The 272,300-nt window shown below is 42.1% G+C and overlaps 9 protein-coding genes across 12 annotated transcripts; 2 read left to right on the forward strand and 7 right to left on the reverse strand.

Moving 5' to 3' along the window:
* Nucleotides 1–50,935: 50,935 nt before the first annotated feature.
* Nucleotides 50,936–51,467, reverse strand: CARTPT (CART prepropeptide; the record flags this gene model as incomplete). Its single annotated transcript, XM_079548559.1, has 3 exons — nucleotides 50,936–51,043; nucleotides 51,147–51,230; nucleotides 51,309–51,467. 3 exons carry the CDS (start codon nucleotides 51,465–51,467, stop codon nucleotides 50,936–50,938), a joined length of 351 nt encoding a protein of 116 aa, XP_079404685.1.
* An 8,414-nt stretch (nucleotides 51,468–59,881) lies between these two features.
* Nucleotides 59,882–93,766, reverse strand: MCCC2 (methylcrotonyl-CoA carboxylase subunit 2; the record flags this gene model as incomplete). Its single annotated transcript, XM_079548074.1, has 17 exons — nucleotides 59,882–60,036; nucleotides 65,370–65,455; nucleotides 66,784–66,898; nucleotides 67,621–67,777; nucleotides 68,046–68,112; nucleotides 69,474–69,550; nucleotides 69,749–69,821; nucleotides 70,606–70,701; nucleotides 72,019–72,118; nucleotides 72,967–73,031; nucleotides 78,767–78,880; nucleotides 81,944–82,056; nucleotides 85,894–86,021; nucleotides 86,624–86,725; nucleotides 86,964–87,048; nucleotides 90,433–90,499; nucleotides 93,647–93,766. 17 exons carry the CDS (start codon nucleotides 93,764–93,766, stop codon nucleotides 59,919–59,921), a joined length of 1,683 nt encoding a protein of 560 aa, XP_079404200.1. The 3' UTR covers nucleotides 59,882–59,918.
* A 2,858-nt stretch (nucleotides 93,767–96,624) lies between these two features.
* BDP1 (BDP1 general transcription factor IIIB subunit) lies at nucleotides 96,625–156,526 on the reverse strand (the record flags this gene model as incomplete). Its single annotated transcript, XM_079548835.1, has 40 exons — nucleotides 96,625–96,753; nucleotides 97,433–97,631; nucleotides 98,993–99,278; nucleotides 100,100–100,142; nucleotides 101,046–101,259; nucleotides 102,426–102,615; nucleotides 104,054–104,114; nucleotides 105,221–105,392; nucleotides 105,965–106,103; nucleotides 106,764–106,915; nucleotides 107,829–108,054; nucleotides 108,564–108,647; nucleotides 109,825–109,861; nucleotides 110,270–110,386; nucleotides 112,890–113,277; nucleotides 114,262–114,473; nucleotides 115,701–115,917; nucleotides 117,372–117,487; nucleotides 118,013–118,229; nucleotides 122,006–122,193; nucleotides 122,648–122,858; nucleotides 124,397–124,500; nucleotides 124,961–125,192; nucleotides 126,346–126,428; nucleotides 126,826–126,982; nucleotides 127,533–127,609; nucleotides 128,285–128,429; nucleotides 130,416–130,492; nucleotides 132,245–132,404; nucleotides 133,876–134,050; nucleotides 134,379–134,663; nucleotides 136,088–136,231; nucleotides 137,226–137,280; nucleotides 137,863–137,957; nucleotides 138,941–139,074; nucleotides 139,933–140,073; nucleotides 140,441–140,500; nucleotides 152,254–152,363; nucleotides 152,991–153,534; nucleotides 156,381–156,526. The coding sequence occupies 40 exons, from the start codon at nucleotides 156,524–156,526 to the stop codon at nucleotides 96,625–96,627; spliced, it is 6,522 nt and encodes a 2,173-aa protein (XP_079404961.1).
* A 385-nt stretch (nucleotides 156,527–156,911) lies between these two features.
* SERF1A (small EDRK-rich factor 1A) lies at nucleotides 156,912–162,397 on the forward strand (the record flags this gene model as incomplete). Its single annotated transcript, XM_079548590.1, has 3 exons — nucleotides 156,912–156,918; nucleotides 161,671–161,779; nucleotides 162,325–162,397. 3 exons carry the CDS (start codon nucleotides 156,912–156,914, stop codon nucleotides 162,395–162,397), a joined length of 189 nt encoding a protein of 62 aa, XP_079404716.1.
* Nucleotides 162,398–163,810: 1,413 nt separating this feature from the next.
* On the forward strand, nucleotides 163,811–168,037 carry SMN1 (survival of motor neuron 1, telomeric; the record flags this gene model as incomplete). The annotated part of the gene is made up of 8 exons (XM_079548407.1): nucleotides 163,811–163,849; nucleotides 163,940–164,011; nucleotides 164,135–164,260; nucleotides 164,552–164,725; nucleotides 165,102–165,245; nucleotides 166,449–166,520; nucleotides 167,035–167,145; nucleotides 167,981–168,037. The coding sequence occupies 8 exons, from the start codon at nucleotides 163,811–163,813 to the stop codon at nucleotides 168,035–168,037; spliced, it is 795 nt and encodes a 264-aa protein (XP_079404533.1).
* Nucleotides 168,038–175,487: 7,450 nt separating this feature from the next.
* Nucleotides 175,488–185,898, reverse strand: GTF2H2 (general transcription factor IIH subunit 2; the record flags this gene model as incomplete). Of its 4 annotated transcripts, XM_079548814.1 has the most annotated exons (15): nucleotides 175,488–175,607; nucleotides 176,033–176,072; nucleotides 176,366–176,468; nucleotides 177,359–177,462; nucleotides 178,359–178,422; nucleotides 179,889–179,996; nucleotides 180,566–180,653; nucleotides 180,775–180,865; nucleotides 181,892–181,997; nucleotides 182,565–182,619; nucleotides 183,762–183,812; nucleotides 184,604–184,690; nucleotides 185,171–185,207; nucleotides 185,676–185,753; nucleotides 185,843–185,898. In XM_079548814.1, 15 exons carry the CDS (start codon nucleotides 185,896–185,898, stop codon nucleotides 175,488–175,490), a joined length of 1,188 nt encoding a protein of 395 aa, XP_079404940.1. The 4 variants fall into 4 exon arrangements, with proteins under 4 accessions (XP_079404940.1, XP_079404941.1, XP_079404942.1 ...); XM_079548815.1 differs by lacking the exon at nucleotides 183,762–183,812; XM_079548816.1 differs by lacking the exon at nucleotides 179,889–179,996.
* A 4,924-nt stretch (nucleotides 185,899–190,822) lies between these two features.
* MARVELD2 (MARVEL domain containing 2) lies at nucleotides 190,823–197,174 on the reverse strand (the record flags this gene model as incomplete). The annotated part of the gene is made up of 6 exons (XM_079548840.1): nucleotides 190,823–190,939; nucleotides 191,839–191,889; nucleotides 192,265–192,436; nucleotides 193,099–193,238; nucleotides 194,369–194,401; nucleotides 196,173–197,174. 6 exons carry the CDS (start codon nucleotides 197,172–197,174, stop codon nucleotides 190,823–190,825), a joined length of 1,515 nt encoding a protein of 504 aa, XP_079404966.1.
* A 9,834-nt stretch (nucleotides 197,175–207,008) lies between these two features.
* On the reverse strand, nucleotides 207,009–211,730 carry TMED7 (transmembrane p24 trafficking protein 7; the record flags this gene model as incomplete). The annotated part of the gene is made up of 3 exons (XM_079548871.1): nucleotides 207,009–207,245; nucleotides 208,578–208,823; nucleotides 211,557–211,730. The coding sequence occupies 3 exons, from the start codon at nucleotides 211,728–211,730 to the stop codon at nucleotides 207,009–207,011; spliced, it is 657 nt and encodes a 218-aa protein (XP_079404997.1).
* A 41,427-nt stretch (nucleotides 211,731–253,157) lies between these two features.
* CDO1 (cysteine dioxygenase type 1) lies at nucleotides 253,158–262,254 on the reverse strand (the record flags this gene model as incomplete). The annotated part of the gene is made up of 5 exons (XM_079548667.1): nucleotides 253,158–253,187; nucleotides 255,491–255,660; nucleotides 258,132–258,289; nucleotides 260,226–260,303; nucleotides 262,076–262,254. The coding sequence occupies 5 exons, from the start codon at nucleotides 262,252–262,254 to the stop codon at nucleotides 253,158–253,160; spliced, it is 615 nt and encodes a 204-aa protein (XP_079404793.1).
* Between the last annotated feature and the right edge of the window lie 10,046 nt (nucleotides 262,255–272,300).

Genomic DNA, 272,300 nt, shown 5'->3' on the forward strand with positions numbered 1-272,300 from the left:
TTAGCAATCAGAAAGCTGCTTGGCTACATTTTTCCACCCACTCGCAAAAATAGCACAAAAAGAAAACTGATGCAGCAAATTATGAGAATTTTCCAGTTATTGCATGGCTCAATTTAGTAATAACAGACCCATCTTTGAAAAGAAAGTGCTCAGTCAGTTTGGAGTCTAGCTTGATTTTCAGACCGAAGTTTTCATGGCACGAAAATACAGAAGCCATCTGTAAGCATTAATTTTTTGTCTTAATTTTTCACATTGCATAGGTTAGGCTCTTTCCAGCTCTGAAAAGCAGCACAAACAAAGCAGCCTTGTGGTGTATCAAGGACACAAAGAACGCATGTCAGCTTGAAATCTAGACTGTTCTCTCATTAACAGTTTCAGTCCTAATGAATGTGATTTGGTATATCAATATTATTACAATCACTTTTTCCATCTGTGATGTAAAACAGCTAGATTTGTTATCTGTTTTGTCACCCTGATACGAGATACCAGGCAACTGATTGAACAGTATGAGCTAAGATGGCTGGCCCCAGTGGTGTTTCTCATTTCATACCTTTCTTGATACTGGTGGATGATGGCTGGCCAGTAGAAAACAGACAACAGATGGTTTTTGTCAGTGCTAAATTAAGGTTGACATTTAAGAAAGAGTTTCCTGTAGCGAGAGTTGAGAGAGAGCAGCAGCTTTTGGATGCTTCTCCCACTTGGATCTCAGGGCCTTGATACAGACATTTGGTACCAATTTTCAAGCTGAATATCGAAGAAAATGAATCAGCAGGAAAAGACTCAGGTTCACATTGATTTACAAGTTAGGATGATGTTTAGCCTTCCTCTGAAAGGAAACTTGAACAATCCATAGCAGAATCATTCCTATTTTATGCTGTATGTAATAAACATATCTTTTTATCCAAAACAAGATTAATTGCTTCCCTTTGGATTTACATGTGAAGGCACTGAGCCAGTTCTGCGATGCACAGTACAGTTTTCAGTAAAGTTTCTCTATTAGGAAATAAGGTTCTAAAACAATCATCTGTTGGGCATGTTGCAAGAAAGTACATTTGTAAACAAGTGTACATACAACCAAAGCGTATGCAGAAATAGAAAGTTCTGTTGTAAAGCTGCAGCTGCTCCTCTCTACACTACAGTCATCAATCAACATGAATCACCCACACCCACCAAGTGAATTCCTATTTATTTCTACGGGTATTTCAAAGATTTAGTCACAGAATCAAAAAATATCCCAATTTGGAAGGCACCCACAGAGCTCAATCTGAATCAAACACATACTAATAAAAGTCACAGAGGTCATAAAGCAGTAGGGATTTATCTCTTAATTACAAACGTTTGCTCTAATACTACTTAATTGATATTTAAATTTCTGTGATTCTGATGGCAAAAGTATAAAAAAAAAATCTTTCTGCCTTAGGCAACACTGTTCTTTAGGGGTTATGACATAAAGAATCTAAGGTGGCAAAAATAGCCTTGAAATTAATGAGCATACACTTAAGGTTTTACCACATGCACAGCTGTTGTCTTGGCAGAAACTAAATTGTGCAGTTTGAAGCTAGAGATGCTTTAAATACTGGTGTAATATCACAGGAGACAGCACCAGCACAGCAACGACCAGTATCATCAGCATAACGAATAAAGAGGAGCAAGGAAATAAAAACGACCCGTGGCCACCAGAACAGTGACATCTAAGACTTCCCAGACACCCCTTTGCATGAAATACAAACATTAACCCTTCGCTGGTGACTGATGAAAGTAAAGATATCCTAGTAACTATTTTTCACCTACCCAAAAAATTCAAGCAGCGCCTTCTAAAAAATGGGCATCTTGACAATTGCTAGAAGTATTTTTCTGTAACTTGCTCAAACCAAATTTTGCAAACAGAGATTCATTTTCAAAAATATGTTGAAGGCTGACTTTGAAATGCAACTGGTTATTGAATTACATACAAAAAAAGAGTACCGTGTTCTCTAAAAATCCAGTATGCTTCTGCATTACTGCAGTGCTTTCTTCAGAGAAAATTTAATTTAAAAAAAATGCATAATCTCTTCTATTTGAAGGAAGATTGAAATCACGAAAACTGAAGCCCAGCACTGCATTCCAAGCTTCTCTTTTGTTCCCATGCACATGAGAACTGCTACCTGACATATACATTTCACCATTTCCTATGCTCCCTCCAAGTTTTCATCTTGATTTGATAGCAAAAAAATGCAAATCAAATCACAATGGCAGCTTTCCTGAATAGTCTTTTAGTTCAGAGAAACCAAACAGACAAAAACTATGGTGAAATACAAATCCAGTAATTGTAGCTAGTTTTGTACTACACTGCAGCTGTCCTTGAAATTTGCTTGCAAGTTCTTCCTTGCATGGTATTTTAGCTATTACATCTCCAGTTATCAGATTTGGAGAAACTGGAAGTCTGACAGTCTGAGTTACTTGAATGTTAGCCAAGTTTCTCGAGTGAGAATTAGTGGGCAGAATTTTAAAATTCTTTGTGTATAACTATGCAATTAATAATTGATTTCAGAGAAGTCAGTGAAGTCAACATCTCCAGATCCCTCTGTAGGGCCTTCCTCCTCCCTCAAGCAGACTGACACTTCCTGCCATCCTGATGTTATTTGCAAATTTACTAAGGATGCACTCAATCCCCTCATCCCAATCATCAAGAAATATAATTAATAAAGACTGGCCTCAGTTTTGACCTGTGGAGAGCACCAGTCATGACTGGTCTCCAGCTGGGTTTAACTCCCTTCACCACCACTCTCAGGGCTCAGCCATCCACCCAGCAAAGAGTCTATCTGTCCAAGCCATGGGCTGCCAGCTTCCCTGGGAGAATACTGTGGGCAACAGTGTCAGAGGCTTTGCTAAAACCTACAGCCTAGTAGGACAACATACATGCTTCATTATCATCTCAGAAACATTTCACAACATTAATGTTTTCTTAGGGTTAGATGCCTCCAGGGATGGGGCATCCACAACCTCCTTGGGCAACCTGTTCCAGTGCCTCACCACCCTCTGGGTGAAAAACTTCCTCCTAATATCTAACCTAAAGCTCCCCATTCCTCCGGGTTCACGGCAAGGTAATACAATCAACCTGCCACATCTCCCCACTCTTATACCTTTGCCATTGCGAAATAACTGTGAGCTCACAGCAAAAGAGCTGTGTCTCATTACTGTTTTTTTTTTTGGAGGCATTCCAAATCCCCTCATATGCAGCTAATATCTCCTTTTCAGTCAGAATATAGTAATCTTTAGACCCTCTGTACACTCAACTCCAGAATCCAAGGGATTGGCATCAGGTCTCTCCTGAGACTCTTTGCCAAAGATTTGAAGCGGGGCCTCTCTTTTCAGCAACAGTGTAGACTATGTTTTTTACATTCTGTCCCATCCACACTAGCCCCAGGGCCACAGTATGAGCTATCTCCTGTTTAATTTGCCTGCAACACAGTATAGGTGACCAATAACTGTTTTGTAACCATGCTATACCTCTCTCCTGCACTATGCCAGATACGAGACCAGAACCCATCTGGGGTTCAAATGGAATTTTGGCACTGCCATGGGCTCCAGCCAAACCCATCCCAAATTACATGGACATCTAGTTTGGCTGGAAGTGTAGGATGAAATATACCCAGCACCTGGGCCTGTTTAACATTAATATTCTTCCTAGAAGGCCTCTTGCTCCATTCTCCCCCAGCCCCATTTTTGGCCTTTATTTTTGAGTGAGCATAAAGGTCTCAGCAGCTGTGCTGAGTATAATGGTATGCCAGCATCCCAGTATAGTTCAAAGTTTTTGCAGCTTCCTTGGCATGGTAGGGACTGGGAATGCCTGAACCAATGTCTGTTATTGCTCTGAGTAGTACTTGAGTCTTTCTCAATCAAATTACACCCAGAAATTTCAGTGACAACCCCAGCCCTTGCACCTTACATGGGCTTATCGCCCACCCTCCCTTGTAAGTAGGTAGTCAGTGGATTTCTTTCTCAGTGCCTCCAGTGAGTCAGATATCAGCACGATACCATCAGTATAGTACTATTTGATGTTACTGGGTTTACTCCAATCTGCTAGGTCATGTGCCAGTTGGTCATGACAACATATAGGTGAGTGCACATACCCTCACAGCAGGATGTGAAAGGTCCACTGCCCGCCTCCTCATGGAAATGCAAAGAGATCTTGTAATTCTTCATATATGGGAATACTGAAGAATGCATCTGCCAAGCCTAGGACACTACAGGAGGTTTCTGCCTCCCTATTCAACACATCCATCAGGGAGGCAATACTGGGTACAGCTGTGTGAATGAACAGCGTGACCTTATTCAGTTCTCTGTAATCCACTGTCATTCTCCACGTGCTGTCTGATTTTGTTACTGGCCATATAGGGGAGACCAAATGGGCTATGTGCAGGTCTTATGATTCCTACTTATTCTAGTTCCTGCAGTCTACACTATTTTGTACTGGTAATCTGCCAGGTGAATAAGCTCATGTTTCACATGGTCTCTTAAACGTCCCTTGTACCACTCAGATAATAATACATCTCTCTCTTAGTCTAAACTCTCCCACAGTCATCTGAAGAGTCAAACACCATAGTATGTCTATGCCCAGTATATACTCTGCAACTGAGTATATACAGATCCTGACTGAGATGTCTGCAGGACAGGTCTCCTGGCTTTAGTTGTAAGAAGGACCTCTGCCCCTTCCAGTGTCCAGATACTGTGCCTGGTCCTCAGATCAGCCTAGATCAACCACCAGTTGGGAAGCCTGTTGAACGATGGCCTCCAAGGCTGCCAGGGGGTTTATTGTGAACACTAGTGTGCCGTGCTGGTAGGGAGAAGTTTATTCTAAGTATCCTTCATCCCTGCTCAGAACTTAACGAGGACTGGACTCTCAAAGATGCTGATAAGTTGCCTCCAAAATTACATCAGAGAACTGGGAATGAAGAAGTTCCTCCACTCAAGTCCATAGATCAGTATTTACTGGAACATCAGTTTCATTTGTTTGTATGAATCTACACACAGCCATTATCCTTTGAATTAGAGAATGATTTTCCTCATTATGCATTACAGACACGTATGACCTTTGAGGGCGGAATGCTTGCTGATGGATGCAAGTTTAGAAATCTCCAGCCCATTAATAAAAACACTCTTGGCCCCCACATCCCATAGTCTAAAGAGCCAAGCTGGTATACTCTGTCATGGTTTCTGTTTAGATCATTGTAATAAATCCATGAGTTTGGCCACCATGTATGGGTGCCCCATTACTTGTAAGGTAGACTCAGCAGGGAGTTCCTCACATGGCAACCCCTCTGGCCTATCCTGGACTTTCTTGGTTTTTGGGGGGTAATTATTGGCCTTCCTAGAGAATCTGAGATTCCCAGGTCATCTAGTTAGGCTTTTGCCTTCTTGATTTTCCTTTTGTTTTTGGATTCAACCAGGATCCGAGCATCTTGTTGATCTCAGTCTTTCCTCCTCTAACGATTTATTTCTTAGTCTTAGAAGAGAAATACCATTTGAAAATGGGTAGTTCACTCTGACAGATATAATTTTGTTTTCCAATTGATTGATACAGGTTTTAAAAGCTCATTGTCCTCTTTCAGTTCTTCCTCAGCAGAATGATATGCGTTAACAATTAACAGTAGCAGCCATGCTACAGCAGATGCCATTACCATTCTTCTCTCTCTTGTTAGGAAAGCTTGATCTAATTTATTCAAGAATTCTGCCATCTTAGAAAGATATTTGACAATGGGACCGCTGTCCCTTATGGGTCCCCATTCTTCAATAATCTAAGCAGCACTCAGCCAAAGTAACAAAGAAATCCCAGGGTTTCCCCATTTGGGGTATTGGGGGTTCTGGCAACCAACCAGGATGTAATTCTTTTAAAATAATGAGCCCTAAGTATGTACACTGCTATTGATCCTGCCTAGTTTGCCCAGTGTAATGTGATAAAAGCTCAACAAGGCAACACAGCAGCAAGGTCCCAGGTTGCAGTAAGTGGAAATCCACTCAGACATGGGTGCAGAAATAAGAGAAAGAAACCACTTACCTTCCGAAGGCCTGTAAGGTCCTCGAGTAGCAGAGATCTCCAAACAAGATACCCTTGCATCCACTACCAACCCTTAAATGAAGTTTGGGAAGGGGTAGATCCTGGCTGCACCCCTTCCCATCACTCAGCTGCGTTGCATACATCTGAGTTGGCTCTGCCTTCCTACCAGGTCCTCAATCACTGGTTCAAGCCATAACCTAACATTACAGCCCACCAAGCTGGAAATAATTCACTCTTATACTGACAGTATAAATATACCTGAGCTTCTTCAGTACTAGTGGCCCCATCCACCTGCTGCTTGTTTTGATGTTCCTCAGTGGAATGACTCTTAAGTATGTGAGCATCTACCTGATGCACCATTACAACCATTTTCTCTACCTGGGCATAGGCATCTTCCCTTAGTGCAGCAGCCCTGATGGGTTTGCCTCTGTGCTGCCAGTTGTTCTGCTTGCATTGCTGCCACCAGACCCACAGGGCATTTTCCACCATCCAGCAGTCAGATAGAGGTAGAGCACTGTCCTCCTCTCCTGCTCAGCAATGCCTAAAGCTGGCAGGACGGCCTTCACTTCTGCAATTTTTCTCAGTTCACCCTTCAGCAGCTTCTGCAATTTGTCATGTAGTACTTCAAACAGCAGCCTTCCACCTCCACCTTTACCAGAATGCAGCAGGACCCATCAGTGAACAGCCGTATTTCTTCTCATTTTTCTGGCAGTTTCTTCGATAGTGGAGCCTCTTCAGCAGGTGTCATCTCATCTTCAGGCAATATTCCAAAACCCATAATCACTTCTGGCTCTCTGCCAGAGGCCCAAGTAGGGCCATTCTCTCCACCTGCAGTGCAGAGTACATTTTTTACCTTGTCCTTGTCCTGTCTGACCTGGCTCAAGGCCTGCTGCATGAACTGTCTCCTGTCTAATTTGTTCAAAGGCTTGATGTTGCTCAGGGCTCTGTGTGAAACCGTTATTCAGGATCACTTGATAGAGAAGGTTTACAGTCAGTCACTAATCCAGAATATGCATTTTCCAGAAACCCACAACACCTAAGGAAGCCTGTGCTTCCTTTTTGCTGGTTGGTGGAGGCACAGCAGTTATTTTACTGATCACATCTGTGGGGATCTGATGATGTTCATCTTACCCTTTTATTCCCAAGAACAAGATCTCCTGTGCAGGTCCCTTGACCTTACTTTGCTTTGCGGTAAAACCAGCTTTTAGAAGGACATGAATGATTTTCTTCACTTTGTCAAAAACTCCCTCTGCTGTGTTGTCCCATATGATGATGTCATCAATATTTTGCAGGCGTTCAGGAGCTTCCTCCTGTTCCAGTGCAGCCTGGATCAGCACATAAGATTGTGTTTCCACCTCTGAGGTGGTTGATTCCAGGTGCACTGCGTACCCCTTCAAGTGAAAGCAAACTGTGTTCTTCGCTCTGCTGCCAGAAGGAGTGAGAAAAACATTAGTGGTGATTAGTGGTGTCAGTTGTAGCATACCAGATGGCTGCCTTTGACTTGTTTGTGTTGAAGTTCTAGAATGTCTGCAGCAGCAGACTTCAGTGACTTCATTCACTGTCAGCTCCCACTCTCCGCTAGACTTGTGCACTGGCCACATGAAGGAGGAGCAAGTCTTGCTGATGAATCCTTGTTTCTCCAGTTGGTGAATCAGCTGACGAATGGGAATCAGGGAGTCCTGATTGGTATGACAATCAGCACTTGCTGTTCTTCGTGTCTTAGTAATACCACAACAGAAGGGTCCTCTGAGAGTCCAGGCAAGGTAGACAGCTGCTTAATGTCCTCCATCTCCAAGTCAGCTGTACCAAAAGCCCACTGACACCCTTGGGATCCTTGAAGTACCCTCTCCTGAGATAATTTCTACAAGTATGCACAGAGCCCCTGGGCCAGTTGTGGTAGGGGTGCTTTTGTCACTCATTTCCTCACTTAGGCCTCCAATACAGTTAACTCCTGGGATCCCCCTGTCACTCCAGAAACACAAATGGATTTTACCCCTTTATAGCTTGATGACATTAGAGTACACTGATATCCACTAGATTCAGAACCACAGAATCACTATTAGTTCTGATGTGCCAGGCCACCAAATCCACACAGTCCAACAAACCCAATTGTAGCTTTCCTCCACCTGGCTGGAAGGAGGGCTCCTGTAGTCCTGCTTATTATATTCATTACTCATCTCTCATACGTGAGAAGCAGAAGGCTTACTGTCAAACTCTGAAATAAGATCAGATGATCAACTCCATCTGGAAACTGGAAACTTCTCTTGTGATTGTTTTCCCTTGCAACACATGCACCCATGCCTGTATGATTGAGGTGGGTTTTCAATCCCACTTCCTCAAATATTCTCCATGATCACACATGTGAAACCACAGGGTGGCATATTGCGTGTACCGGCCAAATCTTTCTTGAGCAGAAGCACACTTACTTCTAGTAGCTGAGATATTGTTTTTCACAGATGGGGAGCAGGACATATGGTCTTTAAACCGCTGGAACTGCTGGGACAGTTTCTTATAGCCAAGGCACAGGCCCATAGGGAGGAAGAGAGACTGTCTTCATATTGTCGAGGTAGGTTAACCACTTTCACATAAGGTGAAAGACCATGTCCCTTTTCCAATTGCTTTATCAAAACCATTTTCCCTAGAACAAAATCCCAGCTGCTTGTCTTCACTGCCTGCTAAGACCGCTATTGGACTTTTGGCTACTGGCTGCACTATTCTGGTGCTGTTGCAGGCAGGTGGCAATGTACTCACCTGGCTGACAGCCATAACCTCTTTGCAAATCTCACTGTGCACTAAACATTAGGAGTCAGACAGTTTCTATCTCTTCCTCCTCCTCTCGCTTTTGTGAGGCCCTGCTCCATCTTCATCTTCTTCTAATTTATAAGCTTCTCTCCTTGCTAAACATTCTGACTTTCGTAGACATTTTTTCCATCTTGTTTAGAGGAGCCACTGATATGGTTAGTTTTTCAGCTGAACTGTGGGGCTTGTCACAGGGAGTGACCACAGGGCTGGTTGTGAGGGTCGTGACAACTGCCGGGCTCTGTCAGAAAGGCTAGAGTAACCACGAGGTCTGTCAAAATGGTCAGAGCAACCACAGGACCCGGGAGTTGGAGCAGCCACAGCACTCTACCTCTGGACACAGTGCATCTCCTCTTGGAGGAAATTTTTTTATTTTTCTCATCACAATACCTGGAACAGCCACAGAATCCATACCAGAGGTGAAAGCAGTCACTCATCAGAAGGGTTGCAGTGATAGCATGGTCTGTTGCTATGCTTGCAGCAACCACAGGACTTGTTGCCAGAACTGGAGATACCGCAGGGTCTGTCAAAGGAATTAGAGGATCTGCTACATTATCATCAGACCCAAAAGTATTTTCTTCCCCTTAAAAATGGCTGTCTTAGTTTCAGTTGGGATGGAATTATTTTCTTCAGAGTAGCTGGTATAATGCTATGTCATAGTTCTAGGACATGGTTGTCAACATGTTGGCTTGCCTGGACCACACCGAATGAACACAAATTGCCTTGGGCTACATATAAAACACATAATAAATTTAACGTATTTAAGTAACAAAGCTTACTTTTTAATGTAGTTTTTATTAAAACATAAAAATCAGAGAGTAACAAAAACATAAAACTCGTGGGATGTTTGACCTTGTTTTTGTGAAACTGATGCATCAGGCTGGTTCACTGTCAGTCGCAGCCATTCTTAGTGAGCTCCCAAGGTGTTCGTCAGAGATTTTGGATGAAATATTATTCGTCATGTACTTCATCCTCGACAAAAACTGTTCACAAATGTGCATCCTGCCAAAAAGTGATGACATGAATAAGGTGTGACTGTGAAGCAAAGGATATTTTTCTCTGGCGGGAGCGGGCTTACAAAAGTCTGGTAAAGAGACATGATGAAGTTTTTCACTGATTGCAACTCTATATGTTCCATGAGAAAATCTGCAAGCAATGTATTTATGTCATCTGAAAATGGAGTCAGAAATATACCAAAAAAAAAAAAAAAAAAGATCTTTTTTTTGATATGTTGAAACCTATTCTCAATTTATTTATCAAAATGGAAAGTACAGCTGCATATTTTTCAGTGTTCACAGCACTGCATTTAGTCAATGCATCAAAATGCATGAAATTATTTGTTATAACTTGAGCTTGCCATAATTTAAGTTTAATTTCAAACACTGTTAATGTCTGAAACAGCACAGATAAGGTCATTTTCACCATGAAGATGTATGTTTAACTCACTTACATGAGCATACAAATCCACCAAAAATGCTAAATCTGTGAACCATCTTTAGTCTTCACGTTCTAGCACAATTTTTGCCTTTCATTCCATAAAGGACTTGATCTCATTTTGCAAATCATGAAATCTTTTTGGCGTTTTAGCCCTTCAGCCACCTTCCTTCAGAAAAGCAAATGATGACCCCATAATCAGCCTCCATACTTTTAAGGAACTAGAACCAGTACAGATCCCTTGGACTTTATGAAGTTCACAGCTTTGATGATTTGCATGATATTACTCATTTTTAAAGCTTTTGCACATACCTTTTTTGTCAGTGCCCGTTGCAGTGACATTTCATCAAACACAAGCTGGTAACTGCCTCATCTTCTATTAATTTTATAAGTCCCTCTTTTTTGTCAACCATTACCAGGGCACCATCAGTAGCTCTACCAGATATGTTGACAAAGGTTAAAGAAAATCGCTTTAATCTACTTTTTTTTACTGCTTCTTACAAATCACAGTGCCATAGCTTTTGCCAACACTGCACTGTTCTCTCCCCATGTCCAAGGGTTGGGCAGGCCACTTGGCACGGCTGAGCTGCTGCCTATATGGCTGGGCAGAAGGGGATGTGGGCTGCACCATAAGCCTCCCATGGGTCAGATGTGCCTGTTCTGGAAGTAAAAGCAATGTTGAAAATATGCCAGTGTTCGTACTTGTCTGCTAAGCCAAGGCCATTCACAGTGTAAGGTCCAAGGAACTGGGAGGAAACAGAATTAGGACAGCCAATTTACTGGCTAAAGGGATACTGATACAACAGGACATTGTGCATCTGTTGGTGGGCAGAGAGCAATTAGTGGTGCATCACTTGTATGTATTTTTATATTGATAGAGTCAAAACTATTTTCCTTTCCCCTATCTTAGAAAATAATGGTTCTTGGTACATTTGGATCTGAGGAACAGGATGTCTCAGAAGCAGAGGCAATCAAATAGGCACTCAAGGCAGCTTGAATGTTTATAAGTTTTATTCAGCACACACAGCAAGCAGAAACTCCTAAGCACAATATAATATAATAATATAATAACCAGCCCTTGAGAGATGTACAAAATGCCAAGCAGGAAGAGGACAAACATGCCAGAGTGGATTCAATAGGTAGTGTCAATAGAGCATCCCCTGATTCAAAGTGTACTTTTCCTCTTTCCCCCACTGCACCCTCTTTCCTGCTTTTATTCTCTCCCAGGCTCTGCAGAGTTTTTTCCATTTGCACACTATACCTGCATGGCCAGTGCACAACACAGAGCCCAAGTGGAACTTCTGCCTGCAAACAAGCTCAAACCACAGCTTGCAAAACAAGATGAACTGGCAAGGTTAGCTCCCTACAAAAAAAAAGGATAAATTATTGTAGCCACTAATACTGCTTCTCTTAAAAATGTCATGCGACCCATGGTTCTAGTCCCATAGCCATACAGTTATGTTCCTCCCCAGAATCCTTTGTTCCAACTCAGGATTATTCTTTGGTCAGAACCTCTTGGTGTCTGACACAAGAGTTTTCTCTCGATCCGTGAGTTTTACTTTGTGTTTTTTTTTTATTCTCTCCTCCATCACACTGGGAAATAGGGTAGTGAGTGAATGACTGTGTGCTGCTGAGCCACCTGCCAGGTTAAATCACAGCAGTGCTGAGTAGTAATTGTATGGGAACTGTTGAGCCACGGTCTGAACCACTAATTGAGCAACTGGGGAAAGGAACTAGTCAGCCCTGAGAACACAGGTGAAGGCAATTCAACTGTCTGACCAGAAGGGGTGGAGCCTGGCTGCATCTCTCTTAGCCCGCATTTAAGGGCTAACTGCAGTGGAGGAGAATCTCTGGTTGGAGATTCCTCCGTTGTGGAATTTTCCTTGTGAGCCTAGATCTTTGGAGATGGGTGAGCAATTTTCTTTTGTAACACCATTCCATTTATGCTAGTCCTTTTGTTATTATACTCCTGTATTGCCCTTCCACTGCACTGACCTTTGGATTGTAACCTCATTAAGCTGTGCACTTCAGATAGATATCATCTTCTCCCAAGAGTAAACATTGGGTCTCAAAAACTGATTGAACTGTTCTGCTCACCCAATAGGATATTCCATCAAAGATTTCATGTCCTTTTAAAAACTTCTCATCTCTTCATTAGTGAGAGAGGAGTTTACATGTCCTGTATGTAGGCCAGGGATGGGAGTCCTCAAATCATTGCAGTTTGAGTGGTAATGGATGCCCTGGGCCTGGAGTAGGGTCACAGGGCAGTAAGATGGCATCTGAGTTACAGGATAAGGGCACCCGAATTGGTAGATCAACCCCAATGGGATTCTGTACACCAATGTATGGAGCATGGGGAGCAAGCAGGAGGAGTTGCAGGTGTGCGTGTGCCTACAGGGCTATGGTGTCATTGGTATCACTGAGATGTTGTGGGATGACTCTCATGACTGAAACACAGGAATAGGTGGGTATAAACACTTTAGGAAAGACAGGCAGGGGAGAAGGGAAGGCAGTGTTGCCCTCTACATCCATGAATGCCTGGAGTCCACAGACCTCTGGCTGGGGTTAGACAAGGAGCTGAGAGAGAACTTATGGGTTAGGATTAAAGGGAAGGCAAGGGATGGAGACATCATAGTGTGGTTCTGCTACAGGCCACCCGATCAGGAAGACCAAGTAGATGGGCTCTCTATAAACTGGTAAGAGAAGTTCCCATTCCCAAAACATACTCCTCATGGGGAACTTCAACCACCTTGATATCTGTTGGAGAGACAACAGAGAAGTGCCCCAGAATTTGAAGAGGTTCCTGCAAAGCATTGATGATAACTTCCTTTTCCAAGTGGTACAGAAACCCACAAGAGAAGGTACTACACTGGGCCTTGTTCTCACCAAGGAGCGATGTGAAGCTAAAGAGCAGCCTTGGCTGCAGTAAGCACAAAATGTGGCAAAGTTCAAAATCGTCAGGATATTGAAGAGGGTGCACAGCAAGCTTGCTATTCTGGACTTGAGGAGAGCAGACCTTGAACTCTTAAGGGATCTGCCTGGCAGGGTGACATGGGAGAAAGCCCTGGAATGAAGAGGAGCCCAAGAAAGCTGGTTGGTATTTAAGGGCCATCGCCTCCAAGCACAGAAGCAGTGCATCCCAAGAAAAAGAAAGGCAGGCAAGGATGCTAGGAGGCCTCCATGAATCAAAAAGGACCTCCTGGACTTACTTAGGTGCAAAAAGAAAGTCTAAAGGAGTGGAAGCAGGAACGGGTTACCTGGGAAGGCCACAAAGAAGCTGAGCAGGCAGGGATCAGATTGGGAAAGCTAAAAGCTGGTTAGAATTAAATCTAGCCAAGGATATTAAGGGGAGCAAGAAGAAATTCTACATGTATTTCAGTAATAAAAAGAAGACCAGGGAGGATGTGGATCCTCTCCAGAAGGAAAGTGGATACCTTGCCACAAGGAAAGCTGAGGTACTCATTTATCTGTTTGCCTCAGTATTCACCAGTGAGGGCTCTAATCACAACACCCAAGCTGTAAAAATCAAAGGTAGGAACTTGGATAAGGAAGATCTGCCTGCTGTAAGTGAAGATGAGGTTTGAGACCACCTTAAGAATCTCAAGATCCATGGAACCTGATGAGGTCCATCCAGGAGTTCTGAGGGGACTGGCAGATGAATTTGCTGAGCTGCTTTCCATCATATTTGAAAGGTCGTGGCAGTCTGGTGAAGTTCCCACTGATTGGAGAAGGGGAAACATAACTTCCATTTTAAAGAAGGGAAGAAAAGGGGTACACAACATGGCTTCACCAAGGGCAAATCATGCCTGACAAGAATGGTGGCTTTTTATGATATGGTTACAGCATCAGTGGATAAAGGAGGAGGAACTGATGTCATCTACCTGGACTCATGCACAGCTTTTGGCACTGTCTCATATGACATCCTGGTAGACAAATTTGAGAAAAATGGATCTGATGGTTGGGCCACTGAATGGATAAGGAAGTGGCTGGATGGTTGCACTTGGAGTTGCAGTCAGCATCTCAGTGTCCAAGTGGAGTTTGGCAGTTGATGAGATTCTACATGAGCTGGCAATGTGCGCTTGCAGCCCAGAAGGTCAACTGTGTCCTGGGTTGCATCAAGAGAACTGTGATCAGCAGGTCGAGGGAGGTGATTCTGCCTCCCTGCTCTGCTCTTGTGGGACTCCACCTGGAGTATTGTGCCCGGTTCTTTAGCCCCCAACACAAGAAGCACTTGAAGCAGGTCACAGGCTGTCCAGTGAGGCTGTGCATGCCTACTTCTTGGAAGCATGAAAGGCCAGGCTGGATGGGGCTGTGAGCAACCTGGTCTAGAGGAAGATGTCCCTGCCTATAGCAGGGCGGTTGGGGCTAGACAATCTTAAAGGTCCTTTCCGACCCAAACCATTCTATGATCTATGACTGTATGTGCTGATAACATTGGAACCTCCTGAAGTGGACACACAGATGCGTTAGTGAGGGTAGTAGATTTTGTTTTGGGAAACACAAAATTTATAAGATCCCTTTTGCATTATTCTAATTCCTTCTTAAGCTGATAGAGTTTTTTATTCTCAGCATTAGTGCTAGTCAGAGAACTTTGTTCAGGCAGGCTTTAAAGGCATGATCAGAGCCAATATCCCCCCCATTCTGCAGTGTGCATTTGACTTTCTTTCTGTAGTTAGAAAAGTTGACTCAATGTCAGGTTTATGAGAGGAGGACACTGTTCTGGAGGAGAAAGCAATTGAGTTCTAATCTAAATACAAGTACAGGAGAGGGGCAAGCAATTTAAAGGATCCCGTCTGGAATTCTCTGTTCTTATCTATAGAATTCTGTCAAACCATGATTAAATGTTGCACTTCCTCAACTCAGCGTGTGGCACAAACTGACTCCTCCTCTGAAAAAGAGGATTTTTACTGTTCACATATAGATTGAAGTGTGACATACCAGTCCTTATCAGATATCTCTTGTGGCCAAAATACTGATTTTCCTTGTATTGGTTCTCTGGGTCACACAGCAGCAGAGTACCAAATCATTTTCTCTTTTTCTCTAGTATTTTTAATTCCCTTTCCAATTTATCAGCATGCTTCCTAAATGACATACAGCAGGCACTGCTCTAGGGACCTTCTTTCTGTCCCTGTTTCTCTTGGAACTCCTACTCCCCATTTCTCTTAGTGCTAGAAGAAACGGAGTGCACTGCACCGTACAGCATAAGAGTCCAGAAAGCCAGCCTCCAAGGCAATACTCAATATTAACTGTGCTTACCTTGGCCTATGCACAGAGTTACCAGGTTTTATTGGATCAGCCTCCCTAAACTGCAGCACCTACTGTCCATCTCTTTTCCCCAGCTGTTAATGGATCCTGTCTTTTCAAACCTTCTCAGGTCTTCAGTCGGCTCCGCAGTCTGAACCACCCCCTCCAACTCACATGGCTGCAGAAACAAGAGTGGAGTTCACCTTACTGTTTCACAGCATCAAGACTCCACCACAGGCAGCTTCAAATCCCGGGGTTCGGCACCAAATCGTGAGAAAAGCTCAAAATCAATCATTTTCAATCAGCAAATATCCTCGTGAAGCAGTGATGCTTATTATTGCAATCACGGTCGCACGCCCCCTTGTGGCAAGGGAGGAATTGTGCACTTAGTGCGACCCGCACCGCTGCGTACCCTCACTCCGATACAGGTGTTGTAATTTCAGACCCTCGTTGGCTGAGCATCTTGGGCTCACAGACTTCGTGGCACTGTTGCTACTGTACGTTTTCATGTAAGATCTGTTACCAACCTGTTGTTTTTTAAGTATGCTTTGTACTTCTCTATGAAGAGAGACATTTCCTAAAGGCATCACGTTTGTTCTTTCCTCTGCTAGGCTTTCTTACTTTGCATATCTACCTCATCTTATACCAGTCTTAACTCCATATTGGACAGAATGCCACAATCTCTGCTTTACTCTGTTCTGCATCTTTCTTATGAAAAACAAAATATTTGTCATATTTTCCCTATCTTGTGGTAGTCTAAGCCTCAGCAGCTCTTAGTGAAAAACAACTTGTATAGCTACCTTGCTAGAAGGCTGTAAGTTCAGTGAGGGCCTACAACTTATCACAAAAGACACTGGAAATTTCCACTGCAAAAACATAATCTATCTACATCTCACAGTTTGACTGGGAGTTGTGGCAGCACCAGAGTTCCATTTGAACACCATTTGGTTTCTGGTTGCAGGTCTGGCATGGAGAAGAAGATACAGCATGGTGGAGAAGCAGCTATTGGCTACTTACTCTCCACTGTGGGCAGTAGAACAAGTAACCCAGTGCAGCTGTTTTTAAAACAGCTTTGCCAATCCAGGGGTGGGTAATGGATCTAACCCATGTTCCTAAGATGGGTGGCCCAATCATAGAATGGCTTGGGTTCAAAGGCACCCCAAGGACCATTAAGTTCCAACTTCCATGCCACATGCAGGGCCACCAACACCCAGATCTGGTACTAGACCAGGTTGCATAGGACTCCATCTTACCTGGTCTTTAAAACTTCCAGGGATGGAGAATCCCCAGCCTCCCTGGTCTGCCTGTTCCAGCACCTTACCACTCTGTCTGTGAAGAACTTCCCCTCAAATCTAATCAAAACCTTCCCTCCTTGAGCTTAAAATCATTATTCCTTGTCCCATCGCTATCTACCCAAGTAAAAAGTTGATTCCCCTCCTTTTTGTAATCAAACTTTCAAATACTGGAAGGCTCCAGTGAGGTCTCCTCACAGTCTTCTCTCCTTCAAGCTGAACAAGTCCAGCTCCCTCAGCCTGTCTTTGCAGGGGAGGTACTCCAGCCCTCTGATCACCTTAGTGGCCCTACTCTGGACCCTCTCCAGTATCTCCACATCTTCCTGTGTCAGGGGTCCAGGATGCAGTACTGCAGATGGGGCCTCACAAGAGCAGAGTAGAGGGGGACAGTCATATCCCTCTCCCTGCTGGCCACCCCTTCTGATGGAATCCAGGATACCATTGGCTTTCAGGGATGCAAGAACACTCTGGTAGCTCATGTTCTGTTTTTCATCCATCAGGACCTCCAAACACAAACAGCGGTGAGCAGAGTTGCCTGCCTTAGTCAGAGAAGCTACCTGTCCATTAAAGGAAGAATTGAAAAAGACAGTTGGCCCAGTAACACGTTACAGTGAGACACCCAAGGAAATGGTGGTCACTCATCCAGAGAAGAGTCCCTTACAGGAGAGAAAACATTCCATTCCAGAAGATGTCTGGTAAAAGGATGGATCCAGCAGAGGGAACCCAAGTAGGTGGTGAGTCACCGCATACCATCCCTAGACCAAAATAATATCATTTGAAGAAAGGGATAAACAAAGCAGTCAGCGGGCTGAGCTATGAGCCGTGGGGATGGTTATAACTAAAGAGCTGCGTGACAGCACACTGAACACAGCACAGGTAGTTGGGTGCTCTACTGAGGGCTCATGCTCTGGATAGCACAGTGGGCACTCAGGGTTGGACAATCCATGCCTGACCTATCTGGGGTAAAGATATGTGGGTTGATATACGGAATGTGGTAAGACACAGGGCCGTACGAGCATACCACATCTCTGGATAGCAGCCCTTGCAGTCACCAGGCAATGATGAAGCTGACACATAGGCTCAAGTTAGATGGCTGGAAAATATGTCACCAGAAGACATCGCCCACTGGCCACAAAATCTACAACATGCAGACAGAAGACCATGTGGCAATGGCTAAAGCACGAGGACTGCTCATAGTGGATATTGTCCAAGTTGAGTTGCTGGATATTGTCCAAGGATGTCAGGAACAAAAAGAAAATAAAGTTCTGAAAAAAAGATTTCTGAACAACTTCTTTCAAGTTTTCTTTTTTTAAGCTTTCAGACTTCATTGTTTCCAATTTTCCCTTGATTGTTTTAGGAAGGACTGAGCACTTGTTTTTGTCTGTTTCTTAGCTATCATAATTTTTCAAGATGGAGCTTTGAGCAAATTGTAAAGAGCTTGATGTGAAGGAAGCTTGCAATTTGTCAGCTTTGGGACCAGCCCAACTCCTTACTTCCCCAGTCTTAAGGGCCGTTTTTGTCAGGACAGCATTGTCTCTACAGCCTCAGTTCTTTTTTCCTGGATCCCAGCTCCACCCTTTGTCTTGCTTTAATCTCTGCAGCTCTTGGTGTTTCTGTGTGACCCAGACTCTGCTTCACTCTTTCCACTTTACCCTGCTTTCTCCTGGGTTAGCATCTCTTTCCACACTCACTCTTTACACATTTACCTCTTGCACATGGAAAGTTTGAATGGAGAGTTGAAAATGGGAGAAAAAAAAGAAAACAGAAAGGCTAATCTAAATTTGCACATTTAGAAAGGTATGTATTGGGCATTTATTTAGTTCACATATGACCATCATGCTCTCCTTTCCCTGTTTCTTTTCATCCTCGTTATCTTGTAGAGATTAAATGCTGTGGGTCAGGTATTTCAAAGTCACATATGAGTCATGTGAAGTAATGAGGTGCTTTTTGATAGTTTTATGGGACCTTGGTGAAGTAGAAGGAAGCAACTACCATTGCAACTGATTAATCAAATGCCATTCTATAAGACGTTAACCTCCATCTTCATATTGCTTTGCTATCAGTGACAGGCAGAGAAAGGAAGCACAGAGACAAAGGTATTTCATAATGCACATTTGTTTTGTTTGAAAGAGACTTGGTATACTGCACACTGCATAGTCATCGCTGAGCAGTCACCAAGAGGAGGATAAACACTGGCTGCATACAGGTGCAACTCATGTTCTGGACGACATTATCAGTGTTCCCAAGAAGACACAGGTGAGATGCTCACATGGAGACTTTCCTGTAACTCTGGTTGCCCTCTGCATGTTTTGATCTCTTTAACTTGGCCAACAGATGATGCAAGCATCATTCAAAATTCGGTAGACAGTTTCTGTCCATTTGGTGTATCTGACAGTGTCCTTGGCAGTTCCAGTGAAGATCCCTGTCTGGACACCAGTTGCCACTCATCTTCACCACTACCAAGTCTAAGCTTATTGGCTTGCTGCTGTTTAGAGAAGCTAATGACAGCCACGTCCTAAGAGCTATTCATTTCTACAGGGCTCCCAGTGCTCACTGTGCTTGCTTGGTTGATGTTATCTATTTTTTATAGTGCACTACACTTGGAAAAAAAGAAAAAGCAACACTGTTCTAGAGCGTAGAAGTAATGAGTTTTCTTCCATCTATTGACAATTCTTGGTGCTTATCTTTACTGTAGCTCACAGAGTTAAGTGTGTGTGTGCGTATAAGCCTATTAACTACTATCTTTCTCTTTTGTCCTTTGGAAACTGATTTCATTTCCCACAAGTGAATAAGCAATATGTCATATTTCTCACTTAATATACTTGTGCCCCTGTGGGTACAGTGTGTAGAATAGCTGACTTTTCCCTAGAGTCAATTATTCTGTATGGATAAATGCATAATTCTCGCAGGCTAAATACTGCAGGCTGAAAAATCCACAACCATTGTTCCCAGTTGTAGGAAAAATCATGTTTGTTCCAAGTCACCTGGACTTACTATATGATAATGATTAATATGAGGAAATGAAAATATGTTTTGTGTGATCAGCAAAATAATATTTTTGATTGTTTAACCTTTTCATTCATCAATGAACTGAAGTAGCTGCTAATGTAATTTCGTGGTGTCAGAGATCAATTACTCTGCCGTGAGGTTTTATTTTTACATTAACTTTAGAAATAACAAAATTCAGGCTTTTCTTGAGGGAAAGATATACACATTGTTATAACAAAAACCTCAGGCTGTACTTCTGTGTCAGCTTCAGACAATTTTCTTCAGGCTTCAGCAATGTAGCTCATGAGTTCTAAGGTAGTTTTTTCTTTTTCTTTTCATTTTCCACCCCTGAACATAGTTGGAGGCCCATCCAGTATTGAGTATTTTTCTCCAGCATGGAGAAAACCATATCCTGCCTGGGCTCCTCTGCACACACTGCAGCTGCTTCTTCAGGGTGGGACTCTGTATGGGATGTGCATTCCTGCAGGCCACATCCACCTGCTGCCCTGGGGCCTACTCTGTGTGCCATGTGCAAATCTGTCCATGGGCTATTGGGCCACAGCCTTCTTCAGCATGGGTCTGTCCTGGGCTGCAGGAACTGCTACTCTGCACCTGAAGTACCTCCTGCCCTACTTCTGCACCAACCTCGAGGCTACTTTCTCTCATGTTTCTCACTTCTCTGACTCAAAGCCATTTGAGAGAGTATTTGCTGGTCTAATCTTTGTCCAGCTGTGAGTGCACTGGAGATAAGTGGAACGTGTCCACAGCTGGCATGGGTCAGATCCTCCAGTACCATTGCCACCTAATCTTTGCCATATGTCAGCTGCTGAATGTGTGTGCCAAGAGTGATAAGACATCTAACAGCACAGAAGACTCCAGTTTGTTATCTGATCTTGAAGGGAGTCATTTTAGTATATTATCAAATACAGGTCTCAGTTACTTGCAATGGAGATTTCATTACCATTCTGAATTAGTGAAGGGATATCGTGCCTTCTCGGGCTTTCTGCACTTTCACCTGTGCTACCTTTTCAGAGAACAGGGATTTTTGGAGACATTGTGAAGCCAGTCACTGTGAAAGATGAGTCTTTGGGGCCAAGAGATTATGACTGCTGTGTAAAGCCTTGTGTCATGTTAAAGGACAACATCTGAGTGATACCCAGTTTGGTGCTATAAGTTAGCTGCATTCAATATATGAACTATCACAATTACAGGTTCACAAACAGTACATTGCCTGATTCATCCAGAAGTATTCAGCTCACATGACTCAATCAAGAAAGGAAATACATGCCCAATCAGTATTCTGACTGGGCATGGCTAAATTCCTTATTGGAGGAGAGTGTGGTGTTCAGTGGTCACTGAACACTATTTCAGATTTCTAAGTTTCCTGCGGAAGCACTAAGCATAACCAAGGGTGCAAGTCTTGCCCAATGGGCATCCCTTTGAGTAGGAAGAGAAGCTTGGCCCATCAATTGAGGCAAGAAGTCTAAACTGTTGTCCTGCCTTGTCTGCAATGACATCTTCCCTAGCATTCCTGTTTACTTACGCCATTTTTTTTTTACTATTTCTTAATTTCCAGGTGGAGCTTGAGTGACTCTAGTCATAAATAACTTTCTTTTGAGTGGTGTAAAATTATCTCTCTTTGCTTTCTGAAGGTATGGGCTAAAACATTCAGAGTGTGTGTTCAGTGAAGAGAGGCCTCATCTTGGACGGAGGTAGTTTTTTGGGCAGAGGTGTATTTTGGTATTACGATGAGTATATGAAGTTCACTCAAAGGACAGACATTCTTTGTTAAGAAATGGTACTCTCTGTCCACAGTAGCAGCTATGTAGCTACCATAGTACCATCAAGTTTCCATCCTGGTGATGTTATTACATAACCTAACTGCAAAATTTTCACTCTACTCTTCATGCCACTCTTCTTAAGAGTCAGCACATAAATCCTCCCTGATGTTCCCAGCACCTAAGGTTGCCTAGGGAACTTCTGTGGAATGGATACCTTGCATACCACATGCACTCTGCTTTTGTACCCTATGAACAGTGCTGTACCTTAATTTCCAATGAACAATGCTGTATTTTAATTTCCAATAGCAGTACCTACCAATACTGATTATTCCACATCTTATGCTGCATAGGTACTTCTGTCCACCACAGCTAACCTCTGTGCAGAGAATATGTCAAGTCAGGTGGACACAGGATTGTACATGAGCAATCTTATCCCTGTTACAAGTAGAAGAAGAAAAGAACCACCTTTAAATCAGACAAGCGGTACAGGGTCAGGAACACGTTGCCCATAGAAGCTATGGATGCCCCATCCTTGGAAGTGCTCAACGCTGGGTTGGATGGGACTTCGGGAAGCCTGGTCTAGCAGGAGGTGTCCCTGCCCATGGAAAGGGGTGAGAACAAGACGAACTTTAAGATCCCTTCTAATTTTACTCATTCTTTGATTCCATGATTCAAAGGTTTCCCCAACAGCCTCACCATCATCGAATTTTTCTCCTAGGTAAACCAGCACAGTTGTTCCCCTGGGGCTACATGTATAGCTTCAGGCTGAGATATGAAGTCCCTGGGATGAGAAGGTGACAGAGTTTTCTGCTCTATGCAAGCATGTTGTCAGGCAAAAAGAAGCAGCAGAGGAAGCCAGCATACTCCTCAGCTAAGGCATCATGCTGTGATACACCATCCTTTCCACCACTGCAGAGGACAGTAGCCAGAGCATCCTGAATTCTGTGTCTATTCTGAGAAGAATAACCAACTGGGTATATGCTGGCAAGGCTGAGGATCTCCAACAGGCAGCACCCTCTGAGCAGAGCACCAAGGACCTGCAAGCCCTGCTCTTGTCTCTCTGGGCCAGCAGCCTCCTTTGCCCCCAGTGTCCTGCCTGGGACTCGCTGAACAGCACAGTGTTCTCCCCTTCCCTCTGTTTGTGCTTCCCTTCCTTCACACTTCTGCACTTTGGTCTTTTCAAACACTTTTCTCAAGAACCTCTGCAAATAGTGTTGCTTTGATTGCAGCAGTACCTTGGGATGGGTGTCTGGTCTGCTTTGCCTCTCTTCTCTTCTTGTCCTGTCTTTTGTGGATTCCACCTCCCAGAATGAACTGGGCTGTGGACTGGATGAGCTTGCCAGTTTTGTCTGTCTCTCACAGGGCGCCATAGCTAACATAAAGAGATAAGGTGGTGAAGGTAAATTAAAATCAGTATAACTCCACAGAAATCCTGCTATGTGGAAATGGAACAAAAATGGTGAGAGGCAGTCTGCTAGTGAAAGCTTAGAAGACCTGGAATAAAGTTGATCACAACTGTGCATTACTGAAGAAAAAGGCAGTGGAATTGTACCAAAAACCTTTGCTCACGATGAGGGCATGCAAACCACAAGTGATCAGAGATCAGCAGTTTGAACATTGATTGCCTAAAGCTTTTGCCTCTGGTTTCTTCTTCCCTCTCCCCTTCTGCACTCCTGGCAGCTGATAGGTTCTACCAGCTCCACTAGAGTAGGTCATCCTGCCTCATGTTGCTGCAGTAGCCATGCATCAGGTGCACTTGCCTTTAGCATTGCAGATGCTGCTTTTCTGTGCAGGGTGTAGAAATGGCTGTGAATACATGGGTGACTGCTGCTGGTCAGCATTAAATATCTCAAGATATGGGATGCAAGAAAAAGTCAAGGATAACAAGAAAGGATTTTTTTAAGTAGTAAAAGAAATTCTAGGAGAAATTTAGGTCTGCTACTGAAGGAGGTAGATGCCCTGGTAACTGGGGACACTGAGAAGTTGGAGATACTGAATGCCTTCTTGGTTCAGACTTTACTACTAAGACTGGTGCTCAAGAATCCTGAAAATAGAAGTAAGAGTCAAAGTCTGGGGAACTGAAGTCTTCCTCTTGGTTGAGGAAGATATGATCAGAGAGCATCTAGCTAAAATCAACACACACAAATGCCTGGGCCCTGATAGCATGCACCCACAAATCCTGAGGATGCTGGCAGAAGCATTTGCCAAACCACTCTCTCCCATCTTTGAAAGGTCTTGGAGAACAAGAGAAGTGCCTGAAGACGAGAGAGAAGCCAGCATGACCCCCATCTTCAAAAAAAGGGCAAGAAGGAGGACCGAGGGAACTATGGACCAGTCAGTGTCACCACTGATCCAGAAAATAAGATGCAGCAGTTTCTTCTAGATGCCATTTCTGAGCATTTAGAAGAGAACAAGGTTATCAGGAGTAATAAATATAAATTCACCAAGGGGAAATCATGCTCAACCAACGTCGTAGCCTTCTATGATGTTGTCATCACCACCTGAGTAGATGAAGGGACAGCACTGGATTTTGTGTACCTTGACTTCAGAAAGGCTTTTGACAGTCACATACAACATCCTACTAATGAAGTTTAGAAAGTGCAGGATAGAGGAGTGGACAGTGAGGTAGATTGAGAACTGGCTGACTGGCAAAGCTCACAAGGTTCAGCAGCACAGTCTAGTTGGAGGACTCTAACTAGCAGTGTTTCTAAAGGGTTGGTACTGGGGCTGATCTTGTTCAACATCTTCGAAAGTGACATGGATGAAGGGATTGAGTACATCCTCGGCGAATTTACTGATGATATCAACCTGGGAGGAGCAGCAAACATATTAGAAAGCTGTAGCACCATTCAACAAGACCTGGACAGGCTGGAGAGTAGGATGGCGTGAAACCTTAAGAAGTTCAACAAGAGCAAGTGTGGAGTATCAGTACAGGTTAGAGGCTGATCTAAGCTCTGTAGAGAAGGACCTAGGGTTGCCTGGTGGACATCAGGTTGACCACAAGCCAGCAGTGTGCCCCTGTGGCCAACAAGATCAGTGGAATCCTGCAGTGCATCAAAAAGAGTTTAGTCAGCAGGTCAAGGGAGGTGATCTTCCTCCTCTACTCTGCCCTGCTGAGGCCACATTTGGAGTATTAAGTCCAGTTCTGGGATCCTCAGTTAAAAAAAGACAGGGAACTTCTAGAGAGAGTACAGTGAAGGGCCACAAAGATGACTAGGGGCCTGGAGCTTCTCATGTGTGAGGAAAGGCTGAGAGGCTTGGGGCTGTTCAGTCTGGGGAAGACTGAGAGGGGATCTCACAATTATTTGTAAATATCTGAAGTGCAGGAGTCAAATGAATGAAGCCAGGCTCTTTTCAGCGGTGTACAAAAACAGGACAAGGGGCAATGGACACACACAGACACACACACAGAATTTAGGGGTTGGAAGGGACCTTCAAGGGACAAAAACTGGAACACAGTAAATTCTATGAAAAATGAGAAATAACTTCTTTACCATAAGAGTGACAGAGCACTGGATCAGGCTATCCGGGGGAGTTGTATAATCTGCTGTTCTGACTATATTTAGGGACCACCTGGACGCTTTCCCATGCAACCTCCTGTAGGGGATGTGCTTTAGCAGAGGGTTAGACTAAATGATCCTCAGAAGTCCCCTCCAGCCCCTACTATTCTGTGACCATTATCTCAAACGTGGGCTTTCAACAGTCATAATTGAAGTGGTGTTTTCCTGCCAATATCCGAAAGCTGTCTCTGAACTGCAGCTCTAAGAATTCCTAGTGACAGTGCTTGTTTCTATAGCTTCCTTCTCCAGTTCAGATCTCAGGAAATTTTAGCTCTTGAGAGTCATTTTGATGTGGTCGTCTAATTCCCATTCTTTATTGGATTGGTAATTGGAACATTACTACCAAGGATAAGGAAGAGGTTGAGGTACTCAATGCCACCTTTGTTTCTGTCTTTAGTTATCCTCAGGGAACTCAGCTTCCTGAGCTTGAAGAGAGGGATGGAGGAAGTGAGTAAAGATCCTGCAATTCAGAAGGAAACTGCTGTGACCTGTAGTAGTGACCTGCTACATCATGTAGACTATCACTTATCTGTGGGGTCAGATGGGTTCCAAGAAAGGGTACCAACGGAACTGGTAGAAGTGCTCACCAGCCACCTTCCATCACGTACCAGCAGTCCTGCTCAACTGGAGAGGTCTCAGCCAGCTGGAGAATTGCCATTGTCACGTCATTATTCAAGAAGGTTCCACAGGAGGATCTACAGGTCTCTCAGCCTGACGTAAGTATTGGGGAAGGTTACGGAGCAGATAGTCTTGAGTGCAATCAAACATTTTACACAAGACAACCAGGGGATCAGACCTGGCTAGCATGAGTTTATGATCATACTATCTACTCTGTTTGATGAGCTGCCCTTTGGAAATGAAACCACCAATTTTCCTGCCAAAAAAAAAAAAAAAAAAACAACCACAAACCACCTCATTTCTGACTTTTTTTTCCCTTGCAACTCACATACTCATGCCTGTACAGTCAAGGAAGGCTTTCCATCCAACTTCTTGTATCTGTCCACGATCACACAGGTAAAACCACAGCATGGTACATGGCATGTACCCACTATATCCTCTCTCCCTTGCAAAGGAACCAGCATAAGCCATTGAACTATTTTCTCCACAACTGAGACACAGGAGCATAGGAGGCAGAGAGACAATCTCCATACCGATGAAGTAGGCTAGCCCCTTCATCCACCACTGGTGTTTCATTATCTTTCCAGTTCATTCCTGCAAGGGAATAAGAGTAGGAACAACTGCAGGGCCCACCACAAGAGTGGGAGAAACCACAAGGCTCCCTGAAGGGGCTGTAGTGACAACAAGGCTCATCACAATGTTCAGAGAAGCCACAGGACCCGTAACAGGAGTTGGAGCAACCACAGGGCTGTACCTCCACATATGGTGCATCTCCCTTTTTTTTTTTTTTTCTGAACCTATATGACCCATAGCAGGAGCAACCACAGGGCTCTTCATGGGACTTGGAGTGACAGCAGAGTCTGTCACAGTTCTTGCAGAACTGCAGTACCTGTTAATTGAACTGTAGCCACTGCAGGGTCTTTCACAAAAGCTGGAGAGTCAATTGCATTATCTCTGGGATCTTCTTAAATAATTGTTCCTTCTTAAACATAACTTGAAACACATTCACAACTGCTGTGGTTTTATTTTTGTTATCGGTATTCCACATCATAACAACACATGCACTGGGATTTAAAGAATTCATGTTTTGTTTCTGTAGTATGTCTATGTTTCTGGTTACCTCATTCTCAGAAGAGAAGAACTACACCTCCAAGAAGACTTTCACTGTTCCACATCTGTTTTCCATTCAAAGGGAGCTCCCAAGTCATGAGACTGTCCCTTCTTTCACTGCTTATCTCTACAATGTTTACTTCCTAGCCATCTCACTTTCAGCATTAGAGTAAAGTCTTCAGTTTTGGATGTTCTAATTTTACTTAAAAGCTTCAGTTCCAATTATATCGTATTTTATTGTTATCTGGCATACCATAATGATATTTAGTAAATCACATTCCTCCGTTAGCTCAATCATGCTGTTCTGTTTTTGGGCTCAACATTCCAATTTTGTAGCAGAACAAGATATGTCATTACTGTATGAACTGGGGAGCTGAAGGCATGAGCATAGCTGAAGAAAGGATGTTAGGCAGCCTGATCATGAAAATCACCCAGCAAAACCACCCCCCTGCCAAGTAAGACATGCAGAAAACGCAGCTCTGTATCACCCTATCAGAAGCATGGTGTGGCACCAGCAGGTCCCAGCCATCACAGATGCCAGCAGCTCCCACCAACCTCGCCACCAAGGCAGCGTGTCCCACAGCTCTTCCCACCTGCCCACACCTACTCTGGTGGGATTGACTGCCCGCACCTCCAGCTCTCCCAGTGCTCCTCTGAGCAGGAAGTCCATCCCCTTTCGTGCATTGGGTGCTGCCATTTTGTGTCAGCCGCCATTTTGTGGCAGGGAGCAGGCACTGCAGTCTCAGGTAACTGCTAGGCTAACTTGCAGGAGTACTCAGGCAGTTGTGGGAGATGCACCTGCAAGATGATGCAGAGGAGACTGCAGCAACATTTCTGAGGAACATGGACCCACGTGGCTCAGATGAGCAGAACTGCAGCAGGCACGATCTCCATTGCTGCCTTCCCTGCCACTGGCTGCCAGCGAGAGAGCCTGTCCAACAGCATGGAACACTGCATGTGCTCAGCACTCTCCTCCTGCCGCACGCCAAGGCCTGTGACCTGCTCGATGGACCGGGCTGCTGGCAGCACGAGCTTAGCTGAGGAGGAGATGTTCCTCAGTCCCGCAAGCTGCTCCCGCCAGCCTCACCACCAAGGCAGCGTGTCCCACAACTCCTCCCTCCTGCCCACACCTACTCTGGCGGGATTGGCTGCCAGCACCAGCCTACACCTCCAGCTCTCCCAGTGCTCCTCTGAGCAGGAAGTCCGTCCCCTTGCGCGCACTGGGAGCAGCCATTTTGTGCCAGCCGCCATTTTGTGGCAGCAGCGGGCGCTGCTTGCACAGCGCCTCTGATTGGCTGTGCGCAGTGACAGCCACGTGTGCCTTGCTGGCCTCTGGTTGGTGCCGCGTTGCCTGTGTGTCTGGAGGCGCTAACTTTTGTAAATGCCCGCTTACGACATGTGCTGTGCACAGCTGCACGTACAGACATCCATACACTGAATACACGCAAATGTTTGTAAACAAATGCTAGCTCACAGTATTTTATTTAGTCATGTAACATAGAAGTCCATATATGCATATGCATTTCAAACAGCACTGAAATTAAATGTCTCTCTATCAGCAAAATTACAAGTGCTAAGCAGATGAAAATATCAGCACTAAGAGTTAGTGGAGCACATAATAAAGGCTGTGAATGACAGGCAGGCAGGCAGGCCTTACAAGGCTGCAGGAGCAGGGCCAAATATCTGAGGCATCAGAAGAGTGCCAGCTGCCATGAGGGAGGTCACTTCTGTTCCCCCAGGATCAGTCAGAGCACTGAGATGTTGCTGTACTCATCAGCTCTGCCATGATGGTCTGGAGGCACAGCAGGTCAGCAGGCAACACACACAGGACCGACACGCAGCAACACAGGACGTGTTTCTCAGGTTCACGTTGAAACTCACCGGCAAAACCACCGTCACTGCCAAGTAAGGCATGCACACAACACAGCTCTGCATCATCCTGTCAGAAGCATGGCTGGGTCACAGAGCAGCACTATCCAGCCACCAGCGGCTGCTCCAACTCCTCACAGATGGCAGCAACCCCCTCTCCACATCACCACCAAGGCAGCGTGTCCCACAACTCCTCCCTCCTGCCCACACCTACTCTGGCGGGATTGGCTGCCAGCACCAGCCTACACCTCCAGCTCTCCCAGTGCTCCTCTGAGCAGGAAGTCTGTCCACTTGCGCACACTGGGAGCAACCATTTTGTCTCAGCCGCCATTTTGTGGCAGGGAGCGGGCACTGCAGTCTCAGGTAGCTGCTAGGCTAACTTGCAGGAGTACTCAGGCAGTTATGGGAGATGCACCTGCAAGATGATGCAGAGGAGACTGCAGCAACATTTCTGAGGAACAGGGACCCACGTGGCTCAGATGAGCAGAACTGCAGCAGGCACGATCTCCATTGCTGCCTTCCCTGCCACTGGCTGCCAGCGAGAGAGGCCGTCCAACAGCATGGAACACTGCATGTGCTCAGCACTCTCCTCCTGCCGCACGCCAGGGCCTGTGACTTGCTCCATGGACCGGGCTGCTGGCAGCACGAGCTTAGCTGAGGAGGAGATGTTCCTCAGTCCCGCAAGCTGCTCCCGCCAGCCTCACCACCAAGGCAGCGTGTCCCACAACTCCTCCCTCCTGCCCACACCTACTCTGGCGGGATTGGCTGCCAGCACCAGCCTCCAGCTCTCCCAGTGCTCCTCTGAGCAGGAAGTCCGTCCCCTTGCGCGCACTGGGAGCAGCCATTTTGTGCCAGCCGCCATTTTGTGGCAGCAGCGGGCGCTGCTTGCACAGCGCCTCTGATTGGCTGTGCGCAGTGACAGCCACGTGTGCCTTGCTGGCCTCTGGTTGGTGCCGCGTTGCCTGTGTGTCTGGAGGCGCTAACTTTTGTAAATGCCCGCTTACGACATGTGCTGTTATGTGTATGTATAGAGGGAGGTTCCCTAAGGAATTGTTTGTAACCAATCTGATGAAGTTCCAGAAGCACATGGATCGTTGTCACAAAAATACAGGCAGCAGCTGGCAGCTGCACTCATTGGTCATACTGGGCCCCTCCCTGCACAGAACATCTTTGATTTTATGATTCTATCATCTTTAACTTAGAGCATATGCAGTAATGTGGAATGTGTGAGCCAAAGTACATGTTATTATTGCCTCTAACTCTGATGATGCTTAGAATGAATAGTGGGCAGAAAACCAAACTGAATAATATGAGTTTAAGGAGGCTACGTGTCTCAGGGAATTTCCTCTGTCGTGTGCTGGAAGTTTTTCAGGGCTATACTTCCCTAGTGAATACTGTCATGAATTACCATAGAAATTTTCTGTCGGACTGAATTTGACATTAAGAATGGCTATAAAGTCAATCACCCAGTTCTTAAAACTAAAATGTGCAGGGGAATTGAAACTAAAAAAGAAAACTTAATTAAGCACAATTCTCCCTCATCAAAGCAAAACTAATGCAGTTGTTTAGATAAGAGATGGCTGCTGTTGCAATTTTATTCCATTACAACATTTCCATTTCTTGTTCATCTGTGCATTTTATTTTGGTAAGCAACATCAAGTGGTGGCTCAACTACCAGCACAAAAACAGAAAGCCCCAGTACTTCTGTTCAGTATATTTTCATAAATAACTGAGAGGATAATAGAACACGGGACAGATATAGGAGCAGACTGGGCTATTCTTGGGAATACCCTCCTACTCACGATATCCTATGATTCATTGGCTATATAATTCTAACTGCATCTTGAAAGCCCTCCTTCTTTGCTCTTTCTAGTTAATCTGTAATTAGAAAAAGATGGCCAAAAATAGCCACTTGGCACCCCAGTTCCCTCTTATATTTTATATTGAGGTTTAATAAGTTGAAAAGCAGTGCAGAAGAAGAAGAAAGAAAAAAAAAACTAGTAAATGTTAACACGAACAGTGAACTTTTACCATGCACTACAGCAGAAAGCAGTGTCACTACCACCAGCAGAAAGCAAAAAGCCAAAACACTTGCATTAAACTGAAACATTACAGGGAATAACAACTGAACAGATGCAACATCATCCACTTTCCGGTGCCTATGGAAGTTACAAAAAGTATCTCTACAAGCAACAACAGATACCTTATGTCAGTGTTGGCTGATACATCTAACTCTTTATCTGGTCACCAAAGAAAGAAGTCTCAGAAGAAGAGATTACAAAGTACAGAAGAGCCCCAGCAGCAGCAGCAGCAGCTCCAGCACAACTCATCACAGGATTATTCAAATGACTGAAATAATGCTGCTGACAACATATCTCCCAAAACAGAACCACCTGGAATGGAAAGTTGTTCACTCAAGGACATGCTGAAAACTTCAGTTTAGATCCTAACCTCTCAAAGCAAAGAAATACATCTGGCTGTATATCCCCTGTATTGACACAGTCTGTTGAGAATCAGTAACTCATTGGACACATAGAAACTGTATGTAATTCTCCATTCCTGCTTTCCAAACATATGAAGCATATTCTAGCAGTTACCGAAAAGCACGTGACAGATGACACAGAAGAGACTGCAACAACATTTCTGAGGAACAGGGACCCACGTGGCTCAGATGAGCAGAACTGCAGCAGGCACGATCTCCATTGCTGCCTTCCCTGCCACTGGCTGCCAGCGAGAGAGGCCGTCCAACAGCATGGAACACTGCATGTGCTCAGCACTCTCCTCCTGCCGCACGCCAGGGCCTGTGACTTGCTCCATGGACCGGGCTGCTGGCAGCACGAGCTTAGCTGAGGAGGAGATGTTCCTCAGTCCCGCAAGCTGCTCCCACCAGCCTCACCACCAAGGCAGCGTGTCCCACAACTCCTCCCTCCTGCCCACACCTACTCTGGCGGGATTGACTGCCCGCACCTCCAGCTCTCCCAGTGCTCCTCTGAGCAGGAAGTCCATCCCCTTTCGTGCATTGGGTGCTGCCATTTTGTGTCAGCCGCCATTTTGTGGCAGGGAGCAGGCACTGCAGTCTCAGGTAACTGCTAGGCTAACTTGCAGGAGTACTCAGGCAGTTATGGGAGATGCACCTGCAAGATGATGCAGAGGAGACTGCAGCAACATTTCTGAGGAACATGGACCCACGTGGCTCAGATGAGCAGAACTGCAGCAGGCACGATCTCCATTGCTGCCTTCCCTGCCACTGGCTGCCAGCGAGAGAGCCTGTCCAACAGCATGGAACACTGCATGTGCTCAGCACTCTCCTCCTGCCGCACGCCAAGGCCTGTGACCTGCTCGATGGACCGGGCTGCTGGCAGCACGAGCTTAGCTGAGGAGGAGATGTTCCTCAGTCCCGCAAGCTGCTCCCGCCAGCCTCACCACCAAGGCAGCGTGTCCCACAACTCCTCCCTCCTGCCCACACCTACTCTGGCGGGATTGGCTGCCAGCACCAGCCTACACCTCCAGCTCTCCCAGTGCTCCTCTGAGCAGGAAGTCCGTCCCCTTGCGCGCACTGGGAGCAGCCATTTTGTGCCAGCCGCCATTTTGTGGCAGCAGCGGGCGCTGCTTGCACAGCGCCTCTGATTGGCTGTGCGCAGTGACAGCCACGTGTGCCTTGCTGGCCTCTGGTTGGTGCCGCGTTGCCTGTGTGTCTGGAGGCGCTAACTTTTGTAAATGCCCGCTTACGACATGTGCTGTGCACAGCTGCCCCACATATACATACATGTATATATTTATATGAATATATGCAAACATCTTTGCGCTCACACTATTTCTTTATATGAGCGTACATTATTTTATACATTTATGCAATTATGTTCATATTTAACATATCTCTATGTGTGCATGCATTTTTAAAGGCACAGAAGTTAATTGTCCACATATCTACCAAAACTTAGCAGCACAGTGGATAAAACGCTCTGTAATAAGATGTATCAGAGCATGTTATAAAATTTCTGAATGTTAAGTGGCAGGAGGCAGGCGTGTGTGAGCAAGGGTGGCAGGTCAGCGCACCAGTGGGGGCCTTTCTTCTCAAGGAACTCCTCTTTCTGTCCCTATGGATCAGTCAGAACACCATCACTTTGCGAAGCTCACCAGCTCTGAATACAATTATTTTTGTGGTTAGGGGTTCTGTAGTTACTCTGGCAACTGTGACAGGCCGTGTGGGCTGCCTGCTTCAGGTAAGTTTGGCATATACACCGGTAATACAGATGGAGCTGTTACAATACAGTGCTAAGTAGGGAAGATAATCAAGACCCAGGAAGGTCCTGGCTTTTGAAAAAAAGCTAGTTCATGTCTGGCAGTGATTTTCTATGAGAATTGTAAGGTCTGTATAGAAAAGAATCACAAATGTAATGGCTGGAAGTATGACAGCGCCACCCAAAATAGGGTAAAATGTGTTAGTAACTAGAGAGTCCTCCCTGAGAGACACTGTGACACCCATCTGCTGCCTGGACAGTCTCTCCAGAAACATTTGTTTCCTGTCAGGTATCCACATTTGGGACATCAGAAAGAGGCTACTGAGTTTGATGAAGTCCAAAGGACTGCTATCAGCTCTTGGTTTTTTAAGCTGGGTCACAGGAAGCTGCAACAAAGAGATGGCAAAATACTATGAGAGACTTTTTGACCTCTGGGAGAATGTTAAAGGGATGAGGAGCATAGATAGTGTTCTCCTCAGTCCTAGTTTGTGAATACAGCCCAGGAAGAAGGATGCAAATCGATCTGTTCAATAACTGACTGTGTTGATGGTTCCACACTCAGGTTTATGGGTTTCATCATCTTGGACATATATTTGAGACACCAGGCATGTTGAACATCCAATAGGAGACAACTAACGAGGCAGGGAAAGACTGTTCTGGGCAGGAAGATTGTTAATCAGGCTGGTTAGGCTGATTAACAGAGCTTTAAATTAGTTTTGATAGGGGAAGTAGATGTACTTCTGAGTTACAGATAACCAGGAAACATTGTCACCTTAGGAATCAGCATGTTAAAAACTCAGATTTGTCCCAATGGAATTTGGAAGAGCTCCTCCAAGAAGTTAACAAGACTGATTGCCTAGCTGTAGGTTCTCCAATAATGCAACATGGGAAATAAGGAGAAAAAAATGGAAACAATAATGCAATTAGAAAGCTATAATTTAATTTCTATCATGGAAGAATAGTGGGATAAATCACATAACTTGAATATTGTGATCAGAAGCCACAAGTTTTTGGAAGAGATTGGCAGAACAGAAGGGTTGGCAGAGCTGTCCTCTATAGGTTCCAACCTGATAGATTGCAAAGAGTTGTCTTTGAAAAACGGCCACGATAAGTTTGAGAGCTTTTAGTTTAAAATTAGGGACTGGACCAATAAAGGACATCTTGTGGCCAGGCTGGAATAAAGGGGGCTTTATTGGATAAGGCTTTCTTGTTTCAGTTACTAGAAGCATTGTGCTTGGTGGCTTTCATCCTAATGGGAGATTCCAACCACTCAAATTTCTGCTGCAAAAACAACATCATGAGCTGTAAGCAATCCGGGAGAATTCTGGAGTCCATTGAGGATAACTCCCCTGTCCAAGTATTAGACAAACCAACGACAAGAAGTATTTCTGGTGCTCACAACTGCCGAGATCATTACAGAAGTCAAAGCTGGAGGCTGTCTGGGCTGCAGCAACTGTGTCTTGGTTGAGTTCATGGTCTCAAGGAATATGATCCTGATGAAGAGTAGTGCCAGGACCTCAAACATCAGGAGAGCAAAATTCCAGCTGGTTAAGGAATTATTGTGTGGGATCCCCCAGGAAACTGTCCTTGAAGACAAAGGAATGGAATAAAGCTGGTATCTACTTAAGAACACCCATCTGAGAGCATAAGATCTCTCCATCCTCCAGCATAAGAAATAAAGCAGAGGAGGCAAGAAACTGGAATGGACCAAGAAGGACTTTCTGATTAAGCTGAGAGGCAAGAAGAAAATGTATAGGCATTGGAAATGGGGATTTGTAGCCTGGGGAAGAGTGCAGGGATGCTATCCAAACATGCAGAGATGAGATCAGGAAAGTCAAGGCAGAGATGGAAAAATCTTGGTGAGTAATGTGAAACATAATAAGAAGGGATTCTGTAAGTACACTGATCAGAAGAGACAGGCCAAGGAGTGTGTATCCGTGTGATAAATTAGATGGAGGAACTGGCTGCAGCAAAGATGGAGAAGGCTGAAGTACTCACTGAGTTCTATGCCTCACTCTTCACTGGCAGTCAGGTGTTCCACATCTCTTATGTCCCCGAATGTTTTGGTAGGGGTCAGGAAAGCAAACTCCTTCCCAGAGTAGAAGAGGAAATCCAAGATCACCTCATTAGACTGACCAGGTATAGGGGTTATTATATATGGGGCTAAGGACCTGGCTGACATGATTGCTGAGACATTCTCCATCACATTTGAAAAGTCATGTCTGTCAGATGAAGTTCCTAGTGACTGGAAAAAGGGGAAACTCCATTCCAGTGTTTAGAGAAACTTAGAGAGGAAGACCTGGGGAAATAGAAGCCAGTGAAACTCACCTCTGAGCCTGGTAAGATCATGGAACAGATCCTCCTGGAATCTATGTTATGCACATGAAAGATGATGAGCTCTGCCCCAAACTTCTAGCATTGCCTGGGGTTGTTGTTGCCAAAATGCAGAATCCAACATTTGGTCTTGTTGAATTTCATCCCGTTGGCCTCAGCCCAGCAACCAGCCTGTCCAGATTGCTATGGGGCCTCCCTTACTCCCACTTCCTGCCAACTTGGTGTCATCAGCAATCTTACTGAGAGTGCACTCAATGCTCTCATTAAAGATATTGAAGAGGACAGGCCCCATTACCAACTCCTGGTGAACACCACTGATGACCAGTCACCAGCTGGTTGTAACTCCACTTACCACCACTGTCTGGGCCTGGCCATCTAGTCAGCTCTTTAACCTGTATCATGGTTTTACGATTTTTGTTATTGGTATTCCGCATCGTAACATCATGCAGTGCACTGGGATTTAAAGAGTTCATGCTCCAGTTTCATGGTATGTCTATATTTCTGGGTACCTGGTTCTCAGATGAGAATAAGAACTACATCTCCTAGAAGACTTTCAGTGTTCCATTTCCATTTTCCATTCAAAGAGAAAGATAAAACTTGTCCCTCCACCATTAATCTCAGCATTGGACCAAACCAGCCCAATCAACCTTTGACATTTTATTGGGAAAGATGTATTTTTAGAACAAATCTCGCTGCACTCTCAGCAAGCTTCATTAAAGACCTTATCAGTATTGTAGGACTTGTACTGCAAACAGGGCCTGGAAGTCCAAGAAGACTGCCAATGTTATGGGATATTTGTAAACTTTCTGGATGCTATGCAGTTTTTTTTTATCGTTTTTGTTTTGTTTTGTTTTGTTTTGTTTTGTTTGCACTGTGCCAACTTGCTTTTGTAAAAAGAAGAATAATGTATTTGCTTTCTCTTGTAAAACTTCTTCAAGAGTTCTGTTGTAAAAGTTCTTCAAGAGATTGCATTCCATCACTTTTCCTCTTTTAGTACTCAGAACATACTGCGCCTTTATTAATTCCTGCACTCTGCTCTATGGAGATATATGTATATATAACAAATTAAACACACCGATGGAAATACCTATTTGGTGTCTGCATACAACATGGCATGAATTGGACACTGAAAGTTATGTTTCATAGGGAGTTGCTAATTTTACAGAACATGTGATTCTCAAACAGGCTTCCAGTCTCTCCCTTGAATCCCTTATGCATTTTCTGAATTCTCATCCAATGATCATGTTGTCAATCTCCTTGAATGTATTTCTCATCAGTTCACTCACTTCAAGTATTTATAACATTTTGAGAAAGCCTTCTCCAGAGCCAGAGAATACTGAGTGGCAGGGAGTGTGGAGGCACTTGGGAGACACTTTAGAGAGATGGGCATAGCCGGTGTAAAGGAACTTTACTCCTGAATACCTGCAAGATCCTAAGAATCTAAGCAGATATTTGGGACAGAGATGTCACGGCTCAGGCAGATCTGAGGATGCACAAATGATGTGAGGCCTGGCTTATGCCTCCCGGCCCTTACTCAGTATTATCCCAGAGAAAGAGAGATCTTTCAAAGCAGAAAGGGAGAGTCTCCAAGTCAAAAGGGATGGTCTCCAAGGGAGAGTCTGAACTGAGAGTGAGAATCTCTGAGTTGAGAATCTCCAAACCAAGCAAGTGTCCAAGCTGAGAAATTAAGTCTCCAAGCCAAAAGGAAAAAATCTCTGAGCTGAGAGAAGGAATCTCTAATCCGTGAGAAAGAATCTCCAGTCTGAACGAGACTTCTTCCAATCCAAACAAGACACCCTCCAATCCCAATGAGACACCCTCAGATATGAAAAAGACACCTTACAAACTGAACAAGACAGACTTCAAGCCAATCTAGAGAGAAAGAGCATCAACACTGAGCAACTGGATCAAACACAGAAAACACCTGTATAGATGTCAGTTGCCCCTGTAAGAGTAGGAAGGAGAGGAAGAAGACACAGAGGAGGGGCCCTCAACAAGACCACTGTAACTGATACCAAGGAAAGCAACAGTAAAAACTGAAATAGAAGAAGAGAAAGGTGAGAATGACATTGTCACTATTACTACCTGACCTTTGAAAATGAATGAAATTTGAGGTTCAAGAAAAGATTTTTCACGGCACCCAACTGAACCCATTGTCACCAGATTACTTTGATGCTGGGACAATGGGGAGTGTGTTGCTAGATAGTAGAGAAGCTTGCCAATTGGGAAGCATTGCTAAGGACTCAGCTATTGACAGAGGTATTAGCATATGACAGGATGAGGCCTTCACCCTCTGGAAGAAGCTGCTATTAGCTGTAAAGGAAAAATACCTCTTCAAAAACCATCTGATGCCTGAGATAAAGAAATGGATTACCATGGAAGATGGCATTCATTATTTGAGAGAATATGCCGTGGTGAAAATGTTACATGACCCCATGTTCATTCCCAGTGATCCACACCAAGAGTATAAACCGGAGAGAGTCAGGTGTACACCAGATATGTGGTGGAAATTCACAAATGCTGCACCAGAAACGTATGCCAGTATATTAGCAGCAATATATGGCAGAGGGCAAAGAAGCCTCCTTTTATTTGAACCGATTATCAGTCTTCATGACTTTGAGCTACATTCATGTTTCATCCATTTTGAAAGTAATTGAAAGACTGGATAGAATAAAGAGTAAATAAGAAGATACAATGGAGACTCTGTCTACTATGCTTCATCACGATGAGTCTGATGAACTGGTAGTGGTATCAGTGACACCTGGTGAGCATCAAGACTTTCAAAACAGCCTACTGAAGAGGCTGATCAAATTGATTTCCTCCCTACCCAACATCTCAGCTATTAAAAGCAGATGTCCTCCCACTCAAGCAAGTGACAAGAGTAAGACTATGTTGTGCGCTGCCTTGAGACATTACCTACATGAGCATGGAGAAGATACAAAGAAGTGGCATTAAAAAAACACTTTTGCACTGCAAGCACAGGTAAAAGAACTGCAAGATAGATCAACAATCAAGGAGGACTTCTTCATAAAGCTGATTGTTCCAGTTGCTGTGGGACATGGCAAAAGCCGTAAGGACCCTGATCATGTACCATGGGAAGAGAATGATAGAGGTAGCAATTAGAGGGGCCCTGCCTGCTGGGGAGGGGAGGGGTGGAGCAGGGACAATAGAGTGTATTGGACTGTGTGGATTTGGTGACGTGGCACATCAGAACCACAGAAATATAGTGCACTGGTGGACAGTGGTGCACTCTAATGCACTCAAGTCACAAAGGCAAAAAAATCCATTTATATTGCTTGGTTGACTGGGGGTTCCCAAGAGTTGACTGTGTTGGAGGCCAAAATAAGCCTCACTGGCACAGTTGGCAAAAGCATCCTATTGTGACCATGTGCCCAGGGGCTCTGTATATACTTGGTATTCAGAAGGGGGTATTTTAAGGATCCCCAAAGATTGAAAAAAATTCAATCCCAAATTGATGGGCCTTTGTAATAGCTCCTTTAGACACAGAAGATGTTAAGCAGCTGTCCGTTTTGCATGACTTGTCAGAAGTAGTCAGAAGACTACTGTCTGTAGTGAAGTTGCTACAAGTGGAATAGCAATAGGTACCAACTGCCAAAAATTGTGCACAGATGGCAGTACTGCACCAACAGGGATTTCTTGCTTCCCATTCATAAGTTGATCCATCAACTAGAGATTAAGAGAGTGATAAGCAAAACTCACTCACCTTCTAACAGCCTCATATAGCCAGTGTGTAAAGCCAGTGGAGAATGAAGGCTGACAGTGGACTAACATGGCCTGAATGAAGTCACACCCCCACTGAGTACCGCTGTACCAGACATGCTAGAACTCCAGTATGAATTGCAGTCAAAAGTAGCAGGTGGTATGCCACAACTGACATGTCATGGGTCCCCTCGCCCCAATTAGTCACAGAACTGGGCTGAACCAGCCCAATAAGCTTTGACACCCAGCAAAGAGAGTATCTGTTCAAGCCACAGGCTGCCAGCTTCCTCTGGAGAATACTGGAATACTGTGGGAGACAGTGCCAAAGGCTTTGCTGAAGTCTAGATAGGCTTTGTCAACAGTCTTTCCTTCACCTGCCAGGTGGGTCACTCAACCATAGGAGATCAGGAAAGTCAAGCAGGACCTGCCTTCCATGAGCCCATGCTGTCTGGGCCTAATCCCTAATTGTCCCGCATGTTATGTGTGATCTGTTATCTCCCGCAAGGTGATCTTCTCCATTATCTTCCCTGGTATCGAGATTAGCCTGACAGGGCTGTAGTTCCTCAGGTCCTCCTTATGACCCTTTTTGTAGATGGGTGTCACACTGGCAAGCCTCCAATCCTCTGGGACTTCTCTGGTTGACCAGGAACACTGGTGGATGATGGAAAGTGGCTTGGATATCACTTCCACCAGATCCCTCAGCACCCTCAGATGGATCCCATCCAGCCTCACGGACATGTGTCAGTCCAGATGGAGCAGTAGGTCTCTAGCTGTTTCTACCTGAATCATGGGAGGGGGGAGGAGAGCAGGGTTATTCTGCTCCCCATCAAAGATTCCAGGTCAGGGTGCAGTGTACCCCAAGGATAACTGGTCTGACTTTTCAAGACAGATGGAAAAAAGGCATTGAGAACATGAGTCTTTTCCTTATCCTCAGTAGTCATGTTCCTGACTGCATCCAGTAAAGGATAGATATTCTCTTAAGCCCTTCTCTTACTCATAATATATTTGTAAAAAAAAAGTTTTTTTGTTTTCTTTTATCCCAACAGCCAAGTTGAGTTCAAGCTGGGCTTTCTAATTTTCTCCCTACACATCCTAAGAACTTCTTTATACTCTCCCGAAGTTATCCATCCCTCCTTCTACTTGGAGGCAAACCCTCTTTTTCTCCTGAAGCCTCTGGGAAAGTTCCATACTCACGCCAGTCTTCCCCTGCTGGTGCATCTTGCAGCACACGGGAGAAGCCTGCTCCTGTGCTTTTAAGACTTCCTTCTTGAGGAGCGACTAACCTCCCTGAACCCCTTCACCCTCCAGGACTGAATCTCCCTACTAGTGTCCTGAACAGTTCTAAGTCCATCCTCAAGGCAGAATGAACTCTCCCAGGTTCACCAGAATCAATAACTCTACCATTTCATGATCACTGTGTCCAAGAAGCTCCTCACCTCCACGTCTCCCACCAGTCCTTCTCTATTTGTGAGCAGCAGGTCTAGTGGGGCACATCCCCTGGTAGGCTCCCTTACCAGCTGCATCAGGAATTTTTCTTCTGTACACTCTAGAAACCTTCTAAACATCTTCTGCACTGTATTGTATTTCCAGCATATGTCAGGGAAGTTGAAGTTCCCCATGAGAACAAAGACTGGTGAACATCCACTTTAGCCTAAAAACCTTTAGTTTGTAGAATGCCTCATCTGTCTCTTCATCCTGATTAGGCAGTCTATAATAGACCCTCACCAAGATGTCTGTGTTGTGCTCCTCCCCTTGATCCTTACCCATAGAGACTCAACCTTATCATTCCCAGCCTCAAGCTCATCAGCATCAAAGCACTCTCTGACACAGATTGCCACACCACCACCCCTTCTTCCTTGCCTATCCCTTCTGAAGAGTTTACAGCCATCCATTGCAGCACTCCAGTCATGGGAGCAATCCCACTCATCCCCTTGCTTCATCCCAATCCTGTCAACATTCTCCCAGGCTCATCTCTACCAGGCCTGGTTTTATCCCTTTTCTGCTTCAGTTTTGCATCCTTTATAAATGAGACACATTATTGCAGTGTTTGTGGAATCAACATAACATACCTCTATTTTTGCATGTCCATGAAAGGGCTTTATCCAGAAATGCATTTGTCTGTCTCGATTTTATGATAGCAGCAGTCTTCCAAATACAGCTCTAAAAAGCAAGAGTATGTGCAAAAAGCTGACTTATCACAAGTAACAGAATCACAGAATCACAGAATCGTAGGGGTTGGAAGGGACCTCCAGAGATCCTTGAGTCCAACCCTCCTGCCAAAGCAGGTTCCCTACACCAGGTTGCACAGGTAGGTGTCCAGGAGAGTCTTGAACATCTCCAGAGAAAGAGAATCCACAATCTCCCTGGGCAGCCTGTTCCAGTGCTCCATCACCTCACCCAAAGAAGTTCTTGCACACATTTGTGCAGAAATTTCTATGCTGCAGTTTCTGGCCATTTCCCTTTGTCCTGTCTCCACACACTGCTGAAGAGTTTGACCTCGCCACTCTGCATCACACCTTAGATACTGACAGACCTGGATCAGGTCCCCTCTCAGCCTTCTTTTCTCAAGGCTGAACAGACCCAGTTCACTCAGCCTTTCCCCATAGCAGAGATGCTCCAGGCCCCTCACCATCTTGGTGGCCCTCCGCTGGACTCTTTCCAAGAGATCCCTGTCTGTTTTGTACTGGGGAGCCCAGAACTGGACACAGTGCTCCAGATGAGGCCTCAGCAGGGCAGAGCAGAGGGGGAGGATCACCTCCCTCGACCTGCTGGCCACGCTCTTTTAATGCACCCCAGGATGCCATTGGCCCTCTTGGCCACAAGGGCACACTGCTGGCTCATGGCCGACCTGTCGTCCACCAGGACACCCAGGTCCCTCTCCGCAGAGCTCCCCTCCAGCAGCTCATCCCCCAACCTGTACCGCTGCATGGAATTATTCCTCCCCAGATGCAAGACTCTACACTTGCTTCTGTTAAACCTCATCCGTTTTTTTTTCTGCCCAGCTCTCCAGCCTATCCAGGTCTCGCTGAATGGCAGCACGGCCTTCAGGCTGTCAGCCAATCCTCCCAACTTCGTATCATCAGCAAACTTGCTGAGGGTGGCCATTATCCCCTCATCAAGGTCACTGATGAAGATGTTGAACAAGACCGGACCCAGCACCGACCCCTGAGGAACACCGCTGGTTACAGGCCTCCAACCAGACTCTGCACCGCCAACAACGACCCTCTGTGCTCTGCCAGTCAGCCAGTTCTCAGCCCACCTCACTGTCCACTCATCTATCCCACACTTCCTCAGCTTTGTTATAAGAATGTCGTGGGGGACAGTATCAAATGCCTTGCTGAAATCAAGGTAGACTACATCCACTGCTCTCCCCCCATCCACCCAGCCAGAGACAACATCATAGAAGGCTACCAGGTTGGTCGAGCACGACCTCCCCCTGGTGAACCCATGCTGACTGCTCCTGATAACCTCCTTTTCTTCCAGCTGCCTGGAGATGACATCCAGCACCAGCTGTTCCATCACCTTTCCAGGGACAGAGGTGAGGCCAACTGGCCTGTGATCTTCTGGATCTTCCTTCTTGTCCTTTATGAAGACTTTAGTGACATTGGCTCTCCTCCAGTCTTCAGGCACCTCCCCCGTCCTCCAAGACCTCTCAAAGATGACAGAAAGCGGTTCAGCAATCACCTCTGCCAGCTCCCTCAGCTCCTGTGGAGGCACTCCATCGGGTCCCATGGATTGGTGAACACTGGTGTTGCCTAGGCGCTCCCGGACCACCTCTTCCCTGGCTGAAGGGAGGTCTTCCATTCCCCAGACCCTCTCACTCACCTCCAGGATCTGGGATTCCCGAGGGAGAGCTTTTTCACTGAAGACAGAAGCAAAGAAGGCATTCAGTATCTCTGCCTTCTCAGCATTCCCTGTTACAAGAACACCCCCGTCACTTAGTAAGGGAGCCAACAAAACCAAAAAGCAGCCAGCTCAGTAAGCAAATGGTATCCTGGACTCCATCAGCAGAGAGGTGGCCAGCAGGGACAGGGAGGTGATTGTCCCTCTCTGCTCTTGTGAGGCCCCATCTTGAGTACTGTGTCCAGGTCTGGAGCCCCAGTACAAGAAAGACAGAGAGCTGTTGGAGAGGGTCCAGAGGAGAGCCACGAAGATGATCAGGGGACTGAAGCACCTCCCCTACAAAGACAGGCTGAGGGAGCTGGGCTTGTTCAGCATGGAGAAAAGAAGGCTGTGGGGTGACCTCATTACAGCCTAAAGGGAGCCTAAAAACAGGAGGAGAGTCAACTCTTTGAAAGGGTTGATAACAGCAAGACAAGGGAAAATGGTTTGAAGTTGAGGGAGGGAAGATTGAGGTTCAATGTTAGGGTGTTCTTGACAGAGAGGGTGGTGAGATGCTGGAACAGCTGCCCAGAGAGGCTGTGGATGCCCCGTCCATCCCTGGAGGTGTTCAAGGCCAGGTTGGATGGGGCCCTGGGCAGCCTGGGCTGGTATTAAATGTGGAGGTTGGTGGCCCTGCATGTGGCAGGGGGGTAGGATCTTCATAATCCTTGAGGTCCCTTCCAACCCTGGCCATTCTGTGATTCTGTGTCCAAGCTTAAACACATATATGTTTTTTTTTCAAGATTCTCTGATGATCTGTAATGTCTGCTGCGCTGTCTGAGGCTGATTTGGGAAACGGTATCTCATTCAGCAGTCTTCAGTCAGAATTTAGAAAAAGAGGTTTCAATTTACTGTGTAGCAGTAACTCTGATAACAGTAACAATGCAAGATACAAAAATCGTTCTTCATCACGGCATGCTTGTCCTGAAGGGCTATGACAAAACATTTGAGTTGGGTTCACAGCAACTTCTTGTTTCCAGCCCCACCAAAACTGCCTGTAAACTAAGACCATCATCTATAAAATCTATGATTAATACTCATGTGCAGGGCAGATGTGTAAAATCTGCAGTGAATTTTGTTTTGTATTCTGACTGAATTTCTGCGAAGTTTTCCCATAGTAAAACACTCCCATACAATCTCAAGCACTCAGAAGCTCTGACTTTTCACAGGTGCAGTAACACACTAAAGAAAAGAGCAGCAGCCTCAGGCTCTGACGCTTCTCCGTTCTCTGATGATTCATAGATCTCTATACCTGCAGAGCTGTCTACAGGCACTAGTGACTCCTTGACCAAGGTATTTAGAAGGCGAGCAATCTCCTTTTTAAATGTTTCTATTAAATACTTCTATGAAATCATCATTAAGGAACTCTGCTGGCACCTTCATACATTAAAACACTGATTTCAACCCAAGCAGCAGAAACACATCCAGTGGCCTAATTCTTGACCCTTGTGTATGTGCTTAAAGCAGCACCTGTATGTTTTCTCTCACATGGAGGTCTTCCACAAGAAATTCAAGAGGTGAGACTGCAAAGTAGCTCTGAACAAGAAAGCTCTGCTTGGCCTGGAAGGGTGTGGCTGGTTGTTAAATTCAAAGGACCTTGTCCTTCATCACCATAAGCACATCCAGTGGGAGCAGGTTCTCCTCCCTCCGAATATTTGCCCAAAGCAAATGGCAGGATTAATGGAGTCCATCCAGCTGGTTGATTAGTCTTTCCTTATGTGGCACAGTATAGAGACATCAATTGCTTGGGGAAAAGAAGATTGACTCTAGGAAACTTGTTAACAACTCTAAGGGAACATGACCAATGCGTAACACCACTTCATGGTTGCAGCTTCCATGTAAATCCCCGTTAAATGCATAGACAAGATGTGACATACAGAAAGAAAGGTATGTGTTTCTCCCATGACTTAGTAGCACTGCTATTCAAAAACCTCCAATAGCAGGGTTTTAACTTAAGACTGGTGTGGACATGCCTTGCAGAAACTTGTGTCTTTGTGTGGTGCCAAGAAATGTTACTGCAGGCTTTCCTAAAGCATGGGAAAGCCTGCAGTTGTGTTGTCAAGCTTTCAAGGTACTCTAAATCAGCTCCAAAATCCACTGTTCATGAAAAACACGTGATGTTTACCATAATTTTGCTTAAGATTCCTATAGAGAAGCCTTACTGTCCATGCCTGATTGACAGCAGAGATCTCACCTTACTAAGGAATTCAACAGCAGTGCCCTTCTTACTAGAGCTGTTTTGTGGAGCAATCTCAACTGCCTTGAAGAAGTATTCTTACAAAATAAATGCATTTCTATACCTCTTTCCCCCCTCAATCCAAGTCCACAACAGCAATGAACAGTTGTCAGAAACAAGCTGATACAACATTGAACTCCCAATTAGTCAAAAAGAGCCAGGCCACTACCAATCCAGTCGTATCAGTAGCACTGCTTGCAAGTTTATTCTTTCAGCCTCTTCTCTCAGTCTCACCAAGTTGTTGAAGTTGTTCAGTGCCAAGAGTTCAGGTGACTCTTTAGACCAGGCAAATTCATAGTATCCTGCTGTCAGGACCTCACTCTTCGCCTCAGGTACCCCCTAAATCCCAGTGTATCTGCCTGAGAAGAATGCTGAAGAAGAACATAAATTTCCCATCGGTATGCCAGAAACCAGGGGAAGAACAAAAGGAACAGAAAGATAGGAAGATAAAACACCCAATTTCTGAAAAACAGAGTTTGACACTAAATTCCATGTGGGATCCCAACTAGACCAAATCCAGTCACTGAAGTGGGTTCTGTGGGCCAGCAAGGTCCCTTTTTTCATGGGACTGACAGCAAGAAAGATTGAGAGTACGCAAAGGTGCTGAGTAGGCAGTCTTCCCAGATTATTACCAGCATCACCCTGGACATGTTTTCTGTCATGGTTTTTCCTGGACTAGAGATAGTTTTGCTTGATATGGTGCTTTGTTTTGGATTTGGGCAGAAAACAGCAATACAGAAGTTTTAGCTGTGACTCAGCAGTGCTGCACAGTCGAGGACATTTCAGCTTCTGCTGCTGCTCTGACAGCAAAGGGACTGGAGGGGGCAGAGATTGCTGGGAGGGGGCAGAACCAGGACAGCTGATCTAATGCAGATATAAAGGGATGCTCCATGCCATAGAGTATCATGTTAAAAATGAAATGGGGAGATGGCTGGAGTGGCTGCCTGTCCTCAGGAACTAGCTGGGCACTGGGCATCACCTGGTGATGAGCAGTTGTGTTGGGCAGCACTTGCTTTGTTTGTTCTCGCTGGCTTTGTTACTGTTAGATTTTGTATTGTTGTTTTCTTTTCTTTACCTTCTTTCCTCCCTTCTTATTAAACTAAGCCAGTCCGCGAGTTCTCGACTTTCCTTTTCCGTTCTCTCCCCATCCTACAGCAGGGGGCAGCATCGGAACGTCAATGTGGCATTTTGCGCTGCAGTCTCATAGAAACACAGAATCACAGAATGGCCTGGGTTGCAAAGGAGCACAATGCTCATCTAGTTGCAACCCCCTGCTACGTGCAGGGTCGCCAACCAGCAGCCCAGGCTGCCCAGAGCCACATCCACATGGCCTTGAATGCCTGCAGGGATGGGGCATCTACAGCCTCTTTGGGCAACCTGTGCCAGTGCCTCACCACCCTCTGGCTGAAAAACTTCCTCCTAACATCCAACCTAAACCTCCCCTGCCTCAGTTTAAAGCCATTCCCCCTTGTCCTATCACTATCCATCCCTGTAAACACTCATTCCCCCTACTTTCAAGTATCCTTCAACTATCTGAAGGCCACAATGAGGTCTCCCTGGAGTGTTCTCTTCTGTCTCTTCTGTCTCCAAGGCAGAAGAGTCTTCCATACTTTCTGACCAGTGATCCTTGCAGCTACGCCTGCTTCAAAGGAGCTAATGGCACAGAACTCTGTTGTCAGCTGTACCTCAGCTGTGCTCTCTGTGCAATTGTTATCCCTCCATAGCAGCGTCACTTCTGAATCTGACACCGACACTGATCTGAATCATTCTTGCAGTAGCTCTCAGCAAATGCTTTCCCTCAGTGCTCTACAAGACTCACCTTCTGCCCCAGACACTTATACTCAAATCATGCATTTTCCTGATGCCTGCTGATGAAGAATGGAGCCTTTTCTGCCTCCACTGCGGACACCAATTTTGTGAAGTATGTGGAAGAGAAGACAAATGACACGATCTAAAATAATGCCTCCTTTTTATTTCGTGGCACTACAAAATATACAAAAAGCACAATAACAAAAGCAATTTCTCAGCTACAAAACACTACTTTTCGACACAGTCACCACCAAAAGCCATGTATTTTCACCAGCACTGAACAGGAGTCTGCATGCAGTGCTGGTAAAAGTCTGCGCCAGTGGAGATGGCCCACTGTTGTCATCACTGCTGAAATGCAGCACCCACTGCCTCACTGTGCTCACATCCACTGTTTGGTCTCCATAAACATTCACTGAGCATCAATTAATGTCAGTGGGTGCAATTCTTTCTGCATGGAGGAATTACTTGACACACCCAGCTTCATAAGCTCTTCCTTGTCAGATGCCATTCTGTCAGAGTGCTCCTTTGCTGCCATGGAATGGAATATTGGTAGGAAGGCTCACCCTCTGCTGCCGTACCAACATCTGCCTCACACTGGGGGCCAAGAAAATCAAACAGGAGTCCTCACTTTCAGAGCAGCCCCTAAGCAACATGAGTTGATCGTTTCTGTCTCTGAGTTTCTCACTAGATGCTTCCTAGGAAGATGTTCAGAACGTCGTAGAAGAGCCACAACTTATACCAGCATGTATAATGTGGAGAAAGCCCACAGAAAACATTGAGAAGAGACAGCACAATCCAGCTGAGCTGCTTTGATCCATTGTTTGACATTATATCTTTAGTGTAGTGACAAAGATTATCGTATGATTTTTTTTTTTTTTTTTTTTTTTTTTTTTTCTGCCTGAGCTTCTTGATTTATAACACTGTTATTACGTTTTCCTCCAGGAGGATTAAGAGATTCACAATAAATAACATTACACTGAATCAACACTTTTTTTTTTTTTTTTTTCTTTTTTTTTTTTTTCTGTACTTTTTCACAGTATTTCTTTGCACTTCAGCCTTGATGTGTGCAGGAGATGAAAACGAGTTTAATGTGTTTGCCCAGAGGCAGGTTCCTGGGAGCATCAGAAGCTCCAAAGTTCCCGAAGAGCCCAAGATAACAGCAGTGACTCCCTTCAGCAATAAGGTAGGTAGAAGCTGATGGTCAACTTGCCATAAAGAAGGAGTCCACCAACCAGGCCATCAGGATTAGTTTTCTCCTTATGAGTCTTTTCAGTTGGAAGATGCCATAAAAAAGAAAATGATGCTGTAATGGAGTTAAATGCAAGCAAGCAAGCAGATCTACCACATTGGAGTCCTAATAGGCTGACACTTGAGACAGTATGATTTTTGATTGCATGCTTGATGAAGACATATTCCTGAGCCTTAGGATTAAGCCTGAGCTCTCTTATCAACCTGTCTGCTGTGTAACCCCAAGCTGAATCCTCAGAAGTTGTGTTTGTTTTGGACTCTCAGCTAAGTGGTGTGCAGGGCCTGCCTTGGAGGTACTGGCTGACCTCCCCACTGCTATTGCGTAAAACAGCATGTGTATCCATTCTCACAAAAGGCCCACTCTAGTCACGTGGGTCTTTTAGATCTTCAGAATCTACAGTTAGCAGAGGAGTGGGATAAAAATATGTTATTTCTGAATAGTTTTTCCATGGCAGGTCAGAAGCACGACAAGGCATTTGCTCTCCCCACAGCATGCTTTCTGTTGTCCACAAGTCTGCCACTCATTTACCTGCGTGTGTGTCCTCCTACTTTATCCAGCAGTCAGGTGAAGAGTGTGCCCTTGATCTTGCACTCTGGCTCAATGTCTGCAGAGATCAGGAAGGATCTCTCGCCTCCCCTCCCTTTCATTGGAGGAAAAAAAAAAAAGAAATGCAGTAACTTGCAGAGTACAGACCCTTTCCAAAGAGAACGTGCGGCTCATTTGACTTTTGAGAGGCCACCCTAAGTTTCTGTTATGTTTTGTGGTCTTCGGCAGTGCGGCAGCACTCGACAGTCCCACCTGGGCCAAGAGAGCGTGCCCTGACCGTGGGGCTGCTCCTCCTGTGCCACACGGCTCGGGCTCCCGTTGTCCCGTTTCTCCAGCCAGCCGAAGTTCCTCTAGATGGCAGCAGGCTCCGCGGATCTGTCTTCTATGCTCACTGGCTTCGTAGCCGACTACAGAGTTTAGACCATCGTCTCGGCCATTAATGAAGATATGAACGGCATCTAAAACTACAGGGCGCATGGCTGAGCAGCACTGCGGGAAGTGAAGTGAAGAAGGAGAGGAGGAAAGAGGAGAGGGGAGGAAAGGGGAGAAGATGGAAAGAGGACAGAAAATGGAGACACAGACAGTCCAAAACAAAACAAAACAAAACAAAACAAAACAAAACAAAACAAAAAAGATCTCAATACTCTATATTACTCCATGAGAAATCAAGAGCAAAAGTCCCTGTGCAGTGTCTGGGCAACACCATGAAGCCACCCAGAAGTGCAGCCACCAGCTCACAGAAGTTCACACACGCCCTGCAGATGCACCATCACACCTCTCCCACACAGCCACCCACGGCCATGAAAGTTGCAGTCAGTGGATTGCCACCTCTGCCTGGAAAATGCCGTCAGCCTCCCTGCTCGCTTCCTTCCGCGCTGTCTTTGTGAGTATCTGTGCTCTTCCCTAGATACTGTTCCCACCACACACGGCTTCTCTCCTGCCTCTCTTTGCACGAACGTCCTGCAGCATGCACAGCATGTCTGTGCATTGCCCCACAGCCACGTGGCCCCACTCTTCATGCTTTCTGTGGGTGTTTCCAGCTGTTCAGACAGTGGTCTAAGAGTTTATCCCCATCCAAGACAACAACAGTACTAAAAACAGAGGTGTTTTTGTTTGTTTGTTTGTTTGTTTTTGTAGTCCATTTTTCTGTTCCTGACTCGTTCATGTGCTCTTCCCTTTCAAAAGCCAAACGAATGCCTTGCAGAGATCTCTTTTTCTTTTTTTTCCTTTTTTCTTTTTTCTTTTTTTCCCTCACAAATATCTGTGTCTCGCACCTAAATTTGTGCTCTCCTTAACACCAGCTGTGAAGGCTGTTTGGAGGAGAACTTCTCCTCCACTTCTGCCGGCAGAAGTAATCGAAGCTGGTTCTGGTACTGACACTCGCACAGGAGTTGTCACTGCGGGGAGAGGCAGGAATTTTCTTCCGTGGCCCCTCTTTACAGGAGTGGGAAGCAGAGGCGGTGGCGCAACGTTTGCCGGCCCCGCGCGGCAGAGGAGCCGCAGGACGAGCGCAGCCCCACCTGGGGAACCGCAGCGCCCCGCGGTTACCTCGGCTGGCTCCGTAGCGTGGGATTCCCGAGCGTGAAATCAAGACTTTTTTCCAAACGCTGTCATCAGAACAGTGACTTTATTAACAGAGACGAGCACAGGATTAAACCACTTTATGAGTTCGCCGAAACGCACAGTGTACCTGCGGAGGACAGACATATTTATGTACATCAGTTCGTCGTAGAAACGTGAGAAATTTGGTTGAGGCGGCTGGGATATCCCCTGGTAGTTTACAACTGATCCAGATAGCTTCCTCTTCACGGTGGCTCCGCTGAAGCGGCGGCTCCTCCGACGGTTCCCCCAGCCGCACCCGGGGCGCCCCCGCCGTCCGCCGCGAGTCTTCCTCGGTGCCTGGCGCCGCCGCTGCCCCCGGCCCGGCGTCGGAGGGGCGAGCAGGAGGCGATCGGGGTGCGCCTGGCGCAGCTCTGCTCACACGGCTCCGCATCCCCCGCGGAACGCCGAACCCCGCGGCGGGCGGGCGTCCCGTGGGAGGAGCGGGCCGCGCTTTTCCTGAACGGACGAAAAACCAAACGGGGAAAGAGGGCCAGGGAGAGGGCAGGAGGGAGAACGGCTCCACGGGTGTCGGATGTCTGTGCGGTGTCGGGCGGGTGGACGCTGCCCCGCGTCGGTGCTGCCACTCACAGGCACTTGAGAAGGAAGGAGTTGCACGATGTGCCCCGCGGGCAGTCGCAGAGCTTCCCGATGCGGGCCCCCTTCCTCACGGCGCACTGCTCTCCGGCGTCGCACTGCGGGAGGCGGAGGGCGCTCAGAGGGCCGCCCGGTCTCATCCCGCCCATCCCGATCCCTCCCTTTCCACTCCCGCCCGGTCCCGTCCCGTCGCTCGCTCACCATCGGCACCTGCCCGAACTTTTTCTCGTAGTGCGGGACCCGCTTGCTCTTCAGCTTCTCCAGCACCTCCTGCAGCGCCTCGATCTGCCGAGAGACCCAGAGCCCCGTCAGCCCGCCGCAGCCGCCCCCTCGTCGCGCTCAGCCCCCCCGTCCCCGCCCCACCAGCTCCTTCTCTCGGGACGCGCCGCCGCCGCCGCCGCCGCCGCCGCCGTGCGGCCCGAGGTCGCGGTCGCGGCGCGGAGCGGGCGGCCCCTGCCCGCGGGCGCTGAGCAGCAGCGCGGCCGCCACGGCGCAGAGTGCCAGCGCCCGGCAGCTCTCCATGGTGCTGCCGACTCCCGCCGCGCCGCGCTGCCTTTATAGCGCCGCGCCCGCCCCGCCGTGCGTCAGCGCCCGATCCCGGCGCGGCGCCTCCCGCCCCCGGCGACACGGGCTGAGCCCGGCCCGCCCGGCTCCAGCGGCGGACGAGGCGGAGGACGGAGCGCCTCCCGAGTGCTCCCTGACTGTCGTGGGGCTGGGAACCGCGCCGTGCGGGAGCAGCGCCGTGTGAGAGGTGGCGGGATGGACGGAAGCCCGAGGATCGTTGGGGACGCAGCGGGCCTGGGAGTCAACGCGGGCATGTGAGAGCAGAGAGAGCTGGAGGCAGTGGTCTGCGGCAGGGTGCGATGAGAAGATGCATCTTTGTTATGAGCTTGCCAAAAGGGAAGAGACCGACTTTTTGTGTGGTCTGACAGTGGTATGGGCAGTTTTGAGATGCAAGAGGGTAGAGTTACATGAGTTGTTAGGATATTAGATTAGATATCCTAACATTAGATGTTAGGATACTCATAGCATGGTGAGGTGCTGGCACAGACTGCACGGAGGGGCTGCAAATGCCCCAAATGCCTGCATTCCAGGCAGGTGGAGCAGCCTGATCTAGCAGCTGTCAACCCTGCCCGTGGCAATGGGGCTGGAACTGGGTGGACTTTTAGGTTCCTAACTGTACAAACCATCCTGTGGTTCTGTAGACAGACAAAACTAGAGGATCACCTGAAGGATGCAGATGGAGAGGGGCATAAGGACATTGAGCAACCAGCTGGCAAGGATGCACAGCTTGAACGAGGGGTTGGCAGTGGGGAGGGGGTTGTCTCAGAGCATTGGAGAGCGAGATAAATGTGCAAGAAAAGGATGAAAGTGATAAAATGGCACTTGGAGAGTAACTGTGAGAAGGAGTTCCAAGGTAAAGCATTGGTGTGTTGAGTACATTGCATCCTGCATTGCATCCACTGGCTTTGGTGGGAGAACAGCACACTCACCAAAAAAGAACTAGTGCCAGCATGCGTGTGTGAGTCTTGCACACATCCTCCTTCAGCCTCTTGGTTGATCTTGCCTCTCCAGAATTACATGGAATAAATGTGCCTGAGCCTCAGCCAGTTGTGGCAGGGCAGGAGGACAAGAGAACTTCTCTGGCTGAGAACTGCAGGGTTGTGCTAGGAGGGCACGTGCAAGGAGAGAAAGAATCCCCAGGCAGGGCTCAGGACAAGGACTGGGGAAACGCAGCATGGAGCTGAGCAGAGCGGCTGGCACCATAGGCTCCGTGGGGGCTGAGGGCACCAGGAGGCAGCACTCAAGGTCTGCCTGGGAGAGGTCCCTGATCCTGGCCGGCGTGTGAGTTGCTCCTCCCTCCATCCAACAACTGCAGGAGGTGAGCCTGGTCCCCCGATGGAGGGATTGTCTGAGAAGGAGGAAATTGGAAAACCTCCTGAATAGAATTCTCTTGGCTGGTGATTCATCAGGAACAGGCTGAAATGTCAAAACAACCTGGGCAAAAAAGATGTCGTTCAAAGGAAAGAAACAAAACAGGCCCAGGGACATAGTTTTTCCAAATAGAAAGCAATGTGTGATGGGACTGACAGGAAACATGGCTTAACAAGCAATTTTCAAGCCCCATCTTGTCAGATGGCAGGCAGAAAGAAGTTCTGAATCTCTCCAACTGTCGTGCTGCTTGCCTCAAGAGCTGCAGGCTCACCTCTTGCTCTTATCCCCTCCCACACGCTCCTATTGATGATCTATAACAGAGGTCTCATCTGTAATTGCTCTTCAGAGCAGAATCCTCTCTGTGTTTGCACAAATCCTCCAGCCTCGTTTTGCTACAGAGAAGGCTGAGATGTCAGCTGTGGGGCTGATAGTCAACCACTCACAGCAAAGCCCATGTCTCAGGCTGGGGCAGAAGTGCAGCAATGCAAACTACTGGAAATAATGGACCTGCCAGAGCCTTTCTTAGAGCAAAGAAATAACACAGACAAGAAAAACGCCGTGCTTCATATGGACAGGCAGATAGATATACAGCCTGTTCAGCTTTGAAAGCGCCGTCTGTGAAGCCTGGCCAAAAATTCAAACTATATTTTACAGTGTGAGGATTATGCGTGCAGTATTGAAAACACCACAGGGGTGATCAGAAAATATCACTGTTTTCTTTCTGACTTGTACTTCTGGATGAAGTCGGTTCCCACAGTGAAAGTATGATGGACTGTGGGAGCAATTAGAGATCTGTCTCCAAAAGTCACTGTGTCTGTCTGTCTGCAGACGCCTACAGAATGGCACCTTGCTGTGACTTACCTGTTGCTGTCTTTATTACACTGTCTCTGCAAACACTGCTGTGCTCTGCTCCATATTTGCTTAGTCTTGCAGACTGTAAAAATGGAGGATAAAAGGTTATCTGCATGTTATAAAAAAAGTGAGATGCTACCACGTCAGCGAGAAGAGCAGGGCAACGGTGTGAAAAGGGCAAAGTTTCTATTTACAGCTACAAAAAAGGTAGATGCTTTTTGGCCACAGCATCAGTACCCAGCCATAAGGCTAACTCAGCTCCAAATTATCCGCATGAACCCAGTCAAACCTTGCAGATGAGCAATCTGTTGTATCAGTGGGCTGAGTCAAGCTTCTCAAAGTTAACTTACTTTGTCCGCACTGAAATTATTATCGATGAGCCACAGAGACAGCCAGTGTGTTTTAATATCTGTATATCAAATGGGTAACTTCTGCAGTTTCACACTGCATGCTTTTCCTAAGCGCTCTGCCCTGTTGTGATTGATCAAGTGAGTGTACTTCTGAACACAGGAGAATAAAGGAGGTTTCTCTTGACATCAGTGTGTAAATAATGGAGTGTTCTTTGAGAAGTTTTGATGGTTTATATGTTCTAGTTGTAGACTGACGTAGACACACAGTGAGATGGATTTTATGAGTACTAAACCACAGAGATTAGCGTGAAGACTTTGCTCAAGTGTTCTACTGAATCAGAGCCATGAAGTTGGACATCTGGATTTAAGTGGATGCTTTAAGGCTTTGTGTGTGCTTTGTTGAATTGCCTTAATTTATAAATCTTGGTTAAAAAGGAAAGGAAAGGAAAGGAAAGGAAAGGAAAGGAAAGGAAAGGAAAGGAAAGGAAAGGAAAGGAAAGGAAAGGAAAGGAAAGGAAAGGAAAGGAAAGGAAAGGAAAGGGAAGGGAAGGGAAGGGAAGGGAAGGGAAGGGAAGGGAAGGGAAGGGAAGGGAAGGGAAGGGAAGGGAAGGGAAGGGAAGGGAAGGGAAGGGAAGGGAAGGGAAGGGAAGGGAAGGGAAGGGAAGGGAAGGGAAGGGAAGGGAAGGGAAGGGAAGGGAAGGGAAGGGAAGGGAAGGGAAGGGAAGGGAAGGGAAGGGAAGGGAAGGGAAGGGAAGGGAAGGGAAGGGAAGGGAAGGGAAGGGAAGGGAAGGGAAGGGAAGGGAAGGGAAGGGAAGGGAAGGGAAGGGAAGGGAAGGGAAGGGAAGGGAAGGGAAGGGAAGGGAAGGGAAGGGAAGGGAAGGGAAGGGGATATACCACTGTTTGTTTTTCTGAATCGAGGGATTTCTTATCTGAAATCTGGAACAGCAAAGAAATCTAAGACAAATTAGAGTTCTGCCAAATTTAATAGAGTGCAGAGACATTTCCTGGAAGACAACATCTGTTTCAGCTGAAAATACAAACTCGTCTTGATGAGCAGCAGGAACAGAAAGTACCACCTGAGTATGAGATCGGTTCTCACAAGAACAGCAGATACATAAACACCAACACAACACTGAGGCTACAAATTTCACATTAAACCAACCCCACAACAGGTGAAAGAGTAGTGGGAAAGAGAAATGGGAACGGGCATCCAGTTCTTCTCAGAAATTATACTGAACTCTCAGTTTATGCAGGCAAAGATATAGGCTGTGCTCCAGTCTCTTCTCATTGCAGTCCTGGCGACCAGCATGCACGCCTCATGGTGCTCTTCCACCAGACCATCTGTCTTTGTTTGCTATGCAGACCGCCAGTGATTTTGGTTGGTTTTCATGTTGTAGCTTCCAGAGGTTCCTGGCACATTCTTAGATGCCATGAGACAGAAAGGGAAATGATTTGTGTAAATGGCAGTGGGTAGAGGAAAGTGTTCTTATGACCCATCCTTAGTTCACAGTCTCACCCTGGGCTGCCTGCAACAGGGAGCAGCTTAGCACACCTCATTCTGAGCTTTCCACTTCCTTCTACTCTGGTGTTTGAAAAAACAGCACCTGATGTCACAGAAAAACTGATTCTAAACTCAGCATACACAAACACTGGCTTCTGATAAATATGTCTCTTGAGCTATCAAACAGTGCTGGAACTAATCTCTTGGTCTTGCTCAGATGCAGGAGGGATGTGTACAGCCCAGAAGGGCAATCCTTGAGGAGAGACCAGAAGAGAGGATGCAGAAGCACAGAGCACCCAGCTTGAGGTCCTGGTCTGCCACAGCTTGTGTGCTTCAAGTTGTGCATCCATTTCTTTTGTTCCTCTTCAGTATCCTCCTTTCCAATAGGTAAACAGATTAGCAGTTGTGAGTCGCTGTGAGCTCACTGCTGTGAAGAAGTGACTCGGAGCCAAAAGAAGTAACAGGAAGCTGGAGACAGTTGTCCATGTTTCTTAAAGAGTCTTTGCTGTTAGGAATCTTTTGCTTCCCAAGTGACAGCTATGTTTTATTAATGGTGTTTAACAACTGCATCCGGTAAATAGCCACAAGAGATCTTATGGCAGTGGGAAGTGAGAATTAGTAAAATAAAATACTGCCCAGGCATCATACGCCTACCAACATCATCAACTATGGTGAAGGCATGGGAAACCGGATCTCCTGAGGGACAAGTGCCAATCTCTGCCTTTAGAGTGCCATTATACATAACATGCATCACATGGCCAGTGCTCTCCTGTGAGGCACCACGTATTATGCTGTAAAAACTTTTTTCAATAAGTGGTTTCCTACGCAATGGGCATAGTTAATTGCTAGTGATTCCTTGCGTCATTTGTGTTCAGTGATGGTGCCTCTCTGTGCATCTCCCCCTAACAGGAGCATGCTAACAAGCCCACGATGATGAATTCCATTTGTTTAACAGGTTTCCAAAGATAGGTATTACTAATGCAGACGTAACTTATTTATGCAGAAACATGTTCTGACTTGGCTTGTACACATATTTAGAGGGACAAATATTGATAAATGTAATAACTGTTCTTTTCGTCATAACGAGTGATTGGCACTGCCAGAAGTTCCTCCTGAACACATCTAATTCCATTATGTGCATCTAAGGATTATCAGTTACTGTCTCCAACTTGGAAAATTACTTGCTTCACTTAAAAAATGATATCAAAACAAAAGCAAGACACACAGTGAGCAGCTGAGGTCCCTGGGTCTGTTCAGCCCGGAGCAGAGGAGTTGAGGGGAGCCCTCGTGGCAGCTGCAGCTCTCACAGGGAGGGCAGTGCTGAGCTCTGCTCTCTGGGGTCAGCAATGGAACCTGAGGGAAAGCATGGAACTACACCAGAGGAAGGTCAGGCTGTGCTTCACCAGAGGGTCGTGAGCATGGAACAGGCTGCCCAGGGTGGTGGTCATGGCCCCAAGCTCAAGAATTCAAGGAGAGTTTGGACACTGCTCTCAGGCACAGGGTTTGGATGTTAGGTGGTCCTGTTTGGAGCCAGGAGTTGGGACTCGATGATCCTCGTGGGTCTTTTCCAACACAGGATATTCTGAGTCAAAAATATTATTCCTAAATTACCACTCAAAGCTAAGAAAAAATCAGTCAACTTTTGGGGCCTTGAGTGTAACAGGCTGGAAAAGATGACCCCACAGTTTAAAGCAGACAGAAAACGGATGCCTGAGCTGCTGACTCCACTACTGCTGAAGGAAATGACGTGTTACTTTTTCACTGGGAGCTGTTAGTAACAATTGCTTCACAGTCTGAGTCCTTCCTTCTCCCTCATATACATTTTTGAAAACTGGACATTTAAAAAGATATTTCAAAGACTCAGCACCCGTGACACCGTGTTTTCAGGATACAGATATCCTGGGGCAATGCCCAACACAACTTTTACAAACTCTCACGGTACGATGAGAATGAGACTCATCTACCAAAACACAGCTATTGCCATTTCACTGCAGTATTCTGCACTCTCACAGTCTGCTGCATAATTAACGTCAAGAACATGCATGTCAGCATGACAGTGAGGATGCATTTGTGCAGACCTACAGAAGTAATCCTTTTAGCAGTGCCAAACACCCTGAGTTTTGGATAAATTGATTTGCAATCAAATCAGGGATGGGAAACTTGTCTCTTAGTGTACAGGCATACCCTGTAGCTCAGTGTATATTGGGCTTTGCTCACGCTTTCATCTTCACTTTTGGATTGTGCCAGAAACACACTGAGACAGGCATTAGGCAGTCGACCTGCCTCTCCCCTCCTGGCTCCAAGGGGACTTCTTGGTCAAGTCTAGAAAGAGTACAGCTAGTTTTCTATCTAGGACGATTATTCCTTAGCAGCATTCTTCATCCCACAGGCAAGCACTAAACATCACTGGTGTGTTGGGCAGAGAGGAACCTGATGAGCTTCAACAAGACCAAGTGTAGGGTCCTGCACCCAAGGAGGAGTAACAGTGTGCACCAGTACATGTTCCATGTTGACCTGCTGGAAAGGAGCTTTGAGGAGAAGGACAAGTCGTCCTGGTGGACGGCGGACCGACCAGCAGTGTGCCCTTGTCACCAGGAAGGGCAAAGGTGACCCGGGGGGCATTGTAAACAGCATGAGCAGCATGAGCAGCGATTTGGAGGAGGTGATCCTCTCCCTCTCCTTTGCTCTGGTGAGGCCACATCCTCATATGGAATATTGCGTCCAGTTCTGGGTCCCTCAGTTCAAAAAAGGCAGCTTTTAGAGAGTTCAGCCGGGGTCCACAAAGATGGTTAGGGGACTGGAGTAACTCCCACGCAAGGAAAGGCTGAGAGACCTGTGACTCTTCAGCCTGGAGAAGATTGAGAGGGGATCTCATAAATATTTCTAAGTACCTACAGTGCAGGACTCAAATGGATGGGGACAGACTCTTTTCAGTGATGTACTGCAATAGAAAAAGGGGCAAAATAGGCAAGAACCAGAAAATAGCAAGTTCCATACAAACATGAGGAAGAACTTCTTTGCTTTGACACAAAGCACTGGAAATGGCTGGCTGCCCAGAGGGGTTGTGCAGACATCTTCTCTGATTGGAGACCCGTCAGGATGTGTTCCTGTGTGACCTACCTCAGAGAGCCTGCTTTTGCAGGTGGCTGGACCAGATCATTTCCCCTACAATTCTGTGATTCTTTGACTTCCATCTGTGCACTTTTAAACTATTTTGGTATTTGACAGTCAATCAAAAGTATTTCCGCCATTTAGCAGTTAATTGTTATCTAGACCAAGATAGATAAAGCTACCTTTTGAGACCCAGTTAGCACAGTATTTGCCTCTTTATTCTAGGCACAATTGATGTCAAGCATTTAGTTTCTGCAAGGTACAGCATTTCTAAAAGGAACACAAGAAACAGCAGGCATCAAATTCTCCAGAATTATTACACTGCAATAAAGTACACTAAATAAATAACAAGATTTAATAAAGCACTCCAGCATCTTAACCCCAAAGTCACTGGGATTCAGGCAAGTGCTCTGTCTGGGTCAAGTATTGACCCATTTGGAGGGCCTGCTGCGTCTCCTGAAACTGGAATTTGCCTGGAGGATCACATCACTGTATTAAGATGCTGAAATATCTCAGCAGCCAACCCTCATCTTCAGGCGTGTTTTCAGCAACCTGCAGCTCACACAGATGTAGCATCCTCTCTCCAGTTCTTACAAAAAAAACTTACACATCCATCAGATTGTCTCCTTGTTTTGACTTCATACAGAGAGGAATGTTTTCTGGATGAAAGCCAGAGAAAGGGCAAAATGTCAACAGCTGCATGAAATCCATAATTTCATGCTGTGCTGAACTCCCTGGCTGCTGCTTCTGCACTTCTCTTTTGCAAAAATTTTTTCACTGGAAAATGCGGATTCTACTTTTGGTTGTTTGACTGCAAGAACATTTTGCATTTGTAGGAGACAGAGAAAGAAGAAATTAAACAAAATGAAGGAGCGGATACGCAGCAAATATGCAGCATATTTTGCAGATTTATTAGTGTAAGGGATGAATGATTTCTCATCAGACATTTTAACTTAATGCCAGAAGTTGCACTTTACTCATGAACTGAGCAATGCAGAGCTGCACAAGCACTACAGCTGACTGGTCTCAGATCAGTATCAAGACATCAAAGGCCTGTATGATGAGCACTCAGTGAAAATATATAATTAAGACTTCCACCAAGAATAGCATTGTGTAAGCCTTCGTTTCTTAAACCAGTTTAAAACACTTAAATGTTGTAAGTAACTTCACTCTTCAGTCCACGTTAAAATATACAGAGGTAATTCTGACTAGCATACATTCAGATTACATCCTGAAAACCCCAAATTCTGTCTTCTTCGTAGGTGCATTTAGTGCTGCGCTGAGACTGAGGCCCAAAACCAGTCTAGTATCAGCTGGATCAATAATGCCATCATCCCACAGCCTAGGAAAAAGACAAACAACAATAATTAAAAGAAATCAACATACGTAGCAGGCATATTTCGAAGCACACAAAATGAAACAGCTACAGTAAGCAGCAAGTAGAGCCAAATTATACAAGAAGCCATGGCGTTAATTCACCTCACTATGAATGGAGTAGACTGGTGTGTAGTATTTTGTGCAATATCTGTCAGCTAGAAGAAAGCAGAAGCTTAGGGTAGCGTGGAAAATGACCTTTTCTCAAGAAATTACCTTCCTCTATTAAAGATGCCAGTATTTTAAGGACAATGTCACATCATTATGTACATTATTCATCTTAATCCAGCTGCCATTAAGCTTGCTTAATGCATTCATACCTCCATCATTAAGAGACTGCTTAATTTTAAGTACCTCCAGCATCTGCCCTATTTATTCTTCTCAAGTCCATTTCTAAACAAGAGTAATCCTAATATCTAATATCCTCCTTTTCACAGCCCCAAAGACAATTAAACTATGAATGCATGCTGTGTCAAAATCCTCAGGCCAACATCAGATTTCCAAATTCACAAACTCTAGGAAACAATCTCTTGGCATTATCCAAAAATTAAAGTTCTTGCTGCATCACTTCTCCACAGCTACATCCTACCCAAAATAAAAGCCATGCCAAAACTCCCAGCAGGCCACAAAACTGTAACACTGCGCATCTACTACCTCCTCAGCAAGACATTTAAACAAGAAGCCACGCTGGTCATTGCATCTCAAGCCTTCCTTATAAATACAAGTATTTTAACCAGGATTTGCAAAAACAGTTACAGTACTTCAGTTGAGACAGTGATGCTCCTCCTTTATCCTATCTTTTCCTGATATGAGGAAATGAGACTTATTTTCCATCTTTCCTGAACTTACTGCAATGCTGTCATGTCTACTGTTTTATTCTCTGTCTTTGGAAGAAGTGCTCTACTATCGTTATTTTAAAACTACAGGAAAGGGTCATGAAAAGGAAGCTAACACTGTCTTTTCATAATAGAAAGCATCATCATCCCTTTCTAACTGAATTTTCCAGTTGCAAATTACCTGTTCTTTGAGTATTAATTGAAAAAAATCCGATTAAAAACAAAACATTATAATGTGGACATCTCTCTCAAAACTAAGAGCCTACTCTCAAGAGAAACAGAACAAGAAGACGTCTCTAAGTACATGCTGACAATCTCAAGGCACCAGCAGACACTACTGACAGCTTTCCATCTTTGCAGTATTTTGCCAGACAAAAGAGCCTCCCACCCTCAACAGAGCACAGGAGCATTGCTGAAGTGTTTTAATGAACACTTGCAGTGAGCTTTTTATTTATGAAGAAGACTGAAACTAAATGAAGTAATTCATACTTCCTTAGGAGTGTTTAACAAATGTGCTGAGGGCTGGGGAGGGCAGAGATGAACTGAATGAAAAAGGATCACCCACTTCATGCGGCATACTCCCATGCTGCAACTTCCTAGTAACTACTGCTGTAATAAACACACCCAAACATGAGGCACATTTTAAAATGGAAGATTTGTTTTTCATAGCAACACAATTAACTTATATCCACAAACACACAGGTTCTGGGCTGCATACAAGTCAAGCCACTTTCAGATGGTTACCCCTGGCTTCTGCTTCTCTTTGTTAAACAAAACTACATTCTCTACTGGGATGAAACATTAATAATTGAACAACCTATTAAAATCCCACTGCTAGAACATGAGTCACATCTACACTCATAAAACATTCATAATAGAAACACTATGAGTAAAAGAAATGAACAGCCCCTAAAAGTGAAAAGCTCACGTAATTTGTTATGGTGCAAATTGCTGGAACCCCTTTTAGAAACCCGTAAGTAGATTAATACAGCTCATTAAAAATGGTGCTGCCTAATGACGTTTGTTAATTAAGACTGCTCAGTATGAAAGATTCTAATCAAATAATTGATTAAAGTTTGATTAAACATACAACTATGGGGAATAAAATTGACATTCTGTACATGAAACAATTTGATATTTATAAGAGTAAACAAGGAAATTTGCCTGTATTTTAAGATCATTAAGGCATTTTTCTTTCCTCTTATTATTACAGCTCAAAGCTTGAGTCAAAGCCTAATGAAGTCAACTGGAAAGGCTACATCAATTTCAGTAGACATCAGAGGTGAGATAAAGTCCCCATAAATTAGCAGGAGGACAGTATGAGCAAGCTTCCAGACCGTCTGCATCCAAGCAGTAGAAGAAAGCAGGCTTTATTTCCATTTATCTTCCTTTCCTCTCTATAATGAAATGGAGATTTCTCCAACAAACTTTTGTGTTTTTGATGGAGAGATTTAGTTAGTCACAAAATCATAGAGTGACAGAATGACAGCATGGCCTGTGTTGCACAGGAGCACAGTGCTCATTCAGTTCCAACCCCCTGCTGTGTGCAGGTCGCCAACCAGCAGCCCAGGCTGCCCAGAGCCACATCCAGCCTGGCCTTGAATGCCTGCAGGGATGGGGCATCCACAGCCTCCTTGGGCAACCTGTGCCAGTGCCTCACCACCCTCTGGCTCAAAAACTTCCTCCTCATATCCAACCTAAACCTCCCCTGTCTCAGTTTAAAACCATTCCCCTTGTCCTGTCACCATCCACCCTCACAAACAGCCATTTCCCATCCTGTTTATACGCTCCCTTCAAGTACTGGAAGGACACCATGAGGTCCCCCAGGAGCCTTCTCTTCTCTGAGCTAAAACCTAGTTAGTTTCTGACAAAACAATGGCTGTCTAGATCCAGTTTCAAACAGATACAATGACACATGGCTCACAGTTCACTGTTGTGGGTTTTTCTGTTTGTTTGTTTGTTTGTTTTTAAACCAAGCTTGGAATCCCTTTAGAGCAAAGGGACTCTTCCTGATCTACAACAAATGCTTGCTCAATTAGCACTACTCACATGGGCTAACAACAGGTTGGCACCTTGATACAAAATCCCCTCCTTGTGTATGCTATTCGCCAGTGGGAATGTAATCTTACCTTGAATCTTTGTTTCTAGTTGTGAAGTCTACTCCACAGTTTAAAAAAAAATATGAGTGAATGGTCTGAAATCTTTATTTGGAAGCAACAAATGAAAGAAAAAGGCACACACAAAGTAGCACTCACAGGAAGTCAAGAAATGGTGGCAGAAAGCCCAAGAATAGACCAATAGATCCAGTTATCTCTACCAGACAGCACAGAGCAATTAAAAGCTCCAAGGCAATGCCAACTACACCTACACGGACAGAGAGAAACCAACCTGGACTGGTCAATCACTCACCACTCTCACAAGTGCTCAGTGAGAAGAGGCATTTCACTTTACTTGCTTTTAGACAGATCAGTCTCAGAGGAATGTCAGCTCTAACATTTGACTTGCCAGCTCAGTTGGGTTTATTATCCTGAGTACAGCATGAGCATCATGAGACCTCGACAAGATGCAGTCCAGATCAAAGCTAGTTCTCAGTCAGCTTTCAGCAAGTGCACATACACTGCCCTCCCAAACTACAGGCAGCAGTATATGACAGCCCTGCTCTAAGTGAAGAACGTGCCTCCTGCTGCTAAGAGTATTTTCTAACACCTAGCGAAGGTTAGGTTACAGAAGGAGGTGCTTATGGATTTGCAGCCTAGCTTTACAGGATGGCCAGAGGCATGGGAACAAACTGGCAAAACTGGTGCATGGAGAGCTGGAAGTTGGTATTAAATACTCAAGTTTCATACCTACATTATTGCGTTTTAAAAATCCTAACCCTTTTCCTACAAGTGAGTTTATTGCTGCAAGTCACTGTAATGCTCTGTAATTTTTTGGGAGGGGACAAGGTTTTGTTTCATCACTATACTGAATATATTGGATGCTAAATGAATCCAATTATTCTCAATCATGAGTACAGAGAGACTATGACTGTGTCTTCAGTGAACATATTAAAAAGAGAAAATATAACAAAACTGAGATCTTTCATTTCCTCCTTCATGATAGGGATTCATTTTAAATACAGACAGATTGACTCATTTTTTTAAATGTTATTATTTCAGTGGAAAATTCTTTTCCTTAAATCTAATTATAAATGATGACAATACGTGCTTCCATTTTTCCTTCTTTTCCCCAGGGAGCAACACAAGGTTTTGTGGCAGAGGTACCAGGCTTAATTGTTACACAGTACTAACACAGATAGCACAACTGACATCATCTAAATTTGTGGGAAATCCTAAAAAAATTAATAATTAAAACCATTAAAAAGATTGGGAAAAAACAAAAAAACAAAAAAACAGTATGTCACTAAGAAGTTCATGTCAATAAAAAATCAGGACTTCACAAAACTATCCGAATTGACTATATGCAAAAACCCCAAGAAACTCCCAAGTGCCAGTGGGAGGTTGCACTTACAAGAAAATATTCATGAAGACTTTCTGCAACACTACCACGCAGACCTCAGCCAGAAGCAGAGATCACAGAGAAGACAAAACCTCTCCCTGAACCACTCACAAGCTATACACCTCAACTACTGAAAGCTGCCTCAATTACACAGCAAATGCCACCCTACCTTACTGAGAATACACAGCCCATCACAGCACCAGAAACAGCTGAAACCTTATGAAGAATTGGCTTGTGAATATACCACAACCAAAAAATAAGCAGAATGGTTATTGTAGACAGTGTGAAACTAGCACAGAGTAACACCCCGAGGCCAAAAAAGCCTCCAACCTATTTTCCACAGACAATAACACTCCAAGATGCCACTCTGTCTCACCAGCCTAACTCCAGTGCATTGACAGTATTTCAGAAAACAGAGCACCAAATGCTACAAAGGACTACCACAACAAACTTCTTAGCAAACATGCACCCGTGGGCTAATGCCCTAACCTGAACTCCTATCCCCCAGTGCACACCTACATGACCCAAGATCTGCACATTGCTTCAGGTATTCACTGACTTCTACATGCAAACCCCACTTTCTCCTGACGCACACAGAGTCCTTCAGTACACTTCAATGGATTTTAAAAGGTGAAGTGGAGAGAATGAGATAAAATTTATCCAGTACAAAATACACAGAATTATATGTTTCAGAAGATTGGTTACAGAATATCTCCTTATCATATAATTACAGAACCAATGTAGTAATTCCTGCAAGTGCTTGCCTTCTTCTGAAATGGACTGCAGTGCAAAGTCTCAGAGATGAAACAAAATATTTATATGATGCTTGTTGTGTCACACTCCTGCACATCAAACTAAACTTTTGTTCCAGAGTGCTCTGTTTACCTGTCCTTCAACACTAAAATTTAAAGTTATTATTATGTCCTGTGATTATAATCAGATTTTGGAAAAGCCATTTTCTTGTTACCGTGCACTGGAATAATAAGGGTTTCCTTCCTCTTCAAACCTCCTAATGATTGGTTCCTTCAAGGCTTCTTCATCTGCCTTAGATAACTGTAACAAAAGAGGCAAACCAACAAGCACAGAAAAGACATTCTTAAATACTCTCTTCCACAATGGCAGCAGAGCTTTATATGCAGCATCAAACTAGAAGAAATTGCTGAAATAACTGATCCAAAAATCTTCCACCTTTTTGCTTACAGTTACAGATTTGGCATACTTGGTTGTGGAATTACTTGGTTGGGGATGAATGGGAAGAAGAAAGTAAATAGATAGGCAGAAAGAAAGTTGTTTCACCACATTTATTTATCACATTTATTAGCTGATAAAGTCAGATCAAGACAGTTCAATGAGTGTAAAAGTAACTGGGGATTAGCATCAGAAAAATTATTGAAGCTATTTTATTGAATAAAACTTGTTCTGACTTGCCTTTGGCAAGACTTTCAATAAAGAAAACTTGAGCTATTCTAGTGCTGTGTTTCTCTATAATCCAGACAGGTGACCACACAATAATTCACAATACTTCCAAGTCTCCCCATGACTACAATCTTTCCTGTATGTCATCTGATCAATCTTAGCAAGTTAACAAGAAAAGTTGAGACAGAGAGAAGGATGAGTGTGTTTTATCCACAGAAAGACAAAATAAAGAGTAGAATAAAGAGCTCCAGAGATGAAATATACGTAACTGCTTCATTATTCTCAGTAACTGCTCTTGGTAAGAAAAGCACTTCTACAACACTGCAGTAAAATCAATTTTATGGAACCAACTAATGTACACTAATGTACACTCGTAATAATGTAAACAAGCCAGGTAATCTAAAAATCACAGCAGAAAAGATTATATGGAGAAACTAGAAAAATGTTACTGAACTAAATACCAATAATTATTAGCTATAATTAAGTCAAAGTCTTTTTCAAACCTCCCTGTGCTTCTTCTATTTTAAGTTTCGTTATTCTCAGTCAGTGAGTGATGTGAAGATCAGATTTCTACAGAACTGCCTACTTCAGAAGTAAATGGAAAGATGCTGTATTCTCACTTGTTCCTCATACTCCCAAGTGGGTGTAGGGGAGTGGGAGTCCCCTGCTGCTAATCTTGGGCAGATAACTAATTGCATGCAAAAAAATCCCCGTAAGATGATGATATAAGAAAATCATATCTTTTTCATCAAAAGCAAGAAATGCCATGAATGGTCTTCACATTTAGAAGACATAAAGGACAACATTTCACAAATGTTTCACTGTTGTCAATGTACTAGATGGCATTAGGAGAACCACAGCTCATCTGGCATCTCTGCAACACACTTCGCAGGTATGTAATGTGAGCCCTCCCCTCCCCGTGAAGAAGTAAATGATAATAACAGTACTACAGATGAAAGACTTACCTGCTTTCCCTCTCTTGCTTTTTGGTCCTTAGCTATTGTAGCTAGAACAGTTGCAGCCTGTTCCCCTCCCATCACTGATATGCGAGCATTTGGCCACATATAAAGAAACCTTGGACTGAAAAGATACATGTTGAGCATTAAAACAACACACTGCATAATTACACAGTGAAGAATTATCACTCAGATTTGTTTTGTGCACAACAGTCTAATAATGCATTGTTTTTTAGGGAATCCAATTTAACATACTAACTGCTTGCAGCACTATGTTTCAAAATGCAGAAATTCATCTCATTTCTACATTCAAGCACCTTATAAATTTCTTTTTCATCTTAGAATCCCCTAGGAATTTTTCTTGGATAAGTATCACTAACAACTTCAGTAGTATCAGGGACCTTGAAAAGTAATTACAAAAAACTTTAATGAGTCATGTTGAGTAAGCAAGAAAAAAAAAATTGTATTGCAGGTTTTGCAAGGACTGCTCATAAAAATCAGACTTGTTGAAGTGAATGAAGATGTAAATTTTTATTTCTCTTCACATGTATGCGCAATAAAGGACCAGCCCACACTAACTACAAATTGTTTAGGACTGTCAACTTCCTCCCCCCTCAAACTGTAATGGCAGAAAAGCACGTCAGCATGCTTATATGCTGGAAAATCTTCTGCTATCTAAATTTATGTAAATCTTGAGTCTATCCACCTTTACAGTTTTGTATGGTTGTTATTTACTTATGACCACATTCACTGAGAATGTGCTTTGTTTTCCAGTGCAGCTTCTCAGAACAGCACCTTTTCACAGTATTATAACTTATTTCTGCTGTAATCTGAAGTAATACTTACCTGTATGCTCTTCCACACATCCCATAGTTTCCAGCACCGTAAGAGCCACCAATAATGACTGTTATTTTAGGTACACTGGCACAAGCAACAGCAGTTACCATCTTTGCACCATCTTTTGCTATCCCTCCTGCTTCATATTCTCTACCAACCATGAAACCTAATGAGTTACATGATGAAAAAAAAAGACTCAGTATGAACTTTGTATTGTCACACTACACTGTACTTTGCAATATGCACAATACAGCTCTTCAGAAAAACAACCAAAACAAATCACCAACACGGCAAGACCTCCATCAGCAGCACTAGGCTGATCTAGAAGAGGCTATACATGCAGACAAGCATAAAAGATGATGACTACACGTTAGAGCCTCAACACTTAACAGCATAGACTAAAGTGTTCTGAAATTTAATTATGCTGAGCTTACCTGTAATGTTCTGCAAAAACACAATGGGAATATTTCTCTGGCAACACAACTGGATGAAATGTGTACCCTGTGGGGGAAAGAAACAAGCAAAAAAAAACAGGCAGTAAGCCTTTAAATGTCAAATCAGTGAAGTCATCACCATCAGCACTTTGAAGTCTGTGGCAGAACAAGTTCCATGGACTTTATCCACAGAAGACCCCAGGAGCATCTACATCATGCAGCACTGGCCCACTTCCGTTACATCCAAAGTCAACTACAAAACACACATTCAAGCTCTAGCAAAAGAAAATGCTAAAAGTACACCAGTCCAAAAGTGAAGGAAAAATAATAATCTTAAAAAGCATTACCACTAGTATGGAAAAGATCAACTGTTTTATTTTGCCAATATGTAGTTAAGTTGAAGAAAGCTTTACAGTATGGCACTGAGTTACGTAACACTGTACATGGAAAATGGGCAGCACGTCAGAAAATGCTACTCCAGCATGAAAGAAAATTATTCTACAGAATCGAGGGAAAAAAGGGAAAAAAACATAGCAGTGAAGTGGCTGGGAGAAACTTGTAATTTCTTCATTCAGCAGGATTTAAAAGAAAAAGAATACGCACACACACAAAAAGGAAAATGATGAAGTATAACCTTTAGCTAGCTTTTTCAGAGAAACATCTAAAAAATACAGCGATGATCAAGGGAAGAAGATATGTCACCATATTTTTGCCATACTTAAAAAATAAGTTTATAGCAGCAATGCTGAGGACAAAGTGAAACAAGTAAAATGTGGCCATTTCCTCCTTAGATTACTGATATGCCAGCAAAAGTCCCAAACCAAGGAAGATTCATTTTTTCCACTGGTAGGAAAAATCTGGCTCCTCAGAATCATTACAGAAATACTGGGAGTAACAGAAACAGTGGAAGTTATTTTCAACTTGGAAATAACTGTGTTGAAACAAACACGGCTGAAAACAATGTCACTTAGTGCAGTGCTCAAAATATTCTCCAAAACATAAAGCTCAATCTGAACAGCCACGGCTGTCAGGTGAAGCTCCTAGCACATGAGAGACGAGGAGGTGATCTGAGAGAATCAGAACCTTCAACAAGGGCAAAACATGCCTAACCCACTGGATGGCCTTCTATGATGGAAGGATAACACTGCTGGACACAGGTAGGACAGCTGGTGTTGTCTATCTGGACTTATGCAAGGCCTCTGACATGGTCCCACATCACATTTTTATTTCTAAATTGGAGAAACATGTATTTGAAGACTATTCTAAAATTCTAGAAAATAAGGTCAATTATTTTTACTGCATTAGGGTATTTATTGTTTACTCGAGAAATCTGCAGCCTGTTAGCTTTCATTATTTAAAGAAGTTCCTCACAAACAAATTCTGCACCAGAAACCTTGCTAGCGGATGGCTAAGAAGCTCTTTATTTACCTTTTTTGCTGACTCTGAGAAGAGAACTCCATTGTTTCCAATTATTCCTACTGGATAACCAAATATTCTTGCAAATCCTGGAGAAGAAAGGTAAATATGCAAATTTCCACTTATTTTACAGTAACTCATAAACACAGTTTCTCTTGACAGCAGAAACAGAAATTCTTTTGTGGGAAAAAAAAACCCCAAAAACAAAAACTTCCATTGAGCAATCCAAACAAAACAAATCCAACTGTAAAATCAATGAATACATAGAATAATTATACTTTTAATACCTGTGATTAAAGTATCTCCATATAAGGCTTTGAATTCATCAAATTTACTCCCATCTACAATTCTAGCAATAACCTTAAGAAAAAAAAAAAAAAACAGAAAAATACAATGAAATCCCTAATCCTTCACAATTCTACTTTTGTTTTTAGAAAGAAAGAACATACTAATACCCAGCTTAAAATCAATGCTTTCCATTAAAAAAATCATCAAGCAGCTGACAGAGTAAGAGTGTGGAAGGCAGCCTAAGTCCATTTACCCCTTGAAGTGTGATTTATTTATATGTTCATTTAAAAAAAAGGAACATCAAGATTAAGAACGTTGTGATTAAATAGTAAAATTTTGTAAGCAGAACTTTTTCTCATTTCTTCAGTTTCAAGGGAAACTGGTGCAGAGGCTGCAATCTTTGAAGGTATCCCAGAAAATAATTACACTAGATCTGCATTAGAGTACAATGGTTTCCATACGTATCTGGGAGAGGACTGAATTGTTTGGGGTGCTCATACTTTCAGTATCTGACCTTTATTTTTCTCCAGGCTAGTTGAAAAAGAAAGCTATCATACCACTTGCAAGTCTATAGAAAGTTTGGCTGAAGTTCACTGCTTCTTGGCAGTCTTTTCAGGGTACTGTTCTTTGCTCATCCTTCTCAAAATCAGGACTAGAAAGCACTGTATTTTGAACACATTATTGTCATTGCAATGGATCTGTCAGCCAAGAATACCCAGAAAAAGATTAGAATTATGTAATATTTAAACATATATCATATGCTCCATATCAGATTTCTGCAAACAAACTACAATGTTATATTCCTTCTATTTTCAAGAAAACTGACTGCATGCAGACATTTCATTTATATTCTTACTTCTTTGACATCAAAGTTTCTTTTTAGCTGGTCACCAACTATTCCATATATTTCATCAGCAGGAAATAAAGGTTCTTCTGATGGTTCTATAGACACCTATAGCAATGGAACAAAAAATTTTACACAATTAAAGGCATTATTTGTCTACATTATGATTTAAAAACAAAGCAAAGAACACTAGTTAGTTTGACAGTTGATTTGAATCTGGTCTTGACCAACCACATCAAAATGTCTCTGGCTTGTCCTCATCTTGCAAAAAAATCAAGTTTCCTAAACAGAAGAATAATGATTTCTCACTTACTGAAACAAAGGTGAGGACCATTGTTTCTGCTCCTGACTATACCTCTGCATGTGCTTCACACTACAACTCCTTCCACGACATCAAAAATAACAAGCAAAGGGGAAGGAATAGACTGCCCAGTGATGTGGTTGATGCCCCTGTCCCTGGAGACTTTTGAGGCAAGGCTAGATTAAGCCCTGGGCAACTTGATCTAGCTGCGGTGCCCCTGTCCATTGCAGGGGAGTTGGACTAGATGACCTTTAAAGGTCCCTTCCAATTCTAAGGATTCAATGATTTTGAGATGCTGTATATACTATGCCCTATTAGCTAGTATTCTGAAAAAAAACACAAACGACAACTTCACTAAATATAACACTGTGTACTCCTTCAGCTGCTGTAATTTTATCTTCAATTCACTCTCTTAAATTTCTTAGAATCATCACAGAATCACAGAATGGCCTGTGTTGCAAAGGAGCACAGCGCTCATCCAGTCCCAACCCCCTGCTGTGTGCAGGTCACCAACCAGCAGCCCAGGCTGCCCAGAGCCACATCCAGCCTGGCCTTCAAAGCCTCCAGGGATGGGGCATCCACAGGTTAAGGTTCAGACAGTACCTCCACTATATGACATTTGCTCTGTTTTCTAAAACAAAATTTTAAATCAATACAATACATTACAAAGCCTAAGGCACCAAAATGACACGACATATCTCCATCCTCTCAGTTCTGTATCTTTTGTTAATCACCACATAAAATACGTGTCCTAAGAGATATTTTAGCAGGTATCTAATTTAAAGTCCATGGGAATGACTATGTGGTTTTAAAATTAAATTAGGCACCTGACAAGACTGAATTCATTACAAACTGGAATTCTGCAATTGTGAAGTGCTGTTGCAGTTACAGTGTGTGTTTCAGCACTGCATGTAATCCTAGCGATTTTGTTGGGAGTAATGCAATAGGAATGTAATTATGGAAGTGAATTATCACAAAAATAAATTAAAGATTAAGAACCATAAATTCTATTTCCAAAGCACCTAAAGGCAGAAACAAATAATGTATTGTATGAATTAGGGGAATAAAAGCATTCCTCCTTTAAAAAAATGCAGTGTTTTTAGAAGAATCCACTATACACTTACATCTACTTTCTTTTGGAGATTTAAGCTTCTTACAGTTTTCCTTGCCAGATGAAGTGCATGACTGTCATCCAAAGCATAATGATCTGTTACACCAGAATGTCTATATTTGAATAAAAATAAGAATATAAAGACTTTTAAGAAGTATTTTAAAACTTTCAAGGCTGTATATTTAAAATATATATACTGCATCACATTTCCATGTTATCTCATCTTAATTCCAAATAAAACTTTTATTTTTTGACCTTTCTTTCAAACATTCACAGACAAGACATAAAATATTAACACTAACAAGCCAAAAATCCAAATGACAATATAAAGAATGGCAAACGTTGTTCTAATTGAAAATAATTTTAGATCATATATTTACAAAAAAAACCCACTATGAACTGTCCCTTGAAGTGATTATTCAGTCACTTCAACAAACTGAAGTAAAAATTAACTGTTTCTTGTAAGTAATACCTATTATTATTATTTTTTAACTTATCTTCCCATTTTAGAACCAGAAATTGCACAGAAGACTTTGTTTTGATAGTCACTGAATGGTTTGGGTTGAAGGAGACTCTGAAGCCCACCCCTCTGCCATGGTCTGGCTGCTACCCACCAGACCAGGCTGCAGAGCACTTCACTCAACCTGGCCCTGTGCCCCTCCAGGCACAGAGCATCTCGGCTGCCTCTGCCAGTGCTGACCACCCTCTTTTCAAAGAAATGGCAGGCTATTTTGATGTCGTGTCCAGGAATTCGCAACTGTGATATTATCTGCAAAAACACAGCAACCTCTCAAAAATTACTATTCTAACTCATCGCTATCTGAAAACCAAACAGAAAATCATAATTTTTTAAGATCTAAGTACAGTTTTAAAATCTAAATGATAATAATTAAAATATATATATATAAACACTGTACTAAAGAATGGAAGAAGTAAACACTGGGAAAATATTTCTTCAAACCTGCAATGAAGATCTGCCCCACCAAGATCCTCTGCTGATACCTCTTCACCTGTTGCTGCTTTAACCTACAACAAGGAAAGGGAAATAACACTTGTCTTGTACTCATATTTACACAGGCCTAGTTACAGCAATATAATCATACTCTGCAAAATGTTTCTTCATTAATATTTCTTCAGCCACTGTCCTTCATAGCATTTCAAATATGACAACACAGAATTCCGTCAACATTACTTAATTTTACTGATCTGGTACCTGTATGACTTACATATAGTTTTTACTGAGAAAGACTCTCCATTTACTCTGCTCTTTGCTGCTCTATCTTCTTTTAGTGTGGACATACCTACCCATTAATGCCCAATCACTTCAGAAAACTTATTTTTTTAGCAACTTACAAGGAAGTACTTTAAAATGTGATGCTTTCCTGCGTTTTTTATTAAAAAAAAAAATAAAAAAATCCTCTGTTTGTTTTCTCTGAGCAAACTTTTATTCTGTGGATTTTAGTTACTTGTTTTAACACTGATCATCAATCAATTACTATCAGCTTTTATGATCTAGATCTTCCATTATAAACACAGTAAATTAATAAGAATCATTTTCTAAGAAGAATGCAATAATGGCATGAAACTGTTCAGATCTATTATGATGTCTGTAAAAATAACTGGAATGCATGAACTAAGTCAAGCCATACATATGACAAAATAAGTTAACAGCAAATGCATTCCTCCTTAAAATAAAGCAGTATCATTTACTGCTGGTAAGAAGAAGAAAAAAAAAAAAAGGCAAAAAACCCACAAAAACCTCTCTTGACGCATTTCCACTGAAATACCTTTCCCTCAAGCTCTGCTGTACTCCTTTTGAAAAGAATTCCTCACAAGCTACTGAAGCCATTATTCGTCACCCACACAGTGTATGAAGGCAGTAAAAGACAGATAAAACTATCATCACTTCTAAGCCAGGTATCAGTTTACAAGATTTATGATCACATACGATCATAAGAGATGGGTTTTCAGTATCTCCAGGGATGAAGATTTTAAAATCTCTCCATGTAACTTGGTCTGGTGCACGACCACCCAGCCTTCACAGTAGAAGTGCTTTATTGTATCTAAAGCGAAGCTCCTTTATTGCTTGTATTTGTGTCCACAGACTCTTCACAAGCCATTTTTCAAAAGAGATGTCTGGTTCCACCATCCTTTCCTTCCCCCACTAGGTACTCACACACACACAGAGATTTCTTGACTTTTTCTATGACTAGCTAGTCTTAGCTCTCACCCCTTCTCATGTGCCACGGATGCACCTCTTCACTGAATGCACTTCAGTAAGACCATGACTTAATTGCACTGGGAAGCCCAGAGCTGGAGCCAGTACCCAAAGTGTGTCTTATGAGTGCTGAGTAGAGGGGAAGAACTACCACTCCTGACTTGCTGAAAACACTTTGCCCAAAGCTGCCCAGGACATTGCCAGTCGCTTTGCAGCAGGGGAACAATGCTGGCTCAAGTTTAACTTGGTTCTCCACTGTAACACACAGCATTTTCTGACATTCCCAAGTGGTTAATCCCCAGACTACTCTGGTGCATGGCATTATTCCTTCCAAGAAAGAATTTCCCTGGTATTGAACTTCAAGAGCCCATTATCAGCCCTTTGTCCAGCTGGTCAGGGTCCCACTGAACAGCACACCCATCTGCACTATCCATTGCTCTTCCTACTTTTATAGTATCTGCAAACTTGCTGGATCCATAGAATCACCAAGGTTGGCAAAGACCTCCAAATTCACCCAGCCCAACCATCCACCTACCACCAATATTTCCCAGTAATCCCTGCCCCTCAGTACAACTTCTAAACAATTTTTTTTAATATTCCATCTCATCCAGTCTGCAGTTCATGAGTTTGTTGAGGTCATTCCAGGAGACAGCATCAAAAGTCTTGCGAAAGTCAAGATAAACAACATTTACTGCTCTCTCCTCATCCACTGAGCCAATTATCTTAGTAAAGAAAACTATCTGGTTGGTCAGGCTCAATTTCCCTATTGCAAATCCAACGTGTCTACACCCAGTCACTTTCTTGTCCCTAATAATTTTGTTCCTCCTTGTGAAGTACTGCAGTGAGGCCATTCAGCCAGTAGTTACGTGAATTCCTTCTCTTGCCCTTTCATGACCAAAAATGACCATGGAGTAACATGCACCTGGCTGCTCAGTACACAGGGACTTCTCATCAGACCTCACAGACCTTTCTGTGTCTGAGCTATTCATGTGCTTCCTAGCTTGATCATCCTACACAAAGAAGTCTCCTCTGTTTCAGTCTTTCCCTCTGTCCTCAGGGACCTGGAATTCCTCAGCACGGATCCAGCCAGTAAAGACTGAAGTGAAGACAGCATTGAGTATCCCAGCCTCTTCCATGTCCGTTGTCACAAGTTTCATCATCCTATTCAGCAGCAGGCTTGCATCTTATCTTGCCTTTCTCTCACTTCTGCTGTACTACAAAACTCAACCTTCCTGCCCTTTGTGCCTCCTGCCAGACTGCACCCCCCCATGGGTCACGTATCCAAATCTTTCAAAACACTGTACGAATACAGATGAAACAAATTTACAATACAACTAAGACTTCCTTTCTCTTGAATAAAAAAGAACATTAAGAGAAGGAAAGCGAGCAAAATTCTGACAAGATTTTAGAATGGGATCAGAGATCAGATGGAATGGAGTTTCCAAGCTCTTTGTCAGACTATATCTTCAGACTACATGTTCTATGTGGGTTTGCCATTCACTGAGAATTCTACAAACAGCAGTTTTAATGAACTTTTATAAAGTTAGTACTATTTAACTCTGACACTGCAGATACAGCCTCCACTTGTTTTCAGATTTTCAAAGAAACCCCTATGTTAAACCAACAGCAGAAATGCACACAAACTTTATTAAAAAATCACATTTCTGGAAATAGATAATGCTGCTGTGTACAGAGGCCCTAGCACAAAAATACACAGGAATTTTGCACTCTTCCCTTTTCTCCATACTTCACCACAGGAAAGGAACAGAGAAAGCAGCAAACTTTATATGAGGAAAGAAGGATCAGAAGTTTTTGCTGGGATGACAATGCCTATCAGTCAGTACAGCACCTAAGCTACAAAGCAGTATTTCTGGCAAAGTTATTGATTCTATGACTTGGGGAGAGTGCAGACTGGCTGTGTGACATTGCTCCTACTCACTATCAATACCTACCTGCTCATGAAGACTTTACTACCCATCCTCCTAAAAAGAATACTGAGAAAACTTTACACTTTGGGCTGTACATGCAATTTTCAATTCTTTTTTTTAAAAAAGCATACACATTCCTAGACTGATTACAACTAGATTCTTCTTTTGTTTCCTTAGGATGTTTTCTTTTAGGCAAGAGAGCAGGAAAGTCAATTTTTTTTTCCATATAGGAATGACATTTTGGGGAACAGAGCAGACACACTAAAGGCTACAATATCTGCAACAACATGAAGCAGATGTTTCTATGGGACTCTGAAGTAATTTTGATGCTTACAGTAAGGCAAGCAAAATATTTTCAGTGAGAATATGAAAACCTCTCCCCAACAGGAAAGCTGACAGCTGGTGATATTGAAGTTTGATCTATACGCACAAAGATAAAGATCGTTGCATCTGCAGGTTGCTAAAGAACAAATTAAATGGGAGGATAGTTGTGAAATCTTCCTCTGAAAGTAGTGAAAAGTCTTTCTTCCTTTCTGACTACACAGTATTCTTACAGACACTGACTTGCCTTGCAAGTCTTTCCTTTGAGGCCTGGCATTTTTCAGCTGCCTAACCTGACAAGTCTCCTGCACAGCTGCTATGGGGGTCACTCTGAAAGTAATGCCTTTTTATTTCCATGGAAACCACAACAGATACACAGGAGCACTGGTAGAGCAAATTTTCAGCTGCAAAATTCTATTTCTCAACATTGTCACTATCATTAGCTGATTTGTACAGATGAGCTGATTGAGACACTTCATTCTGTGGTATGATGGCTGTGCCTCCCAGAACGTGGCTTGTCTTGACATCACTGTCACCACTGCTAGCACAGTGTACTCCTTTTGAAAAGAATTTCTCACAAGCTACTGAAACCATTATTTGTCACCCACACAGTGCATGAAGGCAGAAAAAGACAGAACTATCATCACTTCTAAACCAGGTATCAGTTTACAAGATTTATGACTACACATACAGATGGGTCCCTCCCCACTCCTCACCATGCTCACATCCACTGTTTGATCTCCATAGACATTTGCCAAGTGTTGATGAATGTCAATGGGCGCCATCTTCTCCACATGGAAGATTTCAATTCCACACTTCTGCTTCCTCTGCACTTACATGTTAGATGTCATTCTGCCAGATTGCCACTCTGCTGCCATTTGTCACATGGCAACAACATGGAACAGAATATTGGCAGGAATGTCTGACCTCTACTGACATATCACCAATATCTGCCTCTGATGTTATGAGCCAAGAGAGTATAAGGGCTGCTCCAAAAGCAATGCCTCCTATTTTGTTACAAGAGCAATGCTATAAAAGTAAACATCACATGATTACACAACGTAAGTTCTTCAAGCTATTAAGGGATTTAACACAATCTTGTCTTAGGAAATGATAAAAAAAGATCATGGAAGTGGCTGTTTTTCTATAGCTTACAGGAGCTGCTACATTTTTTCCCAGCATCTTAAGTGGTGGGAAGAAGTGAATTCTAGCAGACTCCCACCAGTTACTACAGAACTGAGTGGAGCACTGTCTTAGCTGACAGCAGATAGGCTGTAACGAAGTGATTTCTTGTTTTATGCCTGCTCAAGTTGGAAGAACTTTTGAGAGACATTTGATTTGCACCTGGCTTTGTCAAAAGAAATACCACAAAGTTTCTAAGTCACTATAACCAAAACAGAGCTAATGTGCTGCTTAGGACCAAACTGTTCAATGAGACAATGTTTTTGACTATTTTAAATAAGCAAGTTTATCCAGTCAGGTTACATCTAGACTAGAAATATTGTGCTGGATGCTCTCTTATCTGTTTGCTGCAGCACTATTCTAACACTACCTGAGATTCCTTTTTTCCCCTTGTAAAGTTTATGCTGAGTAAAGCAGTACTCATTTATATCATTATAAAACATGTAAGTCCAAGCTAGAACATACAGTACTACAGTCCTTTAAAACAAACAAACAAAAACTACTAAAATGCTCCCATTTCTGCCAAGGCCAAGCTACTATAATTTCCAAGATGTCTTATGCTGCGGTATTTCACAGACAGAAATTCCATTTTGTGTTCTATAACAAAAGCAACTTTTAATTCACAGGAGTTCCTCAGGTCAGTTTCCTTACGAACAATTTCCTTACTAAGAAAGTAAAGTAATGATGACAAAAGCCATCACTAGTGCAAGCCTTTGTCTCTAAATTGACATCAAATATAGCACATTAGTCCATCTTCTGAAGTTCTCTGATCCAGAGTGTTCAATATAATATGCATGTTTTCATTTTTTATTTCAAGTCAAACCTAGAACCTACACAATTGAATATGGAAGACATTTTTTACAGTGTACGTAGCAACCTAAATAAATATTATAAAATCACCTTAACAAAGTCTTATCTATACACACACATACTGCTGTAACTAAGATCAAAGTTTTCACTTACAGTGTAAGCATTGAGATATATTTAAAAAATGCAAAATATCCTACAGAAGATCTGAAAACATCTCGCCAAAATAGGGCTGAACAGTTTAAGCCGTGCAGAGCAGTCAGCAGTGTAATGAGCTGCGTTACCAAAAACCTCCCTATGCTTACCAGTGGCGGCCCTCCCAAGAATATCGTCCCCTGTTTGCCAACAATGATGCTCTCATCAGCCATCGCAGGTACGTACGCGCCTCCTGCTGTGCAGGATCCCATCACTACTGCTACCTAGTAGGGAAACAAAAAACGTGAGTTAATAATTGCTCAACCCTTAAACCAGAAAATGTGGGCACATAGCTACTATTATAGATTGTATTGATCTTAACTTAGGCTGTTGGACAACACTGTAAGATTACTTTTGCTTGACACAACAAACACAATATTTCAGCTTTTATTCAAAAGCAAAAAACAACAGGGCATCTCTCTAGTTTTCAACAGTCTTCGACACTCCGCCTTTAAACCTCCCCACATGAAAATTCACATATGAAGTACTGCAAGTTACACATACGAAGTATTTGAAGAGGCTTACATTCTACCAAGGAATCTGTCTTGGCCACTGAACTGTAACGGTGAAATCTGGAAACTGCTCCTGGTATTCACACTTAACTCAAGGAAGAAGTTGCTTATCAGTGTAATTCTAACACTGTTAGCAGCCTTTGAAGAAGACTCCTCACATCTACTAAGTACATGCAGTGCATCAGTGCTGACAAACCTAGGCCACAGTAGCTCTGCTCCTTCAGGGTGTGTTATTTAACTCATTATTTGCTTTAGCACAAATAATATCTGCTTCACTCTTATGTGTAATTTTAATATCAACCAGTATTCAGCTTCCACTGGTAGTATTCTGGTGACATTCAAAAGAAAAAACAAAAAACCACACACTGACTTGATCTCATCCATAATAAACACTGCAGCAGCAAACAATCCTGAAAGAGAAGTTACTCTTAACTTTTTGCTCATGCTGAAAAACATAGGTGCATTTAAATTTAATTCAGGTCTTATTTTCTCTAATGCACGTATTGGATTATCTACGTACTGCAAAATTAAAGTCAACCTGTTAAAAAGCACAGCCTCAAATTTTCTAACCAATGCTATGTTCTGACTTAATTCTCAGAATTAATTCACTGAAAATTACCTAAAAAAGCAATAAAAATCAGCAGTTCAGCTTTCTTGTTGCATCCATGCCACATCAGTATGAGAGAGCATAAGAAGCAGCTAATGTGAAGCTAATCACTGCATTCTGATTCACAGCTATACAGACATCAGAGCAATTTAAAGCTGCAGTAGGAGTATAATAAATTAGTCACAGGTAAAAGTGGAGGGAGAAATTAAAAGCAGCGCAGGCAACTGGGAAAAAAAATAAGCGAAAAAAAGCAATTACTGTATGGTCAAAATTGAGACAGGCTGATGAGTGAATTGATGAAACAGACCTTCAGCCATAGTAACAGCTGATAAAAACAATTTCCAAGCTCCTATGCTTGAAGAATTAATGTGAGCAGAAATCACAAGCAGTACTATTTCCTAATTAATACTACTTCCTAATGATGCATCCTCTCAGACAGGGAAGATGATTCTAGCTACCACAGTCTATTAGCACAGAATCAATAGCAGATTTACAAAGGCTAATAGTGCTCTTCTGAAATGAAACAAATGAAAGAAACAATCCTTAAACACATTCATGATGTATTTTAAATGAAGGAATAACTTCAAGAACTGAAAAGTTGTTTCCATCCTCAGCCCTCTGTAAATACTTTAAGAAAGTAAAATTTTCATGAGTGTCATTTCAAGAAAATTACTTTTATCCACATCATACCAAACAGTAAGTGCATAATTAAAAGGCAAAACCTTCGAACACTTAATTTTGATTAAGGTCACTGTCAGTCTACAGTGCTACGCTAACGAAGCACTACAGAGATACATTCCGGACTTTATAAGTGCATGAATGTTGTTTCAAGGTATACCTAAAAACAGCAGCATGACTTAAGGGACAGGACTTTCAAGCAAGGTCCTGCATAACCTCAGTAATTTCAGCCGTACTAATTTGGTTTACATATTCATCTTCGACATGAGATCTAAAAACTACTTCTAGGATACCAGATAATGACCGGAGTCCCCAGACTCCATTAAGTCATTGGAACTAAAAAAAAAATCTTTCAGTACAACAGCCATGTGAGTCTCCTTTAACAATAAAGTCCTTCGTTCATTTCAGAAAATATGTAACAGAATCTGACGATACAGAGAAAATAAACAAGGATGATCAGAAATGTAAAACATTCGCATCAGGAACTGCTAAGTAAAGTTGAATTGTTCAGCCTGCAAAGGGGATAAATGACAGAGCTGTGTAAGCACGGGAAGAGGCCAGGAGCTTATTGACCAGGCAGTAACTTCACAGAAAGAAACTGGTTTACTTTGCTGTACACCAGGATAGAAAGTTCCGGTGTTTGGATGTGGTTATCTTCAAAGACTCTTCTGCCCTCCTTGTGGCCTTCCACAGGTGCCAGCTGACAGATCCCTTGGCAAGCCAAAGCTGCTACAGTCCTGGGTCTTTATCTTTCTACTTACCTTCTTCACTTACATCTGGATCTTACCCTCTGCACCCCACCGAGGCTGCCATCAGCACTTACATCCTCAAAAAGCTCTACACTTTTCATGAGTAACAGACCTACTACAGCACCTCTCCTAGTTGGCCACCTGCATCAAAAAAATTGTCCTCAACACATTCCTGAAATATCCATGACACAAAACCATTTCTAAATCCAGGAACTGTGACTAAAAGTCACAATGATTCTATGCATCATTAATACATTAGAAAATGACTTCAATGTCAGAGCAGCTTTATTATACAGTGATCCATATATAAAATGGCTATATAAATACACACATACCACTCTTAGTAAAAAGTAAGTCTCATTTACTAGCCATCATCAAAGGGGTCCTCACCTTTATAGCAACGATGCAGAATAATCAACTGTTTCAAGAGATTTTTTACTGCTTCCTTACACAAACCTACTTACCATACTGTCAAGTTCTCTTTTCTCCCACTTCAAGATAGGAGCAGGTAGGTCATGCAGTCAACATTAAGGCCAAGAAAGAAGACAGCCATTTCAAAATGATGACTTTCTGTGGATAGTTAATATGTTTACAGTGCCTCTAATCTACAGACTGGGTCATCGGGTCAGCACAACTCTGTGCTGTCTAAAGTAAAGCACTGGTATAAACCCCGAAATCAGACAAAAGCAGCAAGCATAAGAACTAATTAATACATTTCAACCTCAAGTTAAAGCAAATTACCTGTGGAATTCCTCGAGAAGACATGATTGCTTGATTATAGAAAATACGACCAAAATGATCTCGATCTGGAAACACTTCTGCTTGCCGAGGTAAATTTGCTCCTCCAGAATCAACTACAGTAGATGAAAACACATGAACACATCTTTGAACAGTGTCATATACAGAAGTTAGTAGTAAAACATCTGCATGTTATTTAAAATAGCCACCACATGCTAATGTTGCATGCATTGTCATTAATCTAGGTATGTTATGATACACTTATCGAAAATGTAATGCTAAAAACATCACATATGCAATTAAGCAACTAACATCCACTCTCCCCCCTGCAAAAAAGACCCTCAGTTGTGCTGAGATGCAATCCAAATTCCTTACATAAACTTTTAAATTCATCTTAGTGCAAAGCATCTAAACTAAGAACACTTCCGGCATGCATCTTAAAATCTATTTTTCTGTTGTGAGTCTACCACAAGTTCTGAAGAAGAAACTACCACTAAATGCCCTTGAAATACATAACAAGTGTAGTTTCACACACTGATTATCCAGACACACTGAAGACCTTTTACTGTCTTCAGAAGCTTCATTTTTACATGCCCTTGCTTCATGATGTGCTTTACAAATTACAGGTCGCTGACTTCAGTTTTTGTTCCGCTCCAGAAACATGAAAACATATCAAAAGATTCTGAAGAACAGAAGATGAGAAAGAAATGCACACAAATGCCAAGCGCCTCTAACCACTTTGGCTTCTGCCAAGTTCTCTTCCTGAGCAACAGTCTACATGCACATTATCATGTGCATGCCAATAATCTCCCAAATTCAGCTCTACTGTGAAGCAGAGCTTTGATTCTTTATTCTGCTCTTGTAGAACAACTCTCTCAAATGCAACATCAACTCTGGCAATGAGACAAACTCCAACCTGGTCACTACTGCCAGTGTAGTGCAGTAGCCAATGCCTGAACACGAAAGAAAATGCACAAGTGACTGACTCTCAGTGACAAATGGCACCCAGTGTCCTCATCAGGCAATGAACATCTACATGGGGACTACTGATGGAAACAGAAAATCAAATGGCATGGAAATGACATGTTTAAAGAGCTGCCTGAATACAGACCACTCCCTCTTGATCTCACTATTGATATGAACTGACACAAGCACAGGCGAGTTCCTTGACAGGCAGAATGTATACAATGACTGTACAACTCAAAGTTGGAATACAAAAACTGACTTCACAGAATCACAGAATGGACTGGCTTGGAAGAGACCCTTAAGAGCATCTATTTCCAACCTCCTGCAAGGAGTCGCTGTGGCCAAACTGCAGGACCTGGTAACTGGTCTTAGCAAAGCTCATACAATTAGTCTCAGCCCAGTTATCCAGTCTGCCCAGATCCTACTGCAGGACCTTCCTGCCCTCAGGCAGGCAGACACTTACTCTCAGGGTGGCATCACCTGCAAACTTGCTGAGGGTGCACTCGATCCCACTGTCCATGTCACCCAGAAAGATGTTAAACAGCACTGGTCCCAGCACCGATCCCTGAGGAACACCACTCATCACTGATCTCCACTTGGACACTGAGCTGCTGGTAGCAAATCTCTGTGCAATCATCCAGCCAATTCCTTAATTCACTGACTGGTCCATTCCTCAAATCCCTTTTTCTTCAATTCAGAGACAGTTGCCCTTCCTTTATCCACTGACACTGTTACTCCATCATAAAAGTCTACCAAGTTTGTCAGGCAGGACTTGCCCTTGGTAAAGCTGTGCTGTTTACCACCGATCACCTCATCTGTATTTTCCATTTTATTTGGACCTTCAGGAGGATCTTCTCCATGATCTTGCAAGGCACAGAGGAGAGACTGACTGTCCTGTAGTTCCCGATCTTCTTTGCCCTTCTTGAAAATGGAAGTTATGTTTCCCCTTCTCCAATCAGTGGGAACTTCACCAGACTGCCACGACCTTTCAAATATGATGGAAAGCAGCTCAGCAACTTCATCTGCCAGTCCCCTCAGAACTCCTGGATGGACCTCATCAGGTTCCATGGATCTTGAGATTCTTAAGGTGGTCTCAAACCTCATCTTCACTTACAGCAGGCAGATCTTCCTTATCCAAGTTCCTACCTTTGATTTTTACAGCTTGGGCGTTGTGATTAGAGCCCTCACTGGTGAAGACTGAGGCAAACAGATCAATGAGTACCTCAGCTTTCCTTGTGGCAAGGTATCCACTTTCCTTCTGGAGAGGGTTCACATCCTCCATGGTCTTCCTTTTATCACCAAAATACTTGTAAAATTTCTTCTTGCTCCTCTTAATATCCCTGGCTAGATTTAATTCTAACCAACTTTTAGCTTTCTCAACCTGATCCCTGGCTTCTCAGACAGCTTTGTAGTCCTTCCAGGTAATGGTTCTACTCCATTTGGACTTTCTTTTTGCACCTAAGTCCAGGAGGTCCTTTTTGATTCATGGAGGCCTACTGGCAACCTTGCCTGCCTTTTCTTTTCTTGGGATGCACTGCTTCTGGATTTAGAGGAGATAGTCCTTGAATGCTGACCAGCTTTCTTGGACCCCTCTTCCTGCCAGGGCACTACTCCATGTCACCTTACCAGGCAGTTCCCTGCCAAGGGAAAAGTCTGCTCTCCTGAAATTCAGAATAGCAAGCTTGCTACTTGCACCTTCTTTGACATCCTGAGGATCTTGAAGTCCATGATATCATGGTCCCTGCAGCCAAGGCTGCCCTTGAACTTCATATTACTCACCAGCCCCTTCTTGTTGATGAGGACAAGGTCCAGTGTAGCACCTTTTCTGGTGGGTTCCTGTACCATTTGGAAAAGGAATTTATCAACACATTCCAGGAACCTTTTTTCATTGCTGGTGCCCTGCTGAGTTGGATATCTATTTCCAACACATTTTTCAAAGGCAAACCTATGTCCCATATTTCCTGTCCATAGTTTCACTAGGACTTAAAATGGCAGCATGACACAGTTTTGCTCACTGATACATTCACTAAAAGGTAAGAGCTGTCTGGACACACAGAAGTTGTTAGTAAGTCAGACTAAAAGAGAAGTAATAGCTTTTTTGCAAACAGCAAGGCTAAATTTCTTACAGCTTTCATGAACAACAATCTCGAACAATAATTACAGCCCTCCTCTTTTCTTTAAAACACCTTCCACTGCAGTATGACAACTCTACAAAGCCTCCATTCATGCTGTCACCCTGTCCACTCCACCAATACTTTCAAGTTCACATTTCTCCTAATCCTTCACACGCTGTCACTGGCCAGGACCTACCTATCTTTATGCTGACTTTTTAGTTAAGTGTCCTCAGTTGGTGAAGCAATCAATGCCTTTGAGCTGCTATGCCAAGCAGAATAGAGGACTAAACCATCCTGTTTTTCTAATAGGGACAATACAAAGATAATTACTCTGTACTCTAATGCTTCCTTACATACACAGAATCAATCGGCCTACATACTCTATGAAATCTCACAGTAATTTGGCTGAAGTTAGTTAGTGAATTCAAGGTACTAGACTGGGATTTGAGAATGAAAGGCAGACAGCACTACACAAAATTCCTACAAATAGTATTTCTATAAAACCAGGTACTGTTCTCTAACATACTAAGAACATTCAGGCAACACTATGGGATTGATAGCCATGAATGACAGAAGGAAAGAACATGAATAAAAATGAAGTGATAAAAGTGGCACGACTACATCTGTGTTCTGTGAAACCACCTCTACATTTGTGTTGAGAAGGTAGCATAGCACGACTTGCTGCTAATCTGCAGAAGTAACATGGCATTGTGAAAATGCATCTGGACAAATGTAACTGAAATACATACCTGGTTAGTCGTATCTGGAGACTCATCAGTCTCGGTAATATTTATTAAAAGCAGCAGTGTTTTACCCAGAGGTTATGAGATGCCCTTGACAAGGATTACTTGTTGTTTCTGCAATGTGACTTACCCAAATATATGCAAGGCAGATGGTTTTGCATTGCAATTTCTTGAGCACGTAAGTGTTTTTTAACAGTGATGGGATAGTAGGTACCACCTTTGACAGTTGCATCATTGGCAACAATCAAACATTCCACCCTAAAAATAAAGCAAGTTTATGGGAGATAAATGTATCTGTAGTAAATAAATACATTAGTTGCTTAAGAGCTGCCACGTGACCAAGACACATGAAACCTCTGGGATGGTCAGGAGAGCAGCCCTCCTCAATTGGAAGCATTCCCTTCCAATGCACATAGTAACAGCAGTCTCAGCACTACAACACTCTGCTTCACAGTTCCTTAATTCCCCAAATAAATGCTGCCTAGTGTCATATTTATTTTCAACAATTGTTTCAGTGCTACTTCTAGTAAGCAAAACTAATTCTCAGCCTAGAATCCAGTCCTCTCTTTTGCAAATTGCTTTACTGATTCACTAATCTCTTTATTTCACCAGACAACAGAAAGCCTATGTCTGTCTAACTTCAACAGGCTAAACACTAACTGAAAAAAAATCAATTCCTTTAGACAAGACTGAATGAATTAAGATGCTAACTTCGCTGATTTTTTGGATGTCTGAAATGAAATACTTAAAAAAGCTAGTAGCTTAATATTGGAAACTGAAGAAAACAACACCTTCTTCCTTCTTTTCTTAACACCAATCATAATACGTGATCAATAATATAGATCACTTGCATCTCTCACCCAGATATTCGTCCAATGCCTGTGATAATACCTCCTGCTGGAACCTCTTCATTACCATACAGCTGGTAGCCTGCAAACTGGGAGAATTCCAAGAATGGAGACCTAATAATGACAAATACCGTAACAAGATTTTAAACATCCATCAGTCTAATAACGAGTCGCCAGTGAACCTCACTTAGAAGATTCAATTTTCTAAGATGTGATTAAAAAAACCCAACAGATGAGTATTGCAAAAAACTAAAATTCCAAATGGTGACAGAAACTAATAAGAAAATAAAGCTCCTAGAACATTACCTGTGAAAGAGAATTTGATGTGTTTTTAAAAAGAGAAAGTACTCACCCTGGATCAATAAGTCTGTCAATTCTCTCTCTGGGTAACAACTTTCCTCTTGATGTGTGAAGCTTACGAGCTTTTTCTCCACCTCCTGTGATACAAGAGTCATGCATTAGGCTTACTGAGAACAGACAGATAAATCACCAGTTATATTAAAATTCAGAACAGAAACACTGAAGAGTTTACAGTTTTCTGTGTACGGACTTTAATAATGCATTTAATAAATAACATTTTTCACTTCAAACAGATTTAAGATATCGACACAAATGCTTGCCTTTCAGAACTTATTCTTCCTTCCTTGCCAGTCTTGAGGCAAAGACACTAATAAACAGTTGTCTGAAGCTTTCCCTCCAAATGAAAACACAAATTCACAGAGGAAAGGACAGGAGAAAGCTTCTCCAAATGAGTTCAAAATAGCTATGCTGAATCCAATCTTCAAAGAGCCAATCCAATGAGGATTCATCTCCTCAGATTACTTCAAAACAGTAAGCAACAGATTTCAGAAACACGACATTTAATATCAAAGTTTACTTATCTTTGCTTCATTTCAACCTTTTACTTGAGGCCAACCTAAATCATATCTTTTGCTCTCCAGAGCTTTGTATCATTCAATGCTCAAGACATCTCAGTTTCACATCCCTTGACACATCTCAGCCCCTTTATAGCAACAGCTTATATAAACAGTGCATTTATGTAGACAGATCACTGATCCACCCTGTCAAGCTAAAATTGTCTCCCCCTGTCCAAAGTAAAGAACTTGCTTTCTTGCTAACATTTCTCCTGAGACTTCTGTACTTGTCAGCTAAGCATTGCTGCAACAGAGCTGTTAAGCCTACCGGTCAGACCTTCCTTGTTACCTCCTTCCTTAACCACTATGATGCTGTGGTTTAACCTGGCAGACAGCTAAGCACCAGCAGTTTGCTCACTCCCCCCATCCCAGTGGGACAGGGGAGAGAATTGGGAAAAAAAAAAAAGAAGCAGAACTTGTGGGTTGAGATAAAACTGTTTACTAAGATAGAATAAAGGAAAAGGGTAATAGCTATCACTATATATATTTATCAGTGTATGCAACAAGTAGTGCTCAAGCAATTGCTTGCCACCTTCCGACTGATGCCCAGCTTGCCTCCCAAGCAGTGGAAGAGAAAAAAATAAATCAACTCCCACCCCCTTCAAAATTCCTTCTGCATGATGTCAGATGGCATGGAATATCCCTCTGTCTAGTTAAAGTCAGCTAAGCCACTTCTGTTCTCTCCCAGCTCCTTGGGCCCTTGGCTGTGAACAGCCTCTGCTCTGTACAACACTGCTCAGCAGTAGCTATAAACGTGTGTTAACATTGTTTTTCTCTTAGAACCAAAACATAACATCACATCAGATACTCTAATCAAAACAATTCCATCCCAGCTGAAACTAAGACGTAATTTCCCACAAAGTAGGCAGACCAGAAAGTCCACAGCTTATTTCTGATTCAGTACACTCATTAGGTCTGCATATCCAGACTAAACCTTGCACATGCTTTCTAAACAGGTCTCTTTCTGCACAAGTCTCTCAAACATTTCATATCTACCCACAAAGCTAATATTCTCACCATCCCACATCACAACTACCACAGTGTTTTACCTGACCTTGGCAGATACCATCTTACCTTTCCCATTTACACTTGCCGTGCTGCTGCAAGAACCATTTTCCATCCCACGATTTTTGTCATCCCTGCTCTCCTCACGCTAATCATAAATGCTTGCCCTGCAGGCCTTAGAGATCTTCTATTAGTTTCTCTTCCAGAACTGAGAAGTTCAATCAGCGCTACAGTAACCCCCATCCTGGAACAGCCTCCCTAACGATGAAACAAACTGGGGTCATTTAACCTGACAGCTCCTCCTCAACAGCTCCTCTACAGCGATGCCTACTAGATTTCAACTTAATGTTTCAAACAGGCTATGACTGCCGCTCTTCACAGAGACAAGGAGTACCTCAGTTGCTTCTTTTGCTTGACAACAGAAACCTACTTGTTACAGCCTGTAAATTCTTTTGGGATTCTCTTCCTGTTGCTTGGGATTACAAAATAGATTGTATGGGTTTACAAAAGTCCCACTCAGAGAGCAACAAGGAATGAAACATATATTAAAAAGAACTCTGCCAAGAGGTCCTTCTCCAAAAGACAGCTTTTAGAAAGAAAAAGAGTTTGCAGCTATCCCTCAAAACTCCTCAGTGTGTATATCCAATTCTCCTCACATACCTGTAAGACAGGTGAAGCAATCATTCACAAGTTACATATTTTAACATCCTGGCAGAGCATCTCTGAGGCTTTAGTCTTCTATCATATGATAAGCAAGAACAGGAAAGATGCAGCATTGAAGAAGGTCATGACCATTAACTGATGATAAGCCACACAAAGAACTACTGAATGGTCTCTACACTCATACAAAACAGGGAATCTATGGGATTCAACATATCTTGATGAAAGCCTAGAGTTTTCATATACAGCAAGTAAGAAAAAGCAGAAAGCTCATGATCTTAAATGTGCTCCTCTAAAACCACAGAAGAGATCACATTATAAAAGAAACAGCATACAGCATGTTACCACAATGAGCGCTGCTAGAGAGAGAGTTAAAGCTGAGTGCTTTAAGCATCTGTAACCTTTTTTCTTATCTTCAGTCAACTGGAATTAATTCAGGAGGTCTAAGCAGTTAAGACACTGAAATAGAGATATTTCAACCTTCCAAACCGGTATAAATTTGCCAGCAAAATGACACCAGGGGTCTTTGTAAATCCCTTTACAAGTGAAAACACAAACAGGCAACTTGAACAAAAGCACACTTGTCACACCAACCTGTTGTAAAAGCAGGTGGGAGGATGAAGCAAAGAAGCAGGTAAAGAGGAAAGTGCAGCAGTAAAAGCCTTTTGTTAATAGTCTTATCTATTTTTAACATACTGCCATTAAATTTATTAAAGAAACATACTTTCCACTGATATTACAAAAAATTAAACAACTCTAAACACCCAGTTTTCATTATTTACTTTGCTTACTTTGTGCCTCATTAGGAATGAAATTAATCTTCTGATTGTATCAGCCCTGCTTCAATTTATTTCATTTTCCCAGTAATTTATCTGCAGCATTAGGATAGACCTAACCCACCTGACAAGCAAATGCATTAGCTAAACACTGTGATAAACTAGTACCAATGCTACGGACTTTTTTCTTATTTAAACTCAGTTACTTTTTAAAAAAAAAAAAAAAATCAACTAAATTTTCAACCAAGCTCACATGGATATAAACTCTAAGGTTTTCAGCTGATGAAAGAAGATTAAAACAGATGACACACATTTCTGTGTGACTCTTACAATCCATCTAGCATGTTGTATCTGAATGAGCAGTAAACATACAACTAAAGGGAAAAATAATTACAAAGAAAGGAAAAGCACTCTATTTGAGCAATAGTTTTAACAAGCCTTCTAAAATCTGGACTACCACACTTACCTAATCTGATTTTTTCTGCTTCTTCTTGGAGTTTAGTGACCAGGGCTTTCATTCGTTCATAGTTTTCCTAAATGGGGAAACAAATGTTTCAAGTTCAACCAAAGGTGACAGAATGATGCTTTAATAAAGAAACACAGAAAACAGTATGCAACATTAATTTCTTTTCAAATTTTCTACTTACCTTATTAAATACTTGCTCTGTATTGTCTTTAAAGAAATAACATTTCTACCCGTATGTAGGTTTCCTTATGTCATCCCAAGGCATTTAATACACAAGCTTCACAAAAAACTCTATGTTTGAACTGTACAAGCCCACTCTAAGCTTAATGAACCAATACCAAAATTAGTCATTACAGAGTTCAAACTTTATTTTTCAGATTTTGTTAACTTACTGGTGTGTGTTTATTTGCCTTTCACAAATGTAACTTTGTAAAATAAATCATGGGTACTCAAATGAAGTGTTGCTGTGCCTCTTGTGCCAGAAGATGAATGACCTAGAGTGAATTAACTTGGCAAAAACGTCTGTATTCTCTATTTAAATAGAACACAAATATAAACATAAGGTTTTCAGAAGCAGGAAAGTGTGACCTTCTTGCCAATACTGCTCTTAGAATAACAAAGGCTCTTGTAGCTTTGGGTATGAGTTATCCAGTAGTCAGCTCACCACCAGTGTCCTTACAGTTGTTTTTACCACTTCTTCAGGATTAAAAGGTATTAGTCAACCTTAATGAGGCTTTTCAGATATGTTAAGAACTATGTAACTTCTTTGAGAAGGGTAACTGCAATATAGCAAAAAGGTTTATCAACTGCAGCATGAGAAAAATCAGTGTTGTCTATTGCTCATTTAGAAGATACTAAAGCCTAATTTGACAGAAAAAAAAAATAAAAATCCGGAGACTGGAGAATCTTATATTCAGAGGTGAACACAATAAAAATCTGGAGACTTTATATTCAGAGGTGAACACAGAACTAGAATTACCCTAGTAAGTAGCAAGTGCTGTAGTTCAGTTTCTCCAGCTCTGAATCACTGAAAGGCACCACAATGTGCAGGGCAAACAGAATGAAAACACACACACAGGCCAACGCACTCAGAGTGGTTTAGCTGTCCAGGACTTTGCAAAGGAAGCACTTCTTGCCCCTTGGCCCTAGCAATTCCACCAGCTGGCACACGTGGCTGATGGGTGAGATCAACACTCAGACATCCTCCACCAGAAGAGGACACTGCAGCAACAGGTCAGTGTGTGCCACCCTGGGCTCTGGGCGGAGCGCATGCAGCACAGTGCACAGACTGGACCTTCACCCATCTGTTACTGTGCAGCTGCTCTTTTCTTCCTCAGCTGTGAATGACACAGGAATGGCCTACTGGAGGTTCAGTGACCGGGAAATGAGAACAAATCAGCCACGATTGTTCGTCTGTCTGCTGTCACTCACCACTGAAGGAAACAAACCCTGATCTCCGTCCCTCAAAAGACCAACTTTAAATCCATACTTGTAAAGCTCCGTCACAGCACACTCAGCTTCTTCACACACTACTGGGATTAAATATTCAGCTTGAAATAGGAAAAAATCCAGCTAAAAATGGCACAGGGAATTAAAAGGGGCACAGCAATCAGTGTCTTACTTATCTGATTCCGGATTAACAACTTCTGTAGTTATTTTATCTACTCTCCTGCAGGAAAATTCATGAAAGAATTTCTTATGCCATCAGGAAAAATATCTTGCTCCAATACTTGAGTTAATTTCTGACCTTATCTTTCATGTCTTTTAACCACAAGACATTTCTGCATATTACAAAGGAAAAGCAAGGATGCGTATAGGTTTTGAACACGTGCAGAAATGGCTCCACGCAGGATCAAACTAGCTCTGCCATATCTTTTTGGCCTCTTAATGCCAAAAATGAAAGTGAATGGACATATCTTCCTTCTGTAAACCTGCTTTTGCACCAGTAAAGCCTATAAAATTCTGCTCTTAGTGTGAGGGCTCCTAGGAACTCAAAGCAGAATCAAGAAGTGAAAGTTACAGACTGATCCTAAGATCCTAATGAGCTAAGTGAATTACTGCTACCTAAGCAAGGCAGCTGTAAGAGCTAATCCTGAGAGCCTTCACACAGATTCTCCTCTGTTTTCCAGAATTTAGACTCACTGCTAAACTACGTTTTCACATGTCTAGCTTTACAGACAGTGTACATTATGAAGGCCAACCTGTCTGGCTAAACTGACAGCCAGAAGGGCAGACACCAGCTACAGGAGGCGAGACCTTCATCACACACTGCTACGCTCTCCTCTGTTTGCACTGTTTTTCTCTGCATACCAATATTTTTTTCAGATTCTTTAACACCTCACAGCACTTCGTGTCTGTAAAGCACTGCGTGCACTTACACTGCTGCACTAATTAGACTTAGTACTAACACTACCAGCTCTATTACTGCTTGAATGATATAGCACACACTCCTCCAAGGTGGGAGGCTCCCCAAGTGGGAGCTGCTGCTTGTCCAGCAGCTTTTCCTGCATTAAGATAGATTGAAAACTGCTGCCAACATACACAAAAGCTAGACATGGAAGTAAAAATAAAGCGTTCTACAAGGAGTTACCCAGCCTTGGCTTTTGGGATTTAAAGGTGCACACACAAATGCAAATCCACTGACAGCTTAGGTGAGTGAACACATTTATTAAACTGCTGTTTTTCTGCTTGTTTGTTTGCAGATGCAAATCCACGTGCACGTATTATGCGCCATTATACACGTTTATATACGTGCATACAAACACATTCGTACAACGAAGACTGGCATATGCACACGCTGGTGTCCCACGGAAGTTTCTGCAGCTCGGTTTCTGCAAAGCCACATTCAGAACTGCATGAAGTGTTTCACATTTCTTCCCATCAGCTCCGACCCGCTCCTAAAACCGCCCTGTCCTCCACAACAGCAACACAACTTTCCCATATAGCATCGATACGAGGCGATGTACAACGCCGTCACGGCGGTGGGATTTAACTCCACCCGCATCTCCTCCCTAAGGAGAACGCCTTCCGCGGGCAGCCCGGGCACTGCGCGCAGCCCCTCCCCCTCTCTCGAGGAAGGGAGCCGCCAACAAACGGCAGGGAGCTCCCAGCTCTGGGAAGCGCCGCGCTTCGTAACGACGGAGGGTTCGCTCGGGGACACCGAGGAGCAGCGAGGCGCCAAGGCGCGCCCCGAGCCCCCGCGGTACCAGCCTACCTGGTAGAGCGGGGAGCCCGCGTCGGGCCGCGAGCCCACCGCCGCCGCCTCGCCATAGCGGGCGCGGGCCGGGCGGGCGGCAGCGGCGCGGGAGAGGAGGCGGCAGCGGCCCAGCAGCATGGCGGCCCCGCAGTGCCGGCCGCGCCGCCCGCTGCCGCCACTCCCACCGCCGCAGCCAATGGGTGGAGGGGCCGCCCGCCCTCGGCCGCGCCCGGCGGAGCCGCGAGGAAAACGTGACGTTGCGGTTGTAACGCGTGATAAACAGTGCGGGAACCAGCACGGGAGTCATATAAAATAATTTATTTACATAGTTTACACGACAAGTTTCTTTCAAACAGAAAGCGCGTTGGCGATTATACAGGCAGAAGTCCCGCTGAGATCCCATCGCGCAGCTCTTCCGTTGCCATACCCTCCTCCGGTACAGAACACAACGCGGCCTTCTCTCGCCTCTATTCAAAACGTTCTTCAAAACAAAGTGCAAATGGAGGGAACAGAAAGCGCGGCCTCAATGAACAAGATAGGTAAGGCACCTTAAATCTTAGGAATGAACAGTGATTTTGTATCCTGTAAAACAAATGCAAACTGCACGCAATGAAATGCGCAATGGTTATCAGCTCAGAAAATACGGCAATTATTTCATAGCCAGATCCCCAGAAATGCATTCTTAGGCTATGTCAGTGCAAACAGGATTGAAACATGCCACACAGTCAAGAACTAAGCATCTGATTAAATGAAGTGTCTGCAAGGTATACATTGAACTTAACGCATACACTCATCTATTTCCTAATGTTTACATCAAACGTTTCAAGTTAAATGTGTTAGGCAGAACAAAAGAGCCGAGATTTCCAAGCACAGACTGATGGTGGTGGATTATCTTTATGTGTGTCGGGTTTTTGTTTGTTTAGTCTTTCTTTTGACAATATGCTGTTCAGAAAGTCAAGCTGGGATCACCAGCCTTTTCACCACCTCTACAAGATGCTGCTGCAAGCCCCACAGAATGGCCTGGGCCTGGAAGGGACCTCAAGGATCACAAAGCTCCAATCCCATCCACCACAGGCAGGGCCACCAACGTCCCCATTTAATACCAGCCCAGGCTGCCCAGGGCCCCATCCAACCTGGCCTTGAACACCTCCAGGGATGGGGCATCCACAGCCTCTCTGGGCAGTGTGGTTGACAGAGGTCTCCTAATACAGCAACTTGCAATAGCAGTAGTTTTTCTGTGTATTTTTCATTATTGACAAAGTTTTAAATGTTCATTCATAAGCACTGCCAAACATTCTCAAAGTATTTCAAAATTCAGTAAATGATTACATGAGAACATTTGCAAGTAAATTATTACCCAGCCCCAAGGTGAAGATGGGTTTCTGCAGAGCACAATACAATTCAAACTTCTCTATTATAACAATTTCTTTCGCAAAAATATTTGCTGTTAATAATTCCCAGGAGAAATAGCTGGACTACTTACATCTACATGCTCTTTTTTTGTGTAATAACATTTAAGAATTACTTGACCTCTCAGTGGCTACCTGTACAAACTCAAAATAACTTTTGTATTTTAACAAGACAATTTTCCTACGCAAGAAAAAAAAAAAAGCTAAAATCTCAAGCTGCACCAAACTTTTATGGTGAGTTTCAGTACAAGCAGATGTGGAACATGAAGAAAATGTTCAAATACAACTGCTTCCAAGTAGCAAATCCTTAAAGCATCCTCACTGTCGTTTAAGTCCAGTTGTTGGTGCTGCTTTGAATAAGTGCAACAAAGGACATCACTACAGACATATACACCTACATGCAGAAACAAGAAGAAACACCATCTAACCCCTTTGTTTTCAAATTTCCAGCTGAGACAACGTTGATAGCACAGCTATGGTTCTTGCTGAGAGATGTGTGCAATCCCAGGGCTCAGTGGGGAAGAGACACCACACAGGACGAAGCCAGGACAGCTGGCCTGAATGAAGCCAGGGGTTTACTCCACACCACATGACATCGTGCAGAAGCTGTAAAGATCTGGGGAGGGGCCACTGATTGTAGTTCGCAGGGCATCAGTCGGCAGGTAGTGAGACCTTGAGCTGCCAGCAGGGCATCAGTCAGCAGGCAGCTGTATTGTTAGCTGGGTGTTGGCTGGTGAGTAGTTGCACTGTGGAGATATTTATCTTCTAGCGCATGTTTGTCTTCACTTTTCTATCTTAGTGAAGAGTTTTTACCTCATCCCACCTTGTGTGGTGCTTAGCAGCCTGCTGGGTTAAATCACAACACAAGGAAACTGGCATTTATACTGAGAAACATTAAACTCTTCCTCTCATTCCAATAGGACGGTTCCAAAGGTTATCACTGTGTAAATTAAATGTTTTTCAGGTTTTTCCTCTATGCATTTTAAAGCAGCTAAAGTCATTTGGCTTTTTAGGCTAGGGTCTTTTAAGCCTTATGTAAGACATCTTAAATACAAAAATACATAATTTGGAGGTGCTAATAAAAATACCTGCAGTGTTGAACAGAACTTATGATGGTACTTTCAGTATTTGCATCCTGATCTACAGAGAATACACTGTAAATAAAAGGTTTTTCCTCCTAACACACTAATACAGCATACTTCACAAAAAGAAGTAAAGAACTTGTATAATCAGTATCACAGTCTTTAGCATTAAATTCAAAGGAATAGCTTGTCACAAGAATAAGCATATTTTGCATTGCACTTTTCTAGAAGACAATCATGCACCCATTACCAAAATCCAAACAAGTGAAAATGAATCCCACAGCCACTGTTCTGGTCCAATGATACCGACAAAGTGGTTTAGCTTATGTCAACCTTTTGAAAGCATCCATTTATAAGAAAATGATTCCATCCTTATGGGAGTTACTAACTGTAACTGATGCTAAACTTGGCATAACTAATATTAAAACAAGTAATGTTTTCCTAAAAAATAATGACTTTTTACGTAGTTGTACTAAGATCCCACCATTTTTAGAAAGCCAGTTTGCTATTCTGGGTCATCTACTTCCATGAAGATGTCACTGAAAAAATACTCTGAGATTTTGGTTGGCTCCTCTTCCTTCTCTTGATCTTCAGCACACTGGGGAGGCTTCTTGGATGGCTCATTATGTGGAGCCTAATAGAAAAAGAAAAGGCTACTCATAACAGAGCACATGTACACGCACATATAAGCCTATGTAGATGCTTGTGCTGTCAATTCAGATAGCAAGATTAAAAAATTAGGAATTATTGGAAAAAGGAAAACGAGTAGGTTCCCCTCTCATCCCTCTGCTGGCACTAGGAATATTTCTGCAGCAAAAGCTGATAAAGATTTTGAGATGGACTGCATCATCCATCTGGGCAGCGGTCATTCCCTTTGACTGACTTCACATATTTGCTGTGGGTGTCTGTTTAAACAGAGAACTATTGCTACAGGGTAATTCAAAGCCATAAAACTTCACAGAATAACCATCTTGTACCTATACACATTAATACAGTTATCAGCAGAGGCCCTCATAGCTTTACCTAAGTCTTGAAGGAAAGTACAAACCTTGTGCAACTTGTGCAAAAGTAACAGAGTAGAAAAATGGGCCACAACTCTCCAAGAAACCAAAGCATTCAAAGACACATGCGCACAGAGAAAGCAACTTAGTTCCCTTTTAAGTCTCCTAGACATGCACAAGTTAGGATCCATTCACTGCAGCAGATGAATCTCTCAAAGCCTGAGCACAGCATGCCCCCTAGTCACTCCTGAGACAACTAATTCATCGCTTCTCACATCTCAAAAAGGCAGAAACATTCAGAGGCAAACATACCGTAACTACAGCATCAGCAGTTACGCTGTGATGCTCCACAAATGATGATGTGCTTCTGGAAGGAAAGGAACAAGATTCCCTATCATCCTTATTAGATGGAGTTGTTTTTTTCAGACTTTGCTTTGTGGTCCCAATCTGTGGGTTTGGGATCTTTACTCTCTTCCTTTGAATTTCTTCTGCAGATTCAGAACTACTTTTTCTGCAAATTAAAGACAAAAATCTCAATGGTTTTCATCCACTCCACTCAAAACAAGTACAGTCAGAATGTAATAGAATTGAACCATAAAAGCAATGTATAAATAGCATTACAGGAATCCAGTTCACGATACAGCAAACACACACCTCAGAGATGCTTGAAAATTCTTAAGGAAAAAAACGAGAAGTTATCCCAAGGACTTCTGTATTACTGATTATTCTGGCACATGAGGAGTTTACAAAGTGGTAAGAGGAACGCTTATCAACCTCCACTCTCGAGAACAAGAATATGTCACTTGTCTCTGAACTAGAGCCTGTAATTACCAGATGTTCAGAACAGCTTCTGAGAGGAACAGAGACACAGACCTGAAGGAAGAATTCAGAAGAGCACATCATGTAATTAATAGGAAAAAAAAACCCAACATGATTCCCAAGGATTGGACTACGTCAGACTCTCTTGAGTATCTACACCAGAAAGAAGAACCCGTTGCAGGGCTTCAGCCTTGCTGTTGTATGCAGTTACACAGAAGTCACAGTGACAAAGTATAGAGTAAGTACACACTGTATCAAAGCTAGTTCTCATGTTGCTAAGTAAGAATTTACAGTTTAGAAAAGCAAAGATTCTTAATTTCAATTATTTGTTACCCAGCTGCTGTAGACATCTCAGATACAAATAACCACTTTTGTTGGGAACATAAATGTAATGAAAGAGCAAATAACAGGATCAGGACAGACCCGTGGAGCACCACGGTCAAAAACAGTGTGTACAAGTACAACAGAGAGAAGAAACTAGAATACTTGAATACTATAGAAATGTATATTAAAACAAGAAAACATAGTTCAAATAGTTGGATGGACAGTTAAGAACAATATCCTCTGATCTGTCAGGGTAGAAGGTCCAATGGGGAAAAGACTAAAATTAGTACTTGTAGAAACACAGTGAGTACTACATCCACATCTTATTGACAGAAGGCCAAAAATCCTAACAAATGGGTGGGTGCATATATCTAAGCATTAGACAGAGCTAAGAAAAACAATTATCCTAAGTCTGTATTACAGCTTCATGGACATCTGTATCTAAAGAGGCATCTGTCAGTGCCTAAAGAGATGTATCAGTAACATCCCCTGGTCAATCTGTCTATTTAATAATAATCTAAATCTATTTAATATCTAAAACACTTCAAATTTCAAAGGAGACAGTTTGATCCTTTTTAATTTCTGAGGAGGATGGACCTATAATTCTTACAAGGATTGCAAAGGAGGGTACTGCTGCTCTTGTAATACAAAGTGGAAAGAGGATATCAATAACCCTATATGGAAAAAAATGTCTAACAGAAAAGGCTGACAAAAACATTCTATGGATACCTGAGTAATGGAGTCTTTGAAGATTCTGTTAGACTTTCAGTACATTCCAACTGCTTCATGTTTGCTTCATGTTTATCTCCCAGTTTTCCTTGTTCACTTATTTCTGTTCTGCTGGAGGTTAACCTACATGTCACCTCCTCTTGACTGGATGCTAAATTGTGAAATGATGCTTTCTCTGAAGTTTCACACTGGCTTCTCTCATCTACTGGTGAAATAGACTCAGACAGCGAGGCAGAAGTAACCACATTTTTCTTTGCTGAAGCCCCTGGTTTTTGACAAGGATTACCTGTAAAAGAATAGAGAGTAATTAAGAAACTTCTGTTAGTTGCTTTCGCTGATAACACCACAGTCCAAAAGATGAGTGTAACGTTAAAGTGGCTTAAAAGATGAGGGCTAATTTTTTTTTCCAGTTTTTTGTCTTTTGGTTTTTGAAAGCACCACTAAGATGAAAGAATCCACAATCTACTTTCAAAGTCTGTAAAGTCTTACAGATGTTATGTGGAAAAGCTGGAGAAGTTTAGTTTCACAGCTGCACCCCCAGTCTTTACAGCATACAACAGAAATTAGTGAAGTTGTTTAAAATTCTCTCTTTCAAGTTTACTTCAGAACCAAGTAGTTCTCCAAATCCTTCAAAGGCTCAGCTGATTGAAAACTGTACTGTCAGGATTTGCCTGATTAAGTAGTGTTTGTGTTTTTTAAAAGACTAACACAAAATAAAAAATGAATTGTGTTACAGCATGGTAACATTAACACCTTTGGTTATTAGCACTCTCCGGCAAGGGAAAATATTTGCTAAGCAGACAATAACAGGTTTGGTCTAAAAATCTCCTGAAATCCACAAGTAGAACAACTACAGCATTGCTCTTAGAACCATTACAAACCATTACTAAATTAACAGCCAGCTAGGTAATACAACACATCTATTTTACAGCAGAAACCATGAAACTGAGGTGTTAGGGTGTTACAGGAAAAATTCCTTTCTCATTTTAAGTTAGCTGCAGACAGGACCACTTAGGATAATGACAAGTATCAAGCTGTGGTAGTATCAAACTAATCTATGCATTTAAATTCATTACAATTTGCTTTTACAAGTTTAAATTTACCTACCAGAAGTTCTTGTTTGAGTATTTGTGGATTTACTTGAATACCCCTGTATTGAAAAAAAGAAAAGAAAGTTATTTATCTCACTATTCAAGAAACAATAAAAGTTGACAGAGGCACATCATGCATGTACACTTCTAAAAACAGGAGTGATAAAGAATAGATCTTCAGATAAAGAATAGATCTTCAGTAGAGTATAATTCACCATTCAGCTCATTTCCTGAGCAGGCTTTCAACGTGTTGCCATGAGAAATGATTCAAGACAAGAATGTCAAGATGAGTGGTCAATGAAGGAGGAGCAGTTTTATCCAGTCCTTCCGAGAAAAGCTCTCTGAAACGTATGTGAAATTACTGCTCATTCCCTGACATAGTCACACTACAAAGTCCTAGTCTGGTCACAGAAATTAATGGTAATCATTCCAACAACTGGGTCATTTTCAAAAAGCACACCAGGAAGCCCGAACAGGCAGGCCAGTCTTTCTTTGCAGGTAGACTGTGCCCACTAGGACAAAAATGTTATGAACATATTCAACTACTTCTTTCTGTAATAGACACCATCAGGAACCATTATGTTATCCAGTTAATCTATCTGCCAGTCATCCAGTAGACAGTTAGAATTTTCCCTCCTGCAATGTTGCCATCAGAAAGGCTGTGGTGAATGAACCAAATAATAAGATGTATTACCAGCCTGCATACTAGAAAGCCTAATAAAAATATCCAAGAACAAACAAATTCTCAAAAAACAAGTCAGAATTGACAGTCTAAAAACTGCTTTACCATTCAAAGTAAAAAGCAATCTGTACATGTCAATTTGCCTTTGTACAGCTGTACAGACAGTACAGATTAAGTCACTTTCTTCTAACTCCAAAGATAGTTAAAATGCTCTACTATACATTAAGTGTTTAGCACCTACACTATGCATAACGACACTGCTACCAAATTACCTTCTCACCTCACAAGGGTCTTCCATGTTACTCTCCATCAGAGTAGATACGGTTTTCTTGACAACAGGAAAAACATCTTCTGCAGGCTCAGCAGCTGACCTTTTTTGAGCTGTCTGCACCAAACTTGGAGCAGGCTCTACTGAAGCACTCTGCTGTTTGGTTTCCACACTGCTGTTTGAATATTCACCACGTTCATCAGCCTCAGCTGTTGAAGATCCAATGCTGTTTATAGAAAGTCATAATTGTGACTTGTTAGGGTTTAATCCAGCTAGCAGATCAGCACCGCACAGCCATTTGCTCCCTCCTCCCCAGTAGCATGGGCAAGAGAATCAGAAAAAAACCCAAAACTCGTGAGTTGTGATACTGAGAATTTAATAGTTTGAGTCAACTGTCCTGCCTGTGTTTTCTCCAAGGCCACTGTGCACCCCAGACTGGTTGCTGGCAGGGAAGCACAAGAATCAGAAAATGCCCTGTCCCTTTACATACTGCTCAGCAACAACTAAAATGTCAGTGTGATATCAACATTAATGTCATGCTAAATGACATGTCATGCAAAGCCCGGCCCTACATCAGCCACAAGGAAGAAAAACTCAATCCCAGCTATAACCAGGACATTGCTGTATAATAAGGCAAAATTCACCTTATAGAACATTTCTATGTGGCTATTATACATGGATCTTTGGTAATACTCATTTCACTTAAGAGTCAGTATTGGCTTCAAGTGTTCAGTTTACCATAAAGAAACATTTTGCTGCACTATTTTAAGGCAGGTTAGAGAAATGAATTTTTCTAGTTACAGTCAAAACTGTTTACTTTAGAAGCTATTCTATTTGAACTGCATTTGATACTTCCATAAAAGAGTAGACTAACTGCCCTAAATAGTCCAAAAATACAGTATTATTTGTACACACAGCTGAACCTTGCCTCTCATCCTCTCCTTGTCCTTCCTAGTATGATTCCAAAAGGACTGTGACATTTCAGGAAGCAGCAGAGATTAGGGAAATAATGTAAAGCAGTGACACAGAAGACATACCCTAACTCTGCCTGTCAGAAATTCTGTTTATCACCAGTAGTTCCACAGAAGTTAGAACTCTTACACAGTGTAACCAAAATTCACTCTTAAGTGATTGGATCTATCCATTCAATAACAGGGCAAAGTCCTCTTCAGTGCTGGAGCATCAGACCTGTTGTTTTTACCTGAGAACTTGCATAAATACAGGAGTACTTTATAAAGAATTACAACACTTACTATACCTCAGAATTTTTCCCTTGATTTTTTTCCCCTTCTTCTCAAGCTGAACAGATATCAATAATGTTGAAATAATTCATTTATCTTGCACTGAAGAATACTCCTAGTCCAGCATACACTTAAGCTCAAAAATATTTACCTCTCCACTTCAGCCAACCTGGTTCCACTCGATTTCACTGGGCTGACAAGTATCGGTGCTGGCAGTAATGGCTCTGAAGTTTGTTCCTGCAAAGCAGACGTATCGAACTCTTCTGAGTCAGCAAGGATTTCCACCAATGTTAAAATGAATGTCTGTTCCTCTTCCTCTGGACATCTATGGTCATCATTCACTACCATAATTTTCCAGGGAAATAAAAAAGTAACAAAAGTCTATTATTCAAGTTTAAAATCATACCGTTCTCTTCTTTGTGCCCTCCCCACATTGAGTAATGAGCATGTAAACCTCCATGAAAGAAGACACTGGGGATATCCTTCACAAAATATGCTCACTTTCCTCTCAGACAAGATACTTATCACTCTCTGGAGCTCATTCATTGCAGTGGAATCCTTATAATCCCTCAGAAGAAAGAATATTGAGAATGCCTAATAGGGATGAAGCTTTTAAGATGGGTGTACTTAGAATAAAGAACAACGTGTGGTTTAATCAACCCTGTGTAACTGTGGTTGTCAGATGGCTCTCTGTCTCTAAACACTGCTGTCACTTTCTTTAAGAGACAGAAGTCTGCTGCTGTTTTTTTTTGTGGGAAGACTAAGACACAGAAGACCTAAGTAGTACCATCATAAATGTGATAAATGAGAAATAAAATTTAGTCAAAAAAACGGGCATTATCAACTGCCAACTGCCATTACAATGAATTTTAGGAGACAACATTTCTAAAGGTTTTTCAAAAATGTAAAGCAACAGCATTACTCTATTACTTAAGACAGCTCTAATTTTTAATGATGTAGAGCTGTTACTGCAACTTTAACTCATTTTGATTTTTTGCCTCATTAAAGATGATTTAAAATGCTCCACGAGACTCAAAAACAGAGCAGCAGAGCGACAGACATCTGAAAATAAATATTAACCCTACTTTTTGCACATGCCTGGGAATTTGGCAGGAAGACTGCAGTCTGCATGAAGAAAGCATTTTGGGCTTCTAACACTGATTTTCCAATATCTTATCCAAGTATTAGTTCCAATCCTCCAAGCTCCGTTTTAGTTTATCAACAAACACCTTTGCACCATGCATTACTTTTAAACAGCAGCTGAAGAGGAAAGTTTGTTTTCTTCTGTTATCATCCCCTCTTCTTGTCTTCTTCTTGCTCTATACTTGCACAGTCCAGCCCACCTACTCACATTCATTGACACTGGCATTCACTTCAGAACTTCATGAGCTACTGTAGCTCACTAAGCCACTGGAAAAATACACAGGCTTTCTCCCTCTACCCCTTCAGTTTTTGAGAGGTAAGTGAGTCAGTCTCACAAAGAGCACTAACACTAAACCCAGCAGAGGTAATAAGCAGGTGCTCGCTGCAGGGAGGAAAGAGAAGAACTTCCCCTTCTACTGATATCTAAGCTTGAGGAGTCATTCATAAGTTTCCAAGCCTAGTATGCATTAATGAAATTTCAATCAGAGGCAAGAGTGGGGAATGGCACTAAGCTACCGGTCCTTTTGTTTGTTCATTAAGTAGATCATTTAATCATAACAACACTTTTTTTTTTTTAATCTTTGCATCACTGATACACAAGTTTTTTGCTAATTAAAATATTAGTGTGCATTATACCTGAAGTCTCTGCTGCACTGCTTATATGTTGCTGTTCACAATCCTGAGCACGTGTTTCATTCTAGAAATAAAATATTTGAAATAAAGCAATATGGTAAGCTTGACACTACAAAACAAGAAAGAAACAAGGCATGTCAAACACTGAAGAGCCAGAAAACCTAAAATTGTGTTTTCTCAGCTTTTACTTCTAGGCATTTTAGGCTGAAAGATAGCAGACCAACAAGGACGATATGTAATTTATGTGCAGCTCACTGTCTGTCTGTTTTCTTGAAATTAATTTATATTTCCCACTGCACAACTCTGTCACTGATGATTCACATAACAAATTGCTCTAAGAATGTAAATTCCCTCAACCATTACAAAACAGCTGAGTGCCAAAGAGAAGCACCAAGCTCTGCAACACACCTATCCTATGTCTTCTATTGTATGTACCTTTGCTAAGAAAAGGAATACTCCACTGCAAGCTGCCTCCTCCTACCATTTCTGCAATCCATTATGAGCACAGTCTTTTTTGTGCTCTGTTCTAATATGACACATTTACAGGTTGCACTGAAGAAACGAGTTACTGTTCTTCAGCCATTCCACAGTAACTGCAAGGACACTGGTATCAAGCAATGCTGGAGGTCTCAAAGGAAGGGTGAATGACATCCCCCTCAGGAAAAAATAAGATACTTATTTATGCTAGAACAGCATAAACCACTGCAAAACTGAAGATGTGAAACACATACATAACCACGGCCAAATAGGTATATGTAAAAGTTAGTTATGCATAGAAATGGGAAGGAGTACAGCAAAGGATGAAGTTTATTTAAACAAAATTAAGTTTGTTTTAAGCAAAGCAAATGAAAGTGACAATGAAAATGCATTGTCTCTGCTGTATATAATTTTAGTTTAAATATATTTAACAAGAAGAGGCCAGGCTGAACGACACTGGAGTCACAGGTACTTCTTCCATCAAGACCCTGAGAAATTCTCAACACTTTGCTAACAAGTGTCATTTATTGCTGAAATCCTAAAAACTGAGGCTTGTTAGAATGACTAAATATAACTATACCTGTGCAAAAAAAAAAAAAAGAAGATTTAATTCACCATCTGAAATAACAGGTCTGTAATACAGAGTTTGAGAAACTGACTGTAATTAAAAAAAACAGACTGTAATTAAATTACCTGAGCAAAGCTGCCTGTACATTGACTGTCCTTGGCAGGACCAGGATTTTGAACAGCTGGTCTGTCCACAGAACTTTCATCCAGATAATCCTGTAGTCCAACGTGAGATTTTTCACATTCTGCTGACAAGTTCCCAGGAGTTCCACAAGCATCTTCCATCTCTTTCTGTGTTCTGTTAGATACATATCCAGGTAGTTTGAAACCAATTAAGAGTACCCTCTGTATGGGCTAACCTCTGTGTAACGTGATTCTAATTATGCATTTAATGTGAAGCCCACATATTTACCTGTTTAAAAATTACTGAAGAAAATGCATAACCTTCAAACAAATCTACATGAAGTATTTCAGTAAAATACCTCCCTGACACCACTAACTTGAGACTTTACTAATAAAGGCACGACCAAGCCAGAAAGCTCAGAAGCTCACTGATGTTTTCAAATTGATCAATTAATTACAGTTTCCTTCTAGACACAGTTTAATGGCAGACAGTTAAATAGCAAGCTGATTATATAGCACTGAAACAGCAAGCACAAATTAATGTTTACAACCAAAAAGTCTTCAGGTGACATTTAAGAAATAAAAACCTTAAAAACAGAAGTCTAAATTAAATTTCTATGCATTAACACACATGCAATGTTCATAAGCATACAATTTCCATCATAAATATGCTACACATACACCTCAGCTGCTTATTTTAGAAGACCCTAGGAATAAAGCCAGTATTAGCTGATGATTTCTTCCTACCTCCCTTTGTTGTCCATTTGCTTGACAAGATCCATACCAGTTGCAAAGTTCTGCAGCACAGAAGTATCCCTTGAAGTTGGTCCAGCTCTGACCTGTTCCACCTTCTGTGTTTCTGCAGTAACTCTCGAGTCCATGGACTCTAAGATACATAAAGTTGTATTTTAAGATGAGTTACGTTACGTCATTTGTGCACAATCCTGTACATAATTTTTACATGTAAGTTCTTGTATTTAACGTGTATGTATGTATGCAAACTGCATAAACATACATATTGAAGTTTATTCTTACACACATCATCTATATGTTATATTTAAAAATGTTGGTATGTATACAGGTTACATTTAATGTCTCATATTTATGATATACACATGTATCATCTTGCCTTGATATTTTGTGCTCTTTGCCAGTGCCAAAGAGATAATTAGAAACTGAAAATGTGAACACCTTGCACACCGCTACTTTCTGTAACTGCATTACAAAAAACGAAACTATTCTGCACATCTCCCCTTTCCATCAAAACGATGGAAAACAAAGACAGTAATAGCAGAAAGAAAGCACACTGCATTGTACTTCTGACATTGGCAGCCCAGTAATTGATTTTCACATTTCATTTAATTTTAAATTGAGGCTTTTGTTTATGTATAAAACTAAACAAGTGAATATCTCATATTATAGCATTGATGTGTGATCTGTGAACAGGCATTGAAAAAGTCCTTTCAACTCAGTTTTATGTTATAAAGAGCCATGAATTCACTAGAAATAACTATTTTCAAAACCCCAGGATAAAAAACAGGCTTACCACTTTGAATGCTGTCTAGCTGCTCCATAACTACATTTGTATTAAGAGGTTTCTGAATTATACTTTCATTAGGCTTCAGTACTCCTGTATTTGACTTCTGGAGACTGCCTCTTCTCAGTCTCATACTATTCACCATAGGCAGAGAGTTATTGCTAAAGGTAAGAAGGAGAAATGCCATCAACACAGCTCTTGATTTCTTGAAAGCTATAGCAATAAGATAAAATTACCATTTTCAGCAGTGATGTACGAAAAAGATGAGAGAGGTAAAACAGATGCTAATGAACAAATGAAATACAACTGACAGAGCAGGCACTGTTTGGCAGAAAAAAAACAAAACAAAACATCAGCTACACTGGTAACTACTGGAACAACTAAGTTTACTGCACACTAGTATGTACTCTACCAAAATAACTGAAACACTTAAAAATGTGAGATGTCAGTGATCTAACACTGATCACATGCCATTAAGTTCTGGTTAAAAATATAATAAAAGAACTGTTGAACTTAAAGTAAAAGCTTCAATGTACAGTTTTCAGTCTTCCAAATAACAGAACGTGATGATCTCTAGATTTCTTCTGAAAAAGTGTCCCATCAAGCTATTTTAACTTTTAAGAATATTTGAGTAAAATTGAAGAACATAATGACAGAAGATCACTGCTCCTTGAGATCCGTTTGTTCTACACAGTAGAACACAGTAGAACACAGTGACACTTAAGCAATTTGCCTTGGCCCAGTTACCAATAAAGTACTTTGGGAAAATGATCTTAATGATTAGCAGCAATTTCATACCAAAAAAATTTCTATCATTCTCCACTCTCAAACTTAAATTAACTTCTGGAGTGAAGAATAAATTTGACATTCTCAAATCACATACCAACACCTCAAAAATTACAAAGAAAAGAAAAGGGTGGGGGTTCCATATTACATAGAAAATTATCTAAGCTGAAGAATTTTCACAAAAGCCAGACTGCTTGCAATTCAAGAAAAAAATCCAGAGAGAGCCTTGCAAAAGTAAGCAGTGTCAGATGATCTGTCTCTATAAATTAACTGAAGTGGCAATTTCACCTGGCATCTGTTTCATTTTTCTCAGAATATTCTTCAACACCTGTTCCTGCACCAGTGCTTCGGTCTTCTACTTTAATGTTGCTTCCATCCTTGCAAGGGACATTGTCAGAAGTCGCTGAAGAAACGACATACTGATTAGGAGCTCTGCTTTGATCTGAGGCGTCCTGGCTCACAAGGCTTTTGGCTACGTTGAGTTCATCTTGTGCAGGTAACATGCATGTCCATTCTAGTTACAGTAGCAAACAAAGCAGAACAGCAGAATTTAAAAAGTTAATTAATGTTCAAGCAATGGAAGTAGATGATAAATTCTATATGAAAATCTACCAAAAACTACACTAAAAGCCTGTTAATTTAAGGTTACAGCTAGTCAGAAGGAAAGACCTACGTTTCAATTTAAAGGCCTGGAAAGATTACTTAAATCCATTTAACCCCAGATCCTCTTTTTTGTCCAATCTGTGCAGCCAACATAGATCAATTAAAACATATCCTTCCTTAATTAGCTCTCAGAAACACAGTGATCCAATTGGTACTATCAGTAAGGTGCTTTGCTTTTTCCATCCTAGCTGCAGTGCCTAGTCACCTAGTGTAAGTATGTGCTACAATTCAGCAGCACTAAACACATAGAAGACTCTTGCCCTCCTGCTATGTAGAGAAGTTCTGCAGCTACTGCTCTGTTCCTCCTTAGGTGGATCCAGAATGCACAAGGAAGACTTTGTCTCATAAATCAGATCATACCTTCAGTGCTTGCTTTTAACTGGAACGTTGGATCACCCATTGCAAGTAAAGTCATGGCAGCTTCAGTGCTTCCATCACTAATTCCTACAACGTTGTTCAAACACAAGTTAAAAATCACAAGTATTCTTACAAAAAAATTCATTTACCCACACATTCAAAAAGCATTTGATGTTATCATTCATACAGTGCAGAATGTACTTTTTAAATTGTTGCCATTCATGAATTAAGATACTCATGGACAGATGGCAATTCTCATCCACTAAATTCAGTATTCCCTGAATGGTACTCCCTGAAGGAAGTGCAGTCTGGAAGACATATGGTGGAGAAGGCTTATGTTGAGGAGTTGGTTCGTGAAGAATTCTCATAGGAAAGACCACGTACTAGACCAGTAGAAAAGCATGAGAAGGAAGGTGTGGCAGTGGTCAAGTAGTATGGACTGACTGCAGCTCCTTCTACCTCTGTTCCTGATTAGCACGGAGCCAGGAGTGAAGGTATCGAGTTGAGTGTGGGAAAGGCCAGGACGGGAAGAGTGGTGGGGAAGAGATGTTTTAGTCTTCTCTGCATCTCACCACTCAACTCTACTTTTAGTTAGCAATAAAATAAACTTTCACCGAGTCAAGTCTGTCTTGTAAAGTGATCTCTCTGTCTACAACTTAACCCATGAGGTTTTCCATCTTATTTTCTCCCACTGTCCTATTAAGGAAGAGAACTGACAGAGCAGTTGGTTATGCATCTCATGGCCAACCAAGCCACCACAGATGGAAAGGGGGGAAGCGTTTAAATGCAGATATTCATAATCTGTAGCACTGAACTATATTCCTGTTTAAACTTCTATTTCCTAACTAACTGGCCATATAAAACTAAACATTTCCATCCTGGAAAATGGAAATTGTGACATATCAAGTAAGCTGTAAGTTGGGTTTTGGAATTAGATGATATTTAAGATTCTTTCCAACCAAGCCATTCTATGATTCTGTGGTTTGTAAAGTTTCCTCCTCTCCCAGTACAGATAACTGCAGCATAGGACTCAGAAAATGCAGTCCCACTCCAAGAAACAAAACTTTGCAATGCTTGGTCCACCTACCTAATAGCGAACAGAAGAATGTAAATAGTTTAAGCCTTTTCAAAAAACACGAAAGAATCCAGTACCTCATGAGCATTTTTTCCTAAGATACATGAATTTTGAAATTTTATCCATGAGTAACCACAAATTGGTAGCATGTTAAAGGGGAAGACATAGACAAGATAAATGCATATCTACCTTTGTCTGCTTCTGGACTTTCATGCACAGTTGCTTCCTTAAACAAAAAGGAAAACATGTCAGAGATTTACATAAAAATCAGTCTGCAATTTTAATCTAACGCATACTGGTTAATTCTCTGCCCAAAGGTCACCCTGGCTTTAAAATACTATACTACAAGCTGACAGTATTTTACAGTTTTCCATATCTATACTAGCACAAGCAGGCCTGGAAACCAGTCAGAGGCCACAGCTTTGTATCTGCTATAAAACAACAGAGAGAAAGGAAAGTGAAGGAAAAACGGAGGGTGAGGAAACAATGGGTATTTGTCTCCCTCATCAACTGGATGTCCAAGCAGAAAAAGTAAAGAATGCCATAATAATCAATAGTTTCTGAGAGATGGTTCCCAAAGCACAAAGACGATGGCAATGCTGAGTACAATGTCGAAAAAAAAAAGGATTCTTACAGCTGGTAAGGTGTTTCCTTTTTCCTCATCCTGTATGGCTGGCTGGACAGATACATGAGAAAGACCTTCTGCATTAGTAGCCACTGGCACATCTGGGATATTCACAGATATATCCAGCTGTAAAAATTAGTTTGAAAGCATTTCAGTTCATCAGCCCTGACAGAAAATCTGTCAAATACGTTGTTTTTTTTCCAAATAAACTGCATGCTTAGCAGATACCGAGCATTTAATGGGATCCCTCTATGAATCACAGAATCACAGAATAGAATCATAGACTCAAGTTGGAAAAGACCTTAAAGATCACTGAGTCCAACCACACCCTAACCATACTACTCTAACTCTTAACAACCTTCTGCTAAATCACATCCCTGAGCTCCACATCCAAGGATGTTTTTAAACACAACCAGTCACCTCCCTGGGGAGCCTATTCCAGTGCTCAACAACCCTTCCGAAAAGAAGTTTTTCCTGATATCCAACCTAAACTTACCCTGGCACAACCTGAGGCTGTCATCTGTCATCAGTGAGAACTGACCAACCCCTCTCTGCTGTAAGCACCCTTCAGGTTTTGGAAGAGAACAGTGAGGTTTCCCCTCAGCCTCCTTTTCCCCAGACTAAACAGCTCCAGTTCCTTCAGTCTCTCCTCGTAGGGCTCATTCTCCAAGCCCTTCACAGCCTTGTTGCCCTTCCTTGGTCCTGCTCCAGCACCTCCATGTCCTTCCCGTACTGAGGTGCCCAAAACTGAACACAGGGCAGGATGAGTTCCCCAGTCCTGCTCACCACACCATTCCTGACACAAGCCAGGATGCCATTGGCCTTCTTGGCCACCTGGGCTCACTGCTGGCTCACATTCAGCCCACTGTCCATCAGCACACCAAGGTCCCTTTCCATCAGGCAGCTTTCCAGCCACTCCTCCCCGAGCCTGCAGGGGTGCCTGGGGTTGTTGTGACCAAAAAGCAGGACCTGACACTTGGTGCTGTTGAAACTCATACAGTTAACCTTGGCCCATCGATCCAGTCCATCCAGGTCGCTCTGTAGTGCCTTTCTCCCCTCAGGCAGATCAACACTCCCTCCCAGTTTGGTGTTGTCTGCAAACTTACTGACAGTGCACTCAATCCCCTCATCAAGATCATTAATAAAGATGTTGAATAGAAGCAGCCTAGTAGTAAACCAAAAGGAGAGCAGGAGGCACTTTCCTTTCTAGTGTTTGTTTTATTGAGATGATACTAAGTCCTGCTACAGTCTTAGAGTTCTGAGTCTAATTCTAGTTTAAAACCACAGTTGAACATTAGGCCTGTATGCTTAGCTATAAAAGTGGTCCACAGAAGAGGCAAAACACACAGCTTTTGAAAAAACAGTTGACAAAATGTAGGGACCACAGCCTTTGGCTCTGCCCATGCCAAATATAGCAGGATATCCCTTGAAAAACCTCCAGACTGTGGAAGAATTGCACTGGAGCATAGAGAAGGAGTGGAGTCTACTGCTATGTCAAACTCTACAGCCTGGACTAGAGGGATACAGGGCTGGGTCTTACAACAGATATACATTTAAACTTAACCTATTATTTACATTTTATTTTACAAGAAGTACTATAACAGGAACCACATGAACAGAAGACAAACCTCCAGAGAAACCAGAAATTGCACTAGTGATCAGCCTGAGCCAGCTCTGGCATCAAAAATTCAATGTAACACACCACTTCAACTGTCCTCAACAACCATCATAATAAATGGAACACAGGTCATGGGCTAAATGAACTCAGTGGATATATGATAGACATTTTATGGGGGTAGCCACAGACCATGTTATCCATGTATGTATCGAAGGACTAGAAAAGAGGTTGTGGTTAAATAAGGATGCACTAGATAGTGTACAACAAGTGAATGACAAATATTATGAAGAGGGGTGAAGGTTGCACAGAGTATGGGTAGGATGAAGCTATAGGAGGAGGAGAAATGAGGCGTTTGTGACAGTGTCTGTCTTCCCAAGTAACCCTTATGGTTGCATAACTTTACCCCGCTGTTCAGGAAGCACTCTGCTGGTGGAAAGTACTGAATAAATTCCTCATTTCGCTTTGCTTTCACATCGCCCATGGAACTGTCTTGATATCAACTTTCTCACTTTTATTCCCAGACTTGCTAGAGAGGGGAGTGAGGAGGAAGCAGCTGGGTTGGTGACTTGTTGTTGGTTGGGGTCAATCTACCACGCCACTAAAACTCCCTGATGGCGTGGCAGTGGCAGAAACCACACACACAAACTTCTCTCTCATTCCCTAACATTCAAATGTAGAACTGAAATGCTCCATTTGCTCAATCCTAGGCCTCAAAACATGCGGTAAGCATGTCAGGCTGTGCCTAAATTCAGTCCCATATAAATTACCTGGTGAGCACCCTGCAGACCTACTGACAGTTCATAACACTACCTGGATCTCAGGCTGATGTAGTCTCACTTGAAACCAAGTACATGTATCAAGTAAACATCCTTGCTACTGTCAATACTATTCTTAATGAATTAAACTAAACTGGGATGAAAAGAAAACAAGTAATAGAAATTGCAATTAGAATAAAAGCATCTGTTTAAACAAACAAAACGAACGTGTACACAGAACACAACTACATTATACCTCTTCCATCGTTTCCTCTATCTGAACAGGAATAGACTTAGGAGATCTCAGACCTACAGGAACAAACACTGGTGCTTTGTTTACTTCCTCTAGAGCAAAACATTCATCTTCATCATCAGGCTCAAAGTCATTTGCTTCCTCCTCATCTTCTTGAGAAGCCCGGAGGGTCACCAGGCTGCTTGTTTTTGAACTTCTCTGCTCCTTCACAGGTTTCTTTCTGTGGGCAGTTCTCATGCTTTTGTCTCTAGTAAAACTTGATTTCAATTCTTGTCTTTGATTCCCGATCTCACAGGGATCAGCCTCACATTCAGAGGCAGAAGATGAACCAGTTCTTAGCTCCAATCCATGTTTTGGTAATGCTATCTGTTTTGATGACCTCCTATATTGTCTTTTAGAACACATAATAAGAGCACATAACATGAGTAAGTTAAAAATAATAATCAAGTCTAATACAATCAAAAACATTAAAAAAGAGACACCACAAATCAAAACTCAGTGAACAGAAAGGGAGAAAAGGATCACTGTGATCAAGAATACAATGCTGTTACTTCCTGACACACACTGGCAAAAATGCATTCAGATATTACTCCATCTGAAAACCAAATCTTCACATATGCAGAAAGTACTGATTTTAAGTATACAGAAAGCAGTTTCAGAGTGCTGAAAAGCTGCATCATAAGATCTGCAAGATATGGAATTTTTTATTAGAAATAACTTTCATTTGAGATAGGTGAAACTTGCAAACTTTTTAAATCATAGGAACTTCTCTAGTTTTCCTCTGCTGAAAGTACAGTAGAGAACCGAAACCATGAGATTTTAGTTAATCTTACTAATGCCTAGAAACCAGAACTGCTAGCTGAGAACTAATTATCTGCTCATGTTTCTCAGAACACAATCTCTGAATTAGCTACCATCTCCATCCTCAAAGAGATGGTCACAATTGCTCTTGGCAACAAAAATAATTCCAAATTTCACCCTTAAAATAGCTTCCATAGATAACTGAAACCAATGGAAAATGAAACCAAGTACAAACAGAGGGCACTTTCAGTACAGTTTGTTTAGATAAATCCCATAATCCCTTTGTCCCCAGTATAGGTATTTTAAAGTCCTCCTTTCAAAATCTGGAACTTTTACTGAGACCACAGTGCAGCCCAGGGTAGGCTGGTGAGAGTGCAGGCTGTTCAGTTTATGAAGCTGCAAACAAAGGCTATAGGGATATCTGCATGCATCTGGAATGGGTCAGGTGGAAGACAGAAGTGCTAACATCCTGCATGTGTTCTCACACACACACTCTTCAGAACTATGGCTAGTTATTAAGGTCTAAGAACAGAAACAATCAGTTGAACATGCAAACTAAAATTAGTTGTTTTACCTCATCTGATCATCTGATTTTTTTTGCTGAGGTGCAGAAAGCTGAGAATCTTCTTGTTCTACTTGACTTTCATTCTCTAATGGTACCTCTGGAGACTGAAGACTATTCTGCCTGATTCTCTTATAGGATGGTTTCTCAACAGAGTCTGTAAAATCATGTTTTCTTGTAGACTCTGTGAAGGAAGCTGCTTCTTCTGTGTTACTGGAGTTTTCCTGAATAGAAGAGACAATTGCTATCATATTAAGTACATTTTTAAACTCATTTTAGTAATAAAAGAATTCGGAGAAGAAATTTTGAAGTTCTTGAGCACGTTCAGTTGCATTCCTCGTATCAACTGCAGCACTCAGTATCATCAGCAAACTTGCTGAGGGTGCATTCAATCTTACTACCCAGGTCATTGATAAAAATGCTGAAAAGCACTGGTGCCAACATGGAATCCTGAGGGAAACCATTCAGAACCAGCCTCTACCTGGATATGGAGCCATTGCCCACAACACTCTTGCTGCTACCATCCAACCAGTTCCTCATCTACTGAATAGCCCACCCTTCAAATCTCTATCTTTCCAATTTAGAGATAGGAAAGTAATGTGGGACCACTACAAAGGCCTTCACTTTTTTTTCTATAGGTTCAAGGAGCCTCAAATTTTGCCAGTAAGTAATTTACATCACTTACTGGCATAAAGTTCCTACCCATATCTTTTCATACAAAAAAAATCTGCTTGGATAGGAATAAAACTGTCATTTGAGAGAAATGCAATTCTACTTAAAAATTCACTAAGCATTATTTCCACCAACAACAGGTACTTAGCTAAAAAACCTGACAGATTTTAGTAATCCATCACAAAAACAAGGACCACCAACAAAAAAAGCAAACCACTTTATATGCCACAACTTTTGACAGAATAAGTATCAATATCAGATAGCTCAGGACTACTGAAGAAGTTGAAGCAGAAAAAGTCTGATCTTTATTCACATGCATATCAACTTATAAACTGATCCATACTTCTAGAAAATTTGAGTTGTAGGTAGTATTGGATATTACAAATGGGATATTACCTTACTATCCATTGTTCAACGGATAACAAACATTAAATTCAATGGCAAAGGTATTAGCATGCATATGATAATCACTGAATCAAAGAATGGCTTGGTTTGGAAGGGACCTCAAGGATCATTCAGTTTCAATTCTCCTACCACAGGCTGGGTAATCCAGATTTCTGCATGTACACTGTAAAACTTTAGTCCACACCTTACATTAAATATTTCCTAAGTGTTTAGATGTTAACTCAGCATTATTTCCAATTGTGAAGCATAAAGAAAAGGAAAGCATCACCTTAACCATTTCTATTTACATACTGGATTTTTATGTCATCTATGAGTTCTAAGAAGCTAAACACAAGAACTGAAGTACATACAGGCTCAAAATGATGAGCACTTACCACTGATACACCTGTTTTTTCTAACAAATGCTCTTCTGTATTTCCAGTCTCAGCACTGTCTTCATCTCTCCTGTTTCTATCTTCTTCAGAATGACCCCTTTTTCTATGAGCTCTTGTTAGGTTTGGCTTTGGGTTCCTGACAGATACCCTTGCTTGCTGTGAAGGTTTTGTATCACACTGATTACTCTCTTCTCCAGAACTTAATTTTTCATTAGACCTAGAAAAAAATATTTTTTAACTTTCACTTTTCAGGCACCACAAAATACAGTTAGAAATGAATTCAAGTCTTCTGCGTATTTATTTATTCACTTAAACAAAACAGAGTCAGATCAGCGTCACAAAAGCTAGTTACAAAAGACCTACTGGCTTCAGGGATCGATACTGGCTCCAGTCCTCCTAATTGTCTCATAAATGATCAGGATGAAGAGCCTACCCTCAGCAAAACTGCAGATGACAAGAAACTGAGAGGACTGACCAATATGCTAGATGCTCACACTGCCATCCAGAGGGACCTGATCAGGCTGCAGAAAGGGGCTGGTACCTAGCTGTCCAGTCTCACAGCTTGCCTGGGCTGCACTGAGTGAACAGGTATTGTCTCAGGCTGCATATGTTGCTCTGAAAGTAATGCCTCCTATTTATTTCCCAAGAAACCACCAACTGCTACAAAGTGCACAAGAACACTACTTGATGGGACAAATTCTACAATTCACTATTTTTCAGCTCAGTCACCACCATTAGTCACACATTTTCACTAGTGATGAAGAAGATCCTGCATGCTCACAAAAAACTGCACAGAGGTGTCACTGATACTGCTGTAGAGACACACCATCACCATCACTGTGCTCACATCTACTGTGTGGTCTCCATAAACGTTCAGTATGTGTTGATGAATGTCAATGGCTGCAGATTTTTTCTACATGCAGAAATTCAATTCCATTCCTTAGCTTCATTTGCACTTTGTGTCAGACACCATTCTGTCAGACTGTCCCACTGCTGCCATCTGTTGCACAGCAACAACATGGAATGAAACACTGGTGGGAAGGTTCAATCTCTACTGCCACGCCACTGACATGCATCTGTGACACCATGGCCCGACATAACAGAACAGGAAGCATTACTTCTGGAGCAGCCCTCATAACATATGCAATACATTTCATGTGCTTAAGCAAAAAAACAAAAACAAACAAACAAACAAACAAACAAAAAAACAAAAAAACTTATTTTAATATTTTAACGTTTTATTGCAACAAAAAATAGAACAAAACAGAACTACTGGGATACTGGACCTTCTTTTTGTGAAACTAATGCACCGATCCCTGGTTCAATGGTAGCGGCTGCAATTCTCAGTGAATTCTCCAGGTGTTCAGCACAGATTTTGGATGTAATATCTAAGAACTGGCACAGCTCAGAGCAAACAACTCAAAAACCTCTGCTGCAGACAAATAGTGTATCACTATTTAAAACAAACAAAAAACAACAGAGCCCAAACTAAACCAACAGTAGTTCACCTTAACTAACAAGTGTGCACTGAAAACATGGAATGAAGCTGCCTACAGGCACTGAAATCAAAGAATCGGAGAAATACAAATAAAAGGAAAAGAATTCAAAGACAAATCTTTATGTACCACAGGAAAACTTTTCATACATGATTTTGCTGCACTCTGACCCTACCTGATTTGTTCACACAGTAGGTTTTCAGAAATACAGGGGACTCGAGGCACCTCTTCCTGTGCCTGTTCCTCATTGCTCAGCACATTTCCTTCATGCAGTGCCGCTTCATTTTTACCCTTTGATTTGCAATAAAATAGAAGTATTATCCAACAGAAAGAAAAAAGGAGAATCAAGCAAGGTTATAAAGCAGAAGTTCACTTATAAAAACACAAAGAAGACTTTTAACTCTTACAGAAAAATAGACTATCCTACGTCTTCTCTTGACACTTTCTGGATTCTCCAACACGGACTTCAAGCAGGAAAGGAAAAAATGAGCTAAATGCCTATTGTTAGGTATTGCAATATAAAACAAACTTGCATTCTAGTTACTTAAATGGACATAATCCTTTTATGTGTCATGCAACCCAATCAAAACTAGATCCTCATTTTCCAGAAGACATTAATACTACAAGTTGTAGACTTCACTAATTTCATACCTGCAATATCTCAACATTCAAGGGTTTGTGGGATTTCTTTCATAGCAGATGGTGTCTCTGCTTCAGGGAATGAAAGTTAAATTTTCTAATATAACTGCCTATTATAGAACATGTAACTTGGAATCACATTTTTGAAGGCAAAGTAGCTATTCCTAGTAGACTTACAATGGCAGACACATGATGAGCAGACTCAGTTTTTTGCACTTCCAAGTTCTCTGCTTCAGATTTTTTATCCTCATTATTTTCTGGTATTTGCAATTCTTTTCTTCTAAAACCTTTTCCCAAGTTGGGCTTGTACTTGTGGAATCCACTCCTCACTAATTGGACAGGTTGAAGAGGTGCTTGTTTACCTTCACCTTGAGTTGTGATTGTTCTATCGATGCTAACACAACCAGAAACAAACAAAATCAAATTTAATGCAAAAGCATGTCATCGAAAAGCACAGGTTCACTGTATGTATAATATAAGACACAGCTTACTTTTTGAAAGACATTACACAAATGCAAAGTTATGCTGAATGTTAAATTATGCAAACAAATCTTTGTTTCAGCAAATATGTATAGCCGTTTGTCTCCTAACTACTTCCATAACAGAAATAATTCTTAATGACTCCTGAATGCTCACAAATAACAAGATGGAAAAGTGATCCTGAAATAGAACGGATGAACGCCTCTGGCCCTCCAAAAAGGTCCCACCTAAAAAGTGAGGTATTTGACAGCCCAGTTGAAGTGTCTCTCTACCAATGCATGTAGCATGGGTAACAACCAGGAGCCAGCAGCCACTGTGGAGCAGAAAATATATGGTCAGATCACTATCGTGAAATCCTGTTTGTCTCATGCCTTTGTGGTACGAATCACACCTAAAGCATTGTGATCAATGGCTATAAACTGTTGAGAAGAAACAGTTGATTTCAACTAGTGCTGTCCTTGAAAAACAGCAATACATAATATGGGTGAAAATTAGAGACCAAATCAATAAAGGAAACTATGTGGTTGGTGTTTACTACCAGATGGAGAGTGCTGATGAAGAGTTCTTCAAACCCCTGATGCTGCCAGGTGATTTTAACCACCCTGACATCTACTGGAAAAGTGATAAAGCAGCTGCAGGCAGTCGAGGAGACCCTTGCAGTATACAGAGGATAACTTCGTAGTTCATGTGGTAGGAAAGTCCAAATAGAGAAGATGCAGCGATCAACTGCTGGTTCATGATCTTAGCTGAGCTATACAGTCAGGACCCTATATTTTAAGGAAGTGAAATTCCAAGTTTTTAAGGGACTAGTGGATGGAATTCTCTTGAAAACAGCCGTCATAGAAAAAGAAGAGAGCCAGCAGATATTTAAAGATATTTTCTTGGAGCACAAGAGCTCTTGATTGCCATGTGCAAGACAGTGGGCAAAGAAGGCAGGAGACAAGCACAGCTGAGCCAGGACCTCCCAGTTAAACTGAAATGTAAGAGGGAATGCACAGACAGTGGAAGTAGAGACTCACATCCTGGGAAGAATAATGGGATACTGACAGAAGCGTAGGGATCAGAAAAGTTAAGCTGACCTGGGAAGAGATTCTAATGAGTACATGCATCTGTAAAGGAAGACAAAAGAAACTGCAGCCCCTTGAATGAGACAAGGACATCTGCAACCATCAGCATGGAAAACACTGAGGTACAACTTTATCTCAGTTTTCAACAACTGCTCTTCCTACATCTCCCAAGTCCCTGAATCTCAAGGCAGGGTCTGGGAGTATGAAATCCCACCTATCTTATGAGAAGATCAGGTCTGAGTTTACACAAGGAACCTGAAAGTACTCAAGTCCATGGGGACAGAATGCATCCTATGACCCTAAAGGAACTGCCAGAGGAAGTATCTGAGCCAATCACCACCAAACTTGAAAAATCATGGCACTAAGTCCTCAGTGACTGAAAAAAGAGGAAACATTACTTACATTTTTTTAAAAAGGGTGTAAGAGGAGACCTTGCAAACTCCTGACCAGTCTGCCTCACCTCTGTGCCTGGTATGATCATGGAACAGATCCTCCTGGAAGCTATGTTAATGCACATGGAGTACAGGGAGATTGATTAGAGACAGCTAACATTGCTTCACAAAAGGCAAATCATGCTCAGCTAATCTGGGAGCCTTTTACAATGGAATGACTCCACTGGTAGATAAGGAAAGAGCAAATGATGTCATCTATCTTGATTTCTGTAAGGCCTTTGATATGGTCCCTTTTGGAGTAGGGCCCAAGCATAGCCTGCTGGAAAAGGGGAGAGGTCATGCAAGGCTGGAGAACAGGACAGGGCACAGGTCCATGAACTGTCCTCTAGTTGGCAATGAGAACTGCCCCAGCCATGCAGACCAGGTAAGGCCACAGCTATGCCTCTGTTAGTCCACTTGTGTTACCTACACCTAACGATGTGCAGCCTATTATTCATGTCAAAGGCCTGAGCTATGACTGGAAGTTGTCAAGGAATAGAGAAGAGCTGCCTTTGGCAAAAACGTGGAGACTATAAAAACCATGTGATGATTAACAAATAAGCAATCCATGGCATTTAAGGGAACTGAAAATGATATCTTAAGGAGCCAACAGAAGATTCTCTGCTTTTCTGTAAATTCTTGCATTTTTCACATCCCTACTAATATCTTTGTTTGCATACCTTGTAACAGCCGATTTCCCTCCTCATTCCACTCCCCCCATTTATCATGGCAAACCACACATAAAAGTTATATAAAGTCAGGATACTAGAGAACAGCTTTCAGAGCTCCCTTCAGCCAGCCTGAGACCCCCCGCTTGCAAGAGCCCCCCCCTCAGACCTCATGCTGCAATGGACACATCAGGTCATATAACTTCTCCATCCTAATTTACCACCTCCCAGAACACTGATCAGTCATAGGCTAACAGTTTGCTTAGAATACATGATTACAGATGTAAGTGCAACACCTTGCTCAGAATACATTTAATAAAGTGTTTTGGTGCCCCTGATCAGTGTCAGTGAAGTATGCCATAATCACTGCCCTCTCACTGGACAAAATAAATCAAGGAATAGGGGGAACAGGGGTAGGACGGATCCCCCACAACACTCTTGCTTCTCAATTGGAGAGATATGAATGTATTGGGTGGATTATTAGATGGATTAGGAAGTAGCTGAATAGACACATCTAAATAATTGCAGTTAACAGCTCCACGTTCAAATGGAAAGCTGTAGCAAATAGTGTCCGTACTGAGAGTAATACCATTTAACATCTTCATTAATGAGAGTCAGGAGGGTTGAGTGTATCCTCAGCGAGTCTGTGGATGACATTAAACTGAGTGGTGAAATTGATATGATGGAAGGAAGGGATGCCATTTAGACAATCCACAAGATGTCAGCCCATGTGAATCTCCCATGTGAACCTGCAAAGACTGGAAGGATGACCGGAATGAGAGCAGCATTGCAGATAAGGGCTTAGGAGATGAAAAACTGGATATGAGCTGCACTTGCAGCCCAGAGGCAATTATATTCTGGTCTACATCAAAAAGAAGCCAATAGGATGGGGGAGGACTTTCTTCCCACCTACTCAGCTTTTAGGAGACCCCATGTGGAGTACTGCATCCAGTGCTGGGGTCCTCAGCACAAGAAAGATGTAGATCCATTAGAGAAGATACAGAAGAGTGCCACAAAAATGATCAGAGCCAGAAAAATCTCTCCTGTGCAAAGACAGAGAACTGGGTTCATTTGGCCTGCAAAACAGAAGGCTGGGGGAGACCTCATTGAATCACTTCAACATTTAAAGTGGGCTTATAATAAACAGAGAAAGACTTCACAAAAGCCTGGCAGAGTGGTGGGCAAAGGCTGCCCAGAGTTGTGGGCACCCCATAGCTAGAGGTGTTCAAGGCCAACTTGTTTGGCAGCTTTGAACAATCTGATCTAATGTGAGGTGTCCCTGTCTTTGGCAGGGGAGTTGAAGCTAGATCTCTTACAGACCAAACCTAAAATGAACATTCATTTAATTTGATGCTTAGCTTAACAGTAACTAGAGCTTTAATACAGTTAATGTTAAAACTATAATAAGTAACATTCAGTATTTTTATTAGACTTTCTTCACCAATTGGAAATCCACTAGCAGAATGGTTTCCTCTTAAAATGCCTTCGTTGTTAGTCAAAGTATAATTGCAGCTAGACCCTTACCCAGCATTAATACTTGAGGTGTCTTTTTGGTTATTTACAGGTAGACAAGCCTCCAGTTTGCCATACTCTGATTCGGGAAGTGTGTCTGGGGGCTTAAAGCTTGAGCTCTCAGAAGCATCCTGAGGGCCAACTGACTTTTCTTTTCCTAAGGATTCCAATGACTGCAGAACGTCACAGTTTTCTGCTTTCTGTAAAATAGGAAGAAAAATATGAGCAAGAAAAAGTCACGGTACTAAACCCAAAAAGGAGATATTTTTATGTCACAAAGCTCAGTATTAATCACTCCCCAAAGTGTTTCCTGTCCAAAAAGGCCATCTCCTTTTAATTGTCCACTAATAATTTCTTAGGCTTTCCAAGAAAAATTAGTATTTCTTTCATTAACTAAACACCTTGAAATGTAGGTTTCTTCTTTGTTATCTGTTTTCAGTACTTTTATTTCTTCACTGTCATTTCATGAAGTCCACCTCAGGGTAGAAACAACTGTAAAGTACAAAAGTTTCCACACAGAAGAGCATAGCTTTTGAAAAATGGATTGTTTCTAAAAAGATTAATCTGTCATTTCTTTAAATCATCAAATGTTTTTTGTAGTTCCACAAACTCATCAGCTGAAATCCAACTAAGGAAAAAAAAAAAGAGCCTTACATTTGTATCAAGAAGGGTGCAACATTCATGACTGCTCTGCATCAAACTTTCTTTCTTGTTGGCATCCTCTTGTGATACACCTTTATTTATATCCATCACTTCTTTTCTACTAGTTGTTCTGAAATTGGGCTTTGGTCTACGGAACCGACTCCTCAGTAACTGAACTGAAGAAATAACAGTTTTGTCCTCTTGGCTCTCAGGACCAGACTCCCTAAAAAAACAAACAGTTGATGGCATGAGGCAATGTGAATTCTCCAAATCATATTTCACACACTTGTATACAATTTTTGGCAGTAGCTAGAAAATTGTACTTCATTTTCTGCAGTAGCTAGAACAAGAACAAAGTAATGGACATTATGAAAAGGTCCAACCAAAAGCACATTGAACATCATCAAGAACCTGTAACTTGCAAGTAGGTCAGCAAATGTAAGAAAAAAGGAGCAATTTCAAAACAAGTGCAATGTCTAGTCACACTCCAGGAGGACTGTGAACATTTTACCAAATCCTTTACCTAGCTAATAATTTCGAGAACTACAAAAGAGACCTACAGCATTTAAAAAATTCTTATTCATTCACTTTTTTCATAATCCAAAGGACAACTTATCAGATATGTCCAAGCTGTGGCTTGTGGGCTGTGTACGGCTTGGCTCCGCTCAGCACATCCTGTGGCTTCTTCCTGCCCTGCACCATCACAGTGATGGCTCTTCCCCATCAAGCAGCCCAGCCTGGCCCCCTGCACACCCATTGCTCAGCCACCACCAAACATCAAGGTGTGATTGGCACTGTCCAAGCCAAAACCAGAGCACGGGGATCCAAAATCTCTGACAAACATCATATGAAGTCTGCTCTGAAAGGAATGCCTCTTGTTTCATTATGTTGGCCTACGATATCAGAGGCGAATGTTGGTGGAACCAACCTTTCCACCAATATTCTGTAAAGATTTTTGGCTCTGTGACAGATGGCAGCAGAGTGGCAGTCTGACAAAATGGTGTCTGACATGGAAGTGTGGATGAGGAATGGTGTGTCACTGAATTCCTTCATGCAGAAAAAATTGCACCCACTGACATTCCTCAACACCTGCTGAACATTCATGGAGACAAAACATACAGAGGCAGTGGGTGATGTGCTTCAGCAGTAGCAACAGTGGGCCACTTCTGCTGGTGCAGATTTTTACAAGCATGGGATGAAGGCTCTTGTTCATTGATGGTGAGAATGTATTGCTAATGGTGGTGCTGAAAAACAGTGTTTTGTGACTCAGAATTTACTCTATCAAATAGTGCTGTTGTGCTCTTTGTAGCCAGGAATAAAAAGAAGGCATTACTTTCAGGCTAACCTATGTATTTAATATGAGCCCAGGACAATTTCTCTTCATGTGATACATTCCAGACAAGCCTAAAGACTGGACACTCGTGGTTTAATAGGAAACCAACCCTATACTGAGGAACTTACATAAGCATTTTATGATGCTTATGCTGTTAGGACCAACATGGAGAAGATAACCACAGGAACTGAGTATCCCTTAGAGATTTATTTGAAAACGAGGTTCATCATGAAGGTCAGTCCCACAGAGCTTTTGGATTTTGTTTTTTTGTTTGTTTGTTGTTTAGGTTTAGTATTGTCTTGATTAAAAGCAAGCTTTATATTTGTAACAAGATATTTAGCTCTGGAATTCAATGCTCAAGTGTGGTGTGTCTGGAGATACTGATGATTTTGAACTATCCCATCTGTCCACTTAGAAATTAACCTTACCCTGTATTGAAATCTGAAACATCTTTCAAGACATCTGAAGGTCCTTTGTCATTTTCCACAGCTGTTAGCTTCTGTGGACTTTTCTTGGGAGCACCAACCATATCCTAAGAGGAATATAAGTTTCACTCTATTAAGAAAAAAAGATTTGTCCAATCTCTTCTTTGGAAGGAAAAATGTTTACTTTAATCACTCTCTTGTTAAAAAACCTCAAAAATTAAGTTATTTTTTCTTGTTCATCAGCTAAAATTACTGAATACTTTAAAGATAAAGATTTGTTATTTTGCTGCATACAATCCATCTGAAACTGTCGTTTTTTTGCAACATTAACCTTTCTATTCAGCACTTCTCTTTTCAAATCTGGTATCACCAATAAGGAAAAAAAAGTGAAGTATAATCTCTGTCTCCACAGAAAGGAGAATCTAAGTACAAGCATTAGAAAATTCTATTTAACTGGAGAGAATAAGATACACAACTGCTATGCTTACAAATTAAATGGCATATACCTACATCTTTATTACTAAGGCCCAGCAAAAATATGTCTTTGCAGCTGTCTGAGAAACTTACATTTTTGCAGCATGAATCATTGCTTTCATTCACCTGGCGTATCGCATGTCCTTCTGCTTCTCCACCTTCAACCTTCTCCTCTTCAGGATCTTTTTCTTGTCTGTGGTCTTTTTTCCATGCAACAGATCTTCCTAGATTTGGTTTTGGTTTCTGCATTCGGCCTCTTTTCAAAGGTGCTGGTTTCAGCACACTCTTTTTGCTGTCTTCTTGTGAACCAGCTGCTTCATTAGACCTGGAAAAATACATAATACATCTTGTGTACTTATGGATCTTAAATTGGAAGGCTCTTAAGGAAAATATATATTTCTTTTTTAAGAAATAAAAATAACATACACTTCCATAAGGCAGAGCTATGCATTACTAAGTTCATGGAGACTGTAAAAGTGCTTGAGAAATAAAAATTTATGTGTGCACTGTTCACATCTCTCCACATGTTCTCTCTCCACATACTACACTTTTTACAGATCTTTTTCTAACCCACAATGGCACTCTCATATTCATATCCATGATAGAAGCAGAAGAACCTAATTTAATGAAGGCTATGAAAGGTATCAGAAACTTTCAAAGAATAAAAAAATGACTTAATAATCTTACTGACATGTAAATATCAGATGTATCCACAACTACCACATTCTTCTATGCTTTCACACTGAGAGCTACATTGTACAGCAAGAAAGATAATGACAGAACTAACTGCTCAAGTATCTTTATGCCTGATCAAACCTTGTATGCTCATCCTTCACCCTCTTTGAAAGGATTAAGTAAAAAGACAATGCGTTTCTTTTTAACTAACTCTCCTGTAAAAATACATTTCTCCTGTCACACCACATCTGTCACTTCTCCACTGAACAGAAATACAGGAAACACTTTATTTGTTAAGTGTTATTTATTTAATATTAATTAAAATACACAATAAACTACCCATACTGGAATGTTTTTTTGCTCCTGATGCCAACACTTAAATGCTTAACTATGCTTTAAATACAAACATTTATTCCCGTTGCTTAAACACTCAATACTTTTCACCACTGAAATTATGGTATGTCAATATTACAGCTATTAGAGAAAGCTTGCTTTAGTGTGCAAGAGACTAGCTAATTTTTCGCACTCATCATGGGGACTGATTCATTTAAAAGCACTCCTTTAAAACTAAAAATGGCTAACTTCTTTATTTCACGCATGGAATAAATAAATCAATGTTACTGTTCTCTGAATTTCTATCTCACTGCAAAAGTTGCTTAAGAAATTTCTGTTTTAAGAACTGCAAGACTTAGAAGATACCGACTTTCTGTGATTCTGTGTAACTGCTATGCTGTGTAACATTACCAGATGTGAGGGTAGCCAATTGCAAGACAGCAGCATCTTTTTTTTATCCCAATACTTACTGAGACACCATCTCCAAGACTTTATCATCTTTTTCTGCAGCCTCTCCACTGGTAACATCAAACTTAGTGTTTTGGTCAATATTCTGAGTAGGAATAGAATATTAAGACATTAACTCCTTTGTATTTATCAAGTGCAGCATTACCTAACAGGCTAGGTAACTATCCATGACAAGATACAAAACAGGCTGCTCATGACAGATGCAATCATTTATGCAGTATCACATAGCCAGAAAAGTGCTGTAAAATCTAGTTCAAAAAGCCAAAGATGTGTTTGCTGCATGGCATGAGAGACCGACATCTAACATTTGTGCAACAAGCATTCACCTAAGCTGAGATCTCTACACAACATCATAGAAGCAGTGATGGTTAAGTAAGTGCTAATTCCTGGTCACACTCAGGAAATAAAAAGAGAACGTTGCTGTTGCATCCAACAGTTTTTTAACTAACGTGTTATTTCCAGTTATCTTACATTATCAATACCTTTTCAGTTTCTTCCTTAGACTCTGGATGGGACATCTTATCATTTTCTGTGTTGTTTTCATGCTCTTTTCTTCCAGATGCCCTTGTAAGATTAGGCTTAAATCTCTGTCGATTTCCTCTAATTCTTGCTACTGCAAACACAGTTTTCTCAGGCTCTCTGCACAGAGGATTCACAATGATGACATTTACTCCATAATATTCAAGCCAAATGTCCAACAACTCATACAGCTTTCTACACTTGGGAGTCAATATTACATTGAGTTACCTTTGGAAACATTTGCACACACTTTTGCAAGTTCTTTCATGTAAGTACCAAACATTGTTTAGTATTTAGAGCATGGAAACTCCATTCATCTGGATGTTGAAAATATATGAAGTAATCACACTGGTGAGGACTGTGTGCCATTGCTGCTTCTCCAAGCATCAGAAACAGCTGGCAGATGGGCTGTGGGCAAAGCCATTGTTATCACTTCCCCCTCCCTCCCAAATTCCAAGCTGTACTTCATAGTAGTACTAACCACAGTTTCCCAGAAAAAACACATATCTTCTACTGCAGAACCATTACTGGAATCATCCATGAAAATTCCAGTCAAATCTTAAGATCCATATTAATTATTAGCGTTGTGGTTTTTCTAACAGCATTATGCAAAACAAATTAACAATTACAGACAGTTAGTGATGACTAGAAAAGCAATCTCAATACTTACTCAGAAGGAGTACCCAAATCCATGCTTTCTGCTTCTGTGATTTCACTTCTGTTTCTGCCACTGTCTTCCTCAGAGCACTAGAATTAAGGCAAATGTTGCAGTTTAACTCCAGTGGGCAGCTAGGCACAACACAGACTCTTGCTCTCTTCCCTCCCAGAGGTATGGAGGGGAAGAGATTCAGAAGAGCAAAAGTTAGCTAATTCATGGGTTGACATGAAGGCAATTTCTTAATAAAAAGAAAAATTAAACAAAAGGAAAGAACCAAGGAATGCAAAATACAATTGTTTACCACCACAGTCAGTTCCTCTGCAATGGCAGCCTTAGCAAACTCACAGCCTTCCAGCACTACTTGGTATAACTGTCTGGTGACTTGGTATTATCTGTCCTGGTTCTGTTCCTTCCCAGCTTCTTAGGCACATCCAGCCTCCTTGCTGACAGCACAGTACGAGAAATGGATAAGACCTTGGCTCTGTACAAGCAGTGCTCAACAGCAACTGAAACATCTGTGTGCTACCCACACTGTCGTCATTATGAAACCAAAACACAGCACTACTTGGGCCATTATCTACAACATTAATCCTATCTTGACAAAAGCAAGCACAGCATGAAATGTTACTCTTGGGTGAGTGCACAGATACCTCAGAGGCAGTTTTCACAACACTACATATTACACAGTAGCTTATACAGAGGATAAGCATTGACCAGAACTGATACAAGTCCCTAGCGTATTAAGAAAAATTCTTCCTCCTGACCTTTTCAGCAGTATTCACAAGTTTTGGAGAGGAAGTCTCAGCCTCCATTTTCTCATGGTTTACTGCTTCTTTCTTACCAGATAACTTCATTATATTGGGTTTAGGTTTTTGCAAGCGCCTCCTCTCTGCTGGCTTTTCAGTTTTCCTTAAGACATAAGAAGAGGTAGTTCATGTTATTACTAGAGAGAACCAGGCACTGATGCATCAGTTTCCAAAAAGATAAGCTCAAATAACCCAGCAGTTTTGTGTTTTTGTTGCCCTCTTTCTAAAATAAAAAATATTAAAAATTAAATTGTTACTTATATACATTAACTATATCATATATTTTTGAAGGCTACTCCAAGAGTAACACCTCCTGTTTTATTGTGTTGGCCCACTGTGTCAGAAACTGATGTTGGTAGAATGGCTCTGGAGGCTGAACCTTCCTGCCACTTCCCATGCCATTTTATTGCCACGTGAAAGATGGCAGCAGAGGGGCAGTCTGGCAGAATGGTGTCTGACACAGAAAAGCAGATGAAGCAGAGGTCTGGAACTGAATTCCTCCATGCGGAGAAAAATAGCACCCACTGACATCCATCAATGTTTGATGAACGTTTATGGAGACCACCCAGCGGACATGGGCACAGGGCACAGTGTGGTTGTGGATGGATGGTGCTTTTCAGCAGTGGTGATAGTGACAGTGGATCACCTCTGCAGATTTCTACAAGCATGGCAAGCAAGCGCTAGTTCATTGCTGCTGAAAATGTACAGCTAATGGCAGTAGCTATGCTGAAAAAATAGTGCTTCGTAGCTGAGAATTTGTTCTATCAAATAGTGTTATCATTGTTCACTTTTTATCCACTGTTGTTTCCATGAAAATAAATAGGAGGTATTACTTTCAGAGCAGCCTTTGTGTATGCAGTCCATGACAAGTAATTCATCTTAACTCAATGTAGCCCAGACAAGCCAAAATGTTGGGCACCCACAGAACACCCCTTTGGGCAGTTCAGGTCAGTTGTCTTGGTTCTGTCCCCTCCCAGCTTCTTGTGTCCTCCCAGCCCCTTCACTGGCAGGACAGCATGAAAAGCTAAGAAGCTGAAACATTCTTGGCTCTGTGCAGCACTATTTAGCAACAACAAAAACATCAGTGTTATCAACACTGTTTTTCCTCCTAAAGTCAAAGCACGGCATCATACCAGACACCATGAAGAAAATCAATTCTGTCCCAGATGGAACCAGGATAGGCATACCGGTAATCAATTTCTTTATCCCTAACCACCACAACAGAGGCTTAAGATTTAGACACAACTTGCCAGAGCCCTAAATATTACTGATAATCTTCAGACTGTTTACTGCTATCTTTTCTTATATTCTTCTCAGCACAGGAAAGATAAAACTGACATTCTTTACCATGATGTTGAGCTGCCCTTCAGAAAGGCAATGACAGAAGGGCAAAACTTGAATATTTAAAAGGGCTGTTAAGTTACCATGATTTCGTAGACCAGCTCTTAACCAACTTTAAAGAATTATATCATACACACGCTGGTAGATTATTAAGCCTCTGATCACATAAAATGGAAATTTTAGACACAGTTGTTTAAACACCACTGTTCAGTTACAGAAATAAAAGTAAGAAATAGTTAAAAGCTTAGCTTGACAATGGACTGCAATCATGACAGACAGCAGGGAAAGGTGCATCTCAACTTAAACTCTTGCACTGAATTCCAGAGAGCAACATCTTCCAGTTAGGAGGGTCTGAACACATCACACACATGATGTACATAACAAATACTCTATGATGGCCCTATTTCATATTCAAAGAATACAGTGAAGCTCTTTATAAGATCAACTTTCAGAACAAAGGTTCACTCACAAAATAGAAACACTTCTTCAGAGAAATCTCACTGTTGCTGACTGTAGAGGGACTAGCTCTCTATAAGCTCTGTTAAGCCTTCTTTGTAGTATATATTCAATACCACATATGTCTTAGTTGAAGCATTAATCAGCCCTCAGCAATCAAAATTTCTATCAAAAATACTTTCTTAAATACAAAAATAGTCATCTAGTCCAGCCTACACAGCTGAAATGGAAATATAGCCAAATGAAGGTTTAGCTCCAGTAACCCATGAGGTAAAAAAAAATAACTACTTACATTAGTTGAGACTGAGAATCACTTTCTGATGCATTCTGCTTTTCCTCTGGTTTATGTAAACCACATGTGTCTGCGTTCTAAGTAAGATTTTAAAAGTATTTTAGAAATCAAGAAATAAGCATGCAAGAACTCTGCTATAAGGTAAGAACAGGCAGAAACACGAAGAAAATCAGTTTGTTTTCTTAACTGAATGAAGCTGATAACAGATTCTTTGGGCAGTAACAGTTAGGATTAGCCTCCAGGTCTAGTTTTTAAATCAGTTTCTTACATAACACTGGTGGTAACTCTGAAAATGAAAAAAAAATGAGACAACAGCAAACTAATCACAGCTACAATAAAGTTTCCATGGAGGCTATCTACCGAATTAAAATAAAAGCCTATTCTCTAATTGATTCACTTCTTTAATTATATTGATAAAATTGCATTCTACACCACTAGTTGGCTATTTCTAATTTTTAAAGAAAATCTGCCACAGCAGGCCAACACAACAAGAATTTTCCTTAAAGACCTTTTGAAATAGTCTATTCTGTGGAGTACTCACCATTTTCTCATGTCAAAAAGCCACAGTTAATCAGCCAAAGAGTTTGGTTATTCTGGCTGCTAAGGCCACTATGATAAGCTGATGTATGCAGAGCTCATTCATTGAATGAACAAACATACATTTTTCAGTTCATTTATGTTTATAAATTATTCCAACTACAATGCATCATGATACTGCATCATTCCAACACTTCCAACTACAGGCATTTAGACTTTGTGAAGGCTGAAAGTAATTAATTTTCCACTCAGATGAAGCCATTGTTTCAGTAAATAGAATCTAAAAGGTGAAAACAGAAATTATTTGCTCACCACTTCAGGGAGATGCTAAGACTTAGAATTTCCTAATCTTTCACTGTAGAGCTTAGCTGTAAGATACTTCTTTGTCTTAAAAAGTGATTTATTTAAAAAGTGATTTAAAAGTAATTTATTCCCAAAAACAAGTTTTCAAACCGTATATTAATTTCCAAAAATGATGTAATGGTGCAAGGACAGAATTATGACCAGGGGAAACAGCCTACGTAAGCTGAAATGTAAGATAAGCACTCTTTATCCTGAATCTACTGCTGAAGAGAGGAAAAATGATATTATAAAATAATAGTTTAGCCTTCAGGCATTAGACTTAAAACAATCCAAAGAATGCACTTTTATATTATGTGAATTAAAGTTAGGAAGTTTCAGTGTGCTGCTGCAGACCTGAAAAGGCTACTAAATATGAAATCACGAGCATAAGGTCTATGAAAGAAGCTACATGAAATCTCAAGAAGTTTCTAAGCTGCTGGATCCGATTAGAATGTATCTGAACAAGACAACTCAATCTTGTTTCAGTTTGTTCTATGTTTCCTGGAATATCTCAAACCAGCCAGGATCAGCAAGCAAAAGTTTACTCAGGTTTCTGTTCTGAGGCATCAGAAACAACCCTACGCTCATCCTGCTCAGATTCCAACATTCTTTGTTAAGCATGGAGCAGAAAAAACTGGCTCCAAGGCAACGTGTCATGTTTCATTACTGATATTGCATTGCCTCAATTTTGAATAAATAACCTGTTCAGCTTTATAAATTGCCTGTGAGATAAGGCAGTGTAACAGCCCATTAAAGCTAATGAAAACTGGTAATATTTAGATTTTGGAAGTATCTCAGGTTTCTTGCCTTTTTTTTGCATCTAATGGCAAAACAAGGCTACAAGAAACCCCACACAATCAAAGAATAGCTTTGATCTACACAAATATTTTGAGTAATAATGAGGAAGTTTTAAATAAAGCAGAAAAGCACAAAAAAAACCCCCAACATACTGTTGTTTCTCTAGCTTCTTCAAGTTGTCTGTCTTTGCTTCTACTTCTTGAAACTGGACGCTCTGAAAGCTGAATTTCCTGTGATGTATCACCTGTGATATCCAGGCTTCCTAGTTTAGTAGCTTCTGATGCTAGTTTAACATCACTGCTATCTTGAAAGCTGAAATCGATAAAAGCACACACAAACAATAATGCTGTACTTTAATTAAAATCCACTGTTGTTTACAGTCAGATCAAATTGCACATATAAAATTTAGATTTATATTAGTAAGGAATTTTGACTTTAAATGATTATGTATAAAACAATCTGACAAATTTTAGTGACGTTTCCATGATCTAAGCTGCTAAAGTAGAAAAGTTGCTTTAACACCTGATTTTAAAACTTCCCTTGAGCGTTCCAGACTAAGTAGTCTTAATAACAGGCTTTACTGATGGCAACATTGCAGAGATATAATTGTTACTTATCTTAGAATCATAGAATCATAGAATCACTAAGGTTGGAAAAGACCTAAAAGATCACCCAGTCCAACCGTTCACCTATTCCCAATAGCTCCTACTAAACCATGTCCCTCAACGCAACATCCAGTCTTTCCTTGAACACCCCCAGGGTCGGTGATTCCACCACCTCCCTGGGCAGTCCATTCCAGTGCCTGACCACCCTTTCTGAAAAGTAATACTTCCTCATGTCCAGCCTGAATTTCCCCTGGCGTAGCTTGAAACCATTCCCCCTGGTCCTATCACTAATGACACGAGAGAAGAGGCCGACCCCCAGCTCACTACAACCTCCCTTCAGGAAGTTATAGAGAGCAATGAGGTCTCCCCTGAGCCTCCTCTTCTCCAGGCTGAACATTCCCAGCTCCTTCAGCCTCTCCTCATATGGCCTGTGCTCCAGACCCCTCACCAGCTTCGTTGCCCTTCTTTGAACACGCTCCAGGGCCTCAATATCTTTCTTGCAGTGAGGGGCCCAAAACTGGACACAGTACTCGAGGTGCGGCCTGACGAGTGCTGAATATAGGGGAACAATCTTCTGTAACTATGCTGAGTTCAAGGACAAGTACTGTTCTTTCATATACTTCCAAAGGGGAATTAAAGCACATAAAAGTTTCTGGGAAACTGTATGAAATAACATTTAAGACGTTAATATACAGAGCAAGCAACATACAAAATTATCAATCAGTCCTGACATCTTCATAATCACTTCATATATAAAAAACTTTCAAGCAGAAGAAGCTTAACAAAACAGTTATTAGCTTTCTAGTCAAATACCCAACACTGAAACAAAAAGTCTGCCTCTCTTCCCAAAGTCCATAGATGAAAATTCCAAGGGTAAAGCAATGTTACCTAACAACATTACCAAGCAGTGCTTTGTGATATATTGGTAGTCAGGATAAGTGACCTGCCTTCATAAATAGCCATACATAGCCCCAACTCTCCTTTTAAAACAGGGGAATACTGGGGCAGTATTAGGGCAGAAAAAATATTAACACTGTAAATAAAAAGCAAATTACTGAAACCAAAAACCTGTCCATTTTCTGCCACTCCATGTGATGGCAAAAACAAATAAATGAAACTAATGTTAAAAGTTTAAATCACTTTTTTTTTCTTCCTAAGCGTTCCATTGCAAACATTACCTGCGTAAGCTGAAATCACTTTCTCTCTCTGTTTTGTCCATTGATAAAAAGGAGAGTGATCTCTCCTCCTCTTTAGCAGGTAGATCATCTTGTTCTTCTTCAATAACACTGCCCAGGTCTTCTCTGCAGACAGTATGACCAGTAGCGTTTGTATCATTGACCGTTTTTTTTCCTGCTGATAAATAAGAATTAAATCAATCTGGACATTCTGCACATCAGCTTAAAATTCCAGCTTTTGCATCCTAGCTAGAGTGAAGCAAGTGTTTACTTAGGAGGAAAAAAAATCCCAGCAGAACATGTCTCCTAGGTATTACATTTTAAGAGAACTGTTTCCAGCTACAACAAAATACAACATCTAGATTTAGGACAAAAGTTGACTTTGAAGATCACTCTTCTACAACCTTTCAAGGCAGATCAGTGATACGAAATAAAAAACTCAGTTTTCATTTCTAAGCTTGCATGTATTTACAAAAAAATTACATGTGAACATTTTTGCCTCTTACTTTTCTTAGATGATTTCCCTTCCTCAGGGACTTCCGAAGGGACAGCCAACTCTTCTGGATGGTTTTCCACTTCCTGTTCAGGATCATCTTTTCTCTTCCTTTTTCTTTTTTTATTCACCAACGCTGCCTCTAATGAAACTTGTTCTTCTGCCTCTTCAGAAGCCCCCAGCGATTCCTTATTCTCCTTCTCAGCTGTCACAGTATCTGCTTCTGTTTCTGCATCAGAAATTCTAGCTTCCTGAAGATCATCTTGGTTATCTGCAGTTTCTGTGTTGGCAACTTTTGCTGTTTACATAATAGGGCTCCAATTACTATTCTGGCAGAGTATTAAGAGTCATAAATTTAGAAGATAATCCCACTAGCATTATCTTTTGAATCCATACATCAGTGTCAGTATACTGCAAGAAAACAAGGAAGCTTCAGCACTAAACACAAACATGTTCTGCGCCTGGGACCGCAGTTAGACCAGCATAAACTGACAAAAGCATGCAATTATCAAATGTTCTTGTTCTATAATTTTTATTGGATTATGCAGCCATTTGTGGGCCCAGTAAAAACAGGCATTGCTAATCCTAAAAAGAAGTCTTCTATCTCTGCAGAAAGAGATAGTCATGGTTGCAGAAATTACATCAGGAAGATGTAATTTTGATCGATAGATGCATTCTTATTTTACATAAGAAAGCTTAAAATAATTATCTGGCTAATAATTCATAACATAAGCTCTCTTCTGGACTTAATGCATTTCTAAAACTCTACTTCCTTCATTTTCCAGAATGTTTTGTGATGATATTGAATTTATGTGGAACATCCGACAACCACCAAACACTCCTTCCCTGTTCTTTTTATTACTCTTATATTTGTTACCCTCCAAGTAATTAAAAATGCAGGAGAAACAGAAAAGCACATTCACATTGCTTAACATGATGTACATTAAACACACTATTAAAGTCTGGCAACACCATTTCGACATACAACTTTAAGCCCACTTAAAGGGTCTTTTCCTCAGTCAAATCTGAAATGAGTGAGATAGAACAACAGCTGTGTCAATTTTAAGAATTAAATTGACACTCTGCTTCTTGGCTAGCATCCCCTGAAAAGAGTTGCTCTTTTTTTTTTATAAGGAAATAGGCTGTTAGGAAACAAACATTCAAAAAACCCCACAAAATTTCTGAAATGGTGTCAGAAATTTTTATTTTAGGCAGATTTATGAAAGGACCTGTCACAGTTAATGAAATAATAAGATGCTATACATTTAGCAACTATTGCCACTATCACATTTATCTTTTTTTTTTTTTTTAAACAGCAGCAGGAAATTCATTAGCAAATCACTGAGATTCTAATTAAATTAGAACACTTATTTTAGAATATCAGTGTTTCAAATAACAGAGGCCCACTCAGTGTGGTCTCACAATTCCGTTCATAGAAAATGTGCCTTAAGAAACGGGCTGCTACCAATTATTAGGATAGGACACAAAAAAATGGCCTTAACCTGCACAGGAGATGTTTAGATTGGAAGGTCTTTTCCAACCTCAACGATTCTCTCACTGCTGTATCAAGAAACTCTATCTAAAGAAGAATTTAACTATGAAGCCAGGATTTTCTCACTGTGTCTAGAACAGGGAAGACAGAAATTCTCTACAGGATTTTACTTCTGCTGGCAATATCTTACTAACCATTGGCCTGTGCTCTCATAAGTTCTTTTGAAATACCTTTTGTCTTCTTCTTAGGCCTCAGTGGCTTCTTTTCCTTCGGCTTCTGGCTCTTAACAGTCTTCTGCCTCCTCTTTTCCTCATCTGCCAAGACCTTCTCAAGAAGCTGGGCAAACAATTCAAAATCAAAGGGCCGCTTTTCTTCTTTCAGATTAAAGCAATAAAATAGTTAAAAAAAAAATAAAAAAAATCAAAGGTGAGAATTTTTTTTCTCCTTCGTAAAATAGTCATTAATACATTACGATAACAAAAAGCACAAACAAATTTACATAACAAAAAGGTTATGTGAATTTACATAGAGAATCCCTTATCAAATTCTGCATCGCTTGAGAAAGAACAAGAGGTGACAAAAATTATTAGGTAGCTTGGTTTTTAAAAACAGATAGTGAAACGGTTACAGTACTTATCACAGTATCATACAATGCATTAACATCATGTAGGGAAACTGTCAGGTCACAGCTTGAACTGGTGATTGAGTACCTGGAGAAGGGCTGTAGATGGCCTAGAGATCATAGACAAGTTGTTTGCACATTGTTTCCCCATGTGAGCAGAAGAGGCTGATCCAGGGTGGAGCCCCCTTGGGCTCATATAAGCATCAGCTACAGAAGGGAGGGCACCTCTTGGACCTGGGCTGCTTCCTGGGAAGCCAGTATAGTGCTGTATAGCTAAAAAGCCCCTTCACCAGCTGGGTAAGATCTGCTCTTCCTTCTGTTTACAACTGTTGGCCTCCCTGCAAATGCTTTGCCTGGCATCACCAAGAACCTGTCAGAAGCTATTTTGCTTCTCTGTGAGCAGAATACATGCTAATTCAGGACTTATATCTCCCACTGAAATAACACACAAAAGATTTAAAGATTCTCAAAACAGTTTACAAGTAGTAACTCTGCTAAATAGGACCAGAATGATTAACTGAATATATATGGAAAATGCATATTAATGTAAAATGTTAAATATATAGAAAAGCAAGAAATCAAAGACTTTACTGTCAGCCAAACAAAAAACCTAAGACTTTTCAGCTTCTAAACTCAGCTATGACCAATCTTAGTCACAGTTAACTTAAGCAGAGCAAAAAATGACAATGAAAGAAGATAATTGCTAGTTAACTGACTCACAGAAAAGCGGGGTACGCTTTACTTACTGAAAGCTTTGTCTATCCTCCATCCATTTGCTTTTTCTTCACGTTTAAACTTGTTCTAAAAAAAAAAATTGCCTTTTTCAGTAAGGAAGAAGTGCTGTGCCATATCTAGTTGCACAACAGATCAATATGAGCCTTCTTCAATGCAAGAAAATTTTCTACAAGCCAAAGTTGTAAACACTTGCAAGCACGCTGACAGAACACAGTTTGCCATCTGTTTTTAAATGTCAAAACTATGTTTGTTTTTACTGTCACCAACACATATCATCGCTCAGTTTCTGATTCTTTTCAACATCTTTTTTCTTATTTCTAATTCAGATAGAGTTTGAAATACTAGAGGTTTTCCCAGACAAATACAAAGAAAGGCACCACAAAAAAGTCTCAGTTGTGCTCATCAGTATTTGCAGTCAAAATAAAATCAAGGCAAACTGTGCTCAGATATGTTAGATTCAGAAAATATTCTGTTCAGAATTCATGTCAGTATATTAATAATTGAGATTCCTATCTCCTGAAACATTTATTAAAATAATTTCTACAGAGCCAATGATCAATACCAATAGGAATCATAGTAACACAAAAATAGGAAACAAAAAACTGAAACAAGATGCTTAGATGTTGGATTCAGTGTTTTAACATCTACCTTAATTTCTGCTCTGGCTCTGTGAGGAAACAATCGTCCAATCAAGGAGAAGTCTGTTCCAACCATACTGATAGCTAAAAAGAACATGTCTGTTTCTGGGGAAAAAAAAAAAGATGCATAGCTATACATACACATAACTGAGCATATTTAAGGCAATCACCTTCTTGTTACCTAAAATACAAACATCTTTAAAACTTACAACAACCAGATAGATAATTTTTAGGTTATCTACAGAGACCACAAGTTCAGCTGAGCTAGCATAAGTGTTATTTTACTGAAGCATATCTAATAACATTTGTTACACCAACTATTAACAGAAGGAATTGTCTAATCTATTATAAAACTGCAGAATATGAAATATGTTCTGTAGATAACTAGAAAAAGTTAACTGATTTCAAAATGCCAGTCATTACTTTTATTATGAATACAACCTCAAACAGGAGCCAGGCAAATAATACCTGAAACTCATTGTTACTATTCCTTGTAAACAGGGTAATAGCACATTCCAAGAGCAGCACAGTATATTCTGAAGCTAAATTTTCCATATGAAGTTATTTAAAAATATATAATTATAAGAAGTCTTGCACAGTGCTGTCAGCCATGATCAGTATATAACAGAGCTAGTTATAACAAAAAAAAGAAACCAAACACAAAAACATAGCTTCTGTATGCATTAGAAACAGACATTCAGAAACAGCTTTATCTTTATTTCCATTTGTGCTGGAAGAACCAAGTAGAGGAACTGTTGAGAAAGGCTACCTGGTTCATACTGAGCTCAGATATCTCGATAACCAAAGCCAAAACCACCCATCCGAAAAAGGCAAGCGTTTCCATGGCATCTAAACTTCCATAACAGAAAAAGTCATGAGTATCCTTCAGAATTCACTGGATTTCTTTAAACTTGCCTATTTTCACAGACAACATCAGAGCTCTGCTTTTTTTAAAGAACTTAGGTGTGGAATGTCAGACTTAAGCTGATCCATAAACTTCACTGGGAATGAAATTTGTTAAGCATAAAGCACCGGTGGAAAACAGATCTTCCTGCTGATGCAAAACATGAAACCAAAAGTATACTTACCTTTATTTGACCATGGTTTGGTATAAAAGCTTTTCCTGAAGCTGGAATATGTAGTTGTAGAACCACGTTCAAAGATGGGATCATTTTCTTCTACAACACAGGGACCTTTTGTTCTCAGAACTTCTACAGTTAAACTACAAAAGCAATGACAAAAGACACTTACCTGGCAACACTGCTAGCAAGATACACACTTGACACTTATAGGCCAACTATTCAGGTTTTTCCTGCCATAAGCTAGAATTCAGGATTATCCAGTGTACTTATAATGTACTTATAACATTATTGTGTATTTTAATGGAAGAATGTGATAAGAAAGCATTGGCCAACTCAAACTGTGCAAGCAAGTTTGGTTTACCTTTTTTTTAGATCTAGTACAAAAACAGATAATTAAAATATCTTTTAAAAATCACCACAAAGGCTTGTCCTTTTAATATCCAAGAAAATTGCTTTGCAAAACCACACAATAGTATCTCCTCTTTCTGAAAAACTGCAAGTTCTTTTTCTATGACTGTTCTAGGCTTGTACTTCAACCTAAATCTCATGCCAGTAACATATTTTGGGAATATGCATAGACATACTTGGGAAGACTAATGTTTTTTAGATGTCACATTCTAAGAAAAGTTACTGACAGCTGAATAGCAGCAACATGCAAGATACAAAGCTGAAGCAAATCGTAGTGATGGCGGAACAATGAACAAACATTTGCAACTATGAGAAACAAAGAAGTGAACAAAACAGGAGACATTTGGAAGCTTAACATTCAGCGCTGTTACAAAGGACGACACCTTCCTCCACAAAACACATTTTGGAGAAAGAGCAGGAAAGTTTGCCACTAGTGAGACAGAGCTATTGCTATAAATTTGCACTATTCTCTGAATCAGGATAGCTCAACTCTCATCACATCATACACTCGTGTCTCCCTCAAACAGTCCTATTTACAAAAAAAGCAGCAATCAAGCACCTCTTGACAATGAGTCAAACACAGAACTCACCTCTCTTCATCCAGTATAATTGAACCATCTTCTGCTACTTTCACACGAGGAACTAGAAGTGGGCCATCCTGACTTTCCTCCCCATTCTCTGCCTCCTCATCATCTTCCTCTTCATGATCAGGAGTACTTTTTTCTTCCTGTCTACAGTATTACAGGGCAAAAAATATTACTTGTGGTAGCACTCCACCAAATTGTTGCTCTATATGCCAAATGCTCAACAATTTAATTAACCACTTAACAACGCAACCTAGGAACAAGTTGGCTGATACACACTCTGAAATCTGCTTTTCATTCTGTTATGTGATGGACAAGTCCAAAACTGTAATATGAAAAGCAAGAGGCTCTTTTATAGAACACTCTCACAGATTGTTTTTTAAATAAGGGCTATGATATTGAAGCAGTAAAGGAAGATTTAACATTATTAATATTACTACATTTAAACATGTTATTTTCCAACATCAGAACTTCCTTTTTTTTTACTCTAAGTACCTTTATCTCCAAGACTTACTCTTTCATTTGATGCAGTGCAGAACTTTTTTCTGTTCTCTTTTCTTCTGCTAACGAAGACCTAGAATTTTTAAGAGTTAGAGATACAAGTTTGAACAGATATATTTCTGCTTCGCTCCCTCAAACACACTTTCACTGGATAACACACAAAAAAGCAACAAAACAAACTCTTATTTTCAATTATTTTTATCATATCTGAACTTGGTCTAATTGAACAGTCATCACTGCTGAATGAATTTTCTGTGGTTTTTCTGTTGCTTGTTGTTTTTTTTTTCTATCAACATCAATTGCTGAAGGGCAAAACAGTAGATTTCACACAGTAATCCACGAGACTATAATAAATGATCAACACCTGATTCACTGTGAAATAATTTTAATAAAGCATTTAATAGGAAGTGCAGATTACCTTATCACAGGAAACTGAACATGAAAAGTGGACCATCAGTCAGTGAGATATAAGTACATGCTGCTTTACATAACAAGCTGGAATATGATAGTACAGCAAAGCACTCCACATGAGCATCTCTACTTTGCAATAGCTGACAAGTTTGAAAGTAAAAACACAGTTCATTTGTGAAACTGGTCCCCCTTCAGTAGGCACCATATTTTTATGTAATTTTCTGCAACGTTATCAAACATAACAATTTACATCTTCAGCACTGCACATTTTATACTACATACCAGATACTGTCATAAAATGTTGGGGGGGCACACAATCCTGGCTGATGTTAAGCTTTTCATCCACCAGAATGCCCAAGCACTTCTCCTCAGGGCTGCTCTCAGAACTTTTGGGGCTCCTGGTAGATGAGAAGCTGGGTGTGAGCCAGCCACAGCACTTGCAGCCACCTGCACCCTGGGCTGTATCCAAATATGCGTGGCCAGAAAGTGAGAAAGGTGACTGTCTCCTCCTACTCTGCTCTACTGAGGCCCTATCTGTAGTACTGTGTCCAGTGAAGCCCAGCACAAGAAAGATGTGGAGCAGGTCCAAGAGACCATGAAGATTACCCGAGGGCTAGAGAAACTCTCTTATGAAGAAAGGCTGAGAGGAGTGGGCTTTTTCACCTTGGAAAGAGAAGGCACCAAGGATACCTCAATGAAGTCTTCCAATGCTTCAAGAGAGGTTATAAGCAGGAGAGAGAGACTTTTTACATGGTCTGATACTGATACTGATAGAACAAGGGGGAGTAGCTTTAAACTGAAGAGGGAAGATGTGGGTTAGATGTTATACATAAATTCTTTACTCAGAGAGCGGTAAGGCACAAGCTGCCTCGAGAAGTTGTGGATGTCCCATTCCTGCTGATGTTCATGGCCAGTTTGTATGGGGCCCAAAGCAGGCTGACCTAGTGGGTGGTAAACCTGCCCACAGCAGGGGGTGGGAACTTCAAAGTCCCTTCCAACCTACCCCATTCTGTGATTCTTCTCCCATTCTGTGCACATATACAGGACTGCCCCAACCAAAAGCATCACTTTGCTTTGTTGAATCTCATTACATTCATGTGGACCCACTCCTTGAGCTTGTTCGGGCCACTCCAAACGGCAGTCCCTGCACAGGATCAACTGCACCACTCAGCCTAGTGTCATCGCCAGACTAGCTGAGGGTGTACTTCCCACTATCTGGATCACTGAGATCACTGATAAAGATGTTGAAGAACACCAGTCCCAGCACGGAGCCCTGAGGGACACCATTCATGACCAGCCGTATTGTGGAACACAGAAGCACTAACACTCTCCTGCTGCTACCATCCAACCAATTCCTTATCCACCAAACAGTCCACCTTGTTCAAATCTACACTTTTCCAATTCAGAAATAAGAACACAGGTGTGGGATCACACCAAAGACCTTGTGTAAGTCCAGACAGATGATGAGTCAGTCTTCCTTTGTCTACTAATGCTGTTACTGCAACATATGAGGCCACCACATTAGTCAAACACCATCTGCCTTTGGTGAATCCATCCGCACTGTGTCAAACTACTTCCTTGTTTTCCATGAGCATCAACACAGCTTCCAGAAGGATCTGTTCCATGATCTTACCAGGCACAGAAGTGAAGGCTGTAGCTCCCCAACTCTTCCTTTCTCCCTTTCTTAAAAGTATAAGTGATGTTTCTTTTATTTCCAGTCGCTTGGGATTTCACCTGACATCCATGATTTGTCAAATATGATGCAGAGTGCATTGGAAACCACGCTAAGGATGCACACTGTCCAGCCGGATGGACTCATTTGTGTTCAGTCTCATCAGGTCTCAAACCTGTTCTTTGCTTACAGGGAGGTTCAGGGATATGAGATATGTGGGACTTATGACTGCCAGTGAAGAATAAGGCAAATAACTTGTTGAGCATTTCAGCCTTCCCCATGGCTGTTGTTGGATTTCTTCCTAATCAATTACTGGAGGAGGTGCACTCTTCCTGGCCTCCCTCTTCTGACCAGTGCACCTATAGAACCTGTCCTTGTCACTTTCCATATCTCTTGCAAAGTTCAGTTCATCTGCTCCTTGGTTTTCCTGAACCCATCTCCACATTTACAGACAGAATCACTGCATTATTCTCAGGCTACACATTCCCACTTCCACTGCTTGTTCAGTTCTTTTCATCCCTCAGTTTAACAAACAGCTCCTTGCTCAAACAACTACTTCAGGGTACAAGCTGACATAACATTTATCTGAATACAGCTAAGATAGTGTGTATCAGCCAAATTTCAAAACAATCTTGCTTCAGCTAGGACAGAATATTTTCTTCAGTGTCTGATATGATGCTGTGTTTTGGTTCTGGGAGAAAAACAATGTTGATTATACACAGGTGCTTACAGATGCGTGCTAAGCAGCGTTGTACAGAACCAAGGCCATTCACAGTGAAGGGCCCACGAAGAATTGGAAGAGCTGATGTAAATTGGCCAAAGGAATATTCCATACCATATCACATCAAGCAGAGGGAGTTCTAAAGAGGATGGGAGTTCACCTCATTTTTTCTTCTCCTGCTCAGCTAGCACTGGGCATTAGTCAGGGACTGGTAGGCAATTACTTGTTATATACAAGCATCACTGTTACATGCATTCATACATATATAACATGTCATAATTACTGCCCTTTTCTTTATCTTAGTAAATAGTTTTATATCAACACACAAGGGGTTTGGTTTTCTCAGTTCTCTCCCCCATCCCACTGAGAATGTGAAGGAATGAACAAATGACTGCGTGGTTCTTCGATCATCTGCTGGATTAAACCCCATCAGAGGCAGGTGATCATATCCATAGTAAAGGAATAGAGAGCATCTAGTTCATTATCTGCTTAAGGACTATTCAGTGCAAAAGAAAATTTAGCAAGGAAAGGGGTAAATAAAAGACATAGGCACATAAACATTAATGAGCAGGTAATAATAGACAATAACAAATCAAAAATTTTCTGCTACTAATTGATGGGTCTTTAAAGGAAGTACTCAGGCACAGGACTGAACGTCAGCATAAACTTCATAATTGGTAAGAATCTTTGGGATATTTGAGAGGGTTCTGTGTGACTGTCTATAACACAATGCACTCAGAAGAAGGTTGCACAACTACGTAAACTTACTGTGATATATTTAAGAGATGTGCCCACAGGAGGGAAAATCAGGGATCATGATGGACGAGTATGGTATAAGCATGGTGAAATGGATGCAATTGGAGTAAGAGAGGGATGAAAGGGCTGTAAGCAGACTGCCAGTCATTACGTCTAATGACTGATCCTTCCCACATCATCACCACAGTTTATTCAATCTCCAGTTGAACATCATGAAGCTCAAGAAAGCCAAGTGCAAGCTCCTACATCTGGATCAGAGAATCTCAACCAGCCCATGAAAAATATGGCCTGCAGGTTAAGGGAGGTGATTCTCCCCCCTCCTTCGCTCTTGTGAGAGCAATTTGTTCAGCTCTGGAGACCCCAGCACAAGAGACAAAGACCTAACAGTTAAAGCACATCCAGAGGAGAGCAACAAACATCAGAGGGCTGAAGCACTTCTCCTATGAAGGATAAACAGAGATGAAAGGTGAGAAGGGTCCCATAAGTGAAAGCAAAAAGACAAGAAGGCTTCACAGTGACTGAAAATAATTGGGGTGAAGGGGAACAGTTAGAGATAGTTTATAGAAGCAAGAATGTAGAGCTTGTTAGAAAAATAAGGGATGGCAGATAGTGGGTCTGGGACAGTGAAGGATGAAGGCCGTAAAGATAAGGTTTGAGAACAGCCCGAGGACATCTGGCAGGGAGGGGATTAGATGTCCACAGGGCAAGAAGAAACCGGTTTGGGGGTTTGCCCCCCCGAAAGGTCAGAAGTTTACAGCGAGAAAGGTCAGAAGCCTTCGGGAGGAAGACGACAAATCTTCATCCCACGACCCACTGTGCATGCGCAAGAGGGGAGGGTCTGCATGCTAATGAACTCTCAGGGGTGTAATGAATCTACAGATTCATTACATTTCCTGGGGAAAACTATTATGTATTAGTTTGGTCTCTATCTGTGGCACGATTTTTACTGATGGTGTGCAAGTTAGGCAGATCTATCCCACTTGCAGCCGGTGTCTGCGCAGGACTGAACTGTACCTATTTTGTAATCTTATTTGGGTTACAGAGTTTGCTTCTGCACATCAATCTGGACCCCAGACGGGACAACCTCTGCTCGGCTGCAGGACCAGCTGAGACAGGAGATGCCTTTGGCGCGCCCCGAGATTTCTCAGAAGGACTCCCCTTCCTCATCCGATCACTGCGAGAGCAGACAAGGACCATCCACTGGTGGATCAGGTACGTGTATGGAATGAGGGGAACCCGTGAGCCATATGGAGACGTCCTGCGGTGGGTATAGCCATTGGTGCTGCGCCTGGGCAAGTGAGCTCACAGGTTGGGGTTGCTGGCTGGGGTAAGAAAACTCCTTGAGGGGTTCCTACAAAGGGGACCTGTATGTCGTATGCGTATTGGTACAGCAGATATTTTGTTAAATGACTACTTGGATTCTTGTGGCCATAATATTGGATATCATAGATTGTACTGTTATGCCCTTATGCCCACCTGTTGTAAGTGTTCAGTATCGTGTATTTGAGTAATTGCTATCAAAACACTCGAAAGGAGTCTGGGGCTCTGAAAGCCGACATTGTGTGTGATTGCGAGCGAATGTGTTGAGGACTTGAGACACGGCACAGCTGCTGTGTGAGTGCGGAGTTTAGCAGTGATCATTGTCTGTCTGTCTTTACGTTTTTGTATGAATTTATGAATGGGGATGATAAATCCATAGAGAGATGCCTGTTCCGTTGGAGAATGAATGCCAACTTGTTTATGTAATACTGTTTTCTGCTTGCAAGCAGGTGTGTGAGGGAGGTGGGTCAATCATTGCTGGTTCTGTGGCAAGGTGCTTATATCCAAACAATATGGATTGTTAGGGGGAAGTTATATGGTATTAAGGGTGTTTATGGAAAGTGAAGAACTGCATGGTTTGATTTGTAGGTTTTGAAGGGAATGGGACAAACTGTTTTGATGATATAACAAAGTGTAATTGTTCATGGTATATGGAAGTAAAATTGAGGATATGTGGAAGTATAACTGAGGGTACACAGGAAAAAGGGTTAAAGATAAAGTGAGCTTTTCCGTGCTGGCGTGAGAGCAGCCCCTCCCACATCATTCCCTTGCAAGCAGAACGTGTTGCGAGAGAGCAAGCCAGGGATGGAGACTGCTGCTGTGAACAGCATTACTTGGAAAGGGGGAGGTGGAGAGAATAGGGCACTGAAAGCAAGAACAGTCCCTCCAGAGATCTAGGAAACCCAAAATCCCAGTGTTAGCACTGGAAGCTTCTGGAGAGGAGAAGGTAAAAATATGAATGTTGGTAGTTTATGTAATGAAGGGAGTTTGGAAAGTGAAAAGTTTGTGAAGAACACAGGCTGAGGAAGGCAAAAATGAGCAGGGTGTGACTGGGATGTCAGGACCAAAGAGAGGTGAGTGATGTGAAGGAAAAACAAAACAGAAACAAAAAGGAAAAAAAAAAACCCAAAAAACTGAGAAAAAGAGATAGTAAGGAAACTGGGAATAACAGCAGCTGCTACTGTTGTGGCACTAGAGGAGGGCTGTAGGACCCAGAGATCCACTCAGAGGTGGGAGGGGGAGGCTGGAAGAGTCCAGGAGGACTCTGTCCTACTGGAACTAAAACTGTGCGAACTGTAAAGAAAGAGGGAACTGTCTCTGTTTGCAAAGCTGAAGGATGGGAACCTGGGAAGTTTATCCTAGCAGATCTACTGGTTAAATTGCAGCTAGGGGAGCAGGATAAAGAGTGGATTAATGTGAACAGTGTTACCCAGGGTTGTTTGAGAACAGCTCGGTGATTTTCGAAAAGTGGTCAACTCGTGAACCTTAGACTCGGGTTCCTCCATTGCAGGGTGGAACCTTACTGCAGTACGCGGATGTCCCAGAAACAGAGGACTGTGTGCAACGGACTGTGAGTTTGCTGAATGTCTTGGTTTAAATGATTATCAAGTTTCTCAATAGAAAGCACAAATAACTCAGTAGCAAGTAACATATTTGGGATATGAGATTACAGCCGGACTTGAAACCTTAAGGACTGTCAGGAAAGAAATCTGCCAAACCCCTGAGCCACAAACCGCCAAGGAACTCCATAGGTTCCCAGGAATGACAGGATTGTGTCAACTGTGGATACACAGCTAAGGACTGCTATATGAAATGGGGAGGTAAGGAGGACATTCCGTCAGCTGAAACAAGAACTCATGAAGGCTCTGCTTTGGGGCTACCAGCTTGCATTAAAAAAAAAAAAAAAAAAAAGAAAAAACAAGGAATAGCCCTGGGGATCCTTGTCCAGAACCTTGGACCCATCAAAGGGCAGTGGCACACTTCTCCAAACGGCTTGATGAAGTAAGGGATGGCCGGGGTGCCTGAGGGTGATGGCTGTAACTTAATATTTGAGAAGCCAGTAAAGCTATGCTAGGCCAAAGAATAACAGTTTTAATAACTCAAACAGTGTCTAATGTATTGGAGGCAAAAGGGGGGCACTGGCTCTCACCCCAAAGGTTCCTGAAATCCCAGGCCATCTTGGTAGAGCAGGATGATGTAGAATTAATCGTAACTAATATCGTCAACCCAGTATCTTTCCTTAGCAGAACTCCTGGAGGACCAGTATTTCATGACAGCTCTGAAACAACTGAAGCTGTATATTCCACCCGATTGGACCTGAAGGACAAACCCTCAGAAGACACCTGGCTTACCGACGGTAGCAGTTTTGTGAGACAAGGCTACGTAAGGCAAGATACGGCTAGGAATCCGCTGCTGACAAGGTAATCAAAGCACAACCATTACCTGAGGGGACTTTCCCTCAAAAGGCTGAAATAGCTGCCTGGACAAGAGCCTTAATTATATGGACAGATGCTAATTATGTATTTGGGATGCTACACACACATAGCACCATCTGAAAAGAGCGAGGATTGCACGCACAAGGAAAACAGCATGATGTAAATCTACCAAAGAGCGTGCTGCTATACATTGTAAAGTACATCAGAAAGGTAACACTGTACAGGAAACTGGAAATAAGATGATGATGGGTCAAGTGGCAAAACAGGTAGTTAGGGAAGGTTTTAATTCCAGGCAGTAAACTTAAAATCTCTGAACCTGAGTAAGAACCTGTAAAATATTCTAGAGAGGATAGGAATCTAATTAATGATTTAGAAGGGAAGCTAACAATGAGAAACTGACTTCTCAAACTCCCAAGAAAAGGCAGGAAGTCACTGTACGTTGGTACTAACTGATACCTTTTTACAGTGGCCAGAGGCATTCCCCTGTAGAACTATTAAGCCATGTGGGGTAACTAAAGTATTGTTACACGAGGTTATTCCAAGATGCTGAGAACTACTTGGTCTGTTAAGGAAAGTACAGCATCGAAAGCTAAACTCGAAAAGAAAAGATGAGTCAGTCACTAATTTGCTTCATCTCAGTGTACACAGTACGGTGTCTGTAGCAAGTTGATGTTGTGTGCTGTTACATTTTGTATTTTGGTTGCAGTAGTACTATATTTTGTATTACATTCATTTCTTATTGTTAAACATATGATTCTCACTCTTCTCCCTTCTATTTGGATCAACCTTACATTTCTATATTTAACAGAGGCTGCTGTTAAGGAAAGTAATAACACTCTCATTAGTGAGCATGAATATCATAATGGAAGTAATATGATGAGCAGGTGTTATTTGGGTAAAGATTTCTGGTGGCTGGGCAGAGACGGGAGAGCTCAAACTCCCACCAGGCATAGAGAGAACTATTTATAGACATAAATATGTATATATTTATAGACATAAATATATATATATATTATATTATAAATAATATAATAAACATCAAAATCCAAGGAGGGTTGAAAGAGTAAATAACCAATTGGTAAGGAATAATACAAGGTACCAAGCCCTTATCCTGGTCTTAGCTGGAAAAGGCTATAGTGAATATCGCTGCAACTCTAGAAATAGTAGAAAATGCCACAACAAATGCATTACGAGCAATCCAAGAGGAGGTATCCTTTTTGTCCAAAGTGGTACTCCAAAACAGGATGGCATTAGATCTATTAACAGCTAAAGAAAGAGGGGTATGCAAAAGAATAAATTAGAGTTGCTGTGCTTACATAAATAAGGATCTCAGAATTGAAACAGACTTAAGGAAAATGTGGGGGCAAACAAAAGTCCTGCATAGGACAAGCATTGATAACACTGGGAAATAAATCTATGGGGCTCACTTGCTAGCTAGTTACTGAATCTAGGATAGCTAAAGTTTATCTTGGCATACATCATACTGGTACTACTGGTGAGCCTTATCTGTGTGGTAACGAGGTGCTCTATCTGCCTGTGCTGGAATACTAGAAGGGAATATGAGCTATGGAAGAGACTTGAGTAAAGCAAAAGGTGGAAAGCGGAACTTATTTCACATGTTAAAAAGGAGTAATCTAGCAGGTGGAAATCCTGCTAGATTAAAGAAAAGGGGGGAATTGAAGGTGAGAAGTGCCCCATAAGTGAAAGTAAAAAGACAAGAAGGCTTCACAATGACTAAGAATAAGGGGATAAGGGGGAATAGTTAGTTTATAGAAAAAAGAATGTAGAGCTTGTTAGAAAATAAAGGATGGCAGACACTGGGTCTGGGACAGTGAGGGATGAAGGCCTTACAGATTAGGTTTGAGAACAGTCCGAGGACATCTGGCAGGGAGGTGATTAGGTGATCTTTAACCCATGGTGCACGGGCAAGAGGGGATGGTCTGCATGCTAACAACTCTCAGAGGTGTAATGAAAATGGACCCAAATTCTGGGAAAACTATTGATTATGCATTAGTTTGGCCTATATCTGTAGCAGGATTTTTACTGACACTGTGCAAGTCAGGCAGATCTATCCGCCTTGCAGCCGCTGCCTGCGCAGCACTGAACAAACTGTACCTGCTTTGGAATCTTGTTTGGGTTACAGAGTTTGATTCTGCACATCAGAGATAAGGTTTTTCAGCCTGGCAAAGGTCTTAAAGGGAGCTTATGAACAGGAGGGAAATCAACATGGGTAGATAGTGAAAGGACAAGCGGGAGTGATTTTAAACTAAAAAAGGAGTAGACAGATATTGATGTTAAGAAACTTTTTACTACAAGGGTGATTAGATAGAGGAACAGGAGTTCTGGCACTTCATCACTGGAACTGTTCAAGGCTAGGCTGGATGGGGCTTAGAGCAATCTTACCTAATGGAATACATCCCTTCCTATGGCAGAGAGGTTGCTCTATATGATCTCTCTGCCACAAGATCTATAACTCAGCTACCACAGAAGAGGCTGCCTTTCACTGCACCAGCAGGTCTAGTTACCAGAATCCAGACAGGTTAGCAGATAAGAGAGGTTTGCATACCAGTTAGTGGAGGCAGTACAGGTCTTAGTTCAAACAGCTAGAGAGGCAAGATGTATGCAGACCTACCTGTCAGCAATTACAGAGACTAGGTTGTGGCTTATTCAGCTCTAGGGGAATTACAGAATGACAGAATTGTAGGGGTTGGAAGGGACCTCCAGAGATCACCGTGTCCAACCCCCTGGCAAAGCAGGTTCCCTACAGCAGGTCGCACAGGTCGGCATCCAGGCAGGTCCTGAACATCTCCATAGCAGGAGACTCCACCACCTCCCTGGCAGCCTGTTCCAGTGCTCCGTCACCTCACTGTACAGAAGTTCCTTCGCACATTGGTGCAGAACTTCCTATGCTGCAGTTTCCAGCCGTTTCCCCTTGTCCTGTCTCCACTCACCACTGAAAAGAGTCCGGCCTCGCCATTCTGCCCCCCACACCTCAGATAATGATAGACTTGGATCAGGTCCCCTCTCAGCCTTCTTTTCTCAAGGCTGAACAGACCCAGTTCACTCAGCCTTTCCCCATAGCAGAGATGCTCCAGGCCCCTCACCATCTTGGTGGCCCTGCGCTGGACTCTTTCCAAGAGATCCCTGTCTGTTTTGTACTGGGGAGCCCAGAACTGGACGCAGTGCTCCAGATGAGGCCTCAGCAGGGCAGAGCAGAGGGGGAGGATCACCTCCCTCGACCTGCTGGCCACGCTCTTTTAATGCACCCCAGGATGCCATTGGCCCTCTTGGCCACAAGGGCACACTGCTGGCTCATGGCCGACCTGTCGTCCACCAGGACACCCAGGTCCCTCTCCACAGAGCTCCCCTCCAGCAGCTCATCCCCCATCCTGTACCGGTGCATGCAATTATTCCTTTTGTTAACTTGCTTTTGTTAAACCTCATCCGTTTTTTTTCTGCCCAGCTCAATGTCAGGTCACAGCTTGAACTGGTAATTGAGTACCTGGAGAAGGTCTGTAGATGGCCTAGAGATCATAGACAAGTTGTTCGCACATTGTTTCCCCATGTGAGCAGAAGAGGCTGATCCAGGGTGGAGCCCCCTTGTGCTCATATAAGCATCAGCTACAGAAGGGAGGGCACTTCTTGGACCTGGGCTGCTTCCTGGGAAACAGTGCTGTATAGCCGGAGAGCCTCTTCACCAGCCGGGTGAGTTCCACTCCTCTTCCTGTATATGACTATTGGCCTGCCTGTGAACACTTCCCCTGGTATCACCAAGAACCTGTCAGAAGCTATTTTGCTTCTTCATGAGAGAAACATATAACTTTGCATGCAAAAGCCTGTATGTACAAGTAGCCTGGTAAAGCTCCATGATCCATTCAGGCATGGACATCAGGCAGTCTGAGAGCTCAAATTTAACAGCTCTGTTGTTGCAGGAATATTTGTATATTAGTATGTGAGTGCATGAATCTGTTCTACAGCAGACACCCAGCTGAACGAGCCAGGGAATAAGAGATGCACATGCATGACAGGAGGCTCTGAGGCTGTGCTGAATTCTCAGGATTCGTGAACGTAGAGAGGAAGGAATAACAGGACTCAGATAGCTGTACTTATGGCGACTGTTGTTAAGGAAGAGAAACCTCAACCTAGGAAGAGAAATGCTCATTCCCAAAGTCCACTAGATTTTGCAGTGATTCATAACTTCTAGTAATAAATTTAGCAGAGCCTACGTAGCAAAGACCAACTTACTATTACTGTGCATCTCTACAGAGAGGATCTGTGGGGAAAGATTTTACAATTCAACATATATGTTAAGTTTCCTTTTCATTTTTATACAGAATTTCTGTACAAAGACTGAGTAGACATAAAAGGGTTTAGAAGCTTTTGTTATCATTATAATAATACTGCATCCGTGCTAACGCTCCAGATTTGGGAATTCTCCTCACAGTCACTAAATTGGCAGAAATAAAAAAAAAGTCATTTAACCCAAGGAGGAGGAAAAAAGCCACACTTACTTCATGGGATTGTTTTCTGGTAGATAGTATATCAAGTCTCTCATGGTCATTTTAGTGCGATCTGGCGGAGAACATCCTTCAATTATTGGAGGCCTGTGTTTGAGTTGTTTCTGTATAAAAGCAAAAAACAATTTCAACCAGGAAGTACTTTTTATTTCATAAATAGCATTATTTGCTGATTACATACTGTAGTTAAGTGAAGTTTGTTCTTTTGTTGGTGGAATTTGGAGGTTACTTTTTTGTTTGCGTTCACACTGAACTGGTAAGTTTATGATAAAGTGTATATTTATCAAAGGGACCATAAGAAATTCACCTTCTCAGACATATTCAACACTTGGCAAAGCTAAGTCACGTAACTCAGTCAGCAAAGGTCTAGGAGATGCAAGAAATCCCAAGCTTTTTTTTTTTTTTTTTTAAACAGCATACTTCACCACAGTATTTTCAGCTGTGAAAACTCACATGCTAGTGATGATACAGTAGCATGCTCTCACGCTTAAAAAGGTTAAGTGTAATGAAAAGTAAAGATACCTAATTTCTCATGACATCTATATAATGAGGGAACACAGCATTGCTACTGCTTATAAATTAAATCCCCACAGGGCTACTGACATATCATGAAGTATTAGCAGTACGATTATTGTCAGGAAACACTACTACAAAGAAGCAATGATAACGTTGGGTAGATAACATCTTTCTCTGCCCTTCATAAATCAGCACTGCTCAAGGTAGAAGCCTACCATCCGTTCTTTCTTCAGCTCTTCTTTAAGCATTTCTCTTAACTTCCGAGCTTTGAGGATCCTTTCACGGTCAGAACATTCTCGTTTCTCTTTCACAGGAGATGGTTTTGGAGGTAGCTTTTCCTCCTGTGCCACTGATGTTTCCTGTGTTGGTCTCTCCTTAAGAGGGGAGGGTATGTTCTTCAAGGTATCGTCAGTTTTTTGAGCAGCTACACTTTGCTCTTTGTTCATTGATTGTTTTAGTGGGGAAAACTGTGGCACTTGTGGCACAGGTGTTTTCTTTTCAGGTAGCATGGGAGACTTTGAAGGGCTTTCAACATGACTTGTCTCTGATGGAGGAGAATCCTTCTGAAGCGAAGCACTGCCATCAGGAACCTGTGATGCTCGCCTTTGTGGCTTTGATGCAGTGTGCAGATCAGATGAAGGCCCAGCTCTGGGTTTGACAAGATTGGGCATAGTGGAAATCCGTTTTCTTCTCTGTGTAGGCATGTCTGTAGGTTTACTGGCTTCTCCAGCATCACTTGAGCTGTTAGTCTTCTCATCACTGGAAAATGTAAGAGATTACTCTGAAATACTCTACAGTGACAGATTTACAACACTTGCTATCAGAACAGCTAATGCTGTATAAACACATAAATAAATAGTAAATAGAATAGTAATAAACACAGAAAAATACAACTGTATACAAGAAGCCACAAATGAACTATCCAATACCTGTCACTGCCTCAAACTAATCAGATATGAGAAATGGCCTATTTTCAAATGCTAAGTACTAATGCTACAAAGTAGTTGACCAACAATGTCAAATTCACACATTCCTCTTTTGTGAGGCTCTAACCTTTTTATTAGAATATGATATTTCATGGTATGATGAAGTTAACAAACATACGTAAAAGTACTGCACACAATGCGTTACATGTTAAAAACATTTTAATAAAGGTATGCACAAGTAGCCTTATGATTTTTCACTGGAATCCATGCATTCCTCTAATACAATAGGTAAAATCTAACCTGTGCTGTTGTTTTTTTTTGTTTGTTTGTTTGTTTTTTTAAGAGCATGAAAAATTTCAGGAGTGAAACTGGCTGCTTATTCACTGAACACATAAAAAAAAATGTACTTCAGGGGACAACATCTTCTAGCCTTCCTTGGAAACTTCCTTATTAAGGTACTGTTTTAATCTCTTACATAGAAAGAATTTTCCAAGTGTAAGCAAAATTGTTCATCATTATTATCTTAAGCAGTTCTAGTATTCGTCTCCTTGGCTGCTTCTCACAGTAAAACTGCAGCAGAATTACAACTGAGTCACAAAGAGCTTTTTAACTTCACACATATTTCTTGTTTCTGAACCACTGACCACACCTATGGTTTAATTATCCAACTCCAAAAGTACTCAGAAGCAAATGTAGGCATAAATGAAAAAAAAAAAAAGCAAAAAAAAAAAGCAAAACTTCTCCAAATAATCTCTCAGCATTTAGTACACATCTTTCAACAGGAGTCGAGCAACTTCACCATATACTGTTTGTGTTTTAAATGAGACCTGGTAAACTCAATCCAGTGTCCTCCAGTGATTGCACAGCATGGAACAGGGGCAAAAAAATTCTCTGATCTCCACATTACCTGTGGCTTACATATACTTTCCCTAGAGTACCACAGTAGATTTCCCATAGTTAAATATAACTTATCTGTGCTGGCTTCGAGTGGGACAGAGTTAACTGTCCCCACAGCAGCACATATGTTGCTACATTTTGGGTTTGTGGTGAAAAACCATCAATAATGCATCAAGTTTCAATGGTTGCTAACTGTTATTTGCCCGCATTCCAGGCCTATGCTGCTTCTTATGCTGCCTTGCCAGCAGAGGTGGGGATGTGTAAGAGTCTGGGAGGAAACAAGGCCAGGAGAGCTGACCCAAAGTAGCCAAAAAGATGTCCTGTATCCTGTGATGTTGCATTCAGAGGAAGAAGCTGATGAAAGGAAGAAAGCAGGAAGAATGTTCAGGGTGAATCTGTTCATCTTCCCAAATAACCATTGTGTGATGGGCCCTGCTTTCCTGGAGAAGACTGTCAAGAGAGAAGAAGTGAATGAACTCCTTGGTTTGCTTCAGTTGCAGCTGCAGTTCCTGCTTCACATACTGAAGTATCTTTATCTTGCCCATGCATTTTTGCTCTGTTACCTTTCCAACTTTCTCTCAGCTGTTGTGGGGCTGAGATGCCTACTGAAGTCAGCTCACAGTATTAGCAGAGACCACATTAAAAAGAACTTTTCATCTTATGATCAGGGAATTTCATTTCCCTGATAATCACCAAAGCCAAATCACAGGTTAGAAGACAATGAAAAAGTAGTACAGGTACAGCTTGAAGAGGCTAGGGCAGAATACTTTGGGTGGGGCAGGAAAATAAGTAAGATACCCATATTTGCCATTAATTTTTCCGCAGAGCACAAAAACCTTCTTGCTGCTGCATTCTACCAATTCTTAAAACTTGAATCAAACTGAGTACATATCCTTTTATCTTCAGAGGCAGCCAATCTTTAAAATGCATCATCTACAGAAACAGCTTTCCAAGAAGCTAATAACTGCCTACACTGCAGTAAATCCCTGGGGCTTCCCTCTCCTATTTGCTTAGCAGAGGCCTTCAGAACCAAACAGAAGAATTCAGTGTAATTTAGGAAGAGTAGGAAGAGCAAATGTAGGAAATAAGGCAGCAGCTCTCACCTGAGCATTTACTGCCTGCTCCCAGGACTGAAAATTCCCCTCAGTCTCCTAATACTTGCAGCTGGACACTCCCTTCTCCCACTGTCTGAATTCTGGAAGCCTAGCCTAGCTAAATGCCTGTGTTTATAGGCAAAGCAAACAGAAATTGTAAAAAAAACAAAAAAAACCCAAAAAAACAACAAAACAAAAAAAAAAAACCCCACACCACAGAATGTCATATAGGACAGATTCTAACTTATAAAAAAAAACAAAACAAAACAAAACAAAAAAAAAACCCAGGTAATAATGCAACATGCCAAACCAGCCACGTGGGAAGAGTATTCTGAAGGGCACTTATCAGACTGGAGACAGCTCTGGGAGAAGTGCTCCCAAGCCCAACCTTATTTCCACTGCAATGAAAAGCACTTAGGATACTAAAAAAGCCAGAGGAAAAGTCAGAGTGTTTCAGCTCGGCAGTGCACGCGGCAGCCGACGCAGAGCGGAGGACGCGGTGAGAATGCCGAGTCACACCGCGGCGCGCAAGCTGCTCCGGACGCGTGCAGCGTTGCGGACCCCCAGGGGCGGCTGCGGCTACCGAGCCCGGCCCGCCCCGCCCTGCCGGGACCGACGCAGCCAGAAGCCGCAGCCCCGCGGGGCGGTCTGCAGCCCTTCCCGCGCCCAGCGGCACGGCGGGACCCACCTGTCGGCCCGCCGGCTTTCGGCAGCCGCAGCCTCATCCCTAGAAGCCGCCGGGGAGCCTTGCGGCTCCGCTTCCGCCGCGCCGCCGGCACCCCTCCCGACGGGCCGCACATTGGGCCTCACGGCGAGGCGGGCTCGGCGGAACATGACGCCGGGTCGGCGGGAGGCGCGCCGTAGCCTGCGAGGGGGGACGGGCGGCGGAGCGGCAAAAACGGCCGGGCCGGCTCGCGCACGCAGGCGGCGCGGCGGCGCGGCCGTGACGTCATCAGCGCGCGACGCGGGCGCGGTAGAGCGCCGCAATGGAAGCGCCCTCCTCCTCCTCCTCACGGCCGGCGGGAGGCTCCGCTCTACCGCTGTGCGCCCGCCCCCAGTGCGCGGCACGCTGGTTGGGTGAAGCGCCGTACCCGATTCACGTGACGTGTGGGTCGGTAGCGCTTCATAAGGAGCGGGAGCGGGGGGCGGCGCGGGAGAACGTTCTAGCAGGTGTCGGCTGTCGGGCGTTTGGCGTGCTGCGCGGCCCCAGCGTGTCGCGATGACCCGTGAGTGCCCGCAGGGCTGCTTGGGATGTGCGGCGCGCGCTGAGCAGCGCGGCTGTCGGGGTGTTTCGTTCCTCAGGGAGCGGCGGGGAGGGGAGGTTGAGCAGAGGTGGTGGTCCGCGCCAGCGGCGGAACCGCTCGGCTTACGGGCTGTCGTGGGATGGCGGGTACGCGACTGCGCCTGGCTTTGTTTGTGGTTAGGGCTGAAAGCGTTGTGAATTCATTCATGAGTAGTCTTCTGTTTTCTATATATCTGTGCTGAAACGGTGAAGAACTGTGAGCTGAATTTAGAGTGTTGCCTGCTTGGTGGGGTTGCTCTTTTGGCTTCTGCAGGTTGTATTCAGCAGCACAGGAGCTGCCTGCCGTGAGGTGAGGAGGCACTTTGGGACAGCACAGATGCAGCTCTGAGTCTTCTGTACTGCTCAAAGTGCAAATGATGACCTGGATCACAAACAGCACACAGATCAGACCTTGAATTTGAGAAAGTGGCGGGCTAATGGCTTTTTGTGGTGTTTGTTTCCTGTTCTCATAGCTGTGTGTTAAGGAATAAAGAGATGTACAGTGTCCTGCAGCCAACGATAACAGAGCTATAGTGTTACATTGTAAGGTATTTCAGTTCAGTTCATTTCAGGTCAGTGCAGTGCCAGGATGCTGGAGAGAGGGGTAGCAGCTGTGGTATGCTGCCTCCCTGTTTGCTCTAAGCTCTAGTTCAGAAATACCAGTCACATCTGGACTAGACTCTCATTTCAGATGTTCATCTGGTAAAATAGAATGAGACTGGGCTGCTAATTAGAATCTGTGCCTCAGAATTCATAAATTTGTGGTAGTTCTTGTACTGCCAGAATGGAAATGTGCAAATACCTGAGATGCCTGAAAATGCAATAAATCTGTGAAGATATTGGTGACTGGATGAAATGATGAATGGTTGTTGTTTTTGGTTGGTTTTTTTTTTTTTTTGGTACTCATCTTCCATTATTCCTTTGTGTTTGTATCAAACTGCCCTGTTTACTTCAGCATTCTGTTTTCGGAACACAGTGGTGGTCAGTTCTATTCTGCTGGAGATCTGACATGTGATTAGGTCCTTTGCTGTTCAGAAAGTACTCCAGGGACTATGGCATCTCTACTCAGTCTTTACTGCCATGCTCTTTGGCCTCTGTCCAGGAAAAATGATTACAGCTTGTTCCAGTGCTGTACAGAAGTTTCTGCTTACTTTTCTCTAAAAAGACAGCTGGATCTTGGAGATGGAAGAGCACAGATAGGCAGCACTAAGGCTATATGCCTTGCTTCCTATCAGAACCACCTTTCCTAGAAGATGTAGGTTGATGTATAGAATGTATAAAACAGCGTCGTCACTTAAGAGATAGGAATATTCAGTCAGCATCTCAGGTAAAGTGCAAAGGGCAAATAGTCCTTATGATGTTTTCTCAGGAACAGAAATGGTACGAGTAAGTTTATTTTCAAACAGCAGCTTTTTTCTGCATGCTTAGTGTATATACAGTGCTGCCGTACTTTTCCACCTGTTCTCCTTTGCTGTGCAGTAATAGCAACCAATCTTTTCATTCCACCATCCAGCTTGGTTCTTGTGCTGAGATTATACATACGGGTATGGAATAACTGCAGATGCTGCTTGATTAAAGAAGGAAGTGTGTAAGATTATGAATGGAGGGTAGCTTCTGTATGAATTTTATCTAAAACAGTGTGTTTTGACTTCCCACTTTTTTTTCCTTCATGATAAATATTTATTTAGTTTTTTTCAACCACCACATAAGACCTTGCTACTAATATACTCATGTGACATTCATGCACTAAGCACTACAAAACTGAAGAACCATTTATAGCCTGGAATGTATCATCTGCTTATGAGTCATCAAGTTCTAATCAACTCCCAATACTGCCAGAGATAGCCATTTCATTTCCGTTTCTGAAAAAATATTGACTGTTTCACGTGGCAGAACTCTGGGAATAGGATCTCGCTGAGTGCTTGTGAGAAGGATGGAGCTGAAATTCTTTTAGCTTTTGCAAAATGTAGTCAGTCTCAGGTGAAGTACATCTTGAGAAGCAGGAGCAGCCCTCAGGAAGTAGCAGTGGTAATATGCTGTATGTTATGCCTCTTGCCAGGGGCTATACAAACTGCTGTGAAGAAGGAACACTTTTGTATTGTTGGCATGGCAGTACATTTATCAGCTCAGAAGTGGGTTTGTACAAAGCTGTGGATTATATCAACAGGAAAGCTTTAAGTTTTCTTCTTCGCCTTGTTCTGTCTCTGTATACCTGAAATTACAGGCATGTAATTGGAGAGATAGGTTTTGGAGTTTGAGAGATGGCATAGGTCATCTTAAGGATTTTCAGCTAATACAGAAGTGTTAGTGTCTGTGATGGCTGTGGCCATTACAAAGAAGACCTGGAGTGTTTGGTTGGAGAGGTGGGACTGTTCTGAGCAGTTGCTGTGTTGTGCAGTTCTTCATGCTTTCAGGAGGGCTTTCAGATCAAAAAGATTGCAAGCCTTACTTCTTAGCAGCTAGTTCAGGGTGTTGATAGTTGTGGAGGAAGCTTTCTGTCCCCAGAGAGTCATCCTCTGTGCTGGCAACAGTGTTGTATGTATATTTTTAATAAAAATATATTCTCTTATTGCTGTCTGTTGAAAGGGAGGCTAAACACTTCGTAAGGCTGTGCTTGAGTACAACAAATGTACTCAACAAATGTACTCTCAAATGACTTACAGTCACTTATTTATTACTGTTCAATTGTAGTAAGTTGAATGGACTAACAGTGCCTCACCTGCAAAGTAGGTAGACCAACAATGACTGTGTCCTTGCTGCCAAGGTATCACCTATACAGGGAAACTCATAAAAGGAGGAAGCTGTTAGCTTAGAATGAAATCAAAGAAGCATGCAGAGGAAGGAAAGCTATGAACAAAAGCCTGTGGCAAGAACTTGCCTGAGTGTTTGTCCGTGAAAGCGATGGGACTGCCTTCTCATGTGAACTGTGTTCGGAGTGTCCACCCTGTGCAAGGACATTGTAAACACTTATTCTGGGGAGTGTGCTAAGCTCTTTTTTTTACTTATCAGGGTGTCTTGATGAGGATGTGGGGTTCTGATTGTGCATTAATTTCAACTTTGTGAACTCCACTTCTATTCCAAGGTTCTCTGTGTTACATGCTTTGTAAAATTAATCCTGGGGTGAAACTGTCTCCTTTAGCCTCATACAGAGTACAGTGGAGCTGTCTTGGAGCAAAAGTCAGTTAAACTTCTCTTCAGCTGCTTGTATACTCCATCGTCTTCTCTGCTTTCACAGTTCTAGGTGAAGGCAACTCTAGCATTTAATAGTAGTCCTAACTGAACTTCTGGGATATGCATATACTGGTAATAGAATACAAATCCAATAAAATGTAAAGTAAAAGTTCTCAGATCTGAATTTACACCTTAACAATACTGGTCATTTTCTAAGTGGCATCTTTGGAATTGTATTTCTTCTACAAATCTGTGTGAGATTTGTACTGCTGTTGCAAAGTATGAGCAAGATTTAAAAGTTCAGGCTGCTTGACCACAAGACCACTGCTGAGTCTAGCAGTGATTTTGTGTGACAGCAACCACAGATGAAAAACAGGTAGATTTTTCTGAGTTCCAAATAAGTATGGCCATTGGCTGCTTGATTTCTTAAGAGGGCCTTGGGAAGAGTTTGAGGAGGCTTTAAAAGCTCCCTTAAGTTGCCTTAATTTTAATGCAGTTCTTTCAGTCTAAAATTAATTTGTAAGCCACATTGGATGGTGACATCATGTTTATAACTTCTTGAGGAAGACTCGTCATTGGAAGAGCAGTCGTCATCATTGTGCCTGGCCTTGAATGCTTCCAGGGAGGGGTCAGTCACGGCCTCCCTGGACAAGCTGTTCCAGTGTCTCACCACTCTCACAGTAAAGAATTTCTTCCTAATATCTAGTCTAAATCTACCCTCCTCCAGTTAAAATCATTTCCCCTCACCCTGTCATGACCAGCCCTTAGTCTCTCCCCAGCTTTTCTGTAGGCCCCCTTCAGGGACTGGATTGTTGCTATAAGGTTCACCCAACGCCTTCTCTTCTGCAGGCTGAAGAGCCCCAGCTCTCTTAGCCTGTCCCTGTAGGGGGGCACTCCAGCCCTCTTATCATCTTTGCGGCCCTCCTCTGAGCCTTGTTATTGTGCTTCTTATGTTGAAGCCTCAGAACTGGATACAATACTCCAGGTGGGGTCTTGTGAGAGCAGAGCAGAGGGGCAGAATCACCTCCCTTGACCTGCTGGTCACACTTCTCTTGATGTAGCCTAGGGTACAGTTGGCCTTCTGGGCTGCAAGTGCACATTGCTGAGTCTTTCATCAATCGACACCAACAAATCCTTCTCTTCAGAGCTGCTCTAAAGCCATTCTCAACACAGCATGTATTTGTGCTTGTGTTGCTCTTTACCAGGGAGCAGGACCTTGCACTTGGCCTTGTTGAACTTCGTGAGGTTGGCATGGGCCCCTGTCCAGGTCCCTCTGGATAGCATCCCAAAGGGCACTCCAGCATGTCAGCTGCACCACTCAGCTTGGTGTCATCTGCAACTTGCTGAGGGTGCACTCAATAAGGCTTTCTTGCTTCACTGTGCAAGAGAGGCAATGACAAAAGATAATGTAATTGCTAATTGCAAAATGAGCCAAATAAATAGCCAAATAAATATTTTTGTAATAGACATGCTAATTGCATTTAGAAAGTAGTGCTGCCTGTATAAACTGTACGGTATCTTGTAGGTGGAAATCAGCGTGAACTTGCCCGACAAAAGAACCTGAAGAAGACTCAGGAAACTCTTAAAGGGAAAAGGAAAGAGGATAGCTTGTCTGCATCTCAGAGAAAGCAGAGGTAAGGTACACAGCACCCTTGATTGGAGTGATTGTGCAAAATAGCTGGAAAAATGAGACATACAACATCCAGTGTCTTAGCTGAAACAGGGTTTAAGTACTTTTCTTTGGTTCATGGTCCACTCATTTATCAGAGTACCAAACCTGGAAGTAGGTTTTACTGTACCTGCTGTTATACATTTTGGCATATACATTTTTGGCAAGACTGGAAAGGCTTAGTGCTTTTGAGCAGCTTTATGTCTGGTATTAACAGGGAAATATTTTGTAATACTGTCTTGAAGATGTTTGATCCATTGTGCTCTTTATTTCTAAAATTACATTATACTTTACAGAATTCTCTTAGTCTAGTGGCATTTCTACATCATGGGATACCTTGCTGAAATGACCAGGATAAAAATGCGATAGTGGTTAACTAGTTATTTTATAATATCTGCCCTTCATTGAAATGGAATTGAAAAAGGGCTGCTAAAAAGATGTATGAAAATCTGGTTAGAAAAACAGCAAGCCAATATCTGCGATCCTTTTTTTTTCTTTCTTTCTTCACAGAGACTCTGAAATAATGCAGCAGAAACAGAAGGCAGCAAATGAAAGGAAGTCTCTGCAAGCTGGAGCAAAATGAACTGTCTGCGTGGAGAAGATAAAAATACATCAATCAAGGAAAAGGACCTAGAAGATCATTCATAAAATGACTTGCCATTAAATGATTAAATGTTTATCTTGCAGCCTTCTTCAACTAGCATTAGTTTGTTTTCTGTTTAGTATAGGCTTAGTTGTTTAGAATATCTATATATAATAATATCTATAAATATCTAAGGTGTGGGGGGCAGAATGGCGAGGCCGGACTCTTTTCAGTGGTGAGTGGAGACAGGACGAGGGGAAACGGCTGGAAACTGCAGCATAGGAAGTTCTGCACCAATGTGCGAAGGAACTTCTGTACAGTGAGGTGACGGAGCACTGGAACAGGCTGCCAGGGAGGTGGTGGAGTCTCCTGCTCTGGAGATGTTCAAGACCTGCCTGGATGCCGACCTGTGCGACCTGGTGTAGGGAACCTGCTTTGGCAGGGGGTTGGACTCGATGAGCTCTGGAGGTCCCTTCCAACCCCTACAATTCTGTCATTCTGTGATTCTGTGAATGCAGTTTCAAAACTGACTATAGTCTTCTGCATGCATAGAAATGATCATAGGTAGTAATAGCTTTACTCCAGCTATTGCTGCGTTTGTAGATTTTACCTAATGGTTCCAGTAATCAGTTTTCTAAATCTACAGTGAGACCTGATTTTCTTGTCTTAACTTTTAAAGTACAACATCCTCCACAGTGGAACACACGAATCAAATGTGCTTGGACTTACAGAGGTCTAAACTGTAGAACTCAATCATATTTTTACAATAAAATGTTGCATGAAATACTGTCTAATCTGATGTGGTTATGCTTGTTAACCAGTTGATTGTGAAGCTAGCAAAGAACACAAAATAGGCGGAACTGTGGAGGAAGCGATACGTCATTGTTCAGTCTGTGCTACAGGAGCAGCTTATCCAGTTTTCGGTTTCACAGGTAATCTTCGAGTACTGCTCGTAATAACTGGAGAAGCTCCAGACTTCAAATTAATGAATTGCAAACGTCGGCAGATCTTGAGGTTGTTCTGTCGCTAAAAGGGTTGAAAATCTGCGTTCAAACTGACAATAAGAATAACATCATGAAACGGGCAGCCCTTGCTTTGCACATAGGTTGGCTGCGTGGGTGAGCCTTAAACCTCTGAGGGAGGAGTGTTGAATGAAGCTGTGATCGTTGCTGGGTTTCAAGTCTGCCCTAGTTTGTGAGAAATGAAGTTCTCCGCCTCCCGTAGTTTGGCTCTTAGCTCCCGCTCTCAAGGCGTCGCTGGGTGCAACCTAAACATGGCCGCTCCGGATCACCACAGACGGCCGCGCCATTGTAGCCGCCGCGCGGGGCGGGGCTGCTTGCCGCGCGCGAGGCGCGGCCTGCCGGAAGCTCGTGGTGCGCATGCGCGACGGGCAGCGCGCGGGGCGGGGCGGGCATGGCGGGTAGAGTGCTGTTCCGGCGCGGCGCCGCGCAGGTGGGTTGTGGGTGCTGAGGTGGGGGGGAGGGCGTGAGCGCGGGAAGCGAGGCGGGACGGCTCTTAGAAGGCGTTCCGTGGTTTCTTTAGAGCGACGACTCGGATATGTGGGACGACACGGCCCTCATCAAGGCGTACGACAAGGCGGTGGCCTCCTTCAAGGTGAGGGGCGGCCCTGCTGGAAGCCGCGAGGGACGCGGGGCTTCGGGCCTCATCGCTCGGCACTCGGCTGCCCAGCCCCCGTGCTGTGCTTCTTGTGGTTTATTTTCCTTTTCTTTCTTGAAGAATGCTTTAAAGAACGGGGACTGCGCGGAGCCTTCGGATAAGCAGGAGCAGCGGCCCGGGGTGAAAAGGAAAAACGGCAAGAAGAACAGGAACAGAAACAAGAGCAACGGCGTGCCGTTGAAACAGGTCAGCTTTTTGTAGATTGTGTTGATGTCTGTATTGCAGGTTGTGCTTCGCAGCCGTAGTCAAAACGAGCTTGCTGTTATTACCTTGAAAATAACGGGGGGGAGGAAATGGTGTGACAGACCTCGGCTGTAGGTAGCTCTTACATCACACGTTTTCACCGGGGAAAAACTTCCTGGGCAAGGCGCATCGTTCTCATGGTTGAGAGGAAAAAAAGTAGTTTGGGAAAAGGCTTTGTTCTCAGTGATTTTTTTTGGTGTAGGCTTTTACTTGGCTTTCTCATTTCTATTGCAGTGGAAAGTTGGTGACTGCTGTAACGCTGTCTGGTCTGAGGATGGTAATGTCTACCCAGCAACTATTGCCTCCATAAATCTGAAGAGGGGTACATGTGTCATTACTTACACCGGATATGGAAATAAGGAGGAACAGAACCTGGCTGATCTACTTCCTCCAGCTAGCGATGAAACAGTAAATAGATGGGGAATTCTGGGGAGGTGAAGGGTGTTTTTTCAATGATTTTGGCACCTCTGCTGTAACCAGATGGGTTATGTGAGAATTGAAACCCAGTTCCATTGTGAAGGGACATGCACAGATGGAGGGCGTGATAAGTCTGCCCTTATTTCCTGAAGTATGCATGGTAGAAAGTGGGAATAAGAAATTTACGGGTGAGACAAAATACATTGAAAATGATGAACAGATAAGATTATGATATTCCCTAAGGAGGGTTGGGAGGCCTAGATGGAGGGAAAGATGTGGACAGAACTTCCCCTACTTTTTTCACACTGGAGTTGCTTTCTGCAATTTCCTATTGTGTGTATCTCATAAAAATGTTTTGGTCTTCTAGAATGAAAACGAGAGTCCATATTCAACAGATGAAAGTGAAAAATCTTCCCAGTCACATCAAAATGAAAATAACTGCACAAAAGAAAGATTCTCTCCTAAAAACTTACGGTTTCCCAAACCACCAACACCTCCAGGCTTGGGAAGGGTAAGCCAAGCATCTTCTGAGATAACTCCTACAGCACTGTTAAACCTGGTGTCTAAATTCTGAGATAGTAAGGTAATATTTTCCATAGGATCATAGAATATCCTGAGCTGGGGAGGGACACACAAGGATCACTGTTTAAATTTGGGTTCCACACAGGACCACTTAAACATCAGACCCAATATGTGATTGTGTTGTCCAAACACTCCTTGAATTCACTCCTTGAAGGTGCTATGACTGATGGGAGTGAGTTGCAGTGCCTTACCACCCTAGTCATTGCCTGAGAAGGAAAGGAACAGCATTTTGAGAGTGGTTATGCGAACTTGCTTGTTAGCACTCATGGGTAATTTTCAAGTAATGCAGTTTCTGTGTAGATTTTCGCAGAACTTCTTAGTAACTTGAAAGAAGAAGGTTGCTGTTCTGTGGATAATGCTGTTAGCAGCAGCACTCTTAATCTTTTTAGAGTGCACCTTAACAAGCCTCTTGGTATATTTTTATTTTATACAACATTGAAGGCAGCAAAAATGATATACAGGTGTCACAGAAGTTCTCTGCTGTAGCTTCTCACGTGGCTTATCTGAGGTTTTGGTACGTTCTCCAGTTTCATTGTTCTGGAGAAGTCTTAAGCAAACAGTGCAGTTATGCACTGCCCTGTGTTTCATAAGAACTGGCATTTGTGAAAGACCTAATTCTAAAGTTGTTTGTTTGTTTTCTTTTGTATTTTAGCTCTCCTTACATTCATTAGCATTATGGAAATGGCGCCTTGAATTTAGTAGTTTCAGCTGGCACGAGTCAGCCACATAGGAGCAGAGAAGTTATCTGTATGCCTGATACCGTATAGCCTCTTCATGTGAGAGCACAAACATTTATTTCTGTTTATGAAAACTTAAAAAAAAAAAAACAAAACAAAAACCTTGTGTTAACTATAAGTCTGTGTTAGCTCTGCTTACCTCACTATGTATGTGAATTCAGTCCTTGAAGGTGTTATGATTGATGGGAGTCAGTTGCAGTACAGTGTGTATGTAAGTTTTACTTTTCTAGTCATGGAGTGCTCCCCAGAAATGTGTATTCTTATTACAGTCATTAAATTGCTGAGATATGTAGCCTTGAGTTTATGGTTTTGAGTTGCTTCAGATGCTTTTGTTAAATAAAATCTTCATACCTTCAGTTTCTCTCTAATTGCACCATTGAATTATTTCAATATAGCACGAATCAAAATTCAGAACACTTCCACCGTTCTTGTCTTGCTGGCTCCCACCCTTTCCAGCAGGACCACCGGTAAGTGGAGATGAATATCTGTGATCTCAAACTTCCCAACTGAATGTCCTGTCTTTTAGAGCTCATTTCTGTGTTAAAGTCTGTATTTTCTGGGTATTTGGTAATGCATTAAATTGCACCTATTACAGGGATCTGAGGTATGGAGCCTGATCATTACTCATTTTTGTGATAGGGAAGCTGTTGGTATAGGAAGCTGTAGGAATACAAAGAGAGGGTACTTCAAGAAACTACACCTTTCTTTTTAAGTAACAGTGTTTCATTGATATAGGCAAATATTTTGCCTAATTAAACTCTTGAACAGCCAAGCTACAGGAGCAATGTTTCTCCCAGGCTTTGGAAGCTGAATGTTTCCTGAAAAGATTGCCTTGCTTGGTTCCATTTTGGGGCATGCAACTGAGGATATATTCCTTGCTTTTACTTGTATATTTTGATCATTTAGAATTTGTTGCTATCTAACCTGGGATATAACTCATGGAAACAAAGACAACTTGGATTTTTCTTTGTGATTTCTTAGTTGATTCCTCCTCCACCACCTATGGGGCCAGATTCTCCTGAGGATGATGAAGCATTGGGGAGCATGTTGATAGCTTGGTATATGAGTGGTTATCACACTGGATATTACCTGGTATGTGCTATTTCTGTCTGGAAATGTATGTAATATTGTTGTATTGTTAGACTTAAGGTTATTTTACGTTGTGTGCATGTTCCTACCTTGGGGTAGGAGTCATGTGAGCTCAGGTGTTTGGTCAGCTGAGGGTTTTTTGTGTTTTTTTTTTTTTTTAAGTTGTTTTTCCTACTTACAATCCCATTAAGCACTCTTGTAACCAGTGTTTTGTATCACTATTGAAAGAACAGGTTCTGTGTTTGTAGGCAGGTGAAGCAAATATGAATGTACCCTTCTCTGTTCAAATATGGTTTTCTGTGTTTTTTGGTTTTTTTTTTTGTTTGTTTGTTTGTTTTTTGATCAGTAAAATCCCTTTTGGCATCAGATCTGGCATTTTCCAGAGACTCTGTTCACCAGTAATTGTTTCAGATGCTTATGGAGGCCTAGCAAAAGCAGTCAGCATAGCTGTTGAAAACTTGCATTGTGGGGGGTTGATTTCTGTTGTTTGTGTGGTTAATGATGGAAGAGAATTATAGGAGGAATTTAACTCTTGATATTCAGACAGTTAAGAATGGGGATTTGGCTCCTCAGGGTATCTTCAAAGGAATAACTTTAGAATTTGTTTGGGTTATAACCATAGATTTCTTTTAATACACTTTTAATACAAGAACTACGTGTTTGTAATTATTCTGTAGAGGCATAGTACAAAATGGAGACACGTAGTTTAGTTTCAGTCCTTTTGATTTTCCAGGTCTTATCTCCCCAAGCAGTTAAACACTATTCTTGGTTTGTGAAGGACTGAAAAAATCTTGTTTTTACAGGGAAATAAAAGCTTTACCTAAATTGTGTTCTGCAGGGGTTAAAACAAAGTCGAATGGAAGCAGCCCTAGAGAGAGAGGCCTATCTAAAATAACTGAATAGCCATCACTCTTCTGAAGGATTGTAAGTATGGTAATTTTGCACTAAGTGAAGATGCACTCTCACCTGAAAATCTGTTTAGCTCTTGGAAAGCCTTTGATTCTATGCAAAAAGGTTGGGCTTCAGGAATTGCACCTGCTTTCATGGCTCCCTGTAAAGACAGTTTCTGTGAGAATTCATTCCTTTGCCTAGCACCAGTAGAATGTTATTTTCTTGGGTAGAATGAAGGACAGTATTTAAGTGCTGTGATGAGAGGTGTAACTAACTGCTGTATCTCTCTGCACATGTTTAACAGGATGGTTGACTTAAACTATTGTCACCATATCTACTTACTGTTTAATTTTTGTTAAGTGAAATGATAAAATATAATTTACATATTTATGTACGTATTTTAAAAAGCAACTGTTTCTAGCCTGATGAGTGGCTGCACTTTGTTTTCTGGACGAAGTCAGCATTTGGGGCTCTCACTTCTGACCTGTTCTGTTCTAGCAACTTCAGTGCTTGTGCTCTTGTTTGTGATCTTTTGTTTAGAACTTCCCAATATATTTTTTGGTTCCTTGTAGGGCAGAACTCCATTCTTGCGAGTACATTTTCTGATTTTTCTGTGGTAAGCATGCTATTTCTGTGCAGAGGAGTAGTTCTTTTGTTGTTGCTTTATTGTTTCTGTTTTGTTTTTTAGATCTGACCTACTAATTCTTGCCTTTTCTAAAGACAGGTACAGATGCTTGTCACTGAGAGATGTTTATCACTTGTGCACTGGGTGATGGTGAAGATCAGAATCTCAGCAAAGATGATAAAACTTTGTTTTTGTAACAGTGAGCTGCCCATGGTAACAAGTAGACAAATGACTTGAGGCTAGTAATTGCATATGCACTGAAACAAGCTATTTCTTGAAGACGTTTTGGCATACTGCGTTTAGAAAGTACTGCTGCAATGAAGTGTTTTCTACTTTCTTAAAACAAAATAATAAACCCATCAGGTGTGGGTTTTGGCGATTTTCTTTGTTGTTGTTGTTATCCTTTACTCATGTTGTATTCCTTAGACTTTTTATCTGACTGGTAACACCTGAACTAGCAATTGCAGCATACTATTTTAGGACACATGACAACAATTTGTGTTACTGTAGTTTTTGATGGCAATGACTTGAAAAACAGTATGCCTTCAAGTTTAAGAAGAGTTGTCTTGTTTCGGGGGTCTGCTGTGTATGGCAGCTGGAGAGGCCCATTTCCTGTTTGACATGCCTGTTAATAAAGTTCTGCTTTTTGAACTTTTACATTAGACGTCTTGATTTTCTCTTTGTTCGCTTTCTGCTGAATGAATTGCTGAAGTTCTTGTATGATTTCATGATGTGTTTTACTGGTTTTTCTGTGGTACTGTCGTAAAACCAAGTGTTTTAGAAGGAGATTGTGATAAGGTAATTGAAATTGTGGATTTAACATTTCAGCCCTTACCATTTGTAGTTCTTGTGGAGTGGAAGTTGTGGGCACAAAACTGAATGATAATTGAATTAATGTCAGCAGTTTCTATTATGGGGAAAGCAGCCCAGTGTAGTTTCCGAACTCTGTTACATTCCTTTCCCTATGAAGCTTTCAAAGTGGCTTCAGGAAGTTTTTCTTTCATTGTCCAGTGAAAGTAAACTAAGATTGCTCACTGTGATACTAAGGTTCTAAATCAGTGGTTAATCAGCTGCTTGTTGCTGAAGGGAGACAACTGCCATCCACTTCTATAGCTAGTCCTGTGGTAACATCTGGAATAAAGTTACAAGTGGTCTCCATCAATTTTTAGCACTAGTAAAATTTGACATCCAGCATAATCTTTAGTTCACTCCTGTTATACATAGGCTTATGATTTCTATTTCATTATTTGCATAACTAATTTCATTACAAGCATAAGGCCTGTAAGCAGCGGTGTTCCTCAGGGGTCTGTGCTGGGTCTGGTCTTGTTCAACATCTTCATCAATGACCTTGATGAGGGGATGGTGGCCACCCTCAGCAAGTTTGCTGATGATACGAAGTTGGGAGGATTGGCTGACAGCCTGAAGGCTGTGCTGCCATTCAGCGAGACCTGGACAGGCTGGAGAGCTGGGCAGAAAAAAACCGGATGAGGTTTAACAGAAGCAAGTGTAGAGTCTTGCATCTGGGGAGGAATAATTGCATGCACCGGTACAGGTTGGGGGATGAGCTGCTGGAGGGGAGCTCTGCGGAGAGGGACCTGGGTGTCCTGGTGGACGACAGGTCGGCCATGAGCCAGCAGTGTGCCCTTGTGGCCAAGAGGGCCAATGGCATCCTGGGGTGCATTAAAAAGAGCGTGGCCAGCAGGTCGAGGGAGGTGATCCTCCCCCTCTGCTCTGCCCTGCTGAGGCCTCATCTGGAGCACTGCGTCCAGTTCTGGGCTCCCCAGTACAAAACAGACAGGGATCTCTTGGAAAGAGTCCAGCGCAGGGCCACCAAGATGGTGAGGGGCCTGGAGCATCTCTGCTATGGGGAAAGGCTGAGTGAACTGGGTCTGTTCAGCATGGAGAAAAAAAGACTGAGAGGGGACCTGATCCAGGTCTGTCAGTATCTGAGGTGTGGGGGGAGAATGGCGAGGCCAGACTGTTTTCAGTGGTGAGTGGAGACAGGACAAGGGGAAACGGCCGGAAACTGCAGCATAGGAAGTTCTGCACCAATGTGCGAAGGAACTTCTGTACAGTGAGGTGACGGAGCACTGGAACAGGCTGCCAGGGAGGTGGTGGAGTCTCCTGCTCTGGAGATGTTCAAGACCTGCCTGGATGCCGACCTGTGCGACCTGCTGTAGGGAACCTGCTTTGGCAGGGGGTTGGACTCGATGAGCTCTGGAGGTCCCTTCCAACCCCTACAATTCTGTCATTCTGTCATTCTGTGACAAGAACTAAATAGAAATAACTTTTTATTTTAGCAGAATTATACTTTTCTTCAACTGAAGGTATCAGTTACAATCTGTAACTACTTAAGACAGCTAACTTTTCTCAATTTCTGTTGGTTCTATTTTCCTTCTTTCTCTTATAAAGTTGATGCTGTAGAAGAGACCAGTATATTTCATTGTGGTAAATATTTCTTGAGAATGAGTTTATTTGCAATGCAGGAACAGTATATCATACAGCAAGGGGGAAAAAAACACTTTCAAGCATTTTCGTCTTAAACAGTAGGTAAAAGTGGCAAGAGCCATTGCCAAGGTAACTTTTAACTCCGAGACTGGGGATTCTGTTCCCGCTAAACATTCTAGATCAAATGCTTTAAACTCCTCTTAATCAAGGAGCCAGTTCTGCATTCTTATTGTCAGAAAGCCAGGCAGTCAAGAAAAACATGGGGCAAAAGCTCTGGCTGTTGATGAACGCTGAGTTTGATCTGGCCTGTGAACATGGGAGTCAAGTTCATCTCTTTTAAATCAGGACTGTTATTCAGTGTTTTAAACTTTCTTGTATCTGTTTCTGTAATGCTGTAACAGAGAAAGGTTGAATTGTTTTGAGATTGTCCTAAGTATTCAAGAAATGTTTTGGCAGCACATTAGTTCTAGCAACTAGAGATCTCATCTCTGCATCTACACAGTGCGATGTAAGCTAACCATTCTATGGTCATTCTAACGTCATTGCCTTCAAAATTAACACCATCATCTGATACATGCAAACAACCCAAATTGTTTGGCCACTTCTAGGAGGCAGCTATGCACGGCGGAGGGCTGGTAAAGCCTCTGGGCATTTTGCTATTATAGAAAATTTACTCCTGAGCTGTTAGCTCTATGCTTGCTTATCAGTGTTGTTGTTCATTCACTGTGCAGGAATTCTTTCCTCAGGAATCCACACAGGTATTGACAAAACCATGGAAATGGCCGCAGTACAAGGCAAAAGAAAAGATCAGAAGAAAACATTGCAGAAAGTTATTTCAGCTTTGTTTCTTTTGTATACAAAAGCACATACGTGTGGCAGCTTGTATGCCACAGACATACATCTGCAATTTCCTGAAGCAGAAGCATAGAAAATCATCCTGTATTTTCACAAAATGATAAAATTTACTTATAGGTTTCATCTGCATAGAAATTACTTTGACCTGACAGGGGATTTGATTTATATTCACAAATTACAAGAGCAAGAAGCAGCTGACAAATTCTGTACCTCAGTGTGTATATATATATATATATATATATGTAACAAATTCGTTGCCTCAGTATATGGACAATCCATAAATCGTAACTCATGTTGATGACAGTTTTGTCAGGGTAAGCTGATGTTCAGCACTCTGTTCTCAAACTACAAAGTGTGTTCATCATCCTCCTTTCAAATGGAGCTGTTACCAGTTCCTACAGAATTTAGAGTTGCTTTCTCATCAAGGTTTCTTTATAAGTTTTCTAGAACAAAAATAGGCCTACTTGTAATTATTGTTTAGTTCAAACTGAGTTGCTCAGGTACCAGCAAGCACCAGTAGCTACAATGGCAGTTTGTAACAGCAGAGGTCCTGGTTCTGTTTTTTCACTCCATCAGCATTCTTTGATCTGTCCTTGAGGGAGGACTTCATTTATAATGTCACCCACACACTGCATCCTTCCTGTAATATTCTTCCACCCTTTGGCTTTGCTGCCAACCAGGTTTGTGAGACCCTGCTCTGAGAGAACACAGCTGCACAGCCTTGACTGCCAAGAGAAATCCTTGGGAAAGCCAGCAGAAGGAAGAAGGAAACCATTACAGACAAAGGAACACAGGTGAGACTCCTCTCCAGGAACTGGAGATGATCATCAACAAAATGAACTATGTAAACATAACAAGATACTTTTGGCACATGTCATCCTAAGAAAAGGAGTCCTTTGCCTTCTATGTAAAGCCTACAGAGACCATCTGAAGACAGCTGACTGAGATGTTAGATTGAGATATTTCAAACTGTTTGTTAGAGAGCTGAAGCTTTCCCAGCTGATGAAGATCTCTGGGTGCAAGGATGATCTCATCTTGGACGTCTTTTATGCTCTCTGTATCAGTTCTTCTCTTGGAAATAAGTATGAGGTGTTACTTTGAGTGCAACTGAGATTACCAGCACTCCAACAATTCTGTGGTAGGTTTCAGTGTACTTTTCAGTTTATTCACCAGAGTTCCTGCTTTGAATGCAACCACACCTTTAAGGTAACAAAGCTTCGTTCCTCAGGACTTTCCACAATAGGAGCTCAGTAAAGCAAAGGCACTTTTGCTGTTGGCATGATTCATGTGATACAGCAGCTGGGAGAACAATCACAAAGCCCCGAGGATGGCTCTAGATAGGACAGAAAGCCATCTGCATCAAATAACTAGAAGGTCTGGGATAGGTAAGGCATTTCTTATACATTCCAGTGCTCAGAAATAATACCAGTCTGTTGTGCTAGGTTGTTTGATACATGATTTACCCACCCTCTAAATCCTTCCCAGTCCTTGTATCCCCCGTGTGGATGCTCTCTGATAAATTTTTCCATGTTCCTTCCAACTCAGGATATTCTATGATTCCATGGTTCCCATTACTAAAGTGACTTCATTGAAGTGTTTGTTTGTTTCCTATACTGTTTTTCTCAAATGCAGCTTATCTCTTGGAATTACTCACTTTCTGTTACTTGTACTGTGGTACAAAGAAAATATTTTGTTATGTGATGGTTCAAGATGCAGCAAGATTATCTACTGTTCAGCCCAACAATAAGCACATTCTACTGCCTTCTGCTTCCAAAATGCTTCTTTTCCTCTCAAATAACTGTGGGAACTCGAGAGACTTACACATACAAATAGATGTGTATCAGATTTATACCTAGGAAAGTGATTCTAAATCCAGAATCTCCAACTTTTTTTTTTTTTTTGACCTTTTCCAGAAATCATTAAAATTACATTCTTCTCTAGTAGGAAAACATGCATTAAATTATTTTAGTGCTTTCAAATCCTAAGAAAGAAAATGCTTCAAAAGCTATAAATGTCTTCAAGTTCTACTACCTTGCAAAAAAATACTTTTAAGAATTGCACTAAAAAACATCATAGAATTGGAGGGTTTGGAAGGGGCTTCTGGGGATCATCTAGCCCAGCCCCTCTGCTAAAGCAGGTCCTGGAGACTAGACTGCACAGCATAGCATGAGCAAACCACCTGTTGTGAAATGAGCACGGAACTAGACTGCCAGCAGTCTGTACTGTGTCCAGATGGACATTGCTGGAAGCCCAGGCTGGTGCCTGAATACATGCAGCAATGGACTGTGAGGTCACCGACCAAGGGGTTGTGATCCTTACTAAGAATTCAGGTGCTCGCAGAGTCCAACACGGACTCTGCAAGACTTGGAGCACAGGATGAGGCTTTGGTTGTGCTGTGGGGTTGCCAGCAGCCCATCCTACAGCACTGTCAGTTTCATCAGCCCTGCACGGCTCTGGCAGCTGGGGCCCTGAAAGGTGTGCTTGCAGCAGCAGAGGGGAGCAGTGTGGGGACAGCTCTGGAGCAGCTGGAGATGAGCAGGGGCTGGGAGGGTTTGCTGTGAAGGACAGCAGCCTCGCTCTCCTTTGCAGTTTGTGACAGCTTCTGTGCTGCGGTGCCAGTGAAGGGAGCAGCATCCCCCATCACACAGCCCGGGACCAGGGAGGTGGTATCGGAATGGATCTGCCCCCTGGGTGTGCACAGCTGGGATGATGTGAGTCTTGTCTCAGCAGCTTTGCTACAGCTATGTCCTCTTGTGGGTGAAGAAGCTGAGTCCTGCTATATACATATACACAAGATCAGGGCCTTCTGATGCTTGGTGAGGTCAGACAACGATCACCTTGAGCGTCTTACCCCTTCTCCACCGCACAGTGGTTGTGGTCTGCAGAACACGCATGGGCAGGCAAAGCTTGTGCCCCACGCTCTAGAACACAGCTTCCCAGCCGAGGTCTGCATGAGTCCTCATTAGAGTAGAGCAGAGAGGGACAATCCCCTTCCTCTCCCTGCTGGCCACACAGGATACTTCTGGGCTGCAAGAGCACACTGCTGGCTCATGTCGAGCTTTTCATTCATCAGAACAAATTAATTAACAAAATTAAACAAATTGCTCTACAATATCTTTGTTAACTTCTTGGAAAAATATTTTGCTCTATTCCACAATCCTCTGAAAAACACCTGCAGGGCTTCTCTCTTGAGCGAACAAACATGAATCATGAGATTCATCATGCTAATATACAAACTAGTTTTATTACTCCCACATTTACAAATGTACATGTTAACCCACAGCAAAAGTCAGAAAAACTCAGAACTTTTAAAATAAATATACTCCCGAATTATCTGTATTTGATTAACAGTTAAAACATTATTAATACATCAGGGTAAATGTTATATTTGCTTCCAAGCCAGTGCTCATTCTTCTGTGATCATTCCTGTTTTCAGCTGCCTCACTGAAAGCCACGTCTGGCTTTCAGTCCACACAAGATCTGCACGAGCATTAAACTGATACAACAGTCTCTAACAAAGATGACATCATACAGATACAGGAGCAGGGTGCTCGTGAATGCAGCCAGGACAGCAGTGCAGGGAATCATGAATAAACATGTCACACTCCACACAAAATGCATTCTTGCACGTTTTGCACACGTAAACCTGGAAAAGGTAGAAAACCAAGTTAAATCAGAAGAAAATTACCCACCAACACATTACAGTAGTGCAACAATCATCATCAACATAGTAAAAACAGATGGAATAGATATCGCTTGCAATGTATATCCAAAAGAAACCTTAATTCAGTTGGATTTCAAGGAGCAACTATGTCAAAAGGGTTGAGTTTGAGTCACTGCTTCCACATGCTTAAGAGTGGAACCATGTCCATGTAAGCCTAGGAAATCCTTGCCCACACTCGTATAGCCTTTTAAGTCCCAAAGGCACAGCTACGACAGAGAACTCCATTTAGCAGAGAATAACACTGCAAGTATTATTTTTTGGCCCTTCCAAAGCACTTTTTATGACTGTTTCATTCTTTGACTGCTTCTACCTGTGGCACCTCTCCATGCACATTCCAGTGTACTTACATTTTGATCTTTGATTTCTGCTTGGCAGCCTTGACAATACCTAAGAACAAATTGTGTTTTTAAATTGAGAAGTTACAAGATTATATACAATGGTGTTTAAAAAACACATCCCATCCCACACATCAATCATTTCTAAGACAATTTCAAGTATTTAACTAAATAGGCAGATAGCTGCTAATGTAATTACAAACACCTTTTCCCAGAAGTGATTGAAAATCCCCAAATGTTTAGCAGCCTCTCTAGCAGTATGGAAGCCACTGCTAGGAAGGTGGAGAAAAACCCAACAACTGTATTATCAAAGGTAGAGCTACTATCACAAGCATCACTTCATACCGTTCTCCCTGATATTCTTCCAGCGGAATTTCCTGAAAGGCATCCAAAGGAAACAAGTGGTGGTAAGACCGAGCCAGATGAGGTGCAGACACTAGTGTAAGACCTGCAAATAAAAAAAAGACAGCAATATTACTACAAGAGACAGCTAATAAACATGTAACTCCTTTATTCTGCCCAGAGTTCTAGTCAGAAGGATTAACTCAGTCTTCAGAAGTACTGCAGAAGGCAGCCTTCAGTAGAGGCTTTGGTAGAGGTTACTGTCTTGCAAATCCTGTTTCTCCTCTTAGGCGGCCAGTGACGAGAGTTTCCTCTTTCCTTACTGCCCTCTCACTATGCTTCTACACCATCCCAACTCTTTTAGTTTCCCTGAATGCAACTTCTATCAAAGGGTCTGTAAACCAGGAATTACAGGCACTGCAAACAAATCCTGCAGTGTGCAAATGTCTCTGTCAGTGTCCTTAATATAACAAACCCATCCTTCCCACAGCTTGGCAGTTACTTGCTCCATTCTGGTGAACAACCACACCTGTACTACGCACTGATGTCAGGCAGTAAAATGCCTACAGCTTGTTACATTTTGATATATAACATATTCTTGTTAGCAAGTATTTTCAGTGTTCAGTGTTCTTTCCCATCATGACCTCGATTCCAGGAATTAAGAACAGCAACAACATTCTTTTATGTAAGTATTGCAAACGCATGTTCTGTGAAACTTAACAAGATTCATAAGTGCTGCATCTAGGCTCAGTGATGCCAGTAAGAGTTTTGCACTCACAAGGACTTCAGCAACAGGCACATGAACAAAGGATTATTCACAGTAAACAGTATCATACAGGTTTACAATGGCAGTTCTGAAAGTCCCTTGCATGAAGCTGAAATTCCAGAACGCAGAAACTAAGCAGAGCTGGCCTGTAATTTCTGAGCACGGCTGTATTTTAACACTCCTCAGCCTTCTGATCATAATGCATGTGCTCACCTGCTCTCGTTACTCACCACAGATCTTGCATTCCACAGGAAGTTCACAGTATTTGGCTCTGCACTGAGGACAGAAATACCCATCCAGTGTAAGACATGGCTCACTGTTGTTTTCCAGTTGTCTGGAACAGAGGAAGTCAATTTAAGTGCTTAAGAGACAACACTGTGTTACTGTGTAACTGAACAAACAGTTAATTTTCAGTAGCTTCTACAGGCCACTTCAAAGTGCATGGAAGTATTCAGCAATGATGTTGTGTTGAGGGACGTGGTTTAGTAGGAGATATTGGTAATAGGCGAACAATTGGACTGGATGATCTTTTAGGTCTTTTCCAATCTTGGTGATTCTATGATTCTATGATTCTAACCACATATTCCCACAAAAATAAAGGAAAGACCAAATATTCCCACATACAGGAGTCAATACCCTTTGGAAAAAAAATTACTAAGGACATTTGTAGTAACATTTCTGCTTCCCCACAACATTCTGTACTAAGATGCACGTCAGTACTTATTCTTTCAAAGAGTTTGTCCTAAAAACTCAGGCTCTTCTACCATCCTTAAAACTACAATTCCTTTCATTACAGGGTCCAGCACATTAAGCAAACGAGGTTTCAGTTCTAAACATCTTTTTAAAGCCAAGTTAGTGAGCAAATTAAAAAAGCTTTATACGGAGAATGCTCTTCTTTATCATCAATTTTTCTCCGTAAGGACAGAAATATTTTAATAAAGAAATGTCTTTAAAATTGGCAGTATCAATAAACGTATCTAAAAGCCTTTTTCTATCTTCAAAAAAATAAACTAATGTGAATGTTATAAATCGTACTTTAAAGATGTGACTATGGCCATAGAGTGGATGTGCAAACAAAATAAGATTTTCACTGAGAAGTCTCAGCACCGTGCTTCCCAGCCCTTTCCCATGATATTTTGCAGTATTTTCACTGACGAGCAGATTTGATGCATATTACTGCACAGCCTTCAGTTCTGCTCAGCCCACTGAACTCTCATCAACTCTACTTACGCCATGCTGAAGGATGGCTTTGCATCTTGGTCAGAAAGGGAAGCAATGGTGTGCTGAGGAAAACCTGAAGAGAAAAACATTTTCTATTACTGATTTTAAACAAAAATGATCTTTCAGTTTTAATGGTAGTGGAGAAGTTCAAAGATCATGCAGAACATCTCTTTTGTTTGCTTCTATGGGAATTAAAACACTCTTACCAAGAAACAAGTTTTCCTAAAAGTCTGTACCTACATCCACTATAAATCCCTCACTGTATTTCCTATAATTGAGATTTTTTTTCCCCATAAACTTCCTATTGCCTGAAAGTTACTGGAGCTAGTTTTGAATAAAAAGCTTTAAAAGAAAATGGTGTGCAATGGTAGGAAATCAGAAGGAGCACAACATAAATGTATCCTTGAACAGCAATTCCTACTACAGGGAAAATAATATGCAGACATGAAGTGTAAAATCTCCTTTTGAGCACAGTCTCATCTGCCACGATGCTACAGCACTTAATGAAGGCTAAAAAGCATTTGTCTTTCTGTGCCAACCCATCCCAAGTATCCAGTTCATTTATTTATACATGCAGACATACACACACACACAAATACAGACATTCCCTCTGTGAAAATGGATGGCTGAAAGAGAAAAGTCAGTGCTCTGATCGGTGGCATTAGTGGTACTATGCCAATTTAACTCTAGGCTTAAATTTATTGAGAAACACACCAGGAGAAGAAAAGGTACTTAATCCACCTGCTTGAAGGTGCACCCCTGTGGCGTGCTTCCTGACAAGCATGTGCAAAACAGCCTTAAAGCCAACCCATCTTATAATTGTCTTCTGTGGGAGTAAATATGGAGGGAGAAACACCATAGTTTTTCATCATTCGTTTTTCTGAATATTACAACAACTGCTACACAGGCACTGTTAATCATCTTCCTGCTGAAGATGCACTTGAGCAATTTGTCTCCTTTGTTATAAGCACTTTTAAGTTTGCTGCTTTGTAGGAACAACATTCAATAACAGAAGCATACTTAACAAAACAAAAGCTAACTCACTAAAAAAATCATATAATACCTTTATTATGCTTCTAACCACTTGCTTTGTTTTCACATAAAGACAGACAGAAAAAGACAGAAAAAGACAGAAAAAGACAGAAAAAGACAGAAAAAGACAGAAAAAGACAGAAAAAGACAGAAAAAGACAGAAAAAGACAGAAAAAGACAGAAAAAGACAGAAAAAGACAGAAAAAGACAGAAAAAGACAGAAAAAGACAGAAAAAGACAGAAAAAGACAGAAAAAGACAGAAAAAGACAGAAAAAGACAGAAAAAGACAGAAAAAGACAGAAAAAGACAGAAAAAGACAGAAAAAGACAGAAAAAGACAGAAAAAGACAGAAAAAGACAGAAAAAGACAGAAAAAGACAGAAAAAGACAGAAAAAGACAGAAAAAGACAGAAAAAGACAGAAAAAGACAGAAAAAGACAGAAAAAGACAGAAAAAGACAGAAAAAGACAGAAGGTTTGCAGATCTTGCACCAAAATCATACCCTACCCATTCGAATGAGGGAGCACTCCGAACTTGAGCTGGCAGGTGGAGGACTAACATGATGCATCAGCAGTTCCTTATAATGACTTTCATCTAAAATAACGTGGTATGTTCCTGCCACGACAAAGAAATGCCTCATATTATGCATTCTGAGCAAGAAGAAATGTTCTCCAACTAAGAGAAAATAACAATTTTGCATTAAAAAAAAGAAAAAAACAAAACAAAACTTTTGGTACAAAAAAAAAAAAATATATATATTTTAATCCAAAAAGAAAACATCCCTGTGAATACTACTGAAAACAAGATTTATCATTAATACAATAAAATGTTCACTTACAGGTGAACCCTCAGCTGCATCACCAATTACACGGTAAGAATTACCACTGGTCTAATAAGTGATACTAACACGTTGTATCACGTTCCACATCATGCAGTTTTTTATGCAGGATCCTGTTTTAAGACATGTATTTCTTCTCTCCAAAATGCAGCTACCAGCACTGTTTCACTGAACACTCTGTACGTCACAGAGTTGAGCCCTTACACCTCCTGCTAGAACAATCCTTATCACCAAGGAAAAGAAATATCCTTATCACCAAGGCGCATTAAAAAAATAACAAACCAGTTATTTAACTTTGATTTAAGATGCATCTGATCAGTGCCATTACAGTCCTTCATAAACGTACCTCCAGTTTCTCGGGTCAGCACTGTACAGACTCGAACTTCAGCACTTAGACCAATGACAGACACTCTGATCTTAACTGCTTTCAAACACTTCACATGGAGAAAGAGAGAATGATCAGATTTGTACTCTGAGCAGCAAAGAAAGGACTGAAGTTGCCAAGCTTCTAACAGCTTGGAGGCTAAAACTAGTGGTCAAACTTTGACTCTGTACCTTGATTAGCTCATAGATGTTGGCTGGATCACATGTTGTAAGACTGCTGAAGACTATTAAAACCTCTCTGCTTGTATGTCCTGGCATATGTCTAAAGAAAGCACACAGTTTACTTCTTTACACTAAGCAACACGCACGATAATGTTCCCGAGGACTTCAATGCAGTCATATTAGAAATGATCTGAAAGGAAGCTGACTGTAAAATCCCGAAAAACTTTGCTCAGTTCATCCCGAGTTTCAGAATTTCTCCTTCCAAACTCCAATTTTTCCCAGTATCTAACTCTTAGTACACAGCTGCACAATTGTGATCTGACTGTGATGATGTTCATGTTATCCCCATGCCTTATCCACACACTCCCACGTAAAATTCACCTTCAAACGAGCAGCATTGCAGTAACTCTTCCTAACTTCTTAAAATATTAGTCTCTTATAGATGAAAATCTGCTTTTAACTCCAGCCTTCCCTCTCACTCCTTAATTGAGAACTCTCCTGGAAGCACTTTTTGAAATACGTTTTGTGACACTATGATTTAGAGCTAGAAACGCTGCCAGAACAAAACCAGCTGCTAAACCATTTTCACCAAATGCTTTCTTGATCTAAATGACACACACAGCAAAAAGGAGAATCTTTAAGTCTATCCTACCTCAAAATCTCACCTTCCTGACATCTGTCAAAACTTCAGTGAGGTTATTGTGATTGAATACGGTTTCTTTTCCTGTTCTCTTACCATTATTATTCCTCAGCTCTCTCTTTTAGTCCTCTGCTAAAAACACACTGCAGGGGCTATCATATTTATACACTATGTAAAATCATCCACTTTTTTTTTTTTTTTTTTTTTTTTTTTTTAAGATGCTGTTGCTTGATGCAAGATGCTCATCTCTAAATGGAAATGTCTTATGTTAGAAAACTGAATATGATACCTGTCTAGAAGGGAACTCCTTAACAGTTTGCATTGTATGAGGAACCAAAGCCACCTTTTTGAAGACTCATAGCAGCACAGTGCAAGACACTACTTGTTAAAAACCAAATACTGACTCCACCCCTTCAAAAATTCAATATCAGCATTATCCTGATGATGGAAAACAGAGAAAACACAAAACCCCATTTACATACTAACTTTAAAGTCTGCATGGCCAAATTTAGGGAATTATACAGAGATGGCTCTCCCTGGCAGTTCATATCCACTGCTTTCTTCAGAGCAGCTATGTGCTTTTTTGAGTTACCTGCAAGTGAATAAAACAGTTCAGCTGAAGTAACTAGTTTAAAAAATGTAATATTTAAGCTATACATGTTATGAAGTGCACCTACACAGCAACGATTTTCAAACCATGACTTCTAAGTTTGTTTTCCCTTAGAAGCAATCCCCTTCTGCAGAAAGCTAGACATCACAGGTATTCCACTCCTAGAAACTTCAAGAAGCCAAAAAGGCAGAAAACTATCATGTGTCATTAAGTGTTTCACATGAACAAAGCAGTCACAGAGGGAATTGTCTCACAAACTGTTCCAGTAGAAACAGAGTTCAATTTCCTGATACCCTCAAAGTATTACGTAAGCACCAAGGAACTCTTCTAATTCCTTCAGCTCTTCAGATGGATAAAGAGACAGCATTTATAACCACATCTCTGAAGACACGTTTCTTGCTGGTGACAGAAAGCAAGAACCCAAGAAATCTTGCTTCACAACAACTTGCCAAACATCAAGGAAAGCACAGCTACCGGAAGATACGAAGCTGAGAAATTCACTGCACTGCCACAGATCTGCAGTTTTAAAGAAAGATACTGCCTCCCTACCTGAAAGCTCTGTCATCTTCTCAGCTCTTTTACTCTTGGTTACAATTAAGCCCATCTAGAGAGGGAAACAAAACAGCAAACCTTAGTGAGTTTAAAAACATGCTGATTTACATCTCTGCTATGTTTTCTTTACACCTGTAATCACAAAGATTTGTCTTTTGGTTTTATGCTACATCAGGAGTAACGACCAACAACTACTGGGGTGAATCTGACTTTAGTCAAGTGATTCCTCCATCATTCTGATCTCAGCTACCTACAACAAGCACAGAAAACAGGACTTCAAATGTTCACCACTGTCTCTTACAGTAGTGAAGAAATACAAGTACTGGACAGAGTCAGAGGGAAACACTGATGGCGGGAAGTCCTGCTTGGATGGTCTCCTACTTCAACTGAAACACTGAACCTAATACACATCATCACTATTTTACTAGCTATTATGCTTCTACTTAGCTACTGTTTATACAGCAAGGTTTGAGGGATGCCAGGCTACATCCATCCAGCACCCTTCAAACCTTAGCACCCTGGCACCCTTCAACTGCCAACCTGCACTGTAGAAAAGGCTCCCTCATGTGCACAAGACAAGCTAAATTTTCAGTTAATTAGACAAAGCACATGAAAGCAAGAAATACACACACACAGGCGCTTTATTCATAGGCACAGAGGCAAAAGGTGACCACATTGCCACTCTGTGGAGAGACGGAGCGATTTCAGTCCCAGGGCAGTCGAGGTAGCGCAGCCCCCACACGGCTCTGCAATCTCAGCGTAAGCCAGCACTGGAATTCTGCCTTTGCCCAAGCAGTTAGGATAGTCAGGAACTTCCTGACCACACCTGGGATTCCTGCTGCCTGCCTTATGACCTCATCTAAGAGCTACCAGAATCTTCACTCTGAAATTCTACCATGGCTGAAAAGCTCCAGAATGACCTCACCTGAACTGCGGCCAGAATGGAACATTACTGACAGAAGTCAATCATCTTGAGGCCCTACAATAATGATCCTAAGCAAGGAACCCCTTGAGGCTGGCAGGACTGCGGCAGGATGCGACCTTTGATGATAAAGTGCTGATTTAGTGCTATTAACAATCACGCAATCTAATCTTGTGATTTACTACAGAAGTATTTAATACATCTTCAATTGCTGCTGAATCAAACAGGTAAAAATCTGCCCAGGACGTTGTTTCTTGCAAGGTTTCACTCACTTGACTAATAGGATTTTGGTCGAAGTATTCTTCAACAAAATATTCCAGTAACTATAAAGAAAAAAATGAGACTGTTAAAAACTAAATACAGTGTTGCTCCACATGTAATAATTTGCTGCTACAGTATTTGAAAAACAGTTGGGTCAATGAAAAAAATAAGGGAGGGGGAAATAAGCCTGTCCCTGCCATTTGCTGCCCTTTGCCCAAGCTCTTCCATTCTTCTTCCAGTGTTACCTATGCAAATCAACACCAGGCACTAGCAATCTTTCACTTCATTCACTTCATATGCTGAAGCTCTGTATTATGTTACTTCAAAGACATACCAAAAAGCATTAATCTGTAAAAAATCTTCAAAACTCAGGATTTTAATGCTTTGTATTATATGATCTTTCACTAATAACAGTTCAAGTTTGAAGTTTACCACCTGAAGCAGCAATACAAACTCCTGTCTATCATCTATTCAAACCACAGTCCCAAGAACAAAAGGCTGATAAATGTGTAATGTTTAATGTCTGTTCTTCAATCCAATATCACAGCCATCACTGCAACTTAGTTTCTACACTGTTGAAGACTTCCACTGCCTCTGCTGTATAGAAGTGCTCCTGCAACGCATTCTAAAGTTACACAGCTTTTACAATTCAAAAAAGGGAAAGTAAACTACCCCAGGAAAATCATTGGTCAGCAACAGAAACAAGGGAAAAAAACAGTACGTATGAGAGGAGAGATGAGGCTGCGTAAGAAATCTGGTTGCAGGAGACTGCCATTGTTTTAAATGCAAAATGGAAGCGATTTACAGAAAAAGAGCGGGTTAATAAATATGTGAATTTTGAGTACAGAAATACCTTCAAAGTGCAAGTCAGTCTGTTCGGCTTTAAATCTTGGTCCTCCATAGTTCTTGACCCATCAACAACCACATAAAGGTGACGCATCTGCATTATCACCACAAACATTAATTCTGCTGCAGGCTTATGCTTTAACACAAGGAGCAAGTTTTAGCATTTTTCCATTTCACCTCTGAAATGGAACATTCATCTATCTTGAAAAACATTCACTGCTCTTTTCCTCTGCAGGCCAGCTACAAATAGTCTGCACCTGTTTAATGTCTTTATTAGAAGACCTTGGTGTTGCATGAAGCAGTGCTGTAATCTGCAATTCATGAAAGCTATTCATTTCTCACACGGAGAAAACTCCATCGTTAAGCACGCACTGGCTGGCTGCATCTGTGAGGTGCACTCTGCACACACACCAAACTGGTGCTCCACAGCCCACCCTGCTGCCTTCAGAAAAAAGAGAGAAGGTGCAAGCTCTGCTCTCAAGCACATCTAGTCAGCACAAGCTGCTTCAGGTTGGGCATGCCACCTCTGCTGAATCTGCTGTGTGCTCAGGACGGCCATAGGATGCTGACATACCATTCCCAGCCGGACTTGTCCATGGTGTTCGTAGATTCTGACAAAACATACAGAAAGTTTCAAGTAAGATGCAAGTGAAGGAATGGGGGCTGAAACAAAGTCTGGAACTAACCCAATATCGGGCCTTTGGCAAATAAAAAGCACCCATGAGCCATGGATGTGCATTTCCACCGAGAGAAGGCAAAAGGTGAGACTGCAAGCAACCCTTCATCACGGTCTGACTGCGTGCGTTTTAAACAAACAGAAGAAAACCCAACGAACAGTTCTTGCCAGGAGGATCGTCTTTACAGTTTCACATGACACTGGTTGTTTTGATGTAATCTGAAGCAAAGCAAGCCCAGGCTTTTAATCTAGCTGTTCTCCAGGCAATGTGACACAGAACCTCCGTCCTCTGCAAAAACTCTCGGCGGGTTTCTGGAGCAGACCCACGCCGCCCGGCTCGGATCGCCGCAAGGGACACCGAGCACAGCAGCGACAGGACCAGGGCTGGGGTGCGGCACCGTACCTTTTCCTCTTCGCCTTGAAGAGGATGTCCTCGATGGTTGCTTTCAGCGACCCGGATTCATCTTCCTTCAGTACTTCCCTACGGAAAAGGGAGATTCCCGCTGAGCGCCTGAAGGCTCTCCTCGTCCTGCGCCGACAGCGAAGCGAGGCATGGAAACAAAAACCTACCAGGTCCTCTCGTAGCCTCCTTCCCAGCGCTTAGTCCTCTCGGGCTCGTCGTCCATGGCCACGGCGCCGCTCTGACACAGCCGGACCGAAGCTCCGCTGCCGGCGGGCGGGCACAGCTGCAGCGCGGCGGACACACGCACACGCACACGCACCTCCGCTCTCGCCGGACGTGCCGTCTCTCAGGCCGGAAGCGCCGCTGGGCCCCTCCCGGTGCTGCAGTCATTAGCCTCCGGTTGCGCCCGTCACGCGCGCCCTTCGTTCCTCCCGAGCAGCTACGTGCCCGGGGGTTCCTACGGAAACAAACACAGTTCTGTTCCGTAAAGTGTACGAAATGAAAGCATGTTGTTTGAGCACAGTTTACAAACTACCCTACGTGCGGACGAACAGGCAGCCAGCATACAGCAGCCAATCTTCTCCAGGCTCCATGCGTGCAGTCAGAAATCTTCCTGAGCGTTTCTTCTCCAGGACTTCAGTTCTGAAAGAACTGTTTCTCCTAGTCTTACTTCAGTATTAACTGAACTGCAAAATCTGGAATCAACACAAAACAAGCATCAGCAAAGGCAAGCAAGCGTTTTTATGCAGCATGCGCACACTTAATGTGCACTACTTTACAACCAGTGTAAAAGAGATGTTTTCAAGCAGAGCTCCAAACTCCAATACTGTTAACAAAGTACGTCCTATCAGTAATAAATACATAGTTGTAATAAGGGAATGTGTGAAACTGAATCAAAATGCTCTGAAAACCCATGTTTTCTTGATTTTGTTTGTTTCTTGTTCCCCTCTCAAGCATCCGGCGCCCAGATCCTCTGCAACATTAGTTTACTCATTAATACATTAAAAACTACACAACAATATATATAATTTCAACCTCTTCCAGTTTTAATTAATTGATCCCTTAACAGCAAGCTTGCACTGTATTTATTGTCATCATTAAAAATGATATGGCACACTTGTTTTAGCTGCATTAGCTTGATCCAATCTACTCAGGACTGAGACAAGCAGGTACTCTCAGCTCACCAAGACTTTCAGAAGCATCAACACAAACACCACCTCAATAAAGCGAAGGTCACTGTAACCAGCTTCTCTGCAGAGCAATCACAGCATTGCTGAGCACAATGGAAACGTGCCAAGGCTGTTTGACCTTTTGAATTACAGGAAAGTCACCAAGCATCCGTTTTTAAGGCGTGTCACTCTGCATCCAAGTAAGACAAGAACTGAGGAAGAAAACATTTAAACATAAGTGACATTTCCATAAACAGGAGTGGAAAACTTTGTGCTTTCACACTGTTGCATATATCAGGAGAAACATTAACAGTGGGGAAAACGTAGGAAAAACTAAATTATTTTCAGTTAAACTAAAGAGAAATCTGTGACATTTAGACAAAAGCAGTGAAAACTACTTAAGATGAAAAAAAAAATTGTTAATTCTAAGAAAATTTGTTTCCAGCAGCCACATACCATACTTCCTTAAGAAGTCCAATTTATAAAGTGTTGAAATGGAAAAAACGGGCATAAGCCAATATGATTAGTAAAAAAAAAAAGTAGAAATAAGGCTTCTTTCAGAACAGGGAGGTCTTTTATTGTCATGGTAAAGAACCTAAGGTTCCAGACAGGAATGCTTGACATAAGAGCAAACTGTGAGTGTTCACATGTTTCAAATCCCATTGTAATTTTTGAATTATGAAATTAAAAATTCAAAACCAAATCCATTAGGTATTTCATTAGCACCAGTACTTGTAGTTGCTACGTTGTTGTTAAAGCTAGTCAACTCTTGATTACACTTATTAGACACCATCTTATTCATTAATCTCAAGGCATAAGACATTTGTGCAAAAATGCATAGAGCCATTTATTAAGCACAGCAATCATGCTATTCAGGTCACAGAGCAGACTTTTTAGATGTACATGCAACCAGGTAGATCATAAAGGTGAAACTAAAGAGGCTGCACAGACAGACCAAGGCAATAATCATCTAGTAACTTTGCCTTTTTTCCTTTAAGACCATCAGAAGACCACTTCTCACAATTCTCACTAGTTCTCACTAAATTTACTCCTCCTTTCTATCCTACACTTGATTGGTTTAAGCTCACAGCAACTAATTCTTATTGCATGAATCTTGATTTCTCCAAAATCTGTATTGGAAAATCGGCAGGAAGAGAAGCACAATAGTTCTGCAGAGGTTGTACTGATACTGTCTGAAGGTCCAGAAGCAAGTTTCTCAGAAACCAACACTCAGATCACTTTCAAAGGGAGGCTGAAAATACAACCCACTGTTCTCATGGCAGAAAGGTCCACTAGGGGCACAGAATCTTTCAAAAGGCCCTGATATGCTCCTCTCCTCAGACACTCTTGAATCTAACTTGGAGAGATACGTATTTGTTGGGTGACCAAGGAGTTAGAGTCAACAGTTCAGAGTCCAAACTGAAACCAGGAACAAGTGCTGTCCTTCATGAGTCTGTACAGGGAGCAACACCGTAAGGCATCTTCATGAATGACAGTGGCATTGAGTGCATCCCCAGTAAGTTTGCAGATGACACTCTAGAGGAAAAGGATGCTATACGCAGGGACAATGGCACAATAAATACACCCATGTGAACCTCACAAAGTTCAGTAGGTGCTGCCTCTGGGTCGGGGCAATCCCCAGTACCTGCACAGATGTGAGAACGAATTGTTTGAGAGCAGCCCTGTAGAGAGGACTTGAAGACAGTGGCTGATGAAAAATTGGTTATGAACCAGCAATGTTCTCGGCTTGCAGCCCAGAAAGTCAGTCATACATACGTACATTCTTGGCTGTATTTAAAGAAGTCATTACATCCAGCACATTGAGAAAATTTGTAGTCTCACTCTTATTTGACCTCCTGAGACCTCACCTAGAACATCACACCCAGGTTTGGGAACTCCTGCACAAGAAAGATGCAGAGCTGTTAAGCAGGTCCAGAGGAGGGTCGTGAAGATGGTCAGAGCGCTTGAGCACCTCCTGTAAAGGAGACTGGCTGCAATCCGTGGTTGTTCAGCTGGGAGAAGGCTATAAGGCGATGTAACTATAGTGTTTCAATACATAAAGGGGGCTAAAAAAAAAAAAAAAAAAAAAAAAAAGGAAGAAAAACTTTATACCTGCAGAGACAGCAGAAGGTAAAATTCTTTTAGACTAGAACAGGGCAGAGTTGGACTAGACATGAGGAACAAATTATTTACTAGAAGGGTGGTTAGAGCAGGTTGCCCAGAGAAGTTGTGGATGCTCCCTCCCTGAGAGTGTTCAAGGGCAGGCTGGATGGTGCTTTTATTAACATGATGTAATGAAATATGTTCCCATCCACGGCAGGGGAGTGGACTTGATGATCTTTAGAGGTCTCCTGCAGCCCAAACCATTAATTCTATGATTTCACCAAAAAAAAAAAAAAAAAAAAAAAAAAAAAAGAATCAGAGCCATCAACTGTTTACAACATGTTACAAGAAGAAGTTCCTTATGCTTAGACTTCTGATACAGAAGCAAAGCCTCGAGTTTCCACTGACAAAAAAAGGCAAGCATATGGCAAAAGGAAATTTAGATTGAAGGGACTTGGACAAGAAGCTTACAAAGAAAAACCTGTTCTTTAGAATATGCATGCTACAGCAGGTATAAAACACACAAGTGGCTGATAAAACTGTAAAGTCAATTTTTTAAGTATGAAAGTGAATAAAACCTCCAGATTGCAACAAAAATGATGATAAGAGCTCAAAAATCAAACCAGAAATAAATCCCAGAGTTAGGTGTATTAATGTGTTTTCAATACTGAGCAACAGGGGCAATTTTTTTTTAACAGTGAAATGATTATATAAGCAATGGATTAACATCGTTAGGTTGTTTCACTTTTTTAATGAAACTAAAACACATTTCAAAAAAATAGTCCATTTGCAATTATATAAACCTGTACAAGGAAACTATCAATGCTTCCAGCAATTTTACTATGTAAAAAGCTTTTTAAAAAGATGTGAAAATGTATAAAAAGAGAGAATTCACTGGCTTATGTGAAAATTGGCATATATAAACCTGTAACCCCAACACAGAAGTTATATTGAATTTATAAAGATACACTCCAGAAAACAAAATACTCCTTGCCTTATAAAAGATGCTAATAATTTCTATTTTGAGAATTAATTTCATTGTACTTAATCTCTGAGTAAGAAGTTCACAAACAGCAGCATTTACACAATCTTAAACTGAGCTAAAGCGGAAAGTCCAGCTCCCTGCTGACAAAGAGAAGTACTCTTTCTTTAACCCAGTCAAAGCCTACTAAAACGTCCCCAAAATACATGCAGATCATCTTGGTCTACAGCAACACTAGTGGAACACTAACCATGACTCTCACTCAATGCCACTCTTCTTCTAAGGTCACTTATAAGGTCACTTTTAAGGCCACTTTTAAGTTGCATCACCTCTACAGAGGAGCATGAAAACAAAACAAAAAACAGCATACGATCACTGCTTACATAGGAACTTACTCCCAGTAATTTCTAACATACAATGGTGTATTTGAAAACACAGCCACCTTGTACACTTCATTTCCTACCTGCTCAAACTCCTCAGTGTGATCAAATTACCAAACCCCAGCCACAGAGAACAATGCAACTCTTTCTGATATCACTCTGACGTCATCTGCATCCTTGATACACAATTTGCACGCACACTTTTGACGCAGTATTTAGAACTGCCTTCTCTAGTGGACTCCCCAGCTTGTCAAATAAACCATGCTTAATTAAAAAAAAGCAGAACGTTAACACTGGTATTCTAAACATATCTGACAACTTCATTACACAGATTTGTAACTGAATCTGCACATAAAACCTATCAGTAACATACAACACCCAGTGAAGTGATGAAGTGATCAGGCAGCTGTTATCCCCACTGAAAGTACACAGATCTGAGAGTAAATAAATATTTTACAATACACTTATTGATTTAAAAACTAGAAAAATATTGTAGGCAAGCTCAAGGCATTGCTAAATTTGTACTTTCCAGTTCATAACTTTATCATAGTCCTGAATTCGCTGTTTTATGTGAGAAAGCTTATTCTTTAGGTATTCACAACGTTCCTTTTTCTCCAGAAATGCAGGATCCTGCCAACAAAACACAAATCCTTACATTAATAACTATGCTTTCAGTTTTATCCAGTAGTAGTCTATTATCAAGGATGTTCTTGACTAAGGACAGCACATAACTATTTGCCAGAATAATACTTCTTTCTTTGACCATGATTTTTTGTTGCCTGTTTCTTCTTCCTTCATGGAGGGCTACAGAAAGAAGTCCTGCTTTAATACACTACTGCAGCTATTTAGGAAAGAGAGCAGTTTTTAAAAAAAGAAGCCTGCAAATGTAAACTACATTCTACTACATCGTTTTTATTTAATATATGGGTTCTGATACGTCTAATAAATACCTCTCCAAAAAAGAAATGGAAGTTAGTTAACATGGACACAACTCAAATTTAATTAAAAAGAACAGTTACTTGAATGGATGACGCTTTGAAAGAACACAGGTACATGTTTACTGCCTGCACTTAAAACTGACCAAGTGAAACTCTTTGCATTATGCTGGAAATGACTTTTTGGAAGTCTACTCAAGTTTCAAGCTGCCAAAAAGAAAGAAGAAAAAATACTTTCTAAGTGTAAGACTACCTTTCTGTTAATGTATCTGACGTCCATGTCAGCTAGTGAATGTGAACAAACTCTACCCCAGGAAGTGAACGGACCTTTAAAATGACAATGTTAAAAGACAAAAATACTTAACTATTTTATTCCTCACCTGGCTAATAGAAGCCCTCTCCAAAACAGGTTATTGGCATGAACAGTGAAGGCGGCATCACCCTTTTGCCAAAGATTTAAAATACAAAATATACGAAGCCCTGTAATAGCTAGGGGTACCCCAAGGTAGCAAATTTCTATCAGAAGTGCTGTCTATTTACACTTCCTTTGTTGTTCTTTAGATTAATCAGCAATGTAAAGCTGAAAACACTCACATTTTTCTTCTTCTCATATTCTTGCAGAACTTTTGATATCCTTTCCTGCTCCTGTGGAGAGATATCACACACGTTTAAACACACTCATGTAAACTCTACAAAATACTTCTCAAAAGTCAATCTCTCAGCTGATTAAATCTTTTCTGGCTTTAGTTGTACCTTTTGTACTTAAGAAACAGTGAAAACAAGTTAACTTTGCTTTATTCAAACTAGAAAGCTAACAACATGAAAAAAAAAAAAAAAACCAGAAAAATACAAATACATATACAATATCATTGCATTCTAGATAGATGACCAAATAAGAAACAGCATATTTGAGAAAAACTCTCTCCTACTGAGCCACTGTCAATGTCACCAGACATTAACCAACGAAAGTTAGAAGCTGCATGCTTTCCATTAGCCCTTTTTTCCCCCACAGGTACTCACATATATGCTTCCAGGATGTTGAGGAAGTTGTCTCATCAACGCTTCCAGCTCATTAAACTTTTTTAACACAGCATGGACTTCCACAGACAGCTCTTTGTACTCAGCAAACTGATCATTGAACACTGCTTTATACCGGTCTCGCATTTCATTTGTTTGAATTGCTGGGTATTTCCTTTAAAATAAGTAAATATTCAGTCACTAGTATTAGACATCAGACTTCAACAAGCAAACAGAGTCTTGACATCAGTAAAGTGTTTCTGTAACATTTGCTCATCTCATAATTGCTGAAGCTGTCCCAAATCTGAACCAGTGAAATACATGCCAAATAGTATATAAATCAATTTATTTTATAGTTCACCACAGAATCACAGACTTGGGTTGGAGACATCTTAAAGGACGTCTGGTTTCAACCTTTCTAGACTGGGCAGGGTTGCCACCCACTCTATCATGGAAATGACAAACAAAACAGATTGTGGATAACGTGGAAAGCCTACCCTTTAAAAGGGATATTATCAATTTAGCACTCACACAAGATTAGACAAATTTATAGAACTAAAAAGTTAAGAAATTTCCCATGAATACTGCCTGCATCTTCTGTTCCTTTGGTAATTACATGCTAGATTCTAACAGTGTGTTCCAATGTTTGGGTAGGGTTTTAGGGGTTGGTTGGTTGTTAAGTTTCAGATTATTTATATTACTGTGTCCATGGCATTGATAAAGAATTGTAAGTTTCTGCAGCATATGCAGAGAAAACAGGAATAAGAGAAATGCTGCTTGAAAAAGAACGAGTCAATTAACAGTACTGGCTTTGATGAACAAACTTAAGTCACTTACGCTAAGTAGTCTGGCATCACTATAGGTTTAGGAATGTGGCCTGCAGGGATATGACCATTAAGTAGTTCTGGTTTCCTTTCCACTGATTTAAGCTGCCTGTAAGTGACCTCTTCCTTCTCTGCGTCGTCACTGTCAGTACACTACGTTTGAAAAGAAAAAATATTGTCCCAATTAAAATGAGATTTTATTCAAATGCAAAACACAAGTTCTGTAAAGTATGCAGTTAATATAAAGACAGAGATAAGAGTTCTAAGCAGCACCACAAGTAAATCACATACATTCTTTACATACTTTACTACAGTTAGAAAATCAGGAAAGAGTTCCACAGTTAAGAATTTAAAATGGTTATCTTCAGTTTGTTCTAATATTCTTGGCATTGAACGTAATATCTGTACCAGTGACAGTCAAATACTTATTTGGGTCTTGAAAGGATTTGTCCTCCGCATCTTAAAAAACAGTTTATGGAAGTTTTCTGGATATCCATTTCATTTGTGGATAAACATGAATCACCCTGTTCTATAGAAATCCCTTTTAGCCTTACTTCCAATTCTACAATTTAATCCTTGATACAGGAGTGATGTCAAACAAAGCACTGAAGTAAGCAACAGAAAAGACAGTGGCAGGATGCTCACAGTATTTAAAGGGAAACATGTAAGTCTGAAAGAAATACTCCATAAATTTTCTGGAAATCATCAACACCTACTGCATTAAAATCCTGTCCAAGCTTCGTAGCATGTGCACCTGCAGATCTGTGCAGCAGCACAAGAATCCTTATTTTGTTGGTATTTCAAAGCTTGTAAGAGAGTCTTGGAGTAGTCACAGAATAACAGCAGCAAACTCAAGTCTCAAACCTAACAATGAGCTCCCACTGGCCCCTCTCCAACTTTAACAGGAAGCCAAAAGGAAAAAATTAAACCTTAAATCCTGTAATGCATCAGATGCTTTGTTGCTACAACCATGCCTGCAAAATTCCATGATAAAGACTACAGAACTCATCAATTAATGAAACAAACTAAAAGCACATGCTGTCAACAGTAAATCTAAAAACCAAGATGAACTAGCACTAACCTCTTCACAGACTTCTTCCAAATCCTGTGAGCAAGAGAATGCTCTCCTAACTATTACTACAGAACTAAACATCATCTTTTCCAATGAAAGCAACAATGAAAAAAAAAATAATGAAAAAAGGTAGTCAAAACAAGGAGTCACAAGAAAAAAAGAGCATGCAATTGGGAATACCAATAAACAGAAAAATGAGTTTGCTTCCTACCTTTCTGTCTGGTAAAGACACCTGTGTTTTCATCTGTCAAAAAAAAAAAAAAACAACAAAAAACAGAACTTTAAGTTTTATTTTAAATAGTAAATCAAAAAGCACAGATACTTAACATATATTTTGAGCCAAGCTGTAGATATTCTCCTGTCTTTATAATAATGAACATATTTAGCAAAAGAATGTTTTCAGATTAAGCATTTTTAAGATGTTTGAAGAATGGTGGAATAAAGAAAACCACACAAAGCCCAGAACAAGATGTTCAGTAGCACAGTTGAAAGGAACAGGGAGGAAATACTCCAACCACTTCTCAATCACCTTTAAATTTCATATTCCAGTGATTCATGCAGCTTAGCTCATTGCCTAGAAAACACAGCGGTGAACTAACCAGTAACCAACCAGCTACTCTTCTGCACAACACTCTCTTGATCCTAGTTTATATGATAGAAATGTTAACTTCAAAAATATTCTTAAATAACTAGAATAAAAGAACATGAATAGCAACAGGCAAATCACCTCATTCTTGCAGGATGTATTTAAAAACTGGTTGAAAACTAGCTAGTCTCACACATCTACAATTCACTTTCCTAAAGGTGAGTCTCAAGTTCCATGCAAGATCTTGGTAAGGAAACCAACATTAAACTAAAATGCTGAAAATCAACAGAAATACAACCATAAAGCAGATGGAATGGAGCTTCTTGCATTTAAATGTTGACAATTACTTAAGGTAGGCTTTTGTAAACTTCACGTATGTGTATTTTTAAGCTATCTTTTAATGATTTTTAGCAGCTTTTCAGAGCGCTTTCCCATGGAAGAAGTTTTATGCAATTGGCTTCAAATGCCCTGGTTGGCAGCGTTAAGACAGTTTATCATTAACTATGTGGGTATTGAGTGGTTTTAGTAGGGACAAGGCCAGCAACAACGCAAAACAGATTAAGTGAAAAGATGAAATAACAGAACTGAGACACCAGCTTTCTCATCACTATCGTTATCAGAGAATCAAAGAATGGCCTGGGTTGGAAAGGAGCACAATGTTCATCCAGTTCCAACCCCCCTGCTATGTGCAGGTCACCAACCAGCAGCCCAGGCTGCCCAGAGCCACATCCAGCCTGGCCTTGAATGCCCCCACAGATGGGGCATCCACAGCCTCCTTGGGCAACCTGTGCCAGTGCCTCACCAGCCTCTGAGTGATTATCTGGTACAACTATAAACACAGTTAGACAAGTAAATACTGAACAGACAAGAACCACTTGGATTTTTACTTCAAAATGCTAACCAGTATTTTATATTCTTGCTGTCATTCGCAATAGCAGTCCACATGCTGAGAATGTGGTCTCCAAACAAATGAGTTGTCTTTAAGCCCAACCCTGCTAAAAAGCTCAACAGGCACATGATTTGGATTTTCCTTTGTTTGGAATACACACACACACACACACACACACACACACGGAAGTACTTCATCACATAATGTCTGTAGAGAATGCAGTATTCCACCAAACAACACCTGCTCCTTTTCAAAAAGACTCTGGGTCACACCTTCACAAACACTTGTTATTTGTCCGTGACTGAGGTTGATGGCTCAGCCCCGAAGGTGATGCCCTGTCTCTGGAAGTGTCCAAAGCCAGACTGGATGTGGCACTGGGCAGCCTGGTCTAGCATTAAATGTGGAAGGTGGTGGCCCTACGTGGCAGGGGAGTTGAAGTTTCATGATCCTTGAGGTCCCTTCCCACCCGGGCCACCCAGTGATTCTGTGAAGGCTCAGGGCCATACAGCTGTGCCCACCAAAAGGACCCTCACGACCCACCTCTCGTTCCATCTGCTCCTTCTGCCTCCTGGCTGCTTCGTGCCTCCACAGCTTCAAAGAAACCAAGGCACTAATCAGGTAGATGACCACCGTGACAAACAGGAAGATGATGGCTGCCGTCTGACCTCCTTCCACACGGCAGAAAGAGGCATTCATCGGCGTCTTGAACAGCTGGTAATAGCAGAGTCCCCCTCGGTTGACATCGTTGACGTACACGATGCCGGCGGACATGTAAAGAAGGAACATGGCCACGTTAATGCCAAACTCGGTCAGCGGCCACCAGCTGGAGTCGAGGAGGATGGTGCGGTAGTACATGGACATGCCGAGCACCAGCAGCACGATGGTGACGATCCACGCCACGCCGGCCACCACCAGCACGAAGGGCGTTTTGGGCCCGCTGTAGTAATAGCCGCCGTAGGAAGCGTCGTAGCCGTAGGGCTGCGAGTAGCCGAAGGCGTTGTACCACTCGTTGTCCTTGTGCACGTAGGCGGTCACGCAGGCGAAGACGGCGGCGCCCAGCAGCAGCTCGGCCACGCCGAGCAGCCGCAGCAGCCCGGCCCAGGACTTCATGTAGGCGTAGCGCTGCCGGTAGGCCTCCACCTGCTCCTCGTACGTCATGCCGGTGGGCGCGCCCGACGAGTCCCCGCGCAGCATGGCCTCGGCCTCCAGCGAGCGGCAGCTGCCGCCCGACCCCGCGCACCGCTCTGCGGAGCGGCCGGGCCGCGCCCGCGGCGGGCCGGGAGAGGCGGGCGGCGAGCACGGCGTCCCGTCCGACACGAACCCGACGTCGGACGTCGCTCCGTCCCAGCCCGAGCCGCGGCCGCGCTTCCCCTTGAAGAAGTTCTTCCACGAGTCGGGGATGAAGCGCCGCACCGGCTTCAGCTCGGCTCGTCCGCCTCCGGGACCCGCGTCCGGACCGAAGGGCGGCTGCAGCGGCAACGGGGGCGGCGGGAGGGGGGCGGCGGCGGCCCCGGAGGGCGACGACGCGGCGCTCCGCGACATGACCCGCGGCGGCACCGCCCTCCCCGCCGCACCTGCGCCGCGCCGCCCCACCCGGCCGCACCTGCGTGATGCGGCGCCGCCATCCGCGCGGGAACGCCGGCTCTGCCGCGCGCACTGCGCCTGCGCCGGCCGAGCGCTGTGGTACTGAGCGAGCGCGGGCTGCGGCTTCGGAGCGGCGGGGTAGGGCTGCCGACCTGATCTGCCGTGCTTAGGGCTGACTTTAAGTTGAAGCAGCAAATTGAACAAGGGCTGGAAGGGTGAGGGGTAGGGAACTGTATTGCAGTCTCGTGCTTCCCGCTTAATTTGGACTCGTTAATCTTTCTAGCACCTCTGTTCATGTCATATGTTCAAATCATAGAATCACAGAATCATAGAATGGCCGGGGTTGCAAAGGAGCACAGTGCTCATCCAGTTCCAAACTCCCTGCTATGTGCAGGTCGCCAACCACTAGACCGGGCTGCCCAGAGTCACATCCAGTCTGGCCTTGAATGCCTGCAGGGATCCTCCACCTTAAAAACCAAGGCTTTATTAACAGGTTTGATCCCAGCAAGTGATCTTTGTGACCTAGAGCTACTGTTCAGCTCAGCAGTGTCCCAGCGTCTGCTTGGATCCAAATTTGTGCTCACCAGTTTCTTTGGGAATGGACATAAAGAGTCAAAGACTTCAGGAAAGAAATCCATTTCTAAAACTATAACATGGCTATTTCAAGCACCCAGTGCTCCTGTGTCATAATTGTGGTGCTCTGAGTAGTCTGATAGGCAGAAATTCCACAGAATAAAAATCAGTGCTGCTGTCTAATTTCAGATGAAGCTCTCGTTAAAATACTCCCATAGTTCCATGGATGTTCAGCTTCTTCAGGGGATGTAAGAAGCATTTCCCATTGTTACTTTTCCACTTCTTTTTCTGAAGAGGCATCATCACCGTGCCAAAGACAGACAGCTCAAACTGCTGACTGTCTAATTACTGTGCTGTGCCTAAACAGTGTAGCTCCTGATGAGCAGATCACAGTCATCCAGAGATTTGAATTTCAGTTCATAAAAGCCATTTGACAAGGTTAGAATCACAGTTTTGCTGTTGGTGAACTCATCCTTTTCTTGATGTTGTTTTTCCAAATAAGCATTTAAGATGTCACAGCTAACAGTTGCATCTCTTTAGTATTGCATTAGTAAAGCAATCTCTTGCATCATTATTAAATTATTGCCTCTGTCGTTGCCAGAATTATATTTTGTCTTAAAAGTGATGCTCAAAGCACAAATACTGCTCATGGATTGGAATTCAGAGGTAAAGTGTTTTGTTAAATGGGTGGTATGTACTTTAAGGCACTCAAGCCCTTCTTCAGAATTCCAAGTACAAAAGCTTTCCCAGTTTTTCCAACGATATCAGTTTGATAACATCTACCGGTGAACCACGTTCTGCTCTGCTAGAATTGGCATAGGTTTATCCGGAGAAAGAGTGAGCCTTGGTTTCCAGAAGGGCTATTAGCTGACACACTGCTCTGGGTCTGTTCTCTGTTCTGGGGAAAAAATTAAGAAAACCTTGGTTTGCTCTTTCTTTTCAGTGGGAAAAGAATGTCAGCTGCTAATATCTATGTTTGCTGAAGTAAGACTTAAGGTAACCTCTAATTCACGTATATGATCATTAATAACAGTATAAAAACAGTAACAATTGTTTGTGGTAACTATAATTGCAGCTGTCTGCATCTACTGGGTAAATAATGCACAACTGATTGCATATGTGTGATAAAATTAGATAACTGTACTTGCACTGGGTTCATATGCTGTCACGTACAAAAAGGTAGGTAGATGTTTGTTGCTTTCTGCAAAAGCAAAATTGGCTTCTTGCACAGTGATATATAGTTATGTTTGGTGCTTGTCTGTTCCCAAAGGTGATGGGGCAGCTCTGCACGTGTTCTCTCTCCTGTAGGAGCTAAAAGGTTGTTTTACTGTTCACTACTCTGTCTGCCTTTACAGTTCTCCAAAACACTGTCCACCTTTCTGCTATTAAAAAATCTGTGTTTGATGCATTCAGCCTCTGTAAATTCACTTTTCTATCAGTTTCTTTATATAGCATTTTGGTATTAGCATTGTAGGTTACTCCTAAAAAAAAAGCCTTCTATTTATTTCCACGGATGGTAGAAAAGATACAAAGAGCACAAGAGCGCTTTGACAGAGCAACTTCTCAGATATGAAGTACTGTTTTTCAGTGTAGTCACAATCATTAGCTGATTTGTGCAGCTGTCCAGAGCGTGGCTTGTCTGTCACCACTGCTGGTCTCCATAAGGGTTCAGCAAGGATTGTTAGATGTCAGTGGGTGCAAGCTTTAAGACATGCAGTTTTCAACTCCACACCTTTGCTCCATATGCTCTTCCATGTCAGGTGCTGTTTTTCAGACTGCTCCTCTGCTGCCATCTGACACATGGCAACAATGTGGAATGGAATGGAATATTGGTGGGAAGCTTCAATCTCTGTTGCCATACTGCCAGGATTCATTGGTTGTGGGCCATTATAATAAAATGGCAGGCATTACTTTCAGTGCAGCCCTCATACACCTCTGCTGGACAATCCACATTATAGGACAGATCTCTGCAGAACTGTATTGGCATCTTTCCTCCACTGCAGGAGTTAACCATTAACTCATCCCTACCCACTCAGTCCCTTTCATATTTATTAATAATTGATCAGGCTTTACTAATTAAGTCATTCTTTCAAGCCTAAAGCTTCTTTTAAAAGTGTCTGAGACATAATTAGAAGCCCTTTGGAAATCTGGTAAACTCTTTTAGCTAGACCTTACTGCTCACTGATCTCTGTCAAGCAATTAAAAACGCTTTAAAAAGCCTTTCCCAGATAATGGCTTTTATCTGATAATTTTTATACTTATTTTTATACCTACATAAAGTACACTCAGATAAAGTATAAAAAAGTCAAAGCTTGCAGTGCATTTAAAAGAACGTGTAATGTGAGGCAGTCCAGTAGTAAGCAGATGTTTCATTCAGAACACTTTTAGTAAGTATGTAATATTGGTAATATGTACGTAAGCCAGAAGTCGCTGTTCAGACTGCTGGGTTCACAGAATCACAGAATGACAGAATTGTAGGGGTTGGAAGGGACCTCCAGAGATCATCGAGTCCAACCCCCTGGCAAAGCAGGTTCCCTACAGCAGGTCGCACAGGTCGGCATCCAGGCAGGTCCTGAACATCTCCAGAGCAGGAGACTCCACCACCTCCCTGGGCAGCCTGTTCCAGCGCTCCGTCACCTCACTGTACAGAAGTTCTTGCGCATGTTTGTGCGGAACTTCCTATGCTGCAGTTTCCAGCCGTTTCCCCTTGTCCTGTCTCCACTCACCACTGAAAACAGTCTGGCCTCGCCATTCTGCCCCCCACACCTCAGATACTGACAGACCTGGATCAGGTCCCCTCTCAGTCTTTTTTTCTCAAGGCTGAACAGACCCAGTTCACTCAGCCTTTCCCCATAGCAGAGATGCTCCAGGCCCCTCACCATCTTGGTGGCCCTGCGCTGGACTCTTTCCAAGAGATCCCTGTCTGTTTTGTACTGGGGAGCCCAGAACTGGACGCAGTGCTCCAGATGAGGCCTCACCAGGGCAGAGTAGAGGGGGAGGATCACCTCCCTCGACCTGCTGGCCACGCTCTTTTTAATGCACCCCAGGATGCCATTGGCCTTTTTGGCCACAAGGGCACACTGCTGGCTCATGGCCGACCTGTCATCCACCAGGACACCCAGGTCCCTTTCCGCAGAGCTCCCCTCCAGCAGCTCATCCCCCAACCTGTACCGGTGCATGCAATTATTCCTCCCCAGATGCAAGACTCTACACTTGCTGTTGTTAAACCTCATCCGGTTTTTTTCTGCCCAGCTCTCCAGCCTGTCCAGGTCTCGCTGAATGGCAACACAGCCTTCAGGCGTGTCAGCCAATCCTCCCAACTTCGTATCATCAGCAAACTTGCTGAGGGTGGCCACCATCCCCTCATCAAGGTCACTGATGAAGATGTTGAACAAGACCGGACCCAGCACCGACCCCTGAGGAACACCGCTGCTTACAGGCCTCCAACCGGACTCTGCACCGCCAACAACGACCCTCTGTGCTCTGCCAGTCAGCCAGTTCTCAACCCACCTCTGCTCTGGTTACCTCTGCTGTGTTAACTACTTGCAATAAAAGACTTTGCACAGGTCTTTACAAGACTTTGTATAAACACTCACAAGACTTTTAGCTAAGGTCTAATCATCCAGGTGAATGCATTATGCAGGCTATGCATAATAACTATATCTAAACACACAGTCAATTCTTTATTCTGTGGGGGCAATCTATAACTAAGTGTTGGCAATGTGATAGGCACAAGTAGATATAAACTGATTTTGTATACAAAATTATTCAAGTATATACAGGACCACTCTAGTTAACTTATGAATTATTTATTTTCCAGTGTCTTTAATCATCTGTGTATTGCAATCCACCCAATGTGATACTGGAGCTTCTTTTTCTTCAGCTGGGATTGCTTCCATCCAAGATGCTGGGAGACTACCACTGAGTAGGTATTTCAGCAGGTAAACCTGATACTTAGTTTCCTTCAGAACATCATGTTTTATTAAATTAAGGAGGAAAAAAAACAACTTTCATACAGAAGTTTCATATACACCTGTTATGTGACAGTTTTGTTTGCAAGGGCATCACTTTGTATTTTGTCTCTTTAAAGTTTTTCCAAATGAAACCTATTTAGTAGATCTGAATGTTAGTAGCAATATTTTAAATAGTCTTGTTTATAGTTCTTGTTCATCTTTAATTTTATTAAGTATTAGTTTTCTATCTGTTCCTAGTTTTCTGATTGCATGACATGGATCAAATATTTGTTTTTACAGTCTAAAAGATTTAAGCGAGAACAAAATTGATTTGACATAGAAAGGGGAGTGTTCTTTGCCCAAGACACAAAGCATTAACCTGGAACTCTGCTGTACTTTCATCTAGTGTATTGCAGAGGTGTAAGAAAGAATCATAGAATACTTAGAGCTGGAAGGGACCTTAAAGGTCATCTTCTCCACCTCCCCTGCAGTGAGCATGGTCATCCACAGCTCCGTCACGTTACTTAGAGCTAGTCTCTCCAAGCGGTGCCTCTGGTGGGATCCCCATTCCCAGCCTTCCTGCTTTCCAGATTCTTGAAAGTTCAGCACTTTCCACATAAGCCAGAAATTCCATGGAGTTAATTATTTAATTAGTATTTAATACTCATGAAAGGTTGCACTGGCCTATCTGTGCTATGCTCAAGCACAGATGTTCTTCTCCCTGAGTTCTGCTGATTCCATGCTCTTATTTCACCACCACAGCCTCACAGCCCTCCAGCACACATGCAGAGAGCATGGCAGCATTCTGATCCCACAAGAAAATAGCACACTCACAGACATAATGCTGTGTGTGTAATGCTCAGACAGTACTCCTGCATTTCGTGTCATTTTAATTCATAAAAGCAATTTTTATATCCTCCTCCTCTCCCCAATAAAACAGGTTTGCTCTTCTCTTGCAGCCACTCTGACTGAAACATATGCAAGTCTTCTTCATCATTATCAATACAAACATCCTCCATGCTGATTATACTCTTGTTCAATTTAAATGGAAAACAAAAAACCTGAACTCTGGCCTCACCAAATGTATTACAAGACAACCTCATACACTACCTTTTTTGATATTAAAAAACAATGTTAACAACCACATTCTGTTGTGCTGGTCCCACCACAGCAATTGCACTTTCATACACGCTATGTTGCTCGTAGTCCTCTTTTGCGGCCAAATAACAAAGTCTTGCAAGGGAAGGGGCACAGGACAGGTTGTATCTACAAGGAGGAAGCTGCTATCTGTGTCTCTCAGCATGCAAGCACAGCAGTAAAATCAGTAACACTGTATGGCCATCCTTGCTCTTTCCCTCTTTGGAGTTAAGAACGGGCTTACGCTAGCCCAGCAAACGACTACACCAAAGCATAGGATATAGGAGCTACAACTCCACCACAGCAGGGATTCATATAAACTTATTTGAAAGAAGCAGGGCAGGGATAGGGAAGATGAAAGACCAAGCAAAGGGTATTGATATTGTAGTTATTTCTGTTAATAAAAAGCAAACTCTAAGAAAATGAATATTTCTGAACTTGTATGATTTTTGGAGTATTCAAAAGCAAAAGAAAAAGAAAAAAAAAAAAATTGTATGATGAAAAGCTCCTCACACAATCTCAGAACAAATACAACTCTCCTTTCCACTGTTCACTGTTTATAGTATTATGATGAGCTATTTCTCATTACTCAGATTGCCTTCTATCATCTATGCAGTGATGATTTCCACATTTTCTTTAAGTGTGATTATATTTATTTGTATTTCCAGAGTAAGAGGCTTGGCTTCCACTTTCAATTTCAGATATTAAAGTTCATGAGAATACTAAAAACCATGCAAGCTCTAAGGCATTGAACTTTTTTTTTTTTCCATCATATATATCATCATATAGATATATGATAGACATGTATTATTGTATAGGTATATAATAATATGCATACATAAGTATTAAAAAGATACAAGTTATTGAAGCGTTCTGAACCATAAGGGCTCAAAAGGTCTCCATCACCACAGTGCATTCACTTCCTGAACGCAAACATTTGTAAGCAGGGTAGCTCTGTGTTCACATTTTTAGTGAAGTTCCTGCACTGCGCTTTACATGAGACTGTGAACAAACTGCTTTGGTAACACATCCACCAACACACAAGCTATACTTTACACTAGGATGTCATAAACCAAAGCAACTGCTGGTTAGCTCTCAACAGAGAACCACAGAGAAGACAGCAGGTGCAGCTAACACGATGTCAGAAGGAAGCCATTGCCCTACCACCCCCAGATGTCCTGCCACCAAGCAATGCTGGCCAACCACAGCCCCACTATTCCAAATCACAACTTTGTTTTTCTCTAGTGACCATGAAGTACAGCTAATTATCAACAGCAGTGAATTGAATCACTTCTCAATGTACAATAACGGAAGAGTGATCAAAGCTCAGGTAATAAAGACTTTTCAGTGTGATGTATTAAAATACGAGTTGACACTCAGATTGTTGTTCAAAACTTTTTAAACAAATAATGCTCCCCAAATGCAGACCAAGCAACCAGACCACAATCATATATTAACTTTTTATTTTCCCATACAGTATTCACAGAGTCTGTTTCTTGTCTTACTCAAACTTTTTTTTTTCCAAGCTAAATCAAAAACTGACATTTCACAACACGAAAAGAAGTTGCGTAAACACAAAACACTGAAGGAATAGCTGAAAACCAGGGTCTTTAGCAGTTAAAAACACAGTTGTATCCCCATTAATGCATGGCAATTTACTTGTGTATGACACCATTAATCAAGCTATCTTTTCATATATGAAAAGATGCAGCTCAAATAAAAAGTCACAAAGCATTTCTTCACTCACTGCATATTAGCATGTGTTTTATTATATCCTATTCAGTCACATTTTAAAAACTATATACAGCTATGTTTAAATGGGTGTCTGTGCCATGTTTTTAATACGACAAAATAAAGGCATTTTAAGCTATTGCTGCATATTACATAGCAAGATATCAAAGGACTGGTTCAGATAACTAATTTCAATGAAAAGGTCAAGTCCACTAAACCTCTGCAGTGGGCACAATATTGAGCACAACAGTCCCACTTACACATTCAAACATTATGAAAGAACAGACATGTATACAATGGACAACCAGTGTTTGGTTTACCCCACTGCTTACCCATTTTAGCACACAGAACACAGTGGAAAAAAAAATTTCAATCTTTAAAACAAATGTCTTTGTTTTGATTAAAACTACAGAAGTGATATTCAAAATTTGGAAGATTATAGAAGACAATTTGGTAATTAACTCATGTTTTCATCCGATACTCGCACCCAAAGCGCAGAACTTGCTTCACTGTTGAGTGCAAAGCAGCCAAAAGCTACAGAGTATCAGAAGTACAGACACATAGGTATGGCTAAGAACACAGCGCATAGGCACATATCTGTCTCAAAAAAAGGAATACTTTTTTTTTTTTTTTGCTTTCTGATTTTTGTGAATTTAGCTTGGAAGCTTTCATTCCAAATCTTGGAATCTTTCATTCCAAAAGGAGAATGCAGTATTTGAATTCCAGTACAAGACAGTACACAGAATCCTGAATTTTACTACATCGAGCATTTTAGTACCTCCGTGACCTGTTAACTTATTTTTGAGCTCCTTCGGGTTTTTTGTTTGGTTATTTGTTTTGGTTTCTGAGGAAGTTTTCTCCGGAACAGAGATGAGTACATATTTCATTTTTCAATCAATACAACATTTAAAATGAAGTTACCCTGGGTCAGTTCTTCAGAATGCTTCGGGGTCACTTTCAACATTTTGCTGGAGATAACGCGGGCTGTGAATGAGGACACAGCATTCTTTCTCTGGTTGTTGAAAATTAGTTTAAGAAGCATCTTTTGAATTAGTCAGTAATACAGCTTTTTTTTCCCACCTTAGTTTAGTTTGTGTGCATTTACAAGTTGCAGTCTACTTACTCCTCCTGATACACCTGAAGGAGTTGACCAGTTCAATCTCAGCTACATGTACGTTCATACACTTATTTCCTTCCACATCCAAATAAAGCAAGACTTTACAGTACATAAGCTACTCACTACACGAGCAGTGGAAACAACGTGGCTATTAACTCTACCAAAAGATAACCTGAAATATTTAAAACATTTTCTGACCACTAGCAGAAAAGAGTGGCGATCAGATGCACAAGGCCATACTGTATCAGTGCACCACACACAAGGAAATAAAATTTACAGCACACGTGCAATGCAGTATCAATATCAAATCGGCCTCTAAACAGGAAAACAATTTGGAAAAAACCTCAGTATGTGCCTCACATGTAATATAGCCTTGGCCAGTGCTGGTGCTGTGCTGCATAACAAACCAAGCGAGCTCTGGTCTTAAATCCAAAAAGCAGCAACAACGTGTGCCCAGACACTGCACAGCTTCAGTGACAAAGTTACAACTCTATTTTATTGAAAGTTTTTAAAATAAATTTGGAGATTTAGATTTTTAAAGACAGAAAATCTATTTCCTGAGTAGTCTCAGTTTGAAATCTCTTCAGTAAAACAAAACATCACAAAAGAGGAAAAACATTTTACCTTACTATAGAAGAATACATGCTTAAGTAAATGCACTCAACTATAAAATTTAGCATGTTTTCAAAGTGGAGATTTACCAGGCTGACCGAGAATGAGCCATGATGTAGTGTCACACTTGCAACAGATTAACAAATAAGCAAAGGATGTAAGCAGCTTTTTTTTTTTTTTTTTTTAAAAAAAAAAAACAACCAGCAAATCAAAACAGCATTACAGTTCATTGCGTTTGCTTGTTTATAATGCGATCCACTCAGCCTGGAAATTATAATCAAATCACACTTTTTATATGCATTGCTTCTGCATATCACACATTTGATTGCTTGGTTCTTATGAAGTTTTATACTGCAGATAAATTCCCTGTTAAAAAAACAAACAAACAAACTGAATTTGGATTAAAGTAAGTAAAAGACAGATAGGCTGGCCAATGCAAATGTTTAATAGAGGAATCAGAAAGCAGAAGGTTTTTTGTTTTTTTTTTTTCTGAATGTCATCATGTGTCCCTTCTATAACTTTTTGTGTCTGTTTTGTGATTCTAATAGATGATGGATAGACACACTTGAATGCTGCACATATTTAGATCCTTTGTACCTAGAATTAATCGGAGAATAACAACTTTGCAGATTAATAGTGCATAATGACCTGAAGCATTATCACTACCAGTTATGATCCAACACGAGTTGTTGTGGTTCTTTTATCCGAGAAGAAGCTTTTGAGGAGAAATACCTGCCCGATACTAACAACAAGAAGAATGATTGCTTCCCCTATCGACCAATAAGCAACTCTTGTGTTTAAATCCTCAGCTCTGCTGCGGCCCTGCGCTTCTCTCAGTCGAAAGTGAGTTTGATAATCGATCACAGACTTCAAAGCTTCATGAATTGAAACACAGGCAGACTCCATCTAGAGAAGGAAACAAATACAGCGTTCCCCATTAAGAGCATGTAAAATTTTTTATCTCATACAGAGCACTACACTGAGAACTACAAAACAAAAATTAATGCATGTTTGATTTCAGAAGTGAACGCCGGAAAAGCCACTGAAATGACAGTAACATCCCAATCATTTCTATCGTTAAAATACAGAACTGCTTAATACATGTATGACATTCATACACAACTATGATGTTATTCACTAACTGTCATGAAAGTTTTACAACATCTCAAAAACTACACTAACAAACTCAGTATGTTCTTCTATCAAGAGACCCTTCTCTCACTCATGTATGCAAAACTGATTAGAGAAAGGACAATTCTGTTATTTTTCAGTGTTTCCAAATGGTCCAAAACACTGAAACAAATAATTCCGAAAAATCTGCCCAAATTCACTTACTTCCTCTCCTAAACTAAAAACACTTAACCCGTTCAATCTGTGTTGCCAGCTTTCCAAACCCTAAATCATTTCTCACAAACTTCTTCCATGTTCAGCTCATGCTGTCTAAGTAAAAGTCAGGACTCTTTACTGTGTTTTGATCATCACAGAATCAGTCAACAGATCATCAAAATATTTGAATTCTAACAGGTAGTTTTTCAGCTTTATGACTTAAAGTGGGATTTCTTGAAGAACAAACAGCACAACCTACTACAAGTTTTACTGATAGGACAAGGGGGAAAGGTTTTAAACTAAAGGAAGGGAGATTTAGATTAGATGTCAGGGTGAAGTTTTTCACACAGAGAGTTGTGAGGCCCCGGCACAGGCTGTACAGGGAAACTGTGGATACACCATCTTTGGACGTGTTCAAGGACAGGCTGGATGGGGCCTTGGAAAGCCTGATAAAGTTGTTGGCAACGCCAACTGCGGCAGAAGGTTGAAATCAGATGATCTTTGAGGGCTCTTCCAAACCATTCTATCATTCTGTGATTGGTAAAGGAAAAGTTTAACACTCTAGTATGGCCACTTGCAGTTACATCTGTGTTCAACCATGTTTTACAAGTCTGGCGTCTGAACAAGTCCCAAGTTGTTCTTCCCAGTGAGATTCAGGAACAGGCTTCCCATTAAGTTCCACCACTGGTGTCACTAATGAATTCTAGATGCCTTCTACTCTGCTGAAGATATTCTACAGTGCCAAGCCCCTCTACTTTCAGGCATTCACCTTTCACTCTTCCTGCAAAAATGCTGTCTGAATTCCAACTGATGTTCAATGGTGATATAAATATCTAATGCAGCTGAATCTGGAAAAAAACAAACTACATTCTTTCAAGCTAACAGTTGCTGTCAAGCACGAGAGCATCTTACCTGGGTAAGTGCAGTCACTCTGTTTTCACTAGGAAACAGCGGTGGATCTTCTCCAACCTGGAAATCAAAGTACACAGTTTTGTGTGTGAATGTAGAGAATTCGTTGCTGAAGCAGAATTTGTATGTTCCATTCCTAGATGCAGTAAATGTGAAGCTATCATATTGTTTCTTCATCTCTTTGTACAACACAATGCCATCGGGATCTTCCAATCGACAGTCAACATCATAATGGCCTCCAGTGATCACCTGAAAAGAAAAAAAACAAAGACATTTATACAGATATTTAATACATTTCTTCCCAGAAGTGCAATTTGTCAAATGGTCTAACTTTGACAAGTATATTCTGAAATATAACACACTGATTTGAAAATTGTTTGAAGCCAGTCTGTGAAAATCATTCTTTCATAGACGACACACAGAAGATAAAACTTTGAATTCAAGAAATGAAATGTCAGCTACATTTTCAAAGAGTTTATAGAAGAAATTTCACTTGCTGTCTTATAGCTAACTGCACCGTAGCAAAGGCTACCATAGATACAACTTGATGGAGCAGCAAAGACAGTACTGCAACAAATCAACTGTTAACTAAATCCACCACCTCTCCATAGAATCAATACTGCAAGTTGATACTGTTAAAATGTGATAAGACAACTCCTTTCTGTACTAGAGAAACGCCTAAAGAGCACAACTATCCTATTAGATCAAGCTGCTCAGCTCTGCAGGAATGGCTTATGACCAGTAGAACAGGTATTACTACAGGCCCAGTCCTTCTACCCGCTTGTCAACAAAGTAGTGTTACTGAAGGGTCCACTGCTTCCCTCCTGCACTGCTGGCACCAACCACTGCTTTTCAAAACCAGCACATTCAGATAAGGGCCAGGAGTGTCTCCAAACTTCATGACTCACTTTTATTTCAGGCTTTGGTCATTGTTGACATTACTGGGTAGAAGCAGACAAGACACTCTGCCTCTGTAACAAGTACCACTGGTAGTTTAGATGCTCAAAATTTGCTGTTTTCATGACTCTCAGGCTAGCAGTTTGAAGCTTAATATTCGCTCCAGGTTTCTTCCTTTTAAGCTAAAGCATGCTGAGTGAGCATGCTTTATCTTAAATAAATACTCATATCTGAAGGCTTGTCCCTTTCGTATTGTACAGAAACATTCTACAGTAAGAGAAGCTGTATTGAATTAGGTATCTTTCACATCTCTGTTTGCATATCTTCATTTTAGATGTGCACCTCACATGGTTTTGTTTAAAACCACTGCAATTTTTCTATTTATCAAGTTATTAGAACCATAAAGCTAATGGTAAAACAGAAATAGCACAGGAGCTGAAAACTATCTGCCTTGCAGACAGCTAATTTTAAAAACATTCAGCTGGCAAGTGAGATCTTCCTGTTTTTCCAAAATCGTGAATGGCAAGTTCAAAAAAAAACTGGATAACTAGATCTGGCTGTCTATCACCTAATGGAGATTGTCATATAGAAATGGCTGCCTGCTTGGAAGCAAAAAAGAAAAAAAAAAGTTCTGCAACTCATCTTTAAAGCATGATTTCAAATTTTACAAGGGCATCACAAACGTCGCAAGGGCCAATTTACACGTACACAATAAAGATGCGCTGTCAGACCTTTAAAGCTTTCCATTGATTCCTTCCCATAGAGCTTCCTTGAGCCTCCCCTCAGCTCTTCCTTTAGACTACTGCCAAAGGATGCCCATGCAGCACTTCAGTTGGGCAAACCTGGAGTGTCTTTTCAAAAACACTCCTCCTGTTCTGATCTGTTATGATCCTGATCAGAAGTAGCAATAGTGGGCCCATCTGCGCAGGAATCTCTAGAGACATCCATTTCAAAACAAGGGGAAAATGCTGACCAGAAAAAAAAAGGAAATGCAAAAAGCAGTAAGAAGGGACAAGAAACCAAGTAGGAGTTGGAAAACAAAGAGCAGAAACAAGAAAAAGTAGGAAAAAAATATCTGACAAAGATCTGGAACACAGAGGACAAAGTTACAAAGTTATCTGGCAGCAAAACTCCCCAAAACACTATGAAAAAATAAATATGGGACTTCAAAAGGAAAAGCTGGTCCATAAAAGCACACTTCTCCCCCAGAGGAGCTACAGTTCCCAGTGTCTGGGTTGACTTTGCTCCGGTGCTGCTGTTGCACTCTTTGGTGTCAGTGGCTGCCACCTGCAGCAGCAGACTCAGAGGTACCAGAAATGCCAGGGCTACGGCTCCATAAATCTCAAAGCTGCAAAACAGTTTTCTGTTCAGAAGGTAAAGGTTCAGTCTGTTACAAAACGTGGAGAGCCCCTTGGCACTGGCATGGATGAGGCCACATCTCAAATACTGTGTTCAGTTTTGAGCTATTCGCTGTAAGAAAGACACTGAGGCCCTGGAGCGGGTTCAAAGAAGGGCGACAAAGATGGTGAGGGGTCTGGAGCACAAGCCTTATAAGGAGCTGAAGGATTGTTCAGTCTGGAAAAGAGGAGGCTCAGAGAAAACCTTATTGCTCTCTGTAACTACTGAAGGGAGGTTGTATTGAGCTGGGGTTTGGCCTCTTTTATCAGGTAACAGTGATAGGACGAGAAATAATGGCTTTTAGCTGCACCGGGGGAAGTTGAGGTTGGACAGTAGGAAAAATCTCTTCCCAGAAAGGCGAGGTATAGAAATGGGCTGCCCAGGGAGGTGGTGGAGTCATTGTCCCTGAAGGCTTCCAAGAAAAACGTAGATGTGGCATTAAGGGCCGCGGTTTAGCCATGATGGAGGGCTGACTGTGGCACTAGACTGTCCCGCAGGTTTTTTTCCAGCACTAACGATTGTAAGCAACAAGAACTGCACGGTCCCCCTCGGCAATGCACATTAAGCACAGCCCTCACAAGACGTCAGCCGTTTCCGTGAGGCACGGCACGGCACAGCCGCCCTCACCGCGCCGCCATTCACACCCTGCGCGAGGCCGCGTGGCGCCCAGCCGGGCCTGCCCGCTACCTGGAACTCCAGCGTGCACTTGGTGCCCTGGGCGATCTCCTCGTAGAAGCACTGCTTGGCGTTATCGGGCAGCTCGAAGGTGATCTCGGAGGCCCGCGTGGCGCAGGCCAGCAGCAGCAGCAGCAGCGCCAGCCGCCCCCACGGCCCTTCGGCCCCGCAGCCCCGCAGCAGCATGGCACAGCGCTGGGAGGGATGGAGACGCGGGACGGAGACCGAGCGGGACGCGGCGCGGGACGCGGCGGGGAAGCAGCAGCAGCGGCGCGGGCGGAGCCGGCGGGTGAGCGCGCTGCCGAGCGGAAGCACTCGCTCTGCCGGGCGCCGCCCTCCGGAAGCACTTCCGGGTGAGTCCCGGAGGTCTGCGGACGTGGTGCGTGACGCGGAGGGGGAGGCGGGGTGCTGCTTCTGCCGTGCGCGGGAACGTGCGTCCGCTCAGCGGTGCTCGGGAGGCTGCTGCGTGGGCTACGCGAGTGTTAGATTTCGTGGAATCAGAAAAGGTCCCTAAGAACATCAAGTCCAATCTCCTACTTTGCACTGCCAAGTCTGCCTCCAACAGTGTCCCCAAGCACCGCATCTCCACGTCCTTTATATACGTGCAAGGATAGTTGAAGCCACTGCTTCTCTGGGCAACTTCACAGCCTCTTCAGTGAGTAATTTAATATCCAACCTGGCACAACTTTAGGCTGTTTCCTCTTGTCCCATCGCTTAATGCTTGGGGAAGAGGTTGACCCACTTTCTGACAATTTCCTTTGTGGCAGTTACAGAAAGAGGCAGGGACTTCCTTCAGCCTCCTTTTCTATATGCTGAATAACCACATGCTCTTCTACGACTTGTGAGGCTGAAGTGCTGGGCCATGATCTGCAGACATGTCCCATCTGGGGTACTGTGTCCAGGTCTGGAGCCCCCAATATGAGAAAGGGAGCTGTTGGAGAGGTCACAAAGATGATCAGGGGGCTGGAGCATCTCCCCTATGAAAACAGGCTGAGGAGCTGGGCTTGTTCAGCCTGGAGAAAAGAAGGCTGCAGGGTGACCTCATTGTAGCCTGCAGTACCTAAAGGGAGCCTGCAAACAGGAGGGGAATCAACTCTTTGAAAGGGTTGATAACAGCAGAACAAGAGGAAATGGTTTGAAGTTGAGGGAGGGGAGATTTAGGTTGGATGTCAGGGGGAAGTTCTTGACAGACAGAGTGGTGAGGTGCTGGAACAGCTGCCCAGAGAGGCTGTGGATGCCCCGTCCATCCCTGGAGATGTTCAAGGCCAGGTTGGATGGGGCCCTGGGCAGCCTGGTTTAGTATTGAATGTGGAGGTTGGTGGCCCTGCATGTGGCAGGGGGTTGGAGCTTCATGATCCTTGAGGTCCCTTCCAACCCGGGCCGTTCTGTGATTCTGTGATTCTGTGAAGCCCCGGAGATGCACCCTCGTGTGCTCCATGTGGGCCTGGAGCGGTGCTTTCCAGCGGTGAATCCAAAAAGTAAGAGCAAGCTGCTCCAGGGAGAGACAGCACTGCCCAATGTGCTTGCCCATCCTCTCCAGCACAAGCTGTTACCTTTACAAAGTTAAAACAGGTTTGGAAGAGGAAATCAAAGATGATCCCACTGGTACATATTCATTTTTGTCTGTGACTGGTTGGGAAGCAGGAGAGAAGAAGGAGAGAACTGCTCTCTAGTCCCCCAGTGGAGACAAGATGGCCTCCCCTGTGGCTCCACCACAATCATACAGCACCCAGTTCTGCATGGCACCCACCTTGTGACCCTCTAGCCCAGACAGAATGACTCCTTACCTGTCTTCTGAAGCCTGTAGAGTTCATCCTCAGCATGGCAGAAGAAGCCAGAGTGTCTGTTTGAGGATTTCACAGGGCAGTGACACACAAAATCCAAGTCTTGAAGGTTCTGGTAGATTGGCAAGTGTGAGTTAAAATGGTATGGTAGAGGCTTTATCATATTTCTGCCCTCTCCCACTGTGAAGCAGGAATGTGCCCACACTCCCTCTCAGACCTCTTCTGGTTTTGTTTAAACACACTGGTTTTATTTCAGGGGGCATCCCAATGTTGGCTGATAACTGAGACAGCTTAAAAGCAGATTCATGCTCACCTAAGAAATGGCAATTGGAAACCTGTCACCACCACAGACCAAACACTGAAGATACCTAGCAATAGCGAGATAATTCAACCCAGCAGAATAGGCAAAGATGATGTCTTGTGATAAATAAGCAAAACTGAAACAACTTCTGATCCCCAAAATAAGTTGTCAAGGGGAGATGAGGTCATTTTCTGTTCTTTTTGGGAGGGGAGAGTGGGCTTGAATCATTATATGAGTAAAGAGGACAGAAGACTGGGTGCTTATGAGGAACACCCAAGAATGATTGCCTTGGCCTTGGTGACAAAGTACCACCAGTGCGTGTTGCCATCAGCACCAACCACATTGCCTCAGCTCCAGTGTGCTGTGCTCACAGTTTATCTAAGTTAAATTTGTCAAGGACTAATTATTTTGCATTGGTGATAACAAGTGACAGTATTCAAAGACTAAACACTAGGAACATGAATTGTTTATGAACATCAGTACTTTTTTTGAAGTTTGAAATGCCTTCATTTGTTTGTCACAGTGGTATCCAGTTCCCTGGGTGATGCATGGGTCTAGAGATTCATTTGTAACACAGGGGGTCTGAGCTTTTGCTTTCAGAAGAGCATTAACACCTGACCACAAACTTACTGATTTCATTACAATCATCTTCGAATTAGCCAGTTAATTATTGGTAACGTGCTGACGTTACTGTTACTAAGTTCTTTCTGATTTTCATTGTTTTACCTAGCCGTGTTAACCGTCTGTTTGTGGAATAATGGAACTTCATGTAGTTGTCTTTATTGTCTTTCTGCACAATGAAAATTAGAAAGTTAAACCCCAAATAAGTTTATGAAGTATAATTTAGAGAGAGTCGTATGAAGATCTTTTGTTTCCAAGCAGAAAACCTTTTTAGTTAGGATGAAACTTATTTTCAGGTGTTATTCAGTAGAGCTCTTTCTTGATAAATATTTGCTCCCCTTCTCTCTGTTATGACAGAGTGCTTGCAGGCACAGTTACAGTCTTCCCTAAACTTATCTGCACAGCTAGATAACTTAATTTTATATCTATATTTTTAGGTTAGTTTGACTTTAAGTTTATAAATATACAATATCAGTTTCTGTGTGTAGAAAAAGTTTTGAAACAGCAAATGTTTCTTGTGCAGCATTAATTAAACTTCGCTCTCCCAAGAAATGCTGATGAACCACAGTGATACAAACAATTCCTTCCTTCCTTCCTTCCTTCCTTCCTTCCTTCCTTCCTTCCTTCCTTCCTTCCTTCCTTCCTTCCTTCCTTCCTTCCTTCCTTCCTTCCTTCCTTCCTTCCTTCCTTCCTTCCTTCCTTCCTTCCTTCCTTCCTTCCTTCCTTCCTTCCTTCCTTCCTTCCTTCCTTCCTTCCTTCCTTCCTTCCTTCCTTCCTTCCTTCCTTCCTTCCTTCCTTCCTTCCTTCCTTCCTTCCTTCCTTCCTTCCTTCCTTCCTTCCTTCCTTCCTTCCTTCCTTCCTTCCTTCCTTCCTTCCTTCCTTCCTTCCTTCCTTCCTTCCTTCCTTCCTTCCTTCCTTTCCTCTTTTGTTCCTTTCTTCCCTTCTTTACTTCTTTCCTTCTTTCTTTCCTTCTTGTACTTACCATTTATGGAGACATTAGATGCAGACGTGATTTTGGGCAGATAAAATGAGATCTTATGACTGAAATAACGTTATTTAAGTAGTAAAACAGGAAAAAAAAAAAAAAAGTGTTCTTCACTTACATCATACTTCAGACTTCAGCCCTCCCTACTGAAGATTTTGATGGTCTTTTCATGAAATTCCTTGGTATATGTGGTTATCATGCTTTTCTGGGACTCCACTTAAAAAAAAATTAGTTAAAAAAAAAAAAAAAGTTAAAAAAATTCACTTTAGCATCACCATTTTAATTTTCACTTAAAGCAGATTTCACAATGTGCTTCATCTTGCTGCACAAGCCCACCTAGCATGGTAAAACTTCACCATTTTAAAACCTTATATTTTAAAATGTTTGCTTGAGGCTCTGACAGATTTTGCATATAAAAAAATATTATTGATGTCCAAGAAATAAATTGTGTTTACAAGGTTCAATTTTTGGTAGACAAAAATGCCTGAAATAAACAGGTCAGTTGATAATGCTAAGTTGTCTTCATTTTCACTGGCCTTCGTGCTTAAAGAACTGGACCTGAACAACCTTGGAACCTGCAAAACGCTCAAAGTGCAGTCAAGTATACTATCAACTAGCACAGCTTCAGCCTGTAGATTCAGTGTGATTTGTTATATGTCATGCTACAAAGGGAAGAAAATTCCAGACGTTAAAAACACTTGAATTTATCCTTTCTTTCAAGGTTCAGTGTATTTTATAACCTTTGTTCTCATGCTTTCCAAATTGCAATGAACGAGACATGATTTTGTTCAAGTTGAAAAACTCACTACTGTTGATGCTTATGATAGCTGATTACACAAAAGTCTGGAAGCAGTCAAACAGAACATCTGAAGAAAAATGTTAACTATTATGTTAAATGTTAAGTAAATAAATAAAAGTTAGCTTCATCTAAAATTAAACATTTACTGTACGTCCACCTGTACGTCTTCATACAGGAAGAAATTCATAGCTGCTCGTGGGCCAGGATCTAGCCATTGTGGAATCAGGAGAAAAGAGATTATTGAGAAAGCTGTGATCCTTGTCCCCTTCTCAAATGCATCACATATTCTGCTGCACAGTCACCGTCTCCTTGACAGCAAGTATTTGAGAGCCTGTACCCACAAAGATGTATTATTTTGGCTTTCAAAATTCTTTTTAATCAACGTGTTTATGAGCAAGAAGTTCAACGACACTAGAGTTTGTTTTAAAATTTCAGTCCTTCTTCCACCTTCCCTTCCGTTCCTTCATTCCATCTTTGCTGGAGTTTTTTTATGCTGCAGAAATGAACATCCACCCTGCCACAGCAAAGGTGAGGATATATCCGGAGCAGATGCTAGCTGTGAGCCCTGGCAGCCGCTGTCAGGTGTTTGTTCTTCACTAATCTCTCCCTGCAGGACGCAGTTGCAGGGTTCGGTGTCCTCCTAAAGTCCATTCTATTTGCACGTTCCCAAGCTCAGACCTATGCAAACACGGACCTACTGCTGTCTCTTTAGTACACAAGAGGGAGCTACTGCTCACAACAACCTGCCAGCGCTACTTTCCCTTGGAAATACTGCTCTTTCAGATTGGCTTTTTCAACTTAGTGATAGGAGGATACTGGAAGTTTAAAACAAAAACAAAAATATGTCTGTCCATAAGACAGGCTTAGATATAAGGTATGGGGTGCGATACCCAAGACTTATGCATGGATCAGGCTTCAACTTTGCTGCTGAAAACTATGCTTTAAGTCCTTTTAGGTACCGGGACTTCATGTATAACATACAGAGATCTCCAGCAGTGAGGCTCACTGAGCAGAAATCAGCAAAAACTCCATGGCAGATGAATAAAAGACTGTCTTCTGATGTTCAAGATAAAAATGGCTTGCTCAGAAATAGAGATTCCGCTGATTGTCTGATTACTAGAAATTGTCTCTGATTAATGTTCGCAGCTCCCAGCCTCCCAGTCCTGGGAGGAGGTGGCAGGGACTGTTGCTGTTAATACATTTTTTTCCAGACTGAAAGGCTCGGGGTGTGTGAAGGGCCATTTCATGCCTCTTTGGCTAAAGCTGGACTTGAATGGTCTGTGAGAAGAGGAAATTTGGATAAGGATTGGAACGCCTTATAAGCAGACAGATTGAAACACTGACTGCACTGAAGTAGATAAGAATTGCAGTAGATTTTATGCTAGTAGATTTTATGCAAAGAATCTGAAGAATCTAGGTATGCTTTCTGCAGTGCCCTTCATAATGGCTCGTATTGTTTGTTGGTTTTTTTTTGTGTTGCTTTATTTTATTGCCCTCCCAGCAGTGACTGAATTTTTTTAATGCTGTTACACTTACCTAGCAAAATAAAGACTTGTTCTTTAGTACTTGCAGTTTACCTGCTCTGATTTAAGGTACTGAGGATGTGCTATAAAACTTAGTAGGAGTTTTAATAAGAGTCTTTACAACTGTATGGCTCAATGAAAGATTATCATTCTCTCTACAGGAACTGTGTCAATCACAGCGATTGAACAGTATTGTGACTGCATAAGCAACGGACAGGATTTAGAAGACAAGGCAAAAAGAATTCAATACATTTTTCTTACCCGTTATGCACCAAAGTGGTTCTTCCCTATTCGTAATAATCCCAGCTATTCATGCACTGACTGTAAATAGGTAATGAAAATGAATATATTGGTCTGTTACCATCTATCACACCATAGTTACTGCTTATAAGCCAAGGTTAATTGAACAAACAAAGCATTTAGCAGGACTGGATGCTAAGTTGTATTTCCTGAGAGAAGCAACCCAAAATGTAAGTAAATCAGGATGCCCATCTGGTACACTATCTGGCTGTCTGGATATATTCTGTTCATTTAAAAACTGTCTCTCTTAACCTTGGGTGAAACACTGAGCACAAGGTGTCTAATATTAAAAAGACACCAGGTAAGCATTGGCATCTCAAGTATTACAAGTACTCCAAGCAAGAAGAAATTTATGCTTTTCCTTTTACCCAGCACAGCAACAGTTTTAGTAATTTGGAAAGCAAAATAATCGTGTATCCTGTGAGTCAGCTGGCATTTTGTTTTGGAGCATTTCTCATTTATTTTGCACGGTTTCTTGCCGTTAGGATATTTAACTGGTACATGTAGGTGTATTCCTTAGGGAAACAGTAGCATCTGGAAAAGCAATGCATTATCACAGTGTTTGAAAATAGGAGTTCAAGTCTCACAGGCGTGGCAATTTGTAACAAATTAAGTCAAGAAAAAGATCAGTAGTTAAATAGATCTGAGAAAAACACAGACAGAGGAAGAGATATAAAATGCATTTCTTGATGTGGAGTAACAGTGGGGAAAACAGACAAATAAGAAAAGCAAGCACCTGAGGCGGGTTGAAAATAGGAAGAAAGCTATTAGTCTGCAGCTGTTGTAAAACTGCAGTGCTGTTCAGAACAGGATGCATAAACATCAATGTGTATTTTGGACATTGAGGAAAAAACACATGATCTCTTTACACTTACAATTTGTCTACTTTTTTTTTTTTTACTGCAATTGAAGTGAAGTGTCTGTAACAGTATATTGCAGTGAAATTCACAATTGTACAACATTAATATGATTCACTGAAACATCCAGCAAAAAATATCTGCGTAGTGGAGAGTGGTTAGAAATGCTTGGAACTTGGGTAACAGGTTACAGCACAGAGCAACTTTGGATTTCCTGTGCTGAAATCATAGTTAGCCAGAGAATAAGCTTTTAAATAATCTTATACGAGCCCACTGTTTATTTCACTTGTGAAAGTGAAAGTGAAGGATTAATTAATTAGCAGTAAAGAGGTATAAGAGTACATTATGCTGCTTTGACTTGTACCACTCAAAGTCTACACGAAGAAATATAGACATAGAAACCTAGTAAAAGCCTTATCTACATCTAAGTACAAAGCACATTGTGATGGAAATCTCAGAAAACAAGCTTGTACAAAATGGAAAAGGAAGATTGTCTGCCCAGAATGGTCTTTCAGAAAATGATTCTCGCTATGACAAATTGGCTACAACTAGAAGCCTCTAAAAAAGAGCCTTACTACAGGAGCACAGAGATCTCTCAGTGCAGATTGCTCAAGACTTTGGATTGGAATACTCATCTCAGAACTGAGCTAACGCCTGCCTGCTTAACAAGAATTTGTTTCTAGCAGCCTCTGTTCCACAGTAGTAATGTTCTGCCAGAGGAAGAAAGGAATCCAAGACACTTTCCTTTGTTCCTATTCTAGCTTTAGTCATTTGTTTTGGACAAAACTCAGCTGTCACCCACACAGAAGACTAACCTATGAGGAAGTACAGAAACAGCTGGTGTTTGAGCTGTTATTGCAACCAGTGTACGCTGCATTCCTAACCAAGTCCTGCTTTTCTGCTAGATGGAAACATGAAGGCAAATCCTATTGTGAAAACTAATGCGTGAGGTTGAAAGGGGACATTCAGCAGGAGACTACAAGACGAAATTTCTGTCAAAGAAAGAAAGAGCAGGGATAATTCCATGCTTTGGCAGGTTTGTTGCTGTTGTTGCATTGCCTTGGCATCTCTCCAGCACAAGAAAATAGTAACAGTGGTGGATGGTAAAACCTGCTCATTGTCTTCTTACTAGGGTTTCTATTCCAGAATCATAGTTTCTGTTTCAATATCATTTCTGTGGTAATCATCTGTCGTTTCTCTGGCAGTCATCATCTCACCTGTCCCTTGAAAAGCTTGTTGTTTTTTTGTTTTGTTTGGTTTGTTTTTTTTATTTCCTTAGATAATCCATCTAAATATTAATTTTTTAATGCTTGTCTTTATAATGTATTCTGTATAATGGACGCTGTAATGGGACCTATCACATGTAGAGTAGGCAGCTATCATTAGGCTAATAGATAACATAGGCACTATACCAGTGCTGACTATCTAAGCCAATCTGCAAAATTAAGCATTTGTTCATAATTGCCTTGAAACGACCCTTCCTTCACTGGCTTTTGTTGACAGCCAATACTTTGTGTTCCAGGAATTCACAAGCTGTTTTCTTATTTTGTTGTTGTTGTTTCTTTCAGGAGTCTGACCAACATGGTTCTGCATGATGCAGGCATTCTGAAGTAGATAGGGAGAATTTTAGAGTGGCTATGAAAGGGGAGCAAGACCAAGATACCTTTGCTTCAACAAAGAGGGTTGCTTGCAGGGAGAAAAAAAAGATTAAGTCACAACTGGAGATGACTGAGAAATTATCAGAGATACAGTGTAGTCAGCCTTTGTAGGCTGTAGAGGAAGACATTTTGTGGGACAGGCATGGTTTTGTGTTCTCAAGCATCTTGGCATCAGTATCTTCAGTTACTCTTTTTTCAGCTTTTTCTTATAACTTGTTTCCACTCATTTTCAGTATAAAAATAGGATACATTGAAAATTCATTGTAGGGTAAAAATATGTAACAATTAGAATAGAAATAAAGGAAGGATTTCAACCACATGTTGTTACATGTTTTTAATTTCCTTAGTAAATTACAAAGGTACAGATGACATTTTGACAAGGGCTTCCTCCACATAAGATAAAACAGCTGACATGAAGAAATGCTGCTGTGAAAATACAGAATTTTGAGGGCTTCAAGGGGTTCATTTGGATTACTGATTCGATCTCTGAAAGCCAGGTGAGCTTTCTTTCAAAATAAAACCAAGAATGAGTAATACTCTTAAGTCTACAAACTGGAGAGGGAACCTTCACGCAATTGCTGGATATTTTTCCCCACTGTAAACTGGCATGGTGAAGAGGTGAAATTGCTCTTTACATGTGGGAATGACAAATGCATCAAGCTCCCCCTGCAGAAGAGTAGTGAACGACTTGAGAGGCAATGTGTGAGAATTAAGGGGCAGACTTAAAGGGCAGGCAAACATGAGTGACACCATTCTGGGTGTTTACAAAAGAATGAAGATCAGGAGAAGGAAATTCTTGAGGCCTTCAACAGACAGCTGGAAGTATTCTCATGTGCCCTCACACTGGTTCTCGTGGGTACTTCAACCACTGATATTTTCTGGAAAAGCAGCACTGCCAGACATGCACAGGCCAGGATGCTCCCGCAGTGTATGGAAGGTAAGTTTCTAATGCAGTTAGTGGAAGAGTCAATGAAGACAGGTGTGCTGCTGGACCTTGTTTGTATAAACAAGGAAGGATGAGTTGGGAATGTGAAGGTGGGGGGCAGCCGTGGCTGTAGCAACCATGAGATAGTGGAATTCAGGACCTTATGTGGAAGAAATAGCATAATAAGATGACAACCTTGGACTTCAGGAGAGCCAACTTTGACCCACTTGGAGGAATCCCATGGATTAGAGCACTAGAAGGTAAGGAGGCACAAGATAGCTGCTTAATATTCAAGCACCACTTCTTCTAAGCTCAAGGTTGGTGTATCTCTAAGAGTAAGAAATCAAGTGAAGGTGACAGGAAACCCACATGCATGAGCAAGGTGGTCATGGAAAAACTCACATGGATAAAGAAAGTTTACAAAATGTGGAAGAAGAAGAATTTTGTCACTTGGGAGGAATATAGGAATGTTGTTAAAGCATGAAGGGATGTGACAATGCTGAGGTTCACTGGGAATTGTATCTGGCAAGGGAGATCAAAGGCAACAAGAGAACTTATTGAAGTGTAGCAATAGCAAAAGAAGGCTAGGGGAAATATAGGCCTACTACTGAATCATGTGGTTGGCCCGGTAATGGAAGATGCTGAAAAGGTGGAGTTACCAAACACTTTCTTAGCTTCAGTCTTCGCTGTTCAGACTCAGGAATCTCAGGCTCCAGAGGTAAGAGAGAGAGTCTGGAAAAAGGAAGCCTTCCCTGTGGTTGAGGAGGATCTGTCCAGAGTTTGGCTAGGCAGATGCACACAGTGCCATAGACCCTGATGGGACGCATTCAAGAGTAACGGGGGAACTGGCAGGAGTGATTGCTTTATCATCTCTGGTACGTCATGAAGAATGGGAGAGGTGCCTGAAGAATGGAAGAAAGACAGTGTCACTCCAGTCTTCAAAACAAGCAAGAAGGACCTAGGAAATGATAGGCTGGTCAGCCTCCTCTCCAACCCTGGAAGACAATGGAACAGCTTGTTCTGTGTGTTATCTCCAAGAAAGCAGAGGTGAAAAAGGGGTGAAAAAGGCTATCAGGAATAGTCAGCACGGATTCATGGAAGGGGAAACCATGCCTGACCAATCTAGTAGCCTTCTGAGATATCATGACTCACTATAACATGAGACTATAATTTAATTTAAAACTTGCATCACTAAAGTTAGTACAACAGCACCCACTCTCTCTGTAATTTTTCTTATGAAAATTCTATTCATACAAGTTTTTGAAATTGAACCATAAATCAGTATGATGGATCATTGTATGCCACTTGGAATGATTTAGAGTCTCATCAAGCACTGCTCCATCACGTTGATCTGACAACCCTGTTGCAGCAAGCACAGAGAGTGGGACAAAAACCTCTTATTACAATTCATCATGGCAGTGCATGAAGAGATGCATCCGGCACTGGAGGGAGTCAAGAAGGATGGAGAATACTGATGGTGGGAAGATGCTTGGGTGATCTCCTATAGCAACTGGAGCACTGAACCTTGTGCTACAACCCACCATGATTTCACTAACTCTTACTATGTTAACTATTGCTTTATCCATTAGGGTCGGGAGAATGGCAAGCCAAGTTGCACTGCTGAAAGGACTCCTTCATGTGGACTGCACTGTCTACATTTTCAACTTACATAATTGAACATGAAATTGAATTGAACTCTTGCCTCTATGCAAGAGTGACCGCACTGCCACTTTGAGGTGGGATAGATTGACTTCTGGATTGCAGTGTTGCAAAACCCTGAGCCATTCTGCACTCTCAGTAGTCAACACTAAGCTTTTGCCTTTGTTGAATTATAATGAGTTGGGCTGAACCAGCCTGTAAATCACTGAAATCAAGCAACCCCTGACCATACTGGGAATTCCTGCTCCTTGAATTGTGGTCTGATCTGAGAAGTTCCAGAACTGTACAGTCTGGGAGTACTGGAACTATATGGTTGAGAGGAAATTCTGGTATTACCTCACCTGAATTGTTAAAAAGTTTTCTGACTGAAGTCAATTATCTTGCAGTCCTGTCATAATGGTCCTAAGCAAAGAGTCTGTTGAGCTCTTGAGGACTGCAGTGCATTGTGATCCTCAATCACCCTCTGGTCTGAGATGTCTCTCAGTATACATTGTTGAGATTCACTGCTGACAGATGTCAAGAGGAGACATTTTTTGGAGCAGACCCTGATTGTATGCTGGGAGCTGATGAAAAGGAAGGGTGAGTAGCTCACCACTGGGGAGAGAGTCCTTAAGCAAACAGCCTTTAGAATTTAGAAACTTCTCCCTCCAATATTCTGCTGTAAGTCTCGTGTGAACCTCATCATTCTTGAATTGTTAGGTAAGTTGCTGTATTTGATTAGTAAATACATACTACATAAATACATAATATTTAAAAATATAAAATAAAAATAAAAATAAAATATAAAAAATAAATACATAAATGCATAAATACATAAATACAAATAGCAGTAAATTCCTTTGGTTAATAGAATCATAAAATCTTTTGAGTTGAAAGGGACCCTTGAAGGTCATGCAGTCCAACTCTCCTGCAATGAACAAGAACATCTACATATAGATTAGTCTCTGCAGAACCTGGTCCAGCCTTACCTTGAATGTTTCCAAACACGAGGCTTTGACAACCTCTCTGAGCAATCTGTTCCAGTGCCTCACCACCCTTACTGTAAAAAAACCAATTTTCTTATATCCAGTCTAAATCTCCTCTTTTACTTTGAAACCATTTTCCTTTGTCCAATCACAACAGACCATTAAAAGAGTCAGTCCTTTCTTATTGTTCCCCTTTAGATACTGAATGTCTGCTACCTAGAACTTCCTCCAAGCAGAACAGCCCCAGCTCTCTCATCCTGTCTTCACTGGACAGGTGTTCTACCCCATGGATCATTGTTTTGGCCCTGCTCTGGATGTACTCAAACAGCTCCACATCTCTCTCGTGTTGAGGACTCCACATCTGGATGCAGTACTCCAGGTGAAGTCTCACAGCGCAGAGCAGAAGGCAGAATCCCCTCCCTCACCCTGCTGGCCACACTTCTTTTGAAGCGTGAAGCCTAGGATACAGTTGACATTCTGGGCTGCGAGGGCACATTGCTGGATCATGTCCAGTTTCCCATCCACCAGGACCACCAAGTCTTTTATGGCAGTGCTGTGTGCTCCATCCTTACATCTCCCGGCTTGTACAGGTAGCGGGGGTTGTCATGATGGAGGTGCAAGACTTTGCCCTTGGTTCGACAAAGTTGTACCTCACCTGAGCCCGAGTGCTGATTGTTACAAAGAATCACATGGTCTAACTTTGTTATTTATTGTAAAATTATTAATAAATCGTAAGTGGCCACTCTAAAAAGAAAGCTGAGTAAAAATGTATTTGTGACAAGGTTATCTGTCATTATTGATCACTCTTAGTTTTTTTTGTGTGCCAAAGGACATAAATCTATTAATTTCTTGTGAATATCTATTTAAAATAAAAGCAGGACATTAAAAAAAGAGGAGGAATCTAGTTATCTGTCTTCAACAATATTGTTCTATTTTACCAGTGTTGAATAGAGAGTAAGTGAAAATCCTTAGTCCTGCCTAATCTGTCCAAGAAAATAAAAGAATAAAATGTAGGGAATATAAACATTTATTCTCTCTCTAATTCTTTCACTGCGAGATGAGTTCTTCCCAGTTCAAAAAGATCACTTACAGGAATGAGGAGATATCCAAAGTTTACTGTGGATCATTACATAATACCTCTGATACTGCTACCCGATCTTCTGTACACCTGCATCTACACATCACAGAGCTGGGAACATCAAATTCTGTTCTCTGTTACTTCTACATCAGGACACAAATTTTGCAACTCAGTGTATTTCTCGGGGGTAAAAAGGTGAACCAGCTAATTGGGTGGTGTATCAGCTAGAGCTGTGCCATTGGACAGGAGATCAGCCTGGGGTCAGCTGTTGCTCAAAAGCAAAGATATTCATTTTTAAGTCATATATGTAATTACTAATTTTCCACATCGATTAAAATAGGAGACATGTAGTTACATAGCAGAGCATGATGTGTGGTTGCAATTGCTAATTCGTTTTTAGCCATGTAAAGGAAGTGTAAAATAATGCACGTTTATGCTTGCTTTGCAAAGTGAAAACACTAACAAAAGATTGGGAAATAGATGCAATCAGAAACTGTGATCTTGAGCAAGAGGTGATTCTTTTGCTTTAGGAAGAATCATAGAATAGCTCAGGCTGGAGGAGACCTCAAAGAACATCCATTTCCAACCCCCTCCCATCAGCAAGGTTGCCAACCACTAGATCAGGCTGCCCAGGAGCCCATCGAGCCTGGCCTTGGCTGCCTGCAGGAGCGGGGCGTCCACAATTTCCGCGGGCAGCCTGTTCCAGTGCCTCACCATCCTCTGAGTGAAGAATTTCTTCCTAACATCTAACCCGAATCTCCCTTCTTTCAGTTTAAATCCATTTCCCACTGTTCTATCACTACCAGTCCTCATAAAAAGTTGGTCTCCCTCCTGCCTGTAAGCTCCTTTCAAGTACTTAAAGATTGCAGTGCAGTCTCCCCAGGGTCTTCTCTTCCCCAAGCTAAACAATTCCAGCTTACTCAACCTTCCTTCGTAGGAGAAGCTGTCCAATCCTGTGATCGCTGTTGTGGCCCTTATGGGGACCTGCTCTTGTGCTGGGGGCTGCAGACCTGGATACAGTAATTCAGACTCAGCCTCAGAAGGGCAGAGCAGTGGGGGACAATCCCCTCCATTTCCCTGCTGGGCATCCATCTTCTGATGCAGGATGCCACTGGCCTTCTGGACTGCTTCTTCCAGGAGTAACACTGTTGTTCCTGAAGGTCTCTCAGTTTGTGCTGAGCATTCTAACACGTATTCCTTCTAATATTTAGAAAATATTCCCTCCCCTACCTTCTTACCCCTGGGTGAAAAAAGATAAGTAAATAAAAAGAAAGAACTTCTGTCTTTTGGGGCTACAGAAATCATCAGTACAGATGGAAATTGGGATGTCTATTTACTTCAACAACAACAACAACAAAAAAACCAAACCACAGAAATTCAGTTGTTCTCTGATCCACTTAAGCAACTCAATTTCCCCTTTGAATATACAATGTTAACATTTACATTCCTGGAATCCATCATTTATCATTTGGCTATGTCATTCAGCTGCTCTTCCGATGTATCAACCGTAAGATCTTTAAAGGCTAGTTGTTCATCTTCCTGACATGATGTTCTGTACTGCTGATAATAATTTGCAACAGTTGCTCCATGCCTAGCAAGAATGCATAAAATTTGTTCCCCTATTTTTTCAGGACCGTTTAGGCATATCAGTGGAGATGTTTGATATGGTAAAACACAGAGTGCTGAAAGTGGAGTATGAAGGTTACTTAACACCATATATCTTTGAAAATTCATTAAAATGATCCTAATGATGTAACAAGCTGTGGAATCCACACCATAAATAAAATCAACAGCAAAATGCCCACAGACAACCTTAGGCTAGATTTGCTACCTAAATATATAGTGCAGAAGTTGGGGTATGGGTTACTTCAGGGTTTCCCAACAGACAGTTCACCATTGCAGGAACAGATTGTAGCACAGTGCTGGGACTCAGGTAGTTAAGAGTTAACTCAAACTTTGGTTTTAACTGCTTGTCAAACAAAGGATCACCTGTACTGTAGCTGAGCCTCTACGAGGCATTTGCAGTCTAAGAAAATAGCTTTGTGATCAGGTTGTTTGCCTTCTGTTTAAGGAAATATATAAGTAGTATATATATACATATAATTAAAGAGATTTTTCTTTTCTTGATATTCCTCCCTCTTAATTCTTCAAGTGGAGAAGAATCTTGGATCCTCCTGGAGCAGCGGGATCGAGGGAAGACAGTCTGTGTGCAAATCAGTGTAACTTCTGCATTATTTCACTTCAGAAATTAAGGTCTTCTTTATTTTATGAGTCCTGAGCATTAAGAATAAAAACAGTGACTCCGCAACTAGGAAAAGCAAGAATGGATTTAGGAACAGAAAACATAATCTTTGTAAGACATTTAAAATGTTGGTTACAGTTTTTGTTTTTTGTCTGTTTGTTTGTTTACTAATAGCTATTTTTCTTCTATAAAAAGTTATCATGATTAAAATTTCAGGGGAGATTGACTTAACAGCATTGTGTCCTTACTTAGGAACTTGTTGATTATACCCTTTTTTTCTTCCAAGTAACTGCTAAGTTCAATATTGGTTTAATGCATATTTCAGGATGGAACGAGTAACAAACAGCCTTCTATTCCCATTCAAAACCTCTGAACAATTAAGCTTTCAGATCCCTTCTGTATGCCATGCAGATGTGGTATCATCTGGCAGTCATTTCCTTCCAGCACTTGGTGTGTACCTAACATATGCAAATCAAAACAGTGTTCCAGATTGCTGGTGATCTGGTTAACAGTCGTTTTCCCCAAGCAAAATTCTCCAACCTGTTTCCAGCCAATCAGTGTGATCCAGCATGCAAAGCATGCATTTATGGTGATTAAGCACCAGTTTTATCAGCAGAGTGTGCATAATCAAGCATGTTTGACTCAAATAGGGAAGCATAGATTAGATTACACAGTTAAAAGCTTTGATCCGGCCACTACCGATATCAGGTAAAGCTAAAGGAATCCACCAAGTCCTGGCTTATTTCAGTCTCTGCAGTATGCTCAGGATAGACAGAAATGTCTTCAGTGGCAGTAATGGAGCGTTTGGTTGCCAAAAGCTGGAGGTGTGTTCTCCCTTCTGCTGACTTTGCTTCTTTGTATGACTGTCTCTTGCTAGCCTGAAACAAATATGCTTCTAAGTTCTCATTATATCACGTATAACTCTGAAATTTACAAGCATTGATATTTGTCTTAAGACTAAACACTAGCTGCAGGGTATAGGAATTTCAGTGAGACATACTCAGAAAAGGAATACAGCCCTTGCTCTAGAGTGGACGAAGCCAAAAGAAGTAATGAACTAAAAGAGTACATGTAGTGTTAAAATATTCTATCAGGATATATCTGCTGTCAAGAACAGGAAATACCGTGTTCTGTCCAAATAACTATAGCAAAGATGATACGAAATTTTTATGACTGCTAACTTGAAACCAGCGCAGAGATTTAACTATAATCCTCAAAGTAACAGATCAATGCTTTTCACCTAATCAGCTATTTGCAGGGATACAAAATGAGGAATTGAGGAGCTGAGACTAAACTACGCAAAATCAAAGTGTGCAGCTGCGCAAGCGAATTAGCTTTTTACATTCTGTCTGTAGCAGTTACCTCTTGTCATCTTACTGTTAAATTCTCTTACCTTTTTATTTCTTTTTTTTGTTACCTTTAAAAACAGAAGGTTTACCCTTCCTTCCCAATTACTTTTTAAAGCACTTGCCACATTCCCATCTGTTACAAGATATTTAAACACACTGAGTGGTTTACTCAGGTGTTTCAGCTAACAAAGGTCAAGAGAATTGGGTTATAAATATGTAAATCATTAATTGTAGTGTGTGTTCCTTTACTGTGGTGCTGAGAATTGCGCAGGAGAACAGAGATTAAATACTTCCCTACATTTCTTTCGATGTCTGAGTTAACTTTACCTTGCAGCAAGAAGGCATCGGTTCAGCTGCTTTAGTTTCCTCTCTCAGCCTGCTGGGTTTCCACTGCCAAATAATGTCATGCTTAGCTTTCAGTGATCGCAGAGTCATCAGATGGCTTAGGCTGGAAAAGACCTTAAAGAACATAGAGGTCCAGCCGTCCCGCCATGAACAGGGCTGCCACCCACGCCTGATCAGGCTGCCCTGTCCGATTTGGCTTTAATTCTCCAGGGATGGAATATCCACAGCTTCTGAGGGCAAACTGTTGGAGTGCCTCACCAGCCTCTGATTAAAAAATTTATGCCCAGCTTCTAACCTAAATCTTCTCTTTCAGTTTAAAACCATTTCCCCTTGTCCTATCACTATTAGATAGTGTAAAGAGTTAGCATCCCTCCTGTTTGTAAGCTCCCCTCAAGTACTTAAGGGCCACAGTGAGGCTCCCTGGAGTCATCTTTTCTCCAGGCTGAACAAGCCCATCTTCCTCAGCCTTTCTTGATAGGATTGGTGCTCCATTCCTTTGGCCATCTTGATGGCTCTCCTCTGGACCCTTTCCAGCAGTTCCACACCTTTCTTGAGTTGGGAGACCTAGGTCTGAACACAGTACTCCACATGCGGCCTCACAAGGGGAGAGCAGATGGAGATAGTCGCCTCTTGCCCTGCTGGCCACCCCTTTAGATATGGACAAGAATACAGTTGGCATTCTGGGCTGCAAGTGCACACTGCTGATTCCTGTCCACCATTTAATTGAACAGGACCGTCCATCCCTTCTCTTCAGGGATGCTCTCAGTAAATTCTTCTCCCTGCACATGTATTTGGGATTGCCACGACCAAAGTGCAACATCATGCATTTCATCTTGTTGAACCCCTTTATCTTCTAATGGACCCACTTCTCAAGTCTGTCCAGGTCCCTCTGAATGGTATTTCTCCTTGTGTTGTATCAGCTGCGCACTCACCTTGGTATCATCTGCAAAACTGTTGCAAACCTGCAAACCTACACTTGATCCCACTGGTCCCAAGACTGACCCCATGGGAAAACCATTCCTCACAGGCCTGTGCCTGGATATAGAGCCATTGACCACAACCTCCCAGCCTCCTGGCTGTGACCATCCAACCGTTTATTCACCAAATAGTCCAGCTTTCATATCTATTTCTCTTCAATTTAGAGATAAGAATGTGATGTGAAACCATGTCAAAGGCCATACACAAGACCAGGTAGTCAATGTCAGTTGCCTTTCCTTTGTCCACAGACACCATCACTCCATCATAGAAGGCCTCCAGATTGGTCAGGCACAATCTGCCCTTGGTGAAGCCAGACTAGCTCTCTCAGATCACCAAGTCTTGTATGTGACTTAACATGGCTTCCAGAGGGATCTGCTCAGTGATGTTCCCAGGAACAGACTCCTCATTCTTATTAATGGGAGTGATGTTTCCCATTGTCCAGTCACTGGAGACTTTGTCTGACATCCATGACTTTTCAAATATGATGGAGAGTGTCTTAGCATCAGCTTCATTCCATTCCTCCAGGACCCTGGAATGCACGTCATCTGGTCCTGTATGCTTGTATTCATTTAGTCTCAGAAGGTGCACTTTAACTTGCTCTTTGCTACAATGGAAATTCTGCTCCCTCAAGCCCTGCCTAAAGGTATAGGGGCATGAGAGATGTGGGAAGCTTGACTGCCAGTGAAGACTGTGGCAAAGAATTTGTTGAATACCTTAGCCTTCTCCACATCTACTGAAGCCAGTTCTTGCTTCCAGTTTTTTAGAGATGCCTGTCTATTCTGACCAGTGTAGAACCTGCAGAATCCTTCTGGTTATTTTACGTATCTGTTGCTAAGTTCAGCTCCGTCTCTACCTTGGCTTTCCTCAACACATCTCCATATAGCTGAATGGCAGCTCTGTATTTTTGCCAGCCCACACATCCCTAGTTTCACTGCCTGTACATTTCCTTCTTGTCCCTCCATTTGACCCATGGTCCTTATTGCCAGTTTCCAGGCTATTCTTAATTTCCTATGCCAGGGGATGGAGAGCGCTTGTGTTCCCAGAAAGGTCTCCTTAAAAGGCTTCCATGTCTCTAAGAGCAGTTTCTCAGGGGATCTCATCCAGTAATTTCTTAACCAGATGGAAGTTCACTCTCCTGAAGTTCAGGGTTCAGACTCTGCTCTTTGGCAAGCCCATGTTCTTCAAGATCAAGAATTCAACCAGGGCATAGTTGCTACAGCCCAGACTGCCTCCAGTCTTAAACTCGTTAATGATCTCCTCTGCATTGGTGAGCACCAGGTCCAGCAGCACTTCATGCCTGGTTGCTTCATCCAGTACCTGGACCGAGACATTACCCTTAAAGGACTCCAGCAGCTTCCTGGATTGTTTGGAGCCTGTCCTGTTGCCTTCCCAGCAGACTTCTGGGTAGCTGAAGTGCCCTACCAGGATGAGAGTCCCGTCTATCCCTTCTGTGTAGGAGTTATTGGTTCTCCCAGAGAGCAGAACTTTGGTTGAAAGTGTTATAATATCAAGTACTGCCAGGCTGCCAGGCTGCCATTTTGTCAGGTGCTTCAATACACATACACGTTTGTACCAGGAAGGACATTGAAGAAGATTTGGGAGATGACAGTCTTGACTGACTGATCCCACAGCATTTCTTAATATGGGAATAGTTCCAATGAGTTCAGCAGGAATGTTATTAAGCTTAAAGTTAAGACTGAGATTTCTTAGTTGCACGCTGGTGTCAATCTGAGTATGCATTAGGTAGAAGCCTGTGTGACCAAACATGTTTGCAAATTATGGTCTACTACTGCTGTAGTGATGTGGAACTTCTGAGGTATGAGTCAGTTGTGAGGATGTGGAGTGGATCGCATCTACTGCAGCCTGTTTGCTTTTCAAATAGCAGTGGCTAGTCCCTGAATGGATTCATATAGTGCTAACGAGGATCAGGCTCAGGATGTCGCTGGCAGGGCAATACTGCACTCAGTGCCCCGCTTTTGAAGGAAACTGTGTGTGTGCTCTGGGGCTCTTGTTGTCCCATTGCAGATAAAAGACCTTCATGAAAAGCTAACACTGAAGAAGAAATTTTAGTATGCAAGATACTTTCTTGCCAGCTGATGAGATTGGTGCTTGAGAAAAATTTGGAAAAGCAAGCATTGAAACTCTAAAGGAGGTACAAAAAATGCAGTGTCTAGCCTTGGAATAGGATGTGCAGAAGGCAGTAGTTAGAGATGTAGTCATGTTTTGGCATCCGAACGGAACTAGCAACGTTTGACACTATGCCAGTTCAGCACTGGATCTGAAACTTTTGGCATTGTGCCTCAACTTCACAGCATTTTTAAGACTGCAGACAGAAAGAAAGAGAGCAGTAGAGATTTGACGATTCAGAAGATTTTAGATGTCTTGTTTCTGTTTCTCTTTTCAGCTTACAAGAAACTATTCATGCCTTTCTGAAGCTGTGGAGATCCTTGTTCTCAAAGATCAGTTCAGGGAAACGATCCACATCTCCTATTTATTTTGAAGTATTATTTAGGAATATTGAATTATATTTTGTCCTCCTTTTGCACAAAGATTACTGACAAAGAGATAAAGATATTATTAGCCATGATAGCAGTGAGCTATTACTTCAGCTTGGAACATCAAACTTTCTTGTTGAAAAAAAAGGCAGGTAATGTTTTAATACCTTCAAAATATCAGAACTGCTCTCAGTATCTGGAAAGAAATGGCCACAACTCCTAACAGAATGAGAAAGACAAAATTAAAAATCTTTGGAGCTAGTTTTGCAGATCAAGGATGCCCAATCAAGAATGCAAATCATCAGGATGCCTGATGCTTCAACTACATTCATTCTAGATTCAAAGATACTTCACAGTTCAGCGAAATAATTTTCCTTGTGCCTACAAGAATGGCTTAACAAAAGTCAGATGAAAATACTACACCTATGTATCAGATGTATGACATGCAATCACAAGTTCCTTCACCAATCCAATAACCTTGTTTATAAAACAAAAATTATCTTTACAATTCTGATAATTGTGGATTTGTCTCAGATGCCTTTTGCCTGCACTCTGCATTTGGCGCTAGTTTGCCTTTCACTCACAGCTGTGAAGGAAAACACCCTTCCTGCAGGAGGGTGTTCTTCCCAGTGTTTCTGCCGTGGGCTTTTAATGCTGGAGGGATTGTTGGAGAGAGGGAGGGATGCAGGACAGGCAGCTGCCCAGGAGTGCAGTCTAGCAGAGACAAAGATGCTAACCTTGGTCACTAGCGTGTGAAGGGACCCTCCTTACAGCTGTCTTCTTTGTATTGTTCATACTACACACTAATTTCAGTTCTTCTACTAGCAGCTTTCATTGCCACTTACTGTCATATTCTGTTCCAGAATTCACTTTGAGAACCTAAAAGAGCCATGCTGACTTGGAGGAGGAGGCAGAGCAGCAAGAACATTCATTCATCTGTATTGGCAAACCCTATACAACCCACTTGGTACTCTCCATCCTTCTTTTCTTTTTTTTTCTTTTTTCTTCTTTCACTCCATGTCCTGAATAGGATTAACAAATCGAGTTTTTCCTTTAAGCTCTGGTGAACTTCACTGAGATACTCTGAAACTGCGTCATTTGTTTTAAAAAGCCTTTCTCCCTGGTGGTTCTCCTTGGCACTGTAATTTCTCGTCTTAACACAGGCACAAACATTTTGCCACTGACAGTTCTAGATCATGTCACCATCGGAGTGTGACATATTAACTTTCCAACAGTCTAGAGGTTTTATTTGTTGTCACAGATCTCTTCAAATATTGACCTCTTTAAACATTAAACATTATGGACAAACACCCCAGAGCTGATGATGCAGAGATTGCAAAATAAATTACTGTTTAAACTGTGGAATGTGCAACATGACAATTCAGAGCAGCTGTCAGGACCACGTCTGACTGTGCTTTGGAAAGTGGTATCACCATCTATGATGCTGATGGTAGCAGAGGTTTCAGGCTTACTACAGGAAGCATTATTGTCAAATAAGTATACTTATGAATTGCTTTAGTAACTTCAGATTAATCTCTTATTGACTGTCTTCGCTCTGTAGAGTTACTACTTCATTAAATATAAAGCATCATTGGTTATCTGAATACACAAAAAAATGTGCACTTACTGCAAGACATACAGCTGAGGCCTTTCGAGGGCAGAGTGACAAACCATGCTTCTACATCATACGTAGTTTGCTTAGAAAGTAATGCTTCCTATTTATTTTCTGGGAAATTACTGGAGATTCAGAGAGCACAATAACACTATCTGGTAGATCAGATTCTCAGCTACAAAACTATGTTTTCACCATAGTCATTGCCGCTGGCTGCACATTTTTGCCAGTGATGAACAAGAGCCTGCATGCCATGGTCAAAATTCTGCATGGCCACTTGGCATGTGGCTTGTCTTTCACTATCACCACTGCTGAAACACACCACCCACCACCTCACGGTGCTCACAGCCACTGTTTGGTCCCCATGAACATTCAGCAAACATCAGTGAATGTCAGTGGGTTCTATTTCTTCCACATTAGGAGTTCAGTTCCACACCTTGGCTTCATATACACCTCCGCATCAGCCACCATTCTGTCAGATTGCTCCTCTGTTGCCATCTTTCACATGGCAGCAAAATGTAATTCAATACTGGTGGGAAGGCTCGACCTCTACTGCCATACAAATGTCTGCCTCTGATGTCATAGGCTTACAGAACAAAGCAGGAGGCATTACTATCAGAGCAGCTCTTGTAATCTAGCTGAGATAAAGGGTGCAATTTTGAAGCAAAACTCCTGATCACTCCCACATTCCATGTAGTGATCCGTTCTGCAGGGAGGTCTTCCAGCACACAGTGTGGGTTACTTGCAGGTACCAGTAGCCCAGAAGATGCGCCTCTGGAATGTCTCTCATGAGCCCTAGCTTCATAGGGCTTCCAGTTCACAAATCAAACTAGTCTGAAATAAAACCCATTGAAATGAATGATTTGTAGCATTTTATGTCCTCAGCACCAACTGTTTTGCTCCACGCATCTGCCAGTACTGTGTTACACCACTTGCTGGTTGTATTTACATAACTTCTTAGCTTGTTTGTGCTAGATCTCCACGCCTGGTATTCATTATTTTCCATTTGGTTTTCAACTAGAGCATCCCTTTGAGTGGGTGGTGACAAATTCAGAAAGAAGTAACCAATGTAAAATAAAATAAAATAAAATAAAATAAAATAAAATAAAATAAAATAAAATAAAATAAAATAAAAAGGGAAAGAAGGAAAAAGAAATGTTCTCTGGTTTAGAATGAAAATATCACTTCTCTCTAGTGTTTTTCCCTCTGCTACTGCAAAGCATGCGAAGGAAGCACCAAGGGCGAGGACTCCCAGCAGCAGGCAGGATTAAGTTCAGATTATTCAGGTCACTGTTACTTTACTGACTTCAGCGGGCAAAATAGTCACACATCATAGATAAAGATCTGGAAAAACAGTATTTTGCTACAGGCGTTTCAAATTCAGAATGTTAAGTGGTGATTTTAGGGACTGCAATAAGGATGCTGTGCCAGAACAAAACCAGGACCCACCCAGCTTTATTCTGCTCTACACCACAAGCCTTTGTTTATACCATTCTAGCCAGCACAAGATGGAAAGATCCCTGCTGCAAAAGTGGCTGCTGAAGAAAACAATTCGCTACACCAAGCTCCACAGAACTCGAGCCCAAGTCCTACGCTTCAGGCTTCTCTTCTCTGCATGTGTTCCTCCATCTAACCACAAGAACATATTCTCAGTGCTGGCAGTAATTAGAAATTACTTCTTCCTCAGAAGTTTACATTCATTTCCTTCTGTGTGCTTTAGTGTCTGTGTCCTCCAGTCTGCTTTAAATTAGGGATATGGGTTATACTGCATGATTTTGAGGATGTTTTTCCCAGCCTGAATTCTAACCAGCAGAATTCCCCTCAGCAGATGTTGCAGGCTTGTTCTCCATCTGAAGATTCAAATACGTATCTATCTTATCTTCAGACATATAAGTTACAAATTCTGTTTCTAAATGAACATTGATATACTGAAAAAAGCCATGGCTGCCTGGAAGAATGTCTTTCTGTTTGGGACAAAGATGTCTCCTGACCATCTGAACTTACTTAAATGCCTTCCCCAGACACTCTTTTCCAAATATTTTGATGTTCTGTGTGCAGAAATGTAGCACTACAGAAACATTAACAGGTGTCTTCTTTTACAGAAGAAAAAAGACCTATGCTTGCCCAAGGGTTACCTCCTGCATTTACAATACTTCTAGGTCTTGGAATTTAATGTATTTCTTCTCCCAGTGACAAAAGACTCATAGACCTTCCTACCAAATGCATCTGAAAATAGGGAGCATGACTGCTGTAAAGATAATGTTGTTAAGTGAACATAAACTGGAATTTTACTAAGTCTGGTTGAATTTTAGTTGAAGGTTACAGTCAACTAAACCGACCTTAAAGAACCTGGGGATAAAAGATGCAGGTTAATTTGGCTTTAAATCTGTGCAGAATGGCGTAGCAATGGCATGACCTGTCTTAAGGGGAACTGTTGGTTTTACTTTAGAAAACTGCTGAAAATTGTTTTCCTGAAAACACCACAATTCTGTCATAGACTTTTACCCTGCCAGAAGGTATTAACCGGCATGCAAAAAGATGCCAGATGGCTGACAAGAAACTAACTTGTTGCATATGAACAGAGAACAGCTTATCCTGTAAAAATACCAAGTTTCCCACAAACACAGGGCACAGGATAGAAAGTCTTTGGTTGAATTTTCATGAGAGAATTTATGCTCCGAGGCATCTCAGTGCAGCCTGACAACAGCGGTGTTACTCGTGAGTCCGCCACAGTGGGTAAGTTATCAGCAATTCTTCTGCCATCTCTGGTGGAGGTTAAAACTGAAGACAATTTACCATAAAAACAGCAGTTACATTTATAAATTTAGCCAAATATCTTTGAATATTCAATTTTGCAAGTGTTACTGTGCACCTCAAGGTTGTGGAGAAGGACTTCAGGGTCCTGGTGAATGAGAAGCTGGACATTGAGCCAGCAGTGTGCGCTTGCAGCCCAGAAGGCCAGCTGTGTTCTGGGCTGCATTAAAAAGGGGTGGCCAGCAGGAGAGGGAGGTGATCGTCCCCCTCTGCTCGGCTCTTGTGAGGCTCCATCTGCAGCGCTGCGCCCAGGCCTGGGGCCCCCAGCACAGGAAGGACGTGGAGCTTGTGGAGCGGGTCCAGAGGAGGCACTGAGATGAGCAGAGGGCTGGAGCAGCTCTGTGTGAGGAAAGGTTGAGGGAACTGGGCTTGTTCAGCTTGGAGAAGAGAAGGCTGCGGGGAGACCTCAATGTGGCCTTCCAGTGCTTGAAGGGAGCGTATAAACAGGATGGGAAATGGCTGTTTGTGAGGGTGGGTGGTGACAGGACAAGGGGAATGGTTTTAAACTGAGACAGGGGAGGTTTAGGTTGGATATTAGGAGGAAGTTTTTCAGCCAGAGGGTGGTGAGGCACTGGCACAGGTTGCCCAAGGAGGCTGTGGATGCCCCATCCCTGCAGGCATTCAAGGCCAGGCTGGATGTGGCTCTGGGCAGCCTGGGCTGCTGGTTGGCGACCTGCGCACAGCAGGGGTTGGAACTGGATGAGCACTGTGCTCTTTTACAACCCAGGCCATTCTGTGATTCTATGGTTCTGTCCTGCTACTCTTTAATTAATTACTGTCGTAAATACACATCATCGAGACTATCCTATTCAAATGATTATAATCTTATACACATGAAAAGTATTTTCTTTGTTAGCTTGAAGCTCTTCTTTTCTTACTGCCTCTAGTGCCTAAACCAAGAAGCCTGAAAAAAATCTTCTCTATTACTGCTACTTTCATTCTGTGTGTAGTAGCACTTCACTGCAGGAGTAAGAGTCTCATTAATTTTGGTGGAACTCCCAGTGGAGTACAAGCAGAACTCCTCAGAAACTGGACAACAGCTCAGCAGTGTGTTCGTCTCTTCAAATCTAGGAATAGTTCCAAACATCCCAGTAATTGAAGTCCATTGCATTCATACATGACTTAATTGAACTGGGACATTATGCAGAGATCTTTATGCAAGGATGTTTTATCTGCTGCTTTCTGCTAGTGCTGCCAACAGCAAAACTGAGCCCATGACAGTAAATGCAATCAGCATTTAAAAAAAGGAAACAGAACAAAATCCTTATTTTCCCAGGTAAGGAAATCACTAAGTAAGGGCTTCATCCGGCAGATTCTGCAATATACTAGATATGAATTAAATTCTGGAAACTGCTCAGTGTCTTGCTGATGTCTCCGAAAGGGAAATGAATGCAATGGTGATGGCAAAATACTTCAGGAATGTGAATAAAAATGCAACCAACCAATTCATTCACACATAGCTGCTCTGCTGGGCTGCCTGATGGTCAGAGCCCCAATCACAAGTTCTGCTCCAGCTAGAAAAGAACATTTAAAGGGTTCGTACAGCCAGCTTTCTACCCAGGAGATGTTGTTAAAACACTTCAGTTCTGTTTTTTACACACTGTCAAAAGATTTTTTTGTTCTGCCTTGTTTGTTTTCGAAGGCAGAACAGAAATATTTACAAAGGCTCTACTCATGTCATTATTTGACCACTGGCTGACACCTCTCCTACCTGCTGGTGAAAGCTCGCTGAATTGCAGCTTTGACTGGAAGGAGCTGATAGTGAAACTGAACACCTCCTCCTCAATTTCAAAAATCTGCTCCTTTCGGCGAATCAAAAAAGGTCTTTTGTTGAAAGCGTATACTGAATTTTGGAAAGCCAGGCAAAGCATTAAAAATATTTGTTTTTGGTTCTCTCCTCTGAGAACCAGACCAGCGCTGACCTCTGAGCTCAGTGGAAGAATTCCTCCCATTCCCATGAGTCTGTCACCTTGTGAGAGCCTGTTAGTTTCCACTGGGTATTTTGTTTCCTGCAAAATCAGTTGGATGGATGAAAGGCAAACTTAAAAATGCTGGGTTACTTTGTATTTGAGTTTTCCATGGTGTGAGAAGGCAAAGTCAAGGAGATACTGCTGAGAGAACTTGTTTTCTGCATATGTTACTACAAACTTTGCCTTTTTAAGGCTAGATTTGGAAATGGAAGAAATAGGCTCATACTTTTGGTTTCACATTATTTAATAGCAAATGATTTTGTTGTTTTAAAGCTGTATTTACACGAAGTTGCCTACTAAAAGGATTTCAACATGTTCCTATAGAACTTCTAGGCAACTGACACTTCTATCTTTTTCCAGTATTTTGAGCTCTCACTTTTGAAAGTCCCACTTCAGAAAGCTTTTTATTGCAACACCAATGCACTCGCCTTTGTCTGTCAGACACATGGGAGCAACCTGGAATTTACATGGGTTGATGTGCTTAGAAAGGCTTGCATTTCAGAGATGGGAACTCTGAATGCTTATACAGTGTACAAGATAGAATCAGTCCTGATATCCAGCATGAGACTATACCAGGAATAAAGGTTCTGCATCAAATATGTTTGAGTTGTTTCTCTGCTAAGATTTATACAATTCAATATTTCAGAATATTCTGTTGCTTCAGAAGCAATATTGAAATAACAGAATCAGTAGAAATACCAGCATGAGAATTTTTAAAAACAGGGAAGAGCTATAGAAGTGATTATAAACCTATTCAAAAACACACATTTCTTATTGCTTTGAGAAAGTGTATTTGAGAGTTTGTTCTCTGGTTGATTGGTTTCTCTGGCATACTCCTAAGTATGCAAACTCTGAAAGTGACCTTTGCTGATAAAGTGTGCTCTTCCACGTTACTGGTGTCATCAGCCTTTCAGTATTTCAAATGCGTATGGATCTCTTCACCTTAACCTCAAACTTTCCTTTGAATGTGTTATTCTGGACTGTTGTGTCAGACTTCTATTATAACATTAACAACAACATTGCTCTAATTATTGATTTCACTCTTGAAAAGAATCAGTGAAGATTTGTGGACATAAGGTTTTGGGAGCAAGATGGTGGAAGAAGAGATGTTTGAGTAGAAGGAATAGATGTAGATGGCAATTTTGCTTTCGACTTTAATTTTTTAAACTTAATGCAGAAAATCTTATAAACAAGAGCCATTAGAAATGCTTTCAGAGGAAAATTAGGAAAATAATCCTGCTGAAAAAAAAAAAAAAAAAAAGACAATTTTATTTGCAGCAATGCAGCCATCACTTTGGTCGGGCCTTTGTACTTGCAGTACAATTTCTAAAAAAACAACAATCCAAAGACAAAAGCAGACAAAAAAAAAAAAAAAAAAAAAAAAAAAATCTCAGAACGCTTCTCAAGAATTTAAAAAATAAATGATTTCCCTCTCTGGAATTAGAATCTTCTAAAAATTAATTAAATTAATACTGACTCATGAGTCTTTATTTCAACTCTATACACTCTTACAGTTTGATATAGATAAATATAAATGATACATATATGATGATATGATGATACTGGTCAGGTGGGCAAGGCTGTCTCAGGGTTTATCTGTTTCCTCACGTTCTCTTTTTGCACTAAATCTGATTTCTCCTTTTCCCAAATCTAACCCATTTCAGCTTCAGAGAACGTGTGCTTTTATCTCCAGACACAGCTCCTGGGGTGGGAAACTTCTTGCTGTGTGTTTGTACAAAGCAGTTAGAAAACTCCATCTTATCTTCAAGTTTTTATGCACTCTGTTGCAAAGGCACTCAAGTAAGTGCTGAAAACATCTGGCCGCTCCTGTTGAGGCCTGTCAAACTTGTATTACTTTTGGGTGGGTTGTTTCTCCTTTTGCAAGATGATCATTTAAAAAATGTAATTGCTAAATTGGTTTAGCTATTTGTACATGAACTTAACTAGTCACCATCTAAGCAGATAAAACATCATTTTTCATGAGGTTTTTGGCTGGGGGACATTAACAGTAAGAACTTACGTAATGCTTTTCTTGTAAAACAGACAGGCAGAGCCAACTGCATCATGCCTGTACTTTGCCACAAAGCATACCTTTGTGTCAACAGGGAAATGTGACCTGTCCTCATTTTGCATGCAAAAGTAGTGGCAGGTTTGGAGAGCTGCAGTTGGCCAATTTGGGAGTTAGCTTTGTGAGTTTCATTTGGGGTCAGATGACTATGACAAAAAGAGATCCCTCTTTAGACAAGCAAAACTTATTTCTGTATACATATATAGATATAAAACTGAAATGGGCAATGTTTTTGACATATGGTCTACATCTAGAGAACGAGAAGCAGAAACTGACCATATTCTGAATGATGTCCAAATGCTGAGCCTTGTCTGAATATGCTTGGCTCTTCTGAAATCAGCAGGAATTCTAACTGAATACATCCGAGGTCAGAATTCAACCCTGATTTGAGCTCAGATCTATATAAGTACATGATTTCACCAGCTCCACATGAGTGTAATAAAGTAGAGCATAAGCCATCAAATAATTGATTTGCACACTTGTTAAAGCTACATGACAGGGTTTTATTTTAAAAGCAGTGCCAGGAACTGAAAATTGCTGTAAACTGAGTGAAAGCCCTCTTGTAAAATAGGAGATATTCAGCAGAATGTAGCTTAGCTGCTCTGAGTGTTAGCTGTCAATCTAAAGCTGTTGAGAAATATAGCACCAAAGCTAAAAGAGAAGCAACTGGTGAGTGATTTTCAGCCCGACAAGTCAGCTCAACTGCAGCACAATAAAAAAAAGACAATTAAAAAAAAAAAAAAAGCCGAGCATTTCTAGTTAGATCCAAGAGAAAAGTGCACAAGTTGTACTCTATTCTCTCTTGCACCGAAAAGAGTGTTTTCTGCTCTGGGACTCCCACTGCCCTGTTGCCTACTGCAGGCTCATAGTTGTGTATGGATACAGTCTTTTACATTTGGCTATCTGTACACACAGATACAGTTGTTTGCATGTAGAAATTTGTCATAAACTATCACAAAATGCAATTATTTTTATTTTAAAAATCCTTCCAGAAAGCATCTTCCTTATCTATTTATTTCATTTATATTCTCAGAACGGGCAAAATTAGCCCCCAGAAATCCAAAATTTGCTTTTTCTTGGTCAGTTTAGCTGATGTTATAGGTGTTGAGTTAGTGTTCTAGAGAGGATAAAATAAAATCAGTCAAGGAAAGGCTAAAATGTTGAATAGACTTTAAGTGTTTGCATCGTATGGAACAGTGTTTAAGTTTCTGTCTTCCCAAGTGAAAGTGGAGAATTTTATCAGAATGTGATGTAATATGTGCTCTATTTTGAACTGTATTAAGATTCAAAGTATTTCACTACTAAGGGAGAAGCACTGAGAACTTCAATAAGTGAGGCTTTGAGTCGGAGCCAAAAGTAATCAAACTGTTTTCCAGCTACTGCTGTGCAACCAGGCCACCAGGGCTTGTGGTTACATTTAACCTTGAGCAGTTCTGCCTTGTTCACACAGCATTCGTTTCAGTGAGATTCTACTGACCAACGACCAGCAATAAAGACACTGTCTGAACTTCGTCTGTATTGGAGTATCTAAAATACAACTACAGACCAAGCAACCCGTCTCAGTGAATAGTAGGGATACTCAACAGCTTAGGAGAAGAAGTGAACTAAAAATATGATCTAATTGCAACTCTGGTGAAAAAATATTGTGTTTGTTGAAAAACGTGATTTTCTCAGCTGAAAACCAACCAGGAAAGAAGCTTGAAAAAAGTGGAAAACAGCAAACAAATTCCTTTGAGATGAACTAATATTGCACTCAGCGAAGGAAAGTGGTGAAAACAAGTAGTTTGGAACCAGAATACGGCATCACGATCTCCGGCCCCATGCACTAAGGCCCTAGCCCAGGCCATTTTTGGTCCATTTTTGGCATCTCCTGGAAGAACAATCTGTTCCCTGCTTGATGCAACTTAACTCGCAGGAATTTGTAAATGATAGCTGCCCAAGCTGACGGGGACCTAACAGGTGTGAAGAACATTACTGCCTCACTGATGCCCTTTCCAGCACCGAAAGAGAAAAACCTTACTCTCAGTATCATAAAGGTAGAGACACTTCAAAGCCACTGAGTCCAGTTCTGCTGCCATGGGAGACAATGGCAAAAAATCAGATTTTTTATAAAAGCACTTGTTTGAAGAGCTCTTCTGAATAGAACTATTACCTTATCACAAATTTCCTGTTTATTATTGTTTCCATCATTACCATTACTACCATTTTGCTGATATTACTGACCTGTAACAGGGTCCAACTCTGTCGGGAAACTTTCTTTAAAACAGCAGATTGCCATCTCAGCCATGAATTTCTTCCAAGATTAGATCATACATGCTTGTTGTCTTCATGCTGTAAAAGGTCACATGTGCCAGAATCCTCGTCCATCTTTCCTATTCTATTAACTGGTCTAATAGTGCTTGCACAAAGATGTCATATTTTGGTTTGCAAGAGTTTCTGGGATAGTGTTCTTACTAACTCCAGAACGGTAAAAACAAGTTACAAGACCCAACCTCATTGTGATATTTATGAGGCAGTTATCTTCTCCATGCCTCACGTTTGCCTGTGAGGATGATATGAAGAAGTGATGCCAGAAGAGGAGTACGGAGAAGCTGCAGACAATTCTGGAAGATACAGAGGTAACCTGAGAAGTGTAGAACAGCTGGCCTCTGAGCTCCAGTGCCAAGATGCAGGTAGCTAATAAAGAATTTGTGCTTGGTTGTTGTGCCACAGACCTGCAACATTCCCAAAGCATTTAAGAGCCTGACGTGGACAGATCAGATCAGTGAGTGTGCTGCATCAGTTCTCTAACAGTGCTCCACTAACAAAAAGAACATTTCCTGATATAAACACGAGCAGTTCAAATGAGACTGCTTTAAGAGATGTCTACTATCTACCTTAATCCACGGTGTCCCGACCTTTGTAGACAAGACCGTGTACTTTGGCCCTTAATAGGAACTTAATGTCCTTACTAAACAGAAATAAATCTTTTCTTGGCACTCTTAATGTTTGACATAAGCTATTTGCAGCACAGTAGTAAGGGTAGCAATAACATTGAGAAATCACACTGTTTTTCACTGTTAAGTAGTTGCCCTTTCACCAATCAATATTTGCAGATATTTTCAGGAGGAATATTCCCCTCAGAGTCCTCAAAGGAAACTGTCATGGCAAGATCTTACAAGATCCTAGGAAGACTATGAGTTTAATGGAAAAGTGTTAAAAAAAAATTGTTTTGGAGCTTATTTAAGTGAGGGATTTTAGTCTTATGACTTTGGGGTCACTGCCAAAAGGACTGTTTGGTCCAAGATCATCATTTTTCCTTCTATGCTGTGTAATACTTCATGTATGGATATTTAGATCCTGGTTATTTGAATCTGTAATCAAATCCACGATCCCAGAGCATGAGGTAGTATGTAGATAAACCTAAATGCTGACTTAATGTGTTGCTACTCATCCATGAGAAAAAGCAAGCTGAAGCAGCTTCAGGACGTTATATTCCTTAACAACATCATTACAGCACCTGCAAGAAACTGTAGTTCCAAGTTGTCATCCAGCAGGTGGACCTGGTGCAACATCAGCATATTTTCTTCTTTCCCAACCCCCTAGATGTGGTTGAATTCAACTGTGACCTGACTACTGTCCTTTCCTTCCCACTCTAAACCAAGAATAGCTGAAAAGATGTGCAGCTGCTCATGAACTCTGGTGACTTACCACTCCACGTGTAACATCAGCCGGACACCAGTTTCAGTTTGTCTTTATAGGTAAAGCCACAGGCTGCAGTGTTCAAATGCACCTTCAGCTAGCCCTGTGACTGGTCTTTGGAAAACAGATGGGCAGGTAGATGGCTGTAAGTAGTAATGACTTCGTCCATTCTAGATCACTGGTGGTGAGTCATGATCTCAAGTGTTCCTCACTGAACTGTACAGCTGTTTCAGTCACCTAATCTGACAGCTGATAGCCCACGGTTTCAAACCTCTGTACCACAGTACAGCCTGCTCAGAACAGAGGTCACAAACCCAAGCTTGAGGCACTGAAAATGTGCAGTCATTTGCAATCACTTCATTTTATTTCAAGTGATAGTAAGAGGTATTTTTCAGGTATCCAAACAGAGAGAATCAACTGTTCCGAAGAAATGGCTTTTCACTCGAGTGAACATTTAGTGTTCACCTCAAATGTGAGGTGAGCATCTAATACTGCAGTAACTCTTTGACTCATTAACTTACTTACAAGCTGCCCCACCAGTTCAAGGATGGGAATTCCAAAGGCATTCTACATGTCAATATTTAGGTCTTTTTTTGCTCAACTCCAGCAAGTTTTCAAAACCCCGCCTTTTTTTTAGTATGATTCCATGGAAATAACATTCTGTTTGTTTTGAATCACTTTAAGCTCTGTGAAAAGACCTGCACAAGTGTTTGGGACTTTCTGATGATGAAAGGTGCTTTTATTGAATATTATGATTATGATTCAGAGTTCAAAGACTACTAAAAAATGTTGCGTTATCTCCTGTGGGAATGGGCCTTCCCCATAAAATAGCATCTGATACTTCCAGACCCTTTTTCAACATTTGTGTTGTTACAATACAAGTGCAAGGCAACTTAGCTGTCGACACTTCACAAAGCCATTTCCCCTCCTTACACTTTGGCTCTCCATGGAAGCTGATGATATGTCAGACAGCAGTAGCAATACAGACTAGTTAAGAGGGTGGAAAACTAGCTGCACTTTCACAGAGCTTTCTGCCATCTATGACAAAAAGTTACCAGCTTGACTGTACTTCAGTTTATTTCCTATTAAAGGACTTCATATTGCTCTCATACCACAGTTTGATACGAAAGGAATAAGGAGTTTTAGGGACTTAAATGCTGCAAAAGTTCAAGCTATTTAAGTAGTGAACACATGACTCAACTCATGTGGCATATCAGAGTCTAATACATGGCATGAGATCTACCCATGGATGGACAGCTCTGGCAATAGCACATTGCATTTGAGAAGCAACGATAAGTTACATTCCTGTACCTTACCACTTCTTTTTCATTAAGAACTTTGAGTACTTTTCCTGCTTTTGGTATGAGAAAATTTACAATTGCAGTATTGCACACCTCTGCAAAATGCCCTGATGGGCTTGCTAGCAGTGATACAAAGACTGAGGCATCTTCAGATAACCTGAGCTGCTTTTTTCAAGTGTGCTGTACCAACAGAGCAGGGACCAGAATCTAAATCACAAACTGTAACACAAGGGTTTTATTTTTCCAAGATATCAGAACCCCAAAGTAGGTACTAGAAATGAAAGTATCCCCTTCATGAGCTCATGCCGCAACGAAGCAATGAGGTGAAGTGCAAAAGCAGAGAGGAGTTTTGTTTGGTTTAACTCATGCAATGAGGCAGGGGGAGGTTTTTCCTTTCACACTTTCCTTTTGCCCGGCTGACGTAGTTTTGACTGTTCTGGGCCAGCATGAAGCACCAGGTGTTGAGGCATTTCTGAAGCCACGAGTGAGTTCCTCTTCCATTTGTCAGTAACCATGTTTACTGCGGGCCACAGTCTGAAGTCTCAGGTAATAAATTTAACCAAAATGAAGCACTCATTTCCAGTGAAGGCTTAAAATAAGAACTGTTATGTCAACGGATGTAGAACATTATGTAGGTCAATGACTGCATTTCTACTTCAGTGTACGCTGAGTAAATATCCAGCTGACAAAATCTTCCTCCAGCCTCCACGTTTAAAGAGGGCTGTTCTGCACATTTCCGTTGGAGTGAGCTTTTCCAAATGCCATTTCCTTCTCCGTGCATGCAGAAGAAAAGATCCTTGTAACTGTAACTCCAGGCCCCCTCAGAGACTTTGTCACCACAGTGAAATTGTTGTGTGCCAAAGGTCCCATTGCCTCCCAGCAGGTTTAAAGCTTTTCAGTGGGGTCAAGCCACGGCTGCTGTAACTGCACATTGCCAGTCCTCAGATGCACTTACAGAGCACTTCTCTAATCTCCAGAGCTGTTCCTGCTCCTCAGAGCTGCCTGTCCTTGTACTTATGGCAGCATCAGGGCCATCTTCCAGGCAGGTGATGGACAGGAGGTCTCTGCACTGGCTCACCACTGCTGTTTTGCAATTCTTTTAAGGGCAAAGCTTTGTACCTGCCTGCAGATAGGTGCAGGGGAAGAGACACATGCATGTCTGTTTGATCAGAGTGCGAATGGCAAACATGTGATGTGTCCCAGGGGCAAGGAGGAGCATGAAAAATAAGGTGAATTATGAGCCAATTACCAGAATTTTTTATATCTGTGGTTCAGGAGAGGATATATCAAGCTTGGAAAAAACTGCAAGTATAGTTACTTTTCACATTGTCGTTCTCAAGGGTCAAGAAGGAAGTGTGCATCAGTTGTCCAGAGATTAGTCTTTCATAGAAAATAAAGCACTAATTTATTTGTACAGCAGTTTTGTAGGGAACTGGATAGTGAAAGCAGAGGTGAGACAGGTCTGGAAGATAAATTGTTTTGTTACTTATTTAAGAAATAAAACAAACATTTTCTGTGTTTGTAAGGATAAGCAAACAGTTCAGAAGCATTTATCTGTCCCCATTTTGGGGGTCATCCACTTGTGAAGAAATGCCTGAAAAAATGTTGCTAATCACAGAATCACAGATCACAGAATCATAGAATCACCCGGCTTGGAAGGGACCTCAAGGATCATGTAGCTCCAACCCCCCTGCCTAGCAGGGCCACCAAACATCCACATTTAGATCAGGTTGCCCAGGACCCCGTCCAACCTGGCCTTGAACACGTCCAAGGATGGGGCATCCACAACCTCCCTGGGCAGCCCGTTCCAGGGCCCAACCACTCTCCTTGTAAAGAACTTCCCCCTAACGTCCAACCTAAATCTTCCCTCCTTCAACTTGGATCTATTTCCCCTAGTCCTGCTATTGCCAGCCCTTTTGAAGAGTTGACTCCCCTCCTGGCTGTAGGTTCCCTTCAGGTATTGATAGGCTGCCATGAGGTCGCCCCGCAGCCTTCTCTTCTCCAGGCTGAACAAGCCCAACTCCCTCAGCCTGTCCTCATAGGGGAGGTGCTCCAGCCCCCTGATCATCTTAGTCGCCCTCCTCTGGACCCTTTCCAAAATCTCCATGTCTTTCTTGTCCTGAGGGCTCCACACCTGGACACAGTACTCCAGATGGGGCCTCACAAGAGCCGAGTAGAGAGGGACAATCACCTTCCTGTCCCTGCTGACCACCCCTCTCCTGATGGAGCCCAGGATCCCATTTGCCTTTCGAGCTGCCAGAGCGCACTGCTGGCTCATGTTAAGTCTCTCGTCCATCAGGACCCCCAGGTCCTTCTCTGCCTAGTACTCTCTGCTAAGTACCCACAGGAGTCAAGCATTTGAGATTGATAATTGAATAATGCTTCACACAAGCTATAGGGATCAGAACTATACTTGAAGGCACGATGCAATTCTCCTTTACCAGTCAGAGGAGCTGGAGTTACTGCCAGTGCCTGAGTTAAGGATGGCAAAGGCTTTCGTGGGATAAACTGGTAGGAGCACAATATATATGCAGGCTACTCCAAAAGTAATGCCTCCAATTTATTTCCAGGAAACTACAACAGGTAGGAAGAGCACAATAACGCTAATTGACAAAGCACAGGTTTTCAACACAGCTACCACCATTAGCTGTGCATTTTTGCCAATGATGAACAGGAGCCTGTATGCTGCACTTGTATAAGTCTGTACCAGAGGAGATGCTCACTGTCGCTATTGCCACAGCTGAAACACACCACTCACTGCCGTGCTGTGCTCACGTCCACTGTTTGGTGTCCATAAATAATCAGCAAGCAAGCACACACTGCCATGTCAGACACCATTCTGTCAGACTGCCCCTCTGCTGCCATCTGTCCCACAGCAACAACGTAGAACGGAATATTGGTGGGAAGATGCAGCCATTACTTCCATGTCACCACCATCTGCCCTTGACATCATGAGCCAACACAATAAAACAGGAGGCATTCTTTTGGAGCAGCCCTCCAGATGAAGCACTGAGCTTCAAAACGTTCTGCTTCTCTCTGCAGAGTCACCATAGGTACATCACCTCTTTTAACCTGGGAAGGGTTATATCCTTGCAACACAGCTTTCTCTTGAGCATGACAGGACTGTGGAAAATAACTATAAAGATTAGCTAGTGAATAGCACATCTTGTATCTTTGTGGTTTAGGAAAAAAAAACACCAAACCTTTGTAATGGAAACAGAGCTATGTGTAAGGTGGATTTTGGTTCTGCAATGTCCTTCTATACATTGTCAAAGGAAGAAGAAGAAAACCAAATTTCAAGATATTTAAATAAGTGCCATTCAGGTTTAAATAAACAAAACAAAGCAAACAAACAAGCAAACAAAAAACTTATCTGCTTACTCTAGGATTTTGTAGTGAGTTAAAGTAACTGTAGGCGCAGTTATTCCCAGGAACATTAAGAAACTGTTTACTCAGCAAGGGACCCTTTCTCAGAAACAGCTCCTGTTAGAGGCTTCAGGGCTCCCACACTTGGCATGAGGAGAGAAAAAGCTGCTCACCTGCTGGCCACATGTCAGCACAACACAACTTGGTGAGCTTGTGTGAACCTCATCAACCACAGCCACACAGACCGAGGTGGCATTCCCCAGAATGTCCCTGTTGTCAGCCCTTTCCCACTTTAAGCTACAAACCCTGTCTGACTACAGAATGTCTTTGATATACCACTTCACCTTCAAAATTTCTAATAATGGCTCCCCAAAAGAACAACAAAAACAGCAGACCTTTGCAATTGGCTGAACTGATGGGAATACTGCACTTCGCTGTGCTCCTGGCATTGTCTGGCCTCCCTGCACCTTTCTGTTGAATCTCCTTCACTGGGTTTGCAGTGAAGTCACCAAATCACCCTCAGACTCACCTGCTGTTGTCAGCCTGATGGGGTTAGCCATATTAATAGCTTAGAGCAGTATCTCTGACCACTTCACAGCAACCCCAGCAAATGTTGAACCAGCCCTCCTTCATAGTGACCCTGCTCAACAGCGCTTACTGGTTGAAAGCACATAAACACTGAACATCTGTTCATTACCCAGTGACAGCTATTTGTCATCCTATGGCATGTTGCTGCTTCATCAGCTAGCCAGTTGGACTGCTCTGAGCCCAAGGACTTTCACGTGCCAGGATTAATACATTGGCTGTTCAGCCATAATAATGCGTAAATACTAATTTGCTACTCCTGGTTTCTGCGTTTTAAGTCAGCACAGGTTACATGAACACATTTGTGCAAGTGAAAGCATGCTTTTCCTCATTGTATCCTGTGATACGGGGGCTGGTCCAAAAATAATGCTTTCTATTTTATCAATCACATTAGCCCTTGACATCAGAGGTGGATGGTGGTGGTGCAGCAGTAGAGGTTGAATCCCCCCACCAACATTCCATTACATTTTGTTGCCATGTGACAGATGGCAGCAGAATGGCATCTGACAGAATGGCATCTGACATGGAAGTGCATGTGAAATAAAAGTGTGTCATGGGATTCATTCATGTGGTAAAGTTCGCACCCACTGACATTCGTAGATCCTTGCTGAACGTTTATGGAAACCAGACAGTGGATGTCAGCACAGTGAAGTCACGGGTGGAGTGCTTCAGCAGTGGTGACAGCGACAGTGATCACATCCATCAGTGCAGAACTTTATGAGTGAGGCATGTAGGCTCTTATTCACTGCTGGCGAAAATGCATAGCTAATAGTGGTGACTATGTTGAAAACTACTGATTTGTAGCTGAGAATTTGCTCCATCAAATATTGTTATTGTGCTCTCCGTATCTGCTACAATTTCCACGGAAACAAATAGGAAACATTACTTTTTCAGTGATGTATGTATTTATTGATTCTGAATTGCTTTCCATAGGTGTTAGCTTGTGCTGGCTAGAGCACAAGATACATAGCTATTACTTAGCCATTAGCAAAGAAGTTGGCTGTGGTATGTCTTTGGCTCAGCATTTCTCTTGACATTTCTTGCATTGGTGTCCATAATGCTGACTATGCTATCCCCTTGTCTCTAATATGCCAGGCATAAGTACCTTATTCTGAAACTGGAATTCCTGTATTATTCTACGTGATGTATGATGCCCTATTTATCATGGGTAAACAGTGTTTGAGCCAACTCATGTAGAGGGTTTCTATCTATTCTGCTAATATTTCTTCTGTCTCACTTGCTAGGCATGTACCTCTAAGGTGTACCCCTGAGTTTCCATATTGCTGATCTCAGTGCAGCTAACTGCTTCTCTGATTACTGTTATGCTCCTTGTGTGTCTCTGAGCTTCCCAGATCATCTGACCTGACAGAACCTGTGCTCTATGAACTGTTGGATTCACCCTTTAATTTTAGCTAGTAAGCAAAAGCATGGACACAGCCGTGAGCTATCTGCTCTCAGTGACCCTGCAGAAGCAGAGCACCTAGATGACATTGCCTTAGCTCATCTCTGATGCTCACAAGACAAACCACGTCAAATCTTAGCTGGTCAACATTTGTCTTGACAAGATTTTTCAAGAATTGGTTCCCATGAGAGACAAAAAAATACAAAACAAAACAAACAACAAACAAAAACAAAACAAAAAAACCAAACCATGCTACACCTTGGGGTATGCCAGAGCCCAGAAAAATCAGAGCATTATTTACGTCTGTGGTGTCAATGCTCTTAATATTACTTCCAGTTTGGGGCTGTGCATCTCCTTAATCTCCTGCCCACTGGCACAGTGTCCAGTTCCACCTCTCGCAGACAGTCCTCACTGCTACAGCTTCCTCCTCTTCTTTTGCCTCCAGGACCGCTTTGACTTTCATTTCTCTTCCTCTTTTACTTCCATATCTTTATTCCCTCCCCTGTGCAAAGCACACAGAGCCTTCCTGCAGGCTCAATGAGTAAGTGCAATTCAAAGTCATAGAATCACAGAACCACAGAATCATAGAATCCTAGAATGTCCTGGGTTGAAAAGCACCACAATGATCATCTAGTTTCAAGCCCCCTGCTATGTGCAGGGTCACCAACCACCAGACCAGGCTGTCATAGCTTAATTTTAAAACTGTGACACTGCTTAAGCATTTTCTGAAAATCTGAAAGAGCCTCCTTGGAAACGGCCTCACCAAGTAAATAATATTTTCTGGGCTGGTCAAGATGTGTGATTGATCTAAAGAGATTACTGTTAAGACTTACATTGCTAACTGAGTAATGAGCCTTCATCTAATCAGACATTCCACACATTCGCTATCAATGTACTATCTGTGTTCAGTGATTAGCACAGCCTCAGTGAGGGCAGCTTCAGTGATGTTTGTACCTTTAAGCAGTTAACTTTTTTTTAGAGATGGTGATTTCCTTGTAGTTAAATTTGAAAATAAAACCAAGCACCGGTGAACTCAGTGGCAAATCTCCCACCAGCTTAATTGGCATCAGGATTCTCTGCGTGTTTGAAATAATTCCAGGTTTCTAAATCCTTATTTAAAGGATTATTGCTTGAGTAAGTCTTTTACGGTTATGGCCAATGTGGACATTAATAAAGGGTGATGAAAATCTCAGTTACAAAGAGAAGAAGGCTGAAAACTATTAAATCTGTGCACAAATCCAGTTTTATTTCAGTTACCTGAAAGGACTTCAGTAGCTACACAGAACACTTTGGAAACTGGACATCAGCTGTGTTAAGTATGATTAGTCTTATTAAAACCCCAAATCTCTGCCCAGTTTTGAAAATCACTGTGCATGAAGCATTTTGCTGCTCCTGTTTAAAACAAGATCTGACAAATGAAATTGTAAAAAAAAAAAAAAAAAAAAAAGTAAAAAATGCACAAAACTATCAAAATGGCTTAGATCATTAAAACCTAAAAGAGTTCATTAAAAAAAAAAATCTGCTGATTGTATCTAGTGTACTACTCATAGGTACAAGTGACTGGAAGCTTACAAATGTACGTGGTTATTAATTACACTGAGAATTTACATACATCTAGGGCCATGAAGTAGTGCCAGATGATGTTTAAAACTCTATTTCTGATACTCTCAGTGTGCTAACAGAAGCAGAATCAAAAGGAGGCTAGAATCAGAAAACAAACTACTTAATTCTGACTTGGCAGTAGCCCAAGGAAAGGCATCTAACCTCTGAAGTAGTTGATGGCACTAGCTGGCTTAGTGTCCCGTGATCACCATTCACTCAGGGAAAATGGGGGTTTGCTGGAAGCTGCCCTATTGTACATCTACACACAAAGTATACAAAGAGCCACACGAGTCTTCTGTCCCTGGTTCAACATTCAGCAGGTCTTGTGCAAACGCGTGCTGGTGCTCCTCAGTTGTTCTCCTGTGGCATTGCCATGGCCTGCAAGTGAAAAGGACAGGTTGCTGTTTTAAGGAAAGAGGCACTGACTGTCCTTGCTCTTGGTGCACTAGTTCTCTGTACTGCTCGCAAGGCATTCCACACGTTTTATAGAGGGTGCTCTGAGCATGATCAAAGCAGTCTTGTCATCCATCAGCTCTGAGTGTGACCACGAGCAAGGCCTTGGCCAAAAAGGCAGCTGAAGGGAGCAGACCCCTCAGGCCTGAGCTCACAGCGGTCTGATGGAAGTGGGAAGTCCAGCCTGAACAGCAGGCTGTAGTGAGAAACTGCCCTCCCCAGTAAGACCAGTGGCAACAAGAAGTGCTGGTGTGCTTTGGAACTGAAGGCATTGCCAGCTTTACCTCAGGAACTTTTGCATCAGAGCTCTTACAGTTTGTACCCAGACTCTGTCCACTGTAACTTCCATGGGCAAGGCTATGGTAGCATAATGACATGCTATTTTAATTATTAGACCTACATGACTTATTTACTACAGAATTTACTGCAGAATTTACTGCAGTAATTTACTACTTAGAATTTACTGCAGAATTAATGAATTAAAACTCCAGCATAGCTAGAAAACTCTAGAGATTTACCTGAATGTTTTACTTGCAAAAAACGGGAAGCACTGAATGTGCTTTGGTTAGGCAGATTTCACTAGTAAAAGATATATATGTGTGCTTCACCTTACACTCTCTGTATTTTTAACTGATAGCTCTCTTCCTTTTGTGTGTCTTTTCGAGATAAGGTAAGCAGAAGGAAGCCTGAGTTTCCACCGAGCTTTCTAGAAACCCTCACCCTGTCCAGAAGGCTTTGGTAGCATGAGGTCATTTAAGATGACTGGGTGGCCCAGCCCAGACACTGCTTTTCCCCTTGCTTCAATTTCATCTACAGCATCTCATGGAAAAGACCCAGTGACTAAGATTTACCTCTGTCCAGCAAGCCAGATCCAATTCCCCACAAAGATACAGGCATTGTCAATTGTTTATAGATTAAGAGTAGCAAAACAGTCCAGGACTAGTTTTGCTTGCTGTCTTACATTTTTCATGTTCAATAAGCGCTTAAAACAAAAAGGAAGCAAGCAAATACAAAACTCCCATATTAATTTTATTAAATATTTTTTCACATAATTTCCCCTAGAAATCTGAATTAAAAGTTTGGGTTTACTTTCTCAAAGGCCTTTCAAAAGTGTGAGTATTAAAGTTTGTGTTTTAACCATTTGGTAAAGTAATCATATAGTGTGACAAGCTTCCAATAATTTACACTGTTCTCACTGATTACATAAAAATTCAACACGATCTTACTTAGGGCTAACTCTGCTGAACTACTGAATTTCTGGCTTCTGTGCAGGGTGAAACTGTTCTGTAACTAAAAGAACACAGTCATTGAACTTCCCATATGGCTGACCAGTAAGAATCTCTTTTCTCCCCTTTTAAGAGGTTTGGTTTCCCAGTGCATGGAATAGTGCTAGCAGGAGCCCTAATAAGCTCTCACAGATGTCCTAGCACAGTCTCCTAATGCTTATGTTAAGATTTCTATTCTACCCAAATACAACCTCATGCGGTTGCTTAAAAATGCAGACAACAGCCAACCAGCCAACTCTTTCTCAAATCATACTTTTTCCATTTCAAAGTTTCAGTTGTGAAGAATTATATTCAACTTATTAAAAAATGCTTCAGTTCACTGTAAGTTACGAGGCTTAAAACATCTGACTTGAAAACTGGTGCTTTTTGGCAGAACAGTTTATACGGGAAATGTTACACATGACTTAAACTGGATAAAACGATCTGGCCTCTTTGCTGTTTTCCATTGACTAGGTTGCTTTTACCATCATTTGCTGCCTGAAGGCATACAGCTAAGGGCCAAGTTCTCATTTCCCAGCACAGAACTTGTCTCCTGCTGACCAAAGGGAGGTAGGCTGTTTCAGCACTCACACAAATTGGTCAACTGAGTCCACAGGAAAGAGGAAATGAGGTTGTGGGCTGAGCAGCCAAATCCAGTGTCATCACCCACATGTGGCAAGTCCTCAGATTTGGTTTTCCCATTTATAAAATACATGGCTGTGTTGCCCTACTCTCTTCCAAAGTAGAGAACTGCACACCAGGGGGTTGCTAACAGAAAAACGGAGTGGTGTTTGGAATCAGGCTTTACGCTGATGCCAGGCATGAGTATCCCGGGAGCTCCTGCCTGAGCTGGGCAGGCCCCAGGTCCACTGCTCCCACATGCAGGGGCAAGAGGGCAGCCCTCAGCCCCAGCCCCGTGCTCGGAGCTGAGGGCTGCTGGGGAGCGCACTGCCTCCTACTTACACAGGGAGTCCTTTCTCCAAACTGGCTGTAGAAGGTCATCTTGACTTTGTGCTTGTGCCCCGTCCTCTGGTCAAAGGTGTTGCAGCTGTCAAAAGGCGGGCTGTACAAATGCAGGCTGACAGCAGTCTCTGTGTGGCTGATGTTCTCCACACGGTGCAGGCCAATGGAGTCTACACAAGTTGCGGCACGAAACAAGAAGTTGAGTTAACAGGCAGATTTAATGAGATCTCAAATGCCTGGGAAAAAAGAAGTTATCTAAACTTAAACCAGTGAGCAAGCCAGTTAGGCATTCCTGCACTTTTAAGGGCAATGCATAACTCAGTGCAGGGAATCTGACTGCTGATCTCCAGCACAGGTTCCTGAAAACTTCAAATCACCTTACAGCCTTTCACACCTCCCATAATGCTGGATTATCTGCTACTGGCTGGGGGCCCATAGGAATACAGAAAAGCCTGAGGACAGCCTGTCAGCTGTTTTCAAGCTATCATTTCCAAAGGAGCTCAAGGTAATTTAATTTCCTCAGAGATGCTGTTATAGATCCTCTAGAGGCTGGACAGTTCATGTTTCTTAAAAACATCAAGATGTTCTTCAGGGAGGAAGTTTTTGTATTTCTAATCCTTAGCCCAGTTAACAAGGACGTCAGTCATGTTGTCGGCTACTTGTATCTGGGGCAGAGACATAGTTATCTTCTGTTGGAGGCATCTGTTTACTAATTAATCTTTCCAGAGTGTTAGTTTGGAGCACAACAGCCTTCTCATTTGTCTGGTCTTTTGAATAAGGTGACAAATTACTAGTGACTGGCACAGTCCCAACCTTAGCTGAATAGCAAGCATAATTGAACTTGTAATAAAACAAGGCACTGTCTGTTGTGTGGCTACTAACAAAGTAATGGTGCCTGCTGGAGCAATGGAGTAGAAATCAAGCAGTCACATGAAAATGTAAGGTATGAAGAATCGCATCCACCCCCAAGACAACATTTCCATTCTGCAATAAATTTGAGCTTTTGAGTTACGTAGAAGAGACCTTGTATTCAAATTCACCCTGCTGTAGAAACAATTCAGGCTTTTGTACCTGCACTGATTTGTTATATAATACCTACACTGGTATTGCACAATGCTGGCATATTGCTCTGTGAATCCTATGGGCACTTTTAACTTTGGTAACACTGGAATTGTAAGCTCCAGGCGTCATTACCATAACTTATTTAGATAGAGGATGTGCTGTCCTAATTCTGTGCTCGTGCAATAGACTTGAACTCAGATGAGTGGATTTTAACCTCAGAAGTAAAGTACAACAGTAGCCAAGAAGCATGCAATGAAAACATGAAGCACACTGTTGAAGTATTTCAGGTAACCAACACACCGCCAGTGTTTTCCTTCTAGTTGTTTTTTATCTATCTGCTTTATTAGTCATTTATTTTTAAAGCAAACTGTCAGCCAGGAAACGTGTCAGAGATCCAAACTGGCCCAGAAAAGCAAATATCAAATTTGTTTTAAACAACAGAGAAAGTTTGGATTAGTTGCACATGCAGTATAATTCCTTGCAAGGGAAATAATTGCACAGTGAGGAAGATCTACACAAGCATGAGAACCCCTTGGCAGCAGTGTGGGAGCAACCCTTTCATCAGCAGACATGTCAAGCTCCTGTCTGCATTTCCTGCCCTGTGGATTTTGTGATTTCAATTAACACAGCATTCCTTCAACAAAGGGCTGCAGAGTCCTGCTCTTGCTTCCTCCATGCTTAATACACAGCTCAATATGAGGCTCTGCTAAGGAGCTCCAGGGCTCAGCCCCACCAGGTGCATGCTCCAGCTTCTAAGCCATCCCACAGAAGCAATCACACCATCACACTACTCAGCAATACTCACTGCCCTTCAACATGACGTGTGATGTCTTTCATAGGATCAGACCATGATAACCAGCTGGTCACTACCAGATGGCCTTCAGCACAGCACAACACACTGAAACCACGGGTACGCACAGCGGCACAGCTGTAGGTATCTGGGCAACCATACTGCTGGAGACTTGGTTGTCTCTCGGTGCCCGCGAGGTGAGGCAATCATTTTGTAAACTGAAATGCTCAAGTCTGCCCAGCTGTGCTGACACTGCACTTCAGCACTATGCTCCCCTGATGGTTTGGACAACAAACCTGGGGATCAGGGCCTTTGCTTCTGCCTGCTCCGTGTACTCCATCAACAGCTTTTGTATTTTTTGTCCCAGGATTTCCACTGCTTACCAAAAGGATTACTTCTTTGGAAAAAAATACAAAGATTAAGATGATTAAACTGTCAAACCTTTAGTTCCCTTATTTCTCACAAAAGCTCCAAGTTTATAAGCAATTTCAGATATTTATTAGGGACACAGCTCTGAATGGAGTAGAGAAGCTATCTAGCACATCTAAGCAGCAAGCAATTGTTGCAGTTATGAGCGAGTTGAAGGACTATTTTATTTGTTCTACCGAACGTAAATGCGCAGTTCTGTGCAGAATCTAAAGATCCCTGTTCTTTGACAATCATGCAAAATGCCATAAGCATCACACTATTAGATGCAGGAGACTATTTAGAGAGCACACAAACTCTTTTGCTAGAAATGGGACTCAAGGATAAGCAGTTGTCAAACAACAAGCTATTAGAAGAGCTTACCATTAATATAGGCACATTGATTTTCTCTCAAAACTCGCTCTGATTTCTTAGTCATTTCACCATTCCCTTTTTTCTCAGGCCATTCAAACAGAGTCTCCTTTAGATTTCCCTGGAGAATCTTCATAAAGCAGTGTGAATCAGTGTGGTCATGGATGCTGCTATATATGTGAAAAGAATAACCAAACTCAGAAGGATATGCATATTTAAGTACTGCAAGCTACACAGATGGCACAACATACAGTATCTGGATGTAGCCTAAGAATTATACTCAATTGCACATGGGTCATGCACAGTAATCTTAGGGAAAAAGAAAAGAAAAAAGGCAAGGACATCCAGAGGCACTAGGATATACCTACTTAAAAACAACCTGTTAGAACCATACTGGGATAAGTTTACATGTAGCAGGATTTAAGGAAACATCAGATATTGGTCAACATGTGACCTCGCCAGGGAAAAATACAAAGGAAGTCTAAGAAGGACGGAAAAAAACATCTTCAGAACAGCAAACTCCTGTGGGCCAAGAAACAGAACAATGCTTTCCAGTGATCTCCGGGCAGAGGCCAGAATAAACTTGCAAACACATCTGATATTTGCAGATTCACCATGTTCCCCCCAAAACGTGGGATAAGTTACTGACTTCCACTTAATTTCTACAGAGTCTTTACTGTTGGGGTGCATAGGCACTTATTGAATAAAAAAAACACTCTGATAAGTACAACCAGCTATAGTAACCTGTTAATTTCGCTGGTATGGCAAAAATGAACAAAAACAGCAGGATTTGGCACAATCTGTGTGTTTGCTTGGTCTGTCTCCTTGCTCAGAACTATTTGCTACAATTGGAGATACATGGGCTGGATTTTATTTGGTTTTGATTTATTTTTTTTAAATAGAGGACTAACTGTTAGAGCAGCCAGCAGACTGGGACAAAGGGAGACATCTCTGTTCACTGGGTTGATGGAGGAAAGGGGAATTTGGCCTCTCTGAAGCACAGTCCTATTGAATTTCAATTAAAAACTCGGTATTTGTACATTACAGTTTTCAATAAACAAACTTCTTTAAATGTTTTATTTCTTCAATAAAAAAAAATCATCTCCTCTACGAAGTGAGATGTCAGAAAGGCAGAGCTTACTTCAGGCACGGAACACTTCACAAATGACACATTGTCACAGTCCTTCCACAAGCCATGAGAACAATCTGATCCTCCTCACATAGGAAGCAGAAATCTGCTTGTGGTCTCTGTCTAGCTCTAGCAAATGCTCATTCAACTCAAACAGAGTTTGACATAAATCACAGCCTTTGTGAGAACAGCCCACAAGGACCAGCAGTGGTGGACTTGATTCTTACATGTCTCTGGGTATAACTTCAAGGCATCCAGTAGAGAATACCACAAAAGTTAGCTATGCGTGCTCGATTAAAACAAACAAAAACCTCGTCCTCGCAGCTCCCTGGAGCTGTTTTTATATAGAAGGCCAAGCAGCCAAAACCCGCAAGTTTTGTTATTTCACGTTGCGTTTTGGCCAATGTTTTATGAAGAACCCTCCGTGGGACAGGTCCTTCCTTCAGGTTGTAGGACACACAGCTCACAGGGAGGAGGAGGGATGCCTGAGCCCACGGATCAGAGTTCTCACCCAGATGTACTTTTATCGTCATGTGGCAGAGACTAGATTGAAACAACACAGGAGAGCAAAGGCTGCGTAAACTGGACCAAGTCCTGCTTCCGCAAAGCCTCTCTCACTGCAAAGTGAGGCAGATCTCTCAGAACCAGCACGGTCCATCCAACCTGCCCTACCCCCAGGACCCACTGCAGTACTGGGATTAAAAATGTCCTCCCAGAAAGGGAGTTTAATTTGGCAAGAGTATTTATCCTAAACGCTCTAAAACAGTCCGTGAGGTACAGCCTTGCAAAAACTAAACAAACAACCAAGTATTCAGGACTGCTATCCAAAATGAATAATGACCAGTTCTGTACTGCTTAATTTCCAGGTGTTTTCTAACAGCTCGTGCAGGGCTGATTATTTTCTTCTTCTCATTTAACAATGAAAGATACAGTAGCTTTATATCTGTTTGCTAAAGCCATAACCTTTGAATACAAACCTGCCATGTCCTTCACCCCAGCACAAGATCATCAAGTTGAACTTTCCATTTCCATTGTCCACAAGATTTCTTGTGTATCTGCAATATAAAGTGTTTGCTTTTCTAACTGTACTGATATGCTCATGAAAGACAAAATTATATAAACACTGCTATACAAGCGAGCTGCAACATAAAAACCTTGTTACTGAAAGAAAAGTTTTTCTTGGAAAAAGTGAAGTTGAACTTTAAAGCTGTTTTTGTGAAAGTACTTTTTCCTCAGCAGGTAAAAATTGGACATAGTTAATATTTAACAGTCATATTGCTTTTGAATTACATAGATAGATCAGAGTTTGGGAACTGTGAGTCTAAGACTAGAGTGGTAGACAGGATCAAATCAAAATAGCTATTGAATGAAGTCACTCCAGCAGCTGGCTTATAATTAGAAACAGAAGACTGCTATGAAATAAGAAAAATACATGGTAACATCATTCTACAGCTATTTTTTTGGATACTCTTGGCTCTTTCTCGTTACACAGCATTCACTTGAACTAGGCCAAAAAAATAAAAATAAAAAAAAAAGTCAGGTTTTCACTTAGAACTTTGAGGACAAGGACAAGAATATACACCTCATACCATAGTGTTCTTGTGCTTAGACCCATACCAACGGGTCTAATTTCTGCCAGCATTTCTCTAGCTTAAAGGTAGAAGACAAAATACTTGCTTTTAAAAGCTTTGCAAACAATGTGTATTCCAGAATGTTACTTGCTCTTGAGGTTTGAGGGGGTTTTCTGTACAGCCACACTGGTTTCCTTGCACCCCTGGCATGCCTTTCCCACTCACCACACGCCGCTGAGAAGCTCCCTGCAGAAGCTCCCTCCTTTCTCTTTGCCTGCAAATTGCTTGCCATACTGTGGCTCTATTGATTCAAGGCTCATGCCTCTAGCTGTTACAGTGCAGATCACCCATTGATTCTGTGTTAGCTTTAGTCATGATCATTAGCACTTTGCCAAATAAATCAAACTTATGCCCTTTAGAGATGCCTTGCTTTTATCTGAATTATGCAAGCACAGACACGCAGAAACTGCCTGATATCAGTTGATTTTGTAATAGTTTCTTCTTAATCCCACTCTATTGCAACAAAGATGGGAAGCAGACCATATTCAAAGCATAACACCTATGCCAATATGCTGCCTTTTAGCACTCATAATCTTTATGTGCTTTAGATAGGCATAATTTCTCCTACCACGTCAGAGCACAAGCTATCAATGCTGGCAAAGGAATGGACTCTCCAAGTGCTGTTATTTCAGTCAGCAGGTCAGGCTGCCAGGCAGGCTGGCATTAGAAAGATTTCTAATCCTTACTTTCCTTAAGTTTGTGATTTGTCCCAAACAGAGAAAACACGAGATGAAGAGAGGTTAAAAACCCCAGACCACAGCAGCGAGGTGAGAGGGAAGAGTCCGTTCGGACTGCAAGTTTCAAGGGAGATGCTCAGACAAAATCCATCTATTTCTAAACGCAAGAGAAGGGAGCCACCAGCGGCAGGACCAGCCCAGCTGTCGCGCGGCGGATCGAAGCGCCCGCTAACCGCGCCGTCCCCCGGGGACGCAGCGCAGAGCTTCGCCCCGCGGAGCACCGGAGCAACGCCCCCCGCTTCACCCCCGCGCCCTCCGGGCCCGAGGGGACCTGAGCCGGGCCGCCTCCATTGGCCGCCGCCGCCCCGCCCGCTCTCCGCCCCGGCTCGGCCCTCCGGGGGCACAACGAGGACCACCGCGCCCAGGTCGGGATGGCGGCCCGAGCCTGGCGTGCCGCCCGGAGGGGCTGCGGCGGGGGTCGGCAGGGCGAGGGACGCGGCGGGGCCCCCGCTCGCCTACCTGTACTGGTCGAACTGGGCGTACTGCAGCCACTCGTCGGGGTTGCTCTCGTAGGACTCCATCAGCGCCTGCACCTCCTCCACACTCACTTTGTCCTCGGCGAAAAGCCGGTGGAGGATGCGGACCAACTCCTCCAGGCTCCCCGCCTTCCACATCTCCGTCTGCACCGGCTGCTCCATCGCCGGTCACCGTCCGCCGCGCTGCCTCACCCGGCTCCGCCGCCCGCTTTTATGTGGCCGGGAGGCACGGCGGGAGCTGCCACCGCCCCGGCGGGCGGAGGGGCCGGGCGGCGACGGGCGGGACCGCGGGCAGGCCTGCCCGACCCTGCGGCGGCACAGACACCGGCGGGCGGGGCTCGGATCCCTGCCGCCGCGAGCCCCTCGGCCGGGGACGGCCGTGCAGCCGCCGAGGGAGGAGGCGGTGATTGCAGGCCGGCTTTGTAAGGTTTGCAAGAGCTGAATCTGTGCGTTGCAACCAGGAGACTCTGCTGACGATAGCAACGGCCGCTGCGTGGCTGCACGAAAAGCATCTCTTCTTTGCAGCTGAAGAGCAGGCGAAGAACGAGCACATCACTTCCTTTGGTGGGATGTTCAGTGTTTGTTGATGTCCAGGTATTTAAACACAGGAAAAAACATTATGCTTCCACTGTTAATTCCAGACACTTCAGAACTTTGATTTGTTTGGCACAGCGTTGATGGCATCATTAGAGATGCCTCTAGATGCAACAGGGGGGGCACTTTGTACCTCCCTGTGTTACAGTTGAGGGCTAGACTGGATTTACTTCCTGCAGTTTCACACTGCAGCTGTCGTTGGTTGTAGCTCACTCATAAAGCTGCAAACATAAATTCTTTCAGAATTTTATATATATAAATTATATAAATATATATAATAAATTCTTTCAGTTTTTTTTTCTTTAACTTCATTACAAGATTGATATTCTTCTAGTATACTCCTTCCCTGTTCTCCCCCCTTTTGTTCCTATTCACATCTATTCAGGAATATTTTCACTCTGAATATTTCAACACGAGGTGTTAATCCTGAAAACCTCTGAAGGAGTTCATTAATTGACTGCATGAAAATCATTAGGAACAATGGTTATGGATTTTCACTCACTGCACTGACAGAAATGGCACAAGGATCCGAGCTCATACACAGCAGTTGATGCTGTATATAACCTCAGTCGTAGAGGCTGTCCGCCACTGACAAACTAAATAGAGTGTTGTAATCCACACAGAACTGGAGTTGTCTTCACGTTATCAGTTGCCCTTTTTTGAAGAAGTATATGGCATTATTCCCATTTCATTTCTTAAAATCATCCGTTTATACTCCCATAGAAATTAATTAATGCTCATGTTCCTCAACCATTCACTGGAATACTCCTCAAGTCTGTAGGAGGCTTTATTCCATCAAATGTAATAGATGTTGTAACAAAGTTTTAAAACAAAAATCATATGTCCATTTTAAGACTGGCTACTTGAATCTAGTTTGAAAAGGATGCCCAAAGCTACTGAGGCCAACAGCACAGTGGTTTTTGTTTTGTTTCTCTGATAAATGAGCCCTTTTCCTTTGCTTAACAGTGGCACTCAGTGGCATCTCTCAGAGGAGGAGACACATAATCATGTTTGGTGCTGCTGAATCTGCTTGGTGCTATGGCACCCACAGGATGCCAGCATTTCTATCCGAAATGTATGCAGATAGCAGAGTGCCTGCAGTGGACAAATACGCTTTGGGCTGGAGCAAGAGCAAGCAAGGGAAGAAGCGTAAAGGTCTGAGGATTTTTTTCCTGTGTTTCACATGTCGTCCTTGTGAAGAGCAGAGGGTTTGCACAAACAGTGAATCATTCTTGCACTTGTTATGACGTGACTTCACTGAGAGGCACAGAGGAAAACAGTAAACTATTCCTGCTGATGGTTAGAACTCTGCCGTTGACGACGGGAGGTTAGGCTATAATCACAGAAACACTGCTTCATAGACAAATGCCTAACCATTCAGCTCTTACCAAGGACAGGTGCAGGCACTGTGAGACTGTGAGCAGTCTTTGGATGTGACATCGAACACCAAGTGAGACACCAGTTCATGATCCAACTAGTTATTGGCAGCCCACCTCTTCCGGCTGTGCAGCTCAACCGCTGACCTCAGTTTCTTTGCTTCTGCTGAGCAGTAAGAGAAAGTTAGGACCTACAGCTGTAGTGCATGTTGAAGGCATTGCAGGCTTTGGTGCCGTTTGTGTCTCAGTGGCAGCAGCTCTCTAAGAAGGGCTAAGAGAACAGAGCGTGTGGTCACAAGTCGGTAATAGAGAAAAGGTTAATAATCTTCCCCAGGGGTACTTCCCTCACTTGCCCCAGTGTATCGCATTTACAGACCCAAAGATTTACAGTATGGTTGCTACCTTTTTCTTTAAGTGATGTAAGGACTGTGCCCCGCATCTGAAACCTCAGGTGACTCAGCCTACGACACCAGTGCCTTTTATTCCTCATGAACTCTTGGATAGATGCAATTTGTACAGAACACACCTTTTGGGTTAGAACCAAGAGGAAACGTAAGCAAATATTCATTGCAAATGTCAAATTGGCATTTGGAAATATATAAGAGTATGCCATCTAAAACAGCAGTTCCCAAACTCTGATCTGGAAGACAAAGCAAAATGATGAGATACATCCAGATGGGCTGGGCCATACTGGGGCTGTGGAACTGCACGCATAACCTGGGGAGACTGATCCTGCAGTGTGCAGCAGGCTTGCTATGAGAATCTGCAGCTTGCAAAACGATTCACTAAAGGAGTTTGAGAATAAGTCATATTACACATCATGCAGTGAAATGCAATCAGACTATAAAACACAGTGATCAGTGAGTGAAATGAGTGCAGTGTACACCGAGTCTTGCCATATGCTGAACGCATGGGTCGCTGCTAAGCAGTGTGTGTGCTGCTGCATGAGGGAAAACGTGTGGGAGAGCTGCACGGCATAAACCATACAGGCTCCTAAAGTAAGTAGTTTGATCAAATTTCAGTGTGTGGTTGGTGTGCCGCATGAAAGGTGTCTATGTTAGAAACAAAATATAAAAGACTGGCACCCATACCCTCTCTGTGTGAGAACCAAATGAAAGTACACTTCTGTTTCTTTAGATTTGCAGTACTTAGCTGAGAAAGCTAAATAAAGTCCTTCCTAGACTTCTCTGCACTGATGGTATTTACTGTGTGGTTTTGTTTGGATCTATTCTCTTCTGTGAGGTTTCCTGTTTCAGAGCTGGAGAGCTCTTAATGCATTTTAATTCCTGAGAGCTGCCAAGGTTATGTTACCAAGTTCTGTTACCAAGCTGGGTTTGAGGGAAAGACATTTTTCTGCTCTAACTTCATATGGGGACTTTTGCAGCTGGAACAACTAACTGTAACCTCTTTGATTTTTTATTTTATTATTTTTTTTTAATGCTAAAGCTCTCTGTGCCGTGATATTTTAACACTATTTTCACATAGTCTGGTATGTATACATAAATAATATGCAAATAAAACAGTTCTGTGAAAAGATGTAGAGCAAGGACCCAGACTCTGCACTTTTCCCTAACTGTTACTATTTAACGTCCATCGGGCATGCCTAGTAAGAAAAAGCATGATTAAATTTAGACAAGCCATTGTTACTTCCCTCACCACCTGCAATCTGATTGCAAAAAGAAGTCGCAGCATCTAGCTGTCAGTATGCATTTAGAGCAGGTATGTATGTGATAATTACAAGGAAGGAAAGCTGCAGAGCCATTTCTAAAAATATGTGAGGTTTCTTCTCAAGTTCAAAGAGGGACAGTGTTTTTTCCCCCATATTTATCCACTTTTTTTTTTTATCTTTTTTTTCTCTCGATGTGGATACAGGGAAGCCAATCTCACCTGTGTGAGCTGTGGGACTGTGTATCCACCACTAAATATGCCAAGGACTGCCCTCTGGTAGAGGTAAGCCAGCAAAGAGCAGTTTGCAGCCGCTTATTAACCTCTTAGACTCCAGAACAGGCTGGCAACATGCTAACTACCTACCAGAAAAGGCACCTTGATAACTGACAAATTGCAGGCATGCCAGAATCTGTGCCTGCAACTCTTCCACCAATTGACTGTACTGAAAATGGTGCTTCAGTGCCCCAAAAGTTTTCTGGCACCACTGACTCCAGAAACATAGATGTGGTGTGACTGGCTTAATGCTGAGCTTCTAACTTACTCATTTTGGTGCTTTTTTAGTCAATACTGTAATTAATTCAACTTTCCTTTATGACTATTGTAGGATGAAAAACAAATCCGTAATGAATTCTTGTCTCTCTGGTTAGCAAAGCATCAAGTCAGAGTTTTATCATGAGTAAAGATTAGTGAGGAGCACCTGGCACCTCATGGGTTTATAGCTGTTGAAGCAGGTGCAAACCAGGAACAAAAATAATAACTAGGATATTGCAGTACTTAATCTTGGGAGCATATTAAGTACAGTACTAGCAAAGCTGAAGTGTGATCTCAGAAAATAAGAGCAATCACATTCAACTTGCTTTGTTACAGATTTTCATTCTCTTGATAATCCAATAAAAAACAAAGCCAGAAATGTTTTCAAATGTACAATGCTCTTTATAAAAGCTAGCATCAAGTAATAATCATCCTGCAAAACACAGAGCCAATAGCATTTTCCCAATTCTCTGTCTCATCTACACATAGGAAGGTGTTGTAACATGACAATGCCTTGCATGACCTTTGTGCAGTATCACTGAGGAGTAATGGGGACCTCAAGATGCTCAAGTATGGAATAGGATTAAAGCATACGTAACTAAATTGGAGTTGGATCTGCAAAATAAGCATGAACTGCAACAGTGCACCAACAGTGGACCAACAGAAGCTGCTTTAAAGCTGAATGGAGGGTTGCAGAATTGATATGTGAATTTTTTTCCTCCATTTTAGTATAAATCAGTACACTCAAGATTATATTGGTGGGAAAGGTGGCAATTAATACATGCACCTCTTTGTTAACCAGCAGTTCTTCAGGAATTAAAAGGAGAGATGGCATTTGCACAATATGCTCACAGTAATGTAATCATATATATGATCATTTTACCGCTAATGCAGCCCAGTTTCAAATAGCTCCTTTATGTTTTCAAGACGCTTTTAAGATTAGTTCAAGCTCCAGATTATAACTTCACAATTAAGACCAGTCTCTAAACCATCATCTGAGTAATAAATTGTACACAATGCCTCCCAGTTCAGAGGGTTTGAACTTGATAACTGTCGCTTTGGAAACAGGATAGCAATTTTGCATAGCACTGTTTGGCCTCAGAAGACCATGCAGAATACAATATTTCACGAATCCACTGTAACAGTTTTCCTTTCCAAGAAATATCTTTACTTCCCAAGCTTTAAAAATAATTTGCTGATTTTTTTTCCAATTTGCCTGTTCGGTTCATTCAATTACATAAAATAAGTCATAAATAAGTCATAAATAATATAGTCAAATAAAGTGACTACATTGCAAATAATGTCACATAAGCATCTTTGGGTGGAACACAATACTCTTCTATGTGAATTGACACTCTGTAGGCCTTTTTTTTTCTTTTTCCTTTTGTCCTCTTAAAAGCTTGTCCAAAATGTCAATCCTTACTTTGATGCATTTTTCCCTCCTACTGTAACAATTAATGTTACTTTGGCATAGCCAGCAGGGAGGTGATCATCCCTGTCAGCTTCAGGCTTGCAAGGTCCCATCTGGAGGACAGAGCATCCAGGCCTGGGGCCACCAGCACAGGAAGGATGTGGAGCTGTTGGAGGGAATCCAGAGGAGGCCACTAAGATGATCAGAGGGCTGGAGCACCTCTCCTGTGAAGAAAGGCTGAAGGAGTTGGTCATGTCCAGCCGGAAGAAGAAAAAGCCCTGGGGACACCTCATTTTGGCCTTCCAGTTCTTAGAAGGAACTTATAAATCAGGAGAGAGATCAACTTTTTGCATGGTCTGATAATGACAGAACAAGGGGAAATGCTTTTAAACTAAAAAAAGGTGAGAGTTATGTACGTTGAAAGTAATGAAAAGCTCAAAGTAATGGCTCTTATTTTCATTGAAACTACAACAGATACAAAGAGCAAAACAACACCATTTGATAGAGCAAATACTCAGCTACAAAACACCATTTTTCCATACAGTCACCATCATTTTTGCCAGTGATGAGTAGGAGCCTGCATGCTGCTGTCTCGCTCCAATTTATAGGAGGGAGAGGAGGTTCTTTCATTATCTCTATACCCAGCGTGAGATTAAGAAACAACAGTTCAAATGTTGGTCCAACCAGTTTATTACAAATCTTAATTAGAGAAATGGGGAAGGGCAGGACGGACACTATTATGAATGAGGGTAATGGGGAAGGAGGGCAATAGAAAAGATAGAAAAGAAGAAGCAAGGAGTCTTGCTTCTTCTTCCTTCTTGCAGGAAGCAAGAGGGAGATGGTCACCACCATGGATCCAGCGTGGTTCGTAGTTCAGTCTTTGATCTTCAGTAGTGGTGGGTTGTTGGGCACTGTTCTGTTGATGACAACTAGAACGACAACAACCATGGCAATGATGGCCACTTTTCGATGCTTTCCAAGGGGTCGAGTCAGCTGTCTTTGGAGTGACAGCTCAAATCCAAAGTGCTCGAGTCAGCTCTCCTTGGAGTGGCAGCTTCTGGCTCCGGGATCTCAGCAGGAAATTCCTTTGTTCCTATCTTCCTGGCCTTGCCAGCAGATAAGAGGGAGCAGGGAGGTGCCAACTTGTATCTTGCCTTCACAGGATATGGTGACGTCGTCCCCCAGTCTCCCAAAGCAAGCTGGAGTTATTTGGTCACAGGCTAGGTCTTCTGCCAGTAAACAGTCCTGAGCACTATCTTCCAAAGGCAAACAGCTAAAATTGTCCACACAGTTATGTTGATTGCCATACAACAACACCCATCACTCCTCTTCTAGACAAGTCAGTCTGCAAGTGTAGAGTCTTGCATCTGGGGAGGAATAATTCCATGCACCAGTACAGACTGGGGGATGAGCTGCTGGAGGGGAGCTCTGCGGAGAGGGACCTGGGTGTCCTGGTGGACGACAGGTCGGCCATGAGCCAGCAGTGTGCCCTCGTGGCCAAGAGGGCCAATGGCATCCTGGGCTGCATTAAAAGAGCGTGGCCAGCAGGTCGAGGGAGGTGATCCTCCCCCTCTGTTCTGCCCTGGTGAGGCCTCATCTGGAGCACTGCGTCCAGTTCTGGGCTCCCCAGTACAAAACAGACAGGGATCTCTTGGAAAGAGTCCAGCGCAGGGCCACCAAGATGGTGAGGGGCCTGGAGCATCTCTGCTATGGGGAAAGGCTGAGTGAACTGGGTCTGTTCAGCCTGGAGAAAAGAAGGCTGAGAGGGGAGTTGATCTAGGTCTGTCAGTATCTGAGGTGTGGGGGGCTGAATGGCGAGGCCGGACTCTTTTCAGTGGTGAGTGGAGACAGGATGAGGGGAAACGGCCGGAAACTGCAGCATAGGAAGTTCTGCACCAATGTGCGAAGGAACTTCTGTACAGTGAGGTGACGGAGCACTGGAACAGGCTGCCAGGGAGGTGGTGGAGTCTCCTGCTCTGGAGATGTTCAAGACCTGCCTGGATGCTGACCTGTGCGACCTGCTGTAGGGAACCTGCTTTGGCAGGGGGTTGGACTCGATGAGCTCTGGAGGTCCCTTCCAACCCCTACAATTCTGTCATTCTGTGATTATCACAAGAAATACCTCAGGAAGCAAGCTTTGAGCCAAAAAAAAAAAAAAAAAAAAAAAAAAACCCAAACAAAAACAAAACAAACAAACAAACAAAAACAAAAAACAAAACAAACAAAAAAAACCAACCAAAGAAGGATTCTCACAGCTGCTCTTGTAAAAATCTGCACGGCCATCCAGCACGTGGCTTTTTGCTCACATTGCTGTCACCACTGCTAAAACTCATCCACTGCCTCACTGTGCTCACATCCTCTGTTTGCCCATAAACATTCAGCAAGCATCAGTGAATGTCAGTGGGCACATTCTCTCCCGCACGGAGGAACAATGACATACCTTGGCTTCAATTGCACTTTCAGGTCAGACACCATTCTGTTGGACCGCCCCTCTGCTGCCATCTGTCGCACAGCTATGAAGTGCACAGGAACACTGGGGGAAGGCTCAACCAACCTCTGCTGCCATAACACAAGCATCCTGCTTGTGACGTTGCGGCTCACATAATGAAATGGGAGGCATTGTTTTCAGATGGGAACTTATACATAGGGATATACAGCAGCAAGGCAGTTGGAAAAAAAACCAACACTCTAGGAAGTACCGTAGAATTAGTTAATAGAAGGTAGTGTACAATTGAGAGAATATTCATGCTTTTCTAATCAAATACATATCAGGAACAATTTGGTACACCCAGGCCCACTGCAGACAGGGAGAGTCCCCTGTGATGTGCGTTTTCATGGCTTTCTCCACACATCTTGAACAATCCTTGGTTTCTGATTCAATATGTATCCACGCATACACATGCGCTTCTGCTGAACACACTCCAAATCCACAGCAAGGGGTTGTTTTAGGATAGCATCACCCCTCATAACTTACTGCAACTCAGTGACCAACAGAATTCTGCAAATAATGTACTATTTTAACTATTTCACTTGTTAGAAATATGGAAGTTCAATAAACTTGACCCCAGAAAATCTTTTTATGAACGTTTTACTTTAATGGACTACTGCCACTAAAGGGGTAGGGCTAGTATGCACAAATAAACCAGGGGATAAAATTTACCTTAGATTCAACATGAAGAATAGATGACTTTTCTCATTAGCTGTAAAGATATGACAAACTATAGTCTGCCTTCACCTAAAGCCCTAGTGGGGTTTTATTTTCTTTTTTTAAAAACAAACCTAAAAACAACGCAAATTCTTGCATCATTCCTGAAAAGCATATTTGCACCACATCAACTGTTCCATTGGTTAAGATCAAATGAGGTGAAAGGCACCAACAGAACAGACTACCAGCTTATCTTGGGCAAACACACTGCCACACAGGAGAGCAAACTGTGTACATTTACAGCGTGGGCAAAGTGGACATATTATGAAAAAGACAGGGAAAAAATCCAACAGAAAATATTATGCAAGAATCTTTGTCCTTGTGTACCCTCTAGTGGCTATGCAAGGTTACTCTGTCTTACAGTAACCAGCAGGCAGTTTCTTCACCAGCAGGGAGGGAATTAGTACCTGCTGCTACATTAGCCCCGTTACATCAACAAAGATCCAGAAGATCAAGGTTCTGAACAGTCAAAGTTACAAATCATTTGAAGCGTTTAAGTTTGCAAACAATTCTGCCTGGTTAACTGAATGCAACACTGTTACCTAAATTTTCTACCAAAAAAAAAGTGATAATTCTCATAACAAGTACAAGACATTCAGGGACTACACCCCCAAGTGTTTGGCTGCATAGAAATTGCAGCAGGTCAGTAGATGAACTGAGCATTGGTTCTTCAGAAGTTCTAGAAAGACAGATACAATTTGATACGTCGATTACATCACTTACAGGAGACACAGAAATTGCATGAGACAGCAACAAATGATTGGGGCTATTCCACAAGCATGCTGGAAGAGACTGTTGTGATTGTACTGAAGAAGTGGATTGTATCAGGGACCAACACTGCCATCTGGTGTAACACCATGCAAGCAGTCAACTAACATTTACTTTAATACAGCTTAAACAAGCATAAGTGATGGTACTACAGACAAATCTAAAATGAACAAGCAGAAACAAAATTATCCTCTCATCTCCACTGTCAAAAAACAAACAACAAAAATAGTAAAGCCCACACAAACCACCACACCACCTCTACCCCTCCAATAAATAAAAGCTTAGCACTTCTGTCAAAGTACCAAGTCCACACAAGGATAAAAAAAAAATCCTCTTTACAATACACAGTACTAGGATATAAACCAAATTATGTTTTGCTGCCTGAACATGCTACCAGTGAAGCAGAAAAACAAGAATGCCATAAGGGGCACAGACTGAGTAGACTAAGCACCTCATATCATGCAAACTGCTTTTGCTAGCAGTTAAATAGTGGCAAAAGTAAGAGACCAGCAATCACTCAACTGTTCAGCCTCCTACGTAGTAATACACAGCTTCACAGGAGGAAGTATTTCTGTGGCATTTCAATATGCAGTGTCGTTTAAATAAGATACATACACTGCCAATGTGAAGACTGCACAGGTTGAATATCTGCATA

Source organism: Tetrao urogallus (genome assembly GCF_951394365.1).
Source record: "Tetrao urogallus genome assembly, chromosome: Z".
NCBI lineage: Eukaryota > Metazoa > Chordata > Aves > Galliformes > Phasianidae > Tetrao > Tetrao urogallus.